Raw genomic sequence first — 288,358 nt, 5'->3', positions numbered from 1 at the left:
CATTACTAGTGGTTGTGTAGCCAGACTGAACTGCATGCTGGTAAAAAAAGTGGCCAACACTGAGGGGTTGAGTAACCAAATATGGGCATAACAAGCTCAAAAGACAATGTGTCATGACAGGCAATTACAGCTGCATCAGAAGATAACCTCCAGAAGATAACAGTCCAAAGATGTGCAGGTTAGGCGGATTGGCCACGATAAATTGCCCTTAGTGTCCAAAATTGCCCTTAGTGTTGGGTGGGGTTACTGGGTTATGGGGATAGGGTGGAGGTGTGGACCTTGGGTAGGGTGCTCTTTCCAAGAGCTGGTGCAGACTCGATGGGCCGAATGGCCTCCTTCTGCACTGTAAACTATAACACCTAATAAATGAAGTAACAAGATCTTGTCTGATGAGGCAAACAGCAGAAGATAACCTGATTAACTGGAACACTGAGATGTGTCTGCTGAAATTATAGGATTTGATGGCTTGCTACATGTAGGAATGCAGGTATCTCCTAAAGAAAGAAGACAGAAATATCTTCTGGTGAACAGAACAGTGGCAGCGATAACCCGGGAACAACCATTGCAAGAAGAGGAAAGAAGAATCCTGAACTTGAAATCCCAGAGACCATTAGCTGGAGCCAAGTAGTTGACCCCTATTAGTGCCTGGCCACCGATTTGACTCACCGATCTTATTTGTGAAGATAAGTGTAGCTTACTTGGGAAATAGATCTTATAGTGCTGCAAGATCCGGTCACAGTTATTTGAGTTTGCTAAATAAAGATTGATTGAACGAATTCTGGAAATCCTGTGAGTTTGTGTTCACCAAATAGATCGAGCAGCAGAGTCTGAGTCAACATTGGTGTTCCGAGTCTCTCAATTAAAGTGGTTGCCTTAATGCCACAATCTATAATAATAACTACGGTAGCACAGTGGTTAGCACCGTTGCTTCACAGCCAGGGACCCAGGTTCAATTCCCAGCTTGGGTCACTGTCTGTGCGGAGTCTGCACGTTCTCCCCGTGTCTGAGTGGGTTTCCCCCGGGAGTTCCGGTTTCCTCTCACAAGTCCCGAAAGATGTGCTTGTTAGGCGAATAGGACATTCAGAATTCTCCCTCCATGTACCTGAACAAACTCCAGAGTGTGGCAACTAGAGGCTTTTGACAGTAACTTCATTGCAATGTTAATGTAAGCCTACTAGTGACAAGAAAGATTATTATATTATTATGTAGACTAGTTGGGAGGATACAGGTAAACTCTATTGTCAGCCGGGAACAGTATTCTGTAGTTCTCTTGTGCATTGATTTAGAGGGATCAGAACGAGAATTGTGTTTCGGGTTTAAAGAGTTCATCTCCCCTTCCACAGCCGCCACAGGGCAGAATCGCCGGATCTCAACACCGATCGCTTCCCGTTTCTTTCAGCTGAGTCTAAGGGTTGAATAAGATTTTTCAGGCTCCTGGCAGCAGATGGCCCGTTTGAAAGAGCTCTGACATATGTCATTCAAAAGTGAACCATGGTATGAAATTTTACGAAAGGGCCTCGAAAACAAATGGCCTGAATGAAAGAGATTTTTGGAAATAAAACTAGAGGGCTGGTACCCCTGGAATTGAATTGTGGGAGGCAGTTGCAGATAAATTGGACAAAATGTTCAGAAAAGTAGGAAAACCCATGACAGTGCCTTGTGCAATCAAGTCTCTGCAAGAAACAGAGAAAACAAATGATGATTTCAGAAAGGAAAATGAAAGACCGAATTACAGAATTAGAGAAACAATTGAATTCTGAAATAAAGAAGGGAGAATTCTGAGTGGCTTTACAGGTCATTTGCAGTAGGGAATTATAACAGAACCGATAGATTTTACATTTGGACATTTGCACTGTCTCCATCCAGCAGTGCTGGTGACATTGCCAAATGGTGCAAAGCATATTTTAGGACCTGACTTTAAGTGACAACATGTAGAAGCCAGGTATTTCATTCCTACACAACACCAACTTCTTTTTGACCCCACTAACTGTTGCATATGAAGGGTGAGTAAAGACGCAAGCCACAATATTCCGGCTGGTAGATAAGCGGATAGAATCTGTACCATCGGGAACTTTTCGCTCCAACCGGTGGATATTGTAACCATCTGGGATGGCCACTTACAAAAGAAACATGGACGTTCGCAAAGCCTAATGGGAAATATGGACAATGTAAGATTCAGGCAGGTACAAAGCCTGAATGTATATTTGTGAGCAAAGAATCCAGCCAGCATCGAAACCCCCAACCGATTAGCATTTTAATGGCCCATTTCCGTAAGACAAAGGATTGATACTCAGGTAACCGATATAAGTCCAGACATTTTGGCACCACTCCCTGTACTCAGGAAGCGTAAACAACAGGGTCAACGACCGCTTAGGACGCCCAGCCATCAAGGCACCCGCCCCTTTATTGGCTCAGATCGAAGACAGTGATCGAGAACTTCCCAATTAGTGGGGTCCAAACCTAAGGACCGCCCAAAAGAGCGCAAAACTTCCCAAGGATAAAGAGAGACACTGCCATGTGTTCGATCTCTTTTGAACCTGGTGCTCAGGCAACGTCCATCTCCAACTGCAGCATCACCAGAAGCAAGTTCAAGTTCAACGCTCGCTACCAGACGGATGAGCCCAGCTGAACAGCAGTTACTTCTCCAAACCAAGTAGATCCAGATTCGAACAAAGGCCACTGTTCCTCTGACCTAAGCCGGGTGCCTGAAGTTAAGTACAGGTTGTCATAGTTGTTAGGTGTAGTTTAACTAGTAGTGTTTATGTTGCATGTGTAAGTTAATCTTGTGTGTAAATTAAGTACCATTGATCTTGAACTAACTAACTGGTTGTTTGGCTCTTTGATCAATACCTTGTGGTGGTATCATTTGATACCTGGCGACTCTGAGAGCATATCATACTCATATCCATATTAAGAAGGGCAATCTTATTGACGGCTATATTTATAGCGAGTAAAAAAGCCAACAATATGTCAAGTGACGAGGAAATACAACTCATTACTACCCATCTGTCTGCCTTTGCAGCACACAAACACAATTATGGTGGTATAGAAGGAGCAGTTAGTATAGAGAGACCGAATCCCAAGACCAAAAACAATATGGGTTCCCTAAAGACACCAAACAAGAGATAGCTACGGTCATTGATAGTCTCCTTAGTCAGGAAATCCTGTGCCCAATAGCCTCATTACCCTGGTTGACCAGTCAGGAAACCTGATGGGTCCTGGTGACTAACAATTGACTGTTGCAAACTGAACAAAACTACTCCCCTCACTGCCCCTATGGTGGCTACAAGTCCTGAAACCACGATGAGGCAATCCCCTCAAGCTAGATTTTTCACTGTCCTGTGTTATATTATCATTTATTTATGTCAGAAGCTGACAGATACAATTGAAACTGCTGCTTGAGCACGCCAGTTAACCGGTGATCCGGAGTTGTTGTGGAGCGTGAGCTTTCTCCATCAGTCCTGGATTCTTTGATGTCCCGCAGTAACAGTTCTGTTCTTCAAAATTCGAGTTGCATGTTAGTTTTTCTGACTAAATCCTTACTAAATTATCTAACTAGTTCAGCAGTCACCTGGTACCATGTTATGTTACCATTCGTGGTAATATGTTGTGTTCTTTGTCTTTTCTTCCAGAATGAGCTGATGTGTTGTTGACAAAGAATCCACCAATCAAAAGATTGATACAAAACTAATTTATTGTAAAACTATTAATTAAATGAAGATCACACACTCTACTGAGCTACAGTTAATAATTAAGCAATATTGAATCTGTCTAGCAGTACGTAATAATCTAAATAGTCACTAACTACACTATGATCTAACCTCGTGTTAACTCTCTCTAATCTAATCCTCTCCTAATGCTGTCACCTTGCTTTCTCCTAATCTACTCCCAGAATTCGCTCAGGGTCTGACTTAAATACAGAGAGGCAGTGGCACCCTCTAGTGTTTAACTTACACAGAGATGTAATAATTAACCCTTAATTAACCTGTCTACATACATATCATTATATCCTGGATATCAGTAATGGTTTTTGGTCCATCCTGCTGACCCAAGAGTGTCGGTATAAATTTGCCTTTACGTTCCAAGGGCAACAGTATACATGGACTTGCCATAAGGTTTCCATAACCGCCTTCTATTGCTCACCAACAGTTAGCACAGGATCTGCAAAGATTCTCGAAACCAGAATGCCAGTTCAGTATGTAGACGACTTGCTCTTACAAACAGAGTCAAGGTAGGGATGCATTCTCTTACTTAGAGAGTTATTCGCTCTCTTAACAGCTCTCAGCTTAAAAATCATCCCTAAAAAGCTCAAATCATGAAGGCCCAAGTCACCTACCTTGGAATAACAATTACACACGGGAAAAATCAGATAGACCAACATCAGATAGTGATAATTCTAAAACTGCCCCTTCCACTAATCAGGGAGGATGTAGAGAAAGACTCCAGTCTATGTGCACGGTAACCACCAGTCGGACATAATTAAGTGACTTATTTAGTTACAGGAATAGGGTGAAATTAACATCTGTACTGATTTTATTTGTCCTTGTAGTAAGGACGGCATTTGGCCTGTGACAGGACTGTCATGTGTAAAGGATTCATTCATAGAACATAGAACATAGAAAATACAGCACAGAACAGGCCCTTCGGCCCACGATGTTGTGCCAAACCTTTGTCCTAGATTAATCATAGATTATCATTGAATTTACAGTGCAGAAGGAGGCCATTCGGCCCTTTGAGTCTGCACCAGCTCTTGGAAAGAGCACCCTACCCAAACTCAACACCTCCACCCAACACCAAGGGCAATTCATTCAACCTTTTTACTCATTTGTGAGACGTCATTCTTCCAAAGAGAACATTCACTTTTAAGGGCAAGAATTGATCTTTGGGATCACACGTGGAGGATTTTATACCTCCTGTCAAGGTCGATTCCAACATGTGAAAAACAACCTGCATTTATATAGTGCCTTGAACCTGCCCCAAGACATTTCACATGAGCATTATCAAACAAAATCTGGCAGCTTTTTACAAAGTGGTTTCAACTCATGGGAAGGTAAATATGCCCAGGAGTTCTGCTCATACACTAGAAGCTTTTAAAAATAAATTTAGAGTACCCAATTATTACTTTTTTTCCAATTAAGGGGCAATTTAGCGTGGCCAATCCACCTACTCTGAACATATTTGTGTTGTGGGGGTGAAGTCCATGCAGACATGGGGAAAATGTGCAAACGGCCCACGGACAGTGACCCAGGGCCGGATTCGAACCCAGGTCCTCAGCGCCGTAGTCCCAGTGCTAACCACTGCACCACATGCCGCCCTCATACACTAGAGGTTTGATGGAATAGCAACAGAAAGTCAGTAAAATAATAAAGTTACAGAAAACCAATGGGAAAGTCTCTTCAGAAATTCACCTCCCCCACCCCATGAACTTTCAAGGAATAAAGACATGAAAAGGTCATGACACTCATCATTGTTCATCTCTGCCATTAGAAGGTACAATCTCACACATCATCGTCTCCAAACATTAGAAAATGCTACATCCTGCGGGAGACAAAACTGACAAGTTCATAAACACCTTGTGATTCTGTCAGTGAAGGGGAGCTTCCTCCATGTTTACTTGGTTTAGTTTTGGTCCCAATGGCTTTAATGTTTCTTGGGATTAAGAAACTATTCATGCATAAACAATGCTGAGAAAAACTATACTTAGGTGCAGAGATTACAAGCAGGAGCTCATTTGGTCACAGGTGCCTTGCTCCATGGCTTGGAAAACCTTTGTTTTATAAAGATCAGATGCCATCAAGAGTTTTGTTTTATTAAAAGATATGCAATGGAAAATTGGATTGGTGTATAAATTCTTTTGATTTAATTTTGGGCACGACATTTTGGAAACAGAGGTCCAGGAACAAGAGACTTCAGATACATGAATGGATTGGAGAAACCAGCTTTGTTCTCTTTAGAGAAGAGAAGGTTGAGGAGAGTTCAGACAGAGGTGTTCAAACCATGGGGGGTATGGACAGAGTAAATAGGGATAAACTGTTTGCATAGGTGGAAGAGTTAAGAGCCAGAGGACACCAATTTAAAATATTTGGCAAAAGAACTGGAGGCAGCATGAGGAAAAATGTTTTCATGTACCTAGTACTGAGGAGCAGGATGCCTGAGGCATTGTGCTATAACTTTCAGTGAAGTGGCAACTAAGTCAGACTGCCACTCCACTAGTAGCTACTTATCCTGACATCTAGCTGTCCCTGGCTCGTCTTACTTCCGATCCAGATCGGGTGTGGTACCCTCAATAACGACGCTTAGAGTGTAAACAGTAAAGAAGGCTTTAATAAATTAAGAACTAGACTAGTGCAGAGACGTGTGCTAACAGCTGCACTGCCCACAAAGCGGCCCCTTATATACGGCTCCCAGATGGGCGGAGCCGGAGGCGGAGTTCCCCAGGGTTCCAAGCCCGATCTTAAAGGGGACATCACCTTACATGATGACAAGGGTACAGTGTTACAGTAACCGTTCAACACATTCACCCCCTGTTTAATAAAGAGTCTGGCGGGGGTGAAGTGCCATCATAGGTCCATCCGTCTCGGTGGCCGGATCGTCCTCATCAATCTCCTCAGTTCGGGTGGTGGTGCGGCGGCCGGTGGTGCGGCGGACACGGACGTCCTGGTTGAGGGCACGTCTGGGAGCACGGCGGTCGGAGCTTCGGTCCAGGTCGGGGCAGGGGAACAGGATGCAGGGATAATAGGCGGGGCCGGAGGTAGCGGTGCCGGCGCCGGTGTGGTGTGTAAAGGGGGGTGCTAGGGGGGGTGCACAGTAGGTGCTCACCAATGGGGGGTGGGGCCGGGAGGGGGGGTGTTGTAGGGGGTGTCGGGTCCTGCAGGGGAGCGGCGCGGGAAGGGGCGTCTGTAGTGGAGGATCCAGCGGGTGCCAGATCCCGGAAGGAAACCGTATCTTGCCTGCCGTCAGGGTACTCGACGTAGGCGTAACTGGGGTTGGCGTGGAGCAATCGGACCTTTTCAACCAGGGGGTCCGTTATATGGCTCCTCGTGTGCCTCCGGAGAAGAACAGGTCCCGGAGCCGTCAGCCAAGGTGGAAGCGAGACCCCGGAGGTAGACTTCCTGGGGAAGACAAAGAATCGGTTGTGAGGGGTCTCATTCGTGGCCATGCAGAGGAGCGACCTAATGGAGTGTAAGGCATCGGGCAGGACCTCCTGCCAGCGGGTGGTTGGGAGACTTCTCGACTGTAGAGCCAGTAGGACAGTCTTCCACACTGTCGCGTTCTCCCTCTCCACTTGCCCGTTTCCCCGCGGATCGTTCTGCTCGAGGCGATGCCTTTGCTGAGCAGATACTGACGCAGTTCATCGCTCATGAACAATGTACCCCGGTCGCTGTGGATATAAAGGGGGAAACCGAACAGAGTGAAGATGCTGTGCAGTGCCTTAATCATGGTGGCTGAGGTCACGTCTGGACAGGGAATGGCGAATGGGAAACGGGAGAACTCATCGATAATGGTGAGGAAATAGGCATTACGATTGGTGGACGGGAGAGGCCCCTTGAAGTCCACGCTCAGTCGCTCAAAGAGCCCCGAGGCCTTCACGAGCCGAACCTTGTCTGGCCGGTAGAAGTGCAGTTTGCACTCCGCACAGACCTGGCAGGCCCTGATCATGGCCTTGACCTCCTTGGTTGAGTAAGGTAGGTTGCGGGACTTGATAAAATGGACGAGCCGGGTAACCCCCGGGTGGCAGAGGTCATTGTGGATGGCTTGCAGGCGGTCGTCCTGCGCGTTGGCGCATGTGCCGTGGGACAGGGCATCTGGGGGCTCATTGAGCTCCCCTGGACGATACTTGATATCGTACGTGTAGGTGGAGAGTTCGATCCTCCACCTCAAAATGTTATCGTTTTTTATTTTGCCCCGTTGCGTGTTATCGAACATATAGGCGACTGACCGTTGGTCGGTGACGAGGGTGAACTTCCTACCGGCTAGATAGTGTCTCCAGCACCGCACAGCCTCCACAATGGCTTGTGCCTCCTTCTCGACTGCAGAATTGTCGAACCTCGGAGGCGGTGAGGGTCCGGGAGAAGAACGCTACTGGTCTGCCTGCCTGATTGAGGGTAGCAGCCAGGGCGATGTCTGATGCATCGCTCTGTACCTGGAAGGGGATAGTTTCGTCCACCGCGCGCATAGCGGCCTTGACGAGCAGGATGCCTGAGGCATTGTGCTATAACTTTCAGTGAAGTGGCAACTAAGTCAGACTGCCACTCCACTAGTAGCTACTTATCCTGACATCTAGCTGTTCCTGGCTCGTCTTACTTCCGACCCAGATCGGGTGTGGTACCCCCAATAACGACGCTTAGAGTGTAAACAGTAAAGAAGGCTTTAATAAACTAAGAACTCGACTAGTGCAGAGACGTGTGCTAACTGCTGCACTGCCCACAAGGCGGCCCCTTATATACGGCTCCCAGATGGGCGGAGCCAGAGGCGGAGTTCCCAGGGTTCCGGGCCCAGTCTTAAAGGGGACATCACCTTACATGATGACAAAGGTACAGTGTTACAGTAACCATTCATCACATCGGGCAAGATCTGTGCAGTGCAACGGGTTCCGGCAAGCTGCAGACGAGTGCGGCTCAGTCAAAGGTAAGTAAGCCACACCATCTTTTTATGGCAAAAGCTGCCATAAAGCACAAAAGTCTAAAGGTTCAGCCATTGAGAAGCAAGGGATAAGGTAAATTTATACGGCAAATTGTATGCAGGATTGCGGGCTGGGAGTGTGGTCTGTGGGGGGGGGAGATGGGGGGTGGGGTTGGGTTTAGGTGCACAGGTTACAAGTGGGGGATGGGGGGGTCGGGTCAGGTGGACCAGGAGAGGGGGATTCCAGTTGGGTGATCGGAGGTAGGGGGATAGTACACGTCAGGTGATCTGGGGTTTGGGGCCGGATGGTCAGTGCTGTGCAGTCAAGGGAGTGTTGTCAGTGTGGTGTTGTCAGAGGGCTGCAGTCGGCGGGACGGTGTGGGGTGCAGTCTGGGCGGGAAGATGTAGTCGGAGGAGTCCCATGGGGGGGGATCGGAGAAGGTATGGGGGCGATAAGGGGCAGTCCTTTAGCCATTCCGCCACATTTACTCTGCCCTGGAGCTCGGAAGTAACGGGCCTAAAAAAATATTTGCAAAACTGAGGGGGATAGGCAGAGAGTGGGATTAGCTGGGTTGTTCTCACAATGAGGCAGCAGAGACATGATGGGCCGGGAGGTATACTCTGGCAACCAATAGCTGGCCTGGGGGTGGATGCCCCCTCCTGTTTGGACACCCTGTGCCTCACAGAGGCTCCACCTCCATTTGTATATCTGCCTCTGGTTAGCCACTGTGTCCCCTCAGAATGGCCTGATCAACTTGCCCCGGGTGGCCATCCCACTTAACCAGTTATCTGGTCTCCATCACTGTTCCCTCCCTTCTGAAATAATGAAGTGCCAAGAACAAATTTCCAATTCAAAGGCACAGTTCTGCCATAACATTATGTATTATTCTAAAGGATTGTACAGAATGCTAGTCATTAAACACCATGTGACATCTTTTGTATGCAAAAATTCAAGAGCTGAATTAGACTTGTGATGCACATAAGATAATAGGAAATCTATGACTTACTGATTTGTGCTGTAACTAACACATCTCCAAGCCTATCTGTACTCCGAGAAGCGTGAGAGTTATTTCAGATATTAGTCATTGTTAAAGTTGCTTGCAGTTCCTTTGTTATCATGGCATCCAATTGTACACAATAACCTCCTACTTGGAAAAGTCTTTAATTGTTAACAGTTGTGATGCATTAATGCCCCACAAAGCATTATAAATAGATTTCACGACTTTTGAAGTTTTATTGCAAAATCACCAAGGTCAGAATTTTCTGAATTTAGATTGATGTATGAAAGAATTCATGGAATTTCATCGGCAGAAGCCAAGGCATTAGCATGATTATCAGCCACAATTAGACAAAAGCAGATTGGCAAGCAATTTAAAGCAGCAAGCACGTGAAAGATGAGTTCTGTCATGATATGCAGACAGGCGCAGGCAGGCAGCTAATGAAGACAGAGAACAGGACATGACCAATGAGCAGGCAGGACACTCAGGGGTGGTATCTCACTATAAAAGGCACGAGGCACTCACACTCCGCCTCTTTCCACTGATGAACATCTACAGAGTGAGTCAGGGTGTATGTACAGTATCACACCTCCAGCACGTGGCGAAGAGCTAGTCTGGTTCAGTCAGACAGAGTAACCACACTTAGGTTAGCAGAGAGTCAAACTCATAGAGAACTGTGCTAACTGTGCTACAGTAAGCTCTGCGCAGGTCAAGGAGACACAGCCTGAGTGAGACACATCTGGAGTGGGAATTGGAACTTGGTAATTTGGTGCAGTGAGGTAATTCGGTGCAGAGTGGGAGAAGGTGCTTTTTCCCTACTGTTTTGTTCTCTCTCTTTCTTCTGGCCTGTAGCTGTTAATCTGCAGGGAGAGAACCAGAGAGCAACTGAGAACCTGGGAATGTAAGTGATTTTTATTTATTTTTATTACCTTTCCAAATTGTGTGGGGGGAGTAACTAAAGTGACAGCACAGTAAAGCTGTGACCTGATTGGCTGGTTGGGAATCTACACTAAATTGTTAAACTAATTAAACATAATTACTTAATTATAATTTAGAGGGGTATCTAAGCCAGAGATCGGAGAGTACTGTATTTAGCTTTCACATTTATAGTAGAAATCTAGTGCTAGGAAACATAGTTAACAGTAACTTTTTTAAAAATTTATTTTAATGTAGTTTACTAATTAATTGACGCAACATCAATTAGAGGGGTGCAGTGCTCTGACTGTGAGATGTGGCAGGTCTGGGAGGCTACCAGCCTCCCGGATGGCTTCATCTGCAGAAAGTGTACCCAACTGGAGCTCCTCACAGACCGCCTGGTTCGGTTGGAGCACCAGTTGGATGCACTTAGGAGCATGCGGATGGCGGAAAGCGTCATAGATCACAGTTATATAAATGTGGTCACACCAAGGTGCAGGCACAGAAATGGGTGACCACCAGAAAGGGCAGGCAGTCAGTGCAGGAATCCCCTGTGGTTGTCCCCCTCTCGAACAGGTATACCCCTTTGGATACTGTCGGGGGGGATAGCCAATCGGGGAAAACAGCAGCAGCCAGAGCAGTGGCACCATGGCTGGCTTTGATGTTCAGCAGGGAGGGTCAAAGCGCCAAACAGCAATAGTCAGAGGGTATTCTATAGGCAGGGGCACAGATAGGCACTTCTGTGGACGTGAAAGAGACTCCAGGATGGTATGTTGCCTCCCTGGTGCCAGGGTCCAGGATGTCTCCGAATGGGTAGCGGGCATCCTGAAGGGGGAGGGCAAACAGGCAGAGGTCATTGTACATATTGGTACTAATGACATGGGCAGGAAGGGGCATGAGGTCCTGCAGCAGGAGTTCAGGGAGCTAGGCAGAAAGTTAAAAGACAGGACCTCTAGGGTTGTAATCTCAGGATTACTCCCTGTGCCACGTGCCAGTGAGGCTAGAAATAGGAAGATAGAGCAGCTAAACACGTGGCTAAAAAGTTAGTGTAGGAGGGAGGATTTCCGTTATCTGGACCACTGGGAACTCTTCCGGGGCAGGTGTGACCTGTATAAGAAGGACGGGTTGCATCTAAACCGGAGAGGCAAAAATATCCTGGCCGCGAGGTTTGCTAGTGTCACATGGGAGGGTTTAAACTAGTATGGCAGGGGGGTGGGCACGGGAGCAATAGGTCAAAAGATGAAAGCATTGAGGGAGAACTGGGGAATAGGGCCAGTATGGCTCTGAAGAAGAGCAGACAGGGAGATGTTGCTGAACACAGCGGGTCTGGTGGCCTGAAGTGCATATGTTTTAATGCAAGAAGTATTACGGGTAAGGCAGATGAACTTAGAGCTTGGATTAGTACTTGGAACTATGATGTTGTTGCCATTACAGAGACCTGGTTGAGGGAAGGACAGGATTGGCAGCTAAACGTTCCAGAAATTAGATGTTTCAGGCGGGATAGAGGGGGATGTAAAAGGGGTGGCGGAGTTGCACTATTGGTTAGGGAGAGTATCACAGCTGTACTACGGGAGGTCACCTCAGAGGGCAGCAAGTCTATATGGGTAGAGATCATGAATAAGAAGGGTGCAGTCACAATGTTGGGGGTTTACTACAGGCCTCCCAACAGCCAGCAGGAGATAGAGGAGCAGATAGGTAGACAGATTTTGGAAAAGAGTAAAAACAAAAGGGTTGTTGTGATGGGAAACTTCAACATCCCCAGTATTGACTGGGACTCACTTAGTAATAGGGGCTTAGATGGGGCAGAGTTTGTAAGGAGCATCCAGGAGGGCTTCTTAAAACAATATGTAGTCAGTCCAACTGGGGAAGGGGCTGTACTGGACCTCGTATTGGGGAATGAGCCCGGCCCAGTGGTAGAAGTTTCAGTAGGGGAGCATTTCGGGAACAGTGACCACAATTCAGTAAGTTTTAAAGTGCTGGTGGACAAGGATAAGAGTGGTCCTAGGGTGAATGTGCTAAATTGGAGAAGGCTAATTATAACAATATTAGGCGGGAACTGAAGAGCCTAGATTGGGGGCGGATGTTTGAGGGTAAATCAATATCTGACATGTGGGAGGCTTTCAAATGTCAGTTGAAAGGAATTCAGGACCGGCATGTTCCTGTGCGGAAGAAGGATAAATACGGCAAATTTCGGGAACCTTGGATAACGAGAGATATTGTAGGCCTCATCAAAAAGAAAAAGAAGGCATTTGTCAGGGCTAGAAGGCTAGGAAGAGACGAAGCTTGTGTGGAATATAAGGAAAGTGGGAAGGAACTTAAGCAAGGAGTCGGGAGGGCTAGAAGGGGTCACGAAAATTCATTGCAAATAGGGTTAAGGAAAATCCCAAGGCTTTTTACACATACATAAAAAGCAAGAAGGTAGCCAGGGAAAGGGTTGGCCCGCTGAAGGATAGGCAAAGGAATCTATGTGTGGAGCCAAAGGAAATGGGCGAGGTACTAAATGAATACTTTGCATCAGTATTCACCAAAGAGAAGGAATTGGTGGATGTTGAGTCTGGAGAAGGGTGTGTAGATAGCCTGGGTCACATTGAGATCCAAAAAGACGAGGTGTTGGGCGCCTTGAAAAATATTAAGGTAGATAAGTCCCCAGGGCCTGATGGGATCTACCCCAGAATACTGAAGGAGGCTGGAGAGGAAATTGCTGAGGCCTTGACAGAAATCTTTGGATCCTCACTGTCTTCAGGTGATGTCCCGGAGGACTGGAGAATAGCCAATGTTGTTCCTTTGTTTAAGAAGGGTGGCAAGGATAATCCAGGGAACTACAGACCAGTGAGCCTTACGTCAGTGGTAGGGAAATTACTGGAGAGAATTCTTCGAGACAGGATCTACTCCCATTTGGAAGCAAATGGACGTATTAGTGAGAGGCAGCATGGTTTTGTGAAGGGGTGGTCGTGTCTCACTAACTTGATAGAGCTTTTCGAAGAGGTCACAAAGATGATTGATGTAGGTAGGGCTGTGGATGTTGACTATATGGAATTCAGTAAGGCTTTTGACAAGGTCCCTCATGGTAGACTGGTACAAAAGGAGAAGTCACACGGGATCAGGGGTGAGCTGGCAAGGTGGATACAGAACTGGCTAGGTCATAGAAGGCAGAGAGTAGCAATGGAAGGGTGTTTTTCTAATTGGAGGGCTGTGACAAGTGGTGTTCCGCAGGGATCACTGCTGGGACCTTTGCTGTTCGTAATATATATAAATGATTTGGAGGAAAATGTAACTGGTCTGATTAATAAGTTTGCAGATGACACAAAGATTGGTGGAATTGCGGATAGCGATGAGGACTGTCAGAGAATAGAGCAGGATTTAGATTGTTTGGAGACTTGGGCGGAGTGATGGCAGATGGAGTTTAGTCCAGACAAATGTGAGGTAATGCATTTTGGAAGGTCTAATGCAGGTAGGGAATATACAGTGAATGGTAGAACCCTCAAGAGTATTGAAAGTCAGAGAGATCTAGGTGTACAGGTCCACAGGTCACTGAAATGGGCAGCACAGTTGGAGAAGGTAGTCAAGAAGGCATATGGCATGCTTGCCTTCATTGGCCGGGGCATTGAGTATACGAATTGGCAAATCATGTTGCAGCTGTATAGAACCTTAGTTAGGCCACACTTGGAGTATAGTGTTCAATTCTGGTCGCCACACTACCAGAAGGATGTGGAGGCTTATGAGAGGGTGCAGAAGAGATTTACCAGGATGTTGCCTGGTATGGAGGGCATTAGCTATGAGGAGCGGTTGAATAAACTCGGTTTGTTCTCACTGGAATGACGGAGGTTGAGGGGGCGACCTGATAGAGGTCTACAAAATTACGAGGGGCATAGACAGAGTGGATAGTCAGAGGCTTTTCCGCAGGGTAGAGGGGTCAATTACTCGGGGGCATAGGTTTAAGGTGCAAGGGGCAAGGTTTAGAGGAGATGTACGAGGCAAGCTTTTTACACAGAGGGTAGTGGGTGCCTGGAACTCGCTGCCGGAGGAGGTGGTGGAAGCAGGGACGATAGTGACATTTAAGGGGCATCTTGACAAATCATAGAATCATATCATAGAATTTACAGTGCAGAAGGAGGCCATTCGGCCCATCGAGTCTGCACCAGCTCTTGGAAAGAGCACCCTACCCAAGGTCCACACCTCCACCCTATCCCCATAACCCAGTAACCCCACCCAACACAAAGGGCAATTTTGGACACTATGGGCAATTTAGTATGGCCAAACCACCTAACCCGCACATCTTTGGACGGGAGGAGGAAACCGGAGCACCCGGAGGAAACCCACGCACACGTGAGGAGGATGTGCAGACTCCGCACAGACAGTGACCCAAGCCGGAATTGAACCTGGGACCCGGGAGCTGTGAAGCATTTGTGCTGTCCACAATGCTACCGTGCTGCCCGATAGAAATACATGAATAGGATGTGAATAGAGGGATACAGACCCAGGAAGAATTTGTTCGTTCAATAAATCAGATTAAACTAACTTCAAGGTCTGGAGCATCTTTTGGTTAAAGCTGCATCCAGTTGCAGCCTGTGTTATCCCAGAGTACATAACACGACAAGTTCCACAATTTGCATGATTGCTTTATTTTACAATCATTTTTATTCATGTTTGTAATCTTGTGTCAAGTGTTCATGGATTAATTACAGCATGATTTCAAAATGCCACATAAGAATGAGAAACACTTTAATAAAGGAACAAATAGACAACTTGGCCAAGTAGCTCAAAGAGGAAGTTGGACAGGACAGATGCTTCCGTTCCAATACCACTCAAACATTTTTTTATCTGCTATTTGTGAGATATTTGTGAACAAGGCCAAATGAGCTCTCTGGTCACAGAATACATTCAGAATATTAAGACACAGGAACATCTGAACAGGGCTGGGCCATTTAGGCCCATTGAGGGTGTTTCATCAATCAATGAGATCATGATTGACAAGAAATCTAACTTCTTTTACCCACCTTGGTCCTATAGCCCTTTGAATACCAAAAAGCTACCTATTTCAGATTTTAAATTTACAATTGATCTACCATCAATTGCTTTTTCAGAAAATGATCCCACACATGGGAGCATGGTGGCAGTGTGGTTAGAACTGCTGCCTCCCAGCGCCAAGGACCCAGGTTCAATTCCGCCTTGGGTAACTGTGTGGAGTTTGCAGTTTTCCCCGTGTCTGACTGGGTTTCCTCCGGGTGCTCTGGTTTCCTCCCACAGTCCAAAGATGTGCAGTTTAGGTGGATTGGCCATGCTAAAATTGCCCTTTAGTGACCAAAGATGTGCAGGTTAGGTAAAGTTAGAGGGATAGGGTGGGGACTGGGCCTAGGTAGGGTGCTCTTTCAGAGGGTCAGTGCGGACTCAATGGGCCAAATGGCCTCCTTGTGCACTTTAGGGATTCTGCGGTTCTACCACTCTTTGAAAATAAGTGTTTTCTAACTTAACTCCTGAAGCAGATGCCTCAGATTAATGTACAGATCATGTCCCCAATTAGCAGAAATGGTTTCTTTCTATCAACCCTATCTATTTCTCTTAATTTCTTGTATCAAATCACCCCTCAACCATCTAAATTCCATGGAATACAATCCTAAGTTTCTGCATTCTCCCCTCATAATGTAACCCTTGGAGACCGGCTATCATCTGTTTAACCTCCAAGGCAGGGGAGTGAGATTGATTGAGTTGCTCTCGTAGTGAGACAGAACAGACATGATGGCCTGAGTTTACTCCTTCTGTACTGTAACCATTCCATGATTCACAGGAGCAGGCTGGTAGGCGAGGGGGGCATAAAATCCCCTCTTTCGGGACTTCATTCATTGCATTGATAATATCACTATTATCAGTTGTCCACATTGCTCTTTTTCCTAATATAATTGTAAAAATGTTTTTTGTTAACTTTGGAATTCCTCGCAAGTTTCCATTCATGCTCCCTTTTTGTAATCCTTGCGACCTGACTGGTCACACTTTGCTGTTGTTTGTGCCTTCCTCATTCATCGGGATCAATGTTACTTTGCATTTTATATGCTTTTTCTTTTAATTTTACATTGTCTCTTACCCTTAGCGGTGTCCATCGCTATCTTTTCTTTGGAAAATTGGGCTCTTGCCTCTTAAGGGTATAAACTGGTTGTATCCCATATTAAGTTCTATTTAAAAGTTCTCCCACTGATCTACTGTCAGTAATAGACTTTTAAAAAATAAATGTAGAGTACCTAATTGTTTTTTTCCAATTAAGGGGCAATTTAGCGTACCCTGCACATGTAGTAAGCACAGTTGCTTCACAGCTTCAGGGTCCCAGGTTCGATTCCCGGCTTAGGTCACTGTCTATGCAGAGTCTGCACTTTCTCCCCGTGTCTGCGTGGGTTTCCTCCAGGTGCTCCAGTTTCCTCCGGATGCGCAAGTTTCCTCCAGGTGCTCCGGTTTCCTCCCACACAAAGATGTGCAGGTTGGATGGATTGGCCATGATAAATTGTCCTTAGTGTCCAAAAAGGTTAGGTGGGTGGGCATCCACCTCTCAGGTACTGCAATACCTGGTATTACCACATTGGGGTTACTGGGATAGGGTAGAAGTGTGGGCTTAAGTGGGGTGCCCTTTCCAAGAGCTGGTGCAGACTCGATGGGTCGAATGGCCTTCTTCTGCACTGTAAATTCTATGATCTATGACCTTTTTTGGGTTGTGAGGGCTAAACCCACGCAAACACGGGGAAAATGTGTAAACTCCACACGGACAGTGGCCCAGAGCCGGGATCAAACCTGGGACCTCGACGCCGTGAGCCAGATGTGCTAACCACTTCACCACCGTGCTGCCCTTGCCAGCAATAGACTTGACCCGTTTACTGTGTACACATTCTCTCCGATTATGTTGAAGTCAGTCTTACCTAAATCTTAAATCTTGGTAGCTGTTTGTCATTTCTGCCCTTCAAGATACTTTTAAAGTCGATCAAATTGTGGTCACTATGAGATGTTTTCACACAGTTAACTAAAACTAATCTGGCTTTTTTTTGTTCTTCCTAGGACATAATATTGTAGAAAACGTTCCTAGACAAATTCAAGAAATTCATTGGGCAGGATTCTCCGACAGCCCACGCCGGAATTGCGTAACGCAATTAGACAGAGAACCGGTCGTGAAGCCAAAATCGTGGCAGGCGCTGGGCGCCAGATGCCATGTTCCGGTGCTTTGACAGCGCGTCAATGTGTTCTACTCCGCATGTACAGTAAACGCAGTTTGCACATCATTAGTGCCCCAGCCGACGGCATGTTTCACTTGTGGTTTTCAAAATCGGGAAACAGGCGCTGTAGCCGAAGAGGAAGAGCGAGGAGGTAGTGAGAGCGATAAAGGCATAACCATGGGCTGCCAGGCCTGCCATTGGCAGTTCTAGCTGGGGTGGGGGGTATGTCTGCCAGGGCCGAGGTCGGGGGCGGGGGGGTGCGGGGGGGGGGCGGGGGATGATGGGGAGTGAACAGGGATGGGTCATGGGGTCGGGGTGGCCCCCCACAGGACTGGGGCATCTTGGCATGGACCGCCATTGCTGCAGCATGCAAGGCAGCCATCTCTCTGCGCACCCCACTGACCACCCACCGTGGCCCGTAGTTGTGCAGAGTGCCACTGGTCGTATGGGTACCCCCATCCCACCACCCCCGCACCCCACACTCCACTCCACCATGCATGCACGCCACACCCCCCTCCACCCCGCTAACTCCCCCTGCCAACCAGCCGCCACCTACCGGCAGGGCAGCACATGGCCCACCCAAGGGCAATGACCACATTAGCCCCTGCAGGAGGACACTGGACGGGGTCCACAGAGCATACTGCTAGCATGGGTAGCACCAGCCGCCCATACCAGTGGCAGCAGGGATGGGTGCCAGGGCCCTCACGGTGCTGGGTACCGATAAGGCCAGGGGTGTGTAGGGCAGAGTGCCAGGTGGAGTGGCCGGGGGGTGTGGGGATGAGGGGAGGGTTGGGGGGGGGGGGGGGGGAATGCTTGGACAGGGTCTGAAGTGCAAACCAGGGCCAGCCTGTAGCCCAGTAGACTTGGTTGGGTATGGGGATTTGCACCATGGTAACATGTCTGACTTTCACCCCCTGCAGACAATGGACTTCGGAATTCAACCAGGAATGGTGGCCTTCATCCTGGTCGCTGCAACCCTGGGGGATGCACTGAGGCTGTACGAGCTGGAGGTGCTCAAGGGGGACGTTGCAGCAGTGGAGCCTGCTCCAGAGCAACAGGATGCAGCCAGTGAGGATGGAGAGCCGGCCGCCCAACTGGCCAAGGAGGAGGTGGGAAGGAGGAACCACATGAGGCCTCAAGTGTACCGGCAGCACCTGTCATTTGAGGACCTGCCAGACTGGGAATGCCATCAAAGACTCAGACGGAGCAGGATGTCAATGCATATACCTGCCACACCTGCCAGAGTATGGGGGAGGACACCCACTCCTGGTGGCTGTCAAAGTGACTGTGCAGCACAGAGGGTGGGTAGCTGGTGGCCTTCTTGGCCAGGGCACCTGGCCATGGCGGCCGGTATGGGTGCTGGCATGTGGGGATTCAGTCGACCTCCAGTTGGGGGGAGGGCGTTACCAGTGTGTGGGTCGGGGGTTAGTGCCAGGGGCACAGTGCTGCCTACTCGCCCTGGCCACGCTGAGGAGGTCATGCAGTTCCTTCCTGCACTGTTGGCCAGTCCTGGCGGTGTTGCCCACGGCCACTCCCACCTGCGCCAGGCCGGTGCACGGCGCCGGGTGGCAACCTCCTACCCACCCCAGAATACAAGGTGGCCCGCCTCTTCTCCACTGCGCCCAGCAGTGTCTCCAGTTCTGCATTGGTGAAATGGGGTGCCGCCCTTCGTGCTGCCATTTTGTTGGCTGGAATGGTGTGTGAGGGGAGTGGAATGCTTACATGTGGCTGCAGCTTGTCAGCCTCTCGAGTGTCAATCCCGACTCCGGCGAATCAGACACTGTTTTTCATTGGAATTGATGGTGTTCCACATGGTGCCGGTACTAGCCCATTAACGGTTGATGAATTGCTCTGGGAATGGCGCCAGTTTTCCTGTCGTAGAATACGACCGATTCTGTCCCGGCGTCAACACTTAGTTTCTGAAATGGAGAATACCTTTCTGACATGCACTATGATTTGTTATGTTGTAGGTGTAACATAAGCGGCTTCCTTGTGGTGCACTTGACAAAGGAAGGTTCAGACGTGGAGATAACTTCAACACGTTTATTAAACTATTTACACTTCTATTACTCGGGTTCGACACTACTGCTAATCCTACTATAGCTACCCAGACTGACTAACCAGTTGCTGCAATCCATGTGGTGGGTGTAATATTGAATCAAGCCTGTGTCTCTACTCACTGACTGTCTCCACTGGAAAGAAGCAGATCATGTGTGTGGTGTCCTTTATATATGGGTTGGTGTAATGCGTGTAATGTGGTCGTATCACCTCCTTGTGTATCGTGAATGTCCATTGGTCGCGTCCTATCTAACTTATCTATTGGTTGAGTGTGTGTGTGTGTGTGTGATGTTTCTGGTGCTCCCTCTAGTGTCTAGCTAGCCTACATGTATTTACATTGATGCACATCACCACACACTAGTCTGCTTATTCCAATCCACATGAAAGTTAAAATTCACATTTTCCAAGAGCATGGAGGGCATGAAGACCTTTTGAATTTTCTGTTTAAAAGGTCCCCTCATACAGGCTAGGAATCACGACTCCTTTGGAGGGCCATGAACCACAAGTGTTTAAAAAGCTGGCTCCACTCCATTAAAATTGCCGAAGAGTCGGGCATGCCTAACTCTGTAATGGAGCTGGCCAGTTTGGGAGCGCTGAATGCAGATTTTTGACGGGAACAAGTTAGCACCCTTTAAAGGCACTCCAGAAAATCCGACAGCCCAGGAAAGGAGTCAGGAATCCTATAATCGGGATCCACTCGCCATTTTTGAAGGGCTTCCAAGTCAGCAAGACTGGGTGAAAGACTAGGCCATAAAGTCTTCACTGCTTGTGTACCTCTCATTATATCCTCTCTTATCTTTGATGTATTTCATCCTTAGTCAATAAGGATGCTCCTCCCCTCTATCATTTGCCTTCCTTTTCCTATCTTGACCGAGCTCTCAAAGCTTGAGTGGAAAGAATTAGTGAATTAGAATTAGATTAAAAGAATTAGATCATTAAAACTTAAATTATCTTTTGATCTGGAATTTCCAAAAGTATTATTGAATATATATAATATTTAGTAAATAATCCAATTGTAAGCTTCAAGAGGAGGAACATTCCACAGGAAGATTTTAAGAAGGATTCCCTCCTGCCTGTTTCCGACAGAACATGGGCTACTGAAAAACATGGAGTACAGCAGCTCTAAATTGCAAATACATTTCAAAACAGGGGTCCTTCATCAGCCATCCGACCCTAATTTATCTATTTACGGTGCCTAACATCTGTTTTAAACATCTGCCCATGACTTTCAATCTAGTTCTCATTAACAAAGTAAGATTGTCATTAAAACTCGGTTTTGCTCCTTTCCCATATTTTTGCAGTTTTCAGTATTGATGACTTGAACAACAATAGAAAATGTTTCCAAAACAGTCTAGTTGATAACTTTAAAGTGACATATTTTCCAATTCAAATAACAAATGTATTTTCTAATAAATAGTATTTTCAAGGTTCTTAATAAAGTTTATGAAGCACCAGGTTTGTTTTATTCATCCAGGGGATGTGAGTATCTCTGATAAGGCCATCAATTATTGCTCATTGCTAAGGAATGGTAACAGAGTGGCAATGCTACTAGACTGATTCGGAGGCCTGGACTAAAACTCTGGACACACAAATTTAAATCCCACCACGGCAGTAGTTGGATTTTCAAAGCAATGAATTAATAAATCTGGAATGAAAAGCTCGTCTGAGTACTGGTGTACATGAAACCATTAGACTGTTCCCTAATGTCCTTTGGTAATGCCCTTTAGGGAAGGAAATCTACCATCATTACCTGGTCTGGCCTATGACTGCAGTCAACTGTCCTCAGAAATGACCTTGACATTCAATGGCATTACCATCTCTGAATCACCCACAATCAACCTCCTGGGGGTTACCATTGATCAGAAAGTGAACTGAACTAGCCACATTAATACTGTGGCTACCAGGTCAGGTCAAAGGCTAGGAATCCTACAGTCAAGATAGAAAAAGGAAGGCAAATGATAGAGGTGAGTAACTCACCTCCTGACCCCCCCCCCCCCCCCCGCCCCCAAAGCCTGTCCACCATCTACAAGGCACAAGTCAGGAGTGTAATGGAATATTCTCAACGTGCCTGGATGAGTGCAGCTCCAACAACACTCAAGAAGCTCAACACCATCAGGACAAAGCAGTCCACTGATTGCTCCCCCTTCCACAAACATTCAAACCCTTCACCACCGATGAACAATGGCAGCCGTGTGTACCATCTACAAGATGCACTGCAGTAACTCAGCAAGGTTCCTTAGAAAACACCTTTCAAACGCACGAGAATACCATTTAGAAGGACAAGAGCAGCAGATACATGGGAACCCCACTACTTGGAGGTTCCCCTCCAAGTCGCTCACCACCCTGACTTGGAAATATATCGGCGTTCCTTCACTGTTGCTGGGGCAACATCCTGGAACTCCCTCCCTAACAGCACATTGGATTTACCTACACCTCAAGGACTGCAGCAGTTCAAGAAGGCAACTCACCACCACCTTCTGAAGGGCAACTAGGGATGGGCAATAAATGCTGGCCTAACCCACGATGCCCACATCCCGTAAATGAATTTTTAAAAATCCACTCAGCTGTATCTCACCACCAACTGCAGGCCCAGTTTGTCAGTTACTTCCTTTAGGGCTTGGTCCACTCAGTCAGCAGTGGTGCTACTGAGTCACTCTTGGTGATGGACATTGAAGTCCACCAATAGAGTAGATTTTGTGCTCTTGCCGTGCTCACTGCTTCTTCCAAGTGGTGCACTGGAGGACTAGTGAGGGGGGGCGGTACGTGGTAATCAGCAGGCTGTTTCCTTACCCATGTTGCACTTAATGCCGTGAAACTTTAAGGGATCTGGCGTCAATGTTGAGGCCTCCAAGCTCAACTTTCTTTGCGTGCTGCAATCTCTGATGGGTCTATCCTGCTGGTGTGATGGACGTCACAAGCAATGCTGTGGAGGAATCTGGAGCTTCAGCTACAAGGTCTTTTCTCCTATAACTTGCTTTGTGAAGCAGAACAATTAAATTTCAAATGCACTGGCTTATTGTTAAGAATTATTTTGACTGCAAGATATAACATGCAAGTATATTGAATAAAGAACTCTATTTTGTGCCTACATACATTGCTCAATTTTAGAAACTCTACAAACTTAAAAAAGTAATTTGAGCAATATAAACTGTAAAATTTATTTTAATTTCTGCACTTTATGAAGTTTCAGATATGGGAGAATACATTCGTAATTAATTGAAACTTGCAGCATATTTTATCAGTTTTAACATGTGGTATAGTTCAACTGTAATGTGTTTTAAATGATTTTCCACACACTTCCTACTGATAATGGAATCTTACTTTCATGTTTATTATAACCACAGGCATTTAGTTTCTGTGGATTACCCAAGATGCAAGTATAATCTGGTCCAGAGAACAATTAATGAAGGATGTTAATATCAATCATAGCCACAGGCCTTATTCTAATCTGAGCTACATTCATCAATTTTTAATGCATATTGTTTCAAATAGTAATGTTGTTGAGCAGGAAGAACTAGTTTATGCTCACACAATAGAGACAAAGGCAGAAAAACTGAGAATGTCCACTTAGCAATAAAAAAAAAGCTTTTGCTTCATTGGAAAAATATAATTTGCCCTGTTTCTGGTTGTTAGTTAACCATTAGGTAATCTCTAATATAATTGGCTACTGTTTCTGATCATTATTTAACCATTCAATAATCTCTCATATAATTGGCCCCTGTTCCTAATCATTATTTAGCCATTGAGTAATCTCTCAAATATCAAGTACTACAACAAAGAACAAAGAACAAAGAAAAGTACAGCACAGGAACAGGCCCTACAGCCCTCCAAGCCTGTGCCGACCATGCTGCCCGTCTAAACTAAAATCTTCTACACTTCCTGGATCTGTATCTCTCTACCCCCATCCTATTCATGTATTTGTCAAGATGCTCTTTAAATGTCACTATCGTCCCTGCTTCCACCACCTCCTCCGGCAGCGAGTTCCAGGCACCCACTACCCTCTGTGTAAAATACTTGCCTCGTACATTTCCTCTAAACCTTGCCCCTCGCACCTTAAACCTATGCCCCCTAGTAATTGACCCCTCTACCCTGGGAAAAAGCCTCTGACTATCCACTCTGTCTAAGCCCCTCATAATTTTGTAGACCTCTATCAGGTCGCCCCTCAACCTCCGTCGTTCCAGTGAGAACAATCCGAGTTTATTCAACCGCTCCTCATAGCTAATGCTCTCTATGCCAGGCAAAATCCTGGTAAATCTCTTCTGCACCCTCTCTAAAGCCTCCACATCCTTCTGGTAGTGTGGCGACCAGAATTGAACACTATACTCCAAGTGTGGCCTAACTAAGGTTCTATACAGCTGCAACATGACTTGCCAATTCTTATACTCAATGCCCCGGCCAATGAAGGCAAACATGCCATATGCCTTCTTGACTACCTTCTCCACCTGTGTTGCCCCTTTCAGTGACCTGTGGATCTGTACACCTAGATCTCTCGGACTGTCAATACTCTTGAGGGTTCTACCATTCACTGTATATTCCCTACCTGCATTAGACCTTCCAAAATGCATTACCTCACATTTTTCCAGATTAAACTCCATCTGCCATCTCTCCGCCCAAGTCTCCAAACGATCTAAATCCTGCTGTGTCCTCTGACAGTCCTCATCGCTATCCGCAATTCCACCAACCTTTGTGTCATCTGCAAACTTACTAATCAGACCAGTTACATTTTCCTCCAAATCATTTATATATACTACAAACAGCAAAGGTCCCAGCACTGATCCCTGCGGAACACCACTAGTCACAGCCCTCCAATCAGAAAAGCACCCTTCCATTGCTACTCTCTGCCTTCTATGACCTAGCCAGTTCTGTATCCACCTTGCCCGCTCACCCCTGATCCCGTGTGACTTCACCTTTTGTACCAGTCTGCCATGAGGGACCCTATCAAAGGCCTAACTGAAGTCCATATAGACAACATCCACTGCCCTACCTGCATCAATCATCTTTGTGACCTCTTTGAATAACTCTATCAAGTTAATGAGACACGACCTCCCCTTCACAAAACCGTGCTGCCTCTCGCTAACACTAGTTTTTAAACAATGTTTATTTTTTTGAGACACCGGTGCTAGTTTTCAAAAATCACAAATTAAAGACCGTCGAGACCTCTTGGAAGTATTTTATTCTTTGAAAGTATGGATCATTTCAAAAGGCTTCCATTTTTGCATGCTATCTCAGCAGAATTGGCAAAAAATGTTGTAATTCGCTTTTAAGTACAATATTCAACATTGTTCATATGAAAGTAAATTCTCATCATTATGGAACAGTCATAGCCTTATCCCTTTAAGAAACAATGATACGGAACCATAGGATCTTCCCCTTCCTGCACAGTGCCTCTAGGCAGTCATCTTTAGCTCTTTGTGACAACTGGAAATACTGGTAATGACATATTTATGACTGATATTAACATCCGTCATTAATTGTACGAGACTGTACTTGTTCATGGGTAATGTACATTAAATAAATGAAAATACCTGTGGTTACAATTGACTTAAAACTAAGATTTCTTTATTGATAGGAAGCCCACAGTGATCGAAGAGGATCACTAAAACTGAATGGCAAAAGGATTTAATTTACTATGTACAATTTGAACCAGAATTTGGTTTTCTGCAAACAATTGACCATATACATAGAGTTAGTGAAGAAAATGTCTTATTTGACTATCAAACATGACTCCATCAACTTAACAGTTCAAGGCGAAAAGAAGGAAGAATAGATGGCATGTAGAAAGTGATGTGTTGGGTGCTCTGGATCCGTGGAACACATACAGGCCACCAACACTTAAAATAGTGCAACACTATTTTATTAAGTTAGAAACTGTTGAACATGCTTTCACTGTGGGTTAACACGATGTTAGATTAAACTAAAGACCTATGCCAGTCCTAACCAGTCTATGCACTCAGCACATGGTGAAGATCTGTGCTGTAAGCTGTAAGCTCTGCCCTTCTAGGAGGCTGCATCCCGAATGAGCAGGAACTCTGATGCCCCCTGTCTTTATAGTGAGTGTGCTCTAACTGGTGATTGGCTGCGGTGTTGTGTGTGGTGATTGGTCCCGCTGTGTGTCCATCAGTGTGTGTGTATCTGCACCATGATATACTGGTGTATATAATGAAGAAAACACACATTAATTTCATCTCTTGATTATTACACCTAGAGAAATCCTGGTGCCTCTTCTTCGGTTCGTATGCAACATGTTGCCCTGGAGATCCTCATCCTTCTCAAAGAGAGGTGTAGGTATCAGCTTTGTAAGGTTGGACTTATTCTTACTGCAAACTCAAGGCAGATACATTTTATGAAGCTGTGCAAACTGCTGTTGTATGAGCTTTTTCCCATGGCTCATTAAATACACCGTAAAATGTTCGCCTGAGTCATACAGACCAAGAAAGTTACATCTTTAGTCTGTGCTGTATCAGTTGAACTTGGCTTGGGTGGTGATGGGTACATTTCAGTTCCCCTGGCCAGCCAGGGATCCTGTTCCTGATTGTGACTCCTGTTGGCAAGTTATGGATATGTGTGGATTCTACAAGAGGATCTAGATCATTTCTGATGCCCTGTATGGTTAAACAATCTGTCGCATTCATTGCATTATTTAGCCTCACACATGGCCTTCTGGGACAGTTCCAGTAGGATAATCTGGCACCCAAGGAATCTAGCATGGACCGTCATTTGAGAAGAGGTGAAAACTCACGGAATTTGTTTTTAATGAGTTGCTTTATGAACATTCTGAACATTACTCAACAGGTTAACCCATGTCAGTGAAGGAATCTAAAGTTACGCTAGTCTGTTTTTCAGGACAGGGTAATATATATTACAATGCTGCATTAAATCTGATAAATTGGTGAGATGCAAATTACAGAAAAAGCCTGAGCTCTTATATTATATATGTATTTATTTGAGCATTAACATGATCCAAGTCTTTAAATTGCTGAGAGGCCGATAATATACATTTAAACAAGTTATTCAACTTGAACTCTTGGTTGAACAAGGTTCAAGCAAGTCTAAGCATTTTTAAATAATGTATTTGGCCACAAGAGTATTGAATATTTGGTTATAACGAGTGCTGACAGGGAGAGTTTGAACTAATTTGGCAGTGATATGGGGACTCGGACAAAATATTAGCGATCAGAAACAAAGGCATGTGGGTGATGACTAGCACTACATCATTCAGAAACAGAAGGCATCAGACAGTGGGCAAATGGAAGACAGTCTGAAACAGGTTCAGACTGTGTGCGCCTAAGTGCATGTAGCATGGTAAATAAGGTCGGTAAGCTGTAGACACAAGACACCACATGGTTTTATGATATAGTGGCAATGACAGAAACTTGGATCAAAGGAGGGGAGAGTTGCAAACGTAATATTCTTGGCTACAATGTACTTAAGAAAGTTAGGGAAGGAAAAATAGGAAAGGGTGCCAGGTTTGATCAAAGCAACTATTATTAGTATTGGAGGAAGATGAGGCAGTTGAAAGGTCAAAAACAGAATCGACTTAGAATTAAGTAACAACATAGGAACTATTACAGTACCGAGTGTCTATTGTGGGCTACCCAATAGTAGGAAGGAGATAAATAAGCAAATCAGAAGGTATCTTGCAGAAAGATGTAAGGAGTATCCAATAGTAATGAGGGACTTCAATTATCCTAACATAGATGGGGAAAGGAACAACATAAAAGGCAAAGATGGGAGAATTTTCTGAAAAGTGCACAGACCACGGGCGAGATTCTCCGACCCATGGCCGTTGGCCGCCGTGAATTCCGCCCCCGCCGAAGTCTCCGAAGGGAGAAAAGGCGCCGCAGACCTCGGAGAATGGCACGGGTGGGCGCAAGGCAATCGATTTTGGGCCTGCCGATATTCTCCCGTCCGGATGGGCCGAAGTCCCGTCGACGTGATGACGGGTCACGTCGGCATAAATCAAACCTCCTTTTAATCGGCGTCAACCTGTGCTCAAGGTTTACGCCGACCAGCGTGGAGGTGGGTGACGGCCTGGGGGGTTGGCCGCTGGGCAGGCGATGGCGTGGCCGCAGTCTGAATGTGTGGGGGAGAGGTGTGTGTAGGGTTGTGTGTGTGTGTGTGCGGCAGGGGGGGGGTGGGGGAGGGGTGGTTAGAGTGGGCTGGGCTCCGGGGGAGTGCCGGGAGGGGGGTTGAGTGCCGGGGAGGGGGGATGGGGGGTCCGTGCCGGGGAGGAGGATGGGGTCTGTGCCGGGGGGGAGGATGGGGGGGTCCGTGCCGGGGAGGGGGTATGGGGGGGTCCGTGCCGGGGAGGGGGGATGGGGGGGTCCGTGCCGGGGAGGGGGATGGGGGGAAGGGGTCCGTGCCGGGGAGGAGGATGGGGGGACGGGGTCCGTGCCGGGGAGGAGGATGGGGTCCGTGCCGGGGAGGGGAATGGGGGGGGTCCGTGCCGGGGAGGGGGATGGGGGGACGGGGTCCGTGCCGGGGAGGAGGATGGGGTCCGTGCCGGGGAGGGGGATGTGGGGACGGGGTCCGTGCCGGGGAAGGGGATGGGGTCCGTGCCGGGGAGGAGGATGGGGGGGTCCGTGCAGGGAGGGGGGATGGGGGGGGTCCGTGCCGGGGAGGGGGGATGGGGGGTCCGTGCCGGGGAGGGGGGTGGGAGGACGGGGTCCGTGCCGGGGAGGAGGATGGGGTCCGTGCCGGGGAGGGGGATGGGGTCCGTGCCGGGGAGGGGGATGGGGTCCGTGCCGGGGAGGGGGATGGGGGGGTCCATGCCGGGGAGGGGGATGGGGTCCGTGCCGGGGAGGAGGATGGGGGGGTCCGTGCGGGGAGGGGGGATGGGGGGGTCCGTGCCGGGGAGGGGGGATGGCGGGGTCCGTGCCGGGGAGGGGGATGGGGGGACGGGGTCCGTGCCGGGGAGGAGGATGGGGTCCGTGCCGGGGAGGGGGGATGGGGGGGTCCATGCCAGGGAGGAGGGATGGGGGTGTCCATGCCGGGGAGGGGGAATGGGGGGGTCCGTGCCGGGGAGGGGGGTGCGAGGGCAAGTGAGTTGGTCCACCTGGCCAGGTGCCAGCCTCCAACAGTTGGACCCATGCGGTCCATGCCACCTGGCTGGGGTGAGGAGGGGGTATGGGCAATGATGACATGTCGTTGTACACCCCCCCCCCCCCCCGCACCAGGCCGTCATGTTTTCCGATCAGCCAGCGATGTTGGCCGCCGTGGCAGCAGCTGCTCATGTCTATGTTGCCCTGGATGAGGAGGAGGAGGAGGAGGAGGAGGAGGAGCGTGCCAGAGAGGCGGCGCAGGCTGCCGCAGAGGGGCAGGCGGCAGCCGCCCAGGCTGGAGGGACACCTGACCGCCAGGACGAGGAGGGGGAGGAGGACGTCGCGGCCCCACGGCAACGGAGGCACCCGAGGGCGCCCCGTGTGTACCGGCCCCGGCAGTCATACCAGGTCCTCATGGACCGGGAATGCAGGAGGAGACTCTGGATGAGGCAGGAAACCGTGGCACACATCTGCCACCTGCTGGCACACCTGTCACCGCGTGGCACTGGCGGGGGACACCCTCTCCCCGTGTCCGTCAAGGTTACGGTGGCCCTGAACTTTTATGCAACGGCGTCATTCCAGGCACCGAGTGGGGACCTGTCCAGCATATCGCAGACATCGGTGCATCGGTGCATCCGGGCAGTGACAGATGCCCTATATGCCATGGCGCACTGCTACATCCGCTTCCCTGTGGACCGGGCCAGCCAAGATGCCCGGGCCGTGGGCTTCTCTGCCGTGGCCGGGTTCCCCATGGTCCAGGGCGCGATTGATGGGATGCACGTCGCCGTGCGGCCACCTGCAGATAACAGGGCGGTGTTCACCAATAGGAAGGGGACCTATTCGATGAACATACAGGTGGTCTGCGACCACCACATGATGATCCTGCACGTCTGCGCCCGTTACCCGGGCAGTGTACACGACTCATACTTGTTGTCGCGGTCATCCATCACCGGCATGTACGAGGGACGCCATCCCCGGCTGAGGGGCTGGTTGCTGGGCGACAGGGGCTACCCATTGCGATCGTGGCTGATGAAGCCTGTACGGAGGCCACGCAATGAGGCGGAGAACCGCTACAGTGATGCCCATGTAGCGACAAGGGGAGTGATAGAGAGGTGCTTTGGCGTGCTGAAGATGCGTTTCAGGTGCCTGGACCTCTCTGGGGGCGCCCTCCAGTATCCGTCAGATAGGGTCGGCCGCATCATTGTGGTGTGCTGCGTCCTGCACAACATAGCCCAGCAGAGGGGCGATGTGCCGCAGGCAGAGGAGGGTGGAGTGGAGGAGCAGCAGGAAGAGGCGCAGTCATCCCCAGATGAGGGGGATGGGGGCAATGGTCAGGGCAGACGGGCTAGACACAGGCGGGTGACTGTCCACCGTTACCGGCTGGCCCAGGGGGCACGGGACAGGCTGATAGACTCCCGCTTCACTGACTAGATGGGCATGGGAATCGGGTAGTATGGCCACAGACCGCACACCATGGCAACAGCTGACCACCCACAACCCCCACCCATCCACCCACCCAGCACCCTCACCCCCCTCCCCAACCCCACCCACTCCACCCGCATGCACACCACCCCACCATTGCCGATCCACCTGCGGCCCAACGGCTGGGCTCACACAGTTGCCGGTGGATGCGTGTCTATCGTAAGCCATGGAGGATGATGACAACCCGCCCTGCGATGAGCTCCTGGCTCCACATCGTTGGACTATGTCTGACCCATGGCCACAGTACCACCATCCACCCGGACCATCCCTGCATGCGGCTGTGACACTGCAGCGCACGGTCCCGTCCTCTGCCCGGGGGGATGTTGATGGCGGCTCAGGGGGAAGGGGGCAGACTCACCTGGGGCTGAGGTAAGACCACCCCTCACACACACACTTGCGCTCAACGCACATGACACCCCCGCACGCTTTGGACAGAGCACAAAGGCAGCTTCTGTAGGTGTAACATTGACTTTAATAACCAAAGGAGTTCATGCACGTGCCCTAGCCCCTAAAACTCATCTGTGCCCTGCACCCGTGCCAACTTACTCAGTGTCTAATTGTTTGGCCTTACGGGCCCTTTGACTACGTCTACGTGGTTCCCCAGATGGCACAGCAGAACTGGAGGTGGACTCCTGTGATTCCTGCCCTCTGACACGGGATCCCTTTGGCGGCCGTTTCCTGGGGCGTCCTGGCCTAGATGGGCCAGGCTGCAGCCCGGGCGACTGGGATGGCGAGCTGCCAAACTGTCCTGCCCGTTGCGGACTGGCCATCCGACGCCCCCCCGACATCTGGCGCTGCCAGTCCTGGAGGCCCGTGTTGGTATCGACAGGGGTCTGCAGGTTTGCAGCCATGGAGCTCAGGTGATTGGCAAACCCTGTCTGTGACTGTGCGACGCCGGCTCGCACATGGCCAATGGCGCCGATGCCCTCAGCGATGGCCTGCTGAGACTGGGCCATGGCCTGCTGAGACTGGGCCATGGCCTGCTGAGACTGGGCCATGGCCTGCAGAGACTGGGCCATGGCCTGCTGAGACTGGGCCATGGCCTGCTGAGACTGGGCCATGGCCTGCAGAGACTGGGCTATGGACTGCTGAGACTGGGCCATGGCGTTGAGCGCCTCTGCCATCTGGCGCTGGCACTGGCTCATGGCCTCCTGTGAGAGGGCAGCCATGTCCTGGGCCACAGACGCCGCCTGCACGGAAAGCCCCAGGCCTCGCAAACCCCATGTCTGACACCGTCGCACCCATTGCCTCCACCGCGGACGCCACCCATGCGGTGTCGGCCTGGGTGGCACGCATGACCGGCACCACTCCCAGCTCCTGGACGCGGGTGGACTCCTCCACCTGCGACTGCAGCCGCCGCAAGCCGGCCGTCACCCTCTTCGCTCGTCTCCGGGTCGGTGGTTGCATCGGATCTATGTGTGGGTGTGGTAACTGCAGGAACCCGGGATCCATCTGGGCGGCAGATGTTCGCTTGGGCTGGGCTGCCCTCCGACCGCCCGGCCCCTCTGCTGCTCCTACCTCCACCTGCTGTACCGGGACAGCTGTGTTGTGTGCACCAGTGAGTGTACCAGACGCCTCATCACTAAAGTGCCCAACCGAGGTGAGTGTTTCTGCGATGGTGTAGGGTGTTGGTGACAGCAGTGGCGTTGTGTCATGCTCTTCGTCCCACTCTGAGTCCATGGCACTTTGGGGTGCCGGTTTGTCTCCACCCATCCAATCTGTGTCACTGTCCGGTATTTCGTTTTCCTGGGTAGTGCTGTCCCGGGTAGGGGTGTCCTGGGTAGTGGTGTCCTGGGTAGTGGTGTCCTGGGTAGTGGTGTCCTGGGGAGTGGTGTCCTGGCTCGGCTGTGACGGGGACCTGTGGCTGCCCCTCTCGTCGCTGGGTGGTACACGCCTGCGTCGTCGCACCCGCACGAGACGGGGGTGCCGTCTCCCTGTTGCTCCAGGTCTCTCCGTCTCCAGTGGTCTCCAAGGGACATCCTGCGGGCGTCGCATGCCGGAGGGTCCGGGTCTCTCCGTCTCCCGTGGCCTCCGAGGGGCATCCTGCGGGCGTCGCATGCCAGAGGGTCCGGGTCTCTCCGTCTCCCGTGGTCTCCGAGGGGCATCATGTGGGCAGTCTGCATCTGCGGGGATGGGTGCCTCGACGTTTGCTCCTGCGATACACAATGAAGCATGCATGGTTTGACACGCGGGCAGTGATCAGGTGATATGGGGGAGGGGGATATGGGGGAGGGGGGATATGGGGACGGGATGTCGGTGGCTCACTTGCTAGTACGCCCCCGACCTCTGCATCAGCAACCTCCCGGTCCTCAGGTTCGCCAGCCAGTTCCAGGGCCCTTTCCTCGTGTTCGGTCAGTGGCCTCTCATCAGCGGGGCCTCCTCCAGTCCTCACATGCTCCCTGGTGTTGTGTGCGCGCTTCTCCTGTGGGGAGGGGGGGGGGGGCGGTGGCAGGGGTAAAAGGCAACAGTGTTAGACAGGTATATGAATGCACGCCATCGGTTGCGCGTGTATTGCAGAGGTTAAGGTTAGGGCTGGATTCACTTGGGGAAATGGGGGAAGGCGGATATGGGGGAGGGGGGATATGGGGGAAGGGGGATATGGGGGAGGGGGATATGGGGGATATGGGGGAGGGGGATATGGGGGATATGGGGGGATATGGGGGATATGGGGGATATGGGGAGGGGGATATGGGGGAGGGGGGATATGGGGGAGCGGGGATTTGGGGGATATGGGGAGGGGGTATATGGGGGATATGGGGGAGGGGGGATATGGGGGATATTGGGGATATGGGGAGGGGGATATGGGGGATATGGGGCATGGGGGATATGGGGGAGGGGGGATGTGGGGGAGGGGGGATATGGGGGAGGGGGGATATGGGGGATATGGGGGAGGGGGGATATGGGGATAAGGGGGAGGGGAGATATGGGGGATATGGGGCAGGGGGGATATGGATATCGGGCAGGGGAATGAGGCTCACCCTGGCTGCTCTGACGACGTCGTTCACCTTCTTGTGGCACTCGGTGCCTGTCCGTGGTGTCAGGGCCACAGCGGTGACGGCCTCTGCCACCTCCCTCCACAGACGCCAGCTGTGGCGTGGGGCAACTCTGCGGCCGTGCCCGGGATACAGGGCCTCCCTCCTCTGCTCCACTGCGTCCCTGAGCGCCTCCACATCCCGTGACTGGAACCTCGGGGCTGAGCGGCGGGCGGCCATCCGGTCAGGTGTTCCGGTCGGGTGTTCCGGTCGGGTGGGGGGAGCAGCGCGTCCTGATGAGCCGTCACGCCGTGCGACGTGTATGACGCTGCACGGCGTGAAGCACGTGAGCAAGCGCGGATCCCGTCACGTCGCTGCTAGCCAATTCTGGGCCGGAGACTTTGCGACGTTTTGGGTGGCGTGATGAAAGTCGGATTTGCGCCGATAACGGAGAATTTTGCCCCACGTTCTTAATCTTTGCATTTCCAGCTCAATAGGGGCTGGTTTAGCATAGCGGGCTAAATATCTGGCTTGCAATGCAGAACAATGCCAGCAGCGCGGGTTCAATTCCCGTACCAGCCTCCCCGAACAGGCGCCGGAATGTGGCGACTAGGGGCTTTTCACAGTAACTTCATTTGAAGCCTACTTGTGACAATAAGCGATTTTCATTTTCATTTCACAATAAGCAATTATTATTATTCAATAAGGAAGTAAGCAGTACTGGCTTTGCTTCTGGAGAGAGAGAAAGTGGAGCATGTTTCAGTCGGAGAACAGTGATCAGAACCTTGTCGAACTGGAAATCAAGAGGCAAAAGGGTGGGAGGAACTTTGAACAATCACTATGATGATGGAAATTGTAATGGCAATACTAATGGGCCTTAAAGTTCTTTAAAAAATATTTTTTATTCTCCTCCTTTTTCACATTTTCTCCCAAATTTACACCCACCAACAATAAACAATAATCAGTAACAAATATATCAATCCCTATATCAATAACAACGATCCCATCCTCCCACCAAACCCCAAACATTAGCCCACATGTTCACAAACAAATGACAAAAAGGAATTAGGGATCACCCATAACGCCATTAACACACACAGCCCCCCTCCCCCCAACCCTCCCACCCGCCCGCCCCAACTAATGTTCGATGTTATCCAGTTCTTGAAAGTGCATAATGAATAATGCCCATGAATTGTAGAACCCCTCCATCCTTCCCCTCAGTTCAAACTTAACCTTCTCAAGAGTCAAGAATTCCAACTGGGTCCCCCCGCCATGCCAGGGCACAGGGTGGAGAGGTTGCTCTCCAACCTATCAGGATCCGCCTTCGGGCGATCAACAAGGCGAAGGCTACAACATCTGCCTCCACACCCGTTTCCAACCCTGGCTGGTCCGACACCCCGAATATGGCCTCCCGGGGGCCCGGGTCCAGTTTCACGTGCACCACTTTAGAAATTACCCTAAAAACCTCCTTCCAGTAATCCTCTAGCTTTGGACAGGACCAAAACATATGAACGTGGTTAGCGGGGGGCCCCCACAATGTTCACACACATCTTCTACTCCTTCAAAGAGCCGGCTCATCCTCGCCCTTGTGAGGTGCGCTCTGTATACCACCTCCAGCTGTACCAGCCCCAACCTCGCGCAAGAGGTGAAGGCATTCACTCTCCGGAGCACCTCACACCAGAACCCCTCCTCCAAATCCTCTCCCAACTCTTCCTCCCACTTTGCTTTGATCCCTTCCAGTGGTGCCTTCTCCTCTTCCAAAATAACTCCGTAAACCACTGACACTACCCCCTTCTCCAGTCCCCCTGTCATCAGCACCGCCCCAGCAATGTGGAGGCCGGCTCCACCGGGAAGCTCTGTCTCTCCTTTCTGGCAAAATCTCGAACCTGCATGTATCTAAACATTTCCCCCTGCTCCAGCCCATACTTCACTTCCAGCTCCTTCAGTCCTGCAAACCGGCCCCGAAGAAACAAATCTTTTAGTGTCTGTAGCGCACAAAGACTCCGTGAGACGAATAGAGTGAAGTCGATGAGGCTTTATTAAGCGTGTCTGTTCCCCAGCAGCCCGATAGTAAACTGGCATGCGGGGGAAGACACCGGCTTCTTATACTTCGCCTTCAGGGCGGAGCTTGAGGTCAACGGCCAACCAGGACCCGGGATCTGTCAGCCAATGACATTAGGGCTTCCAGTCCCACATGACCCCCAATACATACTACCACATTCACCCCTTGTCAAAAATGAACCCGGCGGGGTGATGCTTCGTATGGTGGTAAGGGTTTACAGGGCTGGTCCTGGGAGGATAGAACAGTTACATGGTAGTACAGTATTGGACAGTTTCGTCCTGTTCCAACTATTTACAGAGGGTATAGGAAAAACAAAATGTTCATTGAACAGTCCATCTTTGTTTTACATCGACGCCGCGAGTCGGTCGGGCGGTCTGGTCGTCCGTGTCGATCGCCTCGGCCCTGGCGGTGGTGGTGGTGCTTGTACCAGTGTTGTCGCCTCCGGGAGCCGCACGGTTTCAGCTGTCGGTGCAAAGGGGAGGGGGACTGACCTCCTGGGAAGGGGGCGGTTGCGGGGTGCGGCGGTGGCAGGAAGGGGGGCGGTTGGGTTGATGGCGTCGGGGGGGTGTGCGTGGTGCCGGCGGGCGCCAGATCCCGCAGGGAGACCGTGTCCTGTCGGCCGTCGGGGTACTCCACGTAGGCGTACTGGGGGTTTGCGTGGAGGAGGTGAACCCTTTCGACCAACGGGTCCGCCTTATGTGCCCGCACATGCTTTCGGAGCAGGATGGGTCCTGGGGCCGCCAGCCAGGTCGGCAGCGACGTTCCAGAGGAGGACCTCCTAGGGAAGACAAGGAGACGCTCGTGAGGCGTTTGATTAGTGCTTGTACATAATAACGACCGGATGGAATGGAGAGCGTCCGGGAGGACCTCCTGCCACCGTGAAACTGGGAGATCCCTGGACCGTAGGGCCAGTAGGACGGCCTTCCAGACCGTGCCGTTCTCCCTTTCTACTTGCCCGTTCCCCCGGGGGTTGTAGCTGGTCGTCCTGCTTGAGGCTATGCCCTTGCTGAGCAGGAACTGGCGCAGCTCGTCACTCATGAAAGAGGACCCCCTGTCGCTGTGGACGTATGCGGGGTAACCGAACAGCGTGAAGATGCTGTTCAGGGCTTTAATGACTGTGGCCGCGGTCATGTCGGAGCAGGGAATGGCAAAAGGGAAGCGGGAGTATTCGTCCACTACATTAAGGAAATATGCGTTGCGGTCGGTGGAGGGGAGGGGCCCTTTAAAATCGAGACTGAGGCGTTCAAAGGGACGGGAAGCCTTAATCAGGTGCGCTCCATCTGGCCTGAAAAAATGTGGCTTGCATTCCGCGCAGATGTGGCAGTCCCTTGTGCCTGTACGGACCTCTTCTAAAGAGTATGGGAGATTGCGGGACTTGATGAAGTGGTAAAACCGAGTGACCCCCGGGTGGCAGAGGTCCTCGTGGAGGGTTTGGAGGCGGTCAATTTGTGCGTTGGCACATGTGCCACGGGATAGGGCATCGGACGGCTCGTTCAGCTTTCCGGGCCGGTACAAGATCTCATAGTTGAAGGTGGAGAGCTCGATCCTCCACCTTAAGATCTTGTCATTTTTAATCTTGCCCCGCTGTGCATTATCGAACATGAAGGCTACCGACCGTTGGTCAGTGAGGAGAGTGAATCTCCTGCCGGCCAGGTAATGCATCCAATGTCGCACAGCTTCCACTATGGCTTGGGCTTCCTTTTCCACTGAGGAGTGGCGGATTTCTGAGGCGTGGAGGGTTCGGGAGAAGAAGGCCACGGGTCTGCCCGCTTGGTTAAGGGTAGCCGCTAGAGCTACGTCGGAGGCGTCGCTCTCGACCTGGAAGGGGAGGGACTCGTCGATGGCGCGCATCGTGGCCTTTGCGATGTCCGCTTTGATGCGGCTGAAGGCCTGGCAAGCCTCTGTCGACAGAGGGTAGGTCGTGGTCTGTATTAGGGGGCGGGCCTTGTCTGCGTACTGCGGGGACCCACTGGGCGTAGTACGAAAAGAACCCCAGGCAGCGTTTCAGGGCTTTTGGGCAGTGCGGGAGGGGAAATTCCATGAGTGCGTGCATACGTTCGGGGTCGGGGCCTATTATCCCATTGCGCACTATGTAGCCCAGAATGGCTAGCCGATCGGTGCTAAAAACTCACTTGTCCTCGTTGTACGTGAGGTTCAAGGCTTTGGCGGTCTGGAGGAATTTTTGGAGGTTGGCGTCGTGGTCCTGCTGATCGTGGCCGCAGATGGTTACATTGTCGAGGTACGGGAACGTGGCCCGTAACCCATGTTGATCAACCATTCGGTCCATCTCCCGTTGGAAGACCAAGACCCCGTTTGTGACGCCAAAAGGGACCCGTAGGAAATGGTATAATCGCCCGTCTGCCTCGAAGGCTGTGTACTTGCGGTCACTTGGGCGGATGGGGAGCTGATGGTAGGCGGACTTGAGGTCCACGGTGGAGAAGACTTTATACTGGGCAATCCGATTGACCATGTCGGATATGCGGGGGAGAGGGTACGCTTCTAGTTGTGTGTACCTGTTGATGGTCTGGCTATAATCAATGACCATCCTTTGTTTCTCCCCTGTCTTCACTACTACCACCTGCGCTCTCCAGGGACTATTGCTGGCCTGGATTATGCCCTCCTTCAGTAGCCGCTGGACTTCGGACCGAATGAATGTCCGGTCCTGGGCGCTGTACCGTCTGCTCCTAGTGGCGACGGATTTGCAATCCGGGGTGAGGTTCGCAAACAAGGACGGGGGTTGCACCTTGAGGGTAGCGAGGCCGCAGATAGTGAGTGGGGGTATGGGGCCGCCGAATTTAAACGTAAGGCTCTGTAGATTACATTGGAAATCTAATCCCAGCAAGGTGGGGGCACAGAGTTGGGGAAGGACGTTAAGTTTGTAGTTTTTGAATTCCCTCCCCTGTACAGTTAGGGTAACTATGCAGAATCCCTGGATCTGTACGGAGTGGGATCCTGCAGCTAGGCAAATCTTTTGTGCGCTGGGGTAGGTAGTTAAGGAACAGCGTCTTACCGTGTCGGGGTGTATAAAACTTTCCGTGCTCCCGGAGTCGACTAGGCATGGCGTCTCGTGGCCGTTAATTAGGACCGTTGTCGTCGTCGTCTGGAGAGTCCGGGGCCGAGCCTGATCGAGCGTAACCGAAGCGAGCCGTGGTTGTAGTAGTGGGGTGGGGTCCGTTGTTGCCGTCCAAGATGGCGTCGGGATGGACAAAATGGCCGCCCCCATACATCGCACGTGGCTGGGGGGTCACAAGATGGCGTCGGGGTGGACAAAATGGCCGCCCCATGCGTCGTACAGGTCGGGGGCGGTCCAAGATAGCGGCGCCCCTCCTCCCCTCGTGGTGGTTGGGACCCAAAATGGCGGCGTCTGCGGGTCACACAACGGCGCCCCTCCTCCCCTCGTGGTGGTCGGGACCCAAAATGGCGGCGTCTGCGGGTCGCACATGGTGTGCTGGGGGGTCTGGGGAGCGCTAGGACCGCGCGGAGTTCCCTCACTGCGAGCGCCAGGGCCGCGGGCGCTAGGACCGCGCGGAGCTCCCTCGCCGGGGACAGCGGTGGTCGGGGCCCAAGTCGGCGCGCTGGCGGGTCAGGCGTGGGGCCGCGAGCGCAAGGAGCGCGAGGAGCTCCCTCACCGGGGACAGCGGTGGTCGGGGTCTAAGTAGGTGGTGTGTGGTGCCGGCGGGCGCCAGATCCCGCAGGGAGACCGTGTCCTGTCGGCCGTCGGGGTACTCCACATAGGCGTACTGGGGGTTTGCGTGGAGGAGGTGAACCCTTTCGACCAACGGGTCCGCCTTATGGGTCAGGCGTGGGGCGCGGGACGGGGGTGAGGGTGGCGTTCGGGACGCGAAAAACCCCTTCCTCTCCATGGAGAGTGTTGGCCGGGACCCAAAGCGGGAGCGCCGGCGGCAGGTCGTACATGGGCTGCGGGGAGGGGGGTTGGGGAGCGTAGGCGGCGTGCAGGGCTCCCAGTTCTCCCGGGACCGCGGTGGTCGGGACCCAGAGCGCCTGCGCCTGCGGGTCGTACAAGGCGTGCTGGGGGGGTTGGGAGGCATAGACTGCTTGTAGGGCTCCCTGTGGCCCCGGGACGGCGGCGACCTCGCGGGATCGGCACACCACCGCATAATGGCCCTTCTTCCCGCAGCTTTTGCAGATGGCTGCGCGGGCCGGACAGCGTTGTCGGGGGTGCTTCGCCTGGCCGCAGAAATAACAGCGGGCGCCCCCGGTGCGACTCGGCGTTTGGACTGCGCAAGCCTGTGGGGTGTCCGGGGGGGGGGGTAGGGGGTTTGTCGCGACGGATACGTACGGGGCCCAATGGCCTGCCGCGCGGTCGGGGCCGTAGGCGCGGGTATTACGCGCGGCCACGTCTAGGGAGGCTGCTAGGGCCCGGGCCTCTGAGAGTCCTAGCGACTCTTTTCTAGAAGTCTTTGGCGGATTTGGGAGGATTGCATACCTGCCACAAAAGCGTCGAGCATTAACATGTCCGTATGTTCGTTTGCATTCACCGACGGGCAGCTGCAGGCTCGTCCCAAAATCAGCAGCGCGGCGTAGAACTCGTCCATCGATTCTCTGGGAGCTTGCCGTCTTGTCGCGAGCTGGTAGCGAGCGTAGATTTGGTTAACTGGGCGAACGTAGAGATTTCTCAGTGCTGTGAACGCCGTCTGGAAATCGTCGGTGTCTTCAATGAGGGTGAAAATCTCCGTGCTCACCCTCGAGTGCAGGACCTGCAGTTTTTGTTCGTCTGAGACTCGGCCTGTGGTCGATCTGATGTAGGCCTCGAAGCAAGTCTGCCAGTGTTTGAAGGCTGCTGCCGCATTCACTGCGTGGGGGCTGATCCTCAGGCATTCTGGAATGATCCTGAGCTCCATAGTCCTTTTTAGGCACGCTTAATAAATTGTAGCGCACAAAGACTCCGTGAGACGAATAGAGCAAAGTCGATGAGGCTTTATTAAGCATGTCTGTTCCCCAGCAGCCCGATAGTAAACTGGCATGCGGGGGAAGACACCGGCTTCTTATACTTCGCCTTCAGGGCGGAGCTTGAGGTCAACGGCCAACCAGGACCCGGGATCTGTCAGCCAATGACATTAGGGCTTCCAGTCCCACATGACCCCCAATACATACTACCACAGTGTCTTAATCCCCTTCTCCTCCCATTTCCGAAAATTTCCATCCCACTTCCCTAGCTCAAATCTGTGGTTCCCCTGAATCGGCATTTCCCCTGACCCTGCCCCCAACCCGAAGTGTTGGCGAAACTGCCTCCAAATTCTCAATGAAGCTATTATTACCGGACTCCCTGAGTATTTACCCGGGGCCATCGGGAACGGCGCTGTTGCTAGTGCTTTCAATCCCAACCCCCTACACAACTCTCCTCCATTCTGACCCACTGGGAATCAACTCCTCTGACCCAGCTCCTCTGACCCAACTCTACATTCGCCGCCCAGTAGTAATACATCAGGTTCGGAAGATCCAAACCCCCTGTCTGCCTCCCCCTCTGTAGCAGCACCTTTCTAACTCTGGCCAACTTCCCTCCCCATATGAACAAAGTAATCCTTCCCTCAATCTCTCTGAAAAAATCCTTTGGCAGGAAAATCGGTAGGCATTGAAAAATAAACAGAAATTGCGGAACACCTTCATTTGAACCATCTGTACCCGGCCCGCCAGTGACAGAGGGAGACCATACCACCTTGCCAGATCAGCTTTCACTCTCCCCACCAAACTAGAAATGTTGTACCTGCGGAGCCCCCCCCCCCCCCCCACTCCCGGGCAACCTGCACCCCAAGGTACCTAAAGTGAGTCCCTGCTCTACAGAATGGCAGCGCCCCCACCCTTGCCCCCAACCCCGGCCGAGACACCACAAAATACTCACTCTTGTCTAGATTTAGTTTGTGCCCCGAGGAAGACCCAAACACTCGAAGCAGCTCCAATATTCCCCCTATCGACACACTTGGTTCCGACACGTAAAACAGCAAGTCATCGGCATATAAAGACACCCTATGCATTATCCCCCCGACACTATTCCTTTCCATACTCCCAAACTTCTTAATGCGATGGCCAACGGCTCAATCGAGAGTGCAAACAGCAGTGGGGACATAGGACATCCCTGCCTAGTCCATGGTGGAGGGAAAAGTATCTCAAGCTGATGTTGTTTGTGCGGACACTCGCCCTCAGCTCCTTATATAGTAGCTTTACCCAGTTCACAAATCTTGGTCCAATCCCAAACCGCTCCAGAACTGCCATCAAGTACCCCCATTCTACCCGGTCAAACGCCTTCTCGGCGACCAATGCCACAACCACCTTTGTTTCCTTCCCCTCTGCAGGTTCCATAATGACTTTCAGTACCCTTCTAACATTTGAAAAGAGCTGCCTCCCTCTCACGAACCCCGTCTGATCTTCACCTATCACCTTCGGGAGGCACTCCTCCAGCCTACCTGCCAGTCCTTCGCCAATACTTTTACGTCCACATTCAGAAGCGAATGGGCCTATACGACCCACACTCTGTTGGATCCTTATCTTTTTTTAGCAACAGGGAAATCGATGCCTGCCCCAAAGTTTGTGGCAACACCCCCTTCCCCATCGCTTCTTCAAACATCCCCACCATCAGGGGTGCCAGCTTATCCTTGAAGTTTTTATAATATTCCACCGGAAACCCATCCGGTCCTGCCACCTTCCTCGACTGCACCCTCCCAATCGCATCCTTTATCTCCTGCTCCACTATCGCTACTTCTAATGTAGTCCTGTCCCCCTCCCCTAACCTCGGGTACTCCAGCCCATCTAGAAATTCCTGCATCTCACGGTCTCCCCCAGGTGGCTCCGACCTGCACAACCTCTCAGAAAATTCTTCAAAAACCTTGTTAATCAGATCTGGAGCCACCACCAACTTCCCTGCCCTGTCCCTCACCTGAACAATTTCCCTTACCACTGCCTCCCTCTGGAGCTGACCTGCTAATATTCCCGCCTTATCTCCATGTTCGTAAACTGCACCCCTTGCTCGTCTCAGTTGGCACACCGCCTTCCTGGTAGATAGTCGGTCAAAGCTCGCCTGTAGTTCCTTCCTCTTTTCCAGCTTCGCTGGGTCCCCATCTTCTGCATAACTCCTATCTACCTCCAACAGCCCATCTATTACCCTCTGCCACTCCAACATCTCCTCTTTGTCCACCCTGGCCTTAAACAAAATCACCTCACCCCTTACTACTGCCTTTAGAGCCTCCCAGACAACTGCCTTCGACACCTCACCCGTACAGTTGAAACCTACATATTCCTCAATTATCTTTTCAATTTTCTCACAGAACCCTCGGTCCCTCAAAAGTCCAACATCAAATTTCCACCCCGGCCTCTGCGCAACCCCCTTCTCCAGTACCATATCCACCCAATGTGGAGCATGATCTGACACTGCAATTGCCGAGTATTCCGACCCCTTAACCCCAGCCAGCAAAGCCTTCTCCACCACGAAAATGTCGATCCGCGAGTATACATTATGGACTGCTGAGAAAAACGAGTACTCACGTTCCCTCGGGTGCAGAAACCTCCAAGGGTCCACCCCTCCCATTTCCATCATTAGCCCAGCCAGCGCCTTCGCCCCCCCCTGATGGGACCAGTGAGCACGGCCGTGACCTGTCCAACCTTGGCTCCTGCACCAAGTTCCAGTCCCCCCCACTATCAGTTTGTGTCTGTCCAAGTCGGGGATGGCCCCAAACACCTTCTTTGCGAATCCCACATCATCCCAATTGGGACCGTATACACTTACCAGCGCCACTAACCTTCCCTCCAGCGCCCCTGACACAATCACATATCTACCCCCCTGATCTGCCACCACCTTCTCCATCTAGAAGCGTACTCTTTTGCTGACCATTACCGCTACCCCCCGAGCCCTTCCGTCAAATCCAGAGTGAAACACCTGACTAACCCAGTCCTTTTTAAGTCTCACCTGGTCCTTCCCCCTCAAGTGAGTCTCCTGCAGCATTGCTACATCAGCTTTCAAACTTTTAAGATGCGCAAGCACCTTTGACCTCTTGACCGGACCTCCTAACCCCCTCACGCTCCAAGTGACCATCCTAACTGCGGGCCTCTCATCCCCCCCAACCTTCTTATCAACCATCATCATACCACCGGGCCCTGCCCCATGAGGGCCTTAAAGTTGACGAGACTCCTGGGCCTGATGGCCGGCGCCCTAGGGACAAGATTATGATCCCATCATGGCAGGGGCATTGAAAGGTCCATCGATTTGAGCGGGACAGGAACGCACCACCAGCGTGAAGAGCTGCAAGATTTCACTCCAGTGTTTTAAACCAAATGGTTACAGAGACAGTAGATACATTGGTTGTAATCTTCCAGAATTCTCTAGATTCCAGAAATATCCCAAGGAATTGGGAAACCGCAGATACAACACCTCCATTCAAGAAAGTAGGCAGACAGAAGGCAGGAAACTGTAGGCCCGTTAGCCTAACATCTGACATTGGAAACATGTTAGAATCCATTATTAAAGAGGTAGTAGCAGGAAATTTAGGTAATTATAATATAATCAGGCAGAAGCAACAAAGATTTAGGAAAGGGAAATCGTATTTGTCAAATTTATTGAGTTCTTTGAGGGTGTAACAAATAGGGTGGATAAAGCGGGACCAGTAGATGTGGTGGATTTGGATTTCCAAAAGGCATTCGTTGCTGTGCCACATAAACGTTTACTACAGACGAGCACATGGGAATTGATATGTTAGCCTGGTCAGAGACTGACTAACTAACAGGAAACAGAGTCAGGATATATGGATCATTTTCAGGTTGGCAAGCTGTAACTAGTGGAGTGCCACAGGGATCAGCTCTGAGGTGTAATAACTTATATGGGACACATCCAGCTGGATTGATTGCTCCCCTGTACTCATTGATGTTGCAAGCTGCCCCACTATGGGTGTGGTAGCTTATTAGCTCTGATAGAAAAGTTCAGCCACTGTGGGGTTGACTAGCAAGGAGAGGACCTGGTGATGTGTACAAGGCCGCATGTAGATAATGCTGTTTGCTGAATAAAAAGACAAGCAACTTTCCGGACACCCTTTGCTTTACTGTACTGGCGATGAGGGTGAATTGGTGCTGTCGGCATGTTTCCTGTTTGGCTGAGTCACCTCCCCGGAAAATGTTTTTGGAATGGATTAAAATACGGAGTTTGTTGCTGTGGTGCTTTTGCAGAGCTGGGCGGACATGGAAGGTGAACGCCAGGCCAAGGTTTTGCTGCTGGCTTGTGGAGTGCATACACTTGGAGAGACGTGGGGCCTGATGGTTCCAGCAGTACTGGACATAGCATCGTCTGATCGACTTCTGCTGAGGGTCGTGCAATATTTCATAGAACATAGAACATAGAACATAGAAAATACAACACAGAACAGGCCCTTCGGCCCACGATGTTGTGCCGAACCTTTGTCCTAGATTAATCATAGATTATCATTGAATTTACAGTGCAGAAGGAGGCCATTCAGCCCCCCGAGTCTGCACCAGCTCTTGGAAAGAGCACCCTACCCAAACTCAACACCTCCACCCAACACCAAGGGCAATTTGGACATTAAGGGCAATTTATCATTGGCCAATTCACCTAACCCGCACATCTTTGGACTGTGGGAGGAAACCGGAGCACCCGGAGGAAACCCACGCAGACACGGGGAGGACGTGCAGACTCCGCACAGACAATGACCCAAGCCGGAATCGAACCTGGGACCATGGATCTGTGAAGCAATTGTGCTATCCACAATGCTACCGTGCTGCCCTTAAGAACAAATAAATCTACACTATATCATTTTCCCGTAATCCATGTACCTATCCAACAGCTGCTTGAAGGTCCCTAATGTTTCCGACTCAACTACTTCCACAGGCAGTGCATTCCATGCCCCCACTACTCTCTGGGTAAAGAACCTACCTCTGATATCCCTCCTATATCTTCCACCTTTCACCTTAAATTTATGTCCCCTTGTAATGGTGTGTTCCACCTGGGGAAAAAGTCTCTGACTGTCTACTCTATCTATTCCCCTGATCATCTTATAAACCTCTATCAAGTCGCCCCTCATCCTTCTCCGCTATAATGAGAAAAGGCCTAGCACCCTCAACCTTTCCTCGTAAGACCTACTCTCCATTCCAGGCAACATCCTGGTAAATCTTCTTTGCACCTTTTCCAGAGCTTCCACATCCTTCCTAAAATGAGGCGACCAGAACTGTACACAGTACTCCAAATGTGGCCTTACCAAAGTTTTGTACAGCTGCATCATCACCTCACGGCTCTTAAATTCAATCCCTCTGTTAATGAACGCGAGCACACCATAGGCCTTCTTCACAGCCCTATCCACTTGAGTGGCAACTTTCAAAGATGTATGAACATAGACCCCAAGGTCTCTCTGCTCCTCCACAATGCCAAGAACTCTACCGTTAACCCTGTATTCCGCATTCATATTTGTCCTTCCAAAATGGACAACCTCACACTTTTCAGGGTTAAACTCCATCTGCCACTTCTCAGCCCAGCTCTGCATCCTATCTATGTCTCTTTGCAGCCGACAACAGCCCTCCTTACTATCCACAACTCCACCAATCTTCGTATCGTCTGCAAATTTACTGACCCACCCTTCAACTCCCTCATCCAAGTCATTAATGAAAATCACAAACAGCAGAGGACCCAGAACTGATCCCTGCGGTACACCACTGGTAACTGGGATCCAGGCTGAATATTTGCCATCCACCACCACTCTCTGACTTCTATCGGTTAGCCAGTTCGTTATCCAACCGGCCAAATTTCCCACTATCCCATGCCTCCTTACTTTGTGCAGAAGCCTACCATGGGGAACTTTATCAAATGCCTTACTAAAATCCATGTACACTACATCCACTGCTTTACCTTCATCCACATGCTTGGTCACTTCCTCAAAGAATTCAATAAGATTTGTAAGGCAAGACCTACCCCTCACAAATCCGTGCTGACTATCCCTAATCAAGCAGTGTCTTTCCAGATGCTCAGAAATCCTATCCTTCAGTACCCTTTCCATTACTTTGCCTACCACCGAAGTAAGACTAACGGGCCTGTAATTCCCAGGGTTATCCCTAGTTCCTTTTTTGAACAGGGGCACGACATTCGCCACTCTCCAATCCCCTGGTACCACCCCTGTTGACAGTGAGGACGAAAAGATAATTGCCAACGGCTCTGCAATTTCATCTCTTGCTTCCCATAGAATCCTTGGATATATCCCGTCAGGCCCGGGGCTCTTGTCTATCCTCAAGTTTTTCAAAATGCCCAACACATCTTCCTTCCTAACAAGTATTTCCTCGAGCTTACCAATCTGTTTCACACTGTCCTCTCCAACAATATCGCCCCTCTCATTTGTAAATACAGAAGAAAAGTACTCATTCAAGACCTCTCCTATCTCTTCAGACTCAATACACAATCTCCCGCTACTGTCCTTGATCGGACCTACCCTCGCTCTAGTCATTCTCATATTTCTCACATATGTGTAAAAGGCCTTGGGGTTTTCCTTGATCCTACCCTCCAAAGATTGTTCATGCCCTCTCTTAGCTCTCCTAATCCCTTTCTTCAGTTCCCTCCTGGCTATCTTGTATCCCTCCAATGCCCTGTCTGAACCTTGTTTCCTCAGCCTTACATAAGTCTCCTTTTTCCTCTTAACAAGACATTCAACCTCTCTTGTCAACCATGGTTCCCTCACTCGACCATCTCTTCCCTGCCTGACAGGGACATACATATCAAGGACACGTAGCACCTGTTCCTTGAACAAGTTCCACATTTCACTTGTGTCCTTCCCTGCCAGCCTATGTTCCCAACTTATGCACTTCAATTCTTGTCTGACAACATCGTATTTACCCTTCCCCCAATTGTAAACCTTGCCCTGTTGCACGTACCTATCCCTCTCCATTACTAAAGTGAAAGTCACAGAATTGTGGTCACTATCTCCAAAATGCTCCCCCACTAACAAATCTATCACTTGCCCTGGTTCATTACCCAGTACTAAATCTAATATTGCCCCTCCTCTGGTTGGACAATCTACATACTGTGTTAGAAAAGCTTCCTGGACACACTGCACAAACACCACCCCATCCAAACTATTTGATCTAAAGAGTTTCCACTCAATATTTGGGAAGTTAAAGTCGCCCATGACTACTACCCTATGACTTCTGCACCTTTCCAAAATCTGTTTCCCAATCTGTTCCTCCACATCTCTGCTACTATTGGGGGGCCTATAGAAAACTCCTAACAAGGTGACTGCTCCTTTCCTATTTCTGACTTCAACCCATACTACCTCAATAGGGTGATACTCCTCGAACTGCCTTTCTGCAGCTGTTATACTATCTCTAATTAATAATGCTACCCCCCCACCTCTTTTACCACCCTCCCGAATCTTATTGAAACATCTATACCCAGGGACCTCCAACAACCATTTCTGCCCCTCTTCTATCCAAGTTTCCGTGATGGCCACCACATCGTAGTCCCAAGTACCGATCCATGCCTTAAGTTCACCCACCTTATTCCTGATGCTTCTTGCGTTGAAGTATACACACTTCAACCCATCTCCGTGCCTGCAAATACTCTCCTTTGTCAGTGTTCCCTTCCCCACTGCCTCATTACACGCTTTGGCGTCCTGAATATCGGCTACCTTAGTTGCTGGACTACAAATCCGGTTCCCATTCCCCTGCCAAATTAGTTTAAACCCTCCCGAAGAGTACTAGCAAACCTCCCTCCCAGGATATTGGTGCCCCTCTGGTTCAGATGCAACCCGTCCTGCTTGTACAGGTCCCACCTTCCCCAGAATGCGCTCCAATTATCCAAATACCTGAAGCCCTCCCTCCTACACCATTCCTGCAGCCACGTGTTCAACTGCACTCTCTCCCTATTCCTAGCCTCGCTATCACGTGGCACCGGCAACAAACCAGAGATGACAACTCTGTCTGTCCTGGCTTTCAACTTCCAGCCTAACTCCCTAAACTTGTTTATTACCTCCACACCCCTTTTCCTACCTATGTCGTTGGTACCAATGTGCACCACGACTTCTGGCTGCTCCCCCTCCCCCTTAAGGATCCTGAAGACACGATCCGAGACATCCCTGGCCCTGGCACCCGGGAGGCAACATACCTTCCGGGAGTCTCGCTCGCGACCACAGAATCTCCTATCTATTCCCCTAACCATTGAATCTCCTACAACTATTGCTTTTCTATTCTCCCCCCTTCCCTTCTGAACCCCAGAGCCAGACTCAGTGCCAGAGACCTGGCCGCTAGGGCCTTCCCCCGGTAGGTCATCCCCCCCAACAGCATCCAAAACGGTATACTTGTTTTGAAGGGGAACGGCCACGAGGGATCCCTGCACTGTCTGCCTGTTTGTTTTTTTCCCCCTGACTGTAACCCAGCTATTCTTGTCCTGTACCTTGGGTGTGGTTACCTCCCTGTAACTCTTCTCAATCACCCCCTCTGCCTCCCGGATGATCCGAAGTTCATCCAGCTTCAGCTCCAGTTCCCTAACACGGTCTTTGAGGAGCTGAAGTTGGGTGCACTTCCCGCAGGTATAGTCAGTGGGGACACCGGTGGTATCCCTCACCACCCACATCCTACAGGAGGAGCATGTAACTGGCCTAGCCTCCATCCCCTCTTACCTTACAGAATATAGCTGCTGTGTGGACTAACTAGATCTCCGCCCTCCAACTCTGCTACACTTCTTGTAAACTCCTGGCTCTCTTCGCACTCTTTGCGGAAACGTCGGAAACAAAATGAAAGGAGCACCTTACTCCCTCCTCACCTAACTCCCTCGGTCACCAAACTCTCACTATAGCACTCAAAAAGCACCAAATTCAGCACTCAGTGCAAAACCAAACAGCGAGGGGGTGCGAGTGTACGTCGATGATATTATTATCTGGTCCACATCTCCTCAGGAGCACATCGATCGTCTCAAGTGAGTGTTCCACAGGATCCACGAGCATGGCCTCCGACTCAATAGAGCCAAATGCTCGTTCGGTCAACCAGAACTCGTCGCCCACCACAGAGACTGGATTTATAGACTGAATGTTGCATTACCTTGTGATCCGTTTACACATCTGTACATATTGTTTCTTCCTAATTTGTTATCTGCCCTCTATCTGCACTGGACACCTTCCCTCAGTGCAGATAGAGGGCAGATAACACTCAGTGCATGCGGTGTTGTGCTGCCTGCACTGTTCTGTGACCGGTTGGTTGGAAGGTAGTCCTGCAGTGATTCTACCTGAGGGCTGATGGTTGCCTGCTGATGTGTTGGGTATGCCGGGTCTGCGAGGACTGCGTTTACTGCAGCAGTGAGAGAGACAGGCTTCCAACACTTGCAGAAATGCGACTCGATTTTATTGAAACTCTTAACTATCATACATACTTTAACTATGCTGACTATTTCGGTCAGTTTCTGTCTGCAGTCCTTTCATGATGTGATTTGCTGAGGCAGAGTGGTCCAGCGGGGAGTCCATTCTCGAGTTTGATGCTGCCCCTTTGGAACTTCATTCAGTTTGTGCATGCGGTGTTGTGCTGCCTGCAATGTTCTGTGACCGGTTGGTTGGAAGGTAGTCCTGCAGTGATTCTACCTGAGGGCTGATGGTTGCCTGCTGATGTGTTGGGTATGCCGGGTCTGCGAGGACTGCGTTTACTGCAGCAGTGAGAGAGACAGGCTTCCAACACTTGAAGAAATGCAACTCGATTTTATTGAAACTCTTAACTATCATACATACTTTAACTATGCTGACTTGACTGGAGACCTGAGGCTAACCTGACCAGACTATCTTACTACCACATGGTGTATGTTCTAGTTGCTGCTCACTGTCTCAGAGGCTGGACCCCAAGAGAGTGGGAACACTAGTGCCCTCTGGCTTTATAGTGGTCGTGTCCTGTCTGGTGATTGGCTGCTGTGTTCTGTGTGTCAATCACTGCCTGTCTGTGCACCATCATATACCTGTGTGTATATTATGACATCTGCCCACCTTTTTTTTTACTTATTAAAAAAAATGTGTGTAGGTCAATAAATAGTGAGCGTGTGTGTGTACAAGAGCCTGACTATATACAAAGTATGTTAACGTATTCACATGGGAAGGTGTCCAGTGCAGATAGAGGGCAGATAACAAATTAGGAAGAAACAATATGTACAGATGTGTAAACGGATCACAAGGTAATGCAATATTCAGTCTATAAATCCAGTCTCTGTGGTGGGCGACGAGTTCTGGTTGACCGAACGAGCATTTGGCTCTATTGAGTCGGAGGCCATGCTCGTGGATCCTGTGGAACACTCACTTGAGACGATCGATGTGCTCCTGAGGAGATGTGGACCAGATAATAATATCATCGACGTACACTCGCACCCCCTCGATGCCCTCCATCATTTGCTCCATTATGCGGTGGAACACCTCCGAGGTGGAGATGATGCCAAAGGGCATCCGGTTGTAACAGTAGCGACCGAACGGGGTGTTAAATGTACACAACTTTCGAATGGACACGTCCAGCTGTATTTGCCAAAACCCCTTGGAGGCATCCAGCTTCGTGAAAAGCTCGGCGTGAGCCATTTCGCTGGTGAGCTCTACTCGTTTAAGTATAGGGTAGTGTTCCCTCGTGATGTTACTGTTCAAATCTTTGGGATCGATGCAAATGCTAAGTTCCCCTGGCGGCTTTTTGACACAGACCATGTCGCCCTGGTCCTGGAGGTCTTGCAGCTGCTGCTTGAGGCGGTCCTTGAGGGGTGCCGGCACCCGGCGCAGTGCATGAACCACAGGTGTGGCATTTGGCTTCAGCAGTACCTTGTATCGGTAAGGTAGTGTACTCATACCGTCGAAGACGCTGTGGTATTGTGCTATGATGTCATCTAATTGGGCTTGGAAGTTGGCATCTGGCGAGGCCGTTGCCTCTGCGGACGACATGGTGTGAACCTGCTGCACAAGATTCAGGATTTTGCAGGCCCAAGCACCGAGCAGGGAAGCTCTGTTGGTTCCTACAATTTCAAAACGCAGGGTTGCTTCTGAAGAACGATGGGATACTGCAAGCTGGCATGAGCCACTGGCAGCAATGGCATTGCCATTGTAGTCGAGGAGCTGGCAGGCCGGTGGAAGAATGCTTGGCTTGACGCGGATGGTGTCAAGGTCAGACTTTGAAATGAGGTTCGCTGAAGCGCCGATGTCCAGCCTGAAGCGTATGTGAGCCTTGTTGACTGTGAGAGTGGCACACCACTCATCGTCCGGATCAATGCTCATCACTGGGAGTTGTTTCACCTTCTTTGCTGAAAGCATCGTATGCTTGGTGATGATGCCCACCCGGAATGGGGTGTGAGGCCCTCGGTGTCGGAATCTGGAACCATGTCGGAGTCTGCAACGGGTTGCAGTACTGACCGGACGGTCCTGCGCTGCGACTAGGATCGCTGTGTATCGGGCAGTTGAGCAGATCTGCACAGGGCTGCGTAATGGCCAAGCTTGCCACACTGGATACAGCGTCGAGATTTCGCGGGACATTGCCGCTTTAAATGGGCGGAGCCACAGTTGTTGCACGTCACGGCGCCGACGTCAGGACGCTCCGTGCGCCTCCGCGCAGTTCGGTCGTCGGCCTCACCGTCCCCTTGGTCGTGGCGCGCATGCGCAGGAGCCCGGGAAAAGCGCGCAAAATGGCTGCCCTCATCCAGACTCAGGCCCTGGAGCTGTTTTACGGCCTGCCCCCGCTCCGTGTCGTGGGGGCCTTGCCGCGCCATCTCTGCCGCCTTGATATGGGAGTACCGGTTGTTAGCGTGCTCGTCAAGGACGCAGGTTTCGATGGTGATGGTGAGGGTGAGCTGCTTAACTTTAAGGAGCTGCTGGCGAAGGGGATCGGAGTGGACCCCGAAAACGATCTGGTTGCGGGCCATGGAGTTGGAAGTGGAGCCGTAGTTGCAGGACTGCGCGAGGATACGGAGATGGGTTAAGAAGGACTGAAAAGGTTCATCCTTACCCTGAAGCCTCTGCTGGAACACATAGGTTCAAAGCTCTTGTTGACTTCGATGTCACAGTGGCTGCCGAACTTCAGCAGGACTGTTTTAAACTTTGTCTTGTCCTCGCCTTCAGCAAAGGTGAGGGAGTTGAAGATGTGGATAGCGTGGTCCCCGGCTGTCGAGAGGATCCAATGCGGTTTCGAGGTTGGTGGCGTCAAGATACAGCTGGAACTTCTGCTTGAAAATCTTCTAGTTAGAAGTCTCTGGTGGCGCCCTCGAGGAAACAGGTCGCAGGTCGGATCGCTCCCGCCCGCGATGGGCAAACGGACCTGTTTCACAGGATTTTTTCGGGACCTGACGAACTGAATCGGTGGAGGAGACGAAAGGAAGAGGTTTTCCCCCCGGGGTATGGGCAGTTGGACCAGGAGTGGTAGAGTGGAGCGGCAAAGATCAAAGCAGGAGCAGCGAGGACCTCTGACCGGGCGGCGAAGCATGGCGGCCAGCAGGGAACAGGGAGTGGAGGCTCACTGGCCAAGGGAGCAACAGATGGAGTTTTTTAGGAGCTGCTTCACCGAACTGAAGAGGGACACGTTGGACCCGATGAGGGCGGTGATGGACCGAATGGTCGAGGCGCAGGCAGTCCAAGAGAAGGCGCTAAGGGAGGTCGAGGTGAAGCTCTCCAGCCAGACGGGCACAGTAACGGAGCTGGAGCACGAGGTGGAAGAGCTGAACTCCCGCCAGAGGAGGATGCAGGAGCAGCTTGAAGAGCTGGGGAACAGAGCCAGGAGGCAGAACCTGAGGATCGTTGGCCTCCCCGAGGGCTGTGAGGGATCGGATGCGGGCGCATACGTGATGGGTATGCTCGGGGCGCTGATGGGACCGGAGGCCTTCCCCCGACCCCTGGAGTTGGATGGGGCGCATAGAGCCCCCGCAAGGAAGCCCAGGACGGGCGATCGACCGAGGCCCTTGGTGGTTCGCTTTCACCGGCTTGCCGACAGGGATCGTGTGCTGCGATGGGCCAAGGCGGAGAGGAGCAGCAGATGGGAGAACTGCGAGGTGCGCATCTACCAGGACTTGGGAGCGGAGCTGGCCAAGAGGCGTGCAGGATTCATCAAGGTAAAGGCAGCCCTCTACAAAAAGCAGGTGAGATTTGGAATGCTGTATCCTGCGAAGCTTTGGGTTACGTTTGAGGAACTTCATTACTACTTCGAGACACCAGAACAGGTTTGGGCCTTTATTAAAGAGAAGAAGCTGGACTTGAACTAATGGGCACTTAGTTTTTTCAGTGCTCTACAGTGGCGACGGTCTGTTAACCTAACTTGTTTTGACTAGGAATGGACTTTTATTAAAAGAAGAAGCTGGACTTGAGCGGAAGGACTCTGGGCTCACAGAGCTGTTGTGTGGCGGCAGTCCGTTAAATTATCCTGCACTGTAATGTTTTATTCAAGATTGTTTTCAGCCTGGACAGAGAGCGGGGGCTGGAGGGCGCACTGCTTAGGGTGATTTTGGGAGATTGCAACGAGGGGGGCGGGGGGGGGGGGGGGGCGCGGGGAGAGGGGCCCTGCACTTGGTATCTTTTGGCGGGATATCGGGGCCTCTGATGGGGGGATGGGCTAGGGGCTGGTTAAGGGACTTGAAAGGGCACGGGGAGATACAATCAGGTTAATGGGTCCTTGGTGGTGTGGGGGGAGGGCCCGAGCACTTGGGCGGGAGACAGCCAGGCACTAAGGGCAGGGGTCAGCGTAGTTAGCGTAGGTCAGGGGGCACCAGGGAGAGTAGGAGAAGGGGCGGGCTAGGGCCAAGCGCAGGGCGGACCTGGCAGGTCAAGCCTCGGGGGGGGCGGGGGGGGGGGGGGGGGGGGGTGCAGCCGGGAAGGAGAGCAGAGAAGACTTAAGTGGGCAAGGGTGGGAGGGGGTGATCAGGGATCCCCCTGGGGGAGAAAGTCGCTTGCAGGGAACAGCGTAGGAAACCGACACCCGGGAGGTGGGGGGCGGGGGGGGGTTAGAGCCACATGAGGTTAGTTGAACACGTGGGGCGTGGGCAAACAGCTGATAGGGGAAGTGCCTTATTAATATGTTTATTCTTTCCCACTGTTCATTTTCAATATGTTAAGGCTTTTGTATATGGCCTTCTTTTTTCTCTGTAAATGTTACAAATCTGTTTTAAATAAAAAATTTCAACAACAAAAAAAAAATCAAAAAAATAAATAAATCTTCCAGTTAGCACCGAGGTTGCCGGCGATGCGGAGCTGTGGGGGAGGGCGGGCACTGTCCATGTTACAGGATGGCTGATCGCTGGTCAAAGGCAGACTATCTCAAGGTAGTCCGTCAAACCCGAGCATGACTCACTGGTACCATGATGTGTTGGGTATGCCGGGTCTGCGAGGACTGCGTTTACTGCAGCAGTGAGAGAGACAGGCTTCCAACACTTGAAGAAATGCAACTCGATTTTATTGAACTCTTAACTATCATACATACTTTAACTGTGGGTTGACACTATGCTGAGTTGACTGGAGACCTGAGGCTAACCTGACCAGACTATCTTACTACCACATGGTGTATGTTCTAGTTGCTGCTCACGGGCTCTGACTGTCTCAGAGGCTGGAGCCCAAGAGAGCGGGAACACTAGTGCCCTCTGGCTTTATAGTGGTCGTGTCCTGTCTGGTGATTGGCTGCTGTGTTCTGTGTGTTCACTGGTCATCCTGTGTGTCAATAACTGCCTGTCTCTGCACCATCATATACCTGTGTGTATATTATGACACCTGCAGCTGTTGGTTGATGACTAGAGACAGTGGCGGGTTGTAGACTGCGGACGCAGGTGCGGGGGCGCACGTTGATGTACCCTGTTGCATTGGCTGGGCTTTCCACACGGGAATGCTGGTCCTGTGGTGGTGTGCGAGGCACCCTGCTTGTTTTGATGTGTGGTTTTATGTAGCTGTGTGAAATGTACAGTAAGAACTTCAGGGTGACAGCTCCCCTGGCGTTTTGGGAAGCACTGTCGGTCCCCTTTTTCTGTGCTGGCACTGTGCAGGATGTTCGGGTAATAGGTCAGACACTGTTACTCGCCATCCCTGGGTTCAGCTGCTGGTGACATCACCCCGTGTGATTAGTAGGGGTGTTGGCCCAGATGTAATGATGCAGCGGTGTGTATGCCGGCCCATACTCCTCCATTCGATAATGTCTTATTGGAACCAAAACACAGTTTGTTATTTTCCCTCTTTTTAAATAAATCTAGAGTACCCAATTCTTTTTTTTTCCAAATTAAGGGGCAATTTAGTGTGGCCAATCTATCTACCCTGCACATCTTTGTTTTTTTGAGGGTGAGATCCACGCAGACACGGGTAGAATGTGCAAACTCTACACGGACAGTGACCCGGCGCCGTGAGGCAGCAGTGCTAACCACTGCGCCACCGTGCTGCCTTTTTATTTCTTTTTGGCGTCCAGCCAGTGCTGGTTTGCACCAAGTTTCATCCTCTTCTGTATCCTCACCCTTTTCCCCTTCGTCGTCATCTCCTCCTCATTGCCTTCCTTTCGGAGGGTCTTCAGACTTCAGGGGGGAGGGATGTAATAACTTGCATGGGACACATCCAGGTGGGGATGATTGTTTCCGTGTGCTCATTGGTGCTGTAAATTTCCCCACTATGGGTGAGGTAGCTTATTGGCACTGATATAAACTCCAACGAGTACAGACCATGGTAGCACAGTGGGTAGCACTGTTGCATCACAGCTCTGCCTGGGTTTCTTCTGGGTGCCCCAGTATCCTCTTGCAAGTCCCGAAAGACCTGCTGTTAGGTAATTTGGACATTCTGAATTCTCCCTCATTGTACCCGAACAGGTGCCAGAGTGTGGCGACTCGGGGCTTTTCACAGTAACTTCATTGCAATGTTAATGTAAGCCTACTTGTGACAATAAAGATTATGATTATTATTATTAATAAAAGTTCAGGCGGTGTGAGGCTGGCCAGACAGGATAGAGGACCCGACGAGGTGTAACCAGGCCTTGTGTAGATAACGTTGTTTGCTGAATAAAATGACTTTTAAGAAACTCGTTGGACACCCCTTACTTTATTAAATGACATTAAGAAGTCTTACAACACCAGGTTAAAGTCCAACAGGTTTGTTTTGAATCACGAGCTTTCAGAGCGCAGCTCCTTCCTTAGTTAAATGACGAGGTGGGTTCCAGAAACATAGATATAGACAAAGTCAAAGATGCAAGACGATACTTTGAATGTGAGTCTTTGCAGGTAATTAAGTCTTCACAGTTCTAGATGGAGCAACTGGAGAGAGGGATAATCACAGGTTAAAGAGGTGTGAATTGTCTCAAGCCAGGTCAGTTGGTAGGATTTCGCAAGCCCAGGCCAGGAAATCCTGGAAAATCCTGGAAAAAAGGGACACAAATTCATAGCAGGGACCCGGAGTAAATCTTGCAGCTTTTGCTGCAGATACGGGCCCCCGCACTCCCATGCACATGGTGGCGGCCTCCATGGCGGACTCAGACAGGTGAGCCAGACCCAAGAAAGAGCCCCCCCCCCGATTGGCCACGCGCCCGACCCTCAAACCCCACACAATCATTCCCCGGCCGCCCATAAGGCCCCCCCCGGCCTCCGATCCGCTTGTCCCCGACCAGGGCGGCCACAGCCTGAATCCGCAGCCACCACATGAGTATCTCAAATGGCAATAGCAGGTTAGTTGCATGCCGTCGGGAACTCGGCCAGTCAGGGGCGGAGAATGTCGGAGTGGGCCTCTGGCAATGGCCCCTGGCGGTGCAGTATACTCCCCGGTGACGCTGCTTTCCGGTGCTCGGAGAATCGCCAAACTGGCACCGGGCCCGATTTCGCCGTCAAACTGATTCTCTGCCCCAGCGTCGGCCGGGATCTAGGCCAAAGAGTCTGCAAAGTGATAAAGATTGGTTAAGTGATGGGCAAAGATTTAACGCATGGAATATAATGTAGAAATGTATCAGGTTGTACACTTTGGCAGGAAGAACAAAAAAAATCAGAATATTATTTAAATGCAGAGAAACTGCAGAATACTGTAGTACAGCAGAACCCAGGTGCCATGTACATGAATGACAGAAAAGTTAGTATGCAGGTACAGCAAATAATTAAGGCGGCAAATGATTGCTTTTATTGCAAGGAGAATGGAATGTAAAAGTAGGAAGGTCTTGCCACAACTGTACAGGGCATTGGTGAGACCACACCTAGCAGACTGTGTGAGATTTTAGTCACCGGGGCTGGATTCTCCGTTTGGGAGACTAAGTCCCCACGCTTGCGTGATAACGATGGTGTTTTTGCCAGAAAAACTGCCGCAAAACAGCAACCAACTCCCTGCTCTGGGGGGGCTAGCAGCCAGGCAGCATGGAGCTCCCAGCTCCAGCTGCCAATACGGCCCGGAGCATTGCTGGGTCCGTGGCCGTGCATGTGGGCTGTCTGCAGCGGTTCCACAGTGCTTCATGGCAGACAGAGCCCGCAGACCCAGCCCGTAATAATAGTCCCCCACTTTGGCCGGCTCGCTCGCTCGACCGCCCCCTCACAGTGCCCCCAGCCTCGAATAATGCCCCCCCCTGCCTGCGGATCAGCCCTCTCCGACTCTGGCGGCACTGGACTGAATCCGCCAGGCTGAGTTCCTGATGGATGAGACTATGAGAGTCCCACGCCTCGAGAACTTAGCCAGTCGGGGACGGAGCATTGCAGGACGGGCCTCAGGCAATGGCCTGAGGCCGTGGATACGGCATGCGGCGCACTCCTCGAGTACGCCTCTTTTCAGGGGGTGGTGCATCGCGAAAGCGGCACCATCCCCCGATTTTATCGTCATCGGGGATTCTCCGCCCCGTTGTTGAATACGATTTTGGCGACGGGGATCGGAGAATCCAGTCCCTTATTTATGGAGGGACGTACTTGCATTGTTTAATATGGAGGATCAGAAACTTAAGGATATAGAGTTATGATGATTGGCAAAAGGACCAAGACTACATGTGGAAAGATGTTTTAATGCAGCCAGTTGTTTTAATCTGGAACAATAACTTTCAAAAGGGAATTGGATAAATACTTAAAAGGAAAACATTTTCAAGACTATGGGGAAACAGCAGGGGAGTGGACTAATTGGACATGAGGGGCTGAATTGCCTCCTTCTGAGCTGTATCATTCTATGATTCTACCTGTGAGACAGTTGCACCATGTTGGATTACTTTGGGGAAAACAAATAGTATTAACCTCAAGCTGGAAACTCAATGCAAGGTATAAGTAGGGGAAAAAAACAGAATGAGATCATGAATATTGTATGAGATGCTATACTCGCAGTCTTGTTGGAAGTTAGTGTTACCTGTAGGTAACACCTTGCAAGTTCGCTGTCTCAGGTAGCATCTCTTGGCAGGACAAGATCACCAACTCAGAGGTCCTGGAGTGTGCTAATTCCATCAGCACTGACTCATTGTTAAGTTAATGACACCTGAACTGGCTCAGCCATGTTCATCGACTGGATGATAGCTATATACCCAAAGACCTTCAGTATGGTGAACTGACCACTGGGTTATGACTTCCTTGCTGTTCATATAAGGACACCTGCAAGCGAGATATGAAGACATTGACAAGGACAACTGGGAGACAGTCGGTGATCGCCGAGACCTCTGGAGGTTGACTGGTAGGGCATCGAACAAGGCGAGCAAAAACAAAATGCTCAGCTGGCAGAGGAGGCGGCCCACCAGCATGCTGCAAACCATCATTTGAAGAGACAGAAGGCTGCCACAGCAGATGACTGCTGTCAGCATTGAAAAGTGAGGTGAGGGTAGGTATAAAATCTCAGAAATGTTACTTCAGACCGTTGACATTCAGAGTATATATTCATAAAATTCCCTAAGGAGATTAATATGAGTGAAATGATGCTTAATCCATTCAGGTCTGTGGCAACAGGTTTGATTGCCTGTATGATAATTTCTCATTCCATACTACCTTATCTTCTATGACAAGAGTCATTCATTAAGTTCAAATTTGGGCTATTCTTGCAGTTTTTTGTGGCATCGCAACAACTTGGCAATCGAAGTGGAGGTTGTGCAGAGGGTAAAATGAGGGGAAAATATTGGTGTCGAAAAAAGGAAAACAAAGGCTCTGTGGTAAAAGGAAAAGGAGAAAAATAGTTAAAGGTAAGCTAAAGGAAGAAAAGTAAAGGCCTGGATTTTGTGGTAGTAATGATAGTGAAACTGTCATTCCACCACTGACAGTGACTCCAAGAGAATGGACAAACACAAAATCACACAGAAATCCAGAAGCTGCTGTCCGTGATTCTATTCTCCTCCAGAAGGAGTACTGTTGAGGCATGGTACAAAATTGCAACTGATGGAAATCAAGTGCATTGACAACAATGTCCATTTTTACATCATGAGTAGCTTTGCACAAACTCATGACAATATTGCACCTTGGTAACTGAGGTATGACTGGGTTTTTAATAACATACATACTAACTTCATTGTACAATTAGATTGCCTCACTGGACCTGGTAAATTAATTTTGTATCTGTGGAATGTCATATTTTTCCATGATATTTTAATTTTTTAAAATTCATTTTTACAGGATGTGGGTGTCGCTGGTTGGGCCAGCATTTATTGCCCATCCCTAGTTTCCCTTCAGAAGGTGGTGGTGAGTTGCAGTCCTCGAGGTGTAGCTACACCCACTGTGCTGTTAGGGAGGGAGTTCCAGGATGTTGCCCAGTGACAGTGAAGGATCGGCAATATATTTCCAAGTCAGGGTGGTGAGTGACTTGGAGAGAAATCTCCAGGTGGTGGCGTTCCCAGGTATCTCCTGCTCTTGTGCTTCTAGATGGTAGTGGTCGTGGGTTTGGAAGGTGTCTAAGGAACCTTGGTGAGTTACTGCAGTGCATCTTGTAAATGGGATACATGGCTGCCACTGTTCGTCAGTGGTGGAGGGTTTGAATGTTTGTGGAAGGGGGAGCAATCAAGCGGGCTGCTTTGTCCTGGATGATGTCAAGCTTCTTGAGTGTTGTTGGAGCTGCACTCATCCAGGCAATTGGAGAATATTCCAATCCACTCTGACTTGTGCCTTGTCGATGGTGAACAGGCTTTGGGGGGTCAGGAGATGAGTTACCCGCCGTAGGATTTCTAGCCTTTGACCTGCCCTGGTAGCCACAGTATTAATGTGGCTAGTCCAGTTCAGTTTCTGACCAATGGTAGCCCTCAGGATTTTGATTATGGGGGATTCAGTGATGGTAATGCCATTAAATGTCAAGGGGCGGTGGTTCGATCCTCTCTTGTAGGAGATGGTCATCGCCTGGCACTTGTGTGCCGCGAATGTAACTTGCTACTTGTCAGCCCAAGCCTGGATATTGTCCAGGTCTTGCTGCATTTGGACACAGATTGCTTCATTATCTGAGGAGTCACGAATAGAAACAATTAAAGGTTTGTTTATCTATCGTTTAGTTTCTGCCTTAATCCAATCATTTATCTCAGTATCTGAAAATTTAAATGAAAAGTGAAGGATGCTAACTTCCTTGTTTGTTGCATGTGGGTTGTTGCTAACGTTTGGTGGCTCTTAATGTTGCTCGTTGTGTCTTTACTTAATTTGTTCTGTTTCTATAACCTTTGCTCTAGAGTCGGCAGGTATCTTTATGATACCACCACGAGGTTCAGGTTCAAGTGCTGATCAATAACTCAATACACCAGTTAGTAAGATTCAAATCAAAACACGTTTATTATACACAGTCAATCACTACTCATGCATAAAACTCTACTTACTAGACTATCTCTAACACTAAAAGGCCTGTACTTAGCTTTGGAACTGGCCCACCAGGTCAGGGGAACAAATGGCCTTTCATTCGATTCTGAGTCTGCAGGATTCAAAGCTGGTATAGAGTGGTAGCTAGGAGCGTCTATCTCGTAGCGTGCATTGACTGGAGACTTACTTGGTCGATGTAGCTACTAGGCAGGTCACGTTCAAGGGTTGTTTCGAGCTGCTGAGAGACCCTGCCAAGAAGAACGAATTGAACTTGGGGACTCTATTTTATAGTCCCCAGGGGCTTCGCGCCATTCGGGGCGGACCCCATACCTGGTTCCAAGTGATTGGACTGAGTTCTGATCACTTGGATCGATTTCTCCAATACTGGGTCCCCAAGTGTCCGTTGGCCTTCCTTTGTCTTGGCTCCTGCTGGTGCCGAGGAGTCTGGCTTGGCTTTGTTTACTTTAACTGTTTCCAATTGTTCCCGGGGATCGCTCATCGATATGTAGATAGTTGTCAGTTTCAGTGCTGTCTGTGTTTCTGCTAGTTCCAATACACAGGAAACTTTGCACCTGCTTGTTTCTCCTGCGTTGGCTGAATTTCCTTGCATCCTTAGCGGATCTCCATTTTAAGTCGGGAAGTGGCCAACCCAGGTGGCTAAAGGGTACTTCAATGTGATAGGCTGCTTAACTCTGCTTTCTGCCGTCACTGTCGAGACATCCCTTTGATCTGATGCCAGATTTAAGTTGCCATCGGCAAAGGGGAAATCTGAGCCACGGATTTCATCAGTGTCAGCCGCAAACACCCTTGCTTTGCCACTGACTGCTAAATTGGGCCAATGAGTGAACTTTCCAATTCTGCGTTCATCAGCATGCTATTCCGTCCAGGCAGGACATTTTGCAGAGGAAAAATAAGGCAAGAAGAAAGACTTGTTATAGCAATAAATGACAAAAAGTTTAAGAAATTGAATAGAATAATTCAGGACAAGTGGAAAATTTTAGTTTGAAAATGTCACAGATTATACAGTTTATGCATGTAATGCAACATTATCTCCACATGGTCAATTCTGCTGGTGTCCATCTTTAGTCCATAATTCATAAGACCATAAGACATCGTAGCAGAATTAGGCCACTCGGCCCATCGAGTCTGCTCCGCCATTCAATCGTGGAGATATTTTTCTCATCCCCATTTTCCTGCCTTCTCCCCAGAACCCCTGATCTCCTTATTAATCAAGAACCTATCTATCTCTGTCTTAAAGACACTCAGTGATTTGGCCTCCACAGCCTTTTGCAGCAAAGAATTCCACAGATTCACCACCCTCTAGCCGAAGAAATTCCTCCTCATCTCAGTTTTAAAGCATCGTCCGTTTAGTCTGAGATTGTATTGTGTCCTCTGCTTCTAGTTTTTCCTACAAGTGGAAAAATCCTCTCCACATCCACTCTATCTAGGTCTCGCAGTATCCTGTAAGTTTCAATAAGATCCCCCCTAATCCTTCTAAACTCCAAAGAGTACAAACCTCAACTGCTCCTCGTACCCCTGAGCTCACAATTTCAAATTATGCGTTCAGCCTCCCCTTCCCCAACAAAATTTCTTCACCCACTCTTGGTATCTGCCTTGTGAAATCACATCAGGCTCACACAGTTTTTCTGCAGCTGGTTCCAGGAATTTATCTCTTGTGTGGGGATGGTCTTGAAATGACTCCGTTCAAAAGCACAATGCAAACAATCTTTAAGGGCGGCACGGCAGCACAGTGGTTAGCACTGTTGCTTCACAGCTCCAGGGTCCCAGGTTCGATTCCCGGCTTGGATCACTGTCTGTGCGGAGTCTGCGTGGGTTTCCCCCGAGTTCTCGGGTTTCCTCCCACAGTCCAAAATGTGCGGGTTAGGTGGATTGCCCATGCTAAATTGCCCTTAGTGTCCAAAATTATTGGGGTTACTGGGATAGGGTGGAGGTGTGGGCTTGGATGGGGTGCTCTTTCCAAGGGTCAGTGCAGACTCGATGGGCCGAATGGCTTCCTTCTGCACTGTAAATTCTATGTCTATGTCCAATCCTTTTACAATAGCCTTTCCATAAGGGATACAACACAAATGTAAAATGTGGACAGCTGACAGGGAATAAGATTTTTCCTCTCCCCACCTCTCCAAAAGGCATCGATTCATGTTTGGTATGGTTTCACCTCACACAACTAGTCATTCTTATAGCGTGGCCCTGGCCAGTGACCTTCAGCAAACTATTGTAATATGGTGGTCAAGACAAACCTGATCCTCTCCTCACTTGGCGTATTTAGACATCATTAGTTAGCAATTAATAGCAGTGCCTGAGATCAATGAATTCAGCAGACTGCAAATAAAACCTGGTCTGCCTGGTCCAGCAGCAGATCACCCTCACTAACTGAACCTCTGAAGAGTTCAGAGTCAGTTGCCATCCAAATTCATAAGAGCAAAGCTAAAGCAGACTGTAATTGGTGAAACCCTCAGAAGCAGTAACTAATATGTGCCATCAACTTGTTATTCTCATATAATGTGTCATTTTCTTTTCAACGTTTTCTTATTGTTAATCAGTAAAAATTACAAAAGACAAAAATATGTATTAAGGTATAAGAGTAAATTGATGATAATCATCACTGAACTAGCATTACAATATTCTGGGTATTTTAGAGAGCGATACCAAATTACAAGATAATAATTCATAATATTCACTTTTTCCCCCTGTAATTATCTTAAGAATTTATTGCAGTGGTTAGTATTCTTTCAACTCCGCAATCTGATTGAAAATATATACACCAAGAACAAATTAGTGCATTGTACTGAGAACCCATTTGATTTTGATTTTACTGTCATAAAAATTATTTGGGTGGGGGAATAACATATTTTCTGTGGTAAATACATCAAACAGGAATATGGCTGGTAAACTGGTGGCCCTGAAGTTCGAAGCAGCATCTTTTGTGGTTGAGGTTATTCGGATCAGTATATTGGGCACAAAGGACATTTTACCCTAATCTGCCAAAATTACACGCTTTTATTAGAAATTGGAGGCTCCAGAACTCTGGATCCACAGGATACAAAAAGTTAAGCTGAAAGGCCTTTCTTCTGCCAACATAATAGAGAAAACATTCAGCGAAATGGAATAGTTGGGATTTCAGTAAACCATAACAGTGCTGTGAAATTTTCACACAATGACCACCCGAAGTGAGCGAAAATCTCCAGCGGTACATTTTATAGCTTCTACCTTTCTGTGCTGGAGTTCCAGTAAGATAATGTATTTAAGCTTGAGATATCAAGGATCAAATAATCGCTCGGCTCAAGTGTACATTGTATGACCATTTCCCTAAACCCATCATCTTGCCTTATTTTTAAAAAATGTGGATAAACAGCTTCCATAATTCTTACAACAATTTGCAGGAAATTAATATAACTCCTACGATTGTAATTTATCTCGCCTATACATGGAACTCAGCTGGTGGTAGTGGTGGGGGGGGGGGGGGGGGATTATTTTTCTGAATGACAACATCTTCATTCTAATGCGAGCCATGGATCCAAAGAAGTTTTGCATTAATTCATATGATCCAAAATGAAGATCCCATAGTAAGATTAAAGACTGTGGAAGTTTGCTCAGCCTGACGACCATTAAACCATGAATTCAAGGGTTCTCCTGATAAAGACTTCCCTTTCACTGAGTGAAGTAGTAGGGAAGATGCTGTAATCTATCATCAAGGAAGAAATAGCGAGGCATCTGGATGGAAATTGTCCCATGTGCAGGTGCAGCATGGGTTCATAAAGGGCAGGTCGTGCCTAACTAATTTAGTGGAATTTTTTGAGGACATTACCAGTGCGGTAGATAATAGGGAGCCAATGGATGTGGTATACCTGGATTTCCAGAAAGCCTTTGACAAGGTGCCACACAAAAGCATAAGATAAACATGCATGGCATTAAGGGGAAAGTAGTAGCATGGATAGAGGATTGGTTATTTAATAGAAAGCAAACAGTGGGGATTAATGGGTGTTTCTCTGGTTGGCAATCAGTAGCTAGTGGTGTCCCTCAGGGATCAGTGTTGGGCCCACAATTGTTCACAATTTACATTGATAATTTGGAGTTGGGGACCAAGGGCAATGTGTCCAAGTTTGCAGACGACACTAAGATGAGTGGTAAAGCAAAAAGTGCAGAGGATACCGGAAGTCTGCAGAGGGATTTGGATAGGCTAAGTGAATGGGCTAGGGTCTGGCAAATGGAATACAATGTTGACAAATGTGAGGTTATCTATTTTGGTAGGAATAACAGCAAAAAGGGATTATTATTTAAATGATAAAATATTAAAACATGCTGCTGTGCAGAGAGACCTGGGTGTGCTAGTGCAAGAGTCGCAAAAAGTTGGTTTACAGGTGCAACAGGTGATTAAGAACGCAAATGGAATTTTGTCCTTCATTGCTAGAGGGATGGAGTTTAAGACAAGAAGGTTATGCTGCAATTGTATAAGGTGTTAGTGAGGCCACACCTGGAGTATTGTGTTCAGTTTTGGTCTCCTTACTTGAGAAAGGACGTACTGGCACTGGAGGGTGTGCAGAGGAGATTCACTAGGTTAATCCCAGAGCTGAAGGGGTTGGATTACGAGGAGAGGTTGAGTAGACTGGGACTGTACTCGTTAGAATTTAGAAGGATGAGGGGGGATCTTATAGAAACATATAAAATTATGAAGGGAATAGATAGGATAGATGCGGGCAGGTTTTTTCCACTGGCGGGTGAAAGTAGAACTAGGGGGCATAGCCTCAAAATAAGGGGAAGTAGATTTAGGACTGAGTTTAGGAGGAACTTCTTCACCCAAAGGGTTGTGAATCTATGGAATTCCTTGCCCAGTGAAGCAGTTGAGGCTCCTTCATTAAATGTTTTTAAGATAAAGATAGATTGTTTTTTGAAGAATAAAGGGATTAAGGGTTATGGTGTTCGGGCCGGAAAGTGGAGCTGAGTCCACAAAAGATCTGCCATGATCTAATTGAATGGCGGAGCAGGCCCGAGGGGCCAGATGGCCTACTCCTGCTCCTAGTTCTTATGTAAGTGCATCTCCTTATCTAGAGTTCTTGGAGGTCAAAAAGGTCCTGAATTGCTTTATATGGCCAAAGATTGAGAACATATCGTCAGATTTCAACACTTCAATTTTTGGTTGCATCGTCTGATTATTATCACAGAAATGATGTTTGCCGTTTTTCCCATTTATGGGGTTTGACCTGTCCATCAGTGGGTTCTGTACACAGTTCAAGTCCTCTCCCATGATTAGTCTGTGGGTGTGTATGTCGGGGATTTCTGCAATGGTCTTCTTCATAAACTCCGTGATGTCTCTGTTGGGTGGGTACCGTTCACCAGGACCACTGGTGTCCCGTCCACAACACCACTGATGATGATGAACCATCCCCCTGGATCTGTAACTGTCCTCGTTGCAGTAAATGTTGTTCTCTTGCTAAGCAGTATGGCTACCAGGCTCTCATCCCGTAACATGAATGGTAGATCTGTCTCCCCCAGCCCTTCCTTACCCGCAGTCGGAACTTCTCCCTCAGGTGCGTCTCTCGTAAGAAGACTATGTCAGCTTTCACACTTTTCAGGTGGGCGAAGACTCTGGATCTTTTCACTGGGCTGTTAAGTCCACTGATGTTCCAGGTGACTATTCTAATGGGGGGGTTTTGACGCTCCCCCTCCTGCGGATCAACCATACTTACCTTGTCGGATGCACCCAAGCACTCCAGGGTTTCGCTTTGGTAGGGGGCAATCCAAAATGGCTGCGGTCACCATATGGATGAGCCCCTGCACTCCATGGCTTTCCTTTGTTTGGGGACCCTCCAAAGTGGTTGCTTGCGGTGCCATTGTGTCCCTTGTGGCCTGTTGTAGCCAGCCTAGAGCTCGCCCCTACCCCTGTCCCTTTGTTCCCCTCATAATCCTGCTTACGTCTCCTTCCTCTTCCCCTTCCTTCCTGTTGTCCCCCCACTCTGTTCTCCCCTCCCCTCCTCATCTGTCCCCCTAGTTTCCTCCCCCACTTAGTGATGAACCACCCGCCCTCGCCAGGCGCTCTCACCCCGGTGGGAGATGCCCTGCGGCTCCCCCTCACTTGTACCTCTTGTCGCTAGCTTTGATTTGATTTGATTCATTTTCATATATACCGAAGTACAACGAAAAAAAAAATTCTGCAACCAAGGGAACATACACAGTATGTACATAGTAGACAAAAAGAATAATCGACAGAGTACACTGACAAATGGTACATCGACAAACAGTGATTGGTTACAGTGCAGACAAGGGGCCAAACAAAACAAATGCATGAGCAAGAGCAGCATAGGGCGTCGTGAATAGTGTTCTTACAAGGAACAGATCAGTCCAAGGGGGAGTCGTTGAGGAGTCTTGTAGCTGTGAGGAAGAAGCTGTTCCAATATCCAGATGTGCGGGTCTTCAGACTTCGTATCTTCTACTGATGGAAGGGTCTGGAAGAGGGGAAAGCCTGGGTGGGAGGGGTCTCTGACAATGCTGCCTGCCTTCCCGAGGCAGTGGGAGGTGCATACAGAATCAATGGGAGGGTGGCAAGCTTGTGTGATGTGTCAAGCAGAGTTCACATCACTCTGCAGTTTCTTGTGATCTTGGGCTGAGCAGTTGCCATACCAAGCTGTGATGCAGCCGGATAGGATGCTCTCTATGGCAGATCTGTAGACGTTTGTGAGAGTCAATGCAGACATCCCGAATTTCTTTAGCTTCCGCAGGAAGTAGAGACGCTGTTGGGCTTTCTTGACTGTTGCATCAACGTGAGTGGACCAGGGCAGACTGTTGGTTACGGTGACCCCCCAGGAACTTAAAGCTATCGACCATCTCCACTTCGGAGCCATTGATATAGATTGTGGGGGGGGGGGGGGGGGGGGGGGGGGGTTGTGCTACACTTCCTGAAATCAATGATCAGTTCCTTGGTTTTGCTGACATTTAGAGAAAGGTTTTTTTTGGTACACCATGCAACCAAGTGATCTATCTCCCTTCTGTAGTCTGATTCGTCATTGTTTGAGATATGACCCACCACAGTCGTATCATCAGCAAGCTTACAGATCAAATTGGATTTAGATCTTGCCACACAGTCATGTGTGCATAGGGAGTACAGTAAAGAACTGAGCATACATCCTTGCAAGGACCCTGTGTTGAGGACTATTTTGGAGGTGCTGCTGCACAGGGAGGAGTCAGTGTCCTTGCTGAGGTGTTCAAGTATTGATTGTAGGGCCAGCATCTGCTGTGGACCAATTGTGGTGATAGGCAAACTGCAATGGATCAAGACCATCTGGGAGGCTGGCAGTGATCCGTCTCATGACTAGCCGATCGAAGCATTTCATGATAAAAGACATCAGGACCACTGGTCAGTAGTCGTTGAGGCACGCTACCTTGTTATTCTTTGGGACTAGTGGTCTTCTTGAAAGAAATGGGGACCTCAGAGCAGAGGAGTGAGCGTTGAAGATGTCTGCATAGACACTCACCAGCTAGTCTGCGCAGGCTCGGAGTGCTCACCCAAAGACTCCGTCAGGGCCCGCCGCTTTCCACGGGTTTCCTTTCAAGAAGGCACCTCTTATCTCTGAGGCTGTAATAGTAAGAAGTCTTACAACGCCAGGTTATAATCCAACAGGTTTGTTTCAAACACTAGCTTTCGGAGCACTGCTCCTTCCTCAGGTGAATGAAGAGGTAAGTTCCAGAAACATATGTATATATATATATATATATATATATATATATAGACAAAGTCAAAGATGCAAGACAATGCATTGAATGCATTTGCAGTTAATTAGGTCTTTACAGATCCAGAGATAGGGGTAACCCCAGGTTAAAGAGGGCGGCAGAGTCTCTCAGCGTAGTCTGTATTGTAGGTCGACTTGAGTGGGTCTGTGATCTTGTCACTCAGCCAACTTCTTTCCACACCGCCTCTGTCCCTTTTATTCCATGAGCTTTCAACATTGTTGACAAGTCTGTTACATGGCACTTTTGTGATGAATGAAGAAATTATTATGTATTATATTTTATATTTGTTGCACTAATGTTATTAAAAGCCTGGGTTAAGGTATATATTTGTATAGCATTATTAAAGAACCCAGTTAAGGTGTCCAGACCATGTGCCTGCTAAGGGTGTAATTAGGGAGTCATAAAAGGTGAGGCCATGATTGATTCCAAACACTTACCTGGTTACAAATAAAGGGCTAAATGGATATAGTTATGATTGCTGGAGATTCCTTGGAGATTAGATAATTTATATGGGGGATGTATACAGTCTGAGCTAAGCAGGTCACGTTACATCTTAGTGGGCTACAGATGATGTAATTAATGGGAGGAACAAGGCCGGTCTATAGCTTTGTAGTTTGCCATACAATTTGAGCCTGACAAAACAAAAGGATATTAAGTTGAACAGCAATGCTGTTAGGTTGAGCAGAAGTGTGCTGAATCTGCTCTTGAAAGGAATACTCTCCAAAGGTTGCATGGCTGAGCAAGTAAACTTGTTTTGGTAACTTTATTTATAAGTGCCATTTGAATTGCATTGGATTGCTTAATTAAAGTTAGTGGTAGGTATAGAAGTAAGTTTTTCCTTGTATTTCAGAACTATTTACCTGATAATTGTAAAGCTATTTTCTGTGATGTTAATGTAAAAGACACCTATTGGTGTGATGATTGGAGGATTTTAGGAATATTAGCTTCTAAATATTGGGACAAGTTAAGAGTTAAGTGCCTGGGGGTACAGTGTGTTTGCCTGCAGTGGTCATGGTTTCAAAAATAATTTTGTTTTGCTTCAAGGAAACAGTAGGTGAAATTGCCAAGCAATGTATTTTTCAGTCTAGGCTAATAGACTGAGGTTTGACTCAGGAGGTCCCCGGGGAGTTAATATGCTTTTGCAACCTATAGAGATGTTGGGCGGGATTTACCGACCACCTCGCAGCGTGTTTTTCAGCGGTGGATGCGGCCTGCCAGCGGGATCGACCGGTCCTGCCATTGTCAACGGGATTTCCCATTGACTGCACACCTCATCACCGGGAAACCTGTATGCCGGCGTGGGACCAGAATTTCTCGCCGGCGTGAACAGCCAGTAAATCACGCCCACTGTATTTTTCAGCTTGGGGAGATGAGATCATTGCTGGGTGGAGCTCAGAAAGGTAGAGAGGCAGTGAGTTTTGGAGAAAGCTGAGAGACAGGGTTTTAGGGTAAAATGCTGTTTGAAATGAAGTCTGATCTCTGATCTGGCAACCCTTGTTTCTTTGAGACCACAAGTAGAGGCAGTTTTCTTTCCCAGTAGGAGAGTTTGAAAAAAAAAGAGCAATAATATTTTTGAAGTAGAGCAGTCTTTTCAGAAGACAAGAGGCTGAAACAACCCAGTTGAAGCAGCTACTTGAAAATATTCAGCCAGAGTCTGAAGGGGTTCTAACCAGAGCCAGAATCTGTTCTGTACCGCAAGTATTACACTATGCTATGCTGATTTTTAAATGGACTGAGAACTGTATGTTTATTTTCTTGTTGTTTAATGGGAAATTGTACGGGATAATTGTGAGCTGTTCTTTTTCGGGTGTGAAGTAAAAATGTTTTGCTTTAGAAATACCAAAGCCCTATTTCTTTCATGCAATCAGGCCTCGAGTGAATCATTCTTTCCTCGCAGTCTTAAAATAAACTAAAATATTGGGGTTTCGGTCCAGTATCCTAGCCACTGTTGGGGTCTGGTCTGCGATCATAATATTGGTCAGAGTCATCACTCCTGGGGTGAAGTATCCTTTCCTCACAATTTTACAAATTCAAAATAATTGTTTGGGGTCTGGTTCGGTATCCTAAGACTTTAAGGAAGTCCATGTACACAGTATTACCAACCTCACTGTAACCTCATCAAAATCTCAACCAAGTTAGTAAAACACAACGTTGCCTTTGCTAGCTTTCTTTAAATATTCTGTATCTGTCCAGTGACTGTTAATGTTGTTCCATATTATCATCTTTAAAAGTTTTACCACTACATTCAACAGCCTCTTGCAAATGTTTGAGTCAATTCAGAACCAGCATGAATTTGTAAAAGCAGATTGTGCTTGACTAACTAATCTAATTGAATTTTTTGATGAAGTAACAAAGAACAAGGTTAGGTGGATTAGTCATGATAAATTGCTCCTTAGTGTCCAAGGATGTGCAGGTTAGGAGGGGTTATGGGGATAGGGCAGGGGAGTGGGCCTCGGTAGGGTGCTCTTTCAGAGTCGGTGCAGACTTGATGGCTCGAATGACCTCCTTCTACACTGTATGGATTCTATGACGTCTAAGATTGATGAATGGAATGCACCGGGTATCTGGTCAAATGCTTCCTTAAAATCCATGCAAAGTACCACATAAAAGACAGGCTTACAAAATTGCAGCCCATGGAATAGGAGAGTCAGGGTGTTTGCTTAGACGAAAAATTGGCTTAAAGTCAAGGTAAATGATTATTTTTCAGACTAGAAGATGATAGACGGTGGTATACCCTGAGGGCAAGTTCTAGGACCTCTGCTGATTTTTTGATATATGGATTTTATATAGATTTGGATATTGGAATAGAGTAAAATTTCAAAATTTGCAGATGATACCAAATTTGGGAGATGTGGCTGACAGGATGATACTATTCGTTACAAGAGGACTTTGATACGGTAGCAGAATGGGCAGACAAGTGGCAGATGCAATTTAATATAGACAAGTGTGACAGGATGCACTTTAAAGGGTTAAGGAGGAGCAATATAAACCTATTGGCACAGTTTTAAAGGATATGCAAGAACAGAGACATCTCGGGATTCATGTGCATTACCTTTGAAGGTGGCAAGATTTGAGAGAGAAATTAGGAAAGCATGTAGGACCTTAAGCTTCGTAAATAGATGTAGAGAGGACAAAAACAGGGTTAATTATGCTGAATTTTTATAAAGTTCTGGTTATGGTACAACCAGAGTATTGCATCCAGTTCCTGCTTCCACACTTTAGGAAGGATTCGAGGAGATTTACTAGAATGGGTCGAAGGATGAGGGATTTAAGCTTTGTGGTTAGGTTAGAAAACCATAAAAGAATCAAAGGAAGTTGCAAACATTTGTACGGGTGTACAAGTTTGGATAAGGTGGACAAAGAAAAGCTGTTCTCATTAGCTGATGGTACAAGCTGTGGAGGACACAGATTTAAGGTTTTTTGGCAACGGACGCATGCGAGAAAAACCGTTTCCACAACAAATAGTAGTGACTTTGAACTCAATGAGGGTAGTGGAAGTGGAAAAAATTAATGGTTTCAAAAGGAATTTAAAAAAAAAATCTTTAATATTGTCACAAGTAGGCTTACATTAGCGCTGCAATGAAGTTACTGTGAAAAGCCCCTAGTCGCCGCATTCCGCCGCCTGTTCGGGTACACAGAGGGAGAATTCATAGAACATAGAACAGTACAGTACCTTCAGGCCACGATGTTGAGCCCACCAGAGTGTCCAAGTCACCTAATAAGTACGTTGTTCGGGACTTGTGGGAGGAAACCGGAGCACCTGGAGGAAACCTACACAGACATGGGGAGAACGTGCAGACTCAGCACACAGTGACCCAAGCCGGGAATCGAACCTGGGACCCCGGTGCTGTGAAGCAACAGTGCTAACCACTGTGCTACCCTGCCGGCCTTGGACGTGCACTTGAGGGAAATAAATTTGCAGGGCTACAGGGATAGAGCGGGGGAATGGGACTGACTGGATTGCTTTACAGAGAGACAAAGTTGGACTCTGTGGGCAAAATGGTCTCCTATGCTGTAAACGAACCCATGGCATAGGAATCGATTGCTACATGTGACACTTATCTACAATGTCATTACGGTGTTTTCACATGCAGTAGTTATTTCTCACTTTTAATTAAGCCAGGTTACATTTAATCAAACTAGGTGTGTCGAGGATGTGAAAAATGACGGATAATTGCGTTTATTAGATTTATTTTTCACTTGCTACATGCAGCTGACATTATTTACTGGTAAAACAAACCTAGCAATCGAGGTATGACAATATAAAATATATTTCGAATTCAGGCCTTGCAAACCTTAATTTTCTGCCATGGATAATATAATGTACTCTGGGACTTCAATGCCCATCATCACCCATCAATGGGGGGGGGATAAGGTGGAGAAGTAGGCTGCAAGTGTTGGGCACACTGGACAAGTGGGGCTTGTTCAAGGATCAGCTACTGCGTGTTCTTGATAAGTATGTACCGGTCAGGCAGGGAGGAAGGCATCGAGCGAGGGAACCGTGGTTTACCAAGGAAGTGGAATCTCTTGTTAAGAGGAAGAAGGAGGCCTATGTGAAGATGAGGTGTGAAGTTTCAGTTGGGGCGATGGATAGTTACAAGGTAGCGAGGAAGGATCTAAAGAGAGAGCTAAGACGAGCAAGGAGGGGACATGAGAAGTATTTGGCAGGAAGGATCAAGGAAAACCCAAAAGCTTTCTATAGGTATGTCAGGAATAAGCGAATGACTAGGGAAAGAGTAGGACCAGTCAAGGACAGGGATGGGAAATTGTGTGTGGAGTCTGAAGAGATAGGCGAGATACTAAATGAATATTTTTCGTCAGTATTCACTCAGGAAAAAGATAATGTTGTGGAGAATGCTGAGCCCCAGGCTAATAGAATAGATGGCATTGAGGTGCGTAGGGAAGAGGTGTTGGCAATTCTGGACAGGCTGAAAATAGATAAGTCCCCGGGACCTGATGGGATTTATCCTAGGATTCTCTGGGAGGCCAGGGAAGAGATTGCTGGACCTTTGGCTTTGATTTTTATGTCATCATTGGCTACAGGAATAGTGCCAGAGGACTGGAGGACAGCAAATGTGGTCCCTTTGTTCAAAAAGGGGAGCAGAGACAACCCCGGCAACTATAGACCGGTGAGCCTCACGTCTGTAGTGGGTAAAGTCTTGGAGGGGATTATAAGAGACAAGATTTATAATCATCTAGATAGGAATAATATGATCAGGGATAGTCAGCATGGCTTTGTGAAGGGTAGGTCATGCCTCACAAACCTTATTGAGTTCTTTGAGAAGGTGACTGAACAGGTAGATGAGGGTAGAGCAGTTGATGTGGTGTATATGGATTTCAGCAAAGCATTTGATAAGGTTCCCCACGGTAGGCTATTGCAGAAAATACGGAGGCTGGGATTGAGGGTGATTTAGAGATGTGGATCAGAAATTGGCTAGCTGAAAGAAGACAGGTGGTTGATGGGAAATGTTCAGAATGGAGTTCAGAATGGAGTACAGTCACAAGTGGAGTACCACAAGGATCTGTTCTGGGGCCGTTGCTGTTTGTCATTTTTATCAATGACCTAGAGGAAGGTGCAGAAGGGTGGGTGAGTAAATTTGCAGACGATACTAAAGTCGGTGGTGTTGTCGATAGTGTGGAAGGATGTAGCAGGTTACAGAGGGATATAGATAAGCTGCAGAGCTGGGCTGAGAGGTGGCAAATGGAGTTTAATGTAGAGAAGTGTGAGGTGATTCACTTTGGAAGGAATAACAGGAATGTGGAATATTTGGCTAATAGTAAAGTTCTTGAAAGTGTGGATGAGCAGAGGGATCTAGGTGTCCATGTACATAGATCCCTGAAAGTTGCCACCCAGGTTGATAGGGTTGTGAAGAAGGCCTATGGAGTGTTGGCCTTTATTGGTAGAGGGATTGAGTTCCGGAGTCGGGAGGTCATGTTGCAGCTGTACAGAACTCTGGTACGGCCGCATTTGGAGTATTGCGTACAGTTCTGGTCACCGCATTATAGGAAGGACGTGGAGGCTTTGGAGCGGGTGCAGAGGAGATTTACCAGGATGTTGCCTGGTATGGAGGGAAAATCTTATGAGGAAAGGCTGATGGACTTGAGGTTGTTTTCGTTGGAGAGAAGGTTAAGAGGAGACTTAATAGAGGCATACAAAATGATCAGGGGGTTGGATAGGGTGGACAGTGAGAGCCTTCTCCCGCAGATGGAAATGGCTGGCACGAGGGGACATAACTTTAAACTGAGGGATAATAGATATAGGACAGAGGTCAGAGGTAGGTTCTTTACGCAAAGAGTAGTGAGGCCGTGGAATGCCCTACCTGCTACAGTAGTGAACTCGCCAACATTGAGGGCATTTAAAAGTTTATTGGATAAACATATGGATGATAATGGCATAGTGTAGGTTAGATGGCTTTTGTTTCGGTGCAACATCGTGGGCCGAAGGGCCTGTACTGCGCTGTATTGTTCTATGTTCTATATCACGAATGGCTCAATAGCACCACTATTGACCAAGCTAGCCGAGTCCTGAAGACATAGCTGTCGGACTGGAGCTGAGGCGGATGGCGAGGGAACCAACAAGATGAAAATCATACTTGACCTCACCTTCGCCAATCTATCTGTTGCAGATGCATCTGTCTATGATAGTCATGTTAGGAGTGAGCACTGCATAGTTCTTGTGGAGACAAAGTCACGCCTTCACATTGAGGATACGCTTCATTGTGCTGTATGGCATTAGGTAAAAATAAAGTCGCCATCGTCCCAGATGGATATAGGCTACTTTCCCTTTGAGAGGGTGAACTGACTGGTGGTGATTTAACCGGAGGATCACCACACCTCAGAGGAGTAAGGTTGGGAAGGCCTCAGCCGGTACGGGAATTGATGCCATACAATGTTGTATGGCATTGCCACCATGTTAAATGGGGTAGATTTTGAATAGGTCGAGCAACTCAAAACTGGGCATCCATTAAGTGCCGTGGGCCATCAGCAGCAACAGAATTGTAAACATCCACAATCTGTGGTTAGCTCATGGATTGGCAAATCCCCCACTCAACCATTACCATCAAACCGGGGGATTAACACTGGTTCAACAAAGAGTGTGGGATGGCATGCCAGGAGCAGCACCAGGTATGCCCGAATCTTTACAGTGAAGGAAGAGGCCATCGGGCCCATCGAGTCTGCACTGGCTCGCTGAAAGTGCATTCTACCTAATCCCACTTCTCTGCCTTCAGAGTGAGAAACAGCGTGGAGAGGGGCAGACGCGGAGGGTTAAAACAGCTAGAAAAATGAGAACAGCTTCAAAGTGAGTAACAGCCAAGGGAGAGGTGGACCCGGACAGTTAAAACAGCAGGAAAAGAGAGAGTGGCTTTAGAGGAAGAAACAACACAGAGAGAGGCGGATCTGGAGTGTGAAAACAGCAGGAAAAGTGAGGGCAGCTTTAGAGTGAAAAACACCAGAGAGGCGGACCCGGAGAGCTAAAACAGCCGGGAGTGGGGGAGCAGCTCTCTGTGCATGAGGCGGGGGGCTGGGGAGAGGGGTGCCGAGAATCCATTTATAGGTGAGTTGGAGGTTCGGGAGCTGCATGTGTGGGTCGAGAGATCGGGATGCCACCACTCCCCGCACTGAGGAGTTTTGACATATTCTTGCACCCCTTTTTTGAATAAGGGTCTAACATTCACAATTCTTCAGTCCTCTGGCACCACCCCGTGTCTAAGAAGGCTGTAAGATTATCACTAGTGTCTCTGTAATTTCCACTCACTTCCCTAAATACTCTTGGATGCATCTCATCCATTTGGTGCTTTATCGACTTTAAGATAGCATTTTTACACCTCCTCCTTCACAATTGTAAATTCTACTAATGTACCAGTTTCCTTCTCACTCTCCTCAGCCCAAGTAGCATCTTCTTTTGCTGAAAGACAGGTGCAAAATACTCATTTAATACCCCGTTTCTCCTGCCTCCACTTGTAACTTTCCTTTTTCCTTCCCTAATCGGCCCTACTCTTTCTTTTACCACCCCTTTATTATTTATATGTTTATAGTGTCAACCTGGTGAAGCTACAACACAGGACTACGTCCATGCCAAACAGCATAGAATATAGAATTTACAGTGCAGGAGGCCATTCGAGTCTCCAATGGCCCTTGGAAAGAGCATCCTACCCAAGCCTCTACCCTATCCCCGTAACCCCACCTAACCTTTTTGGACACCAAGGGCAATTTAACATGGCCAATCCACCTCACCTGCAATCTTTGGATGTGGGAGGAAACAGGAGCACCCGGAGGAAACCCATACAGACACAGGGAGAACGTGCAGACTCTGCGCAGACGGTGACCCAAGCTGGGAATTGAACCCGGGACCTTGGAGTTGTGAAGCAACTGTGCTAACCACCATGCCACCCATAAGCAGCGAGTGATATCCTAAATGATCCCACAACCAACAAATCGGATCTAAGCTCTGCAGTCCTGCTACATCCAGTTGTGAATGTCAGTGGGCCATTAAACAACTGGGGAAGGCTCCACAAATATTCCCATCCTCAATGATGGGGGAAACCCAGTACATCAGTGAAAAAGACAAGGCTGAAGCATTTGCAACCATCTTTAGCCAGATATGCCAAGAGGACAATCCATCACTGCCTCCTGAGGCTCCCAGCATCACAGATGCCGGTCTTCGGCCAATTTAATGCACCCCATGTGATATTTGATTGGATTGGATTTGTTTATTGTCACGAATACGGAGGTCCAGTGAAAAGTATTTTTTGCATGCAGCTCAAACAGATCATTTAGTATATGAAAAGACCTGATAACATTCTGTAATAGGACTGATGCCTTGTGCACACACCCTAGTCAAGCTGTTTCTGTGCAGCTACAACACTGGTATCTACCTGGCAATGTGGAAAATTGCCCAGGTATGTCCTAAACACACAACAGCAGGAAAAATCCAAACCGTCCATTTACTGCCCCAGTCTACTCTCAATCATCAGTGAAGAGATGGAAGATATCGTCTACAGTGCTATCAAGTGACAGTTACTCAGTAATAACCTGCAACTGATGCTCGGGTTGGGTTCCGCCAGGGCCACTCAGCTCCTGACCTCATTACAGCCTTGGTCCAAACGTGGACAAGAGTTGAAATCGAGATGAGAGTGACTGGCATTGACATCAAAATTGCAGTTGACGGAGTATGGCATCAAGAAGTCCTAGCAAAACTAGTGTCATTGGGGCGGGGAAATCCCCACTGGTTGGAGACATACCTAGTACAAAGGAAGATGGTTCTGGTTGTCGGAGGTCAATCATTTCAGTTCCAGGACATCACTGGAGAAGTTTCTCAGTTTGGTGTCCTAGACCCAACCATCTTCAGCTACTTCATCAATAATCTTCCCTCCACCATAAAGTTAGAAATGGGGGTATTCACTGTACAATTTTCAGCAACAGACGTGACTCCTCAGTGTGACGAAGAGCCTCATCGCTGGCCTTCTGGCGCACGATTAATCACCTCAATACAACGGAGTTACTTGACATTATTTATTTTACTTTGCTTTTTCTTGTTCATTATAGCGCCTGTCCAAAGTATTTTTCTTGGTATATTGTAAATCTTTTGTTGACTGAGATTTGGAGTATAAATAAATACCTTTGCACAAAGGTGACATTGCATGCTTTGCCATCCTTAATATATATATATTTTTAGCCCACCTTCGGGCCTACATTATCCTCACCCAAGCCAGAGGTACCCTCAGGTACTGAAGCAGTCTGTGTCCGTATATAACCTGGACAACATTCAGAGTTGGGCTGATAAGCGGTAACATTTGAGCCACACGTGCAAGACAAATACTTTTTTAAAAATTTAGAGTGCCCAATTAGTTTTTCCAATTAAGGGGCAATTTAGCGTGGCCAATCCACCTATCCTGCACATTTTTGGGTTGTGGGGGTGAAACCCACACAAACACAGGGAGAATGTGCTAACTCCACACGGACAGTGACCCAGGTCCTCAGCACCGTAGGCAGCAATGCTAACCACTGTGCCACCGTGCTGCCCTGTGCTAGACAATTACCATCTTCAACTAGAGAGAATCCAATCATCTCCCCTTGACATTCAATGACATTATCATTGCTGAATCCCCATTATCAACATCCTGGGCATTACAACTGACCAGAAAATGAACTCCACCAGCCGTATAAATACTGTAGCTACAAAAGCAGATCAGAGGGTGGGAATTCTGCAGCGAGTAACTCACTTCTTGACTCCCAAAGTCTATCAACTACAAGGCACAAGTTAGGATTGTGCTGGAACACTCTGCCCTTGTCTGGATGAGTGCCGCTCCAACAACACTCACGAAGCCCACCACTGTCCAGGAAAAAGTAGTCTGCTTGATTGATGCCCCATCCACCACCTATGCTCAGTGGCAGTGGTGTGCACCATCTGCAAGATGCACTGCAGCAACTCACGAGGGCTCCTTTAACAGCACCTTCCAAACCTGAACCCTACCGCCTAGAAGGACAAGGGCAGTATTGGCCTGGAACAACACCACCTACAAGTTCCCGTCCAAGCCACACATCATCCTGACTTGGAACAACATCACCTTTCCTTCACTGATGCTGGTTCAAAACCCTGGAACTCCCTTCCTAACAGCACTGTGTGTGTACCTTCACCAAATGTATTTCAGCCGTTCAAGGCAGTGGCTCACCACCATTTTCTCACGGGCAATTCGGGATAGGCAATAAATAATGGCTGAGCCAGCAACACCCATATCCCGTGAAAACATATTTTAAAAATCGGGATGTACCTAATAAAGATTCATATCTGTCGACAATACTTTAGAGAGAGTATTCCTTCTCTATAGAGAATATTTTTTTAAAAAGTCACACATTTTACTGTGTCTAGTTTTCGATCGATATTGGCAGAAAGTTGTCTGGCCATCTGGGTAACTGAGATTTGAGGAAATTAAGGCAGAACAAAAGCAGCTGAGGAGATATTTTTTTTAAAAGTCATTCCAAATCAATTGCCCTTGGTTTCTGGCTAAAGCTGGTCTGTGCATAAAATGAAAAGAAATGCTGATGTATTACTTCACAAATGGGCAAACTAGTCCACATTTTCTTTTAAGACCACTGAACCATGTAAGATGATGTTAATATTTAATTTGCTGGAACAATATTCTCAACCGTCTACTGTTACAGTGGGTTAAAATATTCCAGCTGGAAGAAAAACACAAAACCGAACAGATAGTCACCAAATTCATGTTTATTTTCATTGAATTAATATTTTAGGTTAACTTGAATCTCCAATTTCAGACAAGTGAAAACACACTTATAGAAAAATCGGCTTCAGGTTTTCTTTTCGGTATGGTATTTTGTTGAATTTGAACAACATATTGACCTACAGCACATTCAATTGAGTTCTTAGCTGTTGTGACCTTGAAGAGCTTCGGCCATGAATAATTTGCCCATGCTCTGTGACGTAAACTCCTTGATCTGTTGGCAGTAGGTGTTGATTTGTCCTGTTAAGAGTTGAAAGAAGGAGAAAATAAAATTAAAGACTCTGGGAACTTGTGATCAAAATGTAGCCTGAAAATGTAAAAGCAGAATTCAAAGGGCAATAGTTCACGCAATTATATACTGCACAGAAAAATGCATTTCCTTCTGTCAATATTTAATGCGCACATTTCTTTTATACTTTGTCTTTTAATGCATGTACACAAGCTAACCAATCATCATAGGTTACAATACAACCATATTACATAATCACAGCACCAACCACATCTTTCTGAAGTGACCAGTGTCAAAGCAATTATTAACAACACTTGCTAGGTCTTTCTGAAGACCTCTTATTTTGTCCACAATTCCATGCTAATGTAATCATGAGAACCCATGGTTCTAAAAGTCGAAGAATCTGTACCAAGGTAGCAATGATCTGCTGCTTTCCAGACATGTGTTATGTGCATGACACAATGCATCTAAAAGGTTGATACTCATTGAAACAGAAACTAGAGTATAATTTAAGGAAAATGGATATTGGACGTTAATCTCAAAGCCAATCTCAATAAACTTTTCTGCTCTAACTTTACTAATTGCTGAATGATAGCAAAAACATTGCCAAACTATTGGTAGATAAAGCTCCCATATTCCCAAGAGATTCAGCAGTATTTCAGCTCTTCCTGAGTCAGCAGCTCAACACCCAATTTGAATCAATACTGATTGGGTATTCACCCAATTTAGACTAAATCAACAGAACTACCGCAAGGTCTGACTGAATATGTTCCAAAATTTGGTATGACAAATCCATTCCTTTCCTTTCTAGAATCTTCCTGCAGAGAACAGAGGCATTTCAAAGAATTTATATACGGAAGTCTGCAAACAACCATTGGTAGAGAAACTTCCCACAGATCCAATTTAGGCCTAACTTGCACCAAGCAGTGGAAAATAGCCAAGTCATTCTGCTTTTTGAAGCACTTTTGGCAGTCGCTGTACGGACCTGCGCGGAAATGCCAATAGATTTATGTGGTTGTTTTGGCCATTTTTTAAATGTTTGTCTTACTTTCTGGGAAGCAACTAAGAGTTGTTTGTGCCATGTGAAAAGCTCTTTTATGTACAAGTGGATTACAAAAATAAGGAAAAGAATCAAAAGGAACAGCTAACCAGCATTTGGTTTTTCACAGAATGTCTCTTCCTACAGGCTTGATTATGGTGGGCAGAAAGATTATTTAAATTGAAAGTTTTCCTTTATATTTAGCTACTTTCCCTATTAACTAACCAAATCATCTCTTCCACATGAATGCATGGGGAGGAATGGTAACTCTAAGGGGATACCTGCGCCACAAATGAGAAATGCTTACATGTGCATTTGGTGAGGTGGCAGATAAGAGCAAAAAAGTAGAGGCTAGCTTTTGTTTTTCACTAATACCCAGAAATGCTTACATATGCAGCATTGGAAATATATGAAGTTAATGAAAAATTGTAAAATCATAGAATCATAGAATTTACAGCGCAGAAGGAGTCTACATCGAGTCTACACCAGCTCTTGGAAAGAGCACCCTACCCAAGCCCACACTTCCACCCTATCCCCATAACCCAGTAACCCCACCCAACACCAAGGGCAATTTTGGACACTAAGGGCAATTTATCATGGCCAATCCACCGAACCTGCACATCTTTGGACTGTGGGAGGAAACCGGAGCACCCGGAGGAAACCCACGCACACACGGGGAGGATGTGCAGACTCCGCACAGACAGTGACCCAAGCCGGAATCGAACCTGGGACCCTGGAGCTGTGAAGCAATTGTGCTATCCACAATGCTACCGTGCTGCCCCTGAGATCCAACTTCCAATAATAAAAGGCCTGAATCTAACCCATATAAGAGTTGCAGTATTATCAGAATTGCAACGGCTAATTAAGTGGCTAGAGTAGACAATAGAGAGAGCTACATTGACAAATATATAAAACAGTGATGCTCAGCCTTGTGGGAGTGTGTGTGCAGGGGTTAGCTAGAGAGAGGTCATAGCTAGCTAGATCATAGGAATGAGAGATTTGGTTTGAACCGGGACCGTAACTGGAAAATCGTGGGAGTCGACAAAATTCTTGTCCAATACTTAGTTATTATGGATTGAGATCAAAGAAAGGAGAGATTTGAACTGGACAAGATCCAACATCAGTGGCAGTGGTTAGCACTGCTGCCTCACAGCACCTGGGATCCAGGTTCAATTCCGGCCTTGGTTCATTGTGTGTGTGGAGTTTGCACATTCTCCCTGTGCCCTGGTGAAACAAGAGTTCCACAAACTGAATTGCAATAAATTAAGTATATTAATATAGACAAACCCTGTTTTAGCGTCTCAGAAAAATACTCTTCAAAAAAAAAAAAAAAAAAAAAAATGCCTGTGATTCTCACCATTTGCATTTCTCTTAAATGCCTATTATAATAAAGACATTGCTCCTTCACTCGTGGTGTTCTTTGTGTTCCTTATTTCAGGATGGTTGGCGTAGTGTTCACAAAGACCACAGAATAGCTTTAACTTAAACAAAGCTATAAATTTATGAACACTACTAACTTGGATTCGATACGTACTCCTAAAGAATACATAGTTGATAAATAACATTTAAACTACACTCATCTACAGCTAATCTCACTACAGATATAAACTATGATCTGTTCTCACTTACACTATCTGTACTTCTGACTCTCTAGCTAACCCCTGCACACGCTCTCCCACAAGGCGGAGCATCACGGTTTTATATATTTGTAACTGTAGCTCTCTCTATTGTCTACTCTAGCCACTTAATTAGCCGTTGCAATTCTGATAATACTGCAACTCTTATATGGGTTAGATTCAGGCCTTTTATTATTGGAAGTTGGATCTCAGACCAACAGTGTTCTTTTGCCAATAGGCAATAAGGGTTCTAAGTAAAATTCCTTTCAGTTCAGCTCTTATCGCTACAGGTCCACAGCAGAAACGTTTCTGACATTTGACATCAATTTCATTCCTATGGCCAGTGGAGGAATTGGAAAAAAATAAATAAATTGCTAGAAACACCCCAATCACTCAGTACCCAAAGAGAACACAGATGATTAACATTTCATTCCTCGACATCTGGCTTTTGAAGTTGGGCCAGAATATAAAAATCTAGACCTTCTGGTCAGCACCTGTAAAGATTTGACAAATCCACCGTCACTGCTGTATTCTTCTGGGATCTTCAGATCTTGGATGACAGAGAAATGTGCAGAGCAACCTCTCCCACCTACGTGCAGTGAGAGGCTAGAATTGAGGAAAGGGGAGCACACTTTTTATGGCACAAGTTGCCACATTCAGGTAAATGTTTTAAAAGGTCCAGTCTTTTAATGCATGTGTGGGTTAGCGAATGGGTCAGTGCGAGAGTGAGGTGGGTAGCTGACGGGGAGCAGAGAAGAGGGGGGTAGTTAGATAGGGGGGTAGTTAGATAGGGGAGTAGTCGGGTCTGGTGGGTAACTGGGAAGGGTGGGGTGGGGAAGAGAGAGAGAGAGAGAGAGAGAGAGAGAGAGAGAGAGAGAGAGAGAGAGAGAGAGAGAGAGTAGTGGGGAGTGGTGGAGTTAACCAGCTATTAGACCAGATTTTAAACAGTCTAACATTTCTTGGGTATGTGTCCAGCTAAGTCGAGTGCATCTAGCCCACGTCTCTGCTGAGCTCAGGGTTGGTGGCATTCATGGAGGATCCAGGGCAACAGGGAATCAGCGCTTCGGAATTTAAACTTCGGGGCAATTCCCATACATGTCTGTGCATCAGGATCTTTGCAGGGTGCAGATGTACATCTCCTGAAATGCGCCCCATCTCCAACGAGCCAGAGACGGAAAGATATGGGCCAAAGGCTTTGTGCACCTAACTGCACAGTACCTGACCAAAGTGTTCGATAATCAGTTCTTTCCTTTATCCTCTAAATCTCTAACCTGCAACAAGCAGTGTTTCAAGTCTTGGTGGTGGCTGAGGTGGTTTGAATAACTTGGTAGGATCCTCCTCTGGCAATGGTGCCTCCCCACGGCTCTGTCGTTGGGTATTTTCCAGCTGGCGCCTGTGTAGGTACTGCAGAGAAACTTTCAGTTAAATTTATGCTGCCAAGTCAAGATTTTCAGATAACTTAATTGCTTTAGATAACAATTAATTTTCATGTGGGTGGGGAGGGGGGGGGGGGGGGGGGGGGGGGGGGGGGGTCTTAATCGTGAGAAAATGACTCCATTACTTACCATCACCTTTTCCAAAAGCAAATCTAAATGTCTACTTAGGGCTTTTGCCTGCCTCTGAAATATTTGTAGGTTAGTTGTGCAAATTATTCTTTGCTAATTATGCATATTCTTGATACAAATTAGCATGCCTTCTCAGGTGGCACGGTGCGGGTCACCTCCATAAATATCCAAGCAGTTTACATCCAGGCATGCCTCTATCTAACTATATGATACTATGAGCCAGAAGCTTAAAAATAGGTTCTCCCTTTGGTGAACTAAACTATATATTTGTGTATTTTCACGTGACCCATTCATTTTTTTCAATGATGAATCAAGAAAACATTTGACAAGGCAAGGACAGTTATAAATGGTGAAGTCAGTTCGTTTCTCAGACAGCAAATGAATCTAAAATTGGACTCGGTTAATCCAATTGGTGCAACCTGTCTTTGCACAATGATACAAACTTGGTGCACTTTTTTATGTCAGTGGATCACCTTGATTGGAATTTAAATAATTTCCAACCATCCTCCTGCATTCTAACTTGCAGAGCCCGGCAAAAGACTGCCCTAGCAGCATTTTGTTTAAAAGTCCTACATCAGTGTGTGGTTCTGTCAGTATCTTTTCTCCCTGTGTTCATAACCAGAGTTGAGGACCGATTCCAGACAACCTCTTATGAGCGTATGTCACAGCAGTCTTCCCAGGGCAATGAGTGTAAGGTGTTTACTGTGACAGGCCAACAAGTCGAACCTTGCCGTTGATCTTTGGGGAAACATTTTCAATACATACCTCATTCATATGGTAACCACTTTCTGACTCAGTCATTTTTAAGAAAAGCTGTGAGAGTGAACTTTAAACGTCCCCCTCCCCCCCAAAAAACAGGACAACACTGCTTCTGGAACCAAATGAACCACAGTTGATGTAGAAATGTTTTGATTCAAATAACGTTTCACACTCTACACAATATGTAATAAGCATTTTACAAGAATAAATAATATTACAACATATACCGTTTGCAGTAAAAACAGAAATGCTGGAAATACTCAACAGATCAGGCAGCATCTGTGGCCAGAGGAAGAGAGTTAATGTTTCAGGTCAATGACCGTTCATCAGAACTGGAAAAAGTTAAAGACGTAATAGATTTTGAGCACGTGGTGGTGGGTCAAGGACAAAAGGAAGGCCTTAGATAGATTGGTTGACAGGAGAAACTGAATGACAGAAGAGTTGGATTTACAGGACTAAAGGGAACCATGATATGGCAAGAAAAGAAATAAAGAAAATAAAAGATGTGCCTTAAGCAGGAATGCTACTGCATGAAAGAAAAAAATTAGATAAACTGAAACATGCAAGGAAGAGGAAACAAAAGGGGTGGGAGTAGGGGGGGGTGGAGAAGAGAAGAGAAAGAGTTTACGACCTGAAATTGATTAACTTGAGGTTGAGGCGGAAGTCTGCGAAGTGACTAATTGGAAGATGGGGTGCTGTTCCTCTAGCTTACGTTGAACCTCACTGGAACTGTTCAGCAGGCCAACGGCAGGGATGTCGGCATGAGAATAGGTTGGAGAATTAAAGTGACAGCCCACCAACAGCTTGGGGTAATGCTAAGGGGCTGAAAAGAGGTATGCTGCAAAACTGTCACCCGTTGGTCTCCCCAATGGAGAGGAGACCACATTGTGAGCAGTGAATGCAGCAGGCTGGATTGAAAGTAGATGACTTAAATTGCTGCTTCACTGTCCATGGTTTGTCTCACTTCCGTTTTCAGACAGTAATATAATAATAATCTTTATTGTCTGTTCCAGGCACATAATTTGTTTATTTGTTTCTTTTTTGCACCATCGGGATTCCTTTTTGCCCTGTAAAACTGCCATTCAATCTTTCCTATCTTCCACCCATCACAGACATTCCTTTTGACCTTGTCCCAAGCCTATTACATCTCCAACATTTTCCAGTTCTGCTGGAAGGCCTCCGATTAGAAATATTAACATTGTTTCTCTTTCCACAGATGCTGCCTGACCGGCTGAGCATTTCCAGCATTCTGTTTGTATTTCAGTTTCCCAGCACCTGTGGTATTCGGCTTTTCAATTAGCATATGTTTTGCAAATTAAATTTTCGAGGGTAATAATTACTAAGAATGTAAATAAAAGCTTTCATTTCCCACAATACACAATTTGTTTTGCAATAATTGTGCACATGAAATATGCTCATCTCAAGTTACTACCCAGGAACAAAATTTATAGATTTGTATCTAAAGATGCAATTATATTCATAGCATCAACACTGACAACTTTCAAATGTTTGCCAAATACTTAAGTTTTGACTCACCACAAGGAAAACTGACCTTTCCCGGGGGGAGGAGAGGAGGCCAACAGAGCACTCAGTGTCGAAATGAAACAGAAAAAAATGAGGAAAGAAAAATACTAGCCTAACAAAAAGGATGTTTTTCTTTTAAAGGATTTTTAAGCATGAAATTCAAAGGGTATGATTCATTTTTCCCAGTTAAGAATAACCTCCATGACGTAATCAGTGGGCAACTGTAAAGTCTATGCCTACCACAGTTTGCAGTGATACCATGCTGATGGTATTTTTTCATTCCAAACTTTGCCAATACAGGAAGTTTTAACTTTGATTCTCCTTACTTGCTGTTTTTGTTGTTGCTGTTTAGTTACATTCCGCATGTAAGTATTATATTTAATGATATCTTGACTCATTTCATCTACTCTGTCCATTAAGAGCTGAAGGTTCTTCTCCAGGTGATTTCTGTAAGACACAAGTAATTATGAAATATGAAGAATAATAGGTTGTAGATATTATGCAAAAGTAATTTCATATCAATTTTTCATTCTCTCAGATAAAATACATTTGCAATCCAGATCTCATTGTGTCCCTTGCAATACCAAGTGAGCCAGAAAGCAACCTGTGGTATTCTATCCATACTGGAGTGTCTACTAAGTCAAAACTAACTTGCTCTGGGTCAGAAATCCTAAAGCTTTAATGGCTATGTTTAAAAGTATGCAACATGGTTGATGGTATCAAGTTGTTTTTTAAACTGGAGCTCTGTGACCAGCAGTGTGCCTCAGGGGTCAGTGCTGGATCCACTGTTATTTGTTATTTATATTAATGATTTGGATGAGAATTTAGGAGGCATGGTTAGTAAGTTTGCAGATGACACCAAGATTGGTGGCATGGTGGACAATGAAGAAGGTTATCTAGGATTGCAACACAATCTTGATCAATTGGGCCAGTGGGCCGATGAATGGCAGATGGAGTTTAATTTAGATAAATATGAGATGATGCATTGCGGTAGTTCAAATCGGGGCAGGACCTACTCAGTTAATGATAGGGAGTTGGGGAGCTTTATAGAACATAGAAATTTAGGAGTACAGATTCATAGCTCCTTGAAAGTGGAGTCACAGGTGGACAGGGTAGTGAAGACGGCATTTGGCATGCTTGATTACATTGGTCAGAACATTGAATACAGTAGTTGGGACGTCTTGCTGAAGTTGTACATGACATTAGTAAGGCCACACTTGGAATACGGTGTACAGATCTGGTAACCCTATTATAGAAAGGATATTATTAAACTAGAAAGAGTACAGAAAGAGCATCCTAGTACAAAAGAGCATCCTCACACCCTTCCACTCCTCGGTTACTATATCATAGCTACATAGAACATACAGTGCAGAAGGAGGCCATTCGGTCCATCGAGTCTGCACCGACCCACTTCAGCTCTCACTTCCACCCTATCCCCATAACCCAATAACCCCTCCTAACCTTTTTTGGACACGAAGGGCAATTTAGCATGGCCAATCAACCTAACCTTGCATGTTTTTGGACTGTGGGAGGGGAAATTGGGGCACCCGGAGGAAACCCACGCAGACACGGGGAGAACGTGCAGATTCCGCACAGACAGTGGTCCAGTGGGGAATCGAACCTGGGACCCTGGTGGTGTGAAGCCACAGTGCTAGCCACGTGTGCTACTGTGCTACCCTATCAGGGGCCTTGGTACTTGAGAGGTGACTGAGCTATATTAGGATGCTACCGGGACTTGATGGTTTGAGTTATAATGAGAGGCTGGATAGACTCGGACTTTTTTCTCTGAAGCGTAGGAGCTTAGGGGGATCTTATAGAGGTCTATAAAATAGTGAGGGGCATAGATAAGGTAGACAGTCAACATCTTTCCCCAAAGGTTGGGGAGTCTAAAACTAGAGGGCATAGGTTTACGGTGAGGGGGGAGAGATACAAAAGGCTCCAGAGGGACAATTGTTTCACACAGAGGGTGGTGAGTGTCTGGAACGAGCTGCCAGAGGCAGTAGTAGAGGCAGGTACAATTTTGACTTTTAAAAAGCATTCAGACAGTTATATGGGAAAGATGGGTATGGAGGGATATGGGCCAAATACGGGCAATTGGGACCAGCTTAGTGGTAAAAACTGGGCAGCATGGACAAGTTGGGCCGAAGGGCCTGTTTTCATCCTGTAAACCTCTATGTCTCTAAAAGGTATAAAACCAGAAAAATAATTTTATTCAAATGCACTAATTCTGAGGTAATGACCCATGCACCTAACCCAACACAGCAGGTCAATCAGCAAAAGAGGAAAGATATTATTTTAGGTTAGCACCTATTGCAGTTTGATAATGCAATTTAGCTAAATGAGTACAGTGTGCCACAGGAATGTAATCGACAGATCATAACGTGCATCGCCAAATCATGTTCAACAAGATTTATGCAGGAATTGACAATAGTTATGGATGAGCAAAGCCATTCCCTATATCGAAGTTCACCCATCCAAAATGATCCTCTAGTTTTTCTTCAATACTGCCTGAATTTTTGCCTTTGTAAGATTATATCTGGAGGTCTATTTCATTTGTTGTTTACACATTGTACGAAGAATATAATTTCCTGATAGCACTCCTAAAATTACTAGTTTAACTGTTCACCCTTGTCCTGTTCTAGAAATGTAAAGTAATGATCCAGGTTCATTCCCTTAACTACCTTATATAGCTCAGTCACCTCTCAAGTACCAAGGACCCTGATATACTAACAGAGGCGTGGAATGGTGTGAGGACGACGGTTAGAAGGCACTGGCAATCTTAATCACAGGGCCTCAATTCATTTTTTCCAATTAAGGGGCAATTTAGCTCACTGGGCTAAATTGCTGGCTTTTAAAGCAGACCAAGGCAGGCCAGCAGCACGGTTCAATTCCTGTACCAGCCTCCCCGAACAGGCGCCGGAACGTGGCGACTAGGGGCTTTTCACAGTAACTTCATTGAAGCCTACTCGTGACAATAAGCGATTTTCATTTTTTCATTTGTCAATTTAGCGTGGCCAATCCACCTAGCTTGCACATTTTTGGGTTGTGGGGGCGAAACCCACGCAAACACGGGGAGAAAGTGCAAACTCCACACGGACAGTGACCCACAGCCGGGATCGAACCTGCAACCTCGACGCCGTGAGGCCGCAGTGCTAACCCACTGTGTCACCGTGCTGCCCTATCATTTAAAACTCTTAACTTTGAACAATTTTAATTCATGCCTTTAATCTCTCACAGGCCTTTCAAGGGTTCCACAAGAGATGATCCAAGCTCAGGTACGCACATTAGTGGGATCAACTAGGATCAGCGAGTATTATTTTGCCTGGTGACTCACAAACCACCTGAACAACAGATGGAGACAGAGGAAGCAATGAACTGTCCATATTGCAGATGCGGAACCTCAAGAGGCACTAACAAAGAGCAGTAGTAATGAATGTACTGGCAGGCATTTCAGATATTTTGCACACCTCAAACATAAGTGACATAATATTGCAAGCCTTTACAATGCTGTTTTCAAAATGGAAAATGTGGCCGCTTGCATGGGAGCATCAAATGCAGCAATCAAGTGAGTGCATGCAAGCCATCACCAATGCTTGCACACTATGAATGTCACCTTAAATAGGTGCATGAAACCTTAGCCCTGGCTGTTCACCACCTGACTGGTCTGCTGGCTGCTAAGTGCTCTCCAGCTCATTGTTAGCAGGGAAGTGCAGGAGGGCCAAGTGAGATGATCGTGAAAGAGGACCTGGAAATGGAAAATCAACTCAAAATGCTTCCACTTCTCACCCAGTGGCTCCCACATGCTGCTGTCAGTAACCCACTTGTTGTCTCGAGGCTTGATGACCAAGTCTGCCCCTGCACAAAGGAGGATGGCGGAGTCCTTGCCAAGGTTCTCACCAGTCCCAAGATCCATAGGACATCAGCCAAGGGCACCTCAGCATTCATAGCAAGGATCTTAGCAGCCTGACTCTATCGCTACTGAAGTCACAAGGGTGTACCACAGAAATGCTAGGAAGGGAAATAATTGAGATTTATGGTTGCACAGAAGTATTTGCACTTGGCACTGTTACATATGTTGAAACGTTAAATTTCTATTCCTGGCTGATGTGTATTGAAGAATACCTCCAGATCTTTCCAGGCATTTGAAGACACATCTTCAGCATGCTGATGGCATGCTCAATTACACATCTAGTGGTCATATGGCTTTCACTGTACTGCTCCTGTGCCTAATTGTTTGGGTTCCTCAGGGTGTTACAGCCATTTTCGGTAAGCATTCTTTGTCTCTAACCTAGCCAACTGCTAGGTTTGATGAATAACCCAGGTGACCTGGAGCTGCCTTCATTGCCAATATGTGCAGCCGATGAAAGCTGTCAGAGCTAGTCAGAGGTGCAAACCCGAAGGCTTTCGCACTCCAAATGGCACCATCATGGGCCAAATTGACATAACTATCAACTCTGGTAAACAAGCCATCAGTGACAAGCATGCCTTTGTGGGTCGGCAACCGCAAGATCCTACAAATATCTTCACCAGAGCCCTGGAAGGGCAGTTGAGGGCTGAGGTGACTGACAGCCACTGGCAAAGAATGGCTATATGGTCCCTTGGTTGCCAATCTTGTTCCAGTAGGTTGTAAATTTCCATCACCATCCAGCATGAAACTGTGAGTCTCCCAACATGTTGAGGAAGATTAGCCTCTGCCAGTACACCCTGTATTATGGATATGGCTTCCTGTGGCCTGCACTGCTCATCCCTGTGGAGAGGCAGGTCTGTGAAGAGCAGGCTGTTGCTGCTCCTGGTCATCTTGGTCCTCATCAGAAATCTGGCGTAAAACAGAATAAATGGCGCTCATTCAGATCCGATGGACCATAGCTTCAAAGTGAAGATCAAATGAACAACCCTCCAAAACACTTGGAAAAGTTTTTTTTTTTTTAATTTGCTCATGGGACATGGCCATCGCAGGCTGCGCCACCATTTATTGCCCATCCCTAATTGTCCTTAGGGAACAGTTTAGAGTCAACCACATTGCTGTGGATCTAGAATCACATGTAGGTCAGACCAGGTAAGGACGGCAGATTTCCTTCCCGAAAGGACATCATTGAACTAGATGGGTTTTTATGACAGGAATGGCTTCCTGGTGGTTTAATTCCAGATTTTTACTGAATTCAAATTTCACCATATGCAGAGGTCGGATTTGAACCTGGGTCCACAGAGCATTACCCTGGGTCTCTGGTGTACTCGTCCAGTGACCATACCACTATGCCACTGCTTCTTCAACAGAAACAAGCAAGAAAACAGCAGTGAGATTTCATAATTCCGTCACGTCTTCAGCCCCCCCCAATTATAGGTATAATTGCCTTGCTTTCATTGGCATTTCAGAAAGCCCCGGGAACCCGGGGACCCACATTAAAATTATAAAAGCCATGTCAATATCACTGCAATTCAGCAATTAATATAATCAAAATTGATAATCTGCCTCTGCAGGGCATAACTCGGAGTTAAATGCAGAAGCTGGTTGGAACAGGCCTCCTGTCACACTCAATTCCTGCAGTTTTTTTAAAAGTTGGCTATCTTCACACTTCACCTCAAAATTGTTTCTGCGTAACTTGCTGGATGTAGCAGCTGATAACGGTGCAGTGAGGGCCACAGGGATTTTGGACCTCTGTGAAAGGAGTTATTAGTTTACTACCTATGAGGTTTAAGGATTGAGAAGGAAACAGAGGAATTACTAAGAATATGTTTCAGTAAGACAAAAATTAGATGTAAAGAGAGAACTAAAAAGCGATAAAGGTGGAGTGGATTAAGATGGAGAGGTGAGAAAGGAAAAGAAAGAAAAATATATAATTAGTCAATTAAACAATGGTCCACCTCAGGAATGAGATGCCACATTTGTAGTTGCTCAATTTCTGGGGCAGGGAGGTTGATTGGCATTGCACAATTATCACATTGTTAAAAAGGTACTTTGGAGACAAAGCTACTTGTGGCAAGTTTAATGGACATACAATAAGCAAATCAGCAAGTTCTTAAAAATAACAGGAAAGTTAAGAATGAGACGCTGCTTGTATTATTCCAGCACAAAATTCAGCCCCTCCTAGTTTTGTAGATCAACATTGCTTTGGCTTTGTTAATTGCTTCTCTACATTGCTTGAACGTATTGCACATTGAATCCACTGAGTCTTAGATCTTGCTCAGCTTCAGCCTTAACTTAATTCAAAACAATCCATAAAGTATGTGTCACTTAATTTTTCGTCCACACTGGCCCATAAATAATTTTGTCAACAACTGTGGCCACTTACTTAATTTGTCAAACCTCATTTTCTAAATCGTGTGCAGACTCATAAGAATTAAATGCCACTCCTAGTTTGAACATTATGCATCGAGTTTCTGATTCACAGGTGGTCTAAACATGGAATGCTGGGGTACTGAACTCATTATTTTCCACCATCGCATTATAACTCCTCTTGCCAAATAATCATAATTTTCTACCTTTCACATTAATTTGCAGATTCAGGGTAAACCCTGCAGAGTTTTTTCCACTAAGAGTCTTTTGCGAGACAGCCTGTTAAGTGCCTTTTGTTAGTCTCAGTACACCAGGGCTTTCCACAATCCACTTAGAATATTACTTCCTCCAAACAGTCAAGAAGGTTGCCCTCTGGCTCTAATTTATTTAGTTATTATTGTACAATCTTCAATTTTACTGCTGATTATCAATCTGGAAAAACAATTAAAGGTCTATAAATGCCTGTGCTGTTTGTCACCTTTTTGAAATACAGGAATCACACTGGCCCATTTCCAAACTACTGGTACCTCTCCAATGTCCACATATACCCTCAATAGTTTTTGAGTCTCTCTCAAGTCTGGTACTCTTCCCAGTGTCTTTCATCTTTCTGGGGGAAACACTTTTTCTTCTTGTCAATTTATGTGTTCAAATCTTGTTTAGAATTTCCATCTCAATTATGTAAAGATCACTGATTTTACTGAAGTTACCACCATTTAAGCAGAACCCGTTGAACAAGCCAGCCCCTGTGAACAATCTGCAGGATTTTTATTTGGGGGTTTTCAGTCTCCTGTTAAAATAACTTTCTTGTTTTTACATTACGGGTGGCACTGTAGCACATGTTACTTCACAGTGCCAGGGTCCCAGGTTCGATTCCCAGCTTGGGTCACTGTCTGTGCGGAGTCTGCACGTTCTCCCCGCGTCTGCGTGGGTTTCCTCCGGGTGCTCCGGTTTCCTCCCACAAGTCCCGAAAGACGTGCTGTTAGGTAATGTGAACATTCTGAATTATCCCTGTGTACCCGAACACGTGCCGGAATGTGGGACTAGGGGTTTTTCACAGTAACTTAATTGCAGTGTGAATGTAAGCCTACTTGTGACACGAATAAAGATTATTTTCTTCATAGAGTAATGAATCTTTCTCCTCTAGCTGACCTGATTATTTGTAGTATACATCGTATATCATAGCTTTTAAAAACATTAGAACATAGAACATACAGTGCAGGAGGCCATTCGGCCCATCGAGTCTGCACCGACCCACTTAAGGGGATAGGGTCTCTTCCACCCTATCCCCGTAACCCAATAACCCCTCCAAACCTTTTTGATCACTATGGGCAATTTATCATGGCCAATCCACATAACCTCCACATCTTTGGACTGTGGGAGGAAACCAGAGCACCCGGAGGAAACCCACGCAGACACGGGGTGAACGTGCAGACTCCGCACAGTGACACAGCGGGGAATCAAACCTGGGTCCCTGGCGCTGTGAAGCCACAGTGCTATCCACTTGCGCTACCGTGCTGCCCATTAAGACATGAATAACCGGAGAAGTTCCTGGGTGTCGCTTACCCCCTTCCACAAGATCAATGTTGGTCGCCTTAAAGGTATCCTTGAAATTTAGGGGTACAACGCCTTGTTTATTTTAATCAACTCTTGCCTGTTGTTAACGTTTTCTACACCTGAACTTTATACTGAATTAATATGAAAAACATGTGTTTTAATGGTCTTTCCCAGCTGTTATTACAAATGAACAGGTGAATATTTTGTTCAAAATTGGTAGTAACACTTTCTATAAGCTTATAATTTGACTGTTTTACAGTGATGCTTTTAAAAGTCAGTCTGAAGTGCTGCACTAAAGTTACTCTTGCAGTGCAATTGAGATTTGGATGATTAAAGCTGTGTCATTTAACTTTGCCATACTAATTGAGGCATTGGTGAGAACACATCTTGAATATTGTGTGCAGTTTTGATCTTTAAGGAAGGATGTAAATGTATTGAAGGTGGTTCAGAGGGGGTTTACTAGATTGATACGTAGAATGAGTGGGTTGTCTTATGAGGATAGGATAGAAAGGATGGGCTTGTTTCCACTAGAGTTTAGAAGAGTGAGGGGTGACTTAATTGAGGCATATAAGATCCTGAACATTACTGGCAAGGGAGACAGGTAGAGAATGTTTCCTTTTCTGGGATAGTCCAGAACGAGGGGCACTGTTTTAAAATTGGGGGTGGTTTTTCCAGGACGGAGGTGAGGAGATTGGTTTCTTCCTTTCACGAGTTGCGCAACCTAGGAACTCTCTGCCTCAAAAGAAGGTGGAAGTAGGGTCAGTGAATATATTTAAGGCAGAAGTAGATCGATTCTCTAAGGTTATCGGGGGTAAATGGGAAAGTGGAACTCAACACAAACAGATCAACCATGCCCTCATGGAATAGCAGAGCAGGTTCAAGAATCTAAATGGCCTACTTCTGCTCCTATTCGTATGCTTGTATCCATGCTCCTAATATTGTGGATATTAGTTTGGTACTGGTACCTACTCCACACCACACTCAAAGGGGCGCAAGTGACACTGCACACGCTTAAACATATTCACAGTGCTCTACTAACTGGCTTCCAAGTGCCAGTGACATTTCTAATCAGACAGCCAAATTCCTTGCTTCATGTTCATGGTGTGAAATGAATGAGGAAAATGGGAGCTGGCTTTTTACAACCCAAAAAGATCATGTGCCTTTTGCTGAAGCCAAGTTATCAAGGTAGTATTTTGCATAATATTACTGACACAGGTACCGAAAACATCAAGATGTATACAGATGGAGGTGATGTTTTAGGCTGCTAGAAATAATTGACGGAAGATGATAAATATCTCAAAAAAATTCTTGTACAACTAATTAAAATGCAGACTCTTTTTGGGAATTCAAACAGAAGAAATAAATTAATCTCCATAGATAAGGCATAAAATATATGCAACTGATTTAAATAAGGTAGGCATTTTTCCGTTAAACCTTAGCACCGTCAGCAAGAATCTTCAGATTTTAATTGCACACAATAATAATTTTGTAAAAAAAATATAATAACCACTATTATATCCATTTCAAACTCCATTATGGAACGCAGGCATTTCTTTCTTTAGCACTTCCAAATGTTTTGACAATTAAAATGTTTGCTGAATATATAATGCCTTGAATGGTAAATGAGCTAAACAGAAATGACTGCAAGAGAACATTTCAAAATGCTCTAGTCCCCCTATAACTATTCTAAGTAATGCACTCCAATAGTTTCCAATGGACTGTGTCAATGCTAATAGATTTTGACACATATTGTTATAAATCATGGGAGATTCAGACTAAGGTTTTAATCCAGTCCAGGATGTAAGGCTTTGTGGTCTCTAACTGTGCTTTTTGAAATTAGTTTGGGCAGTCTCAACCTAACTCTTAGTAAAAAAGAATTACATTTATATAGCACCCCTCAGAATTGCAGTTTATCACAAAGAGCCTTAATAGCTACTGAAGTGGTTTTAAGATATTACATTGTTGCAATCCAAGGAAGCACAACAATTAATTTGCAGAGAGCAAGTTCCTGAACAACGTGATGTGGACAAAATAATCCTTTTTAAAAATAGTAATGTTAGTAAAGAGATGAATATTGTCAGGGACATGTGGGAAAAACACCCCTGCGCCAAGAGATTTTTACGCAGAGGGTAGTGGGTGCCTGGAACTCACTACCGGAGGAGGTAGTGGAAGCAGGGACGATAGGGACATTTAAGGGGCATCTTGACAAATACATGAATAGGATGGGAATAGAAGGATACGGACCCAGGAAGTGTAGAAGATTGTAGTTTAGTCGGGCAGTATGGTCGGCACGGGCTTGGAGGGCCGAAGGGCCTGTTCCTGTGCTGTACATTTCTTTGTTCTTTGTTTGTTCTTTGAGATCTTTGAAACCTGGATAAGCGGGCAGGCGGTCTCATCTGAAAGCTGCTACCTCGATAGGATTCATCCTGCACTAAAATGTCAACTTGCATCCTAAATGAAAAGCAAAATACTGCAGATTCTGGAAATCGGAAATAGAAACAGAGGATGTTTCTGTAGGCAGCACGGTAGCACAAGTGACTAGCACTGTGGCTTCAGTGCCAAGGTCCCAGGTTCGATTCCCCGCTGGGTCACTGTCTGTGCGGAGTCTGCACGTTCTCCGTGTCTGCGTGGGTTTCCTTCGGGTGCTCCGGTTTCCTCCCACAGACCAAAGACGTGCAGGTTAGGTGGATTGGCCATGATAAATTATCCTTAGTGGCCAAAAAGGTTAGATGGGGTTATTGGGTTCGGGGATAGGGTGGAAGTGAGGGCTTAAGTAGGTCGGTGCCGACTCGATGGGTCGAATGACCTCCTTCTGCGCTGTATGTTCTCTGATGCTGGAAAAATCCAGCAAGTCTGGCAGTACCTGTGGAGAGATAAATGCCTCGAGTCCAATATGACCCTTCTTGGGAACTGGAGAGAGAGGATTGTGTTTTTTTTGCTGTTGAGAAAGAGAGGGTTGGGGGGTTGCAGGTGGAGCAAAATAGGTCAGTGGTCAGGAGAGAATAAAATGTTATGGAGCACAAGACAAAGTGATAATGATGGCACAAAGATGAAAGCTTTGGTCCAGAGTAGGAGTTAATAGTAGAAAAAGATCTCAGCATTGTCTGAAAGCTGTCTTTCCATCTGCCCTCCAACGTATCCCTGACCTATGCACCAGGCATACCTGAAAATGGGTCATCAACTTGGTGAAGCTATAATGCAGGACAACCTGCATGCCAAACTACAGAAGCAGCATTCAATAGATGGACTTAAGAGATCCCACAACCAACAAATCAGGTTAAAGTTCTGCAGTCCAACACATCCAGTTGTGAATGGTGGTGGACCATTAATCAGCTAACAGGAGGAAGAGGTTTCTAAAATATCCCACATTTTCAATGACGCAGGAGTGCAGCACATCAGTGCAAAAAGACTATCATCTTCAGCCAGAAGTGCCTCCTCTTCAGGTCCCTGGCATCATAGATGCTAGTCCTCAGTCAACTTGATTCACTATATATGATAATCAGGAAATGGCTAGAGGCACTGGATACTTCAAAAGCTATGGGCCCTGAGAAAACTCTGGAAATAGTACTGAAGACTCCAGAACTAGCCACACCCCTGAAACACTGGCATCGACCCAGCAATGTCAAAAATTTCCCAAGTATGTCCTTAAGAAAAAAGAGAAACCCAATCTGGCCAATTCATGCCCCATCAGTCTAATCTTGATCATCAGCAGATGGGAGGAGTCACTGACAGTGCTTTCAAGCTGCACATATAAAGCAATAACCTGCTCACCAATGGCCAGATTGGTTTACGCCGGTCACTCAGCTCCTGACATTCATAGAATTCAGTGCAGGAGGCCATTCGGCCCATCGAGTCTGCACCGGCCCTTACAAAGAGCACCCTGCTGAATCCCACGTATTTACCCTATCCCCATAATCCAGTAACCCCCACTTAACATTTTTTGGACACAAAGGGCAATTTAGCATGGCCAATCCACCTAACCTGCTCATCTTTGGACTGTGGGAGAAAACCGGAGCACCCGGAGGAAACCCATGCAGACACGGGGAGAACGTGCAGACTCCGCACAGTGACCCAGCCGAGAATCGAACCTGGGACCCTGTAGCTGTGAAGCAACTGGGCTAACCACTATGCTACCGTGCTGCCCACAGACTTCATTCATGTTTTGCTTCAAATCTCGGTAAAAGAGTAGAAGCCATGCGGTGAGCTGAGACTACCCTTGACATCAATACAGCATTTGACTGAGCATGTTTTGGCATCAAGGAGTCCCAGCAAAATTGAAGTACATGGGAACTGGGGGGAAAACTCGCCACTGGATGGAGTTGTACCTAGCTCAAAGGAAGATGTTGTGGTCGCTGGTGGTCAATCATCTCTGTCCCAGGACATTACTGCAGGAGTTCCTCAAGGCCTTAGGCCTTAGGTCTTAGGCCCAACCATCTTCAGCTGCTTCATCAATGACCTTTCCTCTACATTAAGTCAGAAGTGAGGATGTTCACTGATGATTGCTACACAATCAATGTTCAGTACAATTTGTAAATCATCAAATACTGAAAAAGGACAGCAGACACATGGGAACACCACCACCTATAACATCCGCCTCCAAGCCACATACCATCCCGACGTAGAAGTACTCTGTAGTTTCTTCATTGTCACTGGGTACAAATCCTGGAAATTCCTTCCCAACAGCACTTTGGGTGTACCTACACCACATGAACTGCAATGGTTCAAGAAGGTGCCACACCTTCTCCAGGATAATTTGTAATGGGTAACAAATACTGGTCTATCCAACGATGCCCACATCATGTGAAAGGATTAAAAAAACATGTTGCATTGGCCTGCCTGATCATAGAATTTCATAGAATTTACAGTGCAGAAGGAGGCCATTTGGCCCTTCAAGTCTGCACCGGCCCTTGGAAGGACAATTCCACCCTAAATCCGTAACCCCACCGAACCTTTTTGGACACAAAGGGCAATTTAGCATGGCCAATCCACCTAACCTGCACATCTTTGGACTGTGGGACGAAACCGGAGCACCGGAGGAAACCCACGCAGACATGGGGAGAACGTGCAGACTCCGCACAGACAGTCACTTGATGCCGGAATTGAACCCGGGTCCCTGGCGCTGTGAGGCAGCAGTGCTAACTACTGCGCCACCATGCTGTCCGTTGTTTCTCCATGACTTGTCTCATAACAGATATGGCACTGGTGCTGCATCTTCTGGGCGTGCATTCAAACTTCTCTGGTCAATGGCTCCCTCCCATATCTTGATGGTAAGAGTATAATTACTTGTTAGTTTTTTCTTGAATGTCAATATTCTTTTGAATATTGGTACCAAAATGCTTAGCCTCCATGCCCTTGGCATTTTCTCTCTCGTCATAACATAACTGAGTAGCATTAACAGGGGCTGGACTTTATATTCACCTCGGCAGGTCCATATCTCCATTGGTAGCTCATTCAGTCCCCCTGTTTTGTCTTTTTTCTACCATTACAGTGCTGTTCTGATTTAGATTGTTGCTCATTGTTATACCTCGACTTGCAGCTACCTCCTTTGACCTTGTTCTTGTGTTTTTATTCATTCAAAAGTTAAAGTATTTGCCCCACCTCACTTTGATTGCATTCTTTTTTATTGCGGTTCTCCACTTGCATTCTTTATCATATGTACATTTCCCACATCTTTTGTGAATCTATCTCTAGCAGCTGTTATTCTGAAAGTATCTTTTTGTCTCTCTGATATCAAGACTTCAGTATTTTTTCCAATTACCAGGTATCTTTCTCTAGCAATTAATTTATTTGCATTCCTTTTAGTATTATTCTTTCCTGCTAAGAGTCCTCTCCAAGGTGTTGACATCTTTCCTAATGTGGGGCGCTCGGGAGTGAACACAATGCCCCTGCTGTGGTCTAACCAGCGATTTAATGAAGGTTGAGATGATTTCCCTGCCTTTGTACTTTGCCATCATTTATAAAGCCCAGATTCATTTTTTTTAAACAACCTTTTTGGCACCTCCAAAGATGTGCGTACGAACCCTATATATCTTTCCCTGTTCCTGCACCCTCTTTAAAACTGGACCATTTCGTTTATATTACCTCTTCCAATTCTATTTACCAAAATCGGCACACTTTTCTGCATTAAATTTCATATGTCACTTGTTTGCCCATGTCCTTGTGAAGTTGGTTATTCCAGTATCCTGTTCACTACTTACTACAATTCAGAGTTACCCCGTCATCCACATCCCTTTGAAATTATGCACTGTATGGCCAAGCCCAGGTCATATCAAATAAAGCAGTGGTCCTAACATATCCCCTTAGGATATCACAGTATACTTTCCTCCATTCTAATGTTTTAGATAGGAGGAGGTTAATTTAATTATCGCTAATTTCTCCTCTCGCCACTCCTTCATAAACAGAAAAATGTTTTGATTTATTTCTTTTTCGATAAGCTATTGCTATTTACCAAATCCTCATTTTTTGTGATCCAATTTTCTATTAATAATCCAAAAGCAAACTAGAGATAGAATGAACTAAAAAGGGTTAGTTCATTGCACACTGCCAAAACGCTAAAGGAGGATTACAACGTTGCCTTCACACTGGACAGTAAAGAGAGGAATAGAGAAAATAAGGTGTTACAGGATAGAGGCCACACAAAGAATCATAGAATTTACTGTGCAGAATGAGGCCATTCTGACTATCGAGTCTGCACCGGCTCTTGGAAAGAGCATCCCACTTAAGCCCACACCTCCACCCTATCCCTGTAACCCCACCTAACCTAAGGGTAATTTAGCATGGCCAATCCACCTAACCTGCACATCTTTGAACTGTGGGAGGAAACCGGAGCACCCGGAGGAAACCCACGCAGACACAGGAAGAATGTGCTGACTCCACATAGACCGTGACCCAGGCCGGGAATCGAACCTGGGAGCTGTGAAGCAACAGTGCTAACCACGGTGTTGCCGAATAATAAATGTTGGTTGATAAGAGCTCTCGAGTCCAAAATCAAAGTCCAATGAGGTACTCCTTCATGGAGGTTGACAAGAGTGAAAACCGTAGTTGTAGAATTTGCTTTTCCGGTGGTGTTGACCTCACAAGGTGAGATAGGGACGCAGAAATGATCAGTCCTGTATGTAATGGCACATAACGTCCAACAGAGGCAGGGTAGATGGGGTCAGATGTTCAATCTAGGCCAGAACTCCTTCAGTGTGGCCTCCTTGCCAGATGTTAAAAAGCAGATTGAGCTTTCCAACTGAGCATAGCAATATTACTTATTCCACAAGCCTGATGACCATAAACGACTCCCACCTCTCCACTATCTTTGACAAGGATGTGTATCCATTGTCTGGATTCCAATGACTGTTAAACATCCCAGCCATTAGGATTTGATAAGAAAGATGCAAAGCCTTTGTCTTATCAGTTGATTCATCATCTACTGGCCATCCTGGGTTATGAAATGCTTTGTATATCTCTCTTTGAAATTGGACTGTACAATCCGCAGAGGATCTTTAGTGGCTCCTCAGAGACAACAAGGTGCTGGTTTTCCTTAAAATGCCAAATGGCTTATTTTGTTCTGGGGTCACAGTTTCAGCCATTTTTAAGGTTTTTCTTTGGTTTTTAAAAATTTGAGAATTAGCAATGTTTTATGAAATTGTGCAATGTGAAATTTTAGGTCCTCACACTAATAAACTGCTCACTGCTGCTTTCTTTCCCGTGCCCAGTTTTATATCCATGCAGCCATTATCCCTTTAATCCCATGGGCACTAATCTTGCTTACAGGTTTATTAGGTGTTACTTTATCAAACATTTTATAAAAGCCCATATACACAACCACACTACCTCCAATAATCCCTTCCCATCCCCACCATTACATGATTTGAGTTATTTGATGAAGTTAGTCAAACACAATTTGTCTTCAATAAATCTCACTGGCTTTTTATTATTAACGCATGCTTTACCGGATCTGGAAGTGGTTGATATCAACACATGCTTGAAATGACTAGGTCTATTTACCATCCCTTACTTATCTAAGCCAAACTAAGTTAGAAGTATTAAATAAGCAAAGCCAGGAGAACAAATGTAAAAAATTGACTATAGTAGAGAATCACAAATTTGCAGAATATTTGTCAAATTTTGGTATTCTTATCAATAGAAATGCCATAATTTAATATTTACATTTTTAAAGAATACATTAAAATTTTGCCAACTGAATCTTGTTACACAAAACACTAGGAGCTTTAAAATGATCTATTCTGTACTGCTTTACCCATGAGCTGGCTGGTGGACAATTCAAGTATTCATCAGTAACTGACCATTGAACACCAGCTACTATACAAATCTTCTGACTAGACAGAAAGTCTCTTGAAAGTTTTACAGCGTACTAGAGCAACTAAAGCACATCTGAGCAAAAATAAATGGCGTACAAATGTATTCTAAACACAAACAGCACATAACTGAGACAGCAGCAACAAACAGGTATCTACTAGTAGATTAGTAAATGTATTTAAAATCCCCACCCTGATAGCCCCAGGAAACAGAATGGGTTGGACAATTAATGCTAAGTCTACAGTTTCTGATATCTTCTCTTGAACAAATATTCATAATATAGAGGGCTGGTTTCTCCTCTTTTTTCTTGACCAAACAGGCCTTTCTTCATTTAAATGCCTATGTGGCACTAGTGAATACTTTAGTGTCCAGATGAAATATTTGCTTAATATGCATAGCAAAATTACTGAATGAGAATGAAACAACGCTTCATTTCACTTCCTCTTCTTTGAGGGTTCAAGTTCTTTCATAAAAAATATGTTTTCACTTCCACTTAAACTAGCTGTTGGCCCCTGAAAAAAAAAGCTCATACTTCGATGTAATCTTTTGAGTTAGTGAGTAAAAATGTGTGCACAGAAACTTTAAACTGGGGCATGATATTGCAGGTGGTAAGCCTGCTATACCTTGTCCAGGTGGCTATTGCTCATGTCTAGACTTTGGGCATCAATGGATCATTCCACTACAGTGGCAGTTAAATTGTGCTCAACCTAATCTTCAACCAGCACTCGTGCAAATACATTTCGAACAATTGGAAGCAAGACCTGTCCAATTTTTCCACTCTGTTTGGTTGACTCTCCATCTCAGTAAAGACCAAGAATTTAATCTTAAGAGCTTCCTTGCCTTATGGTGAAAAATTACACCATTTCGTTGACCTTCATTGTGGCCCACAATGGAGCTTTCAATTTATTTCTCCTGCCATTATTTTAAATATGATAGCAGAATATGATGTGTTTGATTAAAACAACAACCCACCTGAGTCTGAACACTTATAACAAGTTATTCTATAAGTAAAGAAATAACTTGGATCTACGTTACACCTTTTACACCGTCAAAATTTCCCAAAGCACAACACAGCCAAATGAAGTAAATTTTATTTGAACCTACCCCTTATCCTGAAAATCTCCAAGGAAACAGCGTGGGCTGAACAATTAATACTAGGTCTACGGTTTCTAATATCCTCTTCTGAACTTAATCTCTTTTCTTCTGGGCCAAACAGGCTTTTCTCTTCATTCAAACGCCTACGTGTTAACACTAAATACTTCAGTGCCCAAATGAAATGTTCACTTAACATGCATCATAAAATTACTGAACAAGGACAAAGTAACAATTGAAGTGCAGTCACTGTTTTAATATCAGAAATGTGGCAACAATGCGGCAACAAATCGCCACACAGCAAGGATACCAATCATCAAATAATCTCTTTCAGTGCTGTTGTAGAGGGAGAAATGTTAGCTGTGACAAGAGGAGATCTTCACAGCCCTTCTTCAACGTACGAGAGATCCTATGTCATCAGAGACAGTTCAATATCTCCACTAAACAGTGCACCACTGTACTGAAGTGTCAATCGAGATTATGTGAAATCTCTGAAGTGAGGCTTGAACCCACAACCTTTGATTCAGAGGTGTCAGCATTAATTTCATTATCATTATCTAGGTTGCATTACCACGAAAATAAAGTGTCAAACAGTTTACTGAAAATCGGCAGTTCCACGTCCACTCAATAAGTCGTAGAAGAGAAAATCAACATGCCAACAATTAGCTTTCAAAATAAGAACATTGATAGCCAATTTCTGTGCATTCTTATTTCTGTAAAGGATGCTGATATTTCACATGCTCAAGCAGTTAGGGGTTTGTCAGACTTTGTAATTGAAACAGAAAAGATAAAATGGAGTTGAAACACTGTATTTATTCAAGTATCTGCAACTAATAAAAGATGTATCAAAAGGTTAGTCGGATTGGTGCTCACGTAAACTTTGCCCATGCTAAGGTTTAACATCTGCCCCCACCCCCACCGCTCCCTTACATCAGGCAGAGCAAGTTTCCAGTGATAACAATTCAATACACACTCTGATCAATTACTCAGACCTCAAGCAGTCACAGCTGTCAGATAAAGCAAGATAGAGCCATGAAGGAATTTGAAAAAGATTAATTTCACACTGTCTGAAAGTCCTAGTTTCAAAATCAAACTACAACCTTTTTCTTGAAAGGCTAATGGGGCTCCTCTATAGAAAAGTATGCAGTACAATATTTGGCATTTACTGTGATCTGGTCTACAATCCTTTTGATATGATGTACAAACCAAATGCCCAGATTGTGTTTTAATGGGAAAAGGAATCTTTTAAAAACATTTTCATTATACTCCACAACAACTTGGATCTGAAACACAAAACCACAGAGACTGAATTGAAGAAAATATGCTGCACAACTGCTTCCTGGAACATTAACATTTTTGTTCAAATGTTGACTAATACATTTTCATAATTTCTACACCCAATACTCTTTGGAGTTTCTTTTTTAGAGACCTATCTTTCTCGGTCTTAAAGACGCTCAGTGATTTGGCCTCCACAACCTTGTGTGGCAATGAGTTCCGCAGATTCACCACCCTTTGGCTGAAGAAATTCCTCCACATTTCGGTTTTAAAGGATCGTCCCTTCAATCTGAGGCTGTGCCCTTGGGTTCTAGTTTCTCCTACTAGTAGGAACATCCTCTCCACGTTCTCAGTATTCTATAAATTTCAATACGATCCCCCGTCATCCTTCTAAACTCCATCAAGTACTGACCCAGAGACCTCAACCTCTCCTTATATGACAAGTCTTTCATTCCGGAGATCATTCTTGTGAACCTCCTCTGGACCCTCTCCAAGGCCAGCACATCCTTCCTTAGATACGGGGCCCAATACTGCTCACAATATTCCAAATGGGGTCTGACCAGAGCCTTATACAGCTTCAGCAGTACACCCCTGCTCTTGTATTCTAGCCCTCTCAAAATGAATGGCAACATTGTATTTGCCTTCCTAACTACCAACCGAACCTGCATGTTAACCTTAGACCTCCTAAGACCCTTTGTGCTCCAGATTTTCAAAGACTTACCCCATTGAGAAAATAGTCTATGCCTGTATTGTTCCGACCAAAGTACATAACCGTACACATTTACACATTGTATTCCATCTGCCACTTCTTTGCCCACTCTCCTAGCCTGTCTAAGTCATTCTGCTGCCCCCCTGCTCCCTCAATACGACCTATCCCTCTACATATCTTCGTATCTTCTGCGAACGTAGCAACAATGCCCTCAGTTCCTTTTTCCAGGTCGTTAATGTATATTGTGAATAGTTGTGATCCCAACACTGACTCCTGCGGACCACTAATAGTCACCGGCTGTCATCCTGAAAAAGACCCCTTAATCTCCATTCTCTGCCTTCAGCCAGTCAGCCAATCCTCTATCCATGCCAGTACGTTGCACCTAACACCTTGTCAAAGACCTTCTGGAAATCGAAACAGATCACATCCACTGGTTCGCCTTTGTCTAACTTCCTCGTTACCTCCTCCAATAATTCTAACAGATTTGTCAGGCATGACCTCTCCTTGACCAAACCGTGCTGACTCACTTCTATTTTACCATGCTCTTCCAAGTATTCCGCAATCTTATCTTTAATAATAGTCTAAAATGTTACCACCAACCGAAGTCAGGCTGACTGATCTATAATTTCCCATCTTCTGCCTACCTCCCTTCTTAAACAGGGGTGTTACATTTGCCATTTTCCAGTCCTCTGGGACCCCCCCCCCCCCCTGCCTCCAGTGATTCCTGAAAAATCACTGCCAAAACCTCCACAATCTCCCCAGCTATCTCCTTCAGAATCCCGGGGTGTAATCCATCCGGTCCGGGTGATTTATCCATGTCGAGACCTTTCAGTTTCCCCAGCACCTTCTCCTTAGTAATGGACCACTACATTCACCTTGACCCCTGACTTTCTTGAAGTTCTGGTATCCCACAGGTGTCTTCCACCCTGAAGGCCGATGCAAAGTATTGATCCGCTTCACCCCAAGTGCTATATCCAACTGCTTCTTGAAAACATACAATTCCTGTCGTAACGAATTCCACAGCTCACTATTCTCTAGAAGACATTTCTGCTCATTTTTGTCCTAAATGGTCTACCCTATAGCCTCAGACTGTGACCCCTGGTTCTGGACAACCCCACCTTTGGGAACATCCTTCTTGCATCTGCCCTGTCTTGTCCTGCTATAATTTTATAGGTTTCGATGAGATCCCCCTCCATTCTTCTGAACTCCAGCGAATACAATTCTAACCGATTCAATATCTCCTCGTACATCAGTCCTGCCATCCCAGGAATCAGTCTGGTAAACCTTCCCTCTATAGCAAGAACATCCTTCCTCAGATATGGAGACCAAAACTGCACACAATATTCTAGGTGTTGCTGTACCAAGGCCCTGGTATAATTGCAGCAACACATCTCTACTCCTGTACTCGAATCCTTTCGCAATGAAGGCCAGCATTCCATTTGCCTTCTCAACCGCCTGCTGTACCTTCAGTGACTAGTGTACGAGGACACCCAGGTCTTGTTGCACATTCCCCTTTCCTAATTTATGGCCATTCAGACAGTAGTCTGCCTACTTGTTTTTGCTACCAAAGTGGATAACCTCGCATTTATCCAAATTATACTGCATCTGCCATTCAGTTGCTCAATCATTCAATTTGTCCAAATGACACTGAAGGATCTCTGCATCCTCCTCACAGCTCATCCTCCCACCCAACTTTGTGCCATCTGCAAATTTGGAGATATTACATTATGTTCCCTCATCTAAATCAATCATATATATTGTGAATAACTGGGGTCCCAGCACCGATCCCTGCAGCACCCCACTAGTTACTGCCTGCAATTTGAAAAGACCTGTTTATTCCTACTCTTTGCTCCTGATCTGCCAACCAGTTTTCTATCCATCTCAATACACTACTCCTATTCCCATGCGTTTTAAATTTATATGCTAATCTCTTACGCAGGACTTTGTCAAAAGCCTTCTGAAAGTCCAAATAAACCAAAAACAATTGGTCTTCCACCATTTAAAAACAGAAGGAAAGATATGTAGTTGGATATCCATACATCAATTTAAAGTAGCAAGTAATCCGACAACTCTGCAAACAGAGAATGGTCAATAACTCAGGTTCTTCCTCCTTGTGGGAAAATATGTGGCTTGTTTTTGGTGCATCTCCACAATAATTTAAGAATTCACCTTGTGCAATTTTCCAGGTGCACACCATCACTTGGAGGTAAGTTTGTTACAGCTCCAATACTTAACTTATCTAAAATTAAAATGTCATCTCAAATGCTCCCCATTTACCTCGACTGCAAATGTGCTAACCTTGGCTCAGTGAAAGCATTTTCACCTGTGAGTCAGAAGGTTATGGGCTCAAGTACCACTCCACAGACGGAAGCACAAAATCTAGGCTACATTTTAGTGACATAATGAGGGGGACACTGTTGGACATGGTGCCTTTTGATGAGACGTTAATACTTTTACATCTATCTTATATGAAACCTAAAATATCCCATACCATTCAAAGGAACTTAGAACAATCAACATCAATAGACTCATAGAACCCCACAGTGCAGAAGGAGGCCATTTGGCCCATCGGGTCTGCACCGGCCCTTGCTAAGAGCACCCTACTTAAGCCCACACCTCCATCCTATCCCTGAAAGCCAGTAACCTTACATAACCTTTTGGATACTTCAGCATGGCCAACCCACCTAACCTGCACACAGGGGAACGGTACTCAACAAACTATTGGGTTGAGGGCAGACAAGTTCCCCGGGCCTGATGGCCTACATCTTAGGGTGCTAAAGGAAGTGACAGCGGAGATAGTGGATCCATTGGTTATATTTCAAAATTCCCTGGACACGGGAAAGGTTCCGGTGGATTGAAAAAATGCTCACGTAACGTCCTTATTCAAAAAGGTAGGGAGACCGAATGTGGGAAATTGTTAGAATCAATTATCAAGGAAGTAATATCAGGATATTTAGAAAGTCAAAACGCTATCCATCAGAGTCAGCATGATTTTATGATGGGCAAATCATGTTTGACTAATTTGCTGGAGCTCTTCGAAGATGTAACAAGCAAAGTGGATAATAGGGATCCTATAGATGCAATATATCTGGACTCCTGGAAGGCGTTTGATAATGTGCCGCAAAGAAGGTTAATTTACGAGGTTTGATCGCATAGGGATAATCTATTAGCTTGGATAGAAGACTGGCTGACGGACAGAAGACAGAGAGTCGGGATAAATGGGCCTTTTTCTGGATGGCAAAATGTAACTAGTGGAGTGCCACAGGCTTCAGTCCTTGGGTCCCAGCTATTTACAATCTATATTGTAGACTTGGATACAGGTATAGAAGGTTCTATAGCCAAATTTGCAGACAACGCAAAAATAGGCTGCAATGAGAAAATAAGAATCTTACAAATGGATATAGATATGTTAGGAGAGTGGGCCAAAATGTGGCAGATGGAGTTTAATGTGCATAAGTGTGAGATCATGCATTTTGGTTGGAAAAATGGGAAAAGCAACTTATTATCTAAATGGGGAGAGACTTTGGGGTGCTCCGTTGCAGAGGGATCGGGGGGTCCTCGTTCATGAGTCACAGAAAACTAGCATGCAGGTCCAGCAGATAATTAAAAAAGCAAATGGAATATTGGCATTTATAGCTAAAGGAATATATTATAAAGGTAAGGAAGTGTTGTTGCAATTATACAATGCATTGGTGAGACCACACCTGGAGTATTGTGCACAGTTCTGGTCCCCTTATTTGAGGAAAGATGTAGCGGTATTGGGGGCAGTTCAGAGGAGGTTTACTAGGTTGATTCCAGAGATGAGGGGTTTCTCATACAAAGAGAGATTGAATAGTTTAGGTCTATACTCTCCAGAGTTAAGAAGAATGAGGGAATATCAAATTGAGGTATACAAGATGATAAAGAAGTGTGGATAAAGATGGAGCTTCCTCTTATGGGGCATTCTAGACTGAGATGTAGATAAGAGGTAGTAAATTTAAGACTTAAGATAAGAGGTAGTAAATTTAAAACAGAGTTGAAGAGAAACTACTTCTCCCAAAGGGTTGTGAATCGGTGGAATTTGCTACCTGAGAGTGCAGCGGATGCTCGGACAGTGAGTAAATTTAAGGAGGAGTTATGTTAGATTTTTAATTGGTAAGGAGTTGAAGGGTTTTGGAGAACAGGCAGGGTTGTGGAGTTAAGGCCAGGATGTGATCAACCATGATCGAATGGTGGAGTAGATCTGATGGGCCAAATGCCCTAAGAGGAGCAGGGAAGTTCTTACAGCAGCTTGACCAGTACTTATGCCTAAACCAAAATTATCAAGAAAATATCTGGTCCTCACCTCAGTATTGTTTGAAGGACCTTGCTGTATACATATTGACAGCCATCATATTACAACATCAGTGGTGACTGCACTTCAAAAAGTACTCCATTGGCTGGAAAGCACTTGGTGTGCCTTGAGCTTGTGGAAGACAACAAAGATATAGGTTCTTTCTTTTTTAAGTTTCTCAATAGGTGTAAAAAAAATTAAAATCTTTCCTTCACATTCAGTTTATTTTCTCTCCTTTGGACAAAATGCATCATGAAGCACTTTCAAGGCATTTCCATAAAATGGGTGTTGATTCCAGCAAGTTCCTGTTTTTTTTTGCCCCGTTTTGACACTCAATGGGGACAGTATTCCCCTTTAGTAATTGGAACTTCATTTTGACATTGTTTCGTGCCAGCTCTGTTGCAGGGCCACGTGACTTAATGGTGCCATTTGGAGCAGCCGGTCTCACTGTTGACCCTTCCCCTCACCAACGACGGTGCCTGCTCGCCAATCCTCAAGCTCACTGACCCTTTGACGTCCCTCTTGGTGCATCTCCAGTTCACGTCTTGCCTCCATAAACTTGCAACTCGTAGTTGCACTCGCTCTGACTCTACTCTTCCAGCCTTGTGCCACTCATCTCCTGAGCCCTATCTTACGGTGATGGTTTAAGAGAGGGAAGCAGCGTGTGTAAAAGGTAGGGAACGGGAAGTTCAGTGAGAGAGGGGGCCGTCAGCGACTGAGCGAGTTAACAAAAGAGAGGGGTGCCTGAAAGGAATGGTTGAAAATGACCTGGAGGGTCAAGGAATAGTGGTGAACTGGAGGTTCAGTAAGTGCGACTGGTAGCTGGACAGGCAGCAAGCTAGAGAGCCAGGGGGCGTGAGAGGCAGTAAGCAGAAGGCAAGTTGATATAAAATATAGGAATATAGAAATTTCGCAACGTAAAATATTTCAACTTACAAAATATAATGTTGTAATGCTTTTGTCTGACAAGAAAGATCCTACAGAGCCCAATTGCAGCTTTTATTAGCTTGTGATAGGAAAATCTTATTTATTAAATGTTGATTTATTTAACATTGCACTTTTCATGAACACAACTACAACGTTAGATGAAGACTTACCATATCTTTCAAATGGTGGTGGGAGGGAGAGGGAAGGACAGAGAAAGAGAGAGGGGCTGGAAACAGTTGAAAACATATGAACATTTTTACTTTCGATGGAGCACTTATAGGAGTATTTTGGTGAGGGAACCTGCTATTTATTTCCCCCCCTGTGCACACCAATTCAGTCTGCCAGGGTGCAAAGTCTGCTCTCAGGCCTCCTCCAACATAATTTTCAAATTAGTTGCTAGGTGTTCAAAATTGGCTAAAGCTTAGCTTTCCCTCCTTCTCTGCGAGGAATGGCTTGGCCTTCTCTTCACAATAACACAATTGCAACTCAGCATGTGGGGGAAATCTCAGTGAACCCAGATACACCACTTCAGTGGACAGCAATGCTTCCTTTAAATTAAGTCTCACTAGACTTTTTCAGATGCAAGAGAAAAGTTTAAATAATCTAAAGACATTTCTCTTCAAAGAAAAGTGATTTGCTATCCCTCTTTTCGGCTCACGCTCATTTTTTTGATCAATGGTACAGCTAGGCAACTTTCTCCAAAGAGCTCTAATAATCCTCTACAAGAGAATACAATCATGCTTCCCTTTCACCACCCTCTCCGTTTTAGGGAAAGTCAACCTGATTGTTTGCTCAATGATTAGTTTGTTGATGAGGAAATGCATCTCTTGGGAAATTGCAGTAACTTATGTCCTTCAACTCGATGTCAAGTCAAACTTGATAGAAATTTCCTTTAAAATAAGTCACACAAAATATTATTTATAAAAATTTCAGATGGCTCGATATTAAGGTGTGCAATTGGTCATGCTAACCCAGCATGGAAATATGCTAATATTATGATGAAAAGTCTGATTGGTAGCCGTATAGAAAGCTGCGACCCAACTAGTAAAGTATCATGTCACCAGCCCCTCCTGGATTATCTGTTCTCTGCTAATAATTTTCAAGGGAAAGCTGGTTTATTAACAGCAAGGCAAATCAATGGACAGAATTATCAGTTGCTATAGGCTCACAGGCGGTCAAACAAGGGCAGCAGGGTGGTGCAGTAGTTGGCACTGTTGCCTCACGGCGCCAAGGTCCCAGGTTCGATCCCGGCTCTGGGTCACTGTCCGTGTGGAGTTTGCACATTCTCCCTGTGTTTGCGTGGGTTTCATCCCCACAAAGATGTGCAGGGCAGGTGGATTGGTCACGTTAAATTGCCCCTTAATTGGAAAAAAATGAATTGGGTACTCAAAATTTATTTTAAAAAAACAGATGGTCAAATGAAATCTAAAGACAATTTAAATGAGCAGGTAGGGTCTGATTTTACCTAGGGAAATGCTGTGCTAATTAAAAAAGATTGATGGCTCTATTTGTATTATAAATTAAATGCATATAAATTGAATTTTCCAGAACAAGCAGCTAATATTTTCAGGTACAACACTAATCATACGTGCATTTTATGTAGAAACGGACAAACAGTTGATCCTGACAGGATGCATTTGTGCCCATGCAGTGCCTATCGTTTGTGTACTTGCCATCAGCAAAGCAAGTAAACATATGTGAAGATAAAGTATACGAAGTATATTAAGCATGATCTGTAGAATTTTAAGAACAATTAAAATGGCATACTTCTTTAAAAATCAGTCCTGAAGTATAATATATTCACAAATTGGGCAATGCCCATTTCTAGACTGAATTTTAACCGTGTAGATTTCAAAGTTATTTGTTCAAATGTAAGCAGGGTCCTTGAAACCTAAAGCTCCCACTACTCGGATTTTTAAAATTTACTTTTGAGACAAGCATGTTTTATATTTTTCATGAGTGACCTATTAATGATAATGTAAAATGTTGCACCATAAAACAAATATGGTAGTCGAATAAGAAATTCCGCTTGTTACAATTCCCAAAGAAACTAGTAACTTATAAAAGGAGTTCTGAATTCCCCAGCAATTGATGGAAAGAATCACACACTGTTTCATGCTTTAAGACTCTTACTGTAAAAAGCAAACTAAAATCAACATTGTCTAAACAAGATTTAGTAGTCAGCTAATAGATCAGACGATAGAAAAGATACTCTTAGCCCATTAACTGACTAACACAGCCAGAAATCCCACACCATCTTCATACGTTACACAATACTCTCATCAAATATTCATAGTTAAAATCACAAATTCCTCCTGGCTATTTAACTGGTTCTCTTCTCAATGTTACCCCAGGGTAAGTTTTCCTGTGTCCTTTTAGAAGCTCTTTCATACGATCTCTTGAATATAATTAAGCCGATTTCAAGCATCAAGGCTTCCTCTGGCAAATCTTCAGTCCTTAAACTTCTAGAAGTTCAATCTCTTCAAACAGGGAATCTGTTCTCACCTGCACTCCGCTTGGTGGTTAACACAAAGATGGTCAATAAAAGGTGACCACTGTTTTCAGTCTTCCTTTCTCTCTGTCTGTCAACAAAACCTGCTGTCCCTCTTTTGCATGAAGGTGTGAAAACTAGCACTAGAGTTTCAATCTGGGTCTCTGTACCCATGAAAACCAAATCACATGGGCCTGTCTCTGGACAGAGTTTAGCATGGTTTCACACCATCCCCTATTCCAAGTCATTCTCTTTTGCCTCAGACAGTTTGAAACATAACCGCCTTATAAAGTCTCACATTTGTAACAAGCCACTTAGGAACACAACACCATTAAATTATCAGTACAATGATCTTAGCCTTTCATTATAACCTCTGGACTTCATTAACTTTTCATTTTCTTTTCAGGAACATATCTGCTGTACATTCATTCCCCCATCACAGTTCACCTCGGGTTACAATATTGTCTACCAGATTTTAGTAAGACTCAGTTTCTAAGCTTTGTGCTATTGTTCCAAATTCAGAGATTTCTGTTAAGTCAACCTGAAGAGAATGGAACCTCCAAATAAAAATTAAATGTCACAGACACACAAATCATAATTGAAGTATGTTTTAGCATTATCTGACTTTGCAAGAACTCTTGTAACAAACTTTCCAATCCCACCTTCATTATCCTGATGGGCGGCACAGTAGCAGTGGTTAGCACTCTTGCTTCACAGCATTAGGATATGTTCCTCAGTTCGATTCCCGACTTGGGCCACTGTCTGCGCGGAGTCTGCACATTCTCCCCGTGTCTGCGTGGGTTTCCTCCGGGTGCTCCGGTTTCCTCCCACAGTCCAAAGATGTGCAGGTTAGGTGGACTGGCTGTGCTAAACTGCCCTTAAGTGTCCCAAAAAGGTTAGATGGGGTTACGGGGACAGGGTGGGGGTGTGGGCTTAAATAGGGTGCTCTTTCCAAGGGCCGGTGCAGGCTGGATGGGCCGAATGGCCTCCTTCTGCACTGGGTAAGTTCTATGAAGCAGATAAGCAGTACTGAATGGAGGCAAGATACTTTCTCCCAAGAAGGCTTCTCTCGTGCATAACCTGCTGACCTGCAAAGTAAAACTGAAGAAACCATGGCACAGATCACCTCCCAGACCATTGAGGGAAGAAGTATTTTTCATCCTCATCGACTGTTCCTCGATTGAAGGATGACATCTAATCAAACTCGCAAGGTTATGCCATGGGTCTGCACAAATGTCTTTTTTCATTCAGTCTGCTGGCAATTTAAAACATCCATGAACTCTGCTTGCTTGCAATTCCAAAAGACTGAATTTTCTGATAAGAATAGAGGCCCCAATTTAATAATCTATGCACATTTACAAAGTCTCAATATTGGCATGGTCAAAAATGAACCAGAGGCAAAAATGCACGTCATATAAATTCACGCTTCAAATTTTATGTAGAGCTGCCAGCAGCATTATCAATGTCTCACCCACAATTTGTTTTATGGCTAGGGAAAAAGACTAATGAAAAAGTCCCCATTTCTCTCTCACATTGTCACCCTTCCCCAAATTTAATTTGTGACTACCACCAGAAGCATGTCCACAAAAGTTTTGGTGAAGACAGTGTGTCCCTATGACAGCATTTTGAAAAGTATCAAAACTCACATTTAACTGGACACATTCCAACAGGCCAAAAAAAACTTTGGGATTACAGACTGCTTGCATTGGCTTAAAGAACAGAAGGTAAACTTCAAGATATTTTAAGAATGCTGTCAGAAACAAATATTAAATCTACCCAGAGCGCAATAAATAGGTCAATGGTTTAGAAAGTCCCACTGGAGATGATGAGATGAGCTAGCTTTATTAAATAATTCCAAAATAGCTTAGCTGAGAAAAATTACTATTAAGGTTTAAAGGAACACATGTTGCCAGGAGGCTAGGTTATTCTCCCCAGGCACAGTAACTGCGGCAACTGGCATGGCAAAGTGAAAACCCAAATTAACATGAAGGATAAAGGCCAGGGAATCAGCAGAAGACTGCACCAAGTACTCCAGCAACAGTGCGGGGACAATGGTGACTCAGTTAGGTGCGAACAGAAAATCTAATCACCAAAATCAGATTTAATTTGGATACTATCCAATCCAAACGACTCCATTTAGCAGTGCTGTTCATCTTAATTCACTTAGAATACAATGCATAACTGAACTGGAACTAGGTTATGTGCTGAATTGGTATGAATCCTTTTCAGTTCAGTCTGCCTACATAGGCAGACGTTTCAAAATATAATTAGCATGCTACTTAGGTATGTTCTGTTGGGCCAAAGAGAGGTAGTTTTACATTGAATGATATGCACGTATACTTTATAAAAATTGAATTGTGTCACTGAGAAACTCATTCCATTTAATTTAAATATTCATTGCACATTAATGTCAACGCTCAGATAGTGCTGTGTCCTTTGCTTCACATCTGGTTCGACAATAATCTGAAAAATGAGTATTGAGAGAAGATTGATAACAATTGCCAATCATGATAACATTCGAGGGATTGTAAACAATTAAGAGCACATTGATCAGGTGCCAAGGCAATGTAGGATTAGGAAAATAAGACTATGGAAATGGCAACCGAACTTCAAAGTCAGTAAATAAAAAATGATGACAAAAGAGAAGCAGAATAAATATTGGGCCTATAAACTAAACAGTGTTAAGTCTACAAGATACAGCTCAGGAAAGGGATTATTGACAGACAAATCACTGAAACTGCTTGCAACAGTTCAAATAAAAGGCAAATAGGATCTGGGGTTGTATCGGATTATGGAACAAAATGTACACGGGATATGATACTAAACCTATAATTCTATGTCGATGCCCTAATTTAAACCACTTTATGAAGTTCTGGTTTGCAATATTATATAAAGGTAATTGTAGCTTTCGATAGGTTTGGAGAAAAAGGGCTTCATGACTGAACCGGAAGTTGGACACAGATGGTAGAATCGCAGAATCGCCGAGCAGAAACTTATAGCCAAGTTCTGCACACATGAGTACAGCCTCAACCGGGACCTTGGATTCATGTCGTATTACATTCACCCCCCACCATCTGGCCTGGGCTTGCGAAATCCTACCAACTGTCCTGACTTGAGACAATTCACACCTCTTCAACCTGGGGTTACCCCCCTCTCTGGATCTGTAAAGACTTAGTTACCTGCAAATGCTCGCATTCAAAGTATCGTCTTGTATCTTTGACTGTGTCAAAATATATCTTTCTGGAACCTACCTCTTCATTCACCTGAGGAAGGAGCAGTGCTCCGAAAGCTAGCAATTTGAAACAAACCTGTTGGACTTTAACCTGGTGTTGTAAGACTTCTTACTGTGCTCACCCCAGTCCAACGCCGGCATCTCCACATCACAGATGGTAGAGAAATTGTACAAGCTGAGTTTGTTGACATCAGATGAGACTAAGAGGAACCTTGTTGAGGTACTTAAGATTCTTAAGGATACTGTAAAGTGGAACACAGAGAAGCTGTTTACCAAAGCCCCAGGAATGGCAATGAGGGAAAATGAATGAACAGATTAGTTTAAAAAGAGAATAGTAGGGGGTAATGTCCAAGTGACTGAAATTGTTAACATTAACAATTTAAGGAGCAGTTAGAAAGGCAAGCCAGCAAATCAAATTGAGAGATATAATAGCATTCACATAGTATAGAGAATGGTGTATAAAGATTTGAACTCTGAGAGAGCATGATGGACCAAGTTGGTGTATCCCAGAGACATGCTCTTCAGGTTGCCCATGGCTCAGCTGGTTAAAAGTAGGGAGGTGTTGAGCATATCAGACAGGAAGAGTTCCAGCTTCGAACCATTCTCGGTTTCCCCCTTAACCCTTACGCTAAGAAGACTAAGCTTCTTGCCTGATTTTTGTTCATTGATCCCGGTGCAAAATGTTATGTGGATATTAGGGGAGGACAAGAACACATACTCACTTAGGAAAGGCCCCAAAGTTTTAACATTGAGTCAGACAGAGTGAAGAATTAACAAGAATAACATGCAAAATGCCGTTTATACAGCAACCGCTAATTTGCATTTCTGTCCAGATTATGACAGTACTGTTATTCTAACTCAGGCATCCATTAAAACAAATAAATCCATTGTGTATAAAGGTGTCTCTGCATAATAAAATTTGCATAATGGCTTTCAAATATTTAGTTACCATCAGTGTGGGAGTTTTTCAGACTGGTCTGTCGTGTTGGGTGTCCTGGTCTACAAACAGGTCAACACGGCTGGAGATGGTGTAACTCTATTTTATTAACAACTCAACTGTAATAACATACTGTAACTTTGGGTACCTGCATGACCAGCTTATCTGTGGACCCTGTCCTATCACTATCTAGGTGAGGCACTCAGCACATGGTGAATGTCTGAGAGGCAGGCTGTGAGCTCTGTGCTCTGAGCTGGCTGCTGCTAAAATGAGCGGGAACTCTGGTGTCCCCTGTCTTTATAGTGCGTGTGCTCTCACTGGTGATTGGCTGCGATGTTGTGTATGCTGGTTGGTCCTACTGCATGTTCATCAGTGTGTGTGTGATTCCACCATGATATGCTGACATCCCTCCTTTTCGCAAAGAATATGTGCCTACATGAGAATAAACAAAGTGTAGTGAGTGTGTCTGATCATGTGTGCGCATTATTTACATCAATGTGTACATGTGGCTATACTATATACACGGGAAGGTGCCAGGTGCAGAGGAAAACTATGTTACACCAAGAACGAAACAAATGCTATTAACAAACGATGAAAAGCTCTTAAACAGTACGGCAGAACAAGTCAGTGAGTCCAATAGTGCAAGGTTTATAAATCAAGTCTTTGGGGTGGGCGACGAATTCTATAGATATGTCAGGAATAAACGAATGACTAGGGTAAGAGTAGGGCCAGTCAAGGACAGTAGCGGGACGTTTTGCGTGGAGTCCAAGGATATAGGAGAGGTGCTAAATGAATATTTTTCGTCAGTATTCACACAGGAAAAAGATAATGTTGTCGAGGAGAATACTGAGATTCTGGCTACTAGACTAGAAGGGTTTGAGGTTCATAAGGAGGAGGTGTTAGCAATTCTGGAAAGTGTGAAAATAGATAAGTCCCCTGGGCCGGGTGGGATTTATCCTAGGGTTCTCTGGGAAGCTAGGGAGGAGATTGCTGAGCCTTTGGCTTTGATCTTTAAATCATCTTTGTCTACAGGAATAGTGCCTGAAGACTGGAGGATAGCAAATGTTGTCCCCTTGTTCAAGAAGGGAAGTAGAGACAACCCCGGTAACTATAGAACCAGTGAGCCTTACTTCTGTTGTGGGCAAAATTTTGGAAAGGTTTATAAGAGATAGGATGTTTAATCATCTGGAAAGGAATAATTTGATTAGAGATAGTCAACACGGTTTTGTGAAGGGTAGGTCGTGCCTCACAAACCTTATTGAGTTCTTTGAGAAGGTGACCAAACAGGTGGATGAGGGTAAAGCAGTTGATGTGCTGTATATGGATTTCAGTAAAGCGTTTGAGAAGGTTCCCCACGGTAGGCTACTGCAGAAAATATGGAGGCATGGGATTCAGGGTGATTTAGCAGTTTGGATCAGAAATTGGCTAGCTGGAAGGAGACAAAGGGTGGTGGTTGATGGGAAATGTTCAGACTGGTGTCCAGTTAATAGTGGTGTACCACAAGGATCTGTTTTGGGGCCACTGCTGTTTGTCATTTTTATAAATGACCTGGAAGAGGGCGTAGAAGGATGGGTGAGTAAATTTGCAGATGATACTAAAGTCGGTAGAGCTGTGGACAGTGCGGAAGGATGTTACAAGTTACAGAAAGACATAGATAAGCTGCAGCGCAGGGCTGAGAGGTGGCAAATGGAGTTTAATGCAGAAAAGTGTGAGGTGATTCATTTTGGAAGGAATAACAGGAATACAGCGGACTGGGCTAATGGTAAGATTCTTGGCAGTGTGGATGAGCAGAGAGATCTTGGTGTCCATGTACATAGATCCCTGAAAGTTGCCACCCAGGTTGAGAGGGTTGTTAAGAAGGCGTATGGTGTGTTAGCTTTTATTGGCAGAGGGATTGAGTTTCGGAGCCATGAGGTCATGTTGCAGCTGTACAAAACTCTGGTGCGGCTGCATTTGGAGTATTGCATGCAATTCTGGTCGCCGCATTATAGGAAGGATGTGGAAGCATTGGAAAGGGTGCAGAGGAGATTTACCAGAATGTTGCCTGGCATGGAGGGAAGATCTTATGAGGAAAGGCTGAGGGACTTGAGGCTGTTTTCGTTAGAGAGAAGAAGGTTAAGAGGTGACTTAATTGAGGCATACAAGATGATCAGAGGATTGGATAGGGTGGACAGTGAGAGCCTTTTTCCTCGGATGGTGATGTCTAGAACGAGGGGACATAGCTTTAAATTGAGGGGAGATAGATATAAGACAGATGTCAGAGGTAGGTTCTTTACTCAGAGAGTAGTACGGTCGTGGAATGCCCTGCCTGCAACAGTAGTGGACTCGCCAACACTAAGGGCATTCAAATGGTCATTGGATAGACATATGGATGATAAGGGAATAGTGTAGATGGGCTTTAGAGTGGTTTCACAGGTCGGTGCAACATCGAGGGCCGAAGGGCCTGTACTGCGCTGTAATGTTCTATGTTCTATCTGGCCCTTCGAGCCTGCTCCGCCATCCAATGAGATCATGGCTGATCTTTTGTGGACTCAGCTCCACTTTCCTGCCCTAACACCCGCCCGAAGGTGGTAAAAAAGGCATATGGAATGCTTTTCTTTGTTGGATGAGGTATAGAATATACAAGCAGTGATGTAATGTTGGAATTACATAAAATGTTTAGGCCACAGCTGGAGTTTTGCATACAGTTTTGATTACCACATAATGGGTAGGACATAATTCCAGAAGAGATTTACAAGAAAGTTGCCAGGTCTGGAAATTTGCAACATGAGGAATGACTGGTAGGCTAGAGTTCTTTTCTTTCGGCCAGAGGAGGCTGATGGATGACTTGATTGAGGTGCACAAAATTATGAAGGGTCTAGATAGAGTAGAAAGGGAGGACTTGTTTCCCCTCGCGGAGGTCAGTTACTAAGGAATCCAGGTTTAAGATGATTGGTAGAAGCATTAGAGGGGATATTAGAAGAACATTTCCACCCAGAGGGTGGTGGGTGTCTGGAATTCACAGCGTGCATCGGTGGTTGAGGCAAACACCTCAATTCATTCAAAAGGTATCTAGATCTGCACCTGCAAGGCTACGGACCCAGTGTTGGAAGGGTTAGAATCGATGGCGAGATTTTGTTTCAGCCGGGTAGACACGTGGGCCGAATGGCCACTTTCTGTGCTGTAACTTTTCTATGGTTCTATTATTTAATGCTGTGTAAACAGCATTGGCTTTGCACTGATAAACAACTAATGAAACACACAAAAAGGATCTAAAAGCATACTAGTTCCAGGTGAAATATACCCGTACATTGGGTACATTTTATATTAACACAAGTAGTAGTGATGTTCACAAATTTAAGGTTGACCAAGAATGCATGAGTGTGGAGAGAAATACAAAAACAATTGAGGAAAAGATGTTTGAAAAATCCTGAACAGTGTTACACACACGCTTAAGGTTTAATTCTTACTTTTTGCTGTGCTGTATGGCAGTTCAGGCACTACGCAAGGCCTCTGCTACTCTGTGTTGGGGAAAGCAAAAATCACCAGGCTCCCCAATTTTGAACCTTGTGCAAACACCCCTTCTTCACCTTATATATGGACATTGAGCGAGGTCACAATTGCACTTGGCTGTGATGTCCCCAATCAACTCAGTGTCAAGACTCGGACACCGGGAATAGTCCCTCGGGTTAGGTAATGGAGAACAACCACTGCCTGAGGCTCATACTGTTGCAAACAGGCGAGGAAAATGTTTATTGCAAAACCCCTTGTCTAAGCAAACAGCTGGTGCTTCAAAAGCTACCATGGTGGTGACTGTTCAAAGACGTAACAACACTGATGAAGGTGTATTCACTTAAGTAATATCAACCAAACAAGCTTAAATAATGAGTGACTTATCTATCAACATGGTCAAAAATACCAATAAGATGTCAACTCTTACAAAGCAGGTTTATTTTACAAAAAAACAAGCTCATAAAAAGCAACTAGATTAAAGAAAGCAAACTTACCCACTAGCCAGATTGAGGAGTTCCTGTTTTTCAGCCACATTCGACTTTTCTTCTAGTTCCCACAACAGCACATTGACGAGGTGAGAATTCTTGATAATAATGGGCACTTCTTCAAACATATTCTCAGAAGTAATGAGTGCCTTCTTTATTCTAGTTGATAAAGACAAGATGAAAATTCTTGAAAACTGGGTGCATTTATTTAGCTTGGTTTATAAAGGTGATTAGTCCTCAAACATCAGCTATCACTTATTTGGAGTAAGATGGACTCATTTTGGTTTTGAAGTTACAGATTTGGATTATTTTCACTCTTAAAATAACCACAGCTGCATTTGTTTAAAAGGATTTGTAAGCGGCATCACTCATTTTAATAACAGCTCTGGCTGGCTGCTCATTTCGTTCTTTATTCAAGGCATTTCAAGATTACACATTTACAACATTTCAACAATTTAAAGATTTTATGTTACTGGTATGTCAATTTAAAATGTTTCCCAACTGTTCAGATGCTCAGCAACTTTATTGTGCGAGTAGTTAAGCTTTACAAACCAAGGAAGTTCCAGGTTGGACCTGAATATCAGTAGGAGTAGGAATGCTAAAATTGAAGTGGATTAGAAAATGGATAGGAATATCTAAGTTTTACACTGTTGGCCATTATTCAGTGACTCTTGTTAGAGGAATACTACTGCAAGAAAAAATGCTACTTTGGCAAAGAGCTGAGGTGTGACGACAGACATTTATAGGATCCTATCCCAGCAAGTATTCAATGCTTTTGAGAGGGGAAATGTATGACAAAATAAAAAATTGCCAGTATGAAATCACGACCCAACTCTTGATTTAAAATGATTAAAGCATGCAGTAAGGTGTCCAATACGGTTGCAATATTGGTATCTTCATGGCAAAGTGGAAAATTGTGGATATATTCTGTCCGCAGAAAGCAGGATAAATCCAATTTGGCCAATTTCTGCCCCATCAGCCTATTCACAATCATCAGTAAAGTAATGAGAAATATTGTTGGCAGTGCTGTGAAGTGACAATTACTCACCAATAAACTGTTCAGTTTGGGTTCTGCCAGCACCATTCATATTCAGACCTCATTATAGCCTTAGTGCAAACATGGACATTAGGAGTTGAATTCCATGGGTGAGGAGAGAGTGACTAATCTTGGCACTAGAAAAATTGAAGCTAATGGCAATCAGGGGGTTCTGCTGGCTTGAGTAATCTCATGCACAAACGAAGATGCAAATGGTGGAAAGCATTCATCTTAGCTCCAGGAGTCCCCGAGGACAGGCCCAACTATCTTCCCCTGCCTAATCAATGACCATCTCTCCATCATAAAGTCAGAAACGGGGATACTCACTGATGATTACAGTTGATTTTCATTTGCAACTCCTCAGATAATAAAGCAGTCTGCGGCTGTATAAAGCAAAACCTCAACAATATTCAGACTTGCGCAAACAAGTGACAAGTACATTTCATGCCAAACAATGAACATCTATGACAAAAGAAAAACTAACCGCCCATGTGACATTCAATAGCATTACCATCGTTGAATCACTATCCATTGATCACCATCGACCAGAAATCTAACTTGATCAGCTTGGGGCAAATAACTCATCTCCTCACTCCCCAGAGCCTGTCCACAAGTCAGGAGAGTGATGGAATACTCCTGGGTGAATGCAGCTCCAACAGCAAAAAGAAACTTGACAATATTCAAAGAAAAGCAGTCCACTAGTTAGCACCCATCTACTGTCTTAAATGGTCATTCCCTCGACCACCAGTGCACAGTGGGAGCAGTGTGCACCAATAAGAAGCACTGCAGCAACTCGCCAAAGCATCTTCAACAGCAACTTATGACCTCTACCCCCATGAAGAATAAGGGCAGCAGGCACATGGGAATGCCATTACCTGTAAGTTACACACCATTCTGACAAAAAACTATATCATCGTTCCTTGACTGTCCCTAGGCAAAATCCTGGAAATCCCTTGTTAACAGCACTGTGGGTCGACCTACACCACATGGACTGCAGCAATTCATGAAGACAGCTCACCACGACCTTCAATTGGGGATGGCCTTTGCAGCGATGCCCACATCTCACAAATTAAATAAGAATATCTGTCCGAGAGCTACAAATTGAACTAAAAATTATATACGGAGCAATGTTACCTCTAAGATGCGCACACAGCCACCCAGAAATTGTGAATGTACTGAACAATACAATAAATATGCTGCACACAAAAGAAAAATTATAAGGAACATTGATGCAGAGATTAGGGAGTTAAGCATGCCGACTTTGACCCAAAATTAATGGGATACAAGTCTCCACAATAATATAAGTAGCATTTCTGACCATCCTCAACCCATTTCAAACTAGGTGCATAAAACTGGCCACAAATTAGCACAAATGAGCAAATTGTGCAATGTGATTATTAACATAGTTCAGGAGAAGGTTAGGTCTTGTATTAGACAACTCAAAGACAGAATATGAGCTTACATGGAAAGCATCGATTTGGAAAAATTCTCTTTCTCTTCAGGGACTGTCCTCCTCTCCTGCTGTTATTACCACTCCTCAAAAAACTAATCTTTGATCCTTCCATCCTTGCAAACTACTATCCCATCTCCAACCGCCCTCCCTCTCCAAAGTCCCTGAACCTGTTCACACCTACCTAATTGGTGTCCATCTTTCCCAGAACTCCATGTCTCAATCCCTCCAGTCAGATTTCTGCCCCTGACAAAGTACAAAAATGGCTCTCATCTAAGTTACTAATGATATCACATGTGACTGTGACTAAGGCAAACTATTCCTCCTCATCCTTCTTGACCTGTCTGCCACTTTTGGCATGGTTGACTACACCCATCCTCCCCCCAACCCCTTTACGATACACATTATAGCCTATTTATTTCCACAAACTTTGGTCAAATACCTTCTTCTGCAGCTCTGTGTCATGTTTTGTTTGATAACAGGCCTAGGAAGCACCTTGGAATGTAAAATAGTTGTAAAAATAGGAGATACTGTTAAAAGTGACAAACGCACGTTATTCTCAGCATGAATTGCCACAGTAAAGGAAGAAAGGATGGGCTGAGAGAAAACTTGGAGTAAAAGAGCTATAGACAATGAAACAGACAATATCCTATGGTTAAGGTAAAATTACATCTACCTTGCAGCTAGCTTTCACTGTGCTGGAAAATGACAAAAGGTTCCACCTCCCACTACTGACATCTCACACCTCGAGACATCCATTTGTCAAAATGTGCTTTCTAAACCCCTTTTAAATTACAAAAGCAAGATGGATTTTGAACCATATAGAAAGAAATCATATTCTTTTTCATACTTGCATGCATTACCTAGTTCAGAGGGGCCACAGCCTCAATTTAACAAGCTATTTAGAATATCCAAAAACCATGATAGATGATTCTACGAGTCTGGATCCCTCATCAAATTACACATGGTGTTATATTTCATTCAGCTGCAAATTTGAACTGTGTTTATTTTGGTTCTGTAGTGTATACAGATTTACTCAATATTAAACTGTAACATTACCACGGTTCAGACACGAGGGGGCCCGGTGAGCTATGAAAACATCTGAGCTCCCTCCACTGACAAAAACACATATTGCGCCATAAAATCGAAAGAGGTTTCCGAGACAAAATGATTTTTGTTTAAAAATATGGAGGTAAGACTTCAAACCTTTCAACATATTCTATCAACAGCTCCTTTTAATTTCCTTTGTTGTTCCAGTACAACACAAGTCTATGTTCTCATTATTGATTCCCCAACCAGTAGAAATTATCTTATTGCATATCCCAACAAAACCCCTCATAATTTTGAAAACTTTTATTAGCTCCCTCTTTCTTCTTCTCTGTTCATATGAAGAGTCCCAAATTAATAAGCGTTTGACCATAATTACTGCCTCTCATGAATGGTATCATTCCAGCAAACCTATGATGCGTCTTTTCCTGTAATATCCATCCTAGAACAGTTGTCCGGAAGTTCGTAAAATACTCAAACTGTGCCAATATCTTCTATAAATTTAGCAACTTTTCTTGTTTCGCATTCAATACCTTTCTTAGTGAAGCCGCTACAATGTCCCTTAATCTTTTTACATCACGAACTTAAATGCTTTTTGGACTAAAAAACATCTACATACATTGGATTTCTCGTATTAATACACTTGCGATTTATTTGAAAAATTCAAATAAATGTGTCAAGGAAGCCCGTTGCTTACATATCTACAAGGGCAGCACGGTAGCACAAGTGGATAGCACTGTGGCTTCACAGCGCCAGTGTCCCAGGTTTGATTCCCCGCTCGGTTACTGTCTGTGCGGAGTCTGCACATTCTCCCCATGTCTGTGTGGGTTTCCTCCGGGTATTCCGGTTTCCTCGCACAGTCCAAAGACGTGCAGGTTAGGTGAATTGGCCATGATAAATTGCCCTTAGTGACCAAAAAGGTTAGGAGGGGTATTGGGTTACAGGGATAGGGTGGAAGTGAGGGCTTAAGTGGGTCGGTGCAGACTCGATGGGCCGAATGGCCTCCTTCTGCACTGTATGTTCTATATACATAGAACATCCCCTAATTAGTCAGTTATTTTTACTATCTTAGTTTCATCCCAGTTCTCTTGTTCCTCGGCATTGATAACTTGACAACTGCCCTCATCTTCAATGTCCTTCATTACTCTGAGATCCGTGGCAACATAGCACCACTAGTATTTTGCACTCTTAATCCCATAAACCTTTGTTGAAATTAGTTTCCTTTTGAAAATCTGTCTCCTGTAGTCACTCTTATATATTCTCTTCAAATATTCCAATGGCTACACTCTTTCTAGAAAAACTGAAGCAAAAAATTTATTAAGCACCTGTCAGTTGCCAGAAAACCTACTTAATCTCCACGTGACTCTAACAATTCTTTGATAATCATTTTATTTATATGCTTATAAAAAGCTCTCATTATTTTCCTTCAGTGACTCAATATTTTTACTCTTAGTTTTCTCACCCACACTTTTTATATTCCTCAATTTTCCTGTATTATATACCCCTTGTATTTCATATATATTTTTTGAAATCTCACTCTTTTCTTACCTCCTGATTTAAAGGTTTTGCCTTATCTTAATCTACTTTAGGATAGGTCGTGCCCATCCTTATTCCAACTCAGTTACTATAGCAAATCTCTCTAAACTGCCTACAATCAGCATTCTAATTATCTTTCGACTAACAGGTGATCCATATATATATAATTCTCAAGACAGTAGCATATCCTCTTTAATTATTTCTCAACTCAATTCAGAAAGAATACGTTTGAGCAACAACAATAAAAATTCTCCTTTCTACAAATGTTGAAGAGGCCTTCATTTAGGTTCATCCTTGCCCCTTAAGTACCTCTCCTGAAAACGTTAAACAGAGCAGGGGCTTACCCTGACTTAAGACAAGTTTTCTCCAATCTACAATATCATTATCCTTAATTTTATTTAATGTTTATTAAAACGCTCTGGTGAGTTTTCCAATTACCTCAACTACATTTAATTTAATTTCTTTCACGGGTTGTAGGCATCATTGGCTGTCCATCCCCCGCTGCAATCCAGGTGTTGTAGGTACACCCACAGTGTAGTTAGGAGGGAGTTCCATAATTTTGACCGAGCAACAGTGAGGGAACAGGAATGCAGTTTTGCGTCAGGATGTTGTGTTGCTTGGAGAAAACTTGCAGGTGGTGTTCCCTTGTATTTGCTGCTCTTGCCCAGTTTGGAGGGTGCTGTGGAGGAGTCTTGCTGAGTTGCTGTAGTACATCTTGTAGATGGTACACACTGCTGCCACTGTGCATAGTGGTGGAGGGGATTAATTTGTAAGATGGGAGATGGTTTGCCAGTCAAGTGGGCCACTTTGTCCTAGATGGTGTCAAGCTTCCTGTAAGTGTTATGATCCCAATTCCAGCTGCTGTTACGCTGGAGAGTCAGGTCTCAGAGCGGAACCCTGGCTGGATAGATCCTAACTTTTTTTCTGTTTAGAGACGTGGATGAACATAATCGCAGGACTGGCATGCCATGTAGAACATTTTTAACAAAAGAATAAAACATTTAATGAACCTGAAAAGATTAACTGTAATGCAACACTCTCTCACTCCACCTATATCTTTACAGATGTATCCAGATTGTAAGGATAACACAAGTTACAAAATATCTTTTACTATAATGTTCTCAGTAATTACATAGTCCCTGTAAACCGATAGGCCAACAGTGGTCAGAAACTCTGAAACCAAGTGATGCAACTCAATACAACTTGTGGATTTCTCATCAAATCCCCCCCAGCTGCTTTTCACACCGTGAGCCAACTTGTCTCATTGAAACGCTGACTTCCACACTCGTGTTTCCAAACCTCCACCCTTGAAGACCATGCTCAAAATCTTCCCCCAAATAATGCTTTCTCCCCGATGGATACCTTCACCAAGGATCCACCCCCAGGATTTTCAACTCTCCTTTCTGTATTCCTCTGCCTTGGTTTGTCATGTGTATTCAAGTCTCCACACAATCTCTCAGGTACCCAACCAAGCCAACAGAACACGACTGCCTCACAGGCTGGATTAAGATGTCAATATACTATTCATTTACCTCGGAAGTCTGGCTTCTCACCTAGCTGATTCCTGCAGCTGTCTCTTTCAACTCAAGAGCACTTTCTCTGCTTTTTCTTCAACTTCTTGTGCTTTATTCCTGTAATCTAACTGTCTTCCTGAGAGATTATTTTTGTCCCCATTCCCTGCTTTTTAGGACTTTCTTTTGGTTTTGGGGGAATTCTGCTCTCCGAGATACAACCAACTCTTTCTGTGCTTGGGTGGCCCTGGTTGCTGAGCAACAGCCTATTTTTCCTTTAAACCTGGTTTGCTTTCATGTCATAAACCTTCATTATCATGTATGCAGCTAAACAAAATTGAAGTCATTAACCCTTTCAAATACAGAAACACAAAATTAACTCAAAGCTATACCTTATTTCTAATACCTACCAAATACAAATACAGCTTATTTAAAATTACCATTGTCTTTTGACAAGAGTTCTTGGAGCTGCATTCATCCAGACAATGGAGAGTATGCCATGAAATTCCTGACTTGTGCCTTGTAGGTGGCCTTGGGGGACCCAGAAGGTGAGTTACTCATTACAGAATTACAGATTTTAGCCTGACCTGCTCTTGTAATGACAGTATTTATATTTCATAGAATTTACAGTGCAGAAGGAGGCCATTCGGCCCATCAAGTCTGCACCGGCTCTTGGAAAGAGCACCCTACCCAAGGTCCACACCTCCACCCTATCCCCATAACCCAGTAACCCCACCCAACAATAAGGGCAATTTTGGACACTAAAGGCAATTTATCATGGCCAATCCACCTAACCTGCACATCTTTGGACTGTGGGAGGAAACCAGAGCACCCGGAGGAAACCCACGCACACGCGGGGAGGATGTGCAGACTCCACACAGACAGTGACCCAAGTCGGAATCGAACCTGGGACCCTGGAGCTGTGAAGCAATTGTGCTATCCACAATGCTACCACAATGCAGGCTCAGTTCAGTTTCTGACTCCTAGATGTTGACAGTGGGGGATTTGTTGATGGTAATGCCACTGAACGTCAAGGGGAGACAGTTAGATTCTCTCTTGTTGGAAATGGTCTTGTGTGGTATGAATGTTGCATGACACTTATCAGCCCAAGCCTGAATGTTATCAAAGTCTTGCTGTATATGGGCACAAACTGCTTCACTATCTCAGTCATGAATTGTACTGAACATTGTGCAGTCATCAGCAAATATCCCCACTTCTGGAGGAAAAACCATTCATGAAGCAGCTGAATATGTTTGAACCTAGAACATTACTCTGAGAAACTTCTGCAGTGATGCCCTGTGACGGAGATGATTGACTTTCAACAACCATAACCATCTTTCTTCGTACTAGGTATGACTCCAGAGTGTCTCCCACCCGAGTCCCACTAATTTCAGTCTTGCTAGGGGTCCTTAAGGTTCCACGCGGTTAATCTCTCAAGTTCAGCTCTTTTGTCCATGTTTGAACCGAGACTGCAGTGAGGTCAGAAGATCAGTTCCGCTATCAGCAGCCATTCACACAAAAATTATGTAACTCTGAAGTAATTAAGTAGGTAATTAACAGAATCCAAAACTTTTGGGGATGTGTAGATTTCCTCCTGTATTGCATTACTATTTTTACCTCTTCTTTCCTTCACCATCTCATGAATTTTATAAGATTAATGATTCTATTGGCTATATCCAGGTGTTGCTATCATTGTCCAACTGGTCTCGAGCCTTCATTTAACACCCCTGATGAACATGAATTAAACTCAAAAGATTTTACATAATTTACAAGAATCCAAAACAGAAAGGTAATGATTACAATTATAGTTAAGTCTGGTTAGATCACAAAGAGTATGGTGCACAGTTATAATCTTCATAATTACAAAAAAAACTGGAGGAAGTGAAAACAAAATTGAGAAGGATCATACTAAGACTGGGAGAGTATAACTATCAGAAAAGACTACGGTTCTTTTCTCTAGAAAAGATAAGCCTGAAAGGTGATCTGATAATGCTCTTTAAAATTTACGAAGAGGATCACTAGAATAGATGTGAAGAAGATGTTTCCTTTTGTGGTCGAAAGCTCGGGGCCATAAATACAATATAGTCACTAATTAATCCAACAAGGAATTCAGCAGAAAACTCTTAACTGATAAGAATATGAAACCCACTACCACACAGAACAGTTGAGACAATTAGCGTAGATGCATTTAAGCAGATGTGAGACAAATACCTGAGGGAAAAAGAATTGAGAATATGTTGAGGGAGACTCACATTGGCAGAAACACTTTCAGCAGATCGAAATGGTCTGCTTCAGTGCTGTGTAATTCAATGTACAACTGGACACCCTGCTGGAACATTTTTTCGCAATCCAGGAGGAAATCTAGACATCCACAAAAGTTTTGGATTCTGTTAATTACCTACTTAATTACTCAAGAAAAAAACCCACCCAGTTTAAGTCACACTAAATCTAATTCAAAGCTTTGAGACAGCCCATAATTGTGATCCGATCACAGTGCAAAGTTGATGGCTTTAAAACATATGTTGAAATACAATAATATATACTAATTATTTGGACCTGGCAAGCCTAAAGAAACTATTTCCAATTTTGTTTTGTAAATTAAGTACCAGTAGTTAACTATTTGTGTCTCGCACATAACCAGTGCACTGGTGAAATAAACTATTTCAGTTACATTACTTCTCGAGGCCTCACAGCTTGCAATTTAGTTAAAAATTGAGAAATTCTTGCCCCAGTTCCACTCATACTTGATGAAATCAGACAAATACATACTCAAATAGCAAAATTAGGAGTTTTCAGGAATGAACTATTCAGTCAAAAAAGCTTGGATGGATTAAGCAGTGTTCTTGCATCTGTGAGGCATTCTATTGTGAAGCAATGGTGTACACATCTTCCAATTTGATCAGGATTAACCAAAAAGTTTTGTGAAAGGATTAATTTAATTTGTGAATTCTTCAGTTGTGCTAAGATTAAGAGTGCACCAATACCATACTGGTTGATTAAAGCGGATGTATTAAAATAAACTGAAATATCGAATGTTACAGCACGAATAATTTTGAAACAAAATCAAAACTTAATATTAGAAAGTGTTTACAAATGATTTAATTTACAAATGTGTGATGAGCAAAATGTAATTTAAATGCATATTTTAATATATCTCAATATGGTATATTCCAAAAACTATGAACTGTGCGAGAAGCTGCTTATATTTAAAAGGATGGCACTACACAAATGCAGTGTTTTTAGCCTGAAAAGTTAGATGCATTAGACCTGGTGAGGTAGCAGGAAGGTTCTACACTTGATTTTCTTTTTATCAATTATTGACAATATTTTTATTTTTATTGTAATGTTTATGGCCCATTGGCAGCATTATATATTCTGCTAAAGTACATACAAAGTAAGTCACGCTATTTAAATTGTGAGCAACTTAAGGCAAAAAGAAAAGGTTTTGCGGTCCAGCGCCTTTTTTCATGCCCCAAAGCTTAGATAGAATGCATGTCTTCAACAATTTGCAGATTAGATGAGAATGATTTAACTGTTAATGATTTAATCTGTAGTGTTTGAGGAGGGGTGACAGTAGTAGTTGACATGAATTGTTTACTTATTTCCGTAACACTGATAGCTACAAATTGAAGTTATCACAACATTTTTAAGTTTAGCAGATGCGTGGAAAATAGAGAACCACCATTTAAGTTGGTGTTTAAATCTGCTGTAAAAAGGTTAAAGCAGCATAAACTGTAAATGAAGAAAGCAGATAATAAAACTACAGCACTTGAATCCAGAGATCACAGGCTTTTCAATATATCAGGATATGTTTTCCATGAAAAAAAAACTGGGAAAAAAAAGCGGGTGGCACGTTGGCGCAATGGTTGAGCACCACTGCCTCACGGTGCCGAGGACCCAGGTTCGATCCCGGGTCACCGTCCGTGTCTCAAGGTGTCTACGTGGGTCTCACCCCCACAACCTAAAGATGTGCAGGGTTGGTGGATTGGCAAAGCTAAATTGCCCCTTAAAAAAAAAAAATTTTAATAAGGATATTTTTTCACGGTTCATAAAACCATAGAAACAAAGAAAATAGGAGGAGGCCACAGAAGAGAATCATAGAATTCCTACTGTGCAGGCGGAGGCCATTCAGTCTATCGAGTCAGCACCAACCCTCTGAAACAGCACCCTACCTAGGCCTACTTCCCCGCCCTATCCTCATAACCCCACCAAACCTGCACATCTTTGGACACCAAGGGCCATTTTAGCATGGCCAATCCACCTAACCTGCACTTTGCTGGGCTGTGGGGGGAAACCGGAGCACCCAAAGGAAATCCACACAGATATGATGAGGAAGTTCAAACTCCAAACGGACAGTCACCCAAGGCCAGAACTGAACCTGGGTCCCTGGCGCTGTGAAGCAGCAATGCTAACCACTGTGCTGCCTTTTCGAGCCTGTTCTGCCATTCATTATGATCATGGTTTCATCATCCAACTCAGTAAGCGATTCCTGCTGTCCCCCCTACATCCTTTGATGCCTTTAGCCCCAAGTGCTATATTTAACTCCTTCTTGAAAACATACAATGTTTTGGCCTCAGCTACTTTCTGTGGTAGAGAATTCCACAGTCTCACCACTCTCTGGGTGAAGAAATCTAAGTCCTACATGGTTTACCACGTATCCTTAGAATGTGACCCCTGGTTCTGAACTCCCACGCCATCGGAAACATCCTTCCTGCATCTACCCATCTCGGCCAATTAAAATGTTATGGGTTTCTATGAGAAACCCCCTCACTTTACTCGAGCAAATATAATCCTAACCGTCTCAATCTCTCCTCATACATCAGTCCTGCCCTCCCAGGAATCAGTCTGGTACACGTTTGCTGCACTCCCAATATAGCTAGAACATCTTTCCTCAGATAAGGAGACCAAAACTGCACACAATATTCCAGGTGTGGTCTTACTAAGGTTCGGCATAACTGCAGCAAGACTGCCCTGCTGCTGTACTCGAATCCTCTTGCTATGAAGATCATTTGCCTTCTTTACCGCCTGCTGCACCTGCATGCCTTCTTTCAGCGACTGGTGTACAAGTACACCCAGGTCTCATTGCACATTCCCCTCTCTCAATCTATTGCCATTCATCTAATATTCTGCCTTCCTATTTTTGCTGCCAAAATGGATTACCTCACATTTATCCACATTGTACTGCATCTGCCATGCATTTGCCCACTTAATTCAACTTGTCTAAATCACACTGAAGGATCTCTGCATCCTCCTCACAGCTCTCCCTTCCACTCAGCATTGTGTCATCTTCAAATTTGGAGATATTTCCTTTAATTTCTTTATCTAAATCATTAATATATATTGTGAATAGCTGGGGTCCCAACACTGATCCCTCCGCTACCCCATTAGTCACTTCCTGCCAGTTGGAAAAAGGCCCACTTCTTCCTACTCTTTGTTTCCTGTCTGCCAACCAGTTTTCGATCCATCTCATGACACTACCCTCATGCTCTTCAATTTTGCGCGCCATATGGGACTTTGTCGAAAGACTTCTGAAAGTTCAAATAAACCACATCCACTGACTCACCCTCGTCAACTCTACTCATCACATCCTTGAAGATGTAGATTTGTCAAGCATGATTTCCCTTTTGTAAATCCATGCTGACTCTGTCTGATGCTTCCACTGTTTCCCAAGTGCTCTGCTATTAAATATTTTATAGTGGAAACTGACGTCAGGCTGATTGGTCTATAATTCCATGTTTACACCCAACATCCCTTTTTAACTAGTGGGGGATATTAGCTATCCTCCAATCTGCAAGGAACTGCTCCAGAGTCTATAGAATCTTGGAAGATGGCTGCACTACATCCACTATTTCCAAGGCCACTTCCAAAGTACTCTGATATAGATTATCAGACCCTGGGGATTTATTGGTCTCCAATCCCATCAATTTCCCCAATGCTATTTCCCTACTAATACTGATTTCCTTCAGCTCCTCCTTCTCACAAAACCCGGTGTTCCCTAACATTTCTAGCATGTTCTTTGTGAAAACAGAACCAAAGTATATATTTAGTTGTTCAACCATTTCTCTGTCCCCCATTATTATTTTCCTTGTTTCTGACTGTAAGGGGCTAACATTTATTTTCAGCAATCCTTTTCACAGTAGAATCATAGTATCCCTACAGTGCAAAAGGAGGCCATTCATCCCAGTGAGTCTGCACCAACCCTCTGAAAGAGCATCCTGCCTATGCCCCACTATATCTCCGTAACCCAATAACCCCACCTAACCTTTTGGACACAAAGGGGTAATTTAGCATAGCCAATCCATCTAACCGGTACAATCTTTGGACTGTGGCAGGAAACTGGAGCACCCGGAGGAAACCCATGCAGACACGGGGAGAACGTACAAACTCCACACAGACAGTAACCCATGGCTGGAATCGAACCAAGATCCCTGGTGAAGTGAGACAGCAGTACTAACCACTATGCCACAGTGCCACCACATTTCTCTTCACATACCTATAGAAACTTTTACAGTCAGGTTTTATGTTCCATAAGACCATAATACATAGAAGCAGAATTAGGCCACTCGGCCATCGAGTCTGTTCCGCCATTCAATCATGGCTGATATTCTTCTCATCCGCATTCTCCTGCCTTCACCCCCGAACCCCTGATCCCCTTTTTTAAAAAATAAATATATTTATTCAAGTTTTTTAACAACACAATTTTTCTCCCTTGCAAACAATAACCCCCCCCCAGTAACAAAATAACAAGAAATTGCACTGAGCAAGATACATACATGGCAAAATGGTATATTTACATAGCTTTATACACTGGCTGTCTCCCGCACGTGCCAGTTTCCCCCACCCTTCATGTTATCTCTTGCTCATCCACCCCCCCCAAGCAATCCCCCATTCCTCAATCCCCCCCCCCCCCCACCGGGTTGCTGCTGACTGACCTTCCTCTAACGCTCCACGAGATAGTCTAGGAACGGTTGCCACCGCCTGTAGAACCCCTGCGCAAACCCTCTCATGGCAAACTTAATCCTCTCCAGCTTTATGAACCCAGCCATGTTGTTTATCCAGGCCTCCACGCTCGGGGGCTTTGCCTCCTTCCACATTAGCAAGATCCTTCGCCGGGCTACGAGGGACGCAAAGGCCAGAATGCCGGCCTCTTTCGCCTCCTGCACTCCCGGCTCGTCCACTACTCCAAATATTGCTAGCCCCCAGCTTGGCTTGACCCGGACTTTCACCACCTGAGATATTGCTCCTGCCACTCCTCTCCAGAACCCCTCCAGTGCCGGACATGACCTAAACATATGGACATGGTTCGCCGGGCTCCCTGAGCACCTTCCACATCTGTTCTCTACCCCAAAGAACCTGCTCAACCACGCCCCTGTCAAGTGAGCTCTGTGAACCACCTTAAATTGTATCAGGCTGAGCCTGGCACACGAGGAGGAGGAATTAACCCTACCTAGGGCATCAGCCCACAGACCTTCCTCGCTCTCCTCCTCCAGCTCCTCCTCCCATTTACTCTTCAGCTCTTCTACCAGCGCTTCCCCCTCTTCTTTCATCTCCTGGTATACTGCCGACACCTTGCCCTCCCTGACCCATACACCCGAGATCACCCTGTCTTGAATTTCTTGTGCCGGGAGCAACGGGAATTCCCTCACCTGTCGCCTCACAAACGCCCTCACCTGCATATATCTAAAGGCATTTCCCGGGGGTAACTCGAACTTCTCCTCCAGTGCCCCTAGGCTCGCAAACGTCCCGTCAATGAACAGGTCCCCCATGCTTCTAATCCCCGCCCGATGCCAGCTCTGGAACGCCCCGTCCATCTTCCCCAGGACAAACCGGTGGTTACCCCTGATCGGGGACCACACCGAGGCTCCCATTGCACCCCTGTGCCGTCTCCACTGGCCCCGGATCCTTAGCGTTGCCACCACCACCGGGCTCGTGGTATACTTTGTCGGCGAGAACGGCAGCGGTGCTGTCACCAACGACCCCAGGCTCGTTCCTTTACAGGACGCCAGCTCCATCCTCTTCCATGCCGCCCCCTCTCCCTCCATAACCCACTTGCGGATCATCGCCACATTTGCTGCCCAGTAGTAGCTCCCTAGGTTTGGCGGCGCCAACCCTCCTCGGTCCCTACTGCGTTCCAGGAACCCTCTCCTTGCCCTCGGGGTCTTATTTGCCCACACAAACCCCATAATACTCCTAACCTACTCTCTTAAAAAAGCCCTTGGTGATCACGATGGGAAGGCACTGAAACACAAACAGAAACCTCGGAAGGACCACCATTTTGACCTACTGCACTCTACCCGCCAGCGAGAGCGGTAACATGTCCCATCTTTTGAAGTCCTCCTCCATTTGCTCCACCAACCTCGTCAGATTCAGTTTATTTTTTTAAATATGTTTTATTGAAATTTTTTTCCCAAACAACAATTTTTCCCCTCTTACAAAGCAAACGCAACAATAACAATACAGAAATTTTAACAATACACAAGTAACAAAACCCCTTTATCTTTGACCTGTCAGATTCAGTTTATGTAGGGCACCCCAACTCCTGGCTATCTGGATCCCCAGATACCGAAAACTCCCTGCCGCCCTCCTCAGCGGTAGGTCCCTGTGGTAGTATGCATTAGGGGTCATGTGGGACTGTGAAGCCGTGATGCTATTGGCTGACAGATCCCGGGTCCTGGTTGGCTGTTGATCCCTAGCTCCGCCCTGAAGGCGGAGTATAAGAACCTGGGCTTCTCCCCGCAGCTCCAGTCTGTTGCTGAACTGCGAGGAACAAGTCACGCTTAATAAAGCCTCATCGACTTCATCTCTATTCGTCTCTCTCGTAAGTCATTGTGCGCTACAGTCCCCTATCCCTCTTTCTTGGTCCCCTGCCTGTAATACAAAGAGCTCACTCTTCCCTACATTGAGCTTATAGCCCGAAAACTCCCCAAACTCCCTTAAAGTCTGCATGACCTCCACCATCCCCTCCATTGGATCCGCCACGTACAACAAGTCATCCGCATATAGCGACACCCGATGTTCTTCTCCCCCTCGGACCACCCCCCTCCATTTATTAGACTCCCTCAATGACATGGCCAAGGGTTCGATCGCCAATGCAAACAACAGGGGGGACAGGGGGCACCCCTGCCTCGTTCCGCGGTACAGCCGAAAGTACTCCGACCTCCGCCGGTTCGTCACTACACTCGCCACCGGGGCTCTGTAAAGCAGCTTAACCCAACTGATAAACCCTCCCCCGAACCTACGCAGCACCTCCCAGAGGTACTCCCACTCTATTCGGTCAAAGGCCTTTTCCGCATCCATAGCTGCCACTATCTCCGCCTCTCCCTCCTCCGATGGCATCATTATCACGTTTAAGAGCCGCCGCACATTAGTGTTTAATTGCCTGCCCTTTACGAATCCCGTCTGGTCGTCATGGATCACCCCCGGGACACAGTCCTCAATCCTCGTGGCCAGCACTTTTGCCAACAACTTAGCATCCACGTTGAGGAGCGGGATCGGCCTGTACGATCCACATTGCAGTGGGTCCTTGTCCCGCTTTAGGATCAAAGAAATTGTCGCTTCCGACATTGTCGGAGGCAGGGGCCCCATCTCTCTTGCCTCGTTAAAGGTCCTCACTACTAGTGGGGCCAACAGGTCTACGTACATTCTGTAGAACTCCACCGGGAACCCGTCTGGTCCCGGTTCCTTTCCCGCCTGCACACTCCCCAAACGCTTACTCAGCTCCTCCAACCCAATTGGTGCCCCCAAACCAGGCACCTCTTGCTCCTCCACCCTCGGGAACCTCAGTTGGTCTAGGAATCGTCTCATCCCCTCTTCCCCCCGCTGGGGGCTGTGATCTGTACAGCTCTTCATAGAAGGCCTTGAATACCTTGTTTATTTTCGTCGCACTCCGAACCGTGGCTCCCCTTCCATCTTTGATTTCCCCTATTTCCCTCGCTGCCGTCCTCTTACGGAGCTGGTGTGCCAGCATCCGACTAGCCTTTTCCCCATACTCGTAGGTCGCCCCCTGTGCCTTCCTCCACTGTGCCTCCGCCTTCCCGGTGGTCAACAGGTCAAACTCCATCTGGAGCCATCGTCTTTCCCCAAGTAATCTTTCCTCCGGGGCCTCTGCGTATCTCCTGTCCACTCTCAAAATCTCCCCCACTAACCTCTCCCTTTCCATGCCCTCTGTCTTCTCCCTATGAGCCCTGATGGAGATTAGCTCTCCCCGATCACCGCCTTCAACGCCTCCCATACCACCCCCACCCGCACCTCCCCGTTGTCGTTGGCCTCCAAGTACCTTTCGATACACCCCCTCACCTTCCCACACACCACCTCATCTGCCAGCAGTCCCACATCCAACCGCCACAGCGGGCGTTGGTCCCTCTCCTCTCCCAGCCCCATTTCCACCCAGTGCGGGGCGTGATCCGAAACGGCTATGGCCGAATACTCCGACCTCTCCACCCTCGGGATGAGCGCCCTGCCCAGAACAAAGAAATCTATCCGGGAGTAGGCTTTGTGCACGTGGGAGAAGAAAGAAAATTCCCTGGCCTGCGGTCTTGCAAACCTCTGTGGGTCCACTCCCCCCATCTGATCCATAAACCCCCTAAGCACCTTGGCCGCCGCCAGCCTCTTTTCAGTCCTTGATCTGGAGCGGTCCAGTGCTGGGTCCAGCACTGTACTGAAGTCTCCTCCCATTATCAGGCCTCCTACCTCCAGGTCCGGAATGCGCCCCAACATGCGCTTCATGAATCCTGCATCATCCCAGTTCTGGGCGTATACATTTACCAACACTACCCACGTCCCTTGCAACCTACCACTCACCATCACATATCTCCCTCCATTATCCACTACGATAGTCTTGGCCTCAAATGACACATGCCTTCCCACCAATATTGCCACCCCTCTATTCTTCGCGTTTAGTCCCGAGTGGAGTCCCTGTCCTACCCATCCCTTTCTTAACCTGACCTGGTCCGCCACCTTCAGGTGTGTCTCTTGGAGCATAGCCATGTCTGCCTTCAGTCCCTTCAAGTGCGCGAACACTCGAGCCCTCTTCACCAGCCCGTTCAGCCTGGAGGGGCTCTCACCCCCACCCCCCGCCGACTAGCCATCTCCTTTTCTGGGCCAGTCCCGTGTCCGCGTCTCCCTCACCCTCCAGTCCCCCAGCCGGGGGACCACCGTCCCGACCACCTCTTCTGTGTCCCATTCCCTTTCGGCCAGTGCAGCAGCAACCCTTCCCCCCCCCCCCCCCCCCCCCCTCCCTCTAGACTCCTGTCTAGCTTTTTTTGCTCCCCTCATATCACTCCCGTAAGTCAGCTGACACCTGCTGATCCCGGCTTCCCCCGCCGTCCCTTTGACCTCCCCGTGTGGGAGTCTCCCAATCAATATGCGTTCCTTCGTTCCCCGTCCCGCCTTTCTTCCCGCGCGCGGGAAACACCCCGCGCTTTCCAAAGCCTGCCCCTCTGGCGCAGCTCCTGTCGCGGCCTTGTCTCTCTCCCCCAGCCCATGTAACATTTCCTGCGCGTGATTGACCCCCTATATACAACAACCATCACACATCAACCCTCAAACATCCCCCCCCACCCTCAGTTAGAGTCCAACTTTTCGGTTTGTATGAAGGTCCACGCCTCTTCAAGCGTTTTCGAAGTAATAGTGTTGGTCCTTGTATGTGACCCACAGTCGCGCTGGCTGCATCATTCCGAATTTCACTCCTTTCCGGTGCAGCACCGCTTTGGCCCGGTTGAAACCCGCTCTCCGCTTTGCAACCTCCGTGCTCCAGTCCGGGTATATTCGGATCTCTGCATTGTCCCACTTGCTGCTCCGCTCCTTCTTGGCCCATTTCAGGACCCTCGCTCTATCCGTGAACCGGTGAAATCTCACCACCATCGCACTTGGCGGCTCATTTGCCTTGGGTTTCCTCGCCAGCACCCGGTGTGCCCCGTCCAGCTCCAGCGACCTCGAAGGGGCCTCCGCGCCCATCATCGCCCCGATCATCGTGCCCACATATGCCATGGCATCGGCCCCCTCCACTCCTTCTGGGAGACCCAGGATCCGCAGATTCTTTCTCCTCGACCTGTTCTCCAGGTCTTCGAGTCTTCCTGCCCACCTCTTGTGTAGCGCCTCGTGCCTCTCCACTCTCATCGCCAGGCCCAAGAGCTCGTCCTCATTCTCACTGACTCTTTTCTGTACCTCCTGGATCTTCACCTCGTGGGCCTTCTGGGTTATCCCTAGTCCTTCAATTACCGCCAGCATAGGCGCCAGCATCTCCTTGCGCAGCTCCTCTAAGCAGCGCTTGATGAACTCCTGCAGCTCCGGCCCGCACTCCGCTTTGTCCCCGGCCGCCGCCATTTTGATTTTTTTCCCCTCGCTTCTCCCGCTGCTCCAATGCCGCTTTTTTGGCCGTTGCACTTCTGGTCCGGTCCATGAAAGTTAGAGGGGGACCTCTCTCTTCACTTCCCCACGGGTTGTCTTCAAAAAAATTCCGTTGGGGCTCCTCCAATGAGCCCGAAAGTCCGTAATAGCGGGAGCTGCCGAATCGTGCGGCTTAGCTCCGCATAGCCGCAACCAGAAGTCCCTGATCCCCTTTTAATCAAGAACCTATCTATCTCTGTCTTAATGACACTCAGTGATTTGGCCTCCACAGCCGTCTGCGGCAAAGAGTTCCACAGATTCACCACCCTCTGGTTGAAGAAATTCCTCCTCATCTCTGTTTTTACAGGATTGTCCCTTTAGTCTGAGATTGTGTCCTCTGGTTCCAGTTTTTCCTACAAGTTGAAACATTCTCGCCACGTCCACTCTATTCAGGCCTCGCAGTATCCTGTAAGCTTCAATAAAATCCCCCCTCATCCCTCTAAACTCCAACAAGTACAGATCCAGAGTCCTCAATCGTTCCTCATACGACAAGCCGTTCAGTCCAGGGATCATTCTTGTGAACCTCCTCTGGACCCTTTCCAAGGCCAGCACATCTTTCCTTAGATACGGGGCACAAAACTGCTCACAATACTCAAATGGGGGTCTGACCAGAGCCTTATACAGCCTCAGAAGTACATCCCTGGTCTTGTATTCTAGCCCGCTTGGCATGAATGCTAACATTGCATTTGCCTTCTTCACTGCTGACTGAACCTGCACGTTAACCTTAAGAGAATCGTGAACAAGGACTCCCAAGTCCCTTTGTGCTTCTGATTTCCTAAGCATTTCCCCTTTTAGAAAATAGTCTATGCCTAAATTCCCCCTACCAAAGTGCATAACCTCACACTTTTTCACATTGTATTTCATTTGCCACTTCAGTGTCCACTCTCCTAGCCTGTCCAAATCCTTCTGCAGCCCCCTTGCTTCCTCAATACAACCTGTCCCTCTACAGAGCTTTGTATCATCTGCAAACTTAGCAACAGTGCCTCAAGTTCCTTCTTCCACATCATTAATGTATAGTGTGAAAAGTTGTGGTCCCAGCACAGACCCCTGAGGCACACCACTGGTCACCAGCTGCCATCCTGAAAAAGACCCCACTCTCTGCCTTCTGCCAGTCAGCCAATCCTCTAACCATGCCAGGATCTTACCCGTAGCACCATGGGCTTTTAACTTATTTGACAGTCTCCTATGCGGCACCTTGTCAAAGGCCTTCTGGAAATCTAAATAAATCACGTCCACTGGTTCTCATTTGTCTAACCTCCTTGTTACCTCCTCAAAGAACTCAACAGATTTGTCAGACATGACCTCCCTTTGACAAAGCCGTGCTGACTCAGTCCTATTTTACCATGCACTTGTAAGTAGTTCGCGATCTCACTTTAATAACGAACTCTAAAATCTTACCAATGACCGAAGTCAGTCTAACTGGCCTGTAGTTTCCAGTCTTCTGCCTCCCTCTCTTCTTAAACAGCGGTGTTACATTAGCCACTTTTCAGTCCTCTGGGACCCTTCCTGCCTCCAGTAATTCCTGAAAGATCACAACCAATGCCACCACAATCTCCTCAGCTATCTCTTTTACGACCCTGGGGTGTATTCCATCTGGTCCAGGTAACTTATCTACCTTCAGAACTTTCAATTTCTCCAGAATCTTCTCCTTAGTGATGTCCACTGCACTCACCTCTGCCCCGATTCTCCTGGAGCTCTGGCATTCCACTGGTGTCTTCCACCGTGAAGACTAATGCAAAGTAACTATTCAGTTTATGTCATTTTCTTTGTTTCCTATTATTACTTCTCCAGCCACATTTTCCAGTGGTTCAATGTCTAATTTTTGCCCCTCTCTTACCTTTTATATATTGAAAAAAACTCTTCCTATCTTCTTTTATATTACTAGCTAGCTTGCACTCATATTTCATCTTCTCTCCCCTTATTGCTTTTTTAGTTGTCCTCTACTCGCTTTTAATGGCTTCCCAATCCTCTGGCTTCTCACTAATCCGCACCATTTTGCATGCTTTTTCTTTAGCTTTTATGCTGTCCTCGACTTCCCTCGTCAGCCATGGATATCTTGTTCTCCCCTTAGCATGTTTCCTCCGCCTTGGGATGAATTTCTGCTGTGCCTCCCGAATAACTCCCAAAAACTCCTGCCATTGCTGTTCCGCTGTCTTCCCTGCTAGGCTCCTTTTCCAATCAACTCTGGCCAGCTCCTCCCTCATGTCTTTGTAGTTACGCTTATTTAATTGTAATACCGTTACATCTGATTCCAGCTTCTCCCTCTCAAACTGCAGGGTAAATTCTATCATATTGTGGTTCCTTCACCTTAAGATCCCAAATCAAGTCTGCCTCATTACACATCACCAAATCCTGAATTGCCTGTTCCCTAGTGGGCTCTATCACAAGCTGCTCCAAAAAAACATCTCTTAAACATTCCACAAATTCCTTTTCTTGGGATCCACCACCAACTTGATTTTCCCAGTCTACCTGCATATTGAAGTCGCCAATGATTCTTGTGATATTGCCTTTTTTACATGCTTTCTCTATCTCCTGATGTATTTTCTGCCCCACATCCTGACTACTGCTAGGGGGCCTGTACATAACTCACATTAGGGTCTTTTAACCTCCCTGCAAGCTTCTCTTGCACTCTATTTTCCTGATCTTAATCAGTCCCTTTGTCCTCCTTTGCTGAATTCTAAACTAACTCCAATCCTCAGGTCTGCTGTTTTTTCTGGCCAATTTGTATGCCTCTTCCTTGGATCTAATACTATCTCTAATTTCTCTTGGAAGCCACAGTATCGTTTGAATTTTGTGCCAGACAAGAATGAACGATTGCTGCAGTTCACCTGTGCACTCTTCGATTGTTTGCCATTGCCTATCCACCATCATCCTTTTAAATAACGTTCCCTAATCCATCATAGCAAACTCAAACGTCAGACCATCGGAGTTTCCTTTTTTTAGATTCAGGACCCTCGCCTCAGAATCAATTCCGTCGCTTTCAATCTTGATGAAGAATTCTATTATATTAAGGTCACTCATCCCCAAAGGTCCTCACACAATTAGATCGCCAATTACCCCTTTCCTATTGCACAATACCCAGTCTAGGACGACCGGTTCTCTAGTTGGTTCCTTAACGTATTGGTCCAGAAAACCATCTTGTATACACTTCAGGAATTACCCCTATGTCATATTGTGACTAATTTGGTTTGCCCAATCTATGTGCAGATTAAAGTCACCCATAATTACAGATGTTCCTTTATCGCATGCATATCTAATATTCTGTTGAATGCAATTTCCAACATCACCACTATAGTTTGGGGTCTATATACAACTCCCACTAAAGGTTTTGGCTCCTTGGTGTTTCTCATCTCTAGCCATACAGATTCTACATTGTTGGAACTAAGGTCCCTCCTCACTATTGCTTTAATTTCCTCTTTAACCAGCAATGCAACCCTACCACCTTTTCCTTTGTGTCTGTCCTTCCTAAATACTGAATACCCAGGATGTTCAATTGCCATCCCTGGTCACCCTGCAGCCATGCCTCTGTAATCCCAACTATATCATACCAGTTTATGTCCATTTCCGCGATTAATTCATTCACTTTATTATAAATGCTCCATGCATTAAGGCACAAAGCCTTAAGGCTTGTCTTTTTAGCATTCCTTGAACCGTTCCTGTTATTTTTCACTGTGGCCCGGTTTGATTCTGGCCCTTGAATTCTCTGCACATCACTTTTCTTATTCCCCTTTCTTTATTTTGTTCTTGTCCATGTTTCCCCCTCCCCTGACTCCTTTCATAGGTTCCCATCCTCCTGCCATTTTAGTTTGAACCCACCCCAACTACTCTAGCAAATTCTCCCCCTAGGACATCAGTCCCGGTCCTGCCCAGGTTTAACCCATCCAGTTTATACTGGTCCCACCTCCGTCAAAATTGGTCTCAATGTCACAGGAATCTGAAACTCTCCCCGTCACACAATCTCTTCAGCTAGCACGTGACATTGGTAGTAACCCTGAGATCATGACCTTTGAGGTCCTACTTTTCAACTTACTTCCTAATTTCCTATATACTGCTTTTAGACCTCATCCCTTTTTTTAAACCTCTGTTTTTTGTACCAACATGTACCATGACCACTGGCTGTTCATCCTCCCCCTTCAGAAGATCCCGATTTGCAGGGCAGTAGCTACAGGAGATCACTGCTCCACCTGCCAAATCCTCTTGCTCTGCCTGGTGGTCACCCATTCTTTTCCTGCCGTTGGAGTCTCTATATGTGCTATCCATGATACTGTTCACCTCACAGATGCTCCAGTGAGCCCCCAGCCGCCGTTCCAGGTCCAAAACCCAGGCTTCCAGTGCTAAATTTTGGTAATATACTTTTCTTTAAATTTTCCTTGCGGACAAACTTACCCTTCAGGAGTGAAATCTTTCTCCTTACAAACTTCCATTAATTTTGGAGTCAGTCTGTACGCCTTCAGTGACAGAGAGCCCTGTGAAGTTTTAATGGGATCTGGAAACAGAAAGAATAGAACAAGAGTATGTAGACATTCAGCAGAGAAATAACAATTATATCATGTCATTCTACTGTAAAGATGAGGATTGTTGTGGTCATATTCGATCCTCACCATGATTACACTTCTCCAGCTACAGGGTACCTGACAAACAAAGACACGTGAAGAAAAAAAGATCGAGGTTGACCCCATATTATAAGGTAGAGGCCAATGCTGGAAAAACTCAGATTACGCAGCTCCTGTGGAGAGCGAAACAGAGTTTGCGTTTCGGCCTGTGACCTCTCACCAGAAGTGGGGTAAAGTTAGAAATCAAGTCTTTTTCATCTCTAACTTATATTTATTGACATTTGGATCTGCATCTAATTTCTAGTATGCGCTATTTAGAACAATTAATATATTTGAATATCACAAGCAAAGGGGGAAATACGGTTGTCCAACACTTCTCTGTGGCCCAGTTCCCAGGAACAGTTGCATATTAGTTATGTAACTGTACGAGACCAATGATCTGGAGACACGAGTTCAAATCCTACCACAGTGGTTGGCAATTCTGTAATGTTATTATCAATAATAGAGATCATGTAATGAACAGACTGTGGATATAAAGAATCAGTTTAAGGCACTGAATACAGAAAAGGCTATGGGCCATGAGAACAACTCGGTGGTAAGGCTGAAGACCTCTGCTTCAGAACTAGCTGCACCCCTAGCTGTTCCTGCACGGCTAACACACTGGCATCTACCCAACAGTGTGGAATACTGCCCAGGCATGTTCGGTCTACAAAAACAGGACAAATCCAATCTGGCCAATTACCACCCCGCTAGTCTACTAAGGAAAGTGATGGAAGGTATCACTAACTGAACTATCAAGCGGCACAAAAACAGCAATACCTGCTCACTGGTGCTCAAATTAGGTTGTACCTGGGCCTCTTGATATTCAGTGGCATTACCATCACTGAACAGCCTACTAACAACATCCTGGATTTTACCACTGACCAAAATGTAGCTACGGCAGTCTAATGACTACAAGAGCAGATTGCAGAGCCTGAGAATTTTTAAAACTGGTAACTCATCTCCTGACGACCCAAAGCTTGTACACATTGACAAGGCACAAGTGAAGAGTGTGATGGAACTTGATGGACTTGGCATGCGGTCAATGAGGTGTTTCAGATTGCTGGGGCTTAGCTGATAATCTATGCTGATTGGAATGTTGCTGCCCCTGTGAGCTTGTGTTTCCAGTTTTAGTTTTGTTTTGAACAGAAGCTGAAGGGTCACAGCTCTGATTTATTTCTCACACCTGATGGATTTTTTCTGAAGGTCCAGAGTAAAGACCTGTCTCTCTGCACAGCCAGTTAGAGACAGGCCCGGAGGAGGGGTGAGAGCACTGGTTGTAACAGGTTGCATATGTCGACGGCTGGAACAAAGAAACCAAGGTCAGCTTGTATGACCCCCAAACACAGGGAAACCCTGGAGTGCAGGGACACATCCACATGATGAGTATGGCTGACCCCACAGGAGGGGGGGGGCGGGTGTCAGAAACCCCCCCATGAGAATAGTCACCTGGATTGCCAGGGGACTTAATGGCTCAGTGAAAGGATCCAGAGTATTTGCCCATCTGAAAAGTCTGAGGGCCGTCTTAGACTTCCTCCAAGAGATGCACCTGAGGGAGAAGGACTGACTGAAGGCAAGAAAAAGCTGTGCACGACAAACATATCAAGTGTACTATGGGACAAGGGCTAGGAGGGTGTCTATGCTGTTCAATAAGATGACATTCACAGCAACAAAGATGGTGATGGACCTGGGGGGGATGATATGTCATGGTTAGTGGTGTCCAGGAACGGGCACCGGTGGTACTGATAAACGTGTACGGCCCCAACTGGAATGAAGTAGATATCGTAACAAAGACCATGGCAGAAATCCCCAACATAGACTCCAACCGACTCCTCATATGGGGTGACTGCGTACAAGACCCAAGGGCAGACAGATCCAGCCAAATCGGGGAAACAATCGGCCTTGGCGCGGGAAATGAGCGTCTTTCTGGAGCAGGTGGTGGTGGTAGATCCATGCACGTTCACACACCAAAGGGAAGAGGAATTCTCCTTCTTCTCCCAGGTCAATAGAGTTTGCACCAGAATTGACTTCTTTGTAGAGGGGAAATTGGTGCTTCCAGGGTTGGGAGGGGTGGAACACTCCGCAATAGTAATCTCGGACCACGCACCACACTGTGTGGATGAGAGGTTGGAGACGGACTAGACCCAACACCCCCATGGAGGCTGGACACAGCCCTCCTCACCGTCAAGGGTTTCGGGGAGAGAATGTCACCTGCAACCCGAATGGGGAGGTCTCACCCTCCACATTCTGAGAGGCACTGAAGGCGATGTTAAGGGAAAATAGTAGCATACAGAAAGCAGGCAGCCACGAGAGAAATAGCGCAGTTGAAGGGAAGGAACAGCAAACTAGTTGCAGCACCAGAAGAGATCAATGCGGTTTTTGCGACTTTCTACCGAGAACTGTACACCGCCAAGCCCCCGGAGGGTGGCTCGAAGGTGAAGTGGTTCCTCAATAGGCTGTATTTACCAGCTGTGGGGAGGAAAAGAGGAAGGGTCTGGAAGCGCCAATAAGAACTGGGGGAAGCCGACTTCCGGTTGCGGCGATGCGGAGCTAAGCCGCGCGTTTCGGCAGCTCCCGTGACTACGGACTTTCGGGCTCTCCAGAGGAGCCCCAATGGAGCTGTTTTTGATTTAATCCCATGTGGGAAGGTGCAGTGAGGCCCCCCCTCACAATATATGGCAGAGATCAGCGGTGGAGCGACGAGGAAAGAGGCCCTGGAGCAGAGACCAAAACGAGGGTAAGAAGGCAAGATGGCGGAGGGCGGAGAGCGAGCACCGTGGGGGCTAGGCCAGCAGGAGTTCCTCAAGCGATGTGTGGAGGAGCTGAAAAAGGAGGTGCTGGCGCCAATGCTGTTGGCGATCGAGGGGCTGAAGGAGACCCAGAAGGTGGAGCTTCGTGTGGTGAATGAGAAAGTGAATACCAACGCGGACGAGATCCTGGGCCTGGCGGTAAAAATGGAGGCGCACGAGGCGGTGCACAGGAGGCGGGCCGAGAGAATTGAGGTCCTGGAGAACAGGTAGAGAAGGAATAACCTCCGGATTCTGGGTCTTCCCGAAGGAGTGGAGGGAGCTGATGCCGGGGAGTGCGCGAGTACGATGCTCCATTCGCTGATGGGTGCGGAGGTCTCTCCGACCCCCCCTGGAGCTGGAAGGAGCTCACCGGGTCCTGGCGAGGAGACCCAAGGCAGATGAGCCGCCAAGGGCGATAGTGGCAAGGTTCCACCGCTTCGCAGACAAAGAAAGTGTGCTGAGATGGGCCAAGAAGGTGCGGAGCAGTAGATGGGAGAACGCGGCTTCAACCGGGCCAAGGCGGTGCTGCATAAAAAAAGAGTCAGGTTCGGCATGTTGCGGCCTGCGCGACTGTGGGTTACTTATCAGGACCAACACCATTATTTTGAAACGCCAGAAGAGGCTTGGACCTTTATTCAGATGGAAAAACTGGACTCGAACTGAGGAGATGTGGTTGTATAGGGGGTTGTAAATATGGGTAAAGAATATTGCATGGGTGGGATGATGGATGGGGATGAGGGTAGAGTTCTGGTTAAAATTCCTAAAATTTCCTTTTTTCTTTTCTGTAGACAAGATGATGATGAGGGGGAATGTGGGCGTCGGTACTGGAGGGAGGTGAGACTTGGGGATGAGGGAACTGGGATAATGGCCGCCATAGGAGCTGCGCTATGGGGGGGGCGGGGCTGGCTCAGGAAAGCGCGGGCTTTTTCCCCGCGCCAAAAGGGGGGGGGGGGGGGGTGGAGGAAGGTAAGGAGGAGGGAGAGACGCCCACACGGGGGAGATCCACGGGAAGGTGGGGGAAGCCGGGGTCAGCAGAACTCAGCTGACTCACGGAAGTAATATGGGGGGGGGGGGAAAGAGAGCAAAAGAGCTGGATGTGGATCTAGCGGGGGGGGGGGGGGGAAAGAGTTTAGGGTTGCTGCTGCACTGTCCGAGGGGGAACTGAAAATGGAAGAGGTGGTCGGGGTGGGGGTCCTCCGCCAGGGGGACTGGAGGGTGCGGGAGGTGCGAGCACGGGACTGGCCTAAGATAGGAGATGGCTAGTCGGCCGGGGGGGGGGGGGGGGGGGGGGGGAGGGGGGGGGGTGTTAGGTAACCCCCCCCCAATCCAGCTGATCACGTGGAATGTGAGGCGCCTAAATGAGCCGGTTAAGAGGGCCCGAGTGTTTGTGCGCCTAAAGGGACTGAAGGCAGACGTGGTCATGCTTCAGGAGACACATCTGAAGGTGGCAGATCAGGTCAGGTTAAGGAAGGGATGGGTGGGACAGGTGTTCCATTCGGGGCCGGATGCGAAGAATAGAGGGGTGGCAATACTGGTGGGAAAGGGGGTGTCGTTTGTGGCCAAGAACATAGTAGCGGACAAGGGAGGTCGATACGTGATGGTGAATGGTAGGTTGCAGGGGTCGGAGGCGGTACTGGTGAATGTATATGCCAAAACTGGGACGATGCGGGATTCATGAAACAGATGTTGGGGCGTATTCCGGACCTGGAAGTAGGGAGTTTGATAATGGGTGGGGATTTTAACACGGTGCTGGACCCAGCATTAGATCGTTCCAGATCTAGGACGGGGAGGAGGCCAGCTGCGGCCAAGGTGCTTAGGGGGTTTATGGATCAGATGGCAGGGCATTGATCCCGAAAGTGGAGGGAATGGAGTATTCGGCCATAGCCATTTCAGACCATGCCCCGCACTGGGTGGAGCTGGAGGAGGAGAGGGACCAACGCCCGTTGTGGAGGTTGGATGTGGGACTGCTGGCAGACGAGGAAGTGTGCGGGAGGGTGCAGGGGTGTATTGAAAGGTATCTGCAGGCTAACGGGGAGGTGCAGGTGGGAGTAGTATGGGAGGCGCTGAAGGCGGTGGTCAGGGGAGAGTTTATCTCCATCAGGGCTCACAGGGTGAAGAGAGAGGGCAGGGAAAGGGAGAGGTTAGTGGGGGAGATTTTAAGGGTGGACAGGAGCTATGCAGAGGCTCCGGATGAGGGACTACCCAGGGAGAGACGAAGTCTCCAGACGGGGTTTGACCTGTTGACCACAGGGAAGGCAGAGGCACAGTGGAGGAAGGCACAGGGGGCGATATATGAATATGGGGAGAAGGCGAGCCGGATGCTGGCACACCAGCTCCGTAAGAGGATGGCAGCGAGGGAAATAGGCGGAGTCCAAGATGGCAGGGGAACTACGGTGCCGAGGGCAGGGAAAGTGAATGAGGCTTTTAAGGCCTTTTATGAGGAACTGTATAGGTCCCAGCCCCCAGGGGGAAAAGAGGGGATGCGGCGATTCTTGGATCAGTTGAGGTTCCCAAGGGTGGAGGTGCAGGAGGTGGCTGGTTTGGGGGCGCCAATTGGGGTGGAGGAGCTGGTTAAAGGACTAGGGAGCATGAAGGCAGGGAAGGCCACGGGGCCGGATGGGTTCCCGGTGGAGTTCTACAGGAAATATGTAGACCTGTTAGCCCCGTTGCTGGTAAGGACCTTCAATGAATCAAGGGAGGGGGGGACCCTGCCCCCAACAATGTCGGAGGCGACGATCTCTTTGATGTTGAAGCGGGATAAGGACCCACTGCAATGTGGGTCGTATAGGCCAATCTCGCTCCTTCATGTAGATGCTAAGTTGCTGGCAAAAATGTTGGCCATGAGGATTGAGGACTGTGTCCAGGGGGTGATTCATGAGGACCAGACGGGATTCGTAAAGGGTAGGCAGTTAAATACTAATGTGCGAAGGCTCCTAAATGTGATAATGATGCCATCGGTGGAGGGAGAAGCGGAGATAGTGACAGCCATGGACGCGGAGAAGGCCTTCGATCGGGTAGAGTGGGAGTATCTCTGGGAAGTGTTGAGGAGGTTTGGGTTCGGGGGAGGGTTTATCAGTTGGGTTAAGCTCCTGTATAAAGCCTCGGTGGCGAGTGTGGTCACTAACCGGCGGAGGTCGGAGTATTTCCGGCTGTATCGAGGGACGAGGCAGGGGTACCCCCTGTCCCCTCTGCTGTTCGCATTAGCAATTGAACCTTTGGCCATGGCGTTAAGGGAGTCGGGGGAGTGGAAGGGGGTGGTTCGAGGGGGAGAGGAACATCGAGTGTCGCTGTACGCAGACGACCTGTTGCTGTATGTGACGGATCCAGTGGAGGGGATGGTTGAGGCAATGCAGATCCTACGGGAGTTTGGAGACATTTCGGGCTATAAGCTCAATGTGGGAAAGAGTGAGCTCTTTGTGATCCATCCGGGGGATCAGGGAAGAGGGATAGACGACCTACCGTTGAGGAGGGTGGAAAGGCGCTTTCGATACTTGGGGATTCAGGTAGCTAGGAGCTGGGGGGCACTGCACAAACTTAATTTGTCGCGGTTGGTGGAACAGATGGAGAAGGATTTTAAAAGGTGGGACATGTTGCCACTCTCGCTGGCGGGTAGGGTACAGTCGGTTAAAATGGTGGTCCTCCCGAGATTTCTTTTTGTATTTCAATGCCTCCCAATTGTGATCACTAAGGCCTTTTTTAAGAGGGTAAGCAGGAGCATTACGGGATTTGTGTGGGCAAGCAAGACCCCGAGGGGAAGGAGTTGGGTTCTTGGAGCGTAGCAGAGAGGAGGGTTGGCGTTGCCGAATTTGGCTTGTTACTATTGGGCAGCCAACGTGGCAATGATCTGTAAGTGGGTGACGGAGGGAGAGGGGGCGGCGTGGAAGAGGTTGGAGATGGCGTCCTGCAAAGGAACAAGCCTGGGGGCGCTGGTGACGGCACCGCTGCCGCTCTCGCCGACAAGGTATACCACGAGCCCGGTGGTGGCAGCAACGCTAAGGATCTGGGGGCAGTGGAGACGGCACAGGGGTGCGACGGGAGCCTCACTGTGCTCCCCGATTAGAGACAACCATCGCTTTGTCCCAGGAAGGATAGAGGGGGGATTTCAGAGCTGGTATCGGGCAGGGATTAGAAGAATGGGGGACCTGTTCATTGACGGGATGTTTGCGAGCTTAGGGGCGCTGGAGGAGAAGTTTGGGCTCCCCCAAGGGAACGCTTTCAGGTACATGCAAGTGAGGGCGTTTTTGAGGCAGCAGGTGAGGGAATTCCCGTTGCTCCCGGCACAGGGGATTCAAGATAGGGTGATTTCGGGCGTATAGGTCGGGGAGGGCAAGGTGTCGGCGATATACCAGGAGATGAAAGAAGAGGGGGAGGCTTTGGTAGAGGAGCTGAAGGGTAAATGGGAGGAGGAGCTGGGGGAGGAGATTGAGGAGGGGCTATGGGCTGACGCCCTAAGTAGGGTTAATTCCTCTTCCTCGTGTGCCAGGCTTAGCCTGATACAATTTAAGGTGGTGCATAGAGCGCATATGACGGGGGCGAGGCTGAGCAGGTTCTCTAGGGTGGAGGACAGATGTGGGAGGTGCTCAGGAAGTCCGGCGAACCATGTCCATATGTTTTGGTCATGCCCAGCACTGGAGGGGTTCTGGAGGGGTGTGGCGGGAACAGTATCTAAGGTGGTGAAAGTCCGGGTCAAGTCAAGATGGGAGCTAGTACTATTTGGAGTAGTTGACGAGCTGGGAGTGCAGGAGGCGAAAGAGGCCGGCATTCTGGCCTTTGCGTCCCTAGTAGCCCGGCGAAGAATCTTGCTAATGTGGAAGGAGACGAAGCCCCCCAGCATAGAGGCCTGGATAAATGATATGGCAGGGTTTATCAAGCTGGAAAGGATAAAGTTTGCCTTGAGAGGGTCTGCGCAGGGGTTCTACAGGCGGTGGTAACCGTTCCTAGACCATCTCGCGGAGCGTTAGATGAAGGTCGGACAGCAGCAACAGCAACCCAGGGGGGGGGGGGGGGGGAGGGGGGACATCGTTCGTGGTGGTGGGGGGGGGGGGTTTCCTGTGGGGGGCATTTGAGCAAGAAAACACATGAATGATCCGGAAACTGACATGTACGGAAAGAATCCAATGTACAAAGTTTTGTATCTTATTGACTTGCCATGTTCATGTCTTGCCACGCGAGTTCTTTTTCCATTTTTTTTGTTACGGGGGGGCGGGGGGTTTGTTTCTAAGGTAGAAAATATTGTTATTGAAAAATTCTTAATAAAAACATATTTTTTATAAAAAAAAGAACTCGGGGAAGCCATAAGGAATATCAACTTCATGCAGTCGGGGAAAGCACTGGGCCCAGATGGGTTCCCAGTGGGCTTTTCTCAAAGCATTGTGCCAGCACTGGCCCCAAACCTGCGGGAAATGTTCAATTATTAGCAATCGAGAGGAACCTGTCGCCCATGCTGGCCCAGGCTTCGATATCACTGATCCCAAAAAAGGGGAAAGACCCGATGGAGTGCAGATCATATAGACCCATCTCATTCCTAAACACTGATGGCAAAGTACTGGCAAATGCCCTTGCAAGGCTACTGGAAAGTTGTGTGCCAGAGATAGTCACAGAGGATCAGACAGGCTTTGTCAAGGGCAGACAGCAAACATCAGGTGCCTGCCAAACATGATCACGAGCCGACCTGGGACAGAGACACCAGAGGTGATCATCTCCCTAGACGTATAGAAGGCCTTCGACAGGATCGAATGGAGGTACCTCACAGAGGTACAGGAACGGTTTGCGTTCGGGCCAGGGTTCACCTTGTGAAACTATTGATCAGCGCTCCCATGGCGAGCGTATGGACAAGCACCACCAGCTCTGGATACGTCCGGCTGCACAGAGGCATGAGGCCGGGATGCCCCTTATTAGTACTGCTATTTGCCCTGGCAGTCGAGCCACTGGCTTTCGCTCTTAAATCAACAAAGGGGAGACAGAGAGCAGAGTCTCACACTATGCGGATGACATGCTCCTCTATGTCTCAAATCCCCAGCATGGCCAGCATGGGAGCAATAATGGAACCCCTAAGGGAGTTCGGAGCCCTCTCCGGTTACAAACTTAATCTGTAAGAAGTCTTACAACACCAGGTTAAAGTCCAACAGGTTTGTTTCAAACACTAGCTTTCGGAGTACTGCTCCTTCCTCAGGTGAATGAAGAGGTATGTTCCAGAAACATATATATAGACAAATTCAAAGATGCAAGACAATGCTTAGAATGCAAGCATTTGCAGTTAATTAAGTGTTTACATATACACATATCTCTGGATATGTAAACACTTAATTAACTGCAAATGCTCACATTCTAAGCATTGTCTTGCATCTTTGAATTTGTCTATATATATGTTTCTGGAACATACCTCATTCTCCTGAGGGAGGAGCAGTGCTCTGAAAGCTAGTGTTTGAAACAAACCTGTTGAACTTTAACCTGGTGTTGTAAGACTTCATACTGTGCTCACCCCAGTCCAACGCCGGCATCTCCACATCAAACTTAATCTGAGCAAGAGGAAAATCTTCCCCGTGAACCCGTGGTGGGGGAGTGGGAATAACCAGAGCTGGGGAAGTTGCCGGTCAAACTAGCCCAGACCAAATTCCGATACCCGGAGATCCAAATAGCTCACGACTGGACACGGATTCATAAATTGAACCTAAAAGGTTTGCCGGAGGTGGTAAATCGGGATCTTTGGTGGGAGCACAGATGATCAAGATGAATGTGCTGCCCAGGTTCCTTTTTCGGTTCAGATCCCTGCCGATCTTCATCCCCAGGTCCTTCTTCTTGATCGAAGTTGACAAAGTAATCATGACATTTTTTATTTTGGGGGGGGGGGGGGGGAAATCTCAGGAAAAAGGTGCTACAGAGAAGGAGAAACATGGGGACTTGGCCCTCCCGAACCTCCAGTTCTACCTCTGGTCTCCCAACGCAGGAATGGTACGGGGATGGATCAAGGAACCAGGGATAGAATGGGTTAAGATGCAAAAACCATAGATTCATCCTCATGGCGATGGACGCCTCCTTCAAAAGGTGGAGACTCGATAAAGGGACACTGATGTTAGGGGACCTATATGTAGATGGCAGAGTAGCGACCCTGGGGGAACTTCCAAAAGGGAATGAGCTAAGATACAGACAAATCAGAAATTTCCTCGAGATACCAGGACACTCACTATTTGACAGACGTCTGACCGCAGGTGAATGGGGGAACAACAACTGTGTTGTCATGTACGGATGGATACTAGAATAGGTACGTACACCCGCACGTGAAAAATAGAAGGATAATAATCTTTATTATTGTCACAAGTAGGCTTACATTAACATTGCAATGAAGTGTCTGTGAAAATCTAAGAACTAGGCATGGCGATAGGGTGAGGACTCTGGATCGAAGCACTGCACAAGGCGAATTCCAACTCCACATGCGCAGGGTTGAGCCTGAAGCAGCTAAAGGTAGTACACTGGATGCACTCAATCGGAACAAGAATGAGCGGGTTCTTTGCGGAGGTGGAGGCCAAATGTAACAGTGCCAGGGAGGCCAGACCAACTATACCCACAGGTTCTGGTCTTGCCCCAGGCTTGTCGGGTACTAGACGACCTTCTTCAAGACCATGTCCAAGGTTGTGGGGTGAGGGTGAAGCAGTGTCCACTAAAGCCGCTCTTCGGGGTATCAGAGCAGCCAGAGCTCTATATGGGATGGGGGCAAACGCCCTAGCCTTTGCCTCCTTGATCGTCTGCGAAGACTTCTGCTCAGCTAGCGATTGGCAGCATCACCCAAGGCCACAGATTGGCAGTCAAATCTAGCGGAGTTCTTCAAATTGGAGAAAGTAAAATATACCATCCAGGGATCAGAGCAAGGCTTCCACAATGCGTGGAGGCAATTCACCAGCCTGTTTCAAGACCTGTTGGTGACCAGCAACCAGTAAGCAAAAGCGGAAGGGAGAAAAAGCAAAACAGACAATGGAAGAAAGTAGGGGTGTGGGGGACATAAAGGGGGGAAACACAGGAAAGGGGAACTGGAAAGGACAAAAGGCACGAGCGCAAGCGGAAACGACCGCAACTGCGAGAGCAAACCGCGTCAGGTTAGCGTTGAACAAGCCCCCCCCCCCCCCCCCCCGCCGATACTGTTCAGTGCAGAAGATGAGGACGGGGGCAAAGCTACGCGGCGATGGCGGATGTTAACTGGGGTCTCGCAAAGAAGGGCCACCACACCTGTACAAATGCACTGTCATTGCACTCTGTAAATATCCCTTTGTTTTTTTGTTTGTTGTCATGTTGATATTATATGTTCTGTTATAAATGAAATTCTTAATAAAATACTCCGTTAAAAAAATGATAGCCTGGGAGTTCTGATAACGTCATGCCAGAAGATCCTCATTAGCAATCCAACCGGTAGTTTCACATACTCTGCGACCTGGAAAGACAGCCTACTGCTGCAACGACTTCAACCGCCGAAACAAGGGCACCCATTTTCCATTTCATATTTTAATTCCTATTCTTTTAACCCCTTGCCCTATGTGTGTCTGTCTTGTGTGTGTTTGGGTAGAGGGTGGGATGGTAAACGGGGGAGTAGTAGATTAGCTGGCCGTTAGTCTATTATAAGTATTGCATGTCTTATCTATATTTTCATTATAAATAAACAGTTGTCGTGTTTCACTTACAAATCTGGTGGCCGCAAGTCATTGGAACAGTCAAGGGACAAAGATATCAGAAACTCTATCCGAATTATTGATTAATTCACTCGTCTTGGGACTTCGGGATCCTGTGGGGCTGGAATCGACCACGCACTAACCCAGGGCGTTAGAACAAGAAGCTCGGCACAATCTAGGACAAAGTAATCCACTTGGTTGGCACTATATCACCACCGTAAAAATTTACGGACTCCACTACTGGCACAAGTGGGCATCAACTCGCCAAACCTTCTTCTGCGACAGCACCTCCACTACCTGGGATTTCTATGGCCAGGCACATGGGAATTCCATGCATTGGAATTCCATAGTCTGCAAGCTACATACCATGCTGGCTTGGAATGATATCACTGCTCTTTCACTGTTGCTGGGTCAAAATCCTGGAAATTCTTTCCTAAAAGAACTGGGGGTTGCAGTGATTCAAGAAGGTAATTTACCAATAACCTCTCACGGTAATTAGGGATGAGGAACAGATGCTGACCTTGCCAGAGATGCACAAATCCCATGAAAGATAAACAGAAATCTGATACCCTAATTTTCTTCAAGAAAGAATTTTCTGCACTTACTTCTTATATGTGATTGCAAACCCACTGCAATGAAGTTAACTGCCTCCTGAAATGGACTTGTGAGTCATTTAGTTGCTCTAAACCACTACAGACCACCCTGCATTGATCAAGGCTTACGTTTGGTTCATAACAAAGGCCCTAAAAGTTCTCCCTACTAACACCCGAGGCATATGCCAAGAAATGGAGAGCTGGCCACAGACTAGTCAAGCAATACAGTCATAGTCACAAGAATCAGACCTTTTAGTCAATATCCCAGATTCCTCCATCACAATCCTTGGATCCTATCGACAAGGGAGACATCAGTCAAGGCAGCATGTGCTATAGTCGGAAGCTAGTGAGCCCAAGGAACCCCAATATTGATTCCGCACACTGAAATCTTGTGGTACCAGGTCATATACAGGTCTAGTCGTCTACCGCCATGCCTCAACTGATGAATCAGTGCTCTACCAAGCTGAACACTACTTGGTAGATGCACTGAAAGTAGTAAGGACACAAATTATATTTTGGATGGGAGGAATTAAATATCCATCTCTAGGAGTAGCTTGGTAGCACCACTACTAGGCTTGTGGCAGGTGGTGAGAAAACCAACAGGAGGGAAAATCTTTTTCACTTCTACTCACCCATCTACCTCATGTAGGTGCACCTATCCATGACTGCCCTCATGAGCCTACTTTCACGCATTGGGAAATTGATGGAAGGGGCTGTTAGCAGTGGTCTCAACCATATCAAAACCCCGCTCTTCGCACGGAAGACATCCTCACTGTTATATGGCAGTGTTTTTCAAATTTCTTTTCCTGGGAACCCATTTTTACCAACCAGCCAACCTTTGCGACCCATGCCGGCCGGCTTTCGCGGCGTACGCCGCCTAAACTTTTTACCCACCATTTTTGCTTACTTTTAATGCGACAGGTGAGCCTGCTTGGTCCTAATGGTCTCGCTTGCTTTGTCATTCAATGTAACATTTCTGTACGGGTTGTTCATCAGAGGTCCTGGAGATCACACCAGCACTGCTTTGTCCTATTGTGGGCTCTCCTGAACAGCTCACATCACCACTGCTTTGGCTTGTGTGGATTCTCCTGAGCCACTATCAGCAGCAGGTTTACTGTGAGATCCTGGCCGGTTTGTGTATCTTGCCCTCTCTTTCTTATTCCAAAATGATCCATTTTAAATTTTACTCTCCTATTGCTAGTTTGTTGCTGATAAAATGGAGGAATCCCACGTGATGTTAGGGTTCAGGGCACGTGATTTGCTCTCTGCCGCTTCAGACAAGACTGCATTCAATGTAAAAAAAATCTTCTCCTGGGTCAGTGCGCTGACGTCAGGGGATGCGGTGTTTCTCGCTGGACTACAGGGCTGCGCACTGATGAGCAGACATGCATGCACACCGCGCCCGCATTTTGAAAGCCGTTGTGGCTGTCATTTTTATAAGCCGATTGCTTTGGCTACTGCGCACTAATTCCCACGATTGGAAACGTCGCGTTGGATGGCTCTGCGACCCTCCCAACGCCCGCCCTTGACCCACCTACGGGACGCGACCCCGACTTTGAAAATGACTGTTATATGGGATAGATTCAGAACAGCACATAATTGGGCATCAAAGCGGCAGAGTGCACATCAGCAGCAGCAGAATTGCATTCCACCAGAATCAATAACTTCATGGCCTTACGTAACTCGCATTCCACAATTATCATAAAGCTCAACACACATTCAATGGAGAGTGCAAAAGAACATGCCAGCAACAGAACCAGTCATACTTAAAAATGAGGTGTCAATCTGGTGAAGCTACACCACATGACTACACGCATGCTAAACAATGGAAGTAGCATGCTATAGACAAAGGTAACCAAAATAGACAACTGGTCAGATCTTTAGTCCTGCCACAATCAATTGTAAATAGCAAAGGGAAATTAAACAATTAACAGGTAGAGGAGGCCGTATAAACATCCCAAACTTCAATGGTGGAGGAATTCTGCAGATTTGTCTGAAAGACAAGGCTCAAGTGCTTGCAAACATCTTTAGCCTGAAGTACTGAGTGGATGATCCAACTTGGCCTTCTCCTGAAATCCCCACTAAGACAAAAGCCAGTCTTCAGCCAATTCAGTTCACTCCATGTGATTTTAAGAAACAATGCATTGCATACAGCGAAGGTTACGAGCCCCAGCAACATCCCAGTTGTAGTGATAAAAATTTCAGAACTAGCTGCACCTCTAACCCAGTTATTCTGGTACAGTTGCAATAGTTGCACCGGCATGACAAAGTAGAACATTTCCAAGATATATCCATTATACAAAATGCAGGACAAATTGAATCCTGGCAATTATCATTACATCAGCCAATTCCCAATTAATCATCGGCAAACTGATGGAATGAGTCGCTGACAGTATTATCAAGCGACACTTTTCACCAATGAACTGCTCACTGATACTCAGTTTGAGTTCTGCCAGGACCACAGCTACAGGCCTCATTACAGCCTTAGTCCAAACGTGGACTTAAGGGCTGAACAAAAGAGGTGAGGTGAGAATGACTGTCCTCACCATCGAGGCAGGATTTGACCCAGTGTGGCATCAAGGAGCCCTCATATGTCGATAGAAATCAGAGAGAAAACATCCCATAAATGAATGAAAAGCAGCATATGGAATCTATATTTTGATACAGCGGCACCCCTATACTTGGTGGGGAAAAAAGAAACTAATTCATAACTAATAAGACTTTTTGCACTGATGAGACGAGTTGCTTTGATAGAACACTACATATCCACTGTTATAATTGATATTCCTGGTCAGATCAGTCAAAGTCCACAAATTCTCTCAAACCTTGTTATACCACACTTGGAATATTGTTTCCAGTTCTGGTGTACAAGATGATGAGAGGCATGAATAGAGTGGATAGCCAGAGACTTTTCCCCAGGGTGGAAATGGCTGTCACGAGGGGACATAATTTTAAGGTGATTGGAGGAAGGTATAGGGGAGATGACAGAGGTAGGTTCTTTACACAGAGAGTGGTGGGTATGTGGAATGCACTGCCAGCAGTGGTGGTGGAGTCAGAGTCATTAGGGACATTTAAGCGACTCTTAGACAGGCACATGGACAGCAGTAAATTGAAGGGGTGATTGAAGGTTAGGTTGATCTTAGATTAGGATAAATGGTCAGCACAACATTGTGGGCTGAAGGGCCTGTACTGTGCTGTACTGTTCTATGTTCGATGAATCATGAACTGAAATGCACCTGGAAAAAAAAGTCTGCCTTGGGGAGTAAAAAAAAAAAGGGGGGGGGGGGGGGAAAGAGATAAATGGAAAACATATTCTTCGGAGGATAGTCTGAGGCATATTGTTGGGGCAGAGTAAAGAGAACTTGATATTATATTTAAATAGTATGAACCACAGGCAGACGTGGGAATGCTTAAAGATGATACAGTGTCCATAAAATGAAAACTAATGTATCCAGCAATACCAAATATTCACAAGGGTATATTATCCACAATTGTCTTGCAAGTGACACATTTGGCTTTTGTCCCATCAACATAAAGCACTATTCTATAGGAAGGGTGGACAGAAAGTCCACAGGGAGGTATAGAGAAACAATTTGTAGTAACTCCGGTTTCTTTACCTTGCTATTTACTCAAAATGTGTGGTGTGGAAAATTACTGCACTCATTGTTCTGTGTTCAAGTGCACTGGCATATTAATGCAATCTTCCATTGCACGATCATATGTAGATTTAACCCATACACCTAATCTGAAGATTGAAAATTTATATGCTTACAGTGAAATCAATTTATCTTGGACCCATCATCAATTTATTTAATGTAATCTCAGTTTTCTGCTCGAACAGATGTAATTGGTCAAGCTTTTATCTGATAAAATAAAAGCTGGATTTTGTCACATTTCTATAATACCATTTTCAAGGTGCACAGGTTTTATTTTCCCATTATTAGTTGCTAAACTTGGGAGTAATCAAGCAAAAGTACTTTCAAATAAATGGAAAGCTGAACAGAAAGAGAAACACAAAACAAATTCCTTTTTATAAGTAATGATGCAGAACAGAAAATTTGATACAAATGGAAAATTCAGGAGGAAATGTTAAAAAATTCCAATGAACAGAGTATATTTTAACAGCTTTTCTACTGTAATCCGATTGTTAACATACTGAAACAATTTTTGCGTTACCCAAAGATTAATCGTGTTCATTAGTATTTTTTCCTGACAGATATTCAGGATGTAAAATTTACTTCTCGGTTGGAAACTTTGTAACAGTCTGCCAGCTATGGCAAATAGTGAGCTTGGGGAAGGCAATAAAGGATGTTTTACCTACAGCTATGATACTGCACAGAACATCTGGTTTAGTGAGTAAAGGAAACGGCACTAAATGGGCAGAAAGAAGAAAATCTTTGTGCTAAGAACAGTCTACGTTTTGTGAGCGCCTGTCAAAGGAGAAATCTGGCAAAATGTGTCATAACTGTAAGGTCACGTACTGAGCCAGACTCAAGCAATCAGTTTTTGTTAGACATCTGGTCCTGTTCCACCCGCCATCAACAAGGGGGAAGAGGAATGAAAAAAAAGTGAAGCAGCAACTTCAGCATTCCAGAATGTACACATCAGGGCTCTGATAGCAAGAAAAATAAACAGAAAGAAGGAAACCCTGTCTAGACTGAGCTGCTGCTGGGGCTGAGGCAGACACTGGGTTGGTATTTACTGAGAGGGACTGCCAGGCAGCACTGCCAGGTAAACAGTAAAGTAGAAGAAATGAATAGGAAAACGTCACTGACCGTAGATGAGGACCACAGACTCTTCAATTGCGTGTTGGTAACTAAACTGGGAGTCCAACAGAGCTCGGCTGACAAAAGAACCATAGCAAGTTGACTGGTACCAACCGACGTGGAGGTGGTCAATGTTAACATGACGCAAGCTTCTCATCATTTCCATTTGGTATTGAACTGAAAAACAAAACAGAAAGAAACCATAATTTTCCAACTGCATTTTTCTCCAACAATTTAAGCAATGTAAACTGCTGATATATTTTGTGATTGAGAGGACTCATTGCTCAATAAACTTCACCACTCAAATAAAAAAATTAAACACGGTTTTCAACCATCAACTTTTAACTCAAGCCCCATTTATCTGACATTAAAAACTGCTGGTTTTAATGCTACCGTTTAATAATTATCCCCCAATTCACCCCATAGGTTACTGATTCTTTTCTAGACACATGCAATGTTGAACGGCTCTGATGAGGGGGTCAGAAAACAAATCCAACAAACTGAATCTGCTAGCTACCATTCAGATTATTTTACTGTTCCCATTTAAACACTTTTAGGGATTTATTTAAGCTTGTTCTACACTATAACAGTGGTTTCCGTTGTATGATGTTACCCTTCACTGTAAAAGGTAGTCAAAGCCTTAAAGTTTTAACAGTCAAATCCTGAAGACTAGATAGAAAATGCTAAGGTTGCATGGGGTATAGTTAAATTGATCCTGAAGATGATTGAAGTTGTTGATCAAAATTAAACATTTTCAACCCATGTTAAAATGTATACGAGATACTCAGAGGATCATAGAATTTACGGTACAGGAGGCCATTCAGCCCATCGAGTCTACACCAGCCCCTGAAAGAGCACCCTATCGAAGCCCACCCCCCCCCACCCAATCCAAGTGCACATCTTCACCCTATCCAAGTCCACCCCTCCACCCGATCCAAGTCCACCCCTCCACCCGATCCAAGTCCACCCCTCCACCCGATCCAAGTCCACCCCTCCACCCGATCCAAGTCCACCCCTCCACCCGATCCAAGTCCACCCCTCCACCCGATCCAAGTCCACCCCTCCACCCGATCCAAGTCCACCCCTCCACCCGATCCAAGTCCACCCCTCCACCCGATCCAAGTCCACCCCTCCACCCGATCCAAGTCCACCCCTCCACCCGATCCAAGTCCACCCCTCCACCCGATCCAAGTCCACCCCTCCACCCGATCCAAGTCCACCCCTCCACCCGATCCAAGTCCACCCCTCCACCCGATCCAAGTCCACCCCTCCACCCGATCCAAGTCCACCCCTCCACCCGATCCAAGTCCACCCCTCCACCCGATCCAAGTCCACCCCTCCACCCGATCCAAGTCCACCCCTCCACCCGATCCAAGTCCACCCCTCCACCCGATCCAAGTCCACCCCTCCACCCGATCCAAGTCCACCCCTCCACCCGATCCAAGTCCACCCCTCCACCCGATCCAAGTCCACCCCTCCACCCGATCCAAGTCCACCCCTCCACCCGATCCAAGTCCACCCCTCCACCCGATCCAAGTCCACCCCTCCACCCGATCCAAGTCCACCCCTCCACCCGAACCAAGTCCACCCCTCCACCCGAACCAAGTCCACCCCTCCACCCGATCCAAGTCCACCCCTCCACCCGATCCAAGTCCACCCCTCCACCCGATCCAAGTCCACCCCTCCACCCGATCCAAGTCCACCCCTCCACCCGATCCAAGTCCACCCCTCCACCCGATCCAAGTCCACACCTCCACCCGATCCAAGTCCACACCTCCACCCGATCCAAGTCCACACCTCCACCCGATCCAAGTCCACACCTCCACCCGATCCAAGTCCACACCTCCACCCGATCCAAGTCCACACCTCCACCCGATCCAAGTCCACACCTCCACCCGATCCAAGTCCACACCTCCACCCGATCCAAGTCCACACCTCCACCCGATCCAAGTCCACACCTCCACCCGATCCAAGTCCACACCTCCACCCGATCCAAGTCCACACCTCCACCCGATCCAAGTCCACACCTCCACCCGATCCAAGTCCACACCTCCACCCGATCCAAGTCCACACCTCCACCCGATCCAAGTCCACACCTCCACCCGATCCAAGTCCACACCTCCACCCGATCCAAGTCCACACCTCCACCCGATCCAAGTCCACACCTCCACCCTATCCTCGTAACCCAGACACCCCACCTAACATTTGAACACTACAGGGCAATTGTAGTGTGACCAATTCACCTAACCCGCACATCTTTGAACTGTGGGAGGAAACCCACGCAGACAAAGGGAGAACGTGCAGATTCCGCACAGAGTGACCCAAGCCGGGAATCAAACCCGGATCACAAGTAATTTAATCATCCACGCAGAAAAACGACTTCTGATTGGGGATTTTGAGTTTCAGGCACATTATTATGCTGCATGTAGAAACTGTTGCAAGGCAAAAATCTGTTGAAAATATTCTAGCTATAGTCCTCGAATTACCAACCTAAATAATCAGCAATTATTAGAGTGGGAAAGCAGCATGTAATAATATAATTTAGCTCCATGCACTTTGGCCTGTGCGGATTTTAATACTAAATTTGAAAAGCCCCCACATGCCCACAAATGTTTAACTTGGTTAGTATAACGATAGCCATTATTTGGGCTTGCGACCACCAAAAAACAGATCAATTTCATCCCATTTTCTCAATATATGGACAGCAAGTCTAAAATGCTCAATACCACAAAACAAAATGGCCAGCCACACCCCAGACATTAAAATTAAACAAGGCTGGTGACTCAAACTTGATTACTACTTAAATCTCAAAATCGGGTAAAGGTATAACCATCCCAAATAACTAGAGAAATCAAGGTCTGATAGAGATGGGCAACAAATGCTGGCCTTGCTAGCATCATCATTCACATCCTACAAAATAGTAAGTAGGAAATTACTATTGCATAAATCTGAAAACAGCTACCATCGAGCAAATTAGAGAGTGCAAGATTTCAGTCAGCATAGCTATTTGTCTGAGTTGACATGAAAAAAAGGTTAAACATGATCATGTTTAATAATAATTTTTCATTGTAGAAGCACTGTTTAAGTAACCTAAAATCGTGATGGCCACAATATAGTAACTTCAAAATGGCTGCAAATTTTATCTCAATTATATTTTCAACAGTATTTAGTAGTATGCAGCACCTTGCTAATGAAGATTATCTGCATTTGACACATATATTGATAGTGTGCCTTTTGAATCTGGATGGGTAAAATGTTAATGCTTTTTAAAATTGGTCAGTTGCCAAATGCTTTCTTGTTACACGATTTGATTTTTATAGACTTTGTTTTTTAAACAATACTATATCCTGCAAGTAAAAGTTCTATAAAACATATAGTTACATTTTGCCTGAAAGAAGCTGTATGTAAAATACAGGTACAGTACACAAAACCCAGCAATCCTGGGATTGAGGCTGTGCCGGATTTTGGATATTACTGGATTTTGGTTTGGGAGCTTACTGTTGTGAGCAGTTTGGGTCAAGCTTGGTTGGGCAGAGTCAAGGGTTGCTTGGAAAACAGGATCAGACGCATGCAAAGCAGCAAAGCTGATAACTAGTCAGGAGCTACATTGTACCACTGCAGAACCTAGGCAAATTACCCAGGGAAGTTACTTCTTACATTATTCAACTAAAATTGAGGTATTGAATATTATAAAAGTGTCTGGGTTTTGGGCAAATCCGGTTTGTGAACAGCTGGATTTGAGACACAGTAACTGGCATCTACCAGGGGATATGGAAAGTTGCCCAGTTATGCCCTGTCCTCAGAAAGTAGGACAAGTCCAACTCAGCCAATTACTGCACCATCAGTCTACCATTGATCTTCAGCAAAGTGATGGAAGGTGCCACTGATAGTGCTACCAAGTTGGTGCTTACTCAGCAATAACCTGCTCACGGACACCCACTTAGGGTTCCGCCTGGGCCACTCCATTCCGGACCTCATTACAGCCAAACATGGACTGAAGAGCTGAATACCAGAGGCGAGGTGAAAGTGACCGCCCTTGACACCAAGACAACATGTGACCAAGTGTCACATCAAGGAGCTCTACCAAAGTCACTGGGAATTGGGGGGAAGCACTTCACTGGTTACAGTCACACCTAGCACAAAGGAAGATGATTGTGGTTGTTGGAGGTCAGTGATTTCAGTCGCAGGACATCGCTCCGGAGTTCCTCAGGTTAGTGTCCCAGGCCCGACCATCTTCAGCTGCTTCAGGGGCTGGTTTAGCACAGGGCTAAAGATCTGGTTTTTAAAGCAGACCAAGGCAGGCCAGCAGCACGGTTCAATTCCCGTACCAGCCTCGCCGATCAGGCGCCGGAATGTGGCGACTAGGGGCTTTTCACAGTAACTTCATTTGAAGCCTACTTGTGACAATAAGCGATTTTAATTTTCATTTCATTTCATCGATGACCATCCTTCCATCATAAGGTCAGAAGTGGGGATGTTCGCGGATCAAAAAACATAGAACATACAGTGCAGGAGGCCATTCGGCCCATCGAGTCTGCACCGACCCACTTACGCACTTACTTCCACCCTATCCCCATAACCCAATAATCCTTCCTCACCTTTTTGGTCACCAAGGACAATTTATCATGGCCAATCCATCTAACCTGCACGTCTTTGGACTGTGGGAGGAAACCAAAGCACCCGGAGGAAACCCACGCAGACACGGGGAGAATGTGCAGACTCCGCACAGACAGTGGCCCAGCGGGGAATCGAACCTGGGACCCTGGCGCTGTGAAGTCACAGTACCATCCACTTGTGCTACCGTGCTGCCCTGATGATTTTACATTGTTCAGCACCAACTCCTCAAATGTTGAAGCAGTCTGCAATCATTTGCAGCATGACCAGGACAACATTCAGGCTTGGGTTCATAAGTGGCAAGTTACATTTGCGCCATACAAGTGCCAGGCAATGGCCATCTCAATCAAAGAGAATGTAGCGACCTGCCCTTGACATTCGATGGTATTGCCATCGCTGAAGCCTTCACTCATAAAATCCTGGGTGTCACCATTGACCAGGGACTGAACTTGGACCAGCCATATACTGTGGCTACAAGAGGTCAGATGCTGAAACGATCAACTCACCTCCTCATTCCCCAAAGCCTGTCCATCATCTACAGGGCACAAATATATACTACTTGTCTGGATGAGTGCAGCCACAACAACACTCAAGACGCTCAACACCGTTTATGACAAAGCAACCTGCTTGACAGGCATACCATCCACCACCTCAAATATTCACCTTTCCCGCCACCAAGTGGCAGGAGCGTGCAGCATCTACAAGGTGCACTGCTGCAACTCACCCACAACTTCCACATTCCGTGAACAAATGAAAAAGAAATACAGGTTGTAGGCCATTTCTTCCGACCTTAAAGACTATTGTTATTGATTGTTGTCATTGACTTAAAAGGTCAAAATCCAGATTGGGAGTGAAACACAACATAATGATGAATGCTACTAAGAAATTCAAAAGCCAGAAGATTTTGGAAAGTCAAGGATGGTGGTCAGAGGGGAAATTTCTGCCACTTAACATTTGGACTTTAATGGCGAATATTGAGATATGGAGAAAGTACAAGGAAATTGTGGTTCACATAGTTTTCACATCAAAAATTTAGTGCCTAAATTCACCAACAATGGTTTGGAAAATAAGGGGAGAAAATCATTCAATTTGACCACATTTTGAAGTTGAATCTCAATTTTTTTTTTTAAGTATATCATTTACACTTAACAATTCATGATCCATCAATACAAAAATTTAGTTACGAGGTCTTTTCCAGTAATTACACATGGAAAAATCTGGGCTACCTAATATCAAAGAAAAACACTCAATTTAAAAATTGGGCATTCAATGTAAAAGTGCTGCCATTGTATAACCTCCTCTGTACACAAGGTACTTCCTGAAAACACGCTTTGACATTTAAGATAAATTTGCAGTGCTTCACCTCTTCAGAATTAGAGTACTCTGTGGCAACATCAGATCCGCACCACTAAAAGTACTTGTCGTCTCTGTCCGTTCAAATCACCTCCCAGGTTGGATCCTGCTTTTGCTGTTTGTGGTCACTCAAGCAAAATCAAATCCTTGCAGCAGTGTAATCAATGATTCACAGCTTTACAAGTTGAATGGTCTTTGAACCTTTGAGAAATGCATCAACATTTCTACATCAAAATGGGGTCGGGGACATGCAGGTGAAGTCCTATTAAAAGCATACGCCCACTCTGCAATCATGCTTTATAACAATTAACATTTGAAATAATTTTTACTAGAATGCAAAATTCACAAATGAGAAAGGGGAGTGTAGATAGAATACTATGCCACCAGTAAAGGTTCTAGCTACTCCCCACAGGGAGGAAAGTCAATCACAAGGTTGTCATTATTCTTTTTTTAAGAGGACAACACCAATATATAATGAAACATTGAATTATTTGATGCCAATATCTTTATAATGTTGCCAATGATATACTGATCCCTGCACTCAGATGCTACATTATTTGATACATTTTTGAGCAACAATTTCTAACTGTTTCCATAATATACAATTGTTGTAGTGCTATGCAAACTACAGCTCAATAGTGTTACACTTGTTCAGTTTCCACTTGATTAAAAAAAACTTAATTACCGATTCAAGTTGTGGCTGGCTCTCTTAGTGTACCAGTGTATGGCGGAATCATCTCATTCAACCCTTACACCACAATTCCCACCACCACCCCATCCCCCAACTCTTTATTCTGTAACTTGACAGCATATAGGAACAGCAAAGAACTGGAATCTTCAAGCTGACGGTTGGACAGACAGCTTGGTACATAGCAACAGTAGTGAAGAGTGGGAACAGCAGTCAGGAACAGGGCAAAGGAAATTGATGAGAAAAGCCAGAAGAAGGCTGCAGCAGCTTTTACTTCTATGGGTCAAGTTCCATTTTCCAGTTCGTCCCCCTGAATCGGCGGCTCATGTTGCAAGGAACAGCTCTGTTTCCTAAACTCTAGCCAAGACTGCTGACAAAGCACCATTATAGCTACAATTTAGAAAAGGCAAAAGCTCTTTAGCAATATGATGGAATCATAAACCAAAATGATAAGACGTGGCATCAGATCTGCAAATCCCCAAATGGTAAGTTACTAATTATTGCATGCCAGGAGGGAGGAAAATCAATCATGGGGTTTTCATTAATCTCGTTTAGACTATTGATGCCAATATGCTTCAGGATAAACTAATAAAAAAAACACTCTTGAGCCAATACCGCAATTCAGCAATACACTTGTGCAATACTCTGAATTCATCATCTCAAATTACCATGATAATAACCAGGCTTGTGATCACCCAGCACTTCATCCTTATATTAAAAGAGCTCAAAATGTACACCATAGATTCACACCACGTTTGGAAGGGAAAAAGGCATTTCTCCTTAGATAATGTGGACAAAAACAAAAATTTCACATGTTCATTACGTTTTACTGAAATCTTAGTGCCAGCATTGAAGTCAGTGAGTCATTCTGGCTGCATTCAGCAAACTTCCAGCAGCTGGATAAAACATAGATAAATGTAGTAAAGCAACTGCAAAAAATGTTTTTCAATTTTATCAAAATTTTGGATACTTTCTGGCAGCAGAGAGCTGGCATATTATAATTCACATGCCTGGAAGTTAGATTCAATAGAACACGGTGAACAAAATTATAATGGTCTCCAAGAAAGAAAAAAAAATAGCGTTCTCTTTGTTCCTTGTTATGCCAAGAGACAGTCATGCTTATTAAAATACCTTAAACAATCCACAGCAGTTGGCAAATACTATTGTAATGCATTAACATTTCAATTGTTTCAGGGACTGCAGCTTTACTAAATTCTCAATGTTGTAATCAAAAACATAAAAATCAAATATCTTCAGGTCAGGAAAAGGATCTAACTGTCTCTAGTGCTCAATTAATTCAATTGTGAGAGGAGAACATTTTCACAAAATTAGAAAACAATTCGTAATTTTCATAAGTTTAGAAATAAAAGTACAAGACCTAAATCTATTAAACTTAGGGTGCACTTTCAAGTTAATGGAAGTGGTTTCAGCTGCAAATTGAAGTAAGTTAACTTTTCAACTAGTCATACTTGCAACCTGGCAACCTGATGCAGTTCAGCAAAATGCAAGACCATCTCCAGTAGACAGTCTGCCCAAGTACCGTGAAACAGCACTGGAGCTCCTAGAAACATATGCAGCTACTTTTAAAATTTGAGATATTAAGAGGAGGAATACTCTCCTGATTCTAAAAACTAGCCACTCAGGAAGTGAGAGCTGTGAACATGTGAGCTGTGAGCTCCTTTATTGCTAAAATAAAAACTAATAAAAACTAAAGCTGCTGGGAATGTTCAGACGGTCAGACAGCATCCATGAAGAGAAAGAAAATGCTGGCAATTCAGATCACTGTCCCTTTGTCAGTACGAGCAAAGGTTAGTGATGTAACAGGACATAACCAAGTACAGAGGTAGGGGAAGGGGGTCGAAAGGAGAAAAGAACAAAAGTGTAGGCCTATGATAGGATGACGGTAGGAGTGATTGAATGACAAAAAGGTATGTTTGTTTAAGGTAAAAAGGGGTCATAAAGTAAAGAAAACAAAGTCTAGAGTAGTAAGGTATAACGACAGAGCCATGAGCACCAACAGCATCGCTGTCCAAACAAATGTGAGCAGTGGTTCAGATTTCGAGTTGGAGGAGAGATAACATTGGAGACATGCAGCCTATTGCAATATTCAAAAGAGGGAAACACCTCATTGGACCAGGTTGGTCTTCTGCCCACCACCATCACCACCTCCCTTACCCACCTTAAACTGTTAAAATCTGAAGCAGGAAGATGAGGGAAATTAGGTTTGAATTTTATTTTTTTAATTTGAACTCCCCACCCTACTCAAGCCCGCTCATTTTTGAGGGTTAAAATTATCCAGGAGTCAACATTGAGTAACAATTGGGAAGATAAGACTTGAGACTGCAACAATCTGCATTCATGTGGTGTTTTGAATTTACAATATGTCCCACGGCACTTTAAAGAATAGCAATAGTAACAAGGGGAATAAAAGGCCAAACTAAAGGGTGTGTGCTTAGGAGGCATAATTGAAAACTAGGATGATTTACAATGAGTTTTGAAGTAAGGAGTTGAAAGGATATAGGAAAGGAATTCCAGAGATCAGGGCTTAAGCAGCTAAAATCTATTTTACCAATGTTAAGTAAAGAAAAGGAAGAATGCAAAGGAGACCTGAATCTCTGCAATCGGCGCGATGTCCGCCGACCGGCGCCAAAAACGGCGCGAATCAGTCCGGCATCGCGCCACCCCAAAGGTGCGGAATTGAAAGACCAGGAGTTGAAGCTAGAGGGGATCATGGAAGCAGGAGAATTGCATCGTGGATGTAAAAGTTAGAAAGGACAGTTGGGAGATGGTGCAGAAATTGCACAGTTAAAACCAATCAAGACTAGGAGAGGTTGGGAACCAGAATACTGCAGATGCTGAAAACCACTCTCAAATAAAACAGAAAACGCTGGAAACACTTAGCAAGTCTGGCAGTATCTGTAGAGAGAGAAACTGAGGAAATGTTTCAGGTCCAGGGCCTTTCATCAGAACTGGGAAAAGTTGAAGATGGAATAGGTTTTGAGCAACGAGTGGGCGAGGCAAGGTCAAAGAAAAGCTCTGTATAGGATGGATGACCGGGGAGATTGAACGGCAGAAAGCTAGTCTTATGGGGGTAAAATGAATGGGGATGGAGCAAGAAAAGAAAAACATAAACAAAAGATGTGCCTTGAGCAAGGTGTACAACTACCTGAAAGGTAAAATAAGAAAAAACACACAAAGAAACAATAGGGGAATGGAGTTCATGGTCTAAAATTATTGAACTTGATGTTCAGCCCGAAAGACTTTAAAATGGTTAATCGAAAGATGAGGTGCTATCCTTCCAGCTTACAATGAGCCTAATTAGAACAGTACAGCAGGACAAGGACAGAGATATCACTCTGAGAGCAAGATGGAGAATGAAAATAACAGCCAACGGAAGCTTGGGGTCATGTTTATGGACTGAACAGATGTGTTCCACAAAGTGGTCACCCAATCTACATTTGGTCTCCCAATGTAGAGACCACGTTGTGAGCAGCGAATACAGCAGACTAAATTGAGATAAGTACACATAAACCACTGCTTGTGTTTGGGGCCTTGGATGGTAAGTTGAGAGGAGATAAAATTGCAGGTGCTACATTCCCTGCGTTTGCATGAAAGGGTGCCATGGAAAGAGAGGGCGTTGGGAGGGGGGGGGATGACAGGTATGGACCAAGGTACCACAGAGGGATTGCTGAAAGGAGAAGGGGTGGAAATGGGGGAAAATATCCCACTGAATAAGGAGGCTGGTGGGGTGGAACGTGGGAACAAAGGGAGCCCTATTGTGATTCTGGGAGGGAAGGGAAGAAGTAAGAGCAAAAGTGTGGTGGACAATGTCAAAGGCTGCGTCAATGGCAGTAAAGGGGAATTCATCGTAGAGGAAAGTCAACATCTCAGAAACACTGTCAAAGATCCATATCAGGTAATGTTTGTATTCACCAAAACAAATACAATATAATAAATGTAACAGGAAAACAGAACAGTAAAATATTCTCTAATGCACCAGGAATTACAACATTGTTCACCTCAACAATAGGCATAAGAATAAATACTTCTAACTTGCTTTAAAAGTGTGGCATTTGACACCAGAGGTAGTATTACTATGTTTTTGTTAAAATCAAAGAGGACTAAACAATCAGTTCCATTTAGCATTCTGTTCAGCACTTCATCATTGGTTGAATAGATCCCAGTTCAGCCTTATTGCCTAATATTAGTTGGAAATCCTCTGAGAGACAGTGGCAGCCTCAGTATTATGTTTGTTAGTTCCCCTGTTTGAAGTGAAAAAACATTACCTGCTCTCGGCTAAGCGATAATAATTTTGGGGTTCCTACTCATACATTTACAATGAATTTATTCAAGAGAGTTCAAACATCTAAGTAAATCAGAGCACTAAAAGGTGGGTAAGATATTCATTCAACAACTAGCCTCAAAATTCTGGATCTAAAAAGTAGGAACTATAATTCAGGTCACCTGTGCTTTTGCAAGAGAATGTGAAATGGATGACTTCTGCACCCCCACCCCCGCCCACCAATCAAAGCACAAAGGAAACAAGAAAGGCAACAATTCTATATTTTTACTAATTTCGGAGTGCTTCTGACTTATTTTACATCACATCATACACATTCAGAACCACAGGTAACCACTGCATTATCTAAGCTCTGCAAGTACCAAATTTGCATCATCACTGGAAGCAAATTGTTATTAAAAGATACATCAAGCTTTATTACCATGGAAACCAAGTCAATTTGCAAATCTCACAGAAGTGTTTATCATCTTCACAAGACTGAAATACATATTTGAATAACGCATCTGCAGTGGTCCAATACCAGATTTCACTTGGGAAAATAGTTTGATTGACATGCAGCTGTAGCACTTATAAATTGTTTCTTTCGTGCTCAAAATAAATCCCACAAAATAACTTGTAGAAAACAGTTTTGCAATTGATTAAACATCTGTTTCATATCTTACAACAACATTTTTGTATATAATAAACGGATGCAAGATTCAATGAAAGCATAAACATTGCTTTTATAGTGAACCGATCAGCAATGGCATGTTATCTCAATCTATACTTTCCTTACTATATTCTGTTTTGTTTGTGAAATATTGTACACTGCTCCATACATTTAAGACATGGAATTATTACAGTGCAGAAGGAGGCCATTCGGTCCATCAAGTCTGCACTGGCCCTTCGAAAGGTCACTCCACCTAAGCCACACCCTGTAACCCCAGCCTAAGTGGCATTTTAGCATGGCCAATCCACCTAACCTGCACATCTTTGGACTGTGGGGGGAAACTGGGCCTGCCAGAGGAAACTCCTCAGACAAGGGGAGAATGTGCAAACTCCACACAGGTAGTCACAGAGGTCAGAATCGAACCCTGGTAGTGGCGTTGTGAGGCAGCAGTGCAAACCACCGTGTCACTGTGCCATCTGTTTTGTTAATTTTTTTAAAACAAGTAATATATTCATAATAATAAATCCTGATTTTCAGAAGTTGATCTTTCAGTTCCTTCAGTTATTTTGATCAATTCCATGTTCTGGTCTCGTGTTGTTTTTACAAACCTGGTCAGTAATGCTTATTTTGATCAATATTTATGCTCTCTTGCAAAACTGAAAGTTGTGTAATGTGGAATAGCTTTGTGACATGTCCTAAGAAGCAAAACTTCACAGCTCTTGCTATCATTTTAAAATATTCAACATTGAGAAACATTCTGAATCAAGACATCACTGTGAATTCTGCTGAATCCTCAACAAGTGGAGAATATCCTTTAATCACAATTATCTGTAATTAATGAAAAATTGTCAATTGTTCAGAAATTAAGTTACATCTACACTAGCATCACCCCAATTTTCCCAGGTATGAATGAAGGCAGCTCTATCATTCACGCTGAACAGGAAAGCTAAAGAAAGGTTTGAAGTAACAAGAAAAAGGAGTCAATCTATGGCCATGAACAAAATGAGAATGAGTTGATCTGAAAATCTGTTAAGCAATAAAAATTGTCAGCCATTCCAGAATGTCAATGTTGCCATGATAATTTAGTTTCAATACTTTAGCAGAGGTTCAGACCCAAGAATTATCAGTTCATTGTGATACAAAATTTAAACCAAAATTAAATGTACATATCAAAATAATTCAATACACCAACAGTACAAATTTTCTTTAAATTATTTATGTATGTTTGTTTTCTTCCATTCTTTAGAAAACAGAACATATAGTGCAGAAGGAGGCCATTTGGCCCACTGAGTCTGCACCGACCCACTTAAGCCCTCACTTTCACCCTATCCCCTTAATCCAATAACCCCTCCTAACCTTTTTGGTCACTAAGGGCAATTTATCATGGCCAATCCACCTAACCTGCACGTCTTTGGACTGTGGGAGGAAACCGGAGCACCCGGAGGAAACCCACGCAGACACGGGGAGAATGCAGACTCCGCACAGACAGTGGCCCAGCGGGGAATCAAACCTGGGACCCTGGCGCTGTGAAGCCAGTGTTATCCACTTGTGCTACTGCCACATATCTATTCATGACAGATGTCAGATTTTCTTGCTGGCCTATGTCCCACAGATGTAGTGTTCTTGACGGATGGCGTGATTTATACGACAAGAATACATAATAATAATAATAATAGCTTATTGTCACAAGTAGGCTTCAATGAAGTTACAGTGAAAAGTACCTAGCTACAAATATTTGTACCTAAAGCTATAAATTATTTATTAACATTAACTGTGGGTCAACTATATACAAAATAGATGAATAACAGTATTAACATGCACAAGCAACCTCTCTATTCCAGCTCTTCAGTCAGTCTGAGGTCACATAGAACATAGAACTGCACAGCACAGTACAGACCTTTCGGCCCACGATGTTGTGCCGAACTAGTCAGAAACTAAGATCAAATCAACCTACACCCAATCATTCTAGTGCACTCCATAGGTCTATCCAATAACCGCTTGAAAGTTCCTAAAGTGTCCGACTCCACTACCATAGTTGGGAGTGCGTTCCACGCCCCATCCACTCTCTGAGTAAAGAACCTACCTCTGACATCCCTCCTATATCTTCCACCATGAACCTTATAGTTATGCCCCCTTGCAACAGCTACATCCATCCGAGGAAAAAGCCGCTGAACGTCACCTGACTCTAACATTCACTTGTGTACTAATGAGACTCCTAGTGGTCACTCGGTGAATCACAACACAACCATTTTAAAAAAAAAAAAATTATTAAAGGTTTTCAGAAAATATCAATAACAAAATGAGAAAAAAAAAAAGAACCCAACAGGGTTAAGTACAAAACACAATCTAAAAAAGCAACCCCCTGTACATAAAAAATAAATTAACATTAACACCCCGACTTAACACAACAGGTGTATACACCCCCTCAGACCCTCCAGTGAAAATAACATAAACAAAAATAAAGTAAACCCCCCGCACCCCCCCCCCCCCGCCCCTGAGCTGCTGCTGCCATTGACCAATGTCTATCGTTCTGCCAGAAAGTCTAAGAACGGTTGCCACCGCCTAAAGAACCCTTGTACCGACCCTCTCAAGGCAAATTTCATCCTCTCCAATTTAATGAACCCTGCCATATCGCTGACCCAGGATTCCACGCTTGGGGGCCTCACATCTTTCCACTGAAGGAGAATCCTTCGCCGGGCTACCAGGGACACAAAGGCCAGAATTCCGGCCTCTTTCGCCTCCTGCACTCCCAGCTCCTCTGCCACCCCAAATATTGCGAGCCCCCAGCCCGGTCTGACCCTGGATCCTACCACCCTCGACACCGTCCTCGCTACGCCCTTCCAAAATTCCTCCAGCGTTGGGCATGCCCAGAACACATGGGTGTGATTTGCTGGTCTCCCTGAGCACCTAACACACCTGTCCTCACCCCCAAAGAGCCGGCTCATCCTTATCCCGGTCATGTGTGCCCTGTGCAGCACCTTAAACTGTATGAGGCTGAGCCTCGCGCACGAAGAGGAAGAATTCACCCGCTCTAGAGCATCTGCCCACGTCCCCTCTTCGATCTCCTCTCCCAACTCCTCCTCCCACTTACCTTTCAACTCCACCACCGAGGCCTCCTCCTCCTCCTGCATCACCTGGTAAGTTTCCGAGATCTTCCCCACTCCCACCCACCCCCCCGAGAGCACCCTGTCCTGTACTGTGTGTGGCAGTAGCCGTGGGAATTCCACCACCTGCCATCTGGCAAACGCCCTGACCACTAAGTACCTGAAGGTTTTTCCTGGGAGGAGCCCGTACTTCTCCTCCAGCTCACCCAAGCTCGTGAACTTCCCGTCCACAAACAGGTCCCCCAACTTTCATATCCCTGCCCTGTGCCACCCCGAAAACCCTCCACCGGTTCTTCCTGAGGCGAACCGGTGGTTCCCCCGTAATGGGGTCCACGCCGAGGCCCCAACTTCCCACCTATGCCGCCTCCATTGCCCCCAAATTTTGAGGGCCGCCACCACCACCGGGCTCGTGGTATACCTCCTTGGAGGGAGCGGCAGTGACGCCGTTGCCAGCGCCCCCAGACTCATACCCACACAGGACGCCGTCTCCAGCCTCTTCCATGCAGCCCCCTCCCCCTCCATCACCCACTTGCGCACCATCGTCGCATTGGCGGCCCAGTAGTACCCACAGAGGATGGGCAGCGCCAGCCCCCCCTATCTCTACTCTGCTCCAGGAACACCCTTCTCACCCTCGTAGTCCCTCGCGCCCACACAAACCCCATTATACTCCTGTTAATCCGCCTGAAAAAAGCCTTCGGGATAAACACGGGGAGGCAATGGAACAGGAACAAAAACCTTGGGAGCACGTCATTTTGATTGACTGCACCCTACCCGCCAAGGACAGCGGCAACGTGTCCCACCTAGGACCCATCCTAGCTGGTTTACTCCCCCCATTGCACTTCCGCAAGTCAGCTGACTCCTGCTGACCACGGCCACTCGCGCCTCCCCTTCGACTCCTCCCATTGTGTGGCACACCCTCCTCTCCCGCTCCCCATCCACAGGCTCTTCCCCTCCCCCCTCCGTTCTAAGCGCGGGAAACAATCATCGCTTCCCCGCCCCGGCCCCCCCCAGTCTTCGGCGCGGGAAAAAAGCCCGCACTCTCCACCTACCAGGCCCCGCCACCAACCAAAACAGTGCCCAACCCGCCCCATCCACCCCCCCCAACCCGAAAGAGAAAAACACAGAGAAAAAGAAACCCAAAACGCCCCCCCGGAACCAAAAATAGGCATAACATATCTACTGCAGTCCCCAATCGCCCATCCCGACCCTCAGTCTGTGTCCAGCTTCTCGGCCTGAACAAAGGCCCACGCTTCCTCCGGAGACTCAAAATAATGGTGGCGGTCCTTGTAGGTAACCCACAGTCGCGTCGGCTGCGACGTGCCAAACTTCACCCCCTTCCTGTGCAGCACCGCCTTTGCTCGATTGTACCCGGCCCTCCTCTTCACCACCTCCGCACTCCAGTCCTGGTATATCCGAACCTCCGCGTTCTCCCACCTGCTGCTCCTCTCCTTCTTGGCCCACCTGAGCACACACTCCCGATCGACGAACCGATGGAACCTCACCAGCACCGCCCGCGGAGGCTCGTTAGCCTTAGGCCTCCTCGCCAGCACTCTATGGGCCCCTTCCAGCTCCAGGGGCCCCTGGAAGGACCCCGCTCCCATCAGCGAGTTCAACATGGTGACCACATAGGCCACCACATCCGGTCCGTCCAGCCCCTCCGGGAGGCCCAGAATCCGCAGATTCCTCCGCCTCGACCGATTCTCCGTCTCCTTGAACCGCTCCTGCCATTTCTTGTGGAGCGCCTCGCGCGCCTCCACCTTTACCGCCAGGCCTAAGATCGCGTCCTCATTGTCAGAGATTTTTTGTCGAGCCTCTCGGATCGCCACCCCCTGGGCCATCTGTGTCTCCAGCAGCTTACCAATAGAAGCCTTCATTGGCTCTAGCAGGTCCGTTTTAATCTCTCTGAGGCAGCGCTTGATACCCTCCTGTTGCTCCTCCGGCCTCTGCCTCCACGCTGCCTGGTCTCCGCCCGCCGCCATTTTGTCCTTCTCTCCCTTCACCACCTTTTTTGTCGCCCCGCTCCTAGTTAAAGCCATATACTGATGGGGAGCTATTATTAACACCTTCCAACACCGGGAAACGTTGAAAAAGTGCTGTTGGGGGCCCTGAAGAGAGCCCAAAAGTCAGTTTTTGCGGGAACCGCCGAATGTGCGACTTAGCTCCGCATAGCCGCAACCGGAAGTCTCGAGAGGGAATCCTTTTGGCAGTGTTCGCTTCACCAATCTGCCCCAAAAAGTCTGTGGAAACTCCTGAAAAGGGTCTGAGAGTCTGTTCCAGACGGGAGCTGCCGAATGCGCGACCTACTCCTCCATGGCCGCCACCGGAAGCCTCGTCCCCGCTTCTTCAATGGCCTTGGTAGATCTTTTCACAGTTGTTCCCTCTGCTGCTAGAATTCACCTTTAATAAAGGCCCTCAAGTCAGCTTGCAGCCTTTAAGCTTGCCCTTCCCCCATCTGCATGCTGGAAGAGGCTTTGTTTATCCTGCAGTTACAGCCAAATCTTTTACTGTTTCTGCCGGGTCTGGTAAGAAGAGACATACTATTCCTGGGGGACACTGTCGGGGGAATGTTGCAGTCTTCTTCCCACACCGGGAAATGTAAAAAAAATGCCGTGGGGGCCCTGTAAAGTGCCCAAAAGTCCGTTCCAAGCGGGAGCTATCGAACATGCGACCTCGCTCTGCATAGCCGCACCCGGAAGTCCATAACACAACCATGATATCACGACAGATAAAAGCAAATTACTGAGGATACTGGAATCTGACACCAAGAGTGAAAATGCGGTAAATCTCAGCAGGTCTGGCAGCATATGTAGGGAGAGAAAAGAGCTAATGTTTCGAGTCCCGATGACCCTTTGTCGAAGCTCATGTTGGTTATCCTCAGGTACTTTGCCCAAGTTGCAGTGTGAATGTTAGCCAAGATAGTTCTGGGGTGAGGCAGGAGTAGTAACAGGGTCGCAGAGAAACCATGCATTCATATAAACTCTTCATGAGGGGTCAGTGCGTAGAAGTGGGAATCCTACATTTCTTTTCCCCAACTAGTGAGATTTGCAGCAAAATTAACTGCTTCCCTTGTGATCGCAGTGCAGAGAATCAAATCTTGAATCTTCTGTAAAGATAACAGAAAATGCAGGAAATACTCTGCAGGTATGGCAACAGCAATGGAGAGGGAAATGGAATTCATGTTTCAGGTCTATGAACTTCCATCAGAATGGGTTTCATGCTGCACCAGGCAGTGCCTTTATATACCAGCACTTCATCAAAGCAATTTTAAGATTGGAACTATAATGATACTACTTAACTGACCTGCACATCTTTCCTATGGATCTGACTTTCAAAAAAGCACAGCTGTATGATTCAATATGGAATGTTGCTAATATTGTTCATCTTTCCCAGAACACTTTTCTACCAAAACCAGGATCATCCTTTGAACTTAATTCATGTTTCTTGAAGGAAACGGAACCAGAAAAAACACAAATTCTGGTTAGAATATTTGAAGATCTTGAACATTTTGCCAATAGGACAATTCGTCAGTGAATGTGGCTGCAGAGCAGAGGTCACATTGTTGAAAGACATGTCACAGGTACAACCCGCCAGTGAGGATTCATAACAGGATATCTTGAAATCTGACTGTTGATACAGACTGGCTCTTATTCTGCCCATAAATCTATGTGACATATGACAAAAAAAATGGCAAAATAAAATATAAATTGCATTAGCCATTTCAAAACTAAATCTGTGGCTTCCCCAGTGACCTATGAGAGAGCAACTTGGAAGACTTAATTAATTCTCAGGATGTGGGCATTACGGCCAAAGCTGGGGTTTTTTTTTTCAGGCAGCGAGTGATTGGCAAAGTGGTGACCTTTTTGAACGACTGACAGTAATTTCAAACAACCGACTCACTATGCACTTTGAGGGCAGCCAAGAGTCAACAACATTGGCAAAAATCACAGAGACCAGAGCAGATAAGGGTGACAAGTAATCTTCACTAAAGGACATTTGCGAAACAGTAGGATGTTTACAATAAACTTTTTTTTTTATTGCTACATGTATTTTATTGACAACTTTTAAAATATGAACTGAGTTCAGTTTACGACACGGTGGCACATTGGTTAGCACTGCTGTCTCACAGCGCCAGGGACCCGGGTTCAATTCCGACCTTGGGTGACTGTGTGGTGTTTGCACATTCTCCCCGTGTCTGCGTGGGTTTCCTCCGGGTGCTCTGGTCTCCTCCCAAATCCAAAGATGTGGTCAAGTGGATTGGCCATGCTAAATTGCCCCCCCCTTAGGGTGGGATTGCAGGAGTAGGGCAGGGGATTGAGCCTAGGTAGGATGCTCTTTTGAAGAGTTGGTTCAGACGCCGCGATGGGCCGCATGGCTTCCTTCTGCACTGTAGGGATTCTACGATTCACATTCCAAACTGTCATTTGGAATTTAAAGTCTCATTTGCTGGATTATTTGTCCAACAACAAAACCATGACACGACTAGACTCATTGCCGAGATTCCTCAGGGCAATTAGGGTAAATCAAAAAAATTTCACGTTTAGAGTGACATTCACATCCCACACAAGAATGAGCTCAGCTTGGATCGAGTGGGGCATTGAGGTGCAAAATGCCTTGTCTATCCCTAAGACAATGAGTGAGGGGAGTAGTGTCAGTGGAATATGTACAGTGTTTGTGACGGAGGTCGAAGCAGATGCTTAAAGTCTTCCCAATGTTTAACTGGAGCAAATTGTGATTCATCGAAGATGGAATATTGGAAAAGCAGTCTGATAAGAGGCAGTGCACCTTAAGGGAGATTCATGGGATGTGAACGTCACTGACATGGCAAGCACTTTGTGCCCACCGTAACTGCCCATAAGTTAGCAGCGATTTACTTTCTTGAAACACAGCAATTCATTTGACCCCATATCTTAGCCAGCATAAAACCTATTTTGACTGTGGCTTAGTTCCCGCTTCCAACTATCTGCCCATGATACTCTCATTTCTTCTTTTGGCACCTTGAGGCATGACCATCCCTATGCCCCCCCGATTAACAACCCACTCTTCACCCTTCAAAAACTTCTGCTCATAAAACACATCCCTAAATCCTATCCTGTACCAAGTTCGATTCAGTTATCTTCCCTGTCCTTGATGAGCTATATACCGGACCATCAAAGCTTCAAATTTTAAATTTTCATCCTCATCGCCTTGCCCCTTATTAAACCTCGACCTTCAACTGACTTGCTCTACTTCAACAACTTGCAACAGTTCTTTGTTTTGTCATTTAATGAAACATAGTTGATGCTGATTACTGTGCTCTTTAGTCAAAGTTACCTAAAATGATAGTTGGACTGATGTCCGTAGGGAAAAAAATAAAGTCAATCCTCCTTGGCAAAAAAGCTCAGGTGGAAGAACATGGAAAAGTGTACATGACGACTCAAGAATTTGTCCATTGAGCAGGTGAGCCACACTAACCAGGTGCCCCGGTTTGATTTTCTATCTGTAGCAAACTACCTGCCCTGGCAGGGAAACTACAATTTGCCTCAGCATTCTTGGGTTATGGAAAGGAAAGGGGGAAAAAAACGATCAAGTTGCCCATTTCTAATTAGCATTTAGTAATCCCCCTGCAAATATATATGTTGGACGAAAACAGAATTAGGTTTAGCTGTAATGCCTGCTCACTTGCGCTGTCGAGACTCACGTGAAACCTTGGCACTTGAGGCATCAGATAATGCCTTGTGCCCATTCAGCAGTATTGCTACATCAAATTAATTCATAAAGTTTTTAAAAATTGAAAACAAAAAAAAATGAAATATCAAAATATTAAAACCAAGTCCTGCTTGGCTTCTCATAAGCTTCTCCACGCATATAACCCCAAAATGTACGGTTATGGTGTTGAATTCATGTCAGAAAGCAGAAGAGGTAAAATCACAAGCACACATTTCAACTGGTGATGTCTGATTGAAAAAGGAACAAAAACCTTTAAAACAAACCACTGCCGAGACCATCATCATCTGACTTGGTCCAATTATTCATCTTAACATACTAACATTATGAGTCAACTGTTCACGTCATTGCCGATTGGAGCTAAGATCAAGTGCAGTGCTCAATTGAGATAGAAGGTTGGTGACAATTGAACCCGGGGTGCAAATGTGATGGATTCAGTTTCCATTTCAAAGTCTTACATTATGTCCTGATGTTTACATTTCTATCATTTTTGTTTGCATTTATAAATCTGTACAAACTGTCTATGCAAACCAGTCATGCTACAATTATAACTTGCTGACAAAATGGTGCGATAGCACCTCAACAGACAGGAAGGTGTAATTACAGTATAAACTTACAGTCAGTTTCAATGAAAAATGCATACTTAAGAATTTGTAATGCACAAATGTTGACAAAGTGTGTGTCGAATACGGGCGCAGCTGATGAAGACAACCTTCGCACCCTCTGTTGGGGGCGTTCAATAGTTTAAACAAGCTGACTCACTTATCCATCCAGCTGTCAGATGCAACTGCTTGTTTGAAATCAATGTGGGTGCTGGTCCCATGCACTTTTCTCAAATGGACCTCTAGTTAACAAAGATGTTCAGCATTTTTATGGAGATCATGTTTCCACTGTAAAAACAGGCTGCAAATTGCATTCGCATTTATTTGTTAGTCTATGGCTACTCATTACACTTTTCTGATATTTTAACTGACAATGTTTGGTGTAGCTTTGATCATCTCTGCTGGTTTACTTTCAATAAATTTCCCACACCTTTCATGTGTAGAGAGACTTGCGACCAACTGATTTAGCATTTTCATGAGAAAATATTCAAACACAACATTCCCCCAGTATGATTTTCATGCAAAAATACAACCATTCCACACATTTTCTTAGTTTCGAGCATACATAACAAAACCACATGCCCATAGAACAAATATTGGTATGTACGAACATCGGGGCAGGGGTAGGCGATTCTGCACCTCAAGCCCACTCTGCCATTCAACTAGATCATTGCTGATCGTCTACCTCAATGTCTTCTTCCGGCACTATCGCCATATCCCACAATGCCATTGGTATTTAGAAATCTATCGACCTCTGCTTTGAATATACCCAATGAATGAGCCTCCTCAGTCGCCACAGGTAGAGAATTCCAAACATTCAACAGCCCGAGTGAAGAAATTCCATTTCACCTCAGTTCCACCTGGCCTACTTCTGATGCCGAGACTGCGTCTTCTAGTTACAGACATCCCCCCCCTAACTACCACCACCAAGAGAAATATCCCTCTTGCATCTACCCTGTCAAGCCCAGTAAGAATTTTGTATATTTCAATGAGGTCATCTCTCATTCTTATAGTTACCGTGTGGGCAGCATGGTAGCATTGTGGATAGCACAATTGCTTCACAGCTCCAGGGTTCCAGGTTCGATTCCGGCTTAGGTCACTGTCTGTGCGGAGTCTGCACATCCTCCCCGTGTGTGCGTGGGTTTCCTCCGGGTGCTCCGGTTTCCTCCCACAGTCCAAAGATGTGCAGGTAAGGTGGATTGGCCATAGTGTCCAAAATTGGCCTTCGTGTTGGGTGGGGTTACTGGGCTATGGGGATAGGGTGGAGGTGTGGACCTTGGGTAGGGTGCTCTTTCCAAGAGCCGGTGCAGACTCGATGGGCCGAATGACCTCCTTCTGCACTGTAAATTCTATGATAATCTATAACTCCAGGAAATACTGATGTGTATTCCAGAATATCCTCAATCTTTCGTAATAGGACAATCTTGGTAACCAAGGGATTAGCCTGATGAACCTTTGTTGCACTCCCTCTATGACCGGTATATCCTTCCTTCAGAAAGGAGACAAAAACTGCGCACAATGCTCCAGGTGTGGACTCTACACAAAACTGCAGCAAGACTGCCTTACTCTAATCCCCTTGCAATAAAGGTTAACAGATCATTTACATTCCTAACGTTTTGTTGCATGTTAGCTTTCATAATAATCTTTATTGTCACAAGTAGACTTACATTAACACTGCAATGAAGTTACTGTGAAAAGCCTCTAGTCGCCACTTTCCGGCGCCTGTTCGGGGGAGAATTCAGAATGTCCAAATGACAAAACAAGCACATCTTTCGGGACTTGTGGGAGGAAACCCACCCAGACACAGAGAGAACATGCAGACCCCTCACAGACAGTGACCCAAGCCGGGAATCGAACCTGGGACCCTGGAGATGTGAAGCAATAGTGCTAACGATTGTGCGACCATGCCACCCAATGACTTATGAACAAAAGCTCCAAGGTCCTTTAAAACATTAAAACTCCCCATCTATTCCCTATTTAAGAAATATTCTGCATTTCTATTTTTCCTAACAAAGTACCTAACTTCACATTTTCCCACATTATATTCTATTTGCCATGTTCTTGCCCGCTCACTTAACCTGTCTAATTCCTGCTGAAGCCTCGTTACACCCTCCTCACAATTCTCATTCCCACCCAGTTTTGTGTCATCAGCGAACTTGAAAATATTACATTTGGACCCCACATCAAAATCATTGATAGCGTGTGTATAGCTGGGGCCCAAGCACTAAACCTTGCAATAACCTATTAATCACAGCCTGCCATCCTGAGAATGACCCATTTATAACTACACTTTGTTTTCTGCGCATTAACCTCACAATGATCCGTTTATCCTTACTCTGTTTTCTGTTAACCAAACCTGCATGCCTGTACATGGCCAGATGCCATTTCCTCCAATTTCTCTCACTAATCTCTTGTGTGGGGACTTCTCAAGAGCCTTCTGAAAATCCAAACACACATTATCCACTGGTTCTCCCTTCTCTATCCTGTTAAGCAATACTTCAAACAATTCCATCAGGTTTGTCAAACATAATTTCCCTTTCATAAATCCCTGTTGATTCTGCCCAATCCTACCATTATTTTCTAAGTACTCAGTAATCATATCCTTTCTAATAGATTCTAGAATGTTCCCTGCTACTGATGTCAGGCTCACAGATCTGTAAGTTCCCTGTTTTCGCTCTCCTGCCTTTTTTAAATAGTGGGGGTTACATTTACTACTTTCCAATCCGTAGGCACCATTTCAGAATCTATATAATTCTGAAAGATGATCATCAATGCATTCACTATCTCTACAGCCACTTTTTTTCAACACTATGGATGTAGATCATCTGGTCCTGGGGATTTATCAACTTCCAGTCACATTCATTTATACAGCACTACTCTTTACTAATATAAATTTCTTTCAGATACTCAATCTCACTATTCCTTTGGTTCCCCAATATTTCAGGGAGTTTTTTAAATATCTTCCTCCATGAAGACACACAAGTATTTGCTTAGTTTCTCTGCCATTTCCATATTATCCATTACAAATTCTACATCCTCTGCCTATAATGCCCAAAACATTTGTTTTCACTAACCTTTCTTTTTTTACATACTTATCGAGGCTTTGATGTTCCTCACTAGTTTACTTTCATATTCTATTTTCCTTTTCTTTATCAACTTCGTGGTTCTCCTTTGCTGATTTTTTAAAAATGCTCCCAATCCCTCAAGCCCACTACTTTTCTTTTTGGCAATTTTATATGCCTTTCCCTTCGGTCTACTAGGATTTCTAACTTCTCGTTGGCCATGGTTGGATCACTTTTCCTGCTGCCATATTGTGCCTTGAAGGGAAGTAAATTTGTTGCAAACTATGCATTAATTCTTTAAAAGTTAGCCATTGCCTGTCTACCATTATACCTTTTAATGTAGTTCCCCAATTTACCTCAGCCAACTTGTCCCATATATTTTGGTGGTTCAAAGAAAGAAAAACTTAAGAACAATGATAGATGGCTCAGTGGGGAGGGGGGTTACATTGGGACAAAAATGTTATGTTTAAATAAAAAGGTCAAAGTGAAAGAAAAAGGTCACAGTCTAAAGTTGGTGAACTCAATGTTGAGTCCCGAGGGCTGTAATGTGCAGATTCGGGAGATGAGGTGCGGTTCCAGTTTGTGTTGGGTTTCACTGGAACATTGCACCAGGCCAATGACGGACATGTGGACATGAAAGCAAGATGCTGAGTTGAAGGTTGGGTTCATGTTTGCAGACTGAGTGAAGGTGTTCCGCAAAGCAGTCACCCAGTCTGTGTTCAGTTTCCCCAATCTAGAGGAGACCACATTTAGAGTAGCGAATACAGTAGACCAGCTTGAAGGAGGTTCAAGTGAAATGTTGTTTCACCTGAAATGAGTATTTGGGATCTTAAACGGTGAGAAGATAAAGAGGCAGTTGTCACACCTTCTGAAACTGCATAGGAAGGTGCTATGGAAAGGGGAATGAGGAGTTGAGGGTGATGGAGGGGTGGACCAGGGTGTCATGGAGGGAGTGGTCCCTGCAAAATGCTGACATAGTGGGGTACGGAGGGGAAGATGTGTTTCGTGGTGGGACCATGCTGGAATTGGTGGAAATGACAAAGGATGATCCTTCGCATGTTCAGACTGATGATGTGAAAAGTGAGCAGAAGAGGGACTCCATCAGGGCTCTAGGAGGGAGGGGAAGGGGTAAATGCAGAGATTTGGGAAATGGGTCGAACCCCAGTTGAGTGTCATGTCAACCACATTGGCACGAGAGGAAACCTCACTTAAGGAAAAAAGCAAACATGTCAGAGGCACCATTTTTGAAGGTGGCACCACTGGAACAGATGTGACAGAAGTGGGGAGAATGAAATGAATACCTTACAGGAAGCGGAGTGTGAAGAGTTGTAGTCGGGGTAGCTGTGGGAGTCAGTGGACTTGTAATAAATACTGGTGGTCAGCCTATCACCAGAAATGGTGACACAGGGGTCAAGGAAGTGAAGGTCAACATCAGAGGTGGACCATGTGAAAGATGAGAGGGGTAGAAATTGGAAGCAAAAATAAAATTGATATGTTTTCCAGGTGAAGACCAGAGTGAATTGGCACCAATACAGTCAGCATTGTAAAAAAGATTTGCGGGAGCAGACCCGAGTAGTACTAGAACAGTGAATGTTCCAAACACCTTTACTTCACTACCTTCATAACTAATTCTCCCTGAGCATCCCACAACATCTCCGATTTTTAAGAAGTATAGCAAAAATCCAGTAATAGTTACCACATCTCTTCGGGGTTGCTTCTGAGATAAAAGCAACAACTGGCTTCTCAAGACAAACTTTCTTCACAGACCCAGCTTTTTAGGAGTTAACTGCTATTCTTGCTGTGGCTGAAGTATTTTTAACAGTGCCACACCACCTCCTTTTACTTTTTGCCTATCCATCCTGAATGACGAATACATTTGGGACTTTCAGTCTCCAACCTTAGTCACACTGCAACCATGTTTCTGTAATGGCAATCTGTTTACTTCTATTTGTGCCATTAATTCATCTACCTTGTATCAAAAGCGTGTGCATTCAGATGGAATGCCTTTAATTAAGTCTTATTATATCTCTGGCCTTAACTGCTGGTGCACTAAAATCATAACAGACACACACACACAAACAGAGCCTGATTCCTTCCATTTTCTTTTAGAGATTTTAAAAGAAATATTTGGAATGAATCGCATCTTGGCGGACTACCACCATTTAATTCTGAATGTGCTCTTCACAAACAATGCATTAGATGCTGGAAGGGAAATGATAAATACGGTGACACACAGTATTTCAGGTAATTGTGGAATAATTTGGAATAGGGGTACGGTGCGGTACAAGTACAAAATAAAAACCATTTCAACAGGAACAAGTTACAAAAGAATTCAACATTGTACAATTTAAATTTTCATGGGTGTCCAGAGTGGAGGATCTTGAATTTTTGAAAGAACCAAAAAACCTAGCAGAAAAAGTAGCAAGAAATTATTAACTGTGGACAGTGTTTGTTTTGTGGGATATGCAGAGGGGGGAAACTGTAATTGAAAAGGTCTTCTGCTAAAGCCCTTAAAAGTATTCCAAACTAACAGTTTAATAGAAAGAGGCCATGTACAGTATTAAAAGACACACAATGAGAAGCATTATGTAAATAGAGCAGCTGTAAAGTACTTCTTGAAATTTAAAAAATGCCAATCTCACAAAGAAATACAAGTAAGAGGTGGTCAGTTTATTTCAGGAAACCTGCACTACAGAAGTAAAAGAGCAAGAATTGATAGCTAGTTAGTGAAGAAGAAATCCGACCCATCCTTACTCACTTTAGGCTTATTCACAGAATAAAACATTACAACTTGGATCTGGGGGTGGGTGTGGGTGGAAGGGTGAGGGAAGAAGAGATAAAGAAATTAAGAAAAGGCATTGGCATCTGCTTTAAAAAAAATTGAGAAGATTGACAGGTATACCTTGCAAAACTGGCAGATAGCAGACTAGATAACTGCTTTATATTTTTATTAGGCTAAGATAAACCAGGTTTGTCTGCTCAATTATAAAAAATACTAGTAGACAAAACAAATAAACAGACATAAATGAGGAGGGTGAGGTTGACAGCATTAGATGCTTTGCAGTTACTTCTGCACTTAGTAGATCCAGTTAGAAGCTCGAGGAAATTCAATTTATTTCTTGGTGGGGTCCAGCTTAATTAAACCAGAGACTGGGACACAAGTGTAAGTTTGAGAACTGAGCTAAACCACAATGCTAGACTATATTCATCACAGTCAGCAATTTATGAAATAGACTGCCACCTGCAGGAGATGCTTAATCCATTCAGGTCACATTTCTACAAAATCTTGAAGAGCAAATCGACAGTAGTTTAAAGTGGAAACATTTCTGAACAATCAGGTCAGGGACTAGATGAAAAGAGGTCTAGGTGGATTCAATTACATTTTTTTCAAAAGGTTTCGTTTAAAAAAAAATATTAAAAATATTATAGAGCAACAAGCCTGGAGTTTGGTAAACTAAAGTTTACAAATAATGGTAACCTTTCCTGATGAATGGGAACAATTGAAGGGTTTTCCAAAGAACACCCAAACTTAAATACAAAATCATAGTGAAATGAATCATTGTGAACCTATTGTCTTTCCTAATACAATCACCTCAGAAATTCCCCATGGCTCAGTGGTGAATATACTGCATAAACAAGCGATTTTAATGAGGAAGGACCCAGGTCCAATCCTTGACCGCAACCACGGTGGCAATGGGAACTTAAAGCAATTAGTGCCCTGTCCAAAATTATCATTCACTATGCAATAATCTCTGCAAACATGTGGATGCCAGGTTAATGCGACACTGTGGCACAGTGGTTAACACTGCTGTCTCTCAGCGCCAGGGACCCGGGTTTGATTCCGGCCTTGGGTGACTGTCTGTGGAGTTTGCATGCTTTCCCATGTCTGCATGGGTTTCCTCCCGGTGCTCAGATTTCCTCATACAATCCAATGATGTGCAGGTTAGGTGGATTTGACATGATCAATACACAGGGTGGCAGAGATAGGGCAGGGGAGTGCATCTCGGCTGACTCGATGGACCAAATGGCCTCCTCCTGCACTGTAGGGATTCTATGAATGGTGATGCACATTGGTTGCTCTCATGTTTTTTCTCAAAATTGGAAGTACTATATAAATGCAAAATGCTATTGACGTCTGTACTCATGGTTCAATATTATTGATGCTGTCCAAGTTAGTATAAGAATAGCAAATTAAGAACTGGAAGGCTGTTGGTACAAATTGAGCCAAACCATAGCATGTTCACCACATTTAAAAGAGAAGTAAAGGAGAAATGAAACAGGAGAAATGAGAAAGTCTGAAAGAAAACTACACTGCCAGGCTTTTATCTGAAAACCAAGTCACTTCATCAGTTGAGGTAAAGAGGTGGCAGATTCATGTTCTATAAATATTGTTCCTAATCATGTACTTTCCCCAATAGAACATAGAACATAGAAAATACAGCACAGAACAGGCCCTTCGGCCCACGATGTTGTGCCGAACCTTTGTCCTAGATTAATCATAGATTATCATTGAATTTACAGTGCAGAAGGAGGCCATTCGGCCCCTTGAGTCTGCTCCAGCTCTTAACTAAGGTTTACAAAAATTAGTCCATAACGGAAGGCACAACATGATTAACTTTATATACTGGTGCAGCAGAATGCTGAAATGTCAGTACAACATAGAAACAAGTGGCGCACTCGGGATCGTGAACTGAAATCATGGGCCATTAGTAAATTCATGTTCTAAGCGAATATCTCTTGTAGCGCAAATTGAGTTTCCAAAGATATCGTTCTCAGCAGGATGTTGCTATACGGTTTACTTTTCTGTCAGCAATGCAAGCTTAAGAATAATTTATACTCATTTCCTTCCAGATTGTATGACTGCACCCTTATGGTGTACAGGCATGTCTCAGGGATTTTAAACAGAAAGCTTGGCAAATCTATAAAGAAGAATTTTCTTCTACTGCTGAAGACTAAGCTCCAAACAAATACCTCCACATCCCCGCTCAGTCACATCCAGTAAACATTTTCATTTCTACTAAGGCCAAGGCACAACAATTTTCAGCTGCTTTTTCAATGATCTCTCCATCATAAGGTCAGAGGTGGGGATGTTCACTGATGATTGCGTAATGTTCAGTACCATTTGCGACTCCTCAGATACTGAACCACTCCATGTCCATATACAGCAACGAGATCGAGACAATATTCAGGCTTGGGCTGAAAAGTGAAAAGTAACACGGCAGGACTTCAGCTGAATCCCCATTATCAACATGCTAGAAGTTACCATGGACCAGAAACTCAACTTGTTAAGTCATAAAAGTACTGTGGCGAGGGCAGCACGGTGGCATAGTGGGTTAGCCCTGCTGCCTCACGGCGCCGAGGTCAAAGGTTCGATCCCGACTCTGGGTCACTGTCAGTGTGGAGTTTGCACATTCTCCCCGTGTTTGCATGGGTTTCGCCCCCACAATCCAAAGATGTGCAGGCTAGGTGTATTGGCCACACTAAATTGCGCCTTAATTGGAAAAGAAATGAATTGGGTACTCTAAATTTATTTTAAAAAATAAAAGTACTGTGGCTACAAAAAACGTCAGAGGCTGGGAATAATAATAATAACCTTTATTAGTGTCACAAGTAGGCTTACATTAACACTGCATTGACGTTACTGTGAAAATCCCCCAGTGGCCACAGTACAACACTTGTTCGGGTATGCCGAGGGAGAATTCCGAATGTCCAATTCACCCATCAAGCACGTCTTTCGAGACTTGTGGGAGGAAACCAGAGCACCCAGAGGACGCCTACTCTGACACGGGGAGAACCAGGGTCCCTGGCACTATGAAGCAACAGTGCTACCATGCCACCCCTGTTTGTGGAGCGAGTAAGTTTGCAGATAATACAAAGATACATAGAGGGACAGGTAATGTTGAGGAAGTGGGAAAGCTGCAGAAGAACTTGGGACAGGCAAGGAGAGTGGGCAAAGAAGTGGCATATGGAATATAATGCGGAAAAGTGTGAGGTTATGCACTTTGGAAGAGAATAGAGGTGTAGGTCGACTTCCGCTGGCGGCTATGAAGGAGTAAGTCGCACATTTGGTGGCTCCCGCTCTGGTCGGACTTTTGGACCTTTCCCCCAGATCTTTTTCAGGTTTTAGACAGTGAATTCGAAGGCTGAGGCAATTGGGCACCGTTTCCACGTATTAGTGTATGGAGAAAAGAACCAGAAGTGCACGAAAAGGTAGAAATAAAAAAGTTAGCCATGTGTTGAAGCTGCAGCAGGAGACAGCATGGCCGAGGACCGAACCCCTGGCGTGGCGGCGCAGCGACCAACGGGGCAGTTGATGCAGGTCATCCAGGATGGTTTTGCCAAGCAGAAGCGAGAATGTTTGGACCCGATTAAAGAATCGATTGATCGGCTGGAGCACAGATTGGACGCCCAGGATCGGGCGATCCAGAAGGTGGAGAAGGCGCTGGCTGAGCAGGAGGAGCATCAAACAGCGGTAGAGTGAGGTGGGGATGCTTCGGGACCAGCAGAAAAGGCTTCTGGAGAAGGTGGAGGGCCTTGAGAATCCGTCCCGCCAGTAGAACTTAAGAATTGTCGGGCTCCCGGAGAGGGCTGAAGGAGCGGATGCTGGGGCATACGTAGCGGGTATGCTGGGGGAGGGGGCATTCCCCCGACCGTTGGAGGTGGACAGGGCGTATAGAGCGCTTGCAAGGAAGCCGCGAGCGGGGGACCCTCCAAGGGCAATGGTGGTGAGATTCCATAGGTTCCAGGACAAGGAATGTATTCTTCGGTGGGCCAAACGAACGCGGAGCTGTAAGTGGGACAAGACAACAGTATCTTGCGGGTGTACCACGACCTGAGCGTGGAGGTGGTGAAGTCAATCTTCTTCAAGAAGGTGAAGTTCGGACTACTGTATCCGGCTCGTCTTTGGGTCACACATGAGGACCAGCATCATTATTTTGAGTCGCCCGAAGACACGCTGGACTTTGCCAAAAGAAAAGGACTGGTGGGGGTCTGAGAACTCTCGAACTTTGAGGCAACTTGTTGGCCGATATTGGGCCCTTTTTTTCTGTTTTAAATTTATTTTCTCTCCTCTTATTGTTTCGTTTCTGTTTTTGAAGTTCTGTTTAAGAGGGGGGGGGGTTGATTTTCTGTTTTCAGCTTCTTTTTTCGGTGGATGTTGGCAATGTCCCCCCCATTTTTTTTATTGATGTGCACTTTTGTGGGGCAGAGCCGTGCCTGCTTGCGTTTTGGTGAGTGGTGTTTTTTTCTTCTTCTTGCTCTTGGGTGTTTGTCTGGGGATTGTTAGATGAGGGAATTTGTTTGTATGAGCAGGAGGGAGGGGAGTGAGGGAACAATAGGTGGGAGACTTCTTGGTGCCAGGGGCGGGGGCCACCAAGCTAGCTGTGTGAGCTAGCTCAGGGAAGCACAGTGGGGGGCGGGGGGGGGGGGGGGGGGTGCATATGTTTAGTTGACTAGATGGGTTAGGTTTTAGAGTAGTGTTGGGGGGGGAGTGGTTCTGCTGACGAGGGAGGGAGTTTGGTGGAGGGACAGTGAGGAGGTCGGGGGTGGGGGCCGCCGTGGGGCGGGCTGGAGGAGGTGCGGCGCAGGGACTGGAGGCGGGCCCAAGAAAGGGGGTGGCCGATCGGCGGAGGGGGTCACTTTGCCCCCCAGCTAGGCTGATCACCTGGAATGTTCGAGGGCTAAATGGGACTTCCAGATGCGGCTATGCGGAGCTAAGTCGCACATTCGGGGGCTCCGCAAAAACGGACTTTTGGGCTCTTTTCATGGCCCCCAACGGCACTTTTTTGACGTTTCCCAGTGTGGGAAGGAGTCTACAACAGCTCCCTGTTAGTATATGGCTTCAACTAGGAGCGGGGTGACAAAAAAGGTGGTGGTGGACCCGAAGAAGGTGCGAGGGAAGAAGGACAAAATGGCGGCGGGCAGAGACCAGAAAGCGTGGATGCAGTGGGCGGAAGAGCAGCAGGGCGGTATCCAGCGCTGCTTCAGAGAGATTAAAATGGACCTGCTAGAGCCGATGAAGGCATCTATTGATAAGCTGCTGGAGACACAGACAGCCCAGGGAGTGGCGATCCGAGAGGCTCGACAAAAGATCTCTGACAATGAGGACGAGATCTTGGGCCTACCAGTAAAGGTGGAGGCGCACAAGGCGCTCCACAAGAAATGGCAGGAGCGGTTCGAGGAGATGGAGAATCGGTCGAGGCGGAAGAATCTGCGGATTCTGGGCCTCCCGGAGGGGATGGGGGCCTATGTGGTCACCATGTTGAACTCGCTGATGGGAGCGGGGTCCTTCCAGAGGGCCCTGGAGCTGGAAGGGGCCCATAAGAGTGCTGGCGAGGAGGCCCAAGGCTCATGAGCCTCCGCGGGCGGTGCTGGTGAGGTTCCATCGGTTCGTCGATCGGGAGTGTGTGCTCAGGTGGGCCAAGAAGGAGAGGAGCAGCAGGTGGGAGAACGCGGAGGTTCGGATATATCGGGACTGGAGTGTGGAGGTGGCAAAGAGGGGGGCCGGGTACAATCGAGCGAAGGCGGTGCTGCACAGGAAGGGGTGAAGTTTGGTATGTTGCAGCCGGCGGGACTGTGGGTTACCTACAAGGACCGGCACCATTATTTTGAGTCTCCGGAGGAGGCGTGGGCCTTTGTTCAGGCCGAGAAGTTGGGCACAGATTGAGGGTCGGGACGGGCGATTGGGGACTGCAGTTGATATGCTATATTTATTTTTGTTTCGAGGGGGGGGCCTTTGTATTGCTCCGGGTTTCTTTTTCTTTGTGTTTTTTCTCTTTTGGGTCGGTGAGGGTGGCTGGGGCGGGTTGGGCACTGTTTTGGTTGGGTTGGTCGGGGGGGCTCTTGGAGGTGAGATAGGGCCCCGCGGCGGAGGGGGAGGCCCGAGTCAGGGGTGAGGGGACCGGGCCTGTAAAAGGAGCTGCGTCAGAGGTGGCGGGGCCTGGTAGGTGGAAAGCGCGGGCTTTTTCCCGCACTGAAGACTGGAGGGGGCGGGGCCAGGGCGGGAAAGCGAGGGTTGTTTCCTGCGCTTAGAACAGAAGGGAGAGGGGGAGAGCCTATGGATGGGGACAGGAGAGGCGGGTGTGCCACACAATGGGAGGAGGCGAAGGAGAGGCTTGAGTAGCCGGGGTCAGCAGGAGTCAGCTGACTTGCGGAAGTGCAATGCGGGGAGTAAATCAGCTAGGATGGGTCCTAGCCGGGGTGGGGGGTTGGGTAGGGGGGGAATCGAGTTGCTGCTGCTATGGTCAAGGAGGAGCTGGAGCGAGTGGGGGGGGTCGAGACGGGGGTATACCGCTGTGGGGAACGGGCAGATGTGGGGTGCGGGCACGTGGCTGGCCGAGGAGGGGTCATGGCTAGTCGGTGGGGGAGGGGGGCGGGTAGCCCCCTGATCCGGCTGATAACCTGGAATGTAAAGGGACTGAATGGGCCGGTTAAGTGGGCCCACGTGTTCGCGCACCTGAAGGGGCTCAAGGCGGATGTGGTTATGCTCCAGGAGACACACCTGAAGGTGGCAGACCAGGTACACACCTGAAGGTGGCAGACCAGGTCATATTGAGGAACGGGTGGGTAGGTCAGGTGTTTCATTCGGGGCTGGATGCCAAAAACCGATCTTTGTGGGAAAGGTGGTGTCATTTGAGGCGTCGAGCATTGTGGCAGATAGTGGCGGCAGGTACATAATGGTAAGTTGCAGGGAGAGAGGGTGGTACTGGTCAATGTGTATGCCCCGAACTGGGACGGTGCGGGTTTTATGCGGCATATGTTGGGTCGGATCCCAGACTTGGAAGCGGGGGGCCTGATAATGGGGGGAGACTTTAACATGGTGCTGGATCCGGCACTGGATCGCTCCAGGTCTAGGATGGGTAGGAAGCCGGTGGCGGCTAGAGTGCTGAGGGGGTTTATGGACCAGATGGAAGGGGTGGACCCTTGGAGATTTGCAAGGCCGGGGGCTAGGGAATTTTCATTCTTCTCACATGTCCATAAGGCTTATTCCCGAATCGACATTTTCATTTTGAGTAGGGCGTTGATAGCGAGAGTAGAGGATACCGAGTATTCGGCAATAGCCATTTCTGACCACGCCCCGCATTGGGTGGACTTGGAGATGGGGGAAGGAGAGGGACCAGCACCCGCTGTGGCGCTTGGAGGTGGGGCTGTTGGCGGACGAGGAGGGTCCGAGGAAGTATAGAGAGGTACCTGGAGACCAACGACAACGGGGAGGTTCGAGTGGGGATGGTATGGGAGGCACTGAAGGCGGTGGTGAGGGGAGAGCTGATCTCCATTCGGGCCCACAAGGAGCGGAGGGAGCGAGGGGGGAGGGAGAGGCTGGTGGGGGAGATGGTGAGGGTAGACAGGAGGTATGCGGAGGAGCCAGAGGAAGGATTGTTGAGGAAGAGGCGTAGCCTCCAGGCCAAATTCGACCTGGTGACCACCAGGAAGGCGGAGGTGCAGTGGAGGAAGGCCCAGGGGGCGATTTAAGAGTATGGGGAAAAGGCAAGCCGGATGCTGGCCATCAGCTTCGGAAGCGGGACGCAGCTAGGGAGATCGGGGGAGTTAAGGACAGGGGAGGGTGTGTGGTGCGGAGTGGAGCTGGCATCAATGGGGTCTTCAGGGACTTCTACGAGGAATTGTACCGATCCGAGCCCCCACGGGAGGGAGGGAGGGATGGGCCGCTTCCTGGACCAATTGAGGTTTCCAAAGGTGGAAGAGGGACTGGTGGCAGGATTGGGGGCCCCGATTGGGCTGGAGGAGCTGATCAAAGCGATAGGAAGCATGCAGGCGGGGAAGGCACCGGGGCCAGACGGTTTCCCGGTCGAATTCTATAAAAAATATATGGACCTGTTGGGCCCGCTGTTAGTTAGGACCTTCAATGAGGCAAGGGAGGGTAGGGGGTGCGGGGTGGGGAGGAGCATAGGGTGTCACTTTGCCCCCGACGATGTCCCGGGCACTGATCTCCTTGATCCTGAAGTGGGACAAGGATCCCCTGCAGTGTGGATCTTACAGACCGATTTCCTTGCTAAATGTAGATGGCAAGGTGCTGGCGAAGGTCTTAGCCATGAGGATTGAGGGTTGTGTGCTGCAGATCATCCACGAAGACCAGACGGGGTTTGTGAAGGGAAGGCAGTTGAACGCGAATGTGCGGAGGCTTTTGAACGTTATCATGATGCCGGCGAGGGAGGGGGAGGCGGAGATAGTGGTGGCGATGGACGCTGAGATTCCCTTCGATAGGGTAGAGTGGGGGTACCTGTGGGAGGTGAAGAGGTTCGGGTTTAGGGAGGGGTTTGTCAGTTGTATGAGGTCCCGATGGCGAGTGTGGCCACAAACAGGAGGTGGTCAGAGTACTTTCGGTTGTACCGACGGACGAGACAGGGGTGTCCCTTATCCCCCCTGCTCTTCGCACTGGCGATTGAACCCCTGGCTATGGCACTGAGAGAGTCAAGGGGGTTGGTGCAGGGTGGGGAGGAGCATAGGGTGTCACTTTATGCGGACGACCAGCTGCTGTATGTGGCGGACCCGGTGGGAGGAATGCCAGAGGTCATGAGGATTCTTAGGGAATTCGGGGACTTTTCGGGGTACAAGCTCAACATGGGGAAGAGCGAGCTGTTCGTAGTTCATCCAGGGGACCAGGAGAGAGGGATTGGCGAGTTCCCACTAAAAAAGGCGGAGAGGAGCTTCAGGTATCTGGGACTCCAGGTGGCCAGGAGCTGGGGGGGCCCTGCATAGACTTAATTTTACAAGGCTGGTGGAGCAAATGGAGGAGGAGTTCAAGAGGTGGGACGCGTTGCCGCTGTCCCTGGCGGGTAGGGTGCAGTCAATCAAAATGACGGTGCTCCCAAGGTTTTTGTTCCTGTTCCAGTGCCTCCCCGTGTTTATCCTGAAGGCTTTTTTCAGGCGGGTTAACAGGAGTATAATGGGGTTTGTGTGGGCGCGAGGGACTCCGAGGGTGAGAAGGGTGTTCCTGGAGCGGAGTAGAGATGGGAGGGGACTGGCGCTGCCCAACCTCTGTGGATACTACTGGGCCGCCAATGCGACAATGGTGCGCAAGTGGGTGATGGAGGTGGAGTGGGCTGCATGGATGAGGCTGGAGACGGCGTCTTGTGTGGGTACGAGTCTGGGGGCGCTGGCAACGGTGCCGCTCCCTCCAAGGAGGTATACCACGAGCCCAGTGGTGGTGGCTGCCCTCAAAATTTGGGGGCAGTGGAGGCGGCACAGGGTGGATGTGGGGGTCTCGGCGGGGACCCCATTACTGGGGAACCACCGGTTCACCCCAGGAAGAACAGGTGGAGGGTTTGCGGGGTGGCACAGGGCAGGGATACGAAAGTTGGGGGACCTGTTTGTGGACGGAAAGTTCGCGAGCCTCGGTGAGCTGGAGGAGACGTACGGGCTCCCCCCGGGGAACACCTTCAGGTACTTACAGGTAAGGGCGTTTGCCAGACGGCAGGTGGTGGAATTCCCACGGCTACGGCCACACACAGTACAGGACAGGGTGCTCTCGGGGGGGGGGGGGGGGGGGTAAGATCTCGGAAACTCACCAGGTGATGCAGGAGGAGGAGGAGGCCTCGGTGGTGGAGGTAAAAGGTAAGTGGGAGGAGTTGGGAGAGGAAATTGAGGAAACGACGTGGGCAGATGCCCTGGGGAGGGTGAACTCTTCCTCTTCGTGTGCAAGGCTCAGCCTCATACAGTTTAAGGAGCTGCATAGGGCACACATGACCAGGACAAGGATGAGTCGTTTTTTGGGGGGTGAGGACAGGTGTGTTGGGTGCTCAGGGAGCCCAGCAAATCACACCTATATGTTCTGGGCATGCCCAGCGCTGGAGGAATTTTGGAAGGGCGTAGCGAGGACGGTGTCGAGGGTGGTAGGATCCAGGGTCAAGTCGGGCTGGGGGCTCGCAATATTTGAGGTGGCAGAGGAGCCGGGAGTGCAGGAGGCGAAAGAGGCCGGAATTCTGGCATTTGCGTCCCTGTGTGTTTGCGCAGCTGAGGGGACTGAAGGCGGACGTGGTAATGTTGCAAGAGACGCACCTTAGAGTAGTGGACCAGGTCAGATTGAGGAAAGGCTGGGTTAGTCAAGTTTTCACTTGGGGCTGGATACAAAGACTAGAGGAGTTGCGATCTTGATTAATAAACGGGTGACATTTGAGGTAGGGATTATAATCTCGGATGTGGGAGGTCGATATATCATGGTTAGTGGTAAGCTGCAGGGGATGAAGTTAGTGCTGGTTAATATATATGCGCCAAATTGGGATGATGTGGAATTTATAAAGAGGGTGCTAGGGAAGATTCCGGACCTGGATTCGCACAAGCTGATCATGGGAGGGGACTTTAATACAGTTATTGATCCCGGCCTGGATCGGTCATGCTCGAGGACGGGCAGGCTCCCAGCAATGGCAAAGGAACTGAAAAGGTTCTTGGAGCAGATGGGCGGGGTGGATCCATGGAGATTTAGGCAACCGAGCGCGAAGGAGTTTTCTTTTTACTCCCACTACATAAGGTGTACTTCTTTGTCTTGGGCAAGGCCCTACTGGCAGGGGTGGTGGACACTGGGTATTCGGCGATTACGGTCTCGGACCATGCTCCGCACTGGGTTGACCTGCAGGCTAGCATGGATAGCAAGCAGCGCCCGCAATGGAGGTTGGATGTAGGGCTATTGGCGGACGAAGCAGTGTGCGAGAGGCTGAGGAATTGCATGCTGAACTACCTGCGGATAAATGATACGGGGGGAGTCTCATCAGCGATGATCTGGGAAGCGCTGAAGGCAGTGTTGAGAGGAGAGCTGATTTCGATCCAGGCTCACAGGGACAGGACGGATAGGGCAGAGACGGACCGACTGGTAAAAGAGATTCTACAAGTCGACAGCAGGTATGCGGAGACTCCAGAGGCAGGGCTTTTAAGGGAACATCGGAGGCTACAGGCAGAATTTGGCTTGTTAACCACAGGGAGGGCAGTGGAACAGCTCAGAAAGGCGAGGGGGGCGATATACGATCATGGTGAGAAGGCCAGCAGGATGCTTGCACAGCAGCTCAGAAAGAGGGAGGCAGCTAGAGAAATAGGGAAAGTTATTGACGGGGATGTGAACTTAGTTGGGGACTCAGCAGGGGTGAATAAGGCCTTCCAGGACTTTTACAGCAGGTTGTACAGGTCGGAACCCCCTGCGGTGCCGGAGGGGATGAGGCACATCCTGGAGGGGCTGACGTTCCCGAAGGTGGACGGGGAGCTGGTAGAAGGGCTGGGGGCCCCGATCGGGTTGGAAGAGATAGTAGAGGGTTTGAAGGTCATGCAGTCGGGTAAGGCCCTGGGACCGGATGGGTACCCAGTTGAGTTCTATAAAAAGTTCTCCGGGATATTGGGACCGGTGCTGTTGAAGGCATTTAACAAGGCTAGGGAAAGAGGGGTTCTGCCCCAGACAACGGAGCTATGTGGGTCCTACAGGCCAATTTCCCTGTTGAACGTAGACGCCAAACTGTTGGCTAAAACTTTGTCCTCCAGGGTTAGGGACTGTGTACCGGACGTCATTGTGGAGCATCAGACGGGGTTCGTTAAGGGCAGGCAGCTAGTGGCCAATGTAAGAAGGTTGTTAAATGTGATCATGATGCCCCCGGAGAGTAGAGAGATGGAGGTAGCGGTCGCAATGGATGCGGAAAAAACTTTTGACCGGGTTGAGTGGGATTATTTATGGGAGGTGCTGGAGCGGTTCAGATTTGGGAGGGGCTTTATTGACTGGATCAGTTTGCTGTATCAGGCTCCGGTGGCAAGTGTACGGATGAACAGGACGACTTCGGACTATTTTAGACTGCACCGGGGGATGAGACAGGGATGCCCCCTCTCCCCACTGCTGTTTGCGCTGGCGAAAGAGCCGCTGGCAATTGCTCTGAGGGCCTCATAAATTGAACTTGGCCCGGTTGGTGGATCAGACGAAGGAGGATTTCCGGAGATGGGATGCGCTCCCGTTGTCTCTGGCGGGCAGAGTTCAAACGGTAAAAATGACAGTCCTATTCGTTTTCCAATGTCTCCCCTTCTTCATCCCGCAATCCTTTTTTAAGCAGGTCAATAAAGTTATTGCGGGCTTTGTGTGTGTGTGTGTGGGGGGGGGGGGGGGGGGGGGGGGGCAAGTCCCCATGAGTGAAGAGGGCAATGCTCGAGCAGAGTCGGGGGGGATGGTGGGCTGGCGCTGCCAAATTTCAGCAATTATTACTGGGCGGCTAATATAGCCATGGTTAGGAGGTGGGGGGGGGGGGGGGGGGGGGGGGGGGGCGCGCGTCCGGCATGGGTGCATATGGAGGCGGCTTCTTGTAAGGGCACAAGTCTGGGGGCGTTGGAAATGGCGCCTCTGCCGTTCCCACCAGCGCGATACTCCACCAGTCCAGCGGTGGTGGCAGCCCTGAGAATCTGGGGGCAGTGGAGGAGACATGCGGGAGCAGAAGGGGCATCGGTCTGGTCCCCAATCTGTGATAATCACCGGTTTGCCCCGGGGGGGATGGACGGGGGCTTCCGAAGTTGGCGGAGAGCGGGGATTGAGAGGATGGGGGACTTGTTTATAGAAGGGAGCTTTCCGAGTATGAGGGCACTGGAGGAGAAGTTTACACTAGCGGGGGGGAAATGATTTTCAATATCTGCAGGTGCGGGAGGCAGGTACCAACCTTCCCACTCCTGCCGCGAAGGGGGATTCAGGATAGGGTGGTTTTTAGAGGATGGATAGGAGAGGCGAGCATTTCAGACATATATTAGGAGCTTATGGGATCGGAGGAGATGCAGACCAAGGAGCTGAAGCAAAAGTGGGAGGAGGGAGAGATAGAGGATGGCCTCTGGCCGGACGCGTTGAGTAGGGTCAACGCGACCGCAACATGTGCCAGGCTCAGCCTGATCCAATTTAAGGTTGTTCACCGAGCTCACATGACAGTGGCCCGGATGAGCAGATTCTTTGGGGTGGAGGACAGGTGTGCAAAATGTGCTGGCGGGCCAGCGAGCCATGTCCACATGTTCTGGGCATGTCCAAAGCGGAGGGGATTTTGGCAGGGGTTTGCCGACCCCATGTCCAAGGTATTAAAAACAAGGGTGGCGATTTTCGGGGTGTTGCAGGGATCTGGGAATCCAGGAGGAGAAAGAGGCAGACGTTCTGGCCTTTGCTTCCCTGGTAGCCCGGAGGCGGATATTACTAGCTTGGAGGGACTCGAAGCCCCTGAAATCGGAGACCTGGCTATCGGACATGGCTGGCTTCCTCTGCCTGGAGAAAATTAAGTTCGCCATGAGTGGGTCACTGTTAGTGTTCGCCCAGAGATGGCAACCATTCATCGACTTCTTATCAGAGAATTAATCATCAGCAGAAGGGGGGGGGGGGGGGTTAGGCTAGCGTAGATTAGGGGGTTAAGGAACAGTGAGACCTGCAGGAGAGGGAGGCGGTATTTGCACTATGTTAATATATTTAAATATATATATATATATATATATATATATATACATTGTTTATCTTGTTGCTGTTATGATGCCAAAGAAATACCTAAAAAAATGTTTATTAAAAAAAAAAGAATAAAAAAGAGAATAGAGGTGTAGACTATTTTCTAAATGGGTAAAGGCTCCGGAAATCAGAAGCACAAAGGGACATTGGAGTCCTAGTTCAAGATTCTTTTAAGGCTAACCTGCAGGTTCAGTTGGCAGTTAGGAAGGCAAATGCAATGCTAGCATTCATTGAGAGGGCTAGAATACAGAGCAGGGATGTACTGTTGCAGCTGTACAAGGCTCTGGTCAGACCCCATTTGGAATACTGTGAGCAGTTTTGGGTCCAGTATCCAAGGAAGGATGTGCTGGCCTTGAAGGGAGCCCAGAGGAGGTTCAGAAGAATGATCCCGGGAACGAAGGGACTGTCATATGAGGAGCGGCTGAGGACCCTGGGACTGCACTCCATGGAGTTTAGAAGGATGAGGTGGGATCTCATTAAAACTTCAAGAATATTGAGAGGCGGCTTCCCGGTTGCGGCTATGCTGAGCTAAGTCGCACGTTCGGCAGCTCCCGCCTGAAACGGACTTTTGGGCTCTTTTGAGGGGCCCCCAGCGGCATTTGTTCGACGGTTCCCAGTGTGGGAAGGTGACACTACCATTTCCCCGGCACTGTATGGATTGGACCAGGAGTGGAGCGGTGAAAAAAGTAATTCTGGTGCAGCAAAAAGTGCAAGGGAGGAAAGCCAAGATGGCGGCAGGTGGAGACCAGACAGCGTGGGCGCAAGAGCAGCAGGAGTTTTTCAAGCGCTGCTTCACGGAATTGAAAGCAGAGCTACTGGAGCCGATGAAGGCTTCGATCGACAAGCTGATCGAGACCCAGAAGGCCCAAGGGGCAGTGGTCCAGGAGGTGCGGCAGAAGACCTCGGAGAATGAGGACAAGATATTGGGCCTGGCGGTGAAGGCGCGCGAGGCGCTGCATAAGAAATGACCGGAGAAGTTCGAGGACATGGAGAATCGGTCGAGGAGGAAAAATCTGCGGATTCTGGGTCTCCCGGAGGGACTGGAGGGGTCGGATGCTGGAGCATTTGTGGTCACGATGCTGAACACGTTGATGGGCGCGGGTGCCTTCCCGAGGCCCCTGGAGATGGATGGGGCTCACCGAGTCCTGGCGAGGAGGCCTAAGTCTAACGAGCTGCCGCGGGCGGTATTGGTGCGGTTCCACCGCCTGGTGGACAGGGAGTGTGTCCCAAGATCGGCAAAAAAGGAGCGGAGCAGCAGGTGGGAGAATGTAGAGGTCCGTATATACCAGGACTGCAGCGCGGAGGTGGCCAAGAAGAGGGCCGGGTACAATCGGGCTAAGGCGGTTCTGCATCAGAAGGGGGTGAAATGCGGGATGCTGCAGCCGGCACGACTGTGGGTCACATTTAAAGACCGGCACCATTACTTTGAGACGCCAGAGGCGTGGGCCTTTATTCAGGCTGAAAGGTTGGACGCGGACTGAGGGTCGGTTGTGAGGGGAGGTCGCGGGGGGCTACGGTGGTTACTGTGCTTTGGGGGACGTTGTATTCTATTCTGTATTGTTTCCTTGGGTGCTGGGTGGGGTAGGGTGAAACGGTTCGGAGTGGGGGTTTTGAGAGTGTGGGCGTCGGTGGTTGGAAGGACGGGGCCCAGTTGGGGGGCGAGGGGAGATGGGAGGCTTGAGGTGGGGGAGCTGGGATTAGGCCGGAAAAGGGAGCTGCGCCAGAGAAGGCAGGGCCGGTCTGATGGAAAGCGCGGGCTTTTTCCCCACGCTAGGGAAGGAAGGGGGCAGGGTCGGGGGTGAAGGGCAGTGTTGGAGAGGAGTGCCCGCTGATGGACAGGAGGGGGGGGGGGGAAGAGAAGAGACTACCACACTGGGGGATTGATGGAGTGTCGGGAGTGGCCGGGGTGTCAGCAGGAGTCAGCTGACTTACGGGAGTGCTGTGGGGGAAGCAACGCAGCTAGGGGGGGACCTAGCTTTGGGAGGGGGGGGGACTGGGTTGCTGCTGCATTGGCCAAAGGTGAGCTGGAGCTCGGAGAGAGACGGGGCAGAGGTCTGCCGCTGGAGGAAATGGAGAGTGCGGGAGGCGTGGGCACGTGGCTGGCCTAGAAAAGGGGGTGGCTAATCGGGGGGGGGGGGGGGGGCAGCCCCCTGATCCGGCTGATAACTTGGAATGTGAGAGGCCTGAACGGGCCGATCAAGAGGGCCCGTGTGTTCGCGCACCTGAAGGCAGATGTGGTTATGCTCCAGAAGACGCATTTGAGGGTGGCAGATCAGGTTAGGCTGAGAAAGGGATGGATAGGGCAGGTTTTGCACTCGGGGTTGGACGCAAAGAATCTAGGGGTGGCGATTTTGGTGGGGAAGCGGGTGTCGTTTGAGGCGCTGAACATCGTGGCAGGCAATGGAGGTAGGTATGTGATGGTGAGTGGTAAGCTGCAGTGGTGCGGGTGGTATTAGTGAATGTATATGCCCCGAGTTGGAATGATGCCGGATTTATGCGGCGCATGTTGGGCCGGATTCCGGACCTGGAGACAGGGAGCTTGATAATGGGGGAGGACGGGACTTCAACACGGTACTGGATCCAGCATTGGACCATTCCAGGTCCAGGACGGGTAAGTGGCCGCCGGCGGCCAAGGTGCTGAGGGGGGTTTATGGACCAGGTGGGAGGAGTGGACCCATGGAGGTTTGTCAGGCCGGGGGCTAGGGAATTTTCTTTTTTTTCCACGGCAATGAAGCCTACTCCCGGATAGACTTCTTCGTTTTGAGCAGGGCGCTGATCCCGAGGGTGGAGGACACGGAGTATTCGGCCATAGCCATCTCAGACCATGCCCTGCATTGGGTGGAGCTGGAGCTAGGGGAGGAGAGGGACCAGCGCCCGCTGTGGCGCCTGGATGTGGGCTTGCTGGCAGATGAGGAGGTGAGCGAGCGGATCCGGGGGTGCATTGAAGGCTATCTAGAGGCGAACGATAATGGGGAGGTGCAGGTGGGGGTGGTCTGGGAGGCGCTGAAGGTGGTGATTAGGGGAGAGCTAATCTCCACTAGGGCCCACAAGGAGAAGAAGGAGAGGAGAGAGAGGGAGAGATTGGTGGGGGAGATTTTAAGGGTGGATAGGAGATATGCAGAGGTCCCCGAGGAGGGACTACTCAAGGAGCGACGAAGCCTCCAGGCAGAGTTCGACCTGTTGACCACCAAGAACGCAGAGGTGCAGTGGAGGAAAGCGCAAGGGGCGGTGTATGAGTACGGGGAGAAGGTAAGCCGGATGTTGGCACACCAGCTTCAGAAGCGGGAGGCAGCGAGGGAGATTGGGGGAGTTAGGGATAAAGGGGGGAACACGGTGCGGAGTGCAGTGGGAATAAATGGGGTATTTAGAGACTTTTATGAGGGGCTGTGTAGGTCTGAGCCCATGAGGCGGGGGAGAGGGGGCCCTACCCCCGACGATGTCCAGGGCGCTGATCTTGAAGCGGGACAAGGATCCATTACAGTGTTGGTCGTATAGGCCAATCTCTCTCCTCAACGTGGACGCGAAGCTGTTAGCGAAGGTGTTGGCTACCAAAATTGAAGACTGTGTTCCGGGGTGATTCACGAGGACCAGACTGGTTTTGTTAAGGGAAGGCAGCTGAATACCAATGAGCGGAGGCTCCTTAAAGTAATCACGATGCCTGCAGTGGAGGGGGAGGCAGCGATAGACGCGGAGAAGGCCTTCAATAGGGTGGAGTGGGGGTACCTCTGGGAAGTGTTGAGGAGGTTTGGGTTCGGGGAGGGGTTCATTAGTTGGGTTAGGCTACTTTACGAAGCCCCAGTGGCGAGTGTGGCCACGAATCGGAGGAGGTCGGAATACTTTTGGCTGTACCGGGGGATGAGGCAGGGGTGCCCCCTATCCCCCCTGCTATTTGCGTTGGCAATTGAGCCTTTGGCTCTGGCTCTAAGGGAGTCCAGAAACTGGAGGGGGCTGGTCCGGGGGTGGGAGGAACATCGGGTATCGTTGTATGCCGATGACCTGTTACTGTATGTGGCGGACCCAGTGGGGGGGGGATGCCGGAGGTGATGCAGATCCTTAGGGAGTTTGGGGACTTTTCCGGGTTTATACCGGCTCAACGTGGGGAAGAGTGAGCTCTTTGTGGTACACCCAGGGGACCAGGGAAGGGGGATAGATGAGCTTCCACTGAAGAGGGCGGAAAGGAGTTTTTGGTACCTGGAGATCCAGGTGGCCAGGGGCTGGGGGGCCCTACACAAGCTCAACTTGACGAGGCTGGTGGAGCAGATGGAGGAGGAGTTTAAAAGGTAGAATATGCTGCCACTCTCCTTGGCGGGTAGGGTACAGTCGGTGAAGATGACGGTGCTCCCGAGGTTCCTTTTTATATTCCAGTGCCTCTCCATCCTGATCCCCAAGGCCCTTTTTAAGCAGGTCAGTAGGAGCATCATGGGATTCGTGTATGCGAAAAAGACCCCGAAGGTGAGAAGGGTGTTTCTGGAGCGGAGTAGGGACAGAGGAGGGTTAGCGTTACCTAATCTGTGTGGGTATTACTGGGCTGCCAATGTGGCGATGATACGCAAGTGGGTAATGGAGGGGGAGGGGGCGGCGTGGAAGAGGCTGGAGATGGCGTCCTGTGTGGGCACCAGTCTGGGAGCGCTGGTGACAGCACAGCTGCCGCTCCCGCCGACTAGGTACACCACGAGTCCGGTGGTGGCAGCGACTTGAAAATTTGGGAGCAGTGGAGGCGCCATAGAGGTGAGGTAGAGACTTCGGTTTGGTCCCCGATCCGGGAGAACCATCGGTTCGTCCCGGGGAGAATGGATGGAGGGTTCCTGAGCTGGCACAGGGCAGGAATTAGAAGGATGGGGGACCTGTTTTTAGATGGGATGTTTGCGAGCCTTGGGGCGCTGGAGGAAAAATTCGGGCTTCCCCCCGGGAATGCCTTCAGGTATATGCAGGTACGGGCGTTTGTAAGACGGTAGGTGAGGGAGTTCCCGCTGCTTCCAGCACTTAGGATCCAGGATAGAGTGCTCTCGGGGGTGTGGGTTGGAGAGGGTAGGGTCTCGGCGATCCACCAGGAGATGCAGGAGGAGGAGGAGACCTCGGTGGAGAAGCTAAAGGGTAAATGGGAGGAGGAGCTTGGAGAGCAGATAGACGAGGGTACGTGGGTGGACGCCCTAGGTAGGGTTAATTCTTCCTCCTCTTGTGCCAGGCTTAGCCTGATACAATTTAAGGTTCTTCATAGAGTGCATATGACAGGGGCAAGGCTGAGCAGATTCTTTGGGGTGGAAGACAGGTGTGGGAGGTGCTCGTGGAGCCCAGCAAATCATACCCATATGTTCTGGGCGTGCCCGGTGCTGGATGGGTTCTGGAGGGGTATTGCGAGGACGGTGTCCAAGGTGGTGAACACCCGGGGTAAGCCGAGCTGGGGGTTAGCACTATTTGGGGTATCGGACGAACCGGGAGTGCAGGAGGCGAAAGAGGCCGGTATTCTGGCCTTTGCGTCCCTGATAGTCCGGCGGAGGATTTTGCTACAATGGAAGGATTCGAGGCCCCGAGCGTGGAAGCCTGGATCAGCGACATGGCAGGGTTCATTAAATTGGAGAGGGTAAAATTTGCCTTGAGAGGGTCTGTGCAAGGGTTCTTCAGATGGTGGCAACCATTCCTAGACTTTCTAGCGGGGCGTTAGGAGGTGGTCAGCAGCAGCAGCATCCCTGAAGGGGGGGGGTGTACTTTGTGTTTTCTACTGTGTTTATTATTGCTTAATGGGGTTTTGTATATTGGGGGAATTCGTGATGAAGTTGTAAGATGTTTATTTGTGTGTTCTTTGTTTTTCTTTTTCTGTAAGGGGGGGGGGGTTGTTGAAAATATGTAAAAATTTGAATTAAAATATTTCTTTAAAAAAAAGAATATTGAGAGGCCGAGATAGAGTGGAGATGGAGCTGTTTCCACTAATAGGAGAGACTAGAACCCGAGGGCACAGCCTCAGACTGAAGGGACAATCCTTTAAAACAGAGATGAGGAGGAATTTCTTCAGCCAGAGGGTGGTGAATCTGTGGAACTCTTTGCCGCAGAAGGCTGTGGAGGCCAAATCACCTAGTGTCTTTAAGACAGAGATAGGTAGGTTCTTGATTAATAAGGGAATCAGGGGTCATGGGGTGAAGGCAGGAGAATGGGGAGGAGAAAAATATCAGCCATGATCGAATGGTGGAGCAGACTCGATGGGCTGAATGGCCTAATTCTGCTCCTATTTCTCATTCCCTAACTTCCAAGGCCTGTGTACCATCTACAAAGCACAAATCAGGAGATTAATTATTCCCCACTTGCCTGGATGAGTGCGGCTCCAATAACCCTCAAGGTCAAAGCAGACGCCGCTTTATTGACACCCCATCCACCACCTTAAATATTCACTCTCTCTACCACAATGCACAGTGGAGCAGTGTATGCCATGCAGTGCAACAAGCCAAGGCTCCTTTGACAGCACCAAGCAACCCCTGACCTCTACCTCCGAGAAGGACAGGGGCAGCAGACGCATGGGAACACCACAGCCTGCAAGTTCTCCTCCAAGCCACATACCATTCTGATTTGGAACTACATCGTCAATCCGTCACTGACACGGAGTCAAAATCCTGTGATTTTCTCCCGTGCAGCACTGTGTGCACCAACACCACATGAACTGCAATATTTTAAGGCAAGCAGCTTGTCGCCATCTTCTCAAGGGCAATTCAGGATGAACAACAAATTTTGGCCTAGCCAGCAACACCCACAGCCTGTAAAAAAAAACACAACACAAAATGGTTCAGCCAAACTCCTTCAGAAATTTGTTGTTCCTCATTTGGCATGTAAATCCTGATGCCAATTGGCCAGGTACTAGGAACAATTGCGCATGTGCACTACTCGGCTTTCATGTGTTATCCAGGGCTGAAATCATTGGTGTGTGAATGTCGGCAAGTGCCAATACTGGTTTGTGGCTGCATTTGGAGACATTCTCTCAGTCACTTTCTCCGGCGCCACTGTCTGCCCGGTACCGGCCTGTTTCCTCCCACATCTCTGGTTTTTCACCAGCCCTGTCCAGCCTGACTCTGGCCATTGCACACTGCAGTGCACTGGCAATGCTGATGATCCATTATTTCAGGGTGCCAAAATAACATTTCATCTCACGGTAATCTAGGGGAGACCAGTGTCATACTAATGTTGCTGGACTTAAGATCCAGAGGCCCGAGCTAATGGTCTGCGGACAAGAGTTCAAATCCCATCATGGCATCAGGTGGAATTTAAATTCCATTAATCAGTCTGGAATATAAAGCTAGTCCCAGTAATGGTGCTCAAGACAACTATCATCGATTGTTGCAAAACCTATGTGCGTTCACTAACTTACTTCAAGGAAGGAAATCTGCCCCCTTAACTGGTCTGACTCCAGAACTCCAATCCAGAGAGAATTGCATGAATCTGCTTCAGTTTTTTCTACAGATTAGTTGTAGTTTAATCATCAGAAATCTTCAGCCGCTAGATCCGAAATCACAGGCAGTGCAACTCCATGTGCCGAAAGTGCGCCCTCTGCAGCTGAGGTATCACCAAACTCAGCCCTTCATTTAAGTTCCAGCAAATTAGTGTTTTTTGAAAGTTTTCCTGCCACCCATTTCTAAAACTCAGATGATATTACCGGGTAAGATGGAAAAGTACAAAAGAATACAGCTAAGAAACAACACAAATCAAAACATAAATTTCGGCATAGTTTTCTTAATTCAGTCAAGGGGTGTGTGCTAACTGCTCATCAACTGTGGTGATTTCTTGAATTATTGGTAGAATCACCTGAATGCAAGTTAGACTGTTGCGAGTTTAAAGCTTTCCTTCCGACCTGTGCACATAATTCAGAACAGTGATCTTCAAAGTCAGGGGCGCGACCCGCGGGTGGGTCGTGGGTGTGTCGGGAGGGTCGCGGAGCTGTCCGTCACGGCGCTCCCGATTGCGCAAAAGCAGCCGGCTCTTAACTATGCCGGCTGCGAGCGGCCTTTTTATGCGGCCACTGTGCATGCGCAAATCTCTGCTCATGCGCACCAATGAGCGGGCACGCATGCGCAGTGCTGCCGCATTTGTTTTTGGGTAAAAAGGCTGCTCGCAGCCGGCATAGTTAAAAGCCAGCTGCTGCTCCCTCTGCCTGGTTTGGAAGTGCTCAGTTCTTCCGAACGAAGCTACGGCCGAGTTTCCCCCCAGCGACTGGGACCATCGGACCCACCCGCAGAGATCCACGCCAGGGCCTCCACCTCGGAACTCGCCTGTATCTACAGCGCGTATATCCTGCATGACGACCAGGTCACTGTCACCGAAGACAAACTCAATGCCCTGATTAAAACTGCTGGTGTGACCATTGAGCCTGGCTAATATTGACGTCAATTGTCTGATCTGCAACGTTGGTGATGGTAGTAGTGCCCCAGCTGCTGCAGCAGTTGTTTCCACCGCTGCCCCTGTTGCTGAAGAGAAAAAGGAACAGAAGAAACAGGAAGAATCTGAAGATTCTGACAATGACACGGGCTTTGGTCCGTGCAACAACATTGTTACAATTTACAAAAAATAAATAAAAATTGTATATAAAAGCCAGATGCTGCGGCTGAAGACCACAAATTTGAACCATCGGAGACGCAGAAGATTTTTAAAAAAAATTCTATGCACTCTTCCTGCCTGAGGGAGGCAGAGAGCAGGTCACAGCCCCCCCAACGTTGCCATCGCATGCTTTGGGCGCGATTGAGATTCCTCCATTTTGTCAGCAGCAAACAAGTGAAGAGAAAATGGTAGGTCGCGAAGGTTGGCCGATGTGGGTCCCAAAGGCCGGCCGGCTTGGGTCCCAAAGGTGGACCGGCGTGGGTCCCGAAGGTTGGTCAGTTGGTAAAAATGGGTCCCCGGAAAGAAAGGTTGAAAAACACTGATTTAGAATCACTTTACTGCTGTACTAAGGGACTGCTGCATCAGGGTAATTTTTCAACAACGTCTTAAACTGAGGTCCTTACTGGCGGGTAGGCTGGAGGAGTGACTCCCGAAGGTGATAGGTGAGGATCAGACGGGGTTCGTGAGAGGGAGGCAGCTTTTTTCGAACATTAATAAAATAAAATAAAATAAAACCCATTGGTCTGAGGTAAGTACCATATTTTATTATATTATTATTATTTTTTATAAAAATTTAATTTAGTTGTTAGCCAGATCTTGGTAGAAAGTTAGAGGAATGGCAGGGAAGGGAGTGCAATGTTCCTCCTGCAGGATGTTTGAGGTGAGGGATGCAGTTAGTGTCCCTGCTGATTTTACCTGCAGGAAGTGCTGCCATCTCCAGCTCCTCCAAGACCGAGTTAGGGAACTGGAGCTGGAGTTGGAAGAACTTCGGATCATTCGGGAGGCAGAGGGGGTCATAGATAGCAGCTTCAGGGAATTAGTTACACCAAAGATTGGAGATAGATGGGTAACTGTAAGAGGGACTGGGAAAAAACAGTCAGTGCAGGGATCCCCTGAGAAACAAGTATACCGCTTTGGATACTTGTGGGGGGGGGGGGGGGACTTACCAGGGGTAAGCCATGGGGTACGGGCCTCTGGCACGGAGTCTGTCCCTGTTGCTCAGAAGGGAAGGGGGGAGAGGAGCAGAGCATTAGTAATTGGGGACTCTATAGTCAGGGGCACAGATAGGAGATTTTGTGGGAGCGTGAGAGACTCACGTTTGGTATGTTGCCTCCCAGGTGCAAGGGTACGTGATGTCTCGGATCGTGTTTTCCGGGTCCTTAGGGGGGAGGGGGAGCAGCCCCAAGTCGTGGTCCACATTGGCACCAACGACATAGGTAGGAAAGGGGACAAGGATGTCAGGCAGGCTTTCAGGGAGCTAGGATGGAAGCTCAGAACTAGAACAAACAGAGTTGTTATCTCTGGGTTGTTGCCCGTGCCACGTGATAGTGAGATGAGGAATAGGGAGAGAGAGCATTTAAACACGTGGCTACAGGGATGGTGCAGGCGGGAGGGTTTCAGATTTTTGGATAACTGGGGCTCTTTCTGGGGAAGGTGGGACCTCTACAGACAGGATGGTCTACATCTGAACCTGAGGGGCACAAATATCCTGGGGGGGGAGATTTGTTAGTGCTCTTTGGGGGGGTTTAAACTAATGCAGCAGGGGCATGGGAACCTGGATTGTAGTTTTAGGGTAAGGGAGAATGAGAGTATAGAGGTCAGGGGCACAGATTTGACGTCGCAGGAGGGGGCCAGTGTTCAGGTAGGTGGTTTGAAGTGTGTCTACTTCAATGCCAGGAGTATACGAAATAAGGTAGGGGAACTGGCAGCATGGGTTGATACCTGGGACTTCGATGTTGTGGCCATTTCGGAGACATGGATAGAGCAGGGACAGGAATGGATGTTGCAGGTTCCGGGGTTTAGGTGTTTTAGTAAGCTCAGAGAAGGAGGCAAAAGAGGGGGAGGTGTGGCGCTGCTAGTCAAGAGCAGTATTACGGTGGCGGAGAGGATGCTAGATGGGGACTCTTCTTCCGAGGTAGTATTGGCTGAAGTTAGAAACAGGAAAGGAGAGGTCACCCTGTTGGGAGTTTTTTATAGGCCTCCCAATAGTTCTAGGGATGTAGAGGAAAGGATGGCGAAGATGATTCTGGATATGAGCGAAAGTAACAGGGTAGTTATTATGGGAGACTTTAACTTTCCAAATATTGACTGGAAAAGATATAGTTCGAGTACAATAGATGGGTCGTTTTTTGTACAGTGTGTGCAGGAGGGTTTCCTGAAACAATATGTTGACAGGCCAACAAGAGGCGAGGCCACGTTGGATTTGGTTTTGGGTAATGAACCAGGCCAGGTGTTGGATTTGGAGGTAGGAGAGCACTTTGGGGACAGTGACCACAATTCGGTGACGTTTACGTTAATGATGGAAAAGGATAAGTATACACCGCAGGGCAAGAGTTATAGCTGGGGGAAGGGCAATTATGATGCCATTAGACGTGACTTGGGGGGGATAAGGTGGAGAAGTAGGCTGCAAGTGTTGGGCACACTGGATAAGTGGGGCTTGTTCAAGGATCAGCTACTGCGTGTTCTTGATAAGTATGTACCGGTCAGACAGGGAGGAAGGCGTCGAGCGAGGGAACCGTGGTTTACCAAGGAAGTGGAATCTCTTGTTAAGAGGAAGAAGGAGGCCTATGTGAAGATGAAGTGTGAAGTTTCGGTTGGGGCGATGGATAGTTACAAGGTAGCGAGGAAGGATCTAAAGAGAGAGCTAAGACGAGCAAGATGGGGACATGAGAAGTATTTGGCAGGAAGGATCAAGGAAAACCCAAAAGCTTTCTATAGGTATGTCAGGAATAAGCGAATGACTAGGGAAAGAGTAGGACCAGTCAAGGACAGGGTTGGGAAATTGTGTGTGGAGTCTGAAGAGATAGGCGAGATACTAAATGAATATTTTTCGTCAGTATTCACTCAGGAAAAAGATAATGTTGTGGAGGAGAATGCTGATCCCCAGGCTAATAGAATAGATGGCATTGAGGTACGTAGGGAAGAGGTGTTGGCAATTCTGGACAGGCTGAAAATAGATAAGTCCCCGGGACCTGATGGGATTTATCCTAGGATTCTCTGGGAGGCCAGGGAAGAGATTGCTGGACCTTTGGCTTTGATTTTTATGTTATCATTGGCTACAGGAATAGTGCCAGAGGACTGGAGGACAGCAAATGTGGTCCCTTTGTTCAAAAAGGGGAGCAGAGACAACCCCGGCAACTATAGACCGGTGAGCCTCACGTCTGTAGTGGGTAAAGTCTTGGAGGGGATTATAAGAGACAAGATTTATAATCATCTAGATAGGAATAATATGATCAGGGATAGTCAGCATGGCTTTGTGAAGGGTAGGTCATGCCTCACAAACCTTATTGAGTTCTTTGAGAAGGTGACTGAACAGGTAGACGAGGGTAGAGCAGTTGATGTGGTGTATATGGATTTCAGCAAAGCGTTTGATAAGGTCCCCCACGGTAGGCTATTGCAAAAAATACGGAGGCTGGGGATTGAGGGTGATTTAGAGATGTGGATCAGAAATTGGCTAGCTGAAAGAAGACAGAGGGTGGTGGTTGATGGGAAATGTTCAGAATGGAGTACAGTCACAAGTGGAGTACCACAAGGATCTGTTCTGGGGCCGTTGCTGTTTGTCATTTTTATCAATGACCTAGAGGAAGGCGCAGAAGGGTGGGTGAGTAAATTTGCAGACGATACTAAAGTCGGTGGTGTTGTCGATAGTGTGGAAGGATGTAGCAGGTTACAGAGGGATATAGATAAGCTGCAGAGCTGGGCTGAGAGGTGGCAAATGGAGTTTAATGTAGAGAAGTGTGAGGTGATTCACTTTGGAAGGAATAACAGGAATGCGGAATATTTGGCTAATGGTAAAGTTCTTGAAAGTGTGGCTGAGCAGAGGGATCTAGGTGTCCATGTACATAGATCCCTGAAAGTTGCCACCCAGGTTGATAGGGTTGTGAAGAAGGCCTATGGAGTGTTGGCCTTTATTGGTAGAGGGATTGAGTTCCGGAGTCGGGAGGTCATGTTGCAGCTGTACAGAACTCTGGTCCGGCCGCATTTGGAGTATTGCGTACAGTTCTGGTCACCGCATTATAGGAAGGACGTGGAGGCTTTGGAGCGGGTGCAGAGGAGATTTACCAGGATGTTGCCTGGTATGGAGGGAAAATCTTATGAGGAAAGGCTGACGGACTTGAGGTTGTTTTCGTTGGAGAGAAGAAGGTTAAGAGGAGACTTAATAGAGGCATACAAAATGATCAGGGGGTTGGATAGGGTGGACAGTGAGAGCCTTCTCCCGCGGATGGATATGGCTGGCACGAGGGGACATAACTTTAAACTGAGGGGTAATAGATATAGGACAGAGGTCAGAGGTAGGTTCTTTACGCAAAGAGTAGTGAGGCCGTGGAATGCCCTACCTGCTACAGTAGTGAACTCGCCAACATTGAGGGCATTTAAAAGTTTATTGGATAAACATATGGATGATAATGGTATAGTGTAGGTTAGATGGCTTTTGTTTCGGTGCAACATCGTGGGCCGAAGGGCCTGTACTGCGCTGTATTGTTCTATGTTCTATTAGGAGGATTTTGAACGTCGTTATGGCACCGGCGGAAGGGAAGGAAACAGAGGTGGTTGTGGCATTGGACGCTGAGAAAGCGTTTGACCGGGTAGAATGGGGGTACCCGATGACAGTGCTGGAGCGGTTTGGGATTGGACCAAGGTTTGTGAACTGGGTAAAGCTATTATATAAGGAGCCGAAGGCGAGTGTCCGCACAAACAACATCAGCTCGAGATACTTTTGTCTCCACCATGGGATGAGGCAGGGATGTCCTATAACCCCCCCCTGCTGTTTGCACTTGCGATTGAGCCGTTGGCCAACGCATTAAGAAGTTCGGGAGCATGGAAAGGAATAGTGCAATGGGGATAGAGCATCCTTATATGCCGACGACTTGCTGTTATACGTGTCGGAGCCGAGTGTGTCGATAGGGGGAATATTGGAGCTACTGTGAGTATTTGGGTCTTTCTCGGGGTACAAGCAGGGGTGGGGGGGCTGCCATTCCGTTGGGCAGGGACTCACTTTAGGTATCTGGGGGTGCAGGTTGCCTGGGAGTGGGGGAGGCTTCGAAGGTACAACATCTCTAGTTTGGTGGGGGGAGTGAAAGCCGATCTGGCAAGGTGGGATAGTCTCCCTCTGTCGATATCTGTTTATTTTTCAATGCCTACCGATTTTCCTGCCAAAGGCTTTTTTCAGGGAGATTGAGGGAAGGATTACCTCGTTCATATGTGGAAGGAAGGTGGCCAGAGTGAGAAAGGTGCTGCAACAGAGGGGAAGATAGGCAGGGGGTTTGGGTCTTCCAGAACTGATGTACTACTACTGGGCGGCGAATATGGAGAAGGTGCGGAGCTGGGTCAGAGGGGTTGATTCCCAGTGGGTCAGAATGGAGGAGTTTGTGCAGGGGATCGGGACTGAAAGCACTAGCAACAGCACGTTCTCCCCATGTCTGCGTGGGTTTCCTCCGGGTGCTCCGGTTTCCTCCCACAGTCCAAAGATGTGCGGGTCAGGTGGATTGGCCATGCTAAATTGCGCTGGTGACCAAAAAATGTTAGGGGTCATTGGGTTATGGGCGTAGGGTGGAAGTGAGGGCTTAAGTGGGTCGGTGCAGACTCGATGGGCCGAATGGCCTCCTTCTGCACTGTATGTTCTATGTTCTAGCACCGCTCCCTATAGCTCCGGGGAAATACTCAGGGGGACCGGTAATAATAGCTTCATTGAAAATTTGGAGGCAGTTTCGCCAACACTTCGGGTTGGGGGCAGGGTCAAGGGAAATGCCAATTCGGGGGAACCACAGATTTGAGCCAGGGAGGTGGGATGGATATTTTCGGAAATGGGAAGAGAAGGGGATTAAGATGCTAAAAGATTTGTTTCTTAGGGGTCGGTTTGCAGGATTGAAGGAGCTGGAAGCGAAGTATGGGCTGGAGCAGGGAGAAATGTTTAGATACATGCAGATTCGAGATTTTGCCAGAAAGGAGATACAGAGCTTCCCGGAGGAACCGGCCTCCACATTGCTGGAGGAGGTGCTGACGACAAGGGGACTGGAGAAGGGGGTAGTGTCAGCGGTGTATGGAGCTATTTTGGAAGAGGATAAGGCACCACTGGAAGGGATCAAAGCAAAGTGAGAGGAAGAGTTGGGAGAGGTTATAGAGGAGGGGGTCTGGTGTGAGGAGTTCCGGAGAGTAAATGCCTCCACCTCATATGCGAGGATGGGGCTGATACAGCTGAAGGTGGTATACAGAGCACACCTCACGAGGGCGAGGATGAGCTGATCCTTTCAAGGAGTAGAAGGTGTGTGTGAGCGTTGCGGGGTGGGGGTGCATGTGAAACTGGACCCGGGAGACTTCCAGGTGCGGCTATGCAGAGCTAGGTCGCATATTGGGTAGCTCCCGCTTGGAACGGACTTTTGGGCTCTTTTGCAGGGCCCCCACGGCATTTGTTTGACATTTCCCGGTGTGGCAAGAGGACTGCAACACTCCCCTGACAGTGTCCCCCAGGAGTGTTGTGTCTTTTGGCTGCCAGGCCCGGCAGAAGCAGTGGAAGATTTGGCTGCAACAGGATAAACAGCATTTGCAGCAGTTTGCAGCATGCAAGCGGGGGAAGGGCAAGCTTAAAGCTGCAAACAGTCCTGAGGACCTTTATCAAAAGTGAATTCTAACAGCAGAGGGAACAACCGTGAAAAGATCTCACCAGGGCCACTGAAGAAGCGGGGACGAGGCTTCCGGTGGCGGCCATGGAGGAATAGGTCACGCATTCGGCAGCTCCCATCTGGAACGGACACTTAGACCTTTTTCAGGAGTTTCCACGGACATTTTGGGGCAGATTGGTGAAGCGAACACTGCCAAAAGGATTCCCTTTCGAGACTTTTGGGCTCTTTTCAGGGCCCCCAAGGGCACTTTTTCGACATTTCCCGGTGTGGGAAGGAGTTAATAATAGTTCCCCGTCAGTATATGGCTTTAACTAGGAGCGGGGTGACAAAAAAGGTGGTGGTGGACCAGAAGAAGGGAGGGAAGAGGGACAAAATGGCGACGGGCGGAGACCAGGCAGCGTGGAGGCAGTGGGCAGAGGAGCAAAAGGAGGGTATCCAGCGCTGCCTCAGAGATTAAAACGGACCTGCTAGAGCCGATGAAGGCTTCTATTGATAAGCTGCTGGAGACACAGACGGCCCAGGGGGTGGCGATCCGAGAGGCTCAACAAAAGATCTCTGTCAATGAGCACGAGATCTTTGTCCTGGCGGTAAAGGTGGAGGCGCACGAGGCGCTCCACAAGAAATGGCAGGAGCAGTTCAAGGAGATGGAGAATCGGTTGAGGCGAAAGAATCTGCGGATTCTGGACCTCCCGGAGGGGCTGGAGGGGCCGGACGTGGGGGCCCATGTGGTCACCATGTTAAACTCGCTGATGGGAGCAGGGTCCTTCCAGGGGCCCCTGGAGCTGGAAGAGTGTTGGCAAGGAGGCCCAAGGCGGTGCTGGTGTGGTTCCATCGGTTCGTCGATCGGGAGTGTGTGCTCAGGTGGGCCAAGTAGGAGAGGAGCAGCAAGTGGGAGAACGCGGAGGTTCGGATATATCAGGACTGGAGTGCGGAGGTGGCGAAGGGGAGGGCCGGGTACAATCGAGCGAAGGCGGTGCTGCACAGGAAGGGGGTGAAGTTTGGCATGTTGCAGCCGGCGCGATTGTGGGTTACCCACAAGGACCGGCACCATTATTTTGAGTCTCCAGAGGAGGCGTGGGCCTTTGTTCATGCCGAGAAGCTGGACACAGACCGAGGGTCGGGATAGGCGATTGGGGACTGCGGTGGATATGTTATGCCTATTTTTGGTTTGGGGGGGGGGGGGGCCTTGCATTGTTTTGGGTTTCTTTTTCTGTGTTTTTCTCTTTCGGGTTGGGGAGGGTGGATGGGGCGGGTTGGGCACTGATTTGGTTGGTGGCGGGGCCTGGTAGGTGGAGAGCACGGGATTTTTTTCCCCCGCCAAAGACTGGGGGGGGGGGGGGAAGCGAGGATTGCTTCCCACGCTTAGAACGGAGGGGGAGAGCCTGTGAATGGGGAGCGGGAGAGGAGGGTGTGCCACACAATGGGAGGAGTCGAAGGGGAGGCGGGAGTGGCCGGGGTCAGCAGGAGTCAGCTGACTTGCGGAAGTGCAATGGGGGGAGTAAACCAGCTAGGATGGGTCCTAGCCGGGGGGGGGGGGGTCGAGTTGCTGCTGCTAAGATCAAGGAGGAGCTGGAGCGAGTGGGGTGGGTCAAGACGGGGGTATGCCGCTGTGGGGAACGGGCCGGGTGTGGGGTGCGGGCACGTGGCTGGCCGAGGAGGGGTCATGGCTAGTCGGTGGGGGAGGGGGGCGGGTAGCCCCCTAATCCGGCTGATCACCTGGAATGTAAGGGGACTGAATGGGCCGGTTAAGCGGGCCCGTGTGTTCGCGCACCTGAAGGGGCTCAAGGCGGATGTGGTTATGCTCCAGGAGACACACCTGAAGGTGGCAGACCAGGTAAGACTGAGGAAAGGGTGGGTAGGTCAGGTGTTTCACTTGGGGTTAGAATCCAAAAATCGAGGGGTGGCGATCTTGGTGGGAAAGAAGGTGTTATTTGAGGCATCGAGCATTGTGGCAGATAATGGCGGCAGGTACATAATGGTAAGTGGTAAGTTGCAGGGAGAGAGGGTGGTACTGGTCAATGTATGCGCTCCAAACTGGGACGATGCGGGTTTTATGCGGCGTATGTTGGGTCTGATCCCAGACTTGGAAGTGGGGGGCCTGATAATGGGGGAGACTTTAACACGGTGTTGGATCTTGCACTGGATCGCTCCAGGACTAGGACGGGTAGGAAGCCGGCGGCGGCTAGAGTGTTGAGGGGATTTATGGACCAAATGGGAGGGGTGGACCCTTGGAGATTTGCAAGGCCAGGGGCTAGGGAATTTTCATTCTTCTCACATGTCCATAAGGCTTATTCTCGAATCGACTTTTTCATTTTGAGTAGGGCGCTGATGGCGAGAGTAGAGGATACCGAGTATTCAGCAATAGCCATTTCGGACCACGCCCCGCATTGGGTGGACTTGGTGATGGGGGAGGAGAGGGACCAGCGCCCGCTGTGGCGCTTGGAGGTGGGGCTGTTGGCGGACGAGAAGGTGAGCGAGCGGGTCCGAGGAAGTATAGAGAGGTACTTGAAGACCAACGACAACGGGGAGGTCCAAGTGGGGATGGTATGGGAGGCACTGAAGGCGGTGGTGAGGGGAGAGCTGATCTCCATCAGGGCCCACAAGGAGCGGAGGGAGCGGGTGGAGAGGGAGAGGCTGGTGGGGGAGATGGTGAGGGTAGACAGGAGGTATGCAGAAGAACCTGAGGAAGGATTGTTGAGGAAAAGGCGCAGCCTCCAGGCCGAATTCGACCTGGTGACCACCAGGAAGACGGAGGTGCAGTGGAGGAAGGCCCAGGGGGCGGTCTACGAGTATGGGGAAAAGGCAAGCCGGATGCTGGCGCATCAGCTTCGGAAGCGGGACGCAGCTAGGGAGATCGGGGGAGTTAAGGACAGGGGAGGGAGCGTGGTGCGGAGTTGGGTTGGCATCAATGGGGTCTTCAGGGACTTTTACGAGGAATTGTACCGATCCGAGCTCCCACGGGAGGAGGGAGGGATGGGCCGTTTCCTGGACCAATTGAGGTTTCCAAAGGTGGAAGAGGGACTGGTGGCTGGACTGGGGGCCCCGATAGGGCTGGAGGAGCTGATCAAAGGGATAGGAAGCATGCAGGCGGGGAAGGCACCGGGACCGGACGGTTTCCCGGTCGAGTTCTATAAAAAAATATATGGACCTGTTGGGCCCGCTGTTAGTTAGGACCTTTAGTGAGGCAAGGGAGGGGGGGGGGGGGGCTTTACCCCCGACGATGTCCCGGGCACTGATCTCCTTGATCCTGAAGCGGGACAAGGATCCCCTGCAATGTGGGTCTTACAGACCGATTTCCTTGCTAAATGTAGATGCCAAGGTGCTGGCGAAGGTCTTAGCCACGAGGATTGAGGATTGTGTGCTGCAGATCATCCACAAAGACCAGACGGGGTTTGTGAAGGGGAGGCAGTTGAACGCGAATGTGCGGAGGCTTTTGAACGTTATCATGATGCCGGCGAGGGAGGGGGAGGCGGAGATAGTGGTGGCGATGGACGCTGAGAAAGCCTTCGATAGGGTAGAGTGGGGGTACCTGTGGGAGGTGCTGAAGAGGTTCGGGTTTGGGGAGGGGTTTGTCAGGTTGGTTAGGCTGTTGTACGAGGTCCCGATGGAGAGTGTGGCCACAAATAGGAGGAGGTCCGAATACTTTCGGTTGTACCGAGGGATGAGACAGGGGTGTCCCCTGTCCCCCCTGCTCTTCGCACTGGCGATTGAACCCCTGGCTATGGCACTGAGAGAGTCGAGGAACTGAAGGGGGTTGGTGCAGGGTGGGGAGGAGCACAGGGTGTCGCTTTATTCGGACGACCCGCTGCTGTATGTGGCGGACCCGGTGGGAGGAATGCCAGAGGTAATGAGGATGCTTAGAGAATTTGGGGACTTTTCGGGGTACAAGCTCAATATGGGGAAGAGCGAGCTGTTCGTAGTTCAGCTAGGGGACCAGGAGAGGGGGATTGGCGAGCTCCCACTAAAAAGGGCGGAGAGGAGTTTCAGATATTTGGGGGTCCAGGTGGCCAGGAGCTGGGGGGCCCTGCATAGGCTTAACTTTACAAGGATGGTGGAGCAAATGGAGGAGGAGTTCAAGAGGTGGGACGCGTTGCCGCTGTCCCTGGCGGGTAGGGTGCAGTCAATCAAAATGACGGTGCTCCCAAGGTTTTTGTTCCTGTTCCAGTGCCTCCCCGTGTTTATCCCGAAGGCTTTTTTCAGGCGGGTTAACAGGAGTATAATGGGGTTTGTGTGGGCGCGAGGGACTCCGAGGGTGAGAAGGGTGTTCCTGGAGCGGAGTAGAGATAGGGGGGGGGCTGGCGTTGCCCAACCTCTGTGGGTACTACTGGGCCGCCAATGCGACAATGGTGCGCAAGTGGGTGATGGAGGGGGAGGGGGCTGCATGGAAGAGGCTGGAGACGGCGTCCTGTGTGGGTACGAGTCTGGGGGTGCTGGCAACGGCGCCGCTGCCGCTCCCTCCAAGGAGGTATACTACGAGCCCGGTGGTGGTGGCGGCCCTCAAAATTTGGGGGCAGTGGAGGCGGCATGGGGGGGGGGGGGGGAAGTTAGGGCCTCGGCGGGGAACTACCGGTTCGCCCCAGGAAGAACAGGTGGAGGGTTTTCGGGGTGGCACAGGGCAGGCATACGAAAGTTAGGGGACCTGTTTGTGGACGGGAAGTTCGCGAGCTTGGGTGAGCTGGAGGAGAAGTACGGGCTCCCCCCCGGGGAACACCTTCAGGTACTTACAGGTAAGGGCGTTTGCCAGACGGCAGGTGGTGGAATTCCCACGGCTACTGCCACACACAGTACAGGACAGGGTGCTCTCGGGGGGGGGTGGGTGGGATTGGGGAAGATCTCGAAAACTTACCAGGTGATGCAGGAGGAGGAGGCCTCGGTGGTGGAGTTGAAAGGTAAGTGGGAGGAGTTGGGAGAGATCGAAGAGGGGACGTGGGCAGATGCCCTAGGGAGGGTGAACTCTTCCTCTTCAAGCGCTAGGCTCAGCCTCATACAGTTGAGGGTGCTTCACAGGGCACACATGACCGGGACAAGGATGAGCAGGTTCTTTGGGGGTGAGGACAGGTGTGTTAGGTGCTCAGGGAGCCCAGCAAATCACACCCATATGTTCTGGGCATGCCCAGCGCTGGAGGAATTTTGGAAGGGCGTGGCGAGGACGGTGTCGAGGGTGGTAGGATCCAGGGTCAAACCGGGCTGGGGGCTCGCAATATTTGGGGTGTCAGAGGAGCCGGGAGTGCAGGAGGCGAAAGAGGCTGGAATTCTGGCCTTTGCGTCCCTGGTAGCCCGGCGGAGGATTCTCCTACAGTGGAAAGATACGAGGCCCAAAAGTGTGGAATCCTGGATCAGCGATATGGCAGGGTTCATTAAATTGGAGAGGGTGAAATTCGCCTTGAGAGGGTCGGTACAAGGGTTCTGTAGGCAGTGGCAACCGTTCTTAGACTTTCTGGCAGAACGCTAGACATTGGTCGATGGCAGCAGCAGCTCTGGGGGTGGGGGGTTTACTTTATTTTTGTTTATGTTATTTACACCGGAAGGGTCTGAGGCGGTGTATACACCTGTTGTCTTAAGTCGGGGTGTTAATGTTAATTTATTATTTATGTACGGGGGGGGGGGGGGGTTTGGGGGGTTGCATTGTTAGATTGTGTTTTGTACTTACCCCTGTTGGGTTCTTTTTTCTTTTTCATTTTGTTATTTTTTTTTATAAACTGGACCCGGGTCCCCGGGAGGCCATATTCGGGGTGTCGGACCAGCCAGGGTTGGAAACGGGTGCAAAGGCAGATACCGTGGCCTTCACCTCGTTGATTGCCCGAATGCGGATCCTGCTGGGATGGAGAGCAGCCTCTCCACCCAGTGCCCTGGCGTGGCGGGGGGACCTGTTGGAATACTTGACTCTTGAGAAGGTTAAGTTTGAACTGAGGGGAAGGACGGAGGGGTTCTGCAATTCATGGGCATTATTCATTGTGCACTTTCAAGAAATGGATAACATCGAACATTAGTTTGGGGGGGGGGGGAGATGGGTGGGAGGGAGGCTGTGTGTATTAAGGGTGACGATGGGTAATCCCTGATTCCTTTTTGTCATTTGTTTATGTAAACATGCGGGCTAATGTTTGGGGGTTGGTGGGAGGATAGGATCGTTGTTATTGTTCTGGGGATTGACATATTTGTTGCTGATTATTGTTGGTGGGTGTAAATTTGGGAGAAAATGTGAAAAAGGAGAATAAGAATATTTATTTTAAAAAACTGAAGTCCTACTTCCCGCATTCAGGTGGAGATTAAATATAAAATGTTACTATTTTAAGAGCAGCAGTGTTTTCTTAGTGTCATGCTGAAAGTTCATCCATCAATCAACACTATCAGAACTGTGTAACTGATTGTTATCTTATTACTGCCCATGGGAAAATGCGCACAAACTGATTGTCAGCAAATCAAAGAACAAAGAAAAGTACAGCACATGAACAAGCCCTTCGGCCCGCCAAGCCTGTGCCGATTATGATGCCCGAACTAAAAAAAAAACTCTGCCCTTACTCAGTCCATATCCCTCCATTTTCTCCCTATGCATGTATCCATCCAGATGCCTCTTCAATGTTGCTAATGCTTCCATCACATTCTCTGGCAGCGCGTTCCAGACTCTCACCACTCTGCGTGAAAAACGTACCCCGCATATCTCCCTTAAACTTCCCCCCTCTCACCTTGAACCTGTGCCCCCTTGTAATTGACACTTCTACCCTTGGTAAAAGCCTCTGACTATCCACCCTGTATATGCCTCTCATAATTTTGTAGACCTCTATCACGTCTTCCCTCAGCCTCCGTTTTTCCAGTGAAAACAATCCTAGTTCATTCAGCCTCTCCTCATAGCCAAAACCCTCAAGGCCAGGCAACATCCTGGTGAACCTTCTTTGCACTCTCTCCAAAGCTTCCACGTCCTTTTGATACTGTGGTGACCAGAACTGCAGGCAATACTGCAAATGTGGCCTAACCAAGGTTTTATATAGTTGCAATATGATTTCCCAACTCTTGTACTCAAGGCTGATGAATGCAAGAAAGCCCTTAGGGTAGCAGGGCAGGGGAATGAAGTGGTGAAGAAGGCACATGGTATACTTGCATTTATTAGCCGAGGCATAGCATTTAAGAATTTAGGTTATGCTGGAACTGTATAAAACATCAGTTAGGCCACAGCGAGAGTAGTGTGTGTAATTCTGGAATCCACATTAAAGGAGGGATGTAATAACACTGGAAAAGGTGCAGAGGAAATTTACCAGGGTATTGCCTGGGCTGGAGAGTTTTAGCTATGAAGAGAGATTGTTTTCCTTGGAACAGAGGAGACTGAGGGGGCGACACGGTTGAGCTGTATAAAATTGAGGGAAATAGATAAGAATTGACAAGAAGAACCTTTTCCTCTTGATGGAGGGATCAATGACCAGAGGGCACAGATTTAAGGTAAGGGGCAGAAGGTTTAGAGAGGGTGTGAGGAAAAACGTTTTCACCCAGAGAGTGCTGGGGATCTGGAACTCGCTGCTTGAAAGGGTGGTGGAGGCAGGGATCCTCATAACATTTAAGGAGTATTTAGACATGTACCTGTGATGCCAAGGCATACAAGGCTATGGGCCAAGTGCTGGAAAATGGGATTAGAAGAGTGCAAACATGATGGGCCAAAGGGCCTTTCCAGTGCTGTAGACCTCTCTGACTCCATGTTGCACCAAATGACCACATTGCTTGAAATCTATAAAATCGCTCATGTCAATCATGAAGCACAAGTATGAATATGGCTAATGATAACAGCCCAAGCCATAAATACACCAACTATGCAATAACCTGCATGTATGCTGAAATTCTAAGAATTAAAAAATAAATATCAGTGTTAAATTTTACCTTCTATATTTTAAAAAAGTACAAATTACAAAACATGTTCAAATATTGACTTTAAAAGGTAATTATATACATTTCTGCATTGTTTGTGTTGCCTTATTTCCAATTTTTATTTGTCTAACATTGGTTCCTAATCTTTCTGTACTTGGATATATTTGCAAGTAGATAAATGTTGGCAGGTATACTTGAAAATATGCCAGAATGAAGTGCTAGACAATTCCTTTGGGAAAAAAATAGGGGGAGGCGAATAGAAGGATTCTGTTCTGTCCCAATTGTTTTGCCACTTTTCTTCCATCCTATTACAGTGCTATTTTCTAAACCTTCACCCCACCATATCTCTGCAATCTTCTCTTGCCTGACAATGCTCCAAAAGGTATCTGCGTTCCTGACTCCTGTGAATTCCTAATTTTACTCACGTCACCAATGGGGACAGTTCATTCAACTGCCAAGCCCCTGTCGTGGATTTAGGTTATCCTGGACATGATAATACTCTATTACTGACCTATGCCCTAGATTAACCTATTAAAAGAGGGAAACCTGTTTTCCTGCCAAGACTCAGAATAGATCTCACAAAGGGAGAATGCTTTTCCGGGTCTCAGGCAGTTAAACAGGATTTCAGTTACTTTCTACAGGGAGAGCTCAGATTCGTCACTCATAACTAAATCGATACCTCTTGAGGTCGTGGGTCCTATCCTAAATGAGTGTCTAGGAATTCAACCTCGAGATTAATTTTCACACAGTATGATTTTAATTAAAGTATCTTTATTGTGAAAATACTACCAATATATACATACTGAATTGCAGAGTTAAAGTATAAGTGGACTAAACAGTCTTTCTAGTTATCTACTAACATATCTAAACATGGAAAAATCCTTAAAGCATCTCGATCAGTTTCTTAGTACATTTCTAAGAAGTTATTGCAAACCACTTACAAAAGATTTTGTCCGACGAAACAAGCTTCTTGAGAACTGACTGACTCTCGCCCCAAGAGGGGGGTCAGAAAACGGAGAGAACTCTAGCTTTTGCTAAAATGCCTCCTCCTTTTATACATTAAACTTGCTTATCGGTTCAGGAAGGCATTTGTTACCTTGGCATTTATTGTTGGTTAATTACCTATAGCCAAATGGCTAATTGGATGTGCTATCACGGATAGATCTTTTAATAGTTTGTAGTGTTTGTGTAATTGTCCAGGTTTCTAAGATATATTGGCACGGGAGGCACTGGTTGGTGCCTGCCTCTCGTTTGGGTGACATTCTTTCCAGATATCAAAACAGACACTTTTGTGAGGGTATTATCCTAAGTGTCAAGGGGTATAGTTAGGGAAGGATTTGAGTATCTATTTATCTGGAGCGTTCCCTGGCCTTTTATTTTTTAATACTTCTCGGGAGGAGAGTTCGTCTTGTAGCCACCTAAAGTGGCCAACTCCCGATTTAAAATGGCGAACGGCAAAGGCCGATGGGAAAGTCAGCCAACAAGACAAAAACCAGCAGCTGCAGGTTTGCTGTGTATTTACCTCTGCAAAAACCAGACAACATCGATACCAGCGACCATCAGCATAACAAAGTAACAGCTATCTGCATACTGATGAGCAATCCCCGGGAACAATAAGTAACATTTTTGACACACAAAGCAAAGCCAGACTCCTCGGCGCCAGCAGGAGCCAACACAAAGGAGGTGAACGAGTACCTCAAGACCGCACATCGATCAGGGAACCGCTCCAGTATTGGAGAAAATCGAACCAAGCGATTGGGACAAAGTCCAATCACTTGGGATCAGGTACAGGGTCCAACCCGAAAGGCGGGAAGCCCCTGGGGACTAGAAGAGTTAAGCCCCAAGTTCAAATCGCTCTCTTCACCGCTCTCTTCTTCCTGCCCGGGTCACTCAGCAACAACGAACCAACATTGACCGTGACCGGTGCAGTGACTCCAGTGATCATCAAAATCGTAAGTCTTATCTCAATGCTCGCTACGAGATAGGCGCTCCTAGCTACCAATCCGTACCAACTTCGAATCCCGCAGACTCAGAACCCGAACGAAAGGCCATTTGTTTCCCTGACCTGGTGGGCCAGTTCAAAGTTAAGTATAGGCCTGTCAATTGTAGAAGTAGCTTAGACGTAGAATTTGTGCATGAGTAGCGATTACTGTGTATAATAAGTGTGCTTTGATTTAAATCTTACTAATCGGTGTATTGGATTATTGATCATTACTCGGACTTGAACCTCGTGGCGGTATCATAAAGATACCTGGCGACTCGAGAGCAAAGGTAATAAAACAGAGCAATTGAACCAAGGAGAAAATCAACAACAGTCTCAAAGGATTTATGGTCTATCAAAGAAAAGGCTTTAATTGTTCGATACTAATGAGTCCTTGGAAACTGCTTCGAGTCTCTCCCATCAGGTGGTAACCTCTATCTGACCTTTAGCTGGAGTGGTTTTATTCCATCTTAAATTAGAATGCTGTTTGTATTACTGCCTTATTTTTAATCCGAATTCTGCGGTGAACGTGATATCCATCACACCCCAAGCTCTGGAATTAATCCCCAAAACCTCTCTCCTTCTCTTTCTTCTTTTGTATCACTCCCCAAAACCTAATTATTTGACCAAATCTTTGATCATGTGCCACAATACATCCTTCAGTGGTTTTGCAGCAATTTCGGTTTGATAAAACACCTGTTAAGTATCTGGAACATTTTACTACATTGAAGGCACTTTATCAATGCAAGTTGCTGCTGGTAACGGTGTAATAGTGAAGGAAACATTCAATATTGGTTGAATGTAGGCTTATCCATAATGCAGAGCAGCCTGTGCTAGAAATAGATTATTTAGAGTGTTTCACTGTATTACTGAAAACAGCAGCCTCTATTACTACTTCCAACATGGATAAGTTTAATTTCCACACTTGCCACCAGAATAATGTAGAAAATAAGCAAGACTAATAGAAATCATGAAGAAGTAGCGAACGCCAAATGTCACACCAGCAAGTTGGGAAAGAGTGGCTCGAGGGAAGGATTCTGCTTTTTCTTAAAAACCATCAATCATAAACTTACTAGATCACTTTAACCATTAATAATAAAGCAGTCAGAAACTGCTGCATAGATGTGGAGAAATGTATTAAGAGCTTAATTATAAACACTTTACAGACTGTTTCACTTCGAGTCTTGTATAAAGCATAACAAATATATCCCTGCATACAATTTTGTTCACCATTTCCCCAAGGTTCTAGCTTCTTGAAAAACCAATTGCTTTTCTGCCTGCTTGTTAAATATCTAGATTTCTCTTATTCGTCCACAAACCAGTTGTGATTATTCTGCTTGGAACTGTTGACTATCAGTAACTTGCCGAATGGCCATTCTTTGTGTAGGCCAGACAAAAAGTCTTTCAAGGATATTTCACAGTAAGAGGCATTGTAGCTTAGCTTGATCCTTTGCTCACGTGACATTCATCCACTAGTACACTTCAGCAGGGGGGCCCCATGAATAATGATTAAAGTAAAATAGTCCACAATTCCAGGATCTGCAGTAAAAACAGAATATGATTAAAATATTCAACAGGTCTGGCAGCATCTATGGAGATAGAAACAGGCTAATGTTTCAAGTAAAATATGACAACTTGAGTAGAATTCAACTCAAAATGCAATGTCTGACTTTCTCTACAGATGCTGCCAGACCTGTCGAGTATTTTTAGCACTTTGTTTTTACTTCATGAACAACAAATTGGGAGCAGGGACCCAGTTTGATTTTCTCGTCCCAAACCCAGTAGAATGGAATGATGTTTAAAAGCCCTTACAGATACCACAGACAAAATTTAGCACAGGCAGGTAGTTCAAGGTCTGGCCCTCTTCCATAATGTTTTTTTACCAACTGTACCAAAGAAAACCTGAAAAAACACCCAATCAAGAGTTATTTGATTGGTGGAGATATTCAATATGATTAGAGTGAAGACACAATTTCACTTCTTGGCTAAAGCTCAAAGGAGAAATAATACTTGAGAACACATTTAATAGAATAGTGTTCAAAATCAATTTTATCCAATTAATTGTTGCGACTTTAATTAGAAAAGGGCTTCTTTTTGGGTGACTTGCATTATGGCAGCTCCTTCGCAAGTATATTAAAAAGGCTTCTTAATTCAGGCGAGCTTCCTGCAGTAAAATAACTGAAACCCGCCATCAACAGTATGGCAACCTTTGAATTATCAGGGAACTTGGAGAGCTTATAATTCCCCATTGCCTAACTTGTCAACTTGGATATATGTTCTAATCAACACTATTTTCTCCTGGAATATAAATTGTTTGAAATTTGGCATTCTTGTGTTGCCCTGATGAGTGCAAGTTGAAAAGCAACATGTCTCCATTTGCAGCAAAATCAAGTTATGTTGAATGTACAAATCTTTAGCAATAATTCAGTGAAAGAGTGCATCATTGGAACAATAGTAAGGATCATAAGGTTGATGGGAAATGCTGATCCAAATTTTATCTAGGTTACCCAATGCTAAGTATGGCCAAGCACTTAAGCCAATAAGTTGTTAGAAGACTGCCAATGTTTCTAGGTCAATGTTAACAAAATAAAAAATGCAGATCCACATTTTTCCTGTGGCCTCATATGTTGTCACAGTTGCGCCATTCCCAATATAAAACTTCATAGCTTCGCGTAGACATGATAGTGATTTTAAATATTTACCATTCCAATACCACAGTATCAAAAGTGAGAATTAACAAGTAACTTGTATAGAAAAATCAAAGAGCTTGTGCTGTGCTAAATGATTAGCCCATACTAGCTAACCTTCTAATTGGAACAAATACATAACCTTCTAAAACGGCATCATTTATTTTCCAATAATTAAAAAATACTGCAATATAAAAGGGGAAATTATCTGGGTTTACGTTGAAAGAATAGACTGACAGGGTAAATGTCTGTTAAAAACAAAAACTTTCTTGACCAAATATCAAAATAAAAACTGGAGCCCAGCTGTCTGTTAAGCAAGATCTAAGACGTTTGGTCCATAAATTAGTCAATATATGGAGGACTTGTTCTGAGCTTAAACTAAACTGCATTAGGCAGAAGTGTTAACAGTTCGGGACTTCCGGTTGCGGCGATGCCTAGGTAGGTTGCACGGTCGGCAGCTCCCGCCGAGAACAGACTTTTGGGCCCTTTTACGGAGCTCCAGCGACACTTGGACGAAGATTCCCTGATAACGAGGATGAGATTTTGGGCCTGGCGACACTCTGCACAAAAGATGGCAGGAGAGGCTGGAAGACCTTGAAAACAGGTCAAGGAGACCCGTAGAGGGAGCCAACAGGGGATTGAAGGTAGAGACGGGAGCGGCCGGGGTCAGCATGAGTCAGCTGACTTGCGGGAGTGCAATGGGGGGGGGGGGGGGGGGGGGGGGGGGGTTTAAGCGAACGCTTGACTAGGGTGGGGGGGTTGGGATGCTGCTTTGCTGACTGGAGGGGAATCAATTTTTGGAGTAAAAGGGAGAGTCGGGACGGGGAGCCTCCGGCTGGGGTGCTGGAGTGTGCGGGATCAAGAGGGCCCGTGTGTTTTTGCACTTACGGGGGTTAAAAGCAGACGTAGCCATGCTACAAGAGACGCATCCGACGGTCGCGGATCAAACCAGACTGAGGAAGGGATGGGTGGGGCAGGTCTTCCACTCAGGGCTGGATGCGAAGATCGGGGGGGGGTCGCAATCTTGGTGAGCAAGCGGGTGGCATTTGAGGCGGGGGGTATTGTGGCGGAAAAAGGGGGTAGATATATTATGGTGAGTGGCAAGCTGCAGGGGGCCCGGGTGGTGTTAGTGAATGTGTATGCTCTGAACTGGGACGATGCAGGGTTCATGAAGCGGATGTTGAGTAAGATTCTGGATTTGGAGTCAAGCAGTCTGGTAATGGGGAGGGACTTCAACACGGTCCTGGACCAGGCCACGTCTAGGTCTAGATCGGGTAGAGGCCGGCAGCGGCCAAGGTCCTGAGGGGGCTCATGGACCAAATGGGGGGAGTGGACCCGTGGAGATTCGTTAGGCCAAGGGCGAAGGAGTTTTCTTTCTTCTCCCATGTTCACAAGGCGTACTCGCGGATTGACTTTTTCGTGGTGAGTAGGGCGCTAATCCCGAGAATGGAGGGGGTAGAGTACTCAGCCATTGCGATCTCGGACCACGCCCCACACTGGGTGGAGTTGGGGCTGGGGGAGGAGAGGCGCCAACGCCCTCTGTGGAGGCTGGTCGTAGGACTATTGGCCAATGAGGAGGTCTGTGAGTGGATTCGGAGGAGTATCCAAAGCTATGTGGCGACCAACGATACTGGGGCGGTTTCAGTGAGTGTGGTCTGGGAGGCGCTGAAGGCAGTTATCAGGGGGGAGCTAATTTCAGTCAGGGCCCACAGGGAGAAGAGGGATAGGATGGAGAGGGAGAGGTTGCTGGGGGAGATACTTAGGGTGGACAGGAGGTATGCGGAATCCCCTGAGGAGGGGTTGTTAAAAGAGTGTCGGAGTCTGCAGGCGGAGTTTGACTTGCTTACCACAGGGAAGGCAGAGGCTCAGCTGGGGAAGGTACAAGGAGCGGTGTACGAGTATGGGGAGAAGGCAAGCAGGATGCTGGCGCACCAACTGCGGAAGAGAGAGGCGGCCAGGGAAATTGGGGGAATTAGAGACGGGGGGGGGGGGGGGGGGGAACACGGTGCTGAGCGCGGCAAGGATCAATGAGGTCTTCAAGGACTTTTATGCTAAACTGTACGAGTCAGAACCAGGGAGGGGATGAAGCGATTCTTGGACCAACTGAGGTTCCCTAAGGTGGAGGAGGGGCGGGTAGAGGGATTGGGGGCCCCGATTGAGATGGAGGAATTGGTTAAGGGTTTGGAGGGTATGCAGTCGGGCAAGGCCCCGGGACCGGACAGATATCTCGTAGAATTTTACAGGAAATTCTCAGAGCTGTCGGGCCCGTTATTGTTGAGTACCTTCAACGAGGCTAAGGAAAAGGGAATCCTTCCCCCGACGATGTTGCAGGCTGTGATCTCACTCATCCTTAAGCGAGATAAGGACCCGTTACAATGTGGTTCCTACAGGCCGATATCGCTCCTTAATGTAGATGCCAAACTGTTGGCCAAGATCCTGGCCACCAGAATTGAGGACTGTGTCCCGGGAGTGATGAATGAGGATCAGACGGGGTTTGTGAAGGGCAGGCAGCTGGACGCAAATGTGCAGAGGCTCCTGAATGTGATCATGATGCCCTCAGAAGGAGGGGATGCAGAAGTGGTGGCGGCAATGGACTGGAAAAAGCCTTCGACTGGGTGGAGTGGGAGTACCTGTGGGAAGTGTTAGGCAGATTTAGATTTGGCGAGGAATTCATGGGGTGGGTTAAATTGCTGTGTCAGGCCCCTGTAGCGAGTATGTCGACGAACCGGCTGCGGTCGGAGTACTTTAGGCTACATCGAGGAACGAGGCAGGGGTGCCCCCTGTCCGCCCTGGCAATCGAGCCGCTGGCCATGGGGTTGAGGGAGTCTAGAAACTGGAGGGAGCTGGTTCGGTGGAGGGGATGGGGGAGGTCATGCAGATCCTTAAAGATTTTGGGGACTTTTCAGGGTATAGGTTGAATGTCGGGAAAAGCGAGCTTTTTGTGATACATGCGAGGGGCCAGGAAAAGAGACTGGGAGAGCTACCGCTTAAGATGGTGGAGAGGAGCTTTCGCTATTTGTGCATACAGGTGGCTAAAATTTGGGATGCCCTGCACAAGCTCAATCTAGCGTGGCTGGTGGATCATATGGAGGAGGACTTTAAGAGGTGGGTCATGCTGCCGCTTTCCCTGACGGGCAAGGTGCAGTCCGTGAAGATGACGATCCTCCCCAGGTTCTTGTTCGTCTTCCAGTGCCTTTCCATCCTCATCCCCAATTCCTTCTTCAAGCGGGTGAACAGGATTATCACGGGATTTGTGGGCAAACAAGATCCCGCGTGTTAAGAGACTGTTCTGAGAGCGCAGTCGGGATGGGGGTGGGCTGGCGCTGCCGAACTTCTGCAGCTATTATTGGGTAGTGAATATATCCATGATTCGGAAATGGGTAGTAGAGGGAGGGGGTCGGCGTGGAAATGGTTGGAGGCGGCGTCTTGCAGGGATACTAGCCTGGGGGCACTGATAACGGCCCGCTGCCGTTCCCGCCGACACGGTACACCACGAGCCCGGTGGTGATGGCGACATTGAGGATCTGTGGTCAGTGGAGACGGCATGGGGGGAGGTAGGGGCCTCGGTCTGGACCCCGATACGAAACAATCACAGGTTTGTTCCAGGTAGAATAGACAGTGGGTTCCTAAGCTGGCACAGAGCGGGTATTAAAAGGATTGGGGACTTGTTTATTGATGGGACTTTTGCTAGCCTGAGGGCGCTGGAAGAGAAATTTGGGTTGCCCCCAGGGAAAATCTTTAGGTACCTGCAGGCCCCGGCTTTGGCGAGGAAGCAGGTGGGAGAATTTCCGCTGCTACCGGCCTGGAGGATACAGGACAGGGTGGTCTCGGGCATGTGGGTAGGGGACAGAAAGGTATCGGACATATACCAGGAGCTGCAGGAGGCCTCGGTGGAAGAGCTGAAGGTAAAGTGGGAGGAGGAACTGGGTGAGGAGCTGGATGAGGGCCTGTGGGCAGACGCCCTGGGCAGGGTCAATTCCTCCTTATCTTATGCCAGGCTTAGCCTGATTCAGTTTAAGGTGGTGCACCGGGTGCATATGACAGTGGCGAGAATGAGCAAGTTCTTTGGGGTGGAGGGCAGGTGTGTGAGGTGTTCTGGGAGCCCAGCAAACCGTGTCCATATGTTTTGGGCATGCCCGGCACTTACAGAATTTTGGAGAAGCTTTGCAAAGGCTATGTCCAAGGTCTTGCTCGCGGAGTGTTAAGTGGAGGTCAGCAGCAAACCAGATTGGGGGGGGGGGGGGGGGGGGGGGATAGACTTCACTGGTAAAGGGCAGATAACAAATTGTTTTGTTAAGTTGTTACTTCGCTTTTCACTTTTCTTTATTATTATTATTATTATTATTATTATTATTATTATTAAGTTTTTGTTGCTTTCTTTTTGTAGTGGTTTGTAAAATTTTGTAAACATTTTGAATAAAAACAAATTTTTTAAAAACCAGTTCGGGATGCACAAACAATGTCACCAGTTTGTCAGTTATTCAGTACAATGGTATTCTCCACTGCACTCTTGATTATGGTTCATTGACAGTGCTGATTCTAAGGGTTCTTTGATCTGAAAACAAGATACTATTCCCTATATCCCGAATCAATGCCTGGATTCCACAAGTCAACATGGGAATTGCGGCACTCATGTATAAGCACTACATGGTTTTAGATGTGGACTCTCACCCAAAAACACTCTGCAACACTGGAAAAATACATTCTAGGAAAGCATCTTAAAATTTTCTGGATTGATTCAATTCTTACTGCTTCAGTTTCTTGCTGGGTCTTATTGTTTCTATCTCGTATTTATAATTAAATCCATTAATTTGTTATCAATACGCCATATTGGATTAACAATACAATACTTATCGTTTGGGGAACATAGAGGTGGTGCATGTCCCAAGTAATCCTCGGTGCATTATACTACAACAACAGTAATTTTTTAAATTCATCAGTGGGATGTGGGTGTCGCTGGCTAAGCCAGCATTTGCTGCCAAACTCTAATTGCCCTTAAGAAGGTGATGGCGAGTTGCCTTTTTGAACCACTGCAGTCCGTGTGGTGTTGGTACACACTCAGTGTTGTTAGGGAGGGAGTTCCAGGATTCTGACCCTATGGCAGTGAAGGAATGGTGATATATTTCCAATTCATGATGACTGGTGGTTTTGAGGAGAACTTGCAGATGGTGGTGTTTCCATGCGTTTGCTGCCCTTGTCCGGTTTAACTCAGTTGGTTAGACAGGTAGTTTGTGATGCATAGTGAGGCCAACAGTACGGGTTCAATTCCCGTACAGGCTGAGATTATTCATGAAGGCCCGCCTTCTCAACCTTGCCCCTTGCCTGATCCTCAGGTTAAATCGCCACCAGTCGGCTCTCCCCCTCAAAGGGGAAATCAGCCTATGATTGTCTGGGACTGGTGATTTTACCGTTACCTTACCTTCTATACGGGAGGGTTGGAAGGTGCACTCTCAGGAGCCTTAGTGAGTTCTTGCAGGGCATCTTATAGATAGTACACACTGATGGCACGGTGCGTTGTTGGTGGAGGGAGTGAATGTTTGTGGATGGGGTGCCAATTAAGTGGTCTGCTTTGTTATGGATGGTGTTGAGCTTCTGGAGTGTTTTGAAGCTACTCATCTAGGCCAGGGAGTATTTCATCACATTCCTGATTTGTGCCTTGGAGATGGTAGAACGACTTTGGGGAGTCAGGATATCAGTTACTCGCCGCAGACTCAGAGTCCCTGATCTGCTCTTGTACCCACAATTTATTCTCTGACTTGTCCAGTTTAGTTTCTGGTCAATGGTAACAAGTAGGATGTTGATAATGGGGGATTCAGCAATGGTAATGCCAGTGAATGCCAAGGAGCGATGATTAGATTCTCTCTTGTCGGACTTCTGGTGGCGGCTATGTGGTGAGCAGTCGCACACGATGGTTCTGGCCAGGGTACTTTGTTTTGGCCCTTTACTCCAGGTTTATGGGCGATTTCTTTGGAGGAAATTGGTGTAGTTTGAGGTAATAAGATCCTGTTGTACGAGTAATGCCCTGTAAACATAACAGGAGGCAGAAGTCAGGCAAGGGATCATCGTCAGACTCAGAAGTTCCACGAGATTCAGTAAGGGGGAGACAGTGGTGGAGGCTTCTGCTGTGTCACTCAGTGGTCGACTGAGATATTGGTTAGCCTCTTGACCAACAAATTTAAGCAACATCCGCAGGCGTTTCCGAGAATCTGGAGAAGGCAATGGAGGGGGCTTTGGCCCCAATTGGGGCAGCCATGGAGGTACAAGGGGCGACGATACAGAAGGTGGCGCTCTCTGACAATAGTGATCGGAGTATCGCCCTGGAGGCAGAAATGGTGTTGATTTTTTCTTAATATAAATTTAGAGAATCCGATTCTTTTTTCACCCCAATTAAGGAGCAATTTAGTATGGTCAATTCACCTACCCTACACATCTTTTTAGGTTGTGGCAGTGAGACCCATGCAGGCATGGGGAGAATGTGCAAACTCCACACGGACAGCGCCATGAGGCAGAAGTGCTAGCCACTGCGCCACTGTGCTGCCCAGAGACGACGTAGTTGGCTGAGGAGCATTGATTGCTAAAGGCCCAGGTTGACGATTTGGAGAACCGCTCCAGATGCCAAAACTTAAGAATCATTGGGCTGCCAGAGGGCCTGGAAGGCTCAGCCTCCACGAACTATATGTCCAAGATGTTCGGAAAGTTGGTGGTATTTCCGACCCTTGCCAAGTTGGACCGGGCCCACCGGTCGCTGAGGCAGAAGTCTAGATCTGGGAAGCCACCACTGGTGATCATAGTCGGGTTTCATTATCAAAGGTTTAATATCAGAGGTCTTCGAAAATAGTGGCAGGATTGGACATGTCGGCATGGATTTATGAAGGGAATATCATTGGCAGACAGCGACTAGTGGGGTACCCCAGGGATCGGTGCAAAGACTCCAGAAATGTTGGTTATCTACTTTGGTAGCAAACATGGGGAGGAAGACTATTATCTGAATGGCCATAAATTAGGAGAGGGGAATGTGCAGAGAGACCTGGGTGTCCTCGTACACCAGTCGTTGAAGATAAGCATGCAGGTACAGCAGGCGGTAAAGAAGGCAAATGGCATGCTGGCCTTCATTGCAAGAGGATTAGGGTACAGGAGCAGGGATGTTTTGCTGCAATTATTCATCATTAAGTTAATCTGCATTTGTATTTTTTGTGGGATTTTTGTAATGTGGGGGAGAGCTTAGGGTTGTGTCTGGGCTTGCCGGTGGGTGTTTTTTCTGGAGAGTTGGGAGTTTTGGGGGGACAGGAGGGGTTTTGGGGGTTGATTTTCCCTTATTTTTCTGTATTAAAGTTTGGTATGGGCGGGGGCTGATCATTGAAATATTCTTTAGGGGGGGGGGGTAGACTGCTGGCGGTGGTAATTCCTTTGTTTTTGACTGGCTTGATGGGGAAGTGGTGTCCATCTTGTGTGGGTCCATAGCTGGAGCAGGTTGGGGCGCTGATGGATTGCCTCACAAGATGACGAATGTGATATAAAATAGTTAGGTTAAATATATTAGTTACAGTAATGTAGATGTAGGCTGGTCTAATTCTAGGGAGTTCACAGACAAAGGATTTCAGAGCGCATGGCAAGGAAGGGGAGGGGTGTCTGGTAGAGGAAGAGAAAAGGGTGCTGGGTAACAAGAGGCCAGGGTAAGGAATGAGAAGTGAGCCAATTAGGATGTATGGCCAGGTCAGGAGGGGTATAGGATGACCTGTGGGAATCGTTTATGTGAAACCTGATGCCATTTGAATGTATTTGTGGAGATTCCTTTGTCTCCAATAGCACTCGATTCTGAAGACCCAGGAGGCTGCTTGTGTTCTGGGTTTTTGTGAAGCGAGTCAGACTTGCAAGTCGGGTAAAAATAAATAATACTATGCCTACAAATCCATCTCGAGTTTTATTGAGGCCAGACTGACGGGTAAAGAATTCAACATTTGTCAAAGGTGGATATGGCTGATCCTGTGTCGGGGGACGGTTTGGGTTGGTAAGACTCCTCAGGTTCATAGGACATTTTCGCAAATGGATAGGCAGTCAGGGCAATTGACACTACCTAATGTGTATTGCTACTACTGGATGTCAAATATTGATAAGGTGCGGGGGTGGTTTAAGGATCCGGAATCTATATGGGGGGTAGATGGAGGAGGTTTTGTGCATAGAGTAGTGTCTGAGGGCCCTGGTTACTGCACCACTCCAGTGTTCCCCTGATAGATTCTCTCCGAGCCCGGTGGTGATAGCCACTTGAGGATTTGGAATTAGTTTAGGAGGCACGTTAAACTGGGTTCCATGTCACTGCTGGCTCGGATCGCTGTTCTAGGGGGCCGGCAAACCACACACACATGTTTTGGTCTTGCCAAGTTAGTCAGTTTCTGGGTCTTCTTTTTTGATACAATGTCAGGGATTTAGGACGTTCAGATGGCGCTGCGCCCATTGGTGACTATTTTTGGAGTATAGGACTCGCCAGTGCTGCAGACGGCGACAAGGGTAATGTTCTCGTCTTCGCTTCGCTAATAGCCCGGAAGCGAGTTCTGCTTGGGTGGAGGTCCCCAGTGCTGCCTCAGGCCTCAGTTTGTTTGGGGAACTGATGGAATTTTTGCATCTTGATAAAGTCAAGTACACCATGAAAGATGGAAGGATTCAACTCGAAGTGGCAGCCCTTCATCTCCTTTTTTGGGAACTGATTACTGTCAGCAGTTTGCGGGGTGGGGGGGGGGGGGGTTGTATTTTATTTTTATTATTAAAGTTCTGTTTCCTCTATGCGGGATGAGGCGGGAGTGGAGAGGGAGATTGGGTGGGTATATCAGTTTAGTACAGGATTGGGATTTGCTGTATTGCTTTTTTTTTTTAAATTGCAACTAAAATCTTGTTTGAATAAATGTATTTAAAAAAGGTAATCTCTCGTTGGGGATGGTACTTTTGTGGTGCAAATGTTACTTAGCTCAAGCCTGGATATTGTCCAGGTATTGCTGCATTTGGACATAGACAGCTTCAGTATCGGAGGAGTCTCGGATGATGCTGGATATTGTGCAATCATCAACAAACACCCACACCTTACGAGAGGAAGATCATTCATGAAGCAGCTGAAGATGGTTGGGCCTAGGCCTAGAACCCTGAGGAGCTCCTGCAGTGATGTCCTGGAATTGAGATGATTGACATCCAACAACCACAACCATCTTCCTTTGTGCTAGGTATGACTCCAAGCAGAGCGTTTCCCCACTAATTCCGATTGACTCCACTTTTGCCAGGACTTCTTGATGCTACACTCAGTCAAATGCTGCATTGACGTCAAGGGCAGTGACTCTAACCTCACCACTGAAGTTCAGCTCTTTTGTCCCAAGTTTGAATCAAGGCTGCAATGAGGTCTAGTAACTAAGTAAAGTTAACAACCAGGGTTTTACTTGTTCTTCGCTGTGCAGAATCTTTGGATAGAAAACATTTCACGACCAAACTCAAACACCACTATTCAGATTAGAATTCTAGGACCTATCGATTCTTCAGACAGACCTGGCTCCTCCCATTAACTACATTATCTATACCCAAAGCAAAGGAATTATTTTGTCTCTTCATACACAATGTTCCTTGACTTGTTTCACCAGGACCAAACACAATATCCCTCATAAATTATCTACACCCCGTGGTCCTTCAATCCTAAACAATAATTCCATTAGCTAGCTATCTGTAAACAAGTAAATGGTTTTCAAGATCTATTAACGGAGCACTCCATCTGCAAATCAATGATTATCGCACTTTTACGACACCTTAATCACCGCCCTAGCAGTCATACTGTTTGTATGCATATTAACCTAGGTTTTAATGATCTTACTGCAAAATATATAAAATATAAAATGACAATTTATTACATTCATCACACACCTCCACGGCAAGTGTATTTCCTTAGATATGGTGTCCAAAACTGTGCATAGTACTTCAGCTATGGTACTAATCTAGTGCAATCGCATTTTCAAACATATTCAAAAAATGGCACAATGAGAACCATAGTTGAAGAAGCAAAAGCATATCCGAGAGTAATATTGGACTGTGATGGATGCTGCTCATCCTCTGTAAAGTGCTGACACCAAAATATATTAGCTTTTAAAAATAATTGGGAACATTTTGTTAAAAATACTGAACTTTCATTTCTCACACTGAAAAGCCCCAGTGATCCGAGTATCACTAATTAAAGCAAAAGTCAGTACGACATTAAAATACTCTTTTTCACATATTTACAGTGGTGGAGGCAATGCTTTGCTCTGTTTGTTAGTCTGAAAACAATATATCTCAAAAACTAATAGACAAATTTCAACTGAACTTGATTCATAGATAGGGGATGCCCCAGGTAAGATGGATTTGTTTTAGTGAGGGTGTGAATCCAGATCCCAGAATTTCTTAAAGAATCTGTACAAATTGGGAGATTGCGAAAATTGACTTTTTAAAAATAATCTTGGGGGTTGTTATATTTAGAATGTGGTTAATTGTTTTAGAATGCTGTGGTGGAATATGTCCACAACTGTCAAAATGTGAGCAGAGTTTTCAGAGCAAGCTGTTGGATGTGGATTCTCCTGAAGCCTCCTCAGGAAGAAGGAAGCTCTTAATATAAATATTTTTTTTCAGCTTTGTAGTTGTAGAGCATCAGCTGGACAGGGAAAAGCCTCAGGGTAGAGCACAATAATTGTATTAATGTTGAGTTAATCCAGCATGGCAGAGGATTGCCCTTCTTGTTGGTTTCTGTTTTTAATTTTAAAATATTTCTCACTACATTTCTGAAGTATTATATGGTGCTCATATTTAAAAAGTTTTAAATTCAATAAACTTGGGAAAGGAATTATGGTAACAAGTGTACTAGTACAAACATGCAGGCGGGACTTAGCTTAAAATTTTAAGTTCAGATCGATTGACCAACGGACAGGAATAACGTCAAAATGTTCTAGCCAGAGGTTGTGAATATCAACTTTTTACTTCAATGTTTTTTTTTCCTTCAGTTCGTTGTCTTTTAAAACATGCTTACCAAAATAAATAGTCTCTAAATTCCAGCCTTGTTTTATGAGACATGATTAATTATACCCCAAAATCACAAATCTCAATTATACAATGGTTCCATTTGTACAAATGGGCGCATATTCCATGGTCAATAGGCTTCAGTGTTACACCACACAGATTCACAAGCCGCACTATTTCCACTAAACTCCTATGCGGATACAATTGTGTACATTAGGAGGAAATGATAATAGGCCTGTTAACGCAATAGAGCAATCACCAGTAGCCAAACTCCACGAGAAAATTAAAAAGGAGGTAAAAACAAAGATTACAGCGTAATATGAGGGGGGAATTGGGGAAAAAAGATTGCAGCAAACCCAAATAGAATCGTGCAATAAACATTCTAAGGTATAAATATGGTAAATGCCATTATTTAGATAGCAAGATTTTAGGTTGGAGTGTCATGTCTGGAAGGAAGACAACAAAACATTGGACTTTCTTAGATGGTCTCTTTTCCGGTTATGACGAGTACATCTCTCCAAATTATGCATTCAAGCTGAATTCAGTGTCCTTTTGAAGCACATTTTGGCTGGCACTCTGAATGCAAGTCAATTACTTTTAGCAAGTTTTGCTATTCTTTTCTCTTGACTCTTTCCTTCCTGGCACCACGTCATGCCACCATTCATTTCTCCCATTTTGAATAGTAGTCAGCACCACTGAACCCCACCCCTTTTAAAAGTTGCATCTCTCAATTGGATTGTCCTCTCCTTTAGTCCACCTCCTTTCTACCCAGCATAGCCAGATGGATAACTTTGCCAAACGCCATCCCATCCCACTGACCCCCCCCTCACCACTTGGACTCTTAGCAGACTCAGCATCCCTTTCTGGACCTCTCTTCCTGGATGTCCCATCACTTGAAAATAAGTACCTTGTCATCCACATGGTTATTAAGGATGATTACGCTGACATTGTGGTCTTGACTGAAACTTTGCTTACAAGTGACCACATCTTTCCCCTTCTCAAACTCCTAAACTTGTTCTGCCAAAACTGCTGCAATGGCCGTGTGTTTTGCCAGTAAATCACACTCTGGTCTCTCCACCAATTCCTATGGTATCTCTACCACTTTCGCCTCCATGAAACTCACTTGCGCCAATCCTCTACGACAAAATATTCAGCGTCTAATGTTGTCTACTCTTGATTTACTCAGAATTTCTCATCTTTAACTTTCCTACTTCAACCTCTCCACTGAGCGACAAGCCACCCTCAATGATTACAATTCCCATTTCAGTTCCTCTTGGACTCTCTCTTTTGAATTAATTAATCTTCCTGTCCTCTGCAAACTCCTCCCATTCTATGAACTCTCATCTGTTCAACTTTGCCTCTCCATTCCCATAGCCTTGGTCACTGACAAGAATACGTTTGACTCTTCCTTGTATCCCTCACCACCCACAACCCCCTATATCTTTCTACACCCATTTCCTTCTGCCTTTTGGACAAAAATAATGTTGCCAGGTCACTTTTAATTGTGCTTTCAATCTCCTAGCTGCTTATCAATTGTTCTTACCCATTATACACAAAAATGTTTATAGCTGTCAACTTGTTTGGTGTGGTGGTGGTGGTGGGGGGGGGGTTCATCCCAGTTGGACAACCATGAATCTCTATTTTCAACCCATCATGTCCTCCTATAGTCGACTGATTCCCTGTTCCTTTGAGTCCTGTTCCCACTAAATGCCTTACCATTCTAGCCCCCATGCTAACTGATATTACAGAATCATGCAAAATGTAATAAAAAGGCATGATGGCTGTGATATTTTAGAATTCTAGATGGGTGAATGAGGATGGGCTTAATAGATTCCCTTATGTATATAAATGTGTCTGCTAATTATATGGCAGGTCAATAAAACATGAAACCTGTGTACGTAAATTATTTTTGTTTCTTTTTTTTTTTTAATGGACTTTGGCTGAACTAAAAAGATGGCTGCTACAGGTCACATGGCTCACAGGATTGGGCATCTGTCTTGCAAACTTCCAAAAGGAATTAAGAGAATGAAAAGAGTTCCCCTTTCGCCCTTGTGGAATCTCACACTCCACTGTAAGGACATTACAATCATGAAGCTGGGGGACGGACAGGGATTGAAACTCCTTTTTTTAGAAGAGTTGTTAACAGTCCCATCTCACACCTGGGACTACCCAGGTAAATTTCAAAAGGGGACCATTGAAGGAACAATGGACATTATTTGCATCTTGATAAGTTTACCTCCCACATGAAATCACAAGGTCTTCCCAGAAAATGGCTTGCCAAAACAAAATCCTCAACATGTGTGGTGACCCTTTCAGAGGCTAATGAGACATTAAAATCCATGCAACGGCCAGACCCAAACACCAGATAAACATCCGTTTTGAAATCATTGTGGAGAAAGGTCACATAACCAGAGTGCCCATTTTGAAATCTCTATATTCATTTGAAAGCTGACAAAAATGCTACCAGGAATATTGGTACCACTAGCCCACCGTGCATTTTTTCAGACTTTCAGCATCTGCAGTATGTTGCTTTTATTGTATTTATTAAATAGGTATTTGGATTACCATAAACAATGGAAAACACTATTCTAATAAGATTTCAACAGTTCCTTTTGAACTGTACCAGCAATTTTAGCAGCACTGCCTTTACCCTCATTGTTATTAAAAATTGTTTCAAATTTAACAGTATGCTGATCCATGAAATCCTGTTCTAGCTATCTTTCAAGATTCATAAATGCAGGAACAAAAAACTGCTATGGGGAATATCACTATATTAACAAATTATAATTTGGGGTGGTCTAGATAGGACACGTGATCAGCGCAGGCTTGGAGGGCCAAAGGGCTTGTTCCTGTGCTGTACTATTCTTTGTTCTTGTCATATTTATTTTGGGAAGTTGAAACCATATTGTTTTATCAAGTTTAATTTAATAAGCAATTGCGATTAATAGTCAATGCTATGGCAATGAGGCAGCACATCACAGAGAAGATCCAATTTCCCAAAACTATTAGGGAAAAGAAAATAGTTTTGCTAACTTTTCAGATTCTAGCGAAAGATCAAACAGGTTAACACAGAGATCGTGGATATTCACGAACAGGATTATGTGAATTAAATTTATATGGTGGTACTTCTGGCTGCAGCTATGCAGAGCTAAGTCGCACGTTCGGCAGCTCCCGCTTGGAACGGACTTTTGGGCTCTTTTCAGGGCCCCCAACGGCATTTTTTCGACATTTCCCGGTGTGGGAAGAAGATTGCAATATTCCCCCGACAGTGTATGGCTTGGACCAGGAGCGGGGCGACTAAAAAAGTGGCGGTGAACCCAAAGAAAGTGCGAGGGAAGAAGAGCAAGATGGTGGCGGGCAGGGAACAGGCAGCGTGGATGCAGTGGGTGCAGGAGCAGCAGGAGGCTATCCAGCGCTGCTTCAGGGAGATCAAAGCGGACCTGCTGGAGCCGATGAAGGCTTCTATCGACATGCTGTTGGAGACCCAGACGGCCCAGGGGGTGGCAATCCGCGAGGTCCAACAAAAGATCTCCGACAACGAGGACGAGATCTTAGGCCTTGCGGTAAAGGTGGAGGTGCACGAGGCGCTCCACAAGAAATGGCAGGAACGGTTTGAGGAGATGGAGAATCAGTCGATGGTTTCTTTTTGGTTCGGTGGAGGTGGTTAGGGTGGGTTGGGCACTGTTTTGGTTGGGTCTGTCGGATGGGCTCTTGGAGGGGGGTAAGTAAATGGGAAAGCGCGAGCTTTTTCCCGCGCAGAAGGTTGGAGGGGGCAGGGAAGCGAGGGTTGTTTCCCGTGCTTGGGATGAAAGGGGGAGGCAGAGAGCCTGCTGATGGGTAATGGAAGAGGAGGGTATGTCCCACAATGGGAGGAGTCGAAGGAGAGGTGGGAGTGGCCGGGGTCAGCAGGAGTCAGCTGACTTGCGGGAGTGCAATGGGGGGAGCAAAGCAGCTAGGAGGGGGTCCTAGCTCGGGGGGGGGGGGTTTGCTGCTGGTATGGTCAAGGGGGAGCTGGAGCGAGTAGAGGGGGTTGGGACGGGGGTCTGCCGCCGTGGGGAACGGGCTGGGTGTGGGGTGCGGGCGCTTGGCTGGCCGAGGAGGGGTTATGGCTAGTCGGCGGGGAGGGGGGCGGGTAGCCGCCTGATCTGGCTGATAACCTGGAATGTAAGGGGACTGAACGGGCCGGTCAAGCGGGCCTGGGTGTTCACGCACCTGAAGGGGCTGAAGGTGGATGTGGTCATGCTCCAGGAGACACACCTGAAGGTGGCAGACCAGGTAAGATTGAGGAAGGGGTGGGTAGGTCAGCTGTTTCATTCGGGGCTGGATGCCAAAAATCAGGGGGTGGCGATCTTGGTGGGAAAGAGGGTGTCGTTCGAGGCGTCGAGCATTGTGACAGACAATGGCGGCAGGTATGTAATGGTAAGTGGTAAGCTGCAACGGGAGAGGGTGGTGCTGGTCAATGTGTATGCCCCGAAGTGGGACGATGCGGGTTTTATGCGGCGCATGTTGGGTCAGATCCTGGACTTGGAAGTGGGGGGCCTGATAATTGGGGGGGGGGGGGGGGGGGAGACGACGGACGACTTTAACGCGGTGTTGGCTCCAGCACTGGATCGCACCAGGTCTAGGATGGGTAGGAAGCCGGCGGCGGCTAAAGTGCTGAGGGGGTTTATGGACCAGATGGGAGGGGTGTACCCTTGGAGGTTTGCAAGGTCGGGGGCTAGGGAATTTTCATTCTTCTTGCATGTTCATAAGGCTTATTCCCGGATCGACTTTTTTATTATGAGTAGGGCGCTGATAGCGAGTGTAGAGATTACCGATTACTCGGCGATAGCCATTTCGGATCACGCCCCGCATTGGGTAGACCTAGAGCTGGGGGAGGAGAAGGACCAGCGCCCGTTGTGGCGCTTGGAGGTGGGGCTGTTGGCGGACGAGGTGGTGAGTGAGCGGGTCCGAGGAAGCATAGAGAGATACCTGGAGGCCAACGATAACGGGGAGGTCCGAGTGGGGATGGTATGGGAAGCGCTGAAGGCGGTGGTTAGGGGAGAGCTGATCTCCATTAGGGCCCACAAGGAGAGGAGAGAGCAGAGGGAGATGAGAGGCTGGTGGGGGAGATGGTGAGGGTAGACAGGAGGTATGCAGAGGTGCCCGAGGAGGGACTGTTGAGGAAGAGGCGTAGCCTCCAGGCCGAATTCGACCTGTTGACCACCAGGAAGGCAGAGGCGCAGTGGAGGAAGGCCCAGGGGGCGATTTATGTGTATGGGGAAAAGGCAAGTCGGATGCTGGCGCATCAGCTTCGGAAGTGGGACGCAGCTAGGGAGATCGGGGGAGTTAAGGATAGGGGAGGGAGTGTGGTGCAGAGTGGGGTTGGCATCAATGGGGTCTTCAGGGACTTTTATGAGGAACTGTGTCGGTCCGAGCCCCCACTGGAGGGGGAGGGATGGGACGCTTCCTGGACCAATTGAGGTTTCCAAAAGTGGAGGAGGGACTGGTGGCAGGATTGGGGGCCCCGATTGGGCTGGAGGAGCTGGCCAAAAGGATAGGGAGCATGCAGGCGGGGAAGGCACCGGGGCTGCACGGTTTCCCGGTCAAATTCTACAAGAAATATGTGGACCTGTTGGGCCCGTTGCTAGTTCGGACCTTCAATGAGGCAAGGGAGTGGGGGGGGGGGGGCCTTGCCCCTGACGATGTCCCGGGCACTGATCTCCTTGATCCTGAAGTGGGACAAGGACCCCCTGCAATGTGGGTCTTACAGGCCGATTTTGTTGTTAAACGTAGATGCCAAGGTGCTGCTGGCGAAGGTCTTAGCTACGAGAATTGAGGATTGTGTGCGCAGATCATCCATGAAGACCAGACGGGGTTTGTGAAGGGGAGGCAGTTGAACGCGAATGTGCGGAGGCTCCTGAACGTTATGATGCCGGCGAGGGAGGGGGAGGCGGAGATAGTGGTGGCGATGGACGCGGAGAAAGCCTGCGATAGGGTGGAGTGGGGGTACTTGTGGGAGGTGCTGAAGAGATTCGGGTTTGGGGAGGGGTTTGCCAGGTGGGTTAGGCTGTTGTACGAGGTCCCGATGGCGAGCGTGGCCACGAACAAGAGGAGGTTTGAGTACTTTTGGTTGCATCGAGGGACGAGGCAGGGGTGTCCCGTGTCCCCCCTGCTCTTCCCACTGGCGATTGAACCCCTGGCTATGGCACTGAGGGAGTTGAGGAACTGGAGGCGGTTGGTGCGGGGTGGGGAGGAGCATAGGGTGTCGCTCTGTGCGGACGACTTGCTGCTATATGTGGCGGACCCAGTGGGGGGAATGCCGGAGGTAATGAGGATCCTCAGGGAGTTCGGGGATTTCTCAGGGTACAAGCTCAACATGGGGAAGAGTGAGTTGTTCGTGGTTCACCCAGGGGACCAGGAGAGGGGGATTGGCAAGCTCCCACTAAAAAAGGGCGGAGAGGAGCTTCAGATATCTGGGGGTCCAGGTGGCCAGGAGCTGGGGGGCCCTGCATAAGGCTGGTGGAACAAATGGAGGAGGAGTTCAAGAGGTGCCGCGTTGCCGCTGTCCCTGGCGGGTAGGGTGCAGTCAGTTAAGATGACGGTGCCCCCAAGGTTTTTGTTCCTGTTCCAGTGCCTCCCCATTTTTATCCCGAAGGCCTTCTTTAGGCGGGTCAACAGGAACATAACGGGGTTTGTGTGGGCGCGAGGGACTCCGAGGGTGAGAAAGTTGTTCCTGGAGCGGAGTAGGGGTGGGGGGTGGGGGGGGGCTGGCACTGCCCAACCTCTGTGGGTGTTCCTTATGACGACACAATTGTTTGGGTATACTCACTCTAGAATACTTCCCATCCTATCATGACAAAATATAATACCACATATATTTGGTGATTCATCAAAATAAATAATGTAAACATTCCCATTGGGAATCAGTTAGACCCAAACAATAAACTTAATTTGGTTTCTAAAACTGCACATTTCTTTTGAAGACGCCACAATTAAACCATTTAAGTACAATGTTTGTTTGGAAAGCATGTAAAACAAATAGAGAAACCATGTCAAGACAAGTACATTTTTTGAATAAATTGTTAGATTTAGTCCATCAAATTGATTCCTTTATAATTCCTTAAAACATGCTGCTGTGCAGAGAGACCTGGGTGTGCTAGTGCATGAGTCGCAAAAAGTTGGTTTTCAGGTGCAACAGGTGATTAAGAAGGCAAATGGAATTTTGTCCTTCATTGCTAGAGGGATGGAGTTTAAGACTAGGGAGGTTCTGCTGCAATTGTACAAAGTGTTAGTGAGGCCACACCTGGAGTATTGTGTTCAGTTTTGGTCTCCTTACTTGAGAAAGGACGTACTGGCACTGGAGGGTGTGCAGAGGAGATTCACTAGGTTAATCCCAGAGCTGAAGGGGTTGGTTTACGAGGAGAGGTTGAGTAGACTGGGACTGTACTCGTTGGAATTTAGAAGGATGAGGGGGGATCTTATAGAAACATAAGATTATGAAGGGAATAGATAGGATAGATGCGGGCAGGTTGCTTCCACTGGCGGGTGAAAGCAGAACTAGGGGGCATAGCCGCAAAATAAGGGGAAGTAGATTTAGGACTGAGTTTTGGAGGAACTTCTTCACCTAAAGGGTTATGAATCTATGGAATTCCTTGCCCAGTGAAGCAGTAGAGGCTCCTTCATTAAATGTTTTTAAGATCAAGATAGATAATTTTTTGAAGAATAAAGGGATTAAGGGTTATGGTGTCCGGGCCGGAAAGTGGAGCTGAGTCCACAAAAGATCAGCCATGATCTCATTGAATGGTGGAGCAGGCTCGAGGGGCCAGATGGCCTACTCCTGCTCCTAGTTCTTATAATACCGGAGAGAATTAGCTACTGTGATTGAGCAGCTATGAGGAGGAAATGAATAGTTATGTGTTTAGAAAATTAGAGGACAACCCAGTCCAATAGCTAATTATCAAGCTTTTTTTTTTTTTATATAAACTTGACTACCCTTTCTCAGCAGACTTCCGGGTACGGCTATGCTGAGCTAAGTCGCACGTTCGGCAGCTCCCGCCAGAAACTGACTTTTGGGCTCTTTTGAGGGGCCCCAACGGCAATTGTTCGACAGTTTCCAGCGTGGGAAGGTGACAGTACGGTTCCCCCGGCACTGTATGGATTGGACCAGGAGTGGAGCGGTCAAGAAAAGTGATTTTAGTGCAGCGAAAAGTGCAAGGGAGGAGAAGCAAGATGGCAGAGGGTGGAGACCAAGCAGCGTGGGCGCTATGGTCGCAGGAGCAGCAGGAGTTCCTCAAACGCTGCTTTGCGGAGCTGAAGGCAGAACTGCTAGAGCCGATGAAGGCGTCGATCCACAAGCTGGTGGAGACCCAGAAGGCCAAGGGGCAGCGATCCGGGAGGTGCGGCTAAAAGCCTCGGAGAACGACGATGAGATCCTGGGCCTGGCGGTGAAGGTGGAGGCGCACGAGGCGCTGCACAAGAAGTGGCAAGAAAAATTTGAGGACATGGAGAATCGGTCGAGGAGGAAGAATCTCCGGATTCTGGGTCTCCTGGAGTGAGTGGAGGGGTCCGATGCCGGGGCATATGTGGTCGCGATGCTCGACGCGCTGATGGGCGCGGGAGCTTTCCCGGGGCCCCTGGAGCTGGGCGGGGCTCATCGAGTCCTGGAGAGGAGGCCCAAGGCCAACTAGCCGCCAAGGGCGGTAATAGTGCTGTCCACCGCTTTGTGGACAGGGAGTGTGTACTGAGATGGGCCAAAAAACAACAGAGCAGCAGCAGGTGGGAGAACATAGAGATCCGAATATACCAGGACTTGAGTGCGGAGGTGGCCAAGAAGAGGGCCGGCTTCAGCCGGGCTAAGGCGGTTCTACATCGGAAGGGGGTGAAGTTCGGGATGCTGCAGCCAGCGCGATTGTGGGTCACATTTCAGGATCGGCACCACTACTTCGCAACGCCGGAGGAGGCGTGGACCTTTATCCAAACTGAAAAGTTGGACTCGAACTGAGGGTTTGATGGGAAGGGATGCCTAGGGGGGTTACTGTGTTTTGGGGGATGTTCTGTTCTGTTTTCTTTGGTGCTGGGTGGGATTGGGCGAAATGGTTCGATGTGGGGGCTGTGTGATGTGGGCGTCGGTGTTGGAAGGGCAGGGGCCCGCGGGGGGAGGGGGGGTTTGAGACAAGGCCGTAAAAAGGGAGCTGCGCCAGAGGGGGCGGGGCCAGCTTGGATGGAAAGCACGGGCTTTTTCCCGCGCTAGGGAAGGAAGGGGGGCCGGGCCGGGGGAGAAGGGTGGTGCTGGAGAGGAGCACACACTGACTGCCAGGGGGAGGTGGTGGGATTCTCACACTGGGGGCGGTCGATGGAGAGGCGGGGGAGGCCGGGGTCAGCAGGACTCAGCTGACTTACAGGAGTGCCATGGGGGGAGCAAAACGGCTAGAGGAGGAGACTGGGTTGCTGGAGCTAGGAGAGGGAGTAGGGGTGGGGGGTCTGCCGCCTGGGGGAATGGTGGTGCGGGCACGTGGCTGGCCTAAAAAGGGAAATGGCTAGTCGGGGGGGGGGGGGGGGGGGGGGGGGGGGGAGGAGGAGAGAGAGAGCTGGAGCGGAGCGCACACTGACTGCCAGGGAGGGTGAGGGGAGATTCCCACACTGGGGGTGTCGATGGAATGGTGGGAGAGGCCGGGGGTCAGCAGGAGTCAGCTGTGTTATGGGGGGAGCAAAAGGGCTAGATGTGGATCAAGCGGGGGGTGGGGGGTTGCTGATGCATTGGCCAAAGGGGAGCTGGAAGTAGGAGAGGTGGTGGTAGGTTGCAGGGGGTGCGGGTGGTATTGGGGAACGTACATGCCCCGAATTGGGATGATGCCGGATTTATGAAGCGCATGTTGGGTCGGATTCCGGATTTGGAGGCAGGGAGCCTGATAATGGGGGGTGGGGGACTTCAAACGGTGTTGGACCCAGCACTGGACCGGTCGAGGTCCAGGGCGGGTAAGAGGCCGGCTGCGGCCAAGGTGCTTAGGGGGTTTATGGACCAGATGGAGGGGGGGGTGCCCCGCATTGGGTGGAGCTGGAGCTGGGGAAGGAGAGGGACCAGTGCCCGCTGTGGCGCCTCGATGTGGGACTGTTGGCGGATGAGGTGGTGTGCGGGCGGATTCGGGGGTGTATCGAAAGATACTTAGAGGCCAATGACAATGGGGAGATGCAGGTGGGGGTAGTCTGGGAGGCATTGAAGGCGGTGGTCAGGGGAGAGCTAATCTCCATTTGGGCCCATAGGGAGACGAGAGACTGGTGGGGGATATATTAAGGGTGGACAGGAGCTATGCAGAGGCCCCCGAGGAGGGACTACTTAGGGAGCGACGGAACCTGACTTGCTGACTACTGGGAAAGCAGAGGCGCAGTGGAGGAAAGCGCAGGGGGCGATGTATTAGTATGGGGAGAAGGTGAGTCGGATGCTAGCACATTAGCTTCGGAAGAGGGAGGCAGCGAGGGAGATTGGTGGAGTTAGGGATAAAGGGGGGGAACACGGTGCGGAGTGTGGTGGGAATAAACGAGGCATTCAGGGTCTTCTATGAGGAGCTGTATAGGTCTGAGCCCCCGATGGGGAGGGGGGGATGCGCCAATTTCTAGATCGGCTAAGGTTCTGAGGGTGGAGGAGGAACAGGTGGTTTGGTTGGGGGCACCGATTGGGCTGGAGGAGCTGGTTAAGGGACCAGGCAGAGTCCACCCAATGTGGGACCTTGTGAAAAGCCTTTTGAAAAGGCCAGATACACAACATCCACTGGTTAACCCTTGTCCACTCTACTGGTCACATCCTCAAAAAATTCCAGAAGATTTGCCGAGCATGATTTCCCTTCAGTGAATCCATGCTGACTTGGCCCGATCCCGTCCCCACTTTCCATTGCTGTTATTTCATCCTTAATAATTGACTCCAGCATTTTCCCCACCACCGATGTCAGGCTAACCGCTCTATAACTCCCCGTTTTCTCCCTCCCCCCTTTTTTCAAAAGTGGGGTTACATTAGCTACCCCATTGGAACTCTTCCAGAGTCTATATAATGCTGGAAAATGATCACCAATGCGTCCACTATTTCTAGGGCCACTTCCTTAAGTACTCTGGGATGCAGAGCATCAGGCCCTGGGGACTTATCAGGTTTTAATCCCATCAATTTCCCCAAAACAATTTCCTGACTAATAAGGATTTCCTTCAGTCCCACCTTCATGCTAGACCCTCTGTCCCCTAGCATTTCCGGGAAGTTACTTGTGTCCTCCTTCGTGAAGACAGATCCAAAGTATTTGTTCAACTCGTCTGGCATCTCTTTGTTGCCGCTCATCCAACAACACCAAAAATAATTCACTGGCTATTTATCCCACTACTGTTTGTGAGAACTTACTGTGTACAAAGTGCACTCTGGGATGTCCGGAGGTAAATCATTAGAAATGCAATTCCGTCTTTATTATAAATTCAACTTTTAGAAAAGGATTTTATTTTGAACATGAAACTTAATATCATCACCACCTACTCCAACATCCCATTCCATACCCACCTCCAACCAAGGGGACAGAGAACTGACTCCCAAACCTCTACTGAGTACCCCTGCTGTAGGGAGAAGAAACACAAGTGTGGCCTCAAAAGGATTTGCTGTTCATTTTTTATTCTGTATGCAAATGTGCCTGACTGCAGGTGAAATCAGCAGTGTGCATTGGGCCACAGATTAAAATCTTGTGCCCTATGACTGTTGTGTGTAGTTAGCTGCTCCACTCCCTTGTGTTACTGTGGCACAAGAAAAACTATTGACAAACACAAGCCACTTAACCTGTAAACTTTGCTACTTATCCTCACAAACATTAATCTTTTAACCAAAGCAAGTTTGACAAGATAGTGCAACCGATACATTCAAATTCATTGTGTTGGTTGATTTTAATTTCAGATAAATAAATGTGTCACAAATGAGCCCCATGAATTAACTGCTTATAGTGCCATTTCAAACTAAACACATTGACAAAATGGCTGCAGAACTAATTCTCAATTCCTGAAAAACTGAAAAGTGGCCTATGTTAGCAGAGAGGCAATGAATTCACAATGTGAGAGACAAGATTCAAACGACTATCAATTGTTCAAAGCCCAATTTTCAATTCTGCAAATTGCTAACGAGTTTTTAGTTTCCAATCAGCAATCTGTCAGTGGCAGCCCTTATACAAGTGAACTGATGACTGCCACCAAGTGGTACAAGCAGAAGGATCAGTGGCACAAGCAGAAGGTTCAGTGGCAATACAAGTATGGGATGCAAGAATTCAGAAAACTTTCTCATGCACTGACTGGAAGCCTATCCTATGCAATACACTTAGTTAGTGTTCAAATTAATTGAACACCAATCAAGATATTCGCATATACAGAACTATGCGATAATTCACAGCTTGAAATAGAATCTGAATTTTCAAGAGGTACCACCTGCACATACCTTCGTCAAAGTCAGCATCCTCCTCTGTATGTTGAGGGAAGGGGAAACAGTTGGTAATTTCAAGGCGATCGTCTACCACAAGTCCTAGCAGAACCCCTTGGACAACTTCATTGCCTTGACCTTCCTCCTGGAAATGTTTGATGATCTTCAGCACAACCTGCAGTTCAAACATGGTAACAAGCCAGTGAAAACTTAATATCCAAGCATTTTGACTCCAATATACATTTGTACTTACAGTCAAGAGAAAAGGGTATGGGATAACGGAGCATGGGAAGGGTAAATATGGAATCAATAGACGTTGTTGGGGAAACAGAGGCAGAGAAATTCTCTCGGGCTGGGTGATGGGGAGAGAATTGAAGAAGGGTGGAGATCAGCACACACAGGAGGGTTCACTGAACTCAACTCCTATTCCCTTCTAATTGGCTGCTTTACTTTCTTGATGTGAGCAGGAGCTGTTACCTTCTGGATCCAACTGCAGGTTAGGATAGCCCTCTTGAGTTACCCGGTTTGAGGGATAGATGGGCAAAGGGATGGGGGCATGTGACGGGACTAGGGTAACAGCCAGGGCTGACAGTAGCACAGAGATGAGGGGGTGGGGGGGACAGGGTGGGATGAGGGCGATGACTGCAGGATGAAAGAGATGGGCCCGGCCCGGGTGTGTGTGGCAGGTGTGCAGCTATTTATTTCAGTTCCCATTTACAGTCAGGGCTTCCTTTGCACAAGTGGATGCTCTATTTCCATTTGAATGCCTAGATTACATTGAGTTAGACCAGGGTAGGAATGACCTCATCCATAAGCCCATTTGTCCTTTCACTTCCTGCTCTTAAATCTTATTTGTGTGAATAGATCAACTTCAGGGCAACTAGCCAGGTTATTATTTTTACTGCAGGCTGAGGGTTCATAAGTTCTATCAATATTACAGGTTCAGTATGTGGGAGCAGGGTAGAAAAAATGAGAAGGATAAGACTATCCACAGCAAAAGGGCCATATGCCCTACAACCAAATTAGACAGCAGGCTGGAAGAAATGTGATGATTCAGGACATCAGCAATTTCTTGAGTTTCCCTAACACGGCACGGAGGAATTCTCTAGATTAGTAAACATTAAAATCAACATGGCTAGGGAAGCGTTCCAAAGTGGTTTACTTTCAAGAGTTGGGAAAGGAAATAAACTGGCTCGAGGAACGCGCAGGGTGAACATATTGCTCATTTGTTTTGATTCTAACATTTCATATCAAAATGGAACTTATGAGCATTATCACTGTGACTAAAATACCAGTGCACAGCCAGCTGAAAGCCAGGATGCTGAACTCAACTAAACTGCGAGATTACTGTGTCAACTCCTGCTTTTCAAGATTTTCTTTATTCTTTCATGGGATGTGGGTGTCGTTGGCGAGACCAGCATTTATTACCCATCCCTAAACGTGAGCTGCCTGCTTGAACTGCTCCAGTCCAGTAGGTTATGATGCCCATAGCACAAATATATATATATATATATATATATATATATATATATATTATATAATATTATATATATATATATATATTCGGCTGCAGAATATATATAGGCTGCAGAAACTGTGCACATCATCTCCACTCAATCAATAATTGAACCACTTAACTTTATGGACAAATAGAAAAGCACCCTGAGAACTGATTTAACACCCCACTAAAATTAACATCCAGGCCTACTTTGCCTCTGTACAGCATTGGTTAATAACACTAATAGCAAGCAAATACAGCACAACAACTACAAAGAACAATGTATTAAGTAGCAAATTATGGCCAGAGAAATAGCATCAGGTTAAGTCGATAAAAATTATAACAGATTAAGTACTGCAGGTTGAAGCTATTGGAAAGGAAAGAAGCTTTTCAAACCAAGCTACGCAGTTGTGTGCAATTACATGCTTTCATGCTCAGGACTATTGATTTACTCGTCTACAGCTTCTCATAACATTTATAATACATTTAAGTACATAAGGCAACTTAAATCTAAGTGGACATTTTCCAACATTAAACGTGCTATATATATATATATATATGCAATTCATTAGTGTTATAGATGGCATGGCATCTTTTAAGAACTAGTTACTCCAAACAATCAGGCTAACTGAGTAACCATTCCACATAGGCAAACAGATGATGTTATTCCAAATGTTTTGCAAAAGTTGAAGATAATGCCAAAACTAAATAAATTGCTGATCCACCACCAGACAGCCCAACACTTTGACCTGTGCTGTCTTCACCACTGCTTCAGTCAAGTGAATGCCAGATTAGCAATTTGTATACCAGCTCACAGCATTCAAACTGCTAAATCCAGTTCCCTTATCTCAGTAGTCTTTTGATGGCACTATCTATTTGTCACCAGGATAAGGAACTTGATTTATAAATGTGGGGAACTGATACATTCATAATCCAATATAAAAGTAGCAATGGAACAATGGGCGGCATGGTAGGACTGTGGTTAGCACCGCTGTCTCACAGCACCAGGGAACCGGGTTCAATTCCAGCGTTGGGTTGCCGTCTGTTCATTCTCCCCGTGTCTACGTGGGTTTCCTCCGGGTGCTCATGTTTCCTCCCACAGTCTAAACATGTGCAAGTTAGGTGGATTGGCGATGCTAAATTGCCCCTTAAGTGTCTAAAAAGGTTAAGTGGGGTTTACTGGTTTACGGATTTACTGGTATTTAACTGTTCTTTCAATTCTGTTACTGTTACTTTGATGTTTAACTAGCTACTCCTGCTTTTGCTTTTAAGCTTTATTATTTTTTATTATTAAAGAAGATTAACTTCAACAGGTTTTTGAATACCTTTTTGTGATCAAGTTACCACACTGAGGAAATTCACATTTGCCATAGTTCAAAGCATTCTCAAAACAGAGTTTCTTGAGTGTTGTTGGAGCTGCACTCATCCAGGCAAGTGGAGAGTATTCCATTACACTCCTGATTTGTGCCTTGTCGATGATGGACAGGAGGCTACTCACCTTAGGATTCCTAGCCTTTGACCTTCCCTGGTAGCCCCAGTATTAATGTGGCTGTCCCGCCATTTAATGAGATTGTGGCCTAACTTCATATACCTGTACTGAAGACTTGTTTTCCAGACTTGTTATGCCCCTAGCCAAGCTGTTCCAATAGAACTACAACACTGGCACCTACCGGGCAATGTGAAAAATTGCTCCAATATATCCCGTACACAAAAAGCAGGACAAATCCAAACCGGTCAATTACTGCTCCATCAGTCAACTCTTGATCAATCAGTAAAGTGATGAAAGGAATCATCAACGCTGTTATGAAGCAGCACCTGCTTAGTAATAACCTGCTCAATGACGCTCAGTTTGGCTTTCGCTAGGGTCACACAGCTTCTGACCTCAATACAGCCTTAGTTAAAACATGGACAAAAGAGCTGAACTCCAGAAGTGAGGATGGAGTACTACTATTTTTCATAAAGTCAGAATTTCATTGAGTATCATATCAAGAAATCCCAGTAAAACCGGAATCAGTGGGAATCAAGGGGAATTCTCTTTGTTGGTTGGAGTCATACCTGGCACAGAGGAAGATGGTTCTGGCTTTTGGAGGTCAATCATCTCAGTTCCAGGACATCACTACAGGAGTTCCTCAGAGTAGTGTCCTTCTGCTGCTTCATCAATGATCTCGCTTCCATCAGAAGGTCAGAAGTGGGTATGGTCGCTGATGATTGTGCAATGTTCAGCACCATTTACAACTCCTCAGTGAAACAGTCCATGCCCAAATGCAAAACGACATGGACAATATCCAGACTTGGGCTGACAAATGGTACGCAACATCCATAACACACAAGCGCCAGGCAATGACCAGAGAGAATCTAACCATCGTCCCTTGACATTCAATGGCATCACCTCGCTAAATCCCCACTAACAACATCCCGGGGTTATCATTGGCCAGAAACAGAACTGGATTAATTAGCTATTGTTGTGGAGTAGACTACAATACGAAATAATATCCCGAGACCCAAGTGCAGAACGATCAGAGAAGGATCACTGGAGCTGACTCTCCCATCGCATTGGCTAATAAATGATCGTTCTGTACTTGCGTCTCCTGACATTATTTTGCATAACACCCTGCTCCACAACAATTGGCTGCATGAGCAGGATACTCCTATTGGCTCTGCAGGAAGTACAAGTACATTTTATTTACCACCCGTAGTTAGTTCAGTAAGCCTGTCTTAAATGATCTGGTAGAGTATCATAGTTCTCACAATCTGGGAGACGAGAACTCAGGTCAGATGCGGGTGCTGGGGTAGGGGATCGAGTTGTGCAGCCGGGCTTTCAGGGCCGAAGCCACATAAGATCGCCCAAGCCACTATCGTGTGTAAGAATGCAGACGGATCAGTGTGCGGAAACAGGCTGCCTGACGGTTGGTAAAATCTTAGTCAAAGCTGCGCATGCTGGCTAACGCTCAGACAAGCGTCTGGTTGAAGTTGTGGAGGGGTAGAAGAGCACAGGTGAGCCAGTGTAGTTGAAGCCGTGGAGACAAACTGATGGTTGGTAAAACTGCAGTCAAAGCTACACAGACGGGCTAACGCTCAGACAAGCGCCTGGCTGAAGCCGCGAAGAAGTATACCGCATCTTCCTAAGCTAACAAAATCCGAGCTGGAGTTAAAAACTAATCATGCAGAAACAAGAGGAATCTCGGAGGAGGACGGGAGCGCTATGGGCTTTGATTGGGAGGCCAAGAGCTCCATCACAAGGTTCATAGCGGAACATCAGTCAAAATTAGTTCAGAAAATGCAGATGGGTGGGAACCCCAAGGGTCAGGAAAGCTGATGGTTAGGTCAGAAGAACAACAAATAACATAAAGGGGTAATAATGCATACTTACATTAGTTCCTACAGGGTATTTACAAATAGACAAATGAATGACAAAATCCAGAACAACCGGTGGCTGTAGTTTGCAGTTCCACCACTGGGCATATAGGGACGGGGCCACAATAAAACACAGTCACTGACCGACCCTTGGGTCGAGGACACTAAGCACATGTGCCTTTGGCCATAACCAATAGATTTAATAAAACTATGGGATAAGATGAAGTCTGAAGGAACTTGAATTTGAGGAGGAGTGGGAAGGTGAGGGGACAGTGTCACTTTACCTTGCCTGAAAGCATTGGAAACTGATCGATAAAAGGAAACAATTAAACTGGCCAAACTGTCAAATGAAATAGAAGCTTGTGTCTCAAAACATTATTTGTGAAAAAGCATTTTGTATACCTAAATCAAGGCCATTCAGAGCTGGATGCAAGTTGATAAGGAAATGTACAGCTCCTTATGCAATTACAAAGGCAGAAGCTGTCCTAAAACATTCAGTCAAATCTTCTCCTTTCCCTTGTACTAGCAAGTTAGGAACAGTTAAAAGTTAAAATGTAGCAAATGAATTTACTGTTTCCGTTTTGAGGTATGCTGGTAAGAGTTTTGTTATTGCCATGTTTAGTTCTGTAGAAAATTGTGTTTTTTTCAATTAGTTTGAATAGGAAACTAAACTTCATTTAATACGAACTTCTGTTTAAAAGAAATTCGAATTGCCCCAGACAGGGCTTGAGTTTTGAAATTATGCTATACAAATTTAGGGTTGAAAAGACCAACTTGTTCCCAGAATACAAGATTAGGCTGCAGTTTGGCAGCAATCCAATTTGAACTGTTAAGAGAACTTTCCAAAACATTGAGTTTTTAGAAAATGCTGAGATTCAGTTGATAACTTGTTTCACACTACTTCTTGCAACTTTGGTTAAGCAGCAAATATTGGAAATTTAAGGAAAAAAAGGATCAGCAAAAGAAATTAAATTTGAACAAAATTGAAGAAAAAAAATATAGAGAAGTTTTTCTTTTAAAATGACAAAATTGCGTGCCATGATTTCTCTGCCCATTCCCTGCCCCTTTCAGGTCCTGTAGAAAAGTTAACCTTTCCAACACAGCTGATTTGTTTTTAATTGCCCGGAAACTTGTGCGTCTATGCTAATTTATATAACAAGGTTATTGTGGATTTGTGGTAACTCAATACCGGTTACATGTGGAAATTTTAAGCAGAGTAGAGAGGAATTTTGAATAAGTATAAGAGTTCTGTTGTGTTTGTCACATCACCACCAAATAAGGAACATCATTTTTGTTGGTGGTAATTTGTTTGGGTGAGAACTTGTTTGAGAGATGGAAAGTCCAGGCTGAAAGGCATGCCACTTTCCACTCCATTTTCAAATGAATTCCACCAAGACCAGCACAGAGTGTAGGCCATCAGGAGTGAATGCATAAGCAAAAAGGCAAAAAAAAAGTTTTATTGGTTAACTCTGCTGTTTGACACTCTTTAACGGTCATTATTATTAATTACTATTATTTTAAAACTGTATTGCTTTGACATTGATTTTTTCATATTCACATTTAAGTTGTGTCAACTGTTGTTGCGATTCACTCAATTGTGAGAAAAAGAAATCAAAACATTGGGACAAGCCTGTGTAGAACATACTGCCAGAAGGCATTTGATAAGGTGCCACATCAATGCCTTTTGCAGAAAATAAAAGTTCATGGTGTGTGTGTGTGGGGTGGGGGGTCCCCCCCGGGTGACATATCAGCATGGATAGGAGATTGACTGGATTGCAGAAAATAGAGAGTATGCATAAATGGTTCTTTGTCTGATTGACAGAATGTGACAAGTGGAGTCCGGCTGGGGCCACAACCTTTTGCAATTTAATGACTTTGATGAAGCGAGAGACGGCACAGTGGCTAAATTTACAGATGACACAAAGATAGTCGGATAGCTGTTGCGAAGAAGACAGACATAAGGAATTTGAAGACGGATATAGATAGGTTGAGTGGCAAACTTCTGGCAGATGGCGTATAATTTGGGAAAATGTTAAGTTGTTCATTTTGGCAGGAATAATTTTTTTAAAAGTATTACTTAAATGGAGAACTGCAGATTTCCGAGGTGCAGATGGATCTAGGTGTTCTAGTGAGTCAAAAAAATGAATATTCAGGTCCAGCACATAATCAAGAAGGCTAATGGAATGCTATCCTTTATTATGGGAGGAATTGAACAGAAAAGGATATTATGCTTTGGCTATGTGGTAAGACCACATCTCAAACACTGTGTTAAGTTTTGTTAGGAAGGATGTAAAATTGTTAAAGGAAGGATGTAAATGCATTGGAGGCGGTTCAGATGACATTTACTGGATTGAAACCTGGAATTAGCAGGCTTTTCTTCTGAGGATATTTTGGACTGGTTCGGCTTGTTTCCACTAGAGCTGAGAAGAGTGAGGGACGACTTGATTGAAGTATACAAGATCCTGAATGATCTTGACAAGGTGGACACCGAAAGGATGTTTTGTCTTGTGATAAGTCCAGAACTAGAGGACACTGTTTTAAAATTAGGACAGAGATTATGAGAATGTTTCTCTTCAGGATTGTACGACATTGGAAGTCTATGCCCGAGAAGGCCGGCGGAATAGGGTCATTGAATATTTTTAAGGTAGAGATAGATTGATTTCCTTGCGAAACAAGAATCTAAGGCTATCAGACGTTGATGGGAATGCAGCAGCCAACACAAACAGATCAGCCATGATCTTATTGAATGACAGAGCAGGCTCAATGAACCGAATGGCCCATTTGTACTCTTAATTCACATAAGACCATAAGACATAGGAGCAGAATTGGCCCATCGGGTCTGATCCACCGTTCAATTACGGCTGATGTGTTTCTCATCCCGATTGTCTTGCCTTCTCCCCTAACCCCCTTATTAATCAAGAAACAATCTATCTCGTCTTAACTCATATTTTCGTATGAGTCACAGGCTGATAAAAAACATTAGAGGAGGGAAAAATGTACAGATGTGAAAAGATTGGTGGAGAAAGCGGTTTTAGCCAAGACTCAACAATAAATGGCATTCTTACAACTTGGAGGCAGTCAAAGAGGTTGAACAGCACTGGATATTTACCATACAGAAGACGTAGTTACAGCTGATTTAGCCACTCAGTGACTTGGCCTCCACGGCTTCCTGCGGCAATGAGTTCCACAGATGCACCATCCTCTGGCTGAAGAAATTCCTCCTCATCTCTGTTTTAAAGGATCGTCCCTTCAGTCTGAGACTGTGCCCTCAGGTTCTAGTTTCTCCTACTAGTGGAAACATCCTCTCCACATCCACTCTACCTAGGCGTCTCAGTATCCCGTACGTTTTAATAAGATTCCCACTCATCCTTCTAAACTCCATCGAGTAGATCCAGAGTCTGTATGAATTTCATACGAGTTTAAATACACAAATTCAAATGGAAACAAGACCCTTCTTCGGTGGCACAACAGTAAAAACCTTCAAATATACAATTACTATAAAATCGAGGTTAATGGCTACCAAGTGGTATTGCTTGGCTCTCTTCAATCTCTTCCTTATTCAAGTAATTAAGTTGAGAAAGTGTATGTTGATCATTAAAGTGAGCTCCTTACTTTAACTGATTCGGATATGGATCACTGTGAAAGAAAATTACCAACTGGCCTCTGCATTTCCGATTTAGGAGAAAAGGTGAAGAAAATAATCAGCCCAAATTTCTGCTGGAAAGATACACGTGATTGGACACCAGGCTCGAGCTATTGCAGGCTACATACAGCATGCCATCCGGCAATCAGATAATCACTTCGTTGGTGAAGTAGCCAGGTTGTCTTACCTGTACCCGGTCTTACCTGTACCCGAGCTATCAAGACATTCAAAAGGTGAGGAAGAAATTGGGGGGTGGGGGGGGGGGGGGGGAGTTAAAATGTTCTTTCTTTATTACCGGCTTAGACACGCGGACCTTTGACCGCCTGCATCAAACCGAGCTTTTAGCTGAAATTCAACCGCGCCCGGACCTAGCTGGCTTTACTTACCAGGCCGTCGATTTGAACCTGTTTGACGGGAGAGCCGAGCGCTGCTGCTGCTGCTGCTGCTGCTGTCGCTGTCGCTGTCGCCCCGGCCGCCCCAGTACCGCCATCTCTCCGGGACGCCATCTTCCCGCAGAAAGAACCGGAACCGGGAGCGTGGCGGAAATGTATCCGCCGGAAACACGGGCGGGAGGGAAACAAACCGCCGCCCAGACACGAAAAACAGCAAAAATAAAATACACTCACATCCAGGAAGTTGGAATACCACAAACAATTGGAGCAGAGGCGCTTATTTTAAAATCAGCTTTTTTTTTTAAAAATTGAATTGTCGACAGGGGACACGAGCCGATGTTACCAATTCTGACCCGAATTTTCTTTTTTGTTAAGAAAGAGAAACAGACCGGGATGATTTGCAATGATTTATACTGGCTCTGTTTCCTACATATATCTAAATCAACGATATGTTTGAGGGCTAAGCATTGAGTGTATCGTTAATTGAAGTGGTGGAGCAGTTGCTGCGGTGCCGGTTGTCGGGGGGAAGGGAAGTGACAGCGGCCGGACAGCTGCGCGCGCAGCCAGGATTGTCCTTCATCCACAAGGCTCCTCATTCCTTGATCCAGAAATGAAAATCAAACGGCAGAAAACCGCGAAGAAACTTCTTTCCTTTTACAAATATAACTACGGCTTCCGCGAACCTTTCCAAATTCTCCTGGACGGCACGTTTTGCCAGGCCGCGCTCAAGAATAAAATCCAGATCAAGGAGCAGATGCCCAAATATCTGATGGGAGAAATCCAGTTGTGTACAACATCGTGAGTGTCTGCCTCAAACTGCCCTGTCCTCAATACTGCAAATATTATTAGTCTCGTTTTTCAATCCCATTTCTCCCTTCTGGAAGCAACATCTTTGATTTATTTTAGGCAGAGCTGGAAACATTCATCATTACCAAAGGAGTGAGAGGTTAGGGGTAGGTGGGAATTTGGGTTTGAGGTTACAGTGAGATCAGGCATTGCTGTTTGGCGGAACAGGCTGGAGACGCAAAGTGGCCTACTCCTCCTAAGACCATAAGACATAAGAGTAGAAGTAGGCCATTCAGTGAGATCATGACTGATCTGATGAGATCATCCTCAGCTTCCACTTCCCTGCCTTACCCCCATAAAGCTTGATTCCCTTACTGATTTAAAAATCTTGTCTATTGTAGCCTTGAAAATACTTAAGGACACAGCCTCTACAGCTCTCTGTGGTAAACAATTCCACAAATTCACTGCCCTATGAGAGAAGAAATTCCTCCTTTTTTCTGTTTTAAATGAGCAACCCCTGACTCTGGGATTATATCTTTTTGTCCTGGACTCTCCCACAAGTGAAAACAATCTCTCAGCATCTACCCTGCCAAGCTCCCTGAGAATCCTATCTATCCCAATAAGGTAATCTCTTCAAAACTCCAATGAGTATAGACCCCACCTATTCAACCTCTCTCATAATAAAATCCCTTCATACCTAGGATCAACCTAGTGAATCTTCTCTGGACTGCCTCCAATGCCGGTATATCTTGCCTTAGATAAGGGAACAAAACTGTTCACGGTATTCCAGGTGTGGTATAACTAGTGCCTTGTATAGTTTCAGAAAGACTTCCCTCTTTTTATACTCCATTCCTTGTGACATAAAGGCCAACATTCCATTTGCCTTCCCTATTACCTGCTGAATTTACATGCTCGCTTTTTGCGATTTATGCATAAGGACCCCCCTAAATCCCTCTGTGCTGCAGCTTTTGGCAGTCTTTCTCCATTTAAATAATATTCAACTCCTTTATCCTTCCAACCAAAGTGCATGACTTCACATTTTCCTCCGTTATATCCCATCTGCCAAGTTTTTGCCCACCCACCTAACCTGTCTCTATCCCTCTTTAGACTCTGTGTGTCATCCTCACCACTTCCCACCTATTTTTGTGTCATCCACAAACTTGGCAGTAGTACTGTCACTTCCTCTGTCAAAGTCATCAATATATATATTATAAGTAATTGTGGCCACAGCACTAATCCCTGTAGCACCCTACTAGTTACAGGCTGCCATCCTGAAAATGCCCCTTTTCTCCCAGTTCTCTGTCTTCTATTAGTTATCCAATCCATTATCCCTACTGTGCACAATACCATGGGCTCTTATATTCTTTTTAAAAATAAATTTAGAGTACCCAATTATTTCTTTTCCAATTAAGGGGCAATTTAGCTTGCCCAATCCACCTAACAGGACATCTTTAGACTCTGGGAGAATGTGCAAACTCCACACTGACAGTGACCCAGAGCCGGGATTCGAACCCAGGTCCTCAGCGCCGTAGTTCCAGTGCTAACCACTGTCATCGTGCTGCCCATGGCTCTTATATTCTTAAGGAGCATTTTGTGCGGTACCTTTTTGATTGCTTTTTGGAAATCCAAGTGTATTACATTGACTGTTTCCGCTTTATACTGCTCGCTACCACCTCAAATAATTCTAATAAATTTGACAGGTATGATTTCCCCTTCATGAAGCCGTGCTGACTTTAATTCATATGTTCTTTGGAGTCAGCCTTCCTTCCAAATTTGCACATTGCTGGAGCTACTGTGCAGCAAAAAATGAAACGTCAAACCTTGTTCTTTTTGTTTTAATTTTCCAGCTGCGTCCTGAAAGAGCTGCAGTCACTTGGAAAAGAATTGTACGGTGCAAAATTGATTGCTCAACGATTTCAAGTTAGAAATTGTTCACACCTGAAAAACCCTGTAGGTGCCTCAACGTGCTTGCTGTCGATGGTTGAAAACAATAATCCGCATCATTACTTTGTGGCCACACAGGTATTTGTTTTAAAACATGTTGAGTAAGGGGTGGGAATGCATTTTGTGCCATCATTAACCATAGACTGAGGAATTGCTAGAAAAATAATGAGGAATTCATGACACTGGGCAACATTAGTTGGAACAAACAAAAAAGGTTTGTGATGAGAAAGAAATATGCCACCAGTACCGGTATTCCACGCTGTTAGCCTCGCCAAAATTGGAAAAATTGCTATCTCACCATGAGCCTCTGCATGTCATGAAATTACTTGATTTGCACTGTTAATTGGGGATGAATCTTGCCACTGACATTTAGGGCTGTCTTGTAAAGCCCTTTTTGATAATTTAATAATAATAATCTTTATTGTCACAAGTAGGCTTACATTAACACTGCAATGAAGTTACTGTGAAACGCCCCTGGTCACCACATTCCGGTGCCTGTTCGGGTACACAGAAGGAGAATTCAGAATGTCCAAATGACCTATTATGATTCTAACAAGCAATTTTACCTTGGAGGCCTACAAAAGAATAAATGAAATTCTAGACCAGGCTTGTCCAACCAACAGGCTGGATGTGTCTCTCCAAGCCATTTTCAAAATGCAAATCAAACAAGGAAGTTGGTGTGGAAGATTCTGTACCTCCAACCGTAGGCAGTAGGGAGGGGAGACAGGCTGCGTGGGGCCGTCAGTGGGGAAGCCAGGGTGCAGGAGCCTGTCAACAAGGAGTCAGAGCGCAGGAGTGAGATGTTGCAGAGCCCCAGGTTGTGTGTGTGTGTGCATGAGAGAGTGTGGGACTGTCTCAGATGTCTCAATTGCACCACCACACACCAACACATGCACACACTCACAGTAAGGGAGCCTGGCACACACACTCACCCTCTCACATTCTCATCATTTTTATTAACTTTTTTTAGCTCAGGAGTTTATTGTTATGATATTTTTATTCAGCAATTGTTTATTTTCTTAATTTCTTTTCACAAAGTTCAGTTCAAAGTTGTGCTAAACCTTTGCTTACTGACCCTTACACAAACACGGGGAGAATGTGCAAACTCTACAAGGACAGAAACCCAGAGCCGGAATCGAACCTGGTACCTTGGCACAATGCTGACCGCTGCGACACCGTGCAGCCCTGCTCCCGTTTACGCTTACTGTCAGTTCTTGACTTTAGGATTTTACAAACTGACACAGGCTTTTAGGCAACAACATACATTTTTATTAACAAAGAAAAACATGCCCGATGCTATAAATTAGTGTAATGATGCCGCACAACACTCAAAACAACAACTTATTAATAAAAGCCACCACGACAAAACATAGGCAGAACCACACGTTATGCCAAAACCTAACACAAATACCCTCAGGATTTAGTTGGTGCCCTTAAACAATGCTTAAGCCTCAGTCCCAATATCCCTCAGAAATGGCTGATACAACCCCCCACACGGTTGGTCCCTCTGTTTGGAGCTGTATGCCTTGAATCAGGGTGACCATTCCTGATTCTCCTTCATGGTTGCAGTGCAAGACTCAATTATCTTGCCCATTTTATTACAAAACTTTATCAAAAATATCAAAGCACATTCTTGGAGACATCCTGTTTGAATGGTCAGTGCTTAGCACCTTTTAATCTCTTTTAGCCTGGTTCCTGCCTTAGTCCAGGCAAACCAGGCTGCACAGTGGTTAGCACTGTTGTTTCACAGCGCCAGGGTTCCGGGTTCGATTCCTGCTTGGGTCACTGCCTGTGTGTAGTCTGCACGTTCTCCCCGTGTCTGCGTGGGTTTCCTCCCACGAGTCCTGAAAGACGTGTTTGTTAGGTGAATTGGACATTCTGAATTCTCCCTCTGTATCCGAACAGGCGCTGGAGTGGCGACTGGGGATTTTCACGATAACTTCATTGCAATGTTAATGTAAGCCTATTTGTGACAATAATAAAGATTATTATTTAAAAACATTCATCGTGATGTTGTTTCCAAGACCGAAACAATGGACCACATTCAGATGTGATGTCTCTGGCTCTCAAGTTGATATGTACGTGATGAAGTCCATTTCTTCTTAGCTTGTTGTTGATGTTTATTAGTGTAGTGACTGTTGTCCGTGGCCATCAACTCTGATGGTCTCCCAGTTTCTTTAATTGGATTGTCTGATGGCCACATTTTTGTCTTTGAGATGGCAATGTTCCATTGTCTTGGTTTGGTGTCAACATATTTTGAAGATTAACCCCTTATAATACAGTTGAGGTAGGGTCTGTTTGCAATATGTGTGTCCACAAAGCTGTTGGGTTTTTATATTTAATAAATTATCAATTGGAAGGCTTTCTGATCCGACACTAGGCAGTAGAGAATTGTTCTTAAGAGTTTTTTTTACTTTTAAAATTGGTCTTGGCAATATTTCTTTTCCAGCCTTGCCATCCAAAAGACAGTAGTTTGACAAATTAAATAGTTATTTTAGAAATTGGAATTACATAGAATTTACAACACAGGAACAGGTCATTCTCTCAGTGTCATTGTTTATGCTTCAGACAAGTCTCTTCTCGCCTTCATCTAATTCTATCAGAATATCCTTCTATTCCTTTCTCCCCCATGTGCTTATCTAGTTTCTCCCTAAAGGTACTCACCTGAACTTCTTGTGATGGTGAGTTCCACATTCTAACAATTCCAAAATTCCTTATTGGATTTATTAGTGACTGTCTTATATTTAGGATACCTAGATTTGGACTCTGTTCTTCCACCATCCCTACTGAAAAAGGAATACCTTTTCTCCACCTACCCTACCAAACCCCTTTGTAATTCTAAAGACTTTTATTTTGGACAACGTTCTCTTGAATTTTTCAATGGAATGCCACTGTGGTTTATTTAAATGTGTGGCCCCTTTAAATTGTTTTGCACATTTGAAGAAGTCATCCTGTGCATGGCCTCCGAGGGGATTTTTCAGGTGCTGTGCGGCCACATAGCTTCGAGGGGTAGGGTGTAAGGGGAGCAATGGACAGGAGTAGGCCATTTAGCCTCTCAAACTTGTTCTGCTTTTCAGTGAGATTGTGGCTGACCTGTGACCCAACTCCGTATACTGGCCTTTGCCCCATTTCCCTTGATACCTTTGGTTAACAAATGTCTTTCAATCTAAGGCCAAAATTAAATTTTCTGCCACCCCCCCCCCCCCCTTCCCCGCCAGGTTTTCTCACAGCTGATGTGGTGGGGGCCCACCGATGGGATCTACTGATCTCAGCAAAGTCTACAAACGTTTGCATGGTTTGTCCGTCCTGCTGCCAGGGAACCCACTATGTGAGGTGACTTTGGCGAGACTGGAAGATCCCACTGGCGGGAGGGGCGTAAAGTCCTGCCCCAAGTTCAAAATGAGCAATTGACCTAGCATCATTGTAATTTGCGGAAGAATGTTTCAAACTTCTTCCATGCAACCATGAGACAACCGCTGTCAGTTTCATGTTGTCTTGAAACGGATTTCATTTAATTCAATCCACATGAGGCTTTGGATATTATAATATTATCAGTGTTAAAAGTTTGAATGGTTACTTCCTGTTTCTTCCTGTGAAAATGCCCTAGTAGCACATATACGTAAACTTCTTAAATAAAATCTATTTATTTTTCTACTGAGAGATCACATCCAGCAGTAATGAAATCAAACCTATATAATATCTAAAGAGGAATATGGGTTTATAGAGATGTGACATGGGGGATTTAATGTAGACTGTCCTAGTCAGTGATTTAAAAAGATGAACTGGCTATCAGTTAATTTTTACCCATGTATTACTTCTTTGTTGTTGTGTTACTATGTCTATTAAATGTCTCTCAATGTTTCAACAGGATCAAGAGTTAACTGTGAAAATTAAAATATTGTCAGGGGTCCCTCTGATGTACATTATACAGAATACTATGGTCCTGGAGAAACCTTCTCCCAAATCAATTGCACAACTACAGTCTTTGCATGGGAATCAATTTGTTCCTGTGCATCAGCAACAAACTATCCAGCACTTGAAAGAAGAGCAGGGCCTGGTGAAGGAATCCGAACCCAGGTGTAAAAAACGCAAAAGAAAAGGAGGCCCTAATCCTCTCAGTTGTTTGAAAAAGAAGGTACAGCCACCACAACATCCAAGTAAAGAGAAAAAACAAAGGAGAGCAAGAAAGAAAAAGAGAACAACTGCATCATGTGTCAAAGCAGAAGCGACAATGTAGATATATAACCAGAGATTTTGTCAAGTGTATAGCTGTTTGCGTTGGAAGAATCTTACTCATTTCATAATCTTATAAAGCATTTTGTTCCTAAATGATGATTGTGTGTTTATAGCAATAAGAACCTAAGAAATTGAAACGGGGGTTGACTCTTCAGCCTCTTGAGCCTGCTCCATCGTTCAGTACGACCATGACTGATCTTCAGCTTCAGTGCCACTTTCTTGCCTGCTCCTCTTATCGCTTGATTTTCTGGGATTGAAAATCTGTTTATCTCAGCCTTAAATATATTCAACAATAGAGCATCGACAACTCCTCCCCCGGGGCTGAGAATTTCAGAGATTCAAAATTAATTGAGTGAAGAAATTTCTCCTAGTCTCAGCCCTAAAGGATTAACCCCTTATCCCGAGGGTGTGCCCCAATGTTCCCGATTCCCAGCCAGAGGAAACAACCTCTGTGTCTATTGTCATGCAATTTCAGAATCTAGTATGAATGAGAGTTCACCTTATCCAAACTCCAGCGAGTATAAACCAACTTACTCAAAACAATGGTACAACAGTCATGCAAAGTGATTGTTGTTTAGATTCAAATATTTTCCATCAGCATTAATTGTCACTGAAAAGTCTTAGGAAGAGACTTCACATTTAAAAGGAGCCTTTCCAGTTTGTATGAAATAGCAACAAGATATTGGTTTGAAAAGAAGTCAACCTACTGTAAAAGGAATGTCTGAATACTAATGGGCTACTTCATTAACTCTTGAAATGTGTCCCATGTCCTATATCTCATTTTGGAGATAAAGCAGCATCCGTGAGTGCACTATTACCTGGAAAGCACCTTTGTGTGTGAGGTTTGGGTGCTGATCAAAATGAGTGGAATTTTTTCTTTATTTACTGATTAACCACATTATGGTCCGAGCAGGGCTGGTTTAGCTCAGTGGACTAGACAGCTGGTTTGTGATGCAGAACAAGGCCAGCAGTGCGGGTTCAATTCCTGTACCAGCTGAAAATTCTGAATTCTCCCTCTGTGTACCCGAACAGGTGCTGAAATGTGGCGACTAGCGTCTTTTCGCAGTAACTTCATTGCAGTGTTAATGCAAGCCCACTTGCGACAATAAAAAGATTATTATTATTATTACATTAAGTAAATTCTGATTGAAAATCATTCATCCCATGTAACGTTTTCTAGTTTCCAAGCTTCCTGGTCCATTATAAGACAATGTAGACACTGAGAGGTTGTTTCCTCTGGCTGGGAATCTAGAACACTGGTGCACACCTTCAGGATAAGGGGCTCAATTCTTTAGGGCTGAGATTAGGAGAGATTTCTTCACTCAAAGGGTTTTGAATCTTTGAAATTCTCTGCCCAAGGGGTTGTGAATGCTCTATTGTTGAATATTCTAATGGCCGAGACAGACAGATTTAAAGTCTCAGGAAAAGAAGAGATATGGGGAGCAGAAAGACCTTAAGATGGTGATAGATAGGGCAAAAGGTGTAATCGAGCTTCCATGTGGTTTGTAGATCATTCTCGAAATCTCCATTATGCCCTTTCCCCTAGGTGATCCAAACTAGTTCAGATCATTCTGGCCCTGATATTTTATTTAATTCCTTCATGGGAGGTGGGCCAGTATTTATTGCCCCATAATTGCCTTTGAATTGAATAGCTTACTAGGCCAGTTAAGAGTTATGTATAGGTCAGACCAGGTAAGGATGGCAAATTTCCTTCCCTAAAGGACATTAGTGAAGCAAATCAGTTTTTATGACAATTCTTTTTAATTCCAGGGGCGAAATTCTCCGGTATCGGCGCGATGTCTGCCGACTGGCACCCAAAACGGCGCAAATCAGTCGGGCATCGCGCCGCCCCAAAGGTGCGGAATGCTCCGCATCTTTGGGGGCTGAGCCCCAACCTTAAGGGGCTAGGCCGGCGCCGGACGAATTTCCGCCCCACCAGCTGGCGGAAAAGGCCTTCGGTGCCCCGCCAGCTGGCGCGGAAATGACATCTCCAGGAGTCACATGCGCGGGAGCGTTAGCGGCCACTGACAGCATTCCCGCGCATGCGCAGTGGAGGGAGTCTCTTCCGCCTCCGCCATGGTGGAGACCGTGGCGAAGGCGGAAGGGAAAGAGTGCCCCCACGGCACAGGCCCGCCCGCGGATCGGTGGGCCCCGATCGCGGGCCAGGCCACCGTGGGGGCACCCCCCGGGGCCAGATCGCCCCCCCCAGGACCCCGGAGCCCGCCCGCGCCGCCTTGTCCCGCCGGTAAGGTAGGTGGTTTAATCTACGCCGGCGGGACAGGCATTTTAGCGGCGGGACTTCGGCCCATCCGGGCCGGAGAATCGCGGGGGGGCCCCGCCAACCGGCGCGGTGCGATTCCCGCCCCCGCCGAATATCCGGTGGTGGAGAATTCGGCAACCGGCAGGGGCGGGATTCACGCCAGCCCCCGGTGATTCTCCGACCCGGCGGGGGGGTCGGAGAATCTCGCCCCAGATTTTTATCAAATTCAAATTTCACCATCTGCCATTATGGGATTTAAATGCAGGTGCCCAAAGCATTACCCTGGGTCTCACCTCCCCTGATATACAGTATCTATGGATTTGAATTCTCCACTTGCGTCAATGCTTTTTCATGCAGATGGGAGCTACATCTATCTCAAATAATACCACTATTCTAAATGTTTCTCCTGTATTCAATTATTCTTCTGTCATGAATATGTGTCATGAAAATATCAGCCATGATTGAATGGCGGAGTAGACTTGATGGGCTGGGTGGCCTAATTCTGCTTTTATGTCTTATGGTCAAAACTATCTTTTGGCAAGAACCCCTTATACATTTTAACCATTAAAATCCAGTAAATATTACCAAAGTCAAGGAATTGTTGTCACTTTAGCACCCTCAGGATTTAGTTGGTGCCCTTAAACTATGCTTAAGCCTCAGCCACAATATCCCTCAAATCTGGCTGATACTTACAACTCTTCACTGGGTTGGTCCTTCTGGTTGGAGCTGGAAGCCATGAATCAGGGTGACCATTCCTGATTCTGTTTTGTGGTTGCAGTGCAAGACTGAACTGTCTAGCCCATTTTATTACAAAACTTTAGCAAAAATATCAAAACACATTCTTGGAGATATCCTGTTTGGATGGTCAGTGCTGAGCACCTTTTAATCTCTTTTAGCCTGGTTTCTGCCTTAGTCTTGGCAAACCAGGCTGCACAGTGGTTAGCACTGTTACTTCACAGCACCAGGGTTCTGGGTTCGATTCCTGCTTGGGTCAGTCTGCATCTTCTCCATCTGTCTGCGTAGGTTTCCTCCGGTTTCCTCCCACAAGTCCCGAAAGACGTGCTTGTTAGGTGAATTGGACATTCTGAATTCTTCCTCGGTGTACCCGAATAGGCGCTGGAGTGTGACTTCATTGCAGTGTTAATGTAAGCCTACTTGTGACATTAATATTATTACTGTACACCACGACTTCTCAGACCTCCCAATCCGATTTGGAATTCCAAAAGGAGATTCAGAAACAAACTGTTTCCTAAAACAAAGACTCCTGGCTTAATACTGGGTGGCTACCTCCAATCCAATTGCTTTTCAGCAATTCCCACACAAAGGAATTAGTCTTCAAGACTTCCCTCCAAGCCAGTAAACTCCTTTTCTTAAATACCTTGGGCGGGATTCTCCGCAAACTGGCGCGATGTCCGCTACCCGGCGCCAAAAATGGCGCAGATCACTCCGGCGTCGGGCCGCCCCAAAGGTGCGGAAGTCTCCGCACCTTTAGGGGCCAAGCCCTCACCTTGAGGAGCTAGGCCCGCGCCGGAGTGGTTTCCGCTCCGCCGGCTGGCGGGAAAGGCCTTTGGTGCCACACCAGCCGGCACCGAAAGGACTTCGCCGGGCAACGCATGCGTGGGAGCGTCAGCGGCTGCTGACATCATCCCCGCGCATCCGCAGGGGAGGGGGGTCTCTTCCACCTCCGCCATAGTGAAGACCAAGGCGAAGGTGGAAGAAAAAGAGTGCCCCCACGGCACAGGCCCGCCCGCCGATCAGTGGGCCCCGATCGCGGGCCAGGGCACCCTGCGGGGCCAGATCGTCCACGCCACCCCCCAGGACCCCGGTGCCCGCGCCGCCTTGTCCCGCCGTTCACAAGGTGGATTGATCCATGCCGGCTGGAGAGGGTTGACAGCGGCGGGACTTCGGCCCATCGCGGGCCAGAGAATCGCCGGGGGTGGGCCTGCCGACCGGCGCGATTCCCGACGACCGGCGCGGCGCGATTCCCGCCCCTGCCGAATCCCTGGTGGCGGAGAATTCGGGACACGGCGGGGGCGGGATTCCGCCAGCCCCCGGCGATTCTCCGATCCGGTGGGGGTTCGGAGAATCGCGCTCCATTTTCCCCTATCATCTCAAATTCCATTTTATTTAACTACACAGAAAACATAATCACAAAAATATGAAAAATATACATCGCTCTTCACACAATGCTTCTGGGTAATTCAAAAAGGTGCAAGGCTTGAACTTCTTTTTGTTTGCAGAGAACAGGTCCCTGTGTATGAATGTATGTTGCTTCTAGCAAGAGTAAATGGACCTGTTGTTTCTATCCAATTCAGATACTTCGACCAGTGTTTTAATCAAAGGTTTTACCCAGGTGCCCTTATTTGCAAGATGAACAAAGGACCAAAAAGGTTCACGGTTTAAAATAATTTTATTCACAATTCTCTTATTCAACAAAATATGACTCTGACTCACAACTGAGCTTTGGGTTTTACCTGCACTTAGTGAAGGAGGCTGGCAGGCTACAATCAATCGATGTGGATGTCTTCTCTGGGTTTGAAACCCAGGGTCCTTTCTTCCTGCGATAGTTGTGCCTCGGGGACTCCCAGGTTATTGCTGAATATCTGTTTGATGTTCATTTCTTTATACTGATATGCTAAGATTGAGTCATAGTATATGCCCACAACTGGCCATTGTCCCATCCAGATCCCAACTTGTTAATGTGAAAGACAGGATACACCTGATTATCCATGGTGATTCAATCAAGGCCCATTGTTCTCTGAAACACACTTGTCTGACCAGCCTTCAGCTCATTAAGGAGTCTGATGGCTTCTTTTGTCTGTTCTTCGTTCTGCTGCAAAGTTGATCACCTGTGTCTGGACATTTTTTACATATGCATAGCATGATCTTGTTCTTTGGAGTGGGTAATCACAAAGTCCATTTAGCGATAACATGTTTATGCATTGACTGGAGTGCTCTTGCAGATGGCCAGTATCGATTCCAGCGAGGGCCTCATGAGACAGTCTCTGGATCTACCCTATGTGTATCTTCTCAGCCTGTTTCAGTACAATATGCCACATTACAAGTTTGACTGATGACCTTAAAATGTTTGTTTGTGCAGCTTTTAGCACACTGGGGATTGTTCAGCAAGTGCTGCCCAATTCATAGATGATAGAAGTTACAGTGCAGAAGGATGCCACTTGGCCCATCAAATCTGCACCGGCCCAGGGCAGCACGGTGGCGCAGTGGGTTAGCACTGCAGCCTCACGGCGCCGAGGTCCCAGGTTCGATCCTGTCTCTGGGTCACTGTCCGTGTGGAGTTTGCACATTCTCCCCGTGTCTGCGTGGGTTTCGCCCCCACAACCCAAAGACGTGCAGGCTAGGTGGATTGGACACTCTAAATTGCCCCTTAATTGGAAAAAATAATTGGGTACTCTAAATTTATAAAAAAAAAAAAAAAAAAAAAAATCTGCACCGGCCCTTGGTAAGAGCACCACACCTCCACCATATCCCCGTAACCACACCTAATATTTTTGGACACTAATGGACAATTTAGCACAGCCAATCTACCTAACCTGCACATCTTTAGAATGTGGGAAGAAACCGGAGTACTCGGAGGAAACCCACTCAACACGGGGAGAACGTGCAGATTCTGTACATAGTGACCCTGGCCGGGAATCAAACCTGGGACCCTGGAACTGTGAGGCAACAGTGCTACCCACTGTGCTACCGTGCCACCAATTGCAGAATCACATCAAACTGGACGTTTTATTTTTCATATAGGGGTTGGTCGATTGTGGTCTGTACTTTACCTATTACAAACTGCCGGAGGAACAGCACAGGGCTAAATCACTGGCTTTGAAAGCAGACCAAGGCAGGCCAGCAGCACGGTTCAATTCCCGTAACAGGTGCCGGAATGTGGCGATTAGGGGCTTTTCACAGTAACTTCATTGAAGCCTACTTGTGACAATAAGCGATTTTCAATTTGATCAGCAAATTGTTGGGCATTGTGTCTGCACTGAAATTCACATATTACATTGTTCAATTATGTAGTAGGCAGAAAGTCTTTTTGGACTGATGACAGCATTCTATAAGTGGAAATTATCACTTGTGTCATTGCTGCATAGTGTCATGTGAGGGTCCCTTTAAAAAAAATGTGTTTTATCAAACGGCTGCAGTGATCATTGTGATGGTGGAGCTGGGCTGTGATTCTGTCTTTTACTTTCGTTTTGTGCTGGAAGCTGCTTTGTGGCTCTGAGATTTTTGGTTTCGTTTTCAGTTGGGAGCTGCATTCAAACAAAGGTGTATTTGTGGTCTCTCTGCATGCTAAAGAATGTCTCCAGACCACTTGATAACTTCAAAGTAATACCTGTTTTTCTGTAAAGAATTCACACCTACTGTTTTTGTAGAAAAAGGGTGTTTTGCTTCTGGGTGTTGTTAGGAAAGTTATTAAGGGTTACCTATTGAGTACGGTATCTTTGGGGGGGGGGCTATTTGTGTTGGTAGTTGATAAGATGTTTACTGTGTGTTTATAAAATGTTAACTGAATTCATAGAAGAAACATTGTTTTGTTTAAAAATACTTAAAGTCTCTGTTGCATTACACCTGGAAAGTAGGCCCTTGTGCTCCTCATAACCAAAATCTATTAAAAGTTGTAGGTCAGGTAAATTCCATGATATACTTCGGTGTTTTCTAATCCCTGGCCCATAAATAATTGGGGGCTCGTGGGGTAAAAGTCTATCTTTTGTGATTGGGTTGGCTTAGTGAGCTTAAAGACAGTGAGGGGTGAGCATATTTGTGTTTGCGTTTCAGGTGTGGTATTCCAGTTTAAGTAGAGAGTGTTTTGTGGACAATGGCTCTTTCAGAGGCTCGGAAGTTTTGGGGGGTGGAGAAGGTCACACGCAGTACCTTACGAACAGAGACTAAAAAAGGCTTTTAGATTTGGCAACAACATTGCAGTTAACGTTACCTGACAGCATACAAAAAGAGGTACTTACGGCGGTAGCTGAGCATTTAAAATTACCTGAGATACAGTCAGAATCATTGAAAATGGCAAACATTCAGTTACAGATCAAGCAACTTGAACATGAAAAAAAATTAAAGCAGCTTGAATATGAATGAGGGAAAAAGAGAGAGAAAGGGAGATATGATCAGGGAAAAAGAAAAGGAGAGAGAAGAAAGAAAAAAAGAGAGAATAGCCCTAGCAGAACAAAAAGAAAGAGAAAGGGAGGTACAGATCAGGGAAAAAGAAAGAGAGAGAGATAGAGAGGAAAAGGAAAAAGAGAGAGGAAAGGGGAAAAAAAAGAGGAAAGGGAAAAAGAGAGAGAGTTTGAACTTCAGAAAATGGCCATGAAACATGACAGTCAGTAAAAATTGGCGGATGTAAAAAAAAACGTATGGTGAGAAGAGTGATGAGATAATGAGCATGAGTGTCCTAGTCGAAGGCTTGGTGGGGATCTATTTAAATATGTCCAAGCATTGCCAAGGTTTGATGAGAAGGAGGTAGAAGCCTTTTGCATTTCATTTGAGAAGATAGCCAAACAAATGAAATGGTCACAGGACATGTGGCAATTACTGATTCAAACAAAGTTGGTAGGTAGAGCTAGTGAAGTATTTGCATCACTATCAGAGGAGGTATCTGGGATGTATGAGGAGGTGAACTAGTGCCCGAAACCTACAGACAAAGGTTTAGAAATTTAAGGAAGAACCTGGTCAAACATACATGGAGTTTGAAAGGATCAAACAGAGTAATTTTGATAGGTGGATAAGGGCTTTGAAAATAGACCAAAAGTATGAAGCTCCCAGAGAAATTATACTTTTGGAGGAGTTTAAAAATTCAATTTCTGATGTAGTAAGAACTCATGTGGAAGAGCAGAGGGTTAAAACTGCGAGATGAGCAGCAAAAATGGCAGATGATTATGAATTAGTTCATAAATCAAAGTTTGGTTTCCGACATCAGGTTCAGCCTGTGAGGGATAGAAACTGGGAAAAGGAGAAATACTCAAGTGGTAAAGGGAATCTGATGGGAGATAATAAGGAGAGTGTACCTCAGATTAAAAAAGAAATCCAGGAGGGTGGAAGAGAAATGAAAAGTTTCAAGTGTTTTCACTGTAATAAACTAGGCCATGTAAAGTCACAGTGTTGGTGGTTGAAGAAAAGCACTGGGAAGGCTGATGTGGTAAAACAGGATAACAGGTTTGTTAAAGTGGGAAAGGAAAGCCCAAGTGAACTGAGGGAGGTGCAAAAGATTGTACAACCTGATCAAGAGGTGATTGATAAGAAGGTGCCAGATGTCTTTAAAGAATTTACTTGTGTGGGTAAAGTTTACTCAGGTGTACCAGGAGAGGAGCAGCACGGTGGCGCGGTGGGTTAGCACTGCGGCCTCAGGGCACCAAGGTCCCAGGTTCAATCCTGGCTCTGGCTCACTGTCCGTGTGGAGTTTGCACATTCTCCCCATGTTTGCGTGGGTTTCGCCCCCGCAACCCAAAAATGTGCAAGCTAGGCGGATTGGCCACGCTAAATTGACCTCTAATTGGAAAAAATGAATTGGGTACAGAAAAAAAAAAGGTGTACCAGGAGTAGGTAAAGAAGTCACAATTTTAAGAGATACGGGAGCTCGTCAATCTTTGATGGTAAGAGGTGAGGAGTTATGTAGTTTGGGAGGAATATTGCCAGGAAATATGTGGAATTCAGGGTGAGAAGAGTAGTGTTCCATTATATAAGGTAAGGTTGGAAAGTCCAGTGAAGAGTGGTGAAGTGGTAGGAGGAGTAATAGAGAAACTATCTTGTCCAGGAATACAGTTTATCTTGAGTAATGATATAGCTGGATCGCAGGTGGGAGTGATGCCTACTGTGGTTGATAAGCCAGTGGAAAATCAGACAACTGAAGTGTTGAAGGACGAATATCCTGGGATGTTTCCAGATTGTGTAATAACAAGGTCGCAAAGTCACAGGTTAAGACAAGAGGAGACATCAAAGAGTGAAGATGAAGTTGAAGTGCAATTATCAGAAATGATTTTTGATCAGATGGTTGGAAAAGAACAAGAACAGGTGGAGGATGAGGCGGATATTTTTAGTTCAGGAAAATTGGCGGAGTTGCAACAGGAAGATATAGAAATAAAACATCGGAAGCATACATGGAAGAGGAATATGAGTGTATATCAGAATGTTATTACCGTAAAGGTGATGTCTTGATGAGAAAATGGAGACTTTTACATATGCAGGCGGATGAAAAGTGGGCAGAAGTTCATCAAGAGGCTAGGGCAGTTGTATGCTCCTGTAGGATGTGGGTGGTGAGGGATACCAACGGTGTCCCCGCTGACTATACCTGCGGGAAGTGCACTCAACTCCAGCTCCTCAGAGACCGTGTTAGGGAACTGGAGCTGGAGCTGGATGAACTTTGGATCATCCGGGAGGCAGATGGGGTAATAGAGAAGAGTTACAGGGAGGTAGCCACACCCATGGTACAGGACAAGAGTAGCTGGGATACAGTCAGGAGAACGAAAATGACCGGGCAGACGTTGCAGGGATCCCTCGTGGCCGTTCCCCTTCAAAACAAGTATACCGTTCTGGATGCTGTTGGGGTGGATGACCTACCGGGGGAAGGCCCTAGCGGCCAGGTCTCTGGCACTGAGTCTGGCTCTGTGGCTCAGAAGGGAAGGGGGGAGAATAGAAAAGCAATAGTGATAGGAGACTCAATGGTTGGGGGAATAGATAGGAGATTCTATGGTCGCGAAAGAGACTCCCGGAAGGTATGTTGCCTCCTGGGTGCCAGGGCCAGGGATGTCTCGGATCGAGTCTACAGGATTCTTAAGGGGGAGGGGGAGCAACCAGAAGTTGTGGTGCACATAGACACCACCGACATAGCTAAGAAAAGGGATGAGGATCTAAAAAGTGATTTTAGGGAGTTAGGTTGGAAGCTAAAGAGCAGGACAAGCAGAGTACTGATCTCAGGATTGCTACCGGTGCCATGGGCAAGTGAGGCAAGGAACAGGGAGCGAGTGCAGCTGAACACATGGCTACAGGGCTGGTGCAGGAGGGACGGCTTCAGATATGTGGATCATTGGGATATCTTCTGGGGAAGGTGGGACCTGTACATGAAGGACGGATCGCACCTAAACTGGAGGGGCACCATTATCCTGGGTGGGGTGTTTGCTAGAGCTCTTCGGGAGGGTTTAAACTAGTTTGGCAGGGGGATGGGAACCAGAGCTATGGATCAGAGGATAGGGTAGCTGTTGAACAGGCAGAAATAGTATGCAGCAAGTCTGTGAGGAAGGATAGACAGTTGATCGGGCAAAGTTTCACTCAGTGGAATGGGTTAAAGTGCATCTGTTTCAATGCAAGGAGTGTCAGGAATAAGGGAGATGAACTGAGAGCATGGATCAGTACTTGGAACTACGATGTTGTGGCCATTACGGAGACATGGATTTCACAGGGGCAGGAATGGGCGTTAGATGTTCCGGGGTTTAGATGTTTTCAGAAAAATAGGGAGGGAGGTAAAAGAGGAGAGGGAGTGGCACTGTTAATTAGGGAGTGCACCACAGCTGCAGAAAAGGAGGTAGTTGAGGAGGGTTTGTCGACTGAGTCAGTATGGGTGGAAGTCAGAAACAAGAAAGGAGCTGTCACTTTATTGGGAGTTTTCTATAGACCCCCCAATAGCAGCAGAGATAGAGGAACAGATTGGATGGCAGATCTTGGAAATATGCACAATAACAGAGTTGTTGTCATGGGTGACTTCAACTTGCCTAATATTGACTGGAACCTCCTTCGTGCAAATGGTTTGGATGGAGCAGATTTTGTCAGATGTGTACAGGAAGGATTCCTGGCTCAATATGTAGATACGCCGACTAAGGGGAGGCCATATTGGACTTGGTGCTCGGCAACGAACCAGGCCAGGTGTCAGATGTCTCGGTGGGAGAGCATTTCGGTGACAATGACCACAACTCCTTGACCTTTACCATAGTCATGGAGAGGGATAGGAACACACAGTATGGAAAGGTATTTAATTGGGGGAGGGGAATTGATACTGCTATTAGACAGGAGCTGAGGAGCATAAAGTGGGAACAATTGTTCTTGGGGAAATGCACAACAGTAATGTGGGGATTGTTTAAGGAGCACTTGCTGCGAGTGCTGAATTGTTTTGCCCCACTGAGACGAGGAAGGAATGGTAAGGTGAAGGAGCCTTGGATGACAAGAGAAGGGGAGCTTCTAGTCAAGAGAAAGAAGGAAGCTTACGTAAGGTTGAGGAAGCAAGGATCTGACTTGGCTCTAGAGGGTTACAAGGTAGCCAGGAAGGAACTCAAAATGGACTGAGGAGAGCTAGAAGGGGGCATGAAAAAGCCCTGGCGGGAAGGATTAGGGAAAACCCCAAGGCGTTCTACATTTATGTGAGAAATAAGAGGATGATCAGAGTGAGAGCAGGGCCGATTAGGGATAGTGGAGGGAACTTGTTCCGAGAGTCTGATGAGATGAGGGAGGCCCTAAATGAATACTTTGCTTCAGTATTCACTAGAGAGGGACCTTGTTGCCCATGAGAACAGTGTGAACCAGGTTAATAGACACGAACAGGTTGATATTAAGAAGGAGGATGTGCTGGAAATTTTGAAAAGCATCAGGATAGATAAGTCCCCTGGGCCTGTCGGGATATACCCACAGTTACTACAGGAAGCGAGGGAGGAAATTGCTGCGCCATTGGCGATGAATTTTGCGTCCTCACTCTCCACTGGAGTAAGACCAGATGATTGGAGGGAGGCGAATGTTGTTCCCCTATTCAAGAAAGGGAATAGGGAAATCCCTGGGAATTACAGACCCATCAGTCTTACGTCTGTGGTTCGCAAAATATTGGAAAGGATTCTGAGAGATAGGATTTATGATTATTTAGAAAAACATAGTTTGATTAAAGATAGTCAGCATGGCTTTGTGAGGGGCAGGTCATGCCTCACAAGCCTCACTTGATTCTTTGAGGATGTGATGCGACACATTGATGAAGGTCGTGCAGTGGTTGTGGTGTATATGGATTTCAGTAAGGCATTTGATATGTTTCCCCATGGTAGGCTCATTCAAAAATTTAGGCGGCATGGGATACAGGGAAATGTCTGGATACAGAATTGGCTGGCCGAAAGAAGACAGCGAGTGGTCGTGGATGGAAAGTAGTCCGCCTGGAGGTCAGTGACCAGTGCTGTCCCGCAAGGATCTGTTATGGGACCTCTGCTCTTTGCGGTTTTTATAAATGACTTGGATGAGGAAATGGAAGGGTGGGTTAGGAAGTTTCCCGATGACACGAAGGTTGGTGGAGTTGTAGATAGTGTTGAGGGTTGTTGCAGATTACAACAGGACATTGACAGAATGCAGAGCTAGGCTGAGAAGTGGCAGATGGAGTTCAACCTTGATAAATGTGAAGTGATTCATTTTGGAAGGTCGAATTTGAATGCTGAATACAGGGTTAAAGTCAGGATTCTTGGAAGTGTGGAGGAACAGAGGGATCTTGGGGTCCAAATACATAGATCCCTCAAAGTTGCCACCCAGGTTGTTAGGGTTGTTAAGAAGGCGTATGGTGTTGGCTTTCATTAACGGGGGATTGAGTTTAAGAGCTGCGAGGTTTTGCTGTAGCTTTACAAAACTAGTTAGAACACACTTGGAATATTGTGTCCAGTTCTGGTCGCCTCATTATAGGAAAGATGTGGATGCTTTGGAGAGGGTACAGAGGAGATTTACCAGGATGCTGCCCGGACAGGAGTGCATGAAGAAAGGTTGAGGGAGCTAGGGCATTTCTCACTGGAGCGAAGAAGGCAGAGAGGTGACTTGATAGAGGTGTACAAGGTGATGAGAGACATGGTTAGAGTGGATAGCCAGAGACTTTTCCCCAGGGTGAAAATGGCTGTCACGAGGGGACATAATTTTAAGGTGATTGGAGGAAGGTAGAGGGGAGATGTCAGAGGTAGGTTCTTTACACAGAGAGTGGTGGGTATGTGGAATGCACTGCCAGCAGTGGTGGTGGAGTCAGAGTCATTAGGGACATTTAAGTGACTCTTAGACAGGCCCATGGACAGCAGTAAATTGAAGGGGTATAGGTTAGGATGATCTTAGTTTAGGATAAATGGTCGGCACAACACCGTGGGCTGAAGGGCCTGTACTGTGCTGTACTGTTCTATGTTCTAGGTTCTATAAGTGGTATTGCCCATAGGTAATAGAAAGGAGAGGTTGCGAGTAGCACATGAGGTACCAGTGGAAGGTCATTTGGGAGTACGGAAAACTCGAGCTAAAATTTAAAAACATTTTTATTGGCCTGGACTACATAAAGATGTAGTTAAATTTTGTTGACCATGTCAAGTGATAGGGAAACCTCAAGCAGTGATAAAACCAGTGCCCTTAATACCCATTCCAGCATTTCAGAAACCTTTTACAAGGGTCCTAATTGATTGCGTAGGACTGCTTCCTTAAACGAAAAGTGGGAATCAATACCTTTTGACTATAATGGATGTGTCTACTAGGTTTCCAGAGGCCATTCCAGTATGCAATATTACAGCTAAAACGATTGTGGAGGAGTTACTTAAATTCTTTACTAGATATGGACTACCCACAGAAATACAATCGGATCAAGGATCAAATTCCACCTCAAGGCTATTCAAAGAAGTTATGGATAACTTAGGAATAAAACAATTTAAATCAACTGTGTACCATCCAGAATCGCAGGGAGCATTAGAAAGGCGGCATCAGACATTAAAGACAATGTTGAGGGCTTATTGTCAAGATTATCCAGAAGATAAAGGAATTCCATTCGTATTGTTTGCAATTCGGGATGCACCTAATGAGTCAACCAAATTCAGTCCTTTTGAACTAATTTTTTGTCATGAGGTAAGAGGACCACTTAAATTGATTAAGGTAAAATTGGTGGGTGAGAAATCAGAAATTACATTATTGGATTACGTGTCAAATTTTAGGGAACGATTAAATAGAGCAGAGGAATTGGCGAGACAACATTTAAAAGTTGTGATGAAACGGGTAGCGTACAAGAAAGCAAAAGTTTGTAATTTTGCCAGTGGAGATAAAGTTTTGGTATTGTTACCAGTGGTAGGTAAACCTTTAAAAGCAAAGTTTTGTGGACCTAATCAGATTGAAAGGAAATTAAGTGAGGTGAATTATGTGGTAAGAGGGGCAGCACAGTGGCGCAGTGGGTTAGCCCTGCTTCCTCACGGTGCCGAGGTCCCAGGTTCGATCCCGGCTCTGGGTCACTGTCCGTGTGGAGTTTGCACATTCTCCCCGTGTTTGCATGGGTTTCGCCCCCAAAACCCAAAGATGTGCAGGGTAGGTGGATTGGCCACGCTAAATTGCCCCTTAATTGGAAAAAATGAATTGGGTACGCTAAATTTATTTTTAAAATTAAAAAAAAATTATGATGTAAGAATGCTGGATAGAAGGAATACTCACCGAGTGTGTCATGTGAATATGCTTAAAAGGTACTTTGAAAGGGAAGGAGAGCAAAAGGAGGAGGTTTTAATGATTCTAACTCAAAGTGAAGAACCAAATCCAGATGACTTTGAATTTGACATCCCTCAAACTAAATTGGAAAATGAGGATGTTCTTAAAAATTGGAATAAATTGTTGAGTTACCTTCCAGAGGAAAAACAAACTGACCTGAAAGAGTTATTGATATCAGATGGGCAAGTTTGTAGAGATAAATTGGAAGTACTAAAATGGCTACACATGATGTAGATGTGGGAAATGCTATTCCAATTAAACAACATCCATATAGACTGAACCCTTTAAAATTGGCGCAGGTTAACAAAGAAATTGAAAGTATGCTTAAAAATGGCATTATTGAAGTGGGTTGCAGCCAATGGAGCTCACCCATAGTGATGGTACCGAAACCGGACGGTACCCGACGATTGTGTGTGGACTATAGAAAGGTTAATGCAGTTACAAGAACAAACTCTTATCCTATCCCACGCTTGGAGGATTGCATTGAGAAGGTGGGACAATCAACTTTTATTTCCAAACTGAATTTACTTAAAGGTTACTGACAGGTACCTTTATCCGTAAGGGCGAAGGAGATTTCAGCTTTTGTAACTCCAGATAGTATATACCAATTCAAAGTTATGCCACATTTCAACGGTTAACTAAAAAAGTTGTTTCAAGATTACCCAATTGTGCGGTATACATCGACGATCTGGTAATTTTTAGTCAAACATGGAAAGAACATTTGAAGCATCTGATGGAGTTATTCGATCGACCTCAGGAGGCGGGTTTGGTGGCAAACCTAGCCAAAAGTGAATTTGGAAAAGCCCAAGTCACTTTGCTTGGCCATACAATTGGACAGTGTTGAATGGTCTCGAATGGAAGAGAGCTAGAATACAAGACCATGGATGTGCTTCTGAGGCTGTATAAGGCTCTGGTCAGACCCCATTTGGAATATTGTGAGCAGTTTTGGGCCCCATACCTAAGGAAGGATGTGCTGGCCTTGGAAAGGTTCCAGAGGAGGTTCACAAGAATGATCCCTGGAATGAAGAACTTGTCGTATGAGGAACGTTTGAGGACTCTGGGTCTGTACTCGTTGGAGTTTAGAAGGATGAGAGGGGATCTTATTGAAACGTACAAGATACTGCAAGGCCTGGATAGAGTGGACGTGGGGAGGATATTTCCGCTTGTAGGAAAAACTAGAACCAGAGGACACCATCTCAGATTAAAGGGACGATCCTTTAAAACTGAGATGAGGAGGAATTTCTTCAGCCAGAGGGTGGCGAATCTGTGGAACTCTTTGCCGCAGAAGGCTGTGGAGGCCAATTCACTGAGTGTCTTTAAGACAGAGATAGATAGGTTCTTGATTAATAAGGGGATCAGGGGTTATCGGGAGAAGGCAGGAGATTGGGGATGAGAAAATATCAGCCATGATTGAGTCTGCTCCGCCATTCAATGGGCCAAGTTGCCAAATTCTGCTCCTATGTCTTATGGTCCCACAGGATGTGAAAAGACATGTTGTTGGGGAGTTCCAATACCCTTGACACGAAGGGAAATAATGCGATTTCTTGGCATGAGTGGATTTTACCGGAAATTTGTGCTGAATTTTAGCAGTGTGGCCGCTCCACTGACGGACTTGCTAAAGAAGCGTAGCAAATTTCAGTGGACAGCGGAGTGTCAACAGGCATTTGACGGCCTGAAGGCTGGTTAACCACTGCTCCTATGTTGGCCATCCCAAATTACACAAAACCATTCAAAGTGGCTGTTGATGCGAGTGATGTAGTTGCGGTGCTCTTACAAGATGACGAAGGACGATTTCAGCGGGAGCGGTGCGCAAGTGATTTCTGGGAGACCGTCACAGGAGCAGGCTAGTCAATTTTAGCGGGAGCAGTGCGCAAGTGATTTCTGGGAGGTAAGTTTCTCCTTTAAAAAAAAACACTTATTTTGTTTTATTTTTCTTTCCGTGGACTTCTGGGAAGACCCCCCCCCCCAATCAATAAATTCTGGTGGCGAGGAAACCCGAGACACTACACGTGTAGTGTCTCCCACCCGCCCTCCTCCTCTAACCTAATAATAAGACCCATTGGTGTGAGGTAAGTGCCATATTATATTATTATTATTAGCATTATTATATTATAAGCATTGCGCAGGTCAAGGAGACACAGCCGGAGTGAGAGAGATACAGACAGTGAGAATTTGCTAGTTTGGTGCAGTAAGGTAACCAGGAAAGGTAAGTGGTTAATCTAATTGTGCTGTTTTTCAGTTAAAAGTGCAGGGTAGTGTCTGATTGGCTGAAGCTGCCCCCACCATAAACTTAAATTAAACTAATTAATTAATTAGTGATGGCTGGTCAGGTGATGTGCTTGAGCTGCTTGATGTGGGAGCTGGCAGATCCCATTGCGAGCTGCAGCGACCACATCTGCAGTAAGTGTTGGCTGCTCGAAGAGCTTCGGCTCAGAGTTGATGAGCTGGAGTCTGAGCTTCAAACACTGAGGCACATCCGGGAGGGGGAGATTTACCTGTGTTTCAGGAGTTGTAGGGGATTCTATTATCAGGGGGATAGATAGTATCCTTTGTGAGCAGGATAAAGAGTCCCGCATGGTATGTTGCCTGCCCGGTGCTAGGGTGCGGGACATCTCTGACCGGCTTGAAAGGATACTGGAGAGGGAGGGGGAGGATCCAGTTGTTGTGGTCCATGTTGGTACCAACAACATAGGCAAGTCTAGGAAAGAGGACCTGTTTAGAGATTATAAAGAGCTAGGATTCAAATTAAAAAACAGGTCCTCAAGGGTCATAATCTCCGGATTACTGCCCGAGCCACGTGCAAATTGGCATAGGGAGGCAAGAATAAGGGAAGTTAACACGTGGCTGAAAGAGTGGTGTGGGAATGAGGGGTCCCTTTTCATGGGACACTGGCATCAGTTTTGGGACAGGGGGGACCTATACCGTTGGGATGGTCTCCACCTGAACCGAGCTGGGACCAGTGTTCTGGCGAAAAGAGTAAATAGGGTGGTCAATAGGACTTTAAACTAAAGATTGGGGGGGAAGGGAAAGTCAGGGAACCAAGAGGTGAAGTAATCAGTGGGAAGCGTAGCTGCTTAGGAATACAAAAAAGCACGAAAAGACAGAACTCAGGAGAGGTTACAATAGTCCCCATCCCACAAAATATGACACAGTGTATGGAAAGGCTCAGTAAACCAAGGTCCACCACACTAAGAAAACAAAAAGGGACGGTCAATAGAGAATTAAAGGTGCTATATTTAAATGCGCGCAATGTACAGAACAAGGTAGATGAGCTTGTGGCCCAGATTGTGACTGGCAGGTATGATGTGGTAGGCATCACAGAGACATGGTTGCAGGGGGTTCATGACTGGCATTTAAACATCCAGGGATTCACAACCTATTGAAAAGACAGAGAGGTGGGCAGAGGGGGCGGGGTTGCCTTGTTAATTAGGAATGAAATTAAATCAATAGCACTAAACGACATGGGGTCGGATGATGTGGAGTCTGTGTGGGTAGAGTTGAGGAACCACAAAGGCAAAAAAAAACATAATGGGAGTTATGTACAGGCCTCCTAACAGTGGTCAGGACCAGGGGCACAAGATGCACCACGAAATAGAAAGTGCATGTCAGAAAGGCAAGGTCACAGTGATCATGGGGGACTTTAATATGCAGGTGGACTGGGTAAATAATACTGCCAGTGGACCCAAGGAAAGGGAATTCATTGAATGTTTACAGGAGGGCTTTTTGGAACAGCTTGTGATGGAGCCCACGAGGAAACAGGCCATTCTGGACTAAAGTGTTATGTAATGAGCCAGACTTGATTAAAGATCTTAAAGTAAGGGAGCACTTAGGAGGCAGTGATCATAATATAGTCGAATTCAATCTCCAATTTGAAAGAAAGAAGGTAGAATCAGATGTAAAGGTGTTAGTTAAATAAAGGTAACTACAGGGGCATAAGGGAGGAACTGACGAAAATCGACTGGGAGCAGACCCTAGTGGGAAAGACAG

The 288,358-nt window shown here is 46.8% G+C and overlaps 2 protein-coding genes across 2 annotated transcripts; one reads left to right on the top strand and one right to left on the bottom strand.

Moving 5' to 3' along the window:
• Window positions 1-79,928: 79,928 nt before the first annotated feature.
• On the bottom strand, window positions 79,929-262,858 carry LOC140385352 (eukaryotic translation initiation factor 3 subunit H-B-like). The gene is made up of 8 exons (XM_072467419.1): window positions 262,684-262,858; window positions 253,821-253,977; window positions 162,155-162,322; window positions 145,135-145,234; window positions 121,791-121,940; window positions 87,021-87,141; window positions 84,118-84,250; window positions 79,929-80,202 (listed from the first exon to the last, which is right to left on the bottom strand). Exons 1-8 carry the CDS (start codon window positions 262,801-262,803, stop codon window positions 80,105-80,107), a joined length of 1,047 nt encoding a protein of 348 aa, XP_072323520.1. The 5' UTR covers window positions 262,804-262,858; the 3' UTR covers window positions 79,929-80,104.
• A 220-nt stretch (window positions 262,859-263,078) lies between these two features.
• utp23 (UTP23 small subunit processome component) lies at window positions 263,079-269,748 on the top strand. Its single transcript, XM_072467420.1, has 3 exons — window positions 263,079-263,487; window positions 265,323-265,497; window positions 269,288-269,748. Exons 1-3 carry the CDS (start codon window positions 263,300-263,302, stop codon window positions 269,654-269,656), a joined length of 732 nt encoding a protein of 243 aa, XP_072323521.1. The 5' UTR covers window positions 263,079-263,299; the 3' UTR covers window positions 269,657-269,748.
• Window positions 269,749-288,358: the final 18,610 nt, after the last annotated feature.

This window comes from Scyliorhinus torazame, chromosome 11, assembly GCF_047496885.1.
Source record: "Scyliorhinus torazame isolate Kashiwa2021f chromosome 11, sScyTor2.1, whole genome shotgun sequence".
NCBI classification, from domain to species: domain Eukaryota; kingdom Metazoa; phylum Chordata; class Chondrichthyes; order Carcharhiniformes; family Scyliorhinidae; genus Scyliorhinus; species Scyliorhinus torazame.
The sequence above is the reverse complement of the archived record's forward strand: the minus strand, read 5'-3'. Positions and strand labels throughout refer to the sequence as shown.

What these genes read in the sequence shown, in the direction of transcription:
- LOC140385352 (XM_072467419.1), bottom strand. Translation starts at nt 262,803, where the DNA reads ATGGCGTCCCGGAGAGATGGCGGTACTGGGGCGGCCGGGGCGACAGCG. An exon ending in AGGTTCAAATCGACGGCCTG is followed by an intron (nt 253,978 to 262,683) that starts GTAAGTAAAGCC and finishes TTTGAACTGCAG; the next exon opens with GTTGTGCTGAAGATCATCAA. An exon ending in AGCAACAACAAAAACAGCAA is followed by an intron (nt 84,251 to 87,020) that starts GTAAGGAGAATC and finishes GTTTCTCTGCAG; the next exon opens with TACCTACACAGGCGCCAGCT.
- utp23 (XM_072467420.1), top strand. Translation starts at nt 263,300, where the DNA reads ATGAAAATCAAACGGCAGAAAACCGCGAAGAAACTTCTTTCCTTTTAC. An exon ending in ATCCAGTTGTGTACAACATC is followed by an intron (nt 263,488 to 265,322) that starts GTGAGTGTCTGC and finishes TTAATTTTCCAG; the next exon opens with CTGCGTCCTGAAAGAGCTGC. An exon ending in ATTACTTTGTGGCCACACAG is followed by an intron (nt 265,498 to 269,287) that starts GTATTTGTTTTA and finishes ATGTTTCAACAG; the next exon opens with GATCAAGAGTTAACTGTGAA.